The sequence below is a fragment of the Jaculus jaculus genome, chromosome 8, assembly GCF_020740685.1.
Source record: "Jaculus jaculus isolate mJacJac1 chromosome 8, mJacJac1.mat.Y.cur, whole genome shotgun sequence".
Lineage (NCBI taxonomy): Eukaryota > Metazoa > Chordata > Mammalia > Rodentia > Dipodidae > Jaculus > Jaculus jaculus.
Genome location: NC_059109.1, coordinates 11,895,734 through 12,177,800, shown reverse-complemented (window position 1 = coordinate 12,177,800; position 282,067 = coordinate 11,895,734). Strand labels below are relative to the sequence as shown.

At 47.4% G+C, this 282,067-nt stretch overlaps 10 protein-coding genes and 2 non-coding genes across 24 annotated transcripts; 7 read left to right on the top strand and 5 right to left on the bottom strand.

Moving 5' to 3' along the window:
• The first annotated feature begins 72,483 nt into the window (after positions 1 to 72,483).
• Mrps18a (mitochondrial ribosomal protein S18A) lies at positions 72,484 to 96,899 on the top strand. 2 transcript variants are annotated; one of them, XM_004649460.2, is made up of 6 exons: positions 72,484 to 72,609; positions 86,517 to 86,548; positions 90,917 to 91,024; positions 93,111 to 93,234; positions 93,423 to 93,492; positions 96,501 to 96,899. In XM_004649460.2, exons 1-6 carry the CDS (start codon positions 72,498 to 72,500, stop codon positions 96,643 to 96,645), a joined length of 591 nt encoding a protein of 196 aa, XP_004649517.2. In that variant the 5' UTR covers positions 72,484 to 72,497; the 3' UTR covers positions 96,646 to 96,899. The 2 variants fall into 2 exon arrangements, with proteins under 2 accessions (XP_004649517.2, XP_045013340.1); XM_045157405.1 differs by lacking the exon at positions 90,917 to 91,024.
• On the top strand, positions 86,160 to 86,262 carry LOC123463130. Its single transcript, XR_006638739.1, has one exon. It is a non-coding gene; the product is annotated as a U6 spliceosomal RNA (small nuclear RNA).
• Positions 96,900 to 97,232: 333 nt separating the features above from the next.
• Positions 97,233 to 110,752, bottom strand: Rsph9 (radial spoke head component 9). Its single transcript, XM_004649461.2, has 5 exons — positions 110,509 to 110,752; positions 107,959 to 108,124; positions 104,202 to 104,331; positions 103,674 to 103,820; positions 97,233 to 97,472 (listed from the first exon to the last, which is right to left on the bottom strand). Exons 1-5 carry the CDS (start codon positions 110,733 to 110,735, stop codon positions 97,312 to 97,314), a joined length of 831 nt encoding a protein of 276 aa, XP_004649518.1. The 5' UTR covers positions 110,736 to 110,752; the 3' UTR covers positions 97,233 to 97,311.
• Positions 110,753 to 118,446: 7,694 nt separating this feature from the next.
• Positions 118,447 to 122,370, bottom strand: LOC101601578 (MAD2L1 binding protein). Its single transcript, XM_004649462.2, has 3 exons — positions 122,242 to 122,370; positions 121,260 to 121,528; positions 118,447 to 119,378 (listed from the first exon to the last, which is right to left on the bottom strand). Exons 1-3 carry the CDS (start codon positions 122,348 to 122,350, stop codon positions 118,866 to 118,868), a joined length of 891 nt encoding a protein of 296 aa, XP_004649519.2. The 5' UTR covers positions 122,351 to 122,370; the 3' UTR covers positions 118,447 to 118,865.
• Positions 122,371 to 131,777: 9,407 nt separating this feature from the next.
• Positions 131,778 to 140,980, top strand: Gtpbp2 (GTP binding protein 2). The gene is made up of 12 exons (XM_004649463.3): positions 131,778 to 131,973; positions 134,661 to 134,687; positions 134,972 to 135,156; positions 136,146 to 136,254; positions 136,442 to 136,639; positions 136,932 to 137,106; positions 137,253 to 137,472; positions 137,871 to 138,006; positions 138,105 to 138,163; positions 138,726 to 138,897; positions 139,341 to 139,505; positions 139,719 to 140,980. The coding sequence occupies exons 1-12, from the start codon at positions 131,788 to 131,790 to the stop codon at positions 139,893 to 139,895; spliced, it is 1,809 nt and encodes a 602-aa protein (XP_004649520.1). The 5' UTR covers positions 131,778 to 131,787; the 3' UTR covers positions 139,896 to 140,980.
• A 5,346-nt stretch (positions 140,981 to 146,326) lies between these two features.
• Polh (DNA polymerase eta) lies at positions 146,327 to 181,422 on the bottom strand. 5 transcript variants are annotated; one of them, XM_045156530.1, is made up of 11 exons: positions 181,183 to 181,422; positions 174,872 to 175,014; positions 173,818 to 173,952; positions 167,678 to 167,895; positions 161,996 to 162,165; positions 160,395 to 160,498; positions 156,356 to 156,496; positions 155,279 to 155,402; positions 153,055 to 153,120; positions 149,071 to 149,240; positions 146,327 to 147,516 (listed from the first exon to the last, which is right to left on the bottom strand). In XM_045156530.1, the coding sequence occupies exons 2-11, from the start codon at positions 175,006 to 175,008 to the stop codon at positions 146,640 to 146,642; spliced, it is 2,142 nt and encodes a 713-aa protein (XP_045012465.1). In that variant the 5' UTR covers positions 175,009 to 175,014; positions 181,183 to 181,422; the 3' UTR covers positions 146,327 to 146,639. The 5 variants fall into 5 exon arrangements, with proteins under 5 accessions (XP_045012465.1, XP_045012466.1, XP_045012467.1 ...); XM_045156531.1 differs by having other exon boundaries at positions 156,356 to 156,475; XM_045156532.1 differs by lacking the exon at positions 174,872 to 175,014.
• A 149-nt stretch (positions 181,423 to 181,571) lies between these two features.
• On the top strand, positions 181,572 to 231,549 carry Xpo5 (exportin 5). Its single transcript, XM_004649465.3, has 32 exons — positions 181,572 to 181,890; positions 183,307 to 183,428; positions 186,764 to 186,836; positions 188,545 to 188,682; positions 188,850 to 189,032; positions 190,691 to 190,717; positions 192,715 to 192,900; positions 193,433 to 193,509; positions 196,463 to 196,562; positions 198,521 to 198,601; positions 199,446 to 199,571; positions 200,299 to 200,389; positions 203,205 to 203,333; positions 204,833 to 204,963; positions 209,596 to 209,751; positions 211,512 to 211,553; positions 211,966 to 212,055; positions 212,698 to 212,897; positions 213,927 to 214,026; positions 215,080 to 215,261; positions 219,183 to 219,283; positions 220,540 to 220,636; positions 223,079 to 223,215; positions 224,751 to 224,848; positions 226,361 to 226,407; positions 227,086 to 227,183; positions 228,186 to 228,248; positions 228,925 to 229,007; positions 229,991 to 230,098; positions 230,727 to 230,864; positions 231,059 to 231,223; positions 231,391 to 231,549. Exons 1-32 carry the CDS (start codon positions 181,786 to 181,788, stop codon positions 231,526 to 231,528), a joined length of 3,612 nt encoding a protein of 1,203 aa, XP_004649522.1. The 5' UTR covers positions 181,572 to 181,785; the 3' UTR covers positions 231,529 to 231,549.
• Positions 219,614 to 219,744, top strand: LOC123463216. Its single transcript, XR_006638807.1, has one exon. It is a non-coding gene; the product is annotated as a small nucleolar RNA SNORA20 (small nucleolar RNA).
• Positions 231,550 to 233,608: 2,059 nt separating the features above from the next.
• On the bottom strand, positions 233,609 to 238,265 carry Polr1c (RNA polymerase I and III subunit C). Its single transcript, XM_004649466.2, has 9 exons — positions 238,074 to 238,265; positions 237,904 to 237,975; positions 235,525 to 235,632; positions 235,060 to 235,192; positions 234,742 to 234,861; positions 234,507 to 234,659; positions 234,208 to 234,357; positions 234,012 to 234,128; positions 233,609 to 233,894 (listed from the first exon to the last, which is right to left on the bottom strand). Exons 1-9 carry the CDS (start codon positions 238,140 to 238,142, stop codon positions 233,776 to 233,778), a joined length of 1,041 nt encoding a protein of 346 aa, XP_004649523.1. The 5' UTR covers positions 238,143 to 238,265; the 3' UTR covers positions 233,609 to 233,775.
• A 69-nt stretch (positions 238,266 to 238,334) lies between these two features.
• Yipf3 (Yip1 domain family member 3) lies at positions 238,335 to 242,915 on the top strand. The gene is made up of 9 exons (XM_004649467.2): positions 238,335 to 238,568; positions 239,166 to 239,363; positions 239,486 to 239,592; positions 241,238 to 241,283; positions 241,412 to 241,504; positions 241,632 to 241,763; positions 241,939 to 242,052; positions 242,218 to 242,341; positions 242,428 to 242,915. Exons 1-9 carry the CDS (start codon positions 238,488 to 238,490, stop codon positions 242,574 to 242,576), a joined length of 1,044 nt encoding a protein of 347 aa, XP_004649524.1. The 5' UTR covers positions 238,335 to 238,487; the 3' UTR covers positions 242,577 to 242,915.
• Positions 242,916 to 244,692: 1,777 nt separating this feature from the next.
• On the top strand, positions 244,693 to 247,817 carry Lrrc73 (leucine rich repeat containing 73). Its single transcript, XM_004649469.3, has 6 exons — positions 244,693 to 245,165; positions 245,753 to 245,913; positions 246,376 to 246,498; positions 246,858 to 246,958; positions 247,108 to 247,333; positions 247,487 to 247,817. Exons 1-6 carry the CDS (start codon positions 244,894 to 244,896, stop codon positions 247,555 to 247,557), a joined length of 954 nt encoding a protein of 317 aa, XP_004649526.1. The 5' UTR covers positions 244,693 to 244,893; the 3' UTR covers positions 247,558 to 247,817.
• Positions 247,818 to 248,198: 381 nt separating this feature from the next.
• On the bottom strand, positions 248,199 to 281,594 carry Tjap1 (tight junction associated protein 1). Of its 8 annotated transcripts, none has more exons than XM_045156631.1 (12): positions 281,534 to 281,594; positions 280,907 to 281,038; positions 264,330 to 264,459; positions 257,065 to 257,163; positions 255,516 to 255,632; positions 252,989 to 253,017; positions 252,150 to 252,311; positions 251,880 to 251,946; positions 251,627 to 251,656; positions 250,825 to 250,932; positions 250,633 to 250,716; positions 248,199 to 249,845 (listed from the first exon to the last, which is right to left on the bottom strand). In XM_045156631.1, exons 5-12 carry the CDS (start codon positions 255,612 to 255,614, stop codon positions 248,781 to 248,783), a joined length of 1,644 nt encoding a protein of 547 aa, XP_045012566.1. In that variant the 5' UTR covers positions 255,615 to 255,632; positions 257,065 to 257,163; positions 264,330 to 264,459; positions 280,907 to 281,038; positions 281,534 to 281,594; the 3' UTR covers positions 248,199 to 248,780. The 8 variants fall into 8 exon arrangements, with proteins under 8 accessions (XP_045012566.1, XP_045012565.1, XP_045012568.1 ...); XM_045156630.1 differs by having other exon boundaries at positions 280,907 to 281,055; positions 281,534 to 281,586; XM_045156633.1 differs by having other exon boundaries at positions 280,907 to 281,012; positions 281,534 to 281,583.
• Positions 281,595 to 282,067: the final 473 nt, after the last annotated feature.

Genomic DNA, 282,067 nt, shown 5'->3' with positions numbered 1-282,067 from the left:
AAATTTCCCTTTGTAACTGTGGCTCTGCAACTGCCCAGCTCACCTCCCCCACTGAGCACACATCCTGCCTCACCACAGCCTGACCTGGGACCACAGCCATGGAGCCAGGCCCATGCTGGGCCCACCTGCACCCAAGCCCTCCCCATGTCTGGGAGGAACAAGGGGTCTCTGACAAAAGCCATAGTAGCTAGGCATGGTGACGTGCGCTTTTAATCTCAGCACGCACACACGCAGGAGGCAGAGGTAAGAGGATCATTGTGAGTTCGAGGCCAGCCTGAAAGCACAGAATGAGTTCCAGGTCGGTCTGGACGAAGGTGCAACCCTGCCTCGCAAAACAAACAAACAAAAAAGTCATAGTAGAAAGGGGGTAGGTTACCAAGGTTAGTAATTTACCAGGAATACACCAAACAGGAACATTCTTTTTTATTTCATGTTTTTGTTATGAAGAGGCATTTTATATATGTATATATTTTTTGAGGTAGAGTTTCACTCTAAGCCAGACTGACCTGGAATTCACTAAGTAGTCTCAGGGTGGCCTCGAACTCACAGTGATCCTCCTTCCTCTGCCTCCCAAGTGCTGGGATTAAAGGCGTGCGCCACCACGCCCGGTAACATTTATTTCTTGCAGTCCTGGAGGCTGGAAGGCCAAGATCAAGGTGCTGGCCAATTTCTTTTCTAGTGAGAATTTCTTTTCTTTCTGGCTTGTTCCTTGATGTGAGCACATAGAGGTAGGGGACGGCACACTCTGGTGCAGGTGTGCGTGTGGGTCGTTCTGGTACCTTCTTTTGTGTGTGTGTGTGTGTGTGTGTGTGTGTGTGTGTGTGTGTGCATCTCTGAGTGAGTACGCATGCGCATGTGCACGCATACATGTGAAAGCCAGAAGACAATCTTGTGTGTTGTCAACAGGAATGCTGTCCGCCTTTCTTTTTTGGGGGGAGGGGGGGCTGAGGTAGGGTCTCACTCTAGCCCAGGCTGACCTGGAATTCACTCTGTAGTCTCAGGGTGGCCTCAAACTCATGGTGATCTTCCTACTTCTGCCTCCTGAGTGCTGGGGGGGGGTGTATTTTTATTTATTTGTTTATAAACAGAGAGAAGAGAGAAAGAGAGAATGGTTGTGCCAGGACCTCTTGCCACTGAAAATGAACTTGAGATGTATGCACCACTTTGTGCATTCTGGCTTTATGTGGGTGCTGAGGAATTGAACCTGGGTCATAACGTTTTGCAGGCAAGTGCCTTAACTGCTAAGCCATCTCTCCAGCCCTTTTTGTTTTTGTTTTTTAAATAATTTTTTTGGATTATTTTATTTATTTGAGAGTGACAGAGAGAGAGAACGAGGCAGATAGAGAGAGAGAGAGAGAGAGAGAGAGAGAGAGAGAGAGAGAATGGGTACACCAGGGCTTCCAGCCACTACAAATGAACTCCAGATGTTTGCGCTCCCTTGTGCATCTGGCTAACGTGGGTCCTGGGGAATCGAGCCTCGAACCGGGGTCCTTAAGCTTCACAGGCAAGTGCTTAACTGCTAAGCCTTCTCTCCAGCCCTTGTTTTTGTTTTTTTGAGGCAGGGTCTCTCATTGACCTGGAACTCACCAATTAGGCTAGACTAGCTGGCCTGTGAGCCCCCCAGGGATCCTCCTGTGTCTGCCTCCCCAGCACTAGGACTGCACGCGCCACCATGCCTAGTATTTATGGAGGCTCAGGAAGTGGAATGACCTCATTTAACCCCCACCACCTCCAAAGGCCCCATCTCCAAATACTATCACATTGGAGGTCGAAGCTTCAACATGTGAAACTGAGGTGACACAAGGAAGTCCCCATGGTACTGGCCAAGAGGACAGACCTGGAGCCCACCTCTGTGGGGCCCTTTCACGCTTTCGAGCACAGCGGTCAGAAGTGAATGGAGCAGAATCGATCTGACCACCACCCAAAGTAGACATGACAATCACTTGCCCCTTAGTCAACAGTGACGGTGGTATTGTTGAAAACAGTGGCTCCCAGGGCTGAAGAGATGGCTTAGCTGTTAAGGCATTTGCCTACAACAAAGCCAAAGGACCTCAGTTCGATTCTCCAGGTGCCATGTAAGCCAGATAGATGCTCAAGGAGGCACATGCATCTGGAGTTTCTTTGCCATGGCTGGAGGCCCTGGTACGTGCTCTCTCTCTCTCTCTCTCTCTTTCTGTCAAATAAATTAAAAAAATATTTTTTTAAAAAAAAGAAAAGAAAACAGTGGCTCCCCAAGCCTACTAGAAGGGTTCCTTCCCTCTCCCAGTTGTATTAATATACCTGAGCATTTTGCAGGGAGAAATGAAAGGAGAACAAGAAGGAATGTCCGGGCAGTCCAGAGTATCAAAACTAGAAGTCTGGAAAAACCTCCCGAGCACCAGTCAATAGACAGGTAAGGAAACTGAGGCTATAGGATAAGGAAAAGTGGGCATCCAAGGCTATAGGGTCTATCCTTGGCTCTATCACATTCATTTCTTGCAATCCCAGAGACTAGAAGTCCAAGATCAAGGTCTGATCACTTTGGTTCCTAGTGAGGATTGCCTTCTCTTTGTGGTCTGTTCCTCAGTGTGTGCACATGAGGGGAGGGGATAGCACACTCCGGTGCTGTGTGTGTGTGTGTGTCTGTCTGTCCCTGCACACATGTGCTCAGGTGCCATCCACTCTCTGTGCTGTGGCCCTGTCTGGCGTTTTCTGGTCTAGGATTCTAGTTGACACACCTTGCCCAAGGACCTCAAGTTCAGCTACAGTTCGCCTCCTGTGGCTTCCCCTGGCTTCTCCGCAGGTCTCCACCGGTGACCAGCTCCTCGGGACTTGTCGCAGATGGAGCTTGGGTGGTGGAGAGGAAAAAGGGAAGAAGGGAGGGAGGTAGACCGGAGGGGAGTGGGTGTCACCCCAGGGAGGGGCAGCAGAGAAGAAAACCTGAGTGTGTCCTCAGCTTGCCCCAGCTTGTCCTCTGTATCCGGGGAAGGGTGAGAGTGACTGTCAGCTGGGGAAGTTGGGGCAGACCGGGGAGGGGCAGGGAACCCCGGCCTGGGCTTGTTGGGGCTGTAGGGTGCAGCTGTTTCCGCCTGATGAAAGGTCCCTGATTGATATGGTAGAAGGGAATGACTCTAACCCCCAAACCCAAACCCTTCCCACGTTCCCCGGGGTGGGGGGGGCATGCCCAGAGGCCCTCACCATAGGAATCAGGGAAAGCCGGACTGGAGGGGAGGAGAGAGAGGAGAGCTCCTTCCATTGGTGACAATACCCACAAGTCAGGATGGAGAAGGGTGCTGGTCTGATCTCTACTCCAGTCCAGCAAAACCCTGGCTAAACCACAACTGGGGGGGATGGGACCACGAGAATGTTCTGGAGTGTGGTCCTGCCTCTTCTCGTATACATACGCCCACGCCTCACACTTGCACACACAGGGACACAGACACAGCTCCAGCTAGCAGGGAAGACGGCAGAGAGAGGGACGAGCTCCAAACGCACCTTCTGTCTAACCCGAACCGCAATAGTTAATATTCATGCTGCATGTTCCGGGTGCCAGACATCCTTCTAAGACCTTGAGGTCCATGGCCTCACTCACCCCTCCCCTCATCCCTAGATGCCATCATCACCCCCATTTTACAGACGGTGCTACACAGACCCAGAGTGGTGAAGGGCCTCGCCAGCGATCACGCAGCGATCAGAGGCAGAGGGGAGGAGTGAAGGTCCTTGCTCGGTGTGGCCCTGCCTGCGGAGAAGCAGCGGGGAGCTGACTGGAGTCAGGGCTGACTTCTGACCCGTTTGTCAACAGACAGCCGACTGTATTAGTTACTTTTCACATCATCGTGAGAAGTACCCAACAGAAGCAACTTAAGAGAGGAGAGATTTGGGCTGGAGAGATGGCTTAGCAGTTAGGACGCTTGCCTGCAAAGCCTAAGAACCCATGTTTGACTCTCCAGATCCCATGTAAGCCAGACACACAAGATGACACAAGCATTCAAGGTCACATATGCATACAAGATGGTGCACGTGTCTGGAGTTCGATTACAGTGATTGGAGGTCCTGGTGCACCAATTCTTTCTCTGTCTATCTCTCTCTTTCTCAAATATATAAAATATATTTTTTTAAATAGAAAAATAAAATAAAATAAAAAAAATACAAGAAATAGAGCTGGAGAAATGGCTTAGCAGTTAAGGCGCTTGCCTGTGAAACCTAAGGGCCCAAGTTTAATTTCCCAGGACCCATGTAAGCCAGATGCATAAGGTGGCACATGCTCCTGGAGTTCTTTTGCAGGGACTGGAGGCCCTGGTGCACCCATTGTCTTCCTCTCTCTCTCTCTCTCTCTCTCTCTCTCTCTCTCTCTCTCTCTCCTTCTCTAGTACTATCTTCCTCTCAGATACATAAATAAATAAAATATTTTTTAACTACAATAATTAAAATAAAAAGAGAGGAGAGAAGCCAGGCGTGGTGGTGCACGCCTTTAATTCCAGCACTTGGGAGGCAGAGGTAGGAGGATCGCCATGAGTTCGAGGCCACCCTGAGACTACATAGTGAATTCCAGCTCAGCCTGGGCTAAAGTGAAACACTACCTTAAAAAACCAAAAAAAGAAAAGGAGAGAGATTTATTTCGGCCATCGTGGTGGAGAAGGCATGCACACTGTGTGGCTTCATGGTGGTGAGAAGATGTGGCAGAACTTCTCGCCTATTGGCTGAACCAGGAAGCAGAGAGCCACAGGGAAAGTGGAGGTAGGTAGGACCTTCAAAGGCTCACCACTAGTGACCTGTAGCTGCCAGCCAGGCCCTATGCCCAAAGGTTCCACGACGTCCCGGAATAGTGCTACAGACTGGGACCCAAGCACCCAAACACAGGAGTCTGTGAAGAATATCTCATGTCCAAATAATAATGATGACCGTACATGTGGGAAAGGCTTCAGGCAGCAATGTCCAAAGTGCACTGAGTCCTCGAAAGAGGGCCCTGGGGCTGGGGAAGGGAGTGAGGACCAAGAAAGGATTCTGGGATAATAGCCACCTGAATTAGAATTGAGGAGTTTGTGAGGTTTTCTTTCTCTAGCTGAGGCTTTTTTTGTTTTGGTTTTTACTTGTTGTTGCTGTTTTAATATTTATTTATGTGCAAGCAGTGAGATAGAAGAGATGCAGACAGAGAGAATGGGTGTGCCCGGGCCTCCAGCTGCTACACACCTTTAAGCCCAGCACCCGGGAGCCAGGGGTAGGAGGATCAGAGGATCTCTGTGAGTTCAAGGCCACCCTGAGACTCCATAGTGAATTCCAGGTCAGCCTGGGCTAGAGTGAGACCCTACCTCGAAAACAAAAACAAAAAAAAGGAAAAGAAAAACTCCAGAGGCATGTACTACTCTGTACATTTGGCTTTATGTGGGTACTGGGGAATTGAACATGGGTCGTTAGGCTTTGCAAGTGCCATAACTGCTTAGCCATCTCTCCAGCAACAGTCTTTACTGCTTTTATTATGGTAAAATGTGTTTAGCATAAACTTTACCATTTTTTACAGTTTGGATCATAAATGTGCCCACAAATGTGCCCATGTGCTAACTTCTTGGTCACCAGCCTATGGTGGTATTGGATGGTGGTAGAACCTATAGGAGGCAAGGCCTTGGCTCACTGGGGATATGCCATCAAAAGGCATATTGGGACCCTCACCCCTTCCTGTCTCTTTTTGCTTTCCAGGCTTCATGAGGTGAGTAGACACCTCTACCCCACGCTGCCACCATGATGTGCTTACTACACAGCCACAGATCCAAAACAGCAGGGCTGGGCTGGGGAGATGGCTCAGCAGTTAAAGGTACTTACTGGCAAAGCCATATAGGCTGGGTTCAATTCTCCTGTATCCACGTAAAGCCAGATGTACAAAGTCATGCATGTGTCTAGAGTACATTCAGGCCCTGGTATACCCATACCTTCCCTTCCCCCATCTTCCTCTCCTCCCCTCTCTCTTTCCTCTCTAAACTAAATTAAATGATTAAAATATTAACAGAAGAGCCAAGTGACCATGGACTAACATCTCTGAAATGTAGAGCAAAATAAATAGCTTTCTCTTGGCTAACTTAGATATTTTTAATCACTTTAAGTGCAGGATACATTGGTAACTTTAAATTTGATGAAGTTCAATGTATTTTTTTTTATTTTTAAATGTATTTATGTATTTATTTGCAAGAGAGAGAGAGAGAGAGATTCATGTGCCACTTTGTGCTTCTGGCTTTATGTGGGTACTAGGGAATCAAACCTGGGTCATTAGGCTTTGCAGGCAAGTGCCTTAACTGCTGAACCATCTCTCCTGCCCTACTTTTTTTTTCAAGGTGAAATCTCACTCTACCCAGGCTGATCTGGAATTCACTGTGCAGTCTCAAAATGTTGAACTTATGGGGATCTTCCTACCTCTGCCTCCAAACTGCTGGAATTAAAGGTATGTGCCATCACACCTGGTTCAGGAGTTCTTGATTATAGAGGAAAAGCTTTCAGTATTTGGTATTCTACTATTTTTAATATTATATTTATTTGTTTATTATTTCAGAGAGAGAGAGAATTGGCATACCAGGGCCTCTTATCACTACAGATTAACTTCAGACACATGCACCACTTTTGTGTATCTGGCTTTCATGGGTTCTGAGGAATTGAACCTGAGTAATTAGGCTTTGCAGGCAATCACTCCAGCCTACATGACAAAATTCTTTTTTGTATTTTGTCATGTGCTTTTTGTACATCAATTGAGAGAAATATGTGGGTTCTTTCCCCCTTCATTCTATTAAGATGGTGCATTATATTGACTAATTTTGGAATATTGAACCATCCTTGCATTCTGGAAATAAATTCCAATTGGTCATGGTATATAACTGTCTTAATATGCTACTGAATTTAACTTGAAAGGCTTGGAGGGTTTTTTGTTGCTGTTTTTAATAATTAATCCTAGATTTTGTTCATTATACATCTATTCAAATTTTTTTATTCTTTTAAAGCTATTTCTGGAAATGTGTATATTTCTAGGTATTTGTTTTATATAGGCTATCCAATTTGTTGGCATATAGTATTTTTTAGTATTCTTCTGTAACCCTTTTTTTTTGTTTTGTTTTGTTTTGTTTTGTTTGTTTGTTGTTGTTTGTTTGTTTTTTCAAGCTAGGGTCTCACTCCATCCCAGGCTGACCTTGAATTTACTATGTAGTCTCAGAGTGGCCTCAAATTCACAGTGATCCTCTTACCTCTGCCTCTCAAGTGCTAGGATTAAAGGCATGTGCCACCACACCTGGATTTTCTTCTATAATTCTTTGTGTTAATTTTTTATTTATTTGAGAGAGAGAATGGGCACACCAGAGCCTCTAGCTACTACAAAAAAACTCAAGATGTATGGGCTACCTTGTGCATCTGGCTTATGTGGACACTGGCTCCTTAGGCTTCGCAATCAATGCCTTAACTGCTAAGCCATCTCTCCAGCCCAATAATCCTTTTTATTTCTATAAAACCAATAGTAGTATATCCCATGTATGATTTTAGTAATTTGAATTTGTTAACTAAACCTTTGAGACAAATGAAATGAAAACATAACAAACCACAGCACAAAGGAAATACCATATCAAACTCAGTGGTAAGAGACAACTTTGGAGCTCTAAATACCTGCATTAAAAAAAGAAAGAAAGAAAGAAAGGATGGGGCTGGAGGGATGGCTTAGTGATTAAGGCATTTGCCTGCAAAGCCAAAGGACCTAGGTTCTATTCTCCAGGACTCATGTTAGCCAGATGCACAAGGTGGTGCATACGTCTAGAGTTTGTTTGCAGTGGCTGGAGGCCCTGGCGTGTTCTCTCTCTCTCGATCTCTCCCTCTGTCAAATAAATAAGTAAAAATAATTTTTTTAAAAAGAGAGGATGCTGGGCATGGTGGCACACACCTTTAATCCCAGCACTTAGAAGGCAAAGGTAGGAGGATTACCATGAGTTTGAGGCCACCCTGAGACTACATAGTGAGTTCCAGGTCAGCCTGGGCTAGTGCGAAACCCTACCTCAAAAAACCAAAACAACAAAAAGAAAGGAGTTGGGTATGGTGGTGCACACCTTCAATCCCAGCACTCAAGAGGCAGAGGTGGGAGGATCGCCATGAGTTCAAGGTCACCCTGAGACTCCATAGTGAGTTCTAGGTCCCACATAAGCCAGATGTGTGGTGATACAAGCGTGTAAGGAGGTGACACACACAAGAGGGTGCACACGTCTGGAGTTCAATTGTGATGGCTGGAGGTCCCAGCACACAGGTTATCTCTCTCACTCTTGCATTAAAAACAAAAAACGGCCAGGTGTAGTGGCATACACCTTTAATCCCAGCACTCAGGAGGCAGAGGTAGGAGGATCGCCATGAGTTCAAGGCCACCCTGAGACTACATAGTGAATTCTAGGTCAGCATGAGCTAGAGTGAGACCCTAACCTCAAAAAAAAAAAAAAAAGAAAAAGAAAAAGAAAAAAAAAGAAAAGAAAAGAAAAAGATACCAGGTGTGGTGGTGCACGCCTTTAATCCCAGAACTCAGGAGGCAGAGGTAGGAAGATTGCCATGAGTTTGAGGCCAGCCTGAGATTGCATAGTGAATTCCAGGTCAGCCTGGGCCACAGCGAGACCCTACCTCATAAAAACAAAGAAACGAAAAAAGAAAAGAGAAAAAGGCAGTCTGTTGGGCTTGCCTCCAAAAAAAAAAAAATAGGGGGGAACTAGAGAGATGGCTTAGTGGTTAAGACATTTTGCCTGCAAAGCCAAAGGACCTCGGTTGGATTCCTATGGACCCATATAAGCCAGATGCACAAGGGGGCACATGCATCTGGAGTTTGTTCGCAGTGGCTGGAGGCCCTGGCACACCCATTCTCTGCCTCTCTTCCTCTCTCTCTCTCTCCCTTTCTCTGTCTCATTCTCTCTCACTCTCTCAAATAAATAAAACAATTAAAAGGTAAGGTCTGAACTGGAGAGATGACTCAGCAGTTAAGGGAACTTGCTTGCAAAGCCTGTCAGTCCAGGTTTGGTTCTCTAGTCCCCACATAAAGCCAGCTGTACAAAGTAACACACACATTTGGAGTTCGTTTACAGCAGCAAGAGGCCCTGGCATGCCCATTCTCTCTCTCTCTCTCATAAATAATAAAATAAATTTTAAAAAGAAAGGTCTTAAATCAGTAAACTAGCTGTATGATTTAAGGACTTAGCAAAAGAAATGAACAGTAACCTCAATGGTAGCTGAACAAATGATGAAGATTGGAGATAAATGAAATCCAGAATTTAAAAATAGCAGGCGGGCATGGTGGCACACACCTTCAATCCCAGCACTCAGGAGGCAGAGGTATGAGAATCACTGAGACCAGCCTGGGACTGCATAGTGAACTCTAAGTCAGCCTGGACTAGAGGGAGACCATACCTTAAAAAAAAAAAAAAAGAAAAAGAAAAGAAAGAAAGAAAGAAAAGAAAAAGTGAGCAAAACCAAAAGTTCTCTAAAGAACTCAATAGACTGGCAAATCTTTAGCTAGATTAACTATGAAAAAGAAGACTCAAATTAATACAGCGCCCCCCCCCCCCAGAAGGGGAGCCATCAGATCTTGTACTTTCTTCTTTGAAACTTTTCCCATTTGTAAGGTTGTTACTTGATCTAACAGGCAAAGGCAGAAGACAGCATTATATCTCCACATGAATAAGGACACAGTGCTTAAAAATGCAATCTATAGCCAGGCATAGTGGTGTACACTTTTAATCGCAGCACTCAGGAGGCAGAGGTAGGACGATCGCCGTGAGTTCGAGGCCACCCTGAGACCACATAGTAACTTCCAGGTCAGCCTTGGTTAGAGCAAAACTCTATCTCAAAAAAAAAAAAAAAAAAATGCAATCTATAACAAAGCTGAAGGGCTGAAAGGAGTATGTGAAGGAATAGAGTTTAGGTGTGTTGTTAAAACTAAATTGGGGGCTGGAGAGATAGCTTAGCGGTTAAGCGCTTGCCTGTGAAGCCTAAGGACCCCGGTTCGAGGCTCGGTTCCCCAGGTCCCACGTTAGCCAGATGCACAAGGGGGCGCACACGTCTGGAGTTCGTTTGCAGTGGCTGGAAGCCCTGGCGTGCCCATTCTCTCTCTCTCCCTCTATCTGTCTTTCTCTCTGTGTCTGTCACTCTCAAATAAATAAATAAATAATGAACAAAAAAAATTAAAAAAAAAAACTAAATTGGAAGGCTGGAGAGATTGCTAAGCAGTTAAGGTACTTGCCTGCAAAGCCTAAGAACCCAGGTTCAATTCCCCAGTACTCACAAAAAGCTAGATACACAAAGTGGCACATTTGTCTGGAGTTCATTTGCAGTGGCTAGAGGCCCTGGTGTGTCCATTCTCTCTCTCTCTATCTATCTATCTATCTGCTTACAAACAAATAAATAAAATATTTTTAAAGAAACTAAATTGGGATGGGGAAGTGGTTCAGTGGTTAAATGCACTTGCTTACAAAGCCTGATGGTCCAGGTTCAATTCACCAGTGTGGTGGCTTGAATGTGAATGTGTGTTCCCCATAGGCTGTGGCATTTTTTATTAAGACAAGGGGGCTGGAGAGATGGCTTAGCAGTTAAGCACTTGCCTGTAAAGCCCAAGGACCCTGGTTTGAGGCTCATATTCTCCAGTACCCACGTAAGCCAGGTGCATGCACAAAGTGGCGCATGCATCTGGAGTTCGTTTGCAGTGGCTGGAGACCCTGGCGTGCCCATTCTCTATCTGCCTCTTTCCCTCTCTGTTGTTCTCAAATAAATAAATAAATAATAAAGGAGATTAAGATTGTGGGGCTAGGGAGACGGCTTAGCGGTTAAGGCACTTAATTGTGAAGCCTAAGGGCCCAGGTTTGATTCCCCAGGACCCACATAAGCCAGATGCACATGGTGGCACAGGCAACTAGAGTTCGTTTGCAGTAGCTAGAGCCTCTGGCACACCCATTCTCTCTAAGCTTGCAACTCGGGTCTCCAGTAGCCCTGCTGAGGAAGAGGTATCACTGGGCGCAGATCCTGGGGTCCAGCCCTGGTTGACATGTTCAGAGCCAGGTGGGAATTCTGTGGCTGAAATAAACCCTTCCCTCCCACAAGCTGCTTTTGGTCTGGTGTTTGTCCCAGCAATAAGAAGGTAACTGCAAAAACCAGTGACCAAGAAAAGCCAGATGCACAAAGTAGCACATGCCTCTAAAATCTGTTGAGAGGCAAGAGGTCCTGGTGTGCCCATCTTCTCTCTCTCAATCTCTCATGAATAAAATTATTTTGAAAAACTAAATTGGTGTGCTGGAAAGATGGCTCAGCAGTTAAGGTGCTTGCCTGCAAAGCTGGAAGACTCAGGTTCAATTCCCCAGTACCCACATAAAGCCAGATGCACTAGATGATGCAGGCATCTGGAGTTTGTTTACAGTGGCTAGGGGCTCTGGCACACCCATTCACACACTTTCTGTGTGTGTGTGTGTGTGTGTGTGTGTGTGTGTGTGTGTGTGTGTCTTCTCTCTGACTCTATCTGCTTACAAATAAAAAAAATAAATTAAAAAAGAAAAGCTAGAGCTGGGTGTGGTGGCACACACCTTTAATCCCAGCACTTGAGAGGCTGAGGCAAGAGGATCCCAATGAGTTCAAGGCCACCCTAGGACTACATAGTAAATTCCAGGTCAGCCTGAGCTACAGCAAGACTACTGTACCTTGAAAAAAACAAAAACAAAAACAAAAAACCTAAATTGGTGTTATGATAAGAAGGCTGTTACAAATTAGAATGACAATTGCAATGACTAGGAAAATGACTTAAAGACATACAAAAAAAGGGAAATGTCAAAACGGTATCCTAGGGCTGGAGAGATTGCTTGGTGGTTGCTCTCTCTGACTCTGTCTGTATCTCCCTCTCTCTGTCAAATAAATAAACAAAAATATGTTTTTAAAAGAAATGGTACCCTAGCTGGGGCGTACTGGCGCACATCTTTAATCTCAGTACTCACACAAGAGGCACAGGTAAGCAGATCACCATGAGTTGGAGGCCAGCTGAGAGTCTACGGAATGAATTCCAGGTCAGTCTGAGCTAGAGAAAGGCCAAATCAAAAAAAGAAAGAAAGAAGGAAGGAAGGAAGGAAGGAAGGAAGGAAGGAAGGAAGGAAGGAAGGAAGGAAGAAAGAAAGAAGGAAAGAAAGAAAGAAAGTGAAAAATGTTACTCTAGCAAAGGATCAAGAAAAGGCCAGCAGAAGGGACTGGGGTGCTGAAGGAGGGGTTGAGGCAGGAGGGAAGGCCTGGAGCCTTCCACAATGGTAAACATTGGGATTGGAATTGAGTGTTGAGGAATAAAATATTACTGTGTAAAACTGCTTATTCACAAGGAAAGCAGTCCAAAATGTTTCATTTAGAGCAACAAGCAGGTTACCAAGAGGCACGAATGACCTCATTTTTGTAAATATGAGTGTATTTATACATAGTTAAAGATATATGTGTATACATGCATAGAAAAAAAAAAAAGCACATTCCTGATGACAGCCATGGTATTTTACCAGTGGTTCTCTCTGGTGGCTGAAAACTGTGGGGAGAGGAAACGTTGCCCGTGGTCTCCTAGTGCAGTTGTTTACAGTGAAGACACACCGCTGTTATAACCACGAGAAGAGAAGAGACGCTCTCACACCATTTTTATTCTGCAGGGCCCAATGGGTGAGGAGAAATTCACTATGAATACAGGCAGGAAGGGCCTGCTGGGCAGGGGCCAGCCAGGCAATGAATCCTCAAACCACTCCCTGTTACAGGAAGTGCACCCCGTGGCCTGGCTGGAGGGCACCGAGGGTGGCTGGGAAACAGGTGTTTCCAGTGGCTTTGTTACCAACAAGGCCTTTCATATCACAAAAAGAGTTTGAGGGCTGGAGAGATGGCTTAGTGGTTAAGGCACTTGCCTGAGAAGCCTAAGGACCCAGGTTCAATTCCCCACTACCCACATAAGCCAGCTGCACAGGGTGGTACATGTGTCTGGAGTTCTTCTGCAGTGGCTAGAGGCCCTGGCATGTCCATCCTCACTCTCTATCTGCCTCTCTCTCTCTCTCTCTCTCTCTCTCTCTCTCTCTCTCTCTGTCTCTTTCTCAAATAAATAAATAAAACATTAAAAAAAAAAAAAACAGTTTGAGCCAGGTGTGGTGGCGCACACCTTTAATCCCAGCACTCAGGAGGCAGAGGTAGGAGGATCACTGTGAGTTCAAGGTCACCCTGAGACTCCATAGTGAATCCAGCTCAGCCTGGCTAGTGTGAGACCCTACCTCGAAAAACAAAACAAAACAAAACAAAAAAAGAATTTGAACTCGATGCAAGGGCCAGTAAGTTCCGATTTATGCATTAAGCAAATTAGTCAGAGGGAGTTAGGGAGCCCAGAGGCTGGGAGGCCCATGGGGAGACTGGTGCAATGATTAAGGGAAGAGAAGATGAGACTAAAGGTGAGTCAAGGCTTAGGAGGAGGAGAAAGATCTGGAGCTAAGAGATGAGTGACAGCCAAATCAGACAAGGACTCTCCCAGGGCGGAAAGTGAGTTTGCCTTTTTGGGCAGGGTCTCCCTGGCTGTGGCCCAGGCAGACATGCCGGTGGCGGGGAGCCAAGTAGATGATGGCGATCAGAACCAGGATAAAGATGGCGTTGATTCACGATGACCAGGGGGAAAGTCCCATGATCGCAGGCCCGTAACCTGGCATGTGGCTCGCCAAGTCCCCTGACTTCCGGCTCCTGGCAAATGAAAATGCCAAACACCTTTCCCTAAGTACATGGTGGGTCACCACTAGGCGCATGCATCTGGAGTTCATTTGTAGTGGCAAGAGGCCCTGGTGCGCCCATTCTCTCTCCCTCTCTCCTCACAAATAAATAACTTTTTAAAACATATTTTCTTTTATTTATTTGAGAGAGAAAATGAGGCAGAGGAAGAGAGAGAGAATGGATGCACCAGGGCCTCCGGCCACTGCAAATGAACTCCAGATGCACACGCCGCCTTGTGCATCTGGCTTATGTGGGTCCTGGGGAATTGAACCAAGGTTCTTTGGCTTTGTGGGCAAGCACCCTAACCACTAAGCCATCTCTCCATCCCACAAAAAAAATATATAATTTTTTTATTTTTTTGGTTTTCCCAAGGGAGGATATCACTCTAGCCCAGGCTGACCTGGAATTCACTATGTAGTCTCAGGTGGCCTCAAACTCAGTGATCCTCCTGCCTCTGCCTCCTGAGTGCTGAGATTAAAGGCATGCACCACAGGCCCAGCTTTTTTTTTTTTTACGATTTTAGGGCTGGGGAGATGGTCAAGTGGGGAAAGGCGCTTCCTTGTAAAGATTGCTGGCCCCAGTCCAATTACCCAGTACCCACATTAAGCCAGATGTACTAAGTGGTATGTGTATCTGGAGTTCATTTGCAGTAACAAGAAGTCCTGGCACACCCATTCTCTCCCTCCCTCTCACTCTCTCTCGCTCATTAACAAATAGAAAAAAAAGTTTATATTTTTCTCAAGGCAGGGGCTCACTCGAGCCCAGGCTGACCTGGAATTCACTATGTAGTCTCAGGCTGGCCTTGAACTCACAGCAATCCTCCTGCCTCAACCTTCCAAGTGCTGGGAATAAAGGAGTGCACCACCACTTCCAGTAGGGTCAAAAAAAATTTTTTTTAAGTTTAAAGAGACCCTGGCACATAGTAGGTTCTCAATAAACACAAGCACTTCTTGTTTTCAGTGACTATTAGTAGCATCTGCACGGCATTCCACATTGATTACCAGACCCTGGAAGGGAGAGTGGCAAAGGCTGAGGTCTCTTCTTTCTCTAAGGCACGCTCGCGCTCTCTCGCGCTCTCTCGCTCTCTCTCTCTCTCTCTCTCTCTCTCTCTCTCTCTCTCTCATTCATTACGTAGGCACTTATGAGTATTGTGTCTGGCCAGGTCCCATGCTGGGCACAGTAGGGGGTAATGCAAATAAATAATCACAGATGAAACCTTTCCCCCAAGTGACTCATTCTTTCCACAAATGCTTGTTGAAAGTCTCTGACTAACAGGTGGAGGAGGCTGGGATTGGGGAGAATGTGAAGAAGAACTCACTGCCCTCCTGGAGCTTGCCATCTAATGCCAATGTTCTATCTATACGGCAATGCTGATCTGTGCAGCAATGGGCCATCTGGGAGACAGATATCAATAGGTCAGTGGCTCTGAGGAACAAACACCAGGGTGATAGGTTAGAGCCTGTGGCTATAGCTACATGATGCCTGCTATTTGAATTGGAACAGGGCATCTCTCTTCTTCCAGTGAACTGTGATAGCAATCCTATACAGCCAGAATGAAAAGAGCTGATGGACGTCAAGTCTGGTCCATTGAGCACCATCATAGCTGTAGCAGCAGTTACCACTTTTTTGTTGTTGTTGTTTTGTTGTTTTGTTTTTGTTTTTGTTTTTGTTTTTGTTTTTTGAGGTAGGGTCTCACGCTAACCCAGGCTGACCTGGAATTCACTATGGAGTCTCAGAGTGGCCTCGAACTCACAGCAATCCACCTACCTCTGCCTCCCGAGTGCTGGGATTAAAGGTGTGCGCCACCATGTCCAGCTTCAGTCACCACTTTTAAATAGATGCACAAACAGGTTGTCAATGGATGCACTCGGTAATGATGAAGTGATGGAGACCCAAGTCATTTTGGGAGTATTGAGCCAGGTGCAGCCCAGCCAGGGGAGAAGAGGAGGGACTAGACTTAGATAGTCTCCCCCTTCACTTAGACCAATGTCTTTGATACTTACAGGCAACCTCCAGGGACTCATAAGAGCCTCTCAAAAATGAGGTAGAGGTGGACTGAAGGGATGGCTTAGCGGTTAAGGTGTTTGCCTGCAAAGCCAAAAGACCCAGGCTCAATTCCCCAGGACCCACGTAAGCCGAATGCACAAGGTGGTGCATGCTTCTGGAGATCAGTTGCAGTGGCTGGAGGCCCTGGCACGCCCATTCTCGCTTTCTCTGTCAAATAAATAAATAAATAATTTAAAAAAAAAAAATAGGAGGTAGATGGGCTGGAGTGATAGCTCAGCGGTTAAGGCACTTGCCTGCCAAGCCTAAGGACGCAGGTTCGATTCCCCAGTACCTACGTAAATCCAGGTGCACAAGGTGGCGTGTGAATCTAGAGTTTGTTTGCATAAGCTAGAAGCCCTAGTGTACCCATTCTTTCTTTCCCTCTCTCCCTCTCCCCCCTTCAAATAAATAATTTAAAATTTTTTTTTTCTTTATTTTATTTATTTATTTGAGAGAAAGAGACAGAAAAGGAGTGTGCCAGGGCCTCTAGCCTCTGCAAATGAACTAACTCTACACGTATGCGCCACCTTGTCCATCTGACTTACATGGGTCCTAGGGAATCAAACCTAGGTTCTTTGGTTTTGTAAGCAAGTGACTTAACCACTAAGCCATGTCTCCTGCCCCTCAAATAAATAAAATTTTTAAAGGAGGTAGAGGAGGACTCTCACACCAGCTTCACCTCCCTTCAGGACAAGCAAGAAGAGAGGGTACACACAGGTAGCCACACAGCTACCTTCACCAGACAAGATATCTTCCCTGGTTACCTCCTCCCAGAGCCCAGATTTTCCAATATGCCTGCCACACACAGCTAGTGATGGAAATGATGCTGTGGGTGAGAGGCAGAGTGAATTGACCACTCTGATTGATAAGGCCCTAAATCCTAAGGTTTGACACCCTGAACCCACCCAACCCTTTTGTCATCTGTGTTGAGGAAGACATCAAGGTCTCTACTTTTCACATGAGCCCAGGGAAATAAGAGTCATAGAATTCAGGCTGAAGAAATGGCTTAGCAGTTGAGGCACTTGCCTAAAAGCCTAAGGACCCAGGTTCGATTCCCCAGGACCCAAATAAGCCATATGCACAGGGTGGCACATGCATCTGGAGTTCGTTTGCAGTGGCTGGAGGTCCTGGCATGCCCATTCATTCCCTCTCCATCCCTCGAAACCACTTCAGTCACCCAGTTCCAAAAAGACAGCCGAATGGACTGAAGTGCTTGCTGCACAAGTTCAAGCCCCCAGAACCCATGTAAAATAGTGGGTGTGGTGACATATGCCTTGCAATCCCAACACTGGGGAGGTGAAAGCAGGCAGATCCCTGGGGCTCACTGTCTAGCCGAATCATCGAGTCCCAGGCTGTTGGGTGATCTTTTCCTAGAGAGAATAAGCAAACATGTGCTTTCCCCAGATAGACTCCAACAAGAGACCAAAGTATGAGTTCATCAGAACCCAACTTGGAGGCTGGAGAGATGGCTGAGAGGTTAAACACTTGCCTGTGAAGCCTAAGGACCCCGGTTTGAGGCTCGATTCCCCAGGACCCACGTTAGCCAGATGCAGGGGGTGCGTGCATCTGGAGTTTGTTTGCAGTGGCTGGAGGCCCCGGCACACCCATTCTCTCTCTTGCTATCTGCCTCTTTCTCTCTATGTCCATTGCTCTCAAATATAAATAAACAAACAAAATGTTTTAAATCCAACTTGGTGAACAAATGAAAATAATGGATGAAGGGTTATTGACAGGAGCATGGGTGACCCCAAAGCACAACACCCAAAACTCTCACCCCAACATGGACAATGACCTCCTCATAAATGGAGTTTCCCGGCTGTTAACCTCCAACTCACAACATACTCTAGTACCTCCCTTCACCACGTGAGGCTGAGACAGAACGGTCACACTTGAGGGGGGCAGCTGAGACCTCAGATGATCCCTCCCGCCACCCCTTCTATGAGGGGAATGTCAACAGGTCTAATCTTGAGGGTCTCTTGCAACAGTCACAGCTGTTCTGCTTGGAGAACAGGGTCTCCAACACAGCCAACGAGAGACCCTGCGACAGAAGAGGTGGACAGTGCCCTTGCAGAGCAACACCCAGGCCTGTCCTCATATGAACACACACATGTGTGCACACCACACATACAAAAAAAAAAAAAATCTAAAGCTGGGCATGCTGGCACACGCCTTTAATCCCAGCACTGGGGAGACAGAGGAAGGAGGATCGCCGGAGTTCGAGGCCACCCTGAGACTCCATAGTGAATTCTAGGTCAGCCTGGGCTAGAGTGAGACCCTACCTCGAAAAACCAAAAATAAATAAATAAAATAAAACATTAAGAAAGAAAGAGAGAGAGTGAGAGAAAGGGAGGGGAGGAAGGAAGGAAGGAAGGAAGGGAGGGAGGGAGGGAGGGAGGGAAGGGAGATGAGCTTGGTGGTGCATGCCTCTAATCCCAGCACTCGAGGCAGAGGTAGGAGAATCGCCGTGAGTTCGAGACCACCCTGAGACTCCATAGTGAATTACAGGTCAGCCTGCGCTAGAGTGAGACCCCTACCTCGAAAAACCAAAAAAAAAAAAAGAAAGAAAGAATTAAAGATGAAGAGGTAGGCGGGCTCAAGGAGGCTGCCCTTCTCACAGGGGTGTCTGGGAAAGCTGCTTTTGCAGCGAGATGGTCTGTGCACTTCTGGGAGAGGCAGGTACAGCGGTGCAGAATGACCTGGATCTGAGGTGAGGGCTGCGGGAGTGGAGAGGTGGGTGGGACTGGCAGGGAGGGGCAACAGCCAAGAAACCATGAAAGGAAAGCTGGCCTGCCCTCTACCTGTATCCCATTGGCATCCTGGCAAACAGCAGGAACATGGGACAGCTCTCTCTGTACCAACCCCCTCCTGGCTAGGTAGGATCACCTGGCCAGGGCAGCCCCATGCCCACAGGGATGAGGATGAGGGCTCATACGAGCCCTGACGTGGACAGCTCGGCGACCCCCATGCCCAGGCCTCTGCAGCCACAAGCCAAATACTCCTTGCGGTTTGGGCACCAGCCAAGCGCCCACGCCCCAGCTCACGGGACCGCAACTTCCCTGATGCATCAGGTTACCAGCAGCCGGGAGCCTGTTACACAACTGCGGTGCGCGCGCGCAGCACCCACAGCCTCCCAGTGGCCTGACAGAGGAAACCACAGCCTTGCATGGAGGTTACAAGTCTCCAGACTCCTGGCAACTGCTGCTGAGGGTGGAGGCAGAAGAGCAGGGAAGGTACTTGGCTGGGACCCAAGGCCTGTGGGATGTCCTTGCTGGCCCACTGTGAAACCCCAGAAAGTCACACTCCCCCTCCAAACCTGTTTCCCTGCCTAGAATGGAAAATGCCCTTAAACCCTGATGACCTGGGCACCCACCAACCCTCTGGGCCAGCCAGCACCCTCAGTGCCCCAGCAGTATTCTTTCTCCCTAGGAGTGTCAGCAAGATAGGAGGCAGGGGGATGGAGAGATGGCTTAGTGAGTCAGGCACTTGCCTGCAAAGCCTAAGGACCCAGGTTTGATTCCCCAGGACCCACGTGGTGCATGCATCTGGAGTTCGTTCGCAGTGGCCAGAGGCCCTGGTGTGCCCAGTCTATCTGCCTCTTTCTCTCTCCCTCTCAAATAAATAATATATATATTTTTTTTTCAAGGTAGGGTCTCACTCTAGCCCAGGCTGACCTGGAATTCACTATGGACTCTCAGGGTGGCCTCGAACTCACGGCAATCCTCCTACCTCTGCCTCCCATGTGCTGGGATTAAAGGCATGTGCCACCATGCCCGGCAAATAAAATATATTTTTTTTAGTTTATTTTTAATTTATTTGAGAGCGACAGACAGAGAAAGAGGCAGAGAGAGAGAGAGAGAGAATGGGCACGTCAGGGCTTCCAGCCACTGCAAACGAACTCCAGATGTGTGTGCCCCCTTGTGCATCTGGCTAACGTGGGTCCTGGGGAATCGAGCCTCCAACCGGGGTCCTTAGGCTTCACAGGCAAGCGCTTAACCGCTAAGCCATCTCTCCAGCCCCCAAATAAAATATTTTTAATGAGGTTAAAAATAATAATTTTTGAGACTAATTCCAGGTCAGCCTGGGGCTAAAGTGAGACCCTACCTAGAAAAATCAACAACAACAGTAATAATAATAATTATAAAGGGTTTTTTTTTTTTTTTTTTGCAAAGCCTGATGGCCTAGGTTCCATTCCCCAGTACCTGTGTAAAACCAGATGCACAAGGTGGTACATGTGCCTGGAGTTCTCCCCCCCCCCCCCCTCTCTCTTCTTACAAATAGATAAACATACAAAAATATTTTAGGGGCTGGAGGGATGGCTTAGCCGTTAAGACACTTGCAAGCCTGACAGCCCAGATTCAAATCCCCAGTAGCCACGTGCAGCAGAGATAGAGAGAAGAGAGAACGGGCACACCAGGGCCTCCACCTGCTGCAAACAAACTCCCAGACACATGTGCCACTTTGTGCATCTGGCTTTCTGTGGGGCCCGGGGAATCGAAGCCAGGTCGTTAGGCTCTGCAGGCGAGCTCCTTAATTGCTGAGCCATCTTCCCAGCCCTATAATTCATCTTGGTCTTTGTTTGTTTGTTTGTTTGTTTTTCAAGGTAGGGTCTCACTCTAGCCCAGGCTGACCTGGAATTCACTATGGAGTCTCAGGCTGGCCTCGAACTCACGGCGATCCTCCTACCTCTGCCTCCCGAGCGCTGGGATTAGAGGCGTGCGCCACCACGCCCGGCTTCATCTTGGTCTTATTCACCCTTTCCCACTGCCGCTCGCATCCCTCCTCTCCCACTGCACCCCTTCTTCTCAGCTAATCCCCTCACTCCTGTCACGTGCTGTTTGCCACTGAGTTGACTTGAGATTGCTTGCATGAGCGTCAGTAGGGGTCACTTACTGGAACAAGGACAACTTCCCAGCGGTTCTACCACTGGAAAATATGACTCCCCCTTCCCCAGCAGCTATAACTGCCAGTAGCTACCGTGGGAGGCCGGGAGGTCCCATATGAGATCCTCCCCAACCCGCGATGGAACATCGCGCAGGAAATCACAGCTGCTGTGAGTTCACGAGTGTCACAGCCACGTGGTGTTCGAAGACAGCACTAAACAGCGCTCTTCCCCATGCCCTTTCCACACATTCCTCAGGGAAGCTCTCTGAGCTTGGAAGGAGCGTCACATAATACAAGTGTCCCATTTTAGGGCTGAGCACACAGTAGTCACTTATTCTCAGCGCTTTTTAAATGTATTTACTTATGGAGGGGGCCGAGAATGGGTGCACCAGGGCCTCCAGCCACTGCAAACGGACTCCAGACACATGATGCACCACCAAATTCATCTGGCTTACATGGGTTCTGGGGAAGCAAACCTGGGTCCTTAAGCTTCATAGACAAGCACCTTAACTGCTAAGCCATCTCTCCAGCCCTCAGCACTTTAAAAAAAAATTTTTTATTTATTTGAAAAAGGCTGGTTGTAGTGGCTCACACCTTTAATCCCAGCACTCCATGAAGCAGAGGTAGGAAGATGGATGTGAATTAGAGGTCACCCTGAGGCTACATAGTGGGCTGGAACGAGACCCTACCTTGAAAAACAAACATTTATTTATTTGAAAGAGAGAAATGGGGGTACCAGCGCCTGTGACCACTGCAAATGAAGTCCAGATGCATGTCCCACCATTTTCACCTGCCTTATGTGGGTACTGGGGGATTAAACCTGGGTCCTTCAACTTTACAGGCAAGCACCTTAACTGCTAAGCCATGTCTCCAGCCCTCCTCAGCACTTTTTTTTTTCCAGTTATGTGTGTATAAGGAAGTCTGCTGATGGTGATCCCCCAATAGCAGTGTGTATTCCTTGAGGGAAATCCCATTGTCACTCCCTGCTGAAGAAGAGGAAGGACAGTGGCCAGAGCTCTCTTGGGGTTAGGACTGATCCACAGAAGGCAGGAGAGGTAATTTTCTTCCATTCACTTTTTCCCCCCATTTCTCTACGAGGAACATGTTGCGTTCTACTTCGTAACAAGTGGGAGAGGGGTGTGCTTGATACATGAACCTCCCTGGGGGCGTCTGCTCTCTGACCTGGACAAGCCTGAAACAAGTGTTTCCCTATGCACTCGTGGCAAACTGGGCTGAAATAAACACGGAGAAACCTGGGTGGGATAAAGTTCCACGTGTTTTCTTCACTCGGTCGCTGTCGCGCTGAGCAGGACAGGAGACACCTTTGGCCTCACAGCTCCCTATAGACAGCGTCTCTGGAGACCATTTCTAGGCCCGGCTGGAAAGTAGGGTCCGCTAAGTGGAAAGCCCAGGGCTCACCTAGCCACGGGAACCTAGGAGGGCACCATGGCCGAATGTCCTAGGCAGCCGCCGCTAACTTTTTGCATCCTGGTTAGGAAGGCAGGTAATGATGCAAGAGGACTCCTGGGTGACTCTGCCACCTCCCTGAAGTTACCCAGATCTGCAGTGACCCCTGCTGGCTCCGGCCAAAATCAGTCACCCCATTTGTCTCTGCCTTCCTCTCCTCTCCTCTCCTCCCCTCCTCTCGCCATCCCCTCCCCTCTTCTTCTCCCCCATCTCCAATCCCTGAGCCTCCAGCATCTTCCCCGCGAGCTTTGACCAGCCCTGCGAGGATCCACCTTGACCACACTCCACCACCAGGACCCCCTCTACCTCCCGAAGCCGTAGATGGGATGGGGCTGGGCTTTGGTGGGTGACGTGTTAATGAGTTCTAGGATTGCTAGACATGAGGGCTCAAAGGACTGCCGGATTCCTTTAAGGGTGTTCTCCACCATGGAAGGTCAAGGCGACTACAGTAAGGAAAAGCATTCGTTGAGTTTCTCCAGGAAGGGGCTGACCCCTTTGTGTAGAGGAGTCCATATAATTCTTATAAGAATGCTGAGGTACCATTCCTGTATTAGCCCAGTTCTCACATGAGAATCAGGCTCAGAAATTTTATTTTTTTGTTTTTGTTTTTGTTAGTTTGTTTGATTTTGGTGTCTCACTCTAGCCCAGGCTGACCTGGAATTCACTATGTAGTCTCAGAGTGGCCTCAAACTCACAGCGATCCTCCTAGCTCAGCCTTCCAAGTGCTGGTATTAAAGGCATGTGCCACCATGCCCTATATGGTTTTAGTTTAAAAAAATTTTTTTTTTTTTTTTTGGTTTTTCGAGGTAGGGTCTCATCTGGTCCAGGCTGAGCTGGAATTAACTTTGTTATCTCAGGGTGGCCTTGAACTCATGGCAATCCTTCTACCTCTGCCTCCCGAGTGCTGGGATTAAAGGCATGCACCACCACGCCCAGCTTAAAAAAATATTTTTATTTATTTGCACATGTGTGTGTGTGTGTGTGTGAGTACTTCAGGACCTCTTGTCACCAGATGCTTGCACCACTTTTTAAAAATACTTTTATTGTTATTATTTTATCACACTGCTGCAACAAACTCCAGGCGCATGTACCACTTTTTACATCTGGTTCTTATACAGGCAAGCTTTGCAAACAAGCATCTTAAACAAACCACGGAGTCACCTCCCCAGCTCCTGGCTTTTGGCTTTTTGAGAAAGGGTCTCATTCTAACCCAGATTGTTCTGGAACTCACTCTGTAGCCCAGGCTGGCTATGAACTCCCTGTGACCTTCCTACCTCAGCCTCCTGAGCACTGGGATTATAGACATGAGCCACCACACCTGGTTTTAGGCTAAGAAGTTTAAGAAAAGTCAGTCAATGGCAAATCCAGGTCTCAAACTTCAGAACCCACCCACTCATTTGCCATGCTATTTAAAAAAAAAAATTTTTATTTATTTGCAAACAGAGATACAGAGAAGAGAGAATGGGTGTGTCGAGGCCTCCAACCACTACAAATGAACTCCAGACGTATGTACCACTTTATGCATCTGACTGTACATGGGCATGGAGGAATCAAACCTGCATCGTTAGGCTTTGCAGGCAAGCACTTTAGCCTCTGAGCCATCTCTCCAGCCCTCACCATTTTGCTGTTCTTGCTCCTGCTTATCCCAAGGCCTCCTGTAGTATTCAGGCATAGCTGCTGCTCACTGCTTTTGGAAGTGCGATTCCCCTCCAGAAATAGTCCTGTGATCCAAATCTAGCCAGTCATTGTACCCTTGCCCCTGTAAACTAGGATACAAACCTGTGCCAAGGTTTCATCATCTCTTGTCTCTTGATTTCTTCTGGGTGATCCTCACACCCTCCCTCTATAAAAGTGGCTTGGGGCTGGAGAGTTGGTGAATCCTAAGGTCCCATGTACAACTCTCCAGATCCCATGTAAGCCAGACGCACAAAGGTGAAGCAAGCGCATGGTCACACACGCCCACTAGGTGGTGCAAGCGTCTGGAGTTTGATTACAGTGGGTGAGGCCCTGGAGTGCCAATTCTCTCTCACATTCTCTGTCTCTTTAAAATAAAAATAAAAATAAAGCCGGGCGTGGTGGCGCACATCTTTAATCCCAGCACTCGGGAGGCAGAGATAGGAGGATCGCCATGAGTTCAAGGCCACCTTGAGACTGCATAGTGAATCCCAGGGCAGCCTGAGTGAGAGTAAGACCCTACCTTGGAAAACCAAATAAATAAATATAGATAAATAAATAAAAATAAAAATTTCAAAAAGTGACTTGGATGGAGATCACCCCATCTCCAGAGGAGGGACACTTTATCTAGGCCTCGGGCCATCCAAGCGCCAGAATGTCCTGGTCACAGTGATTGGCTCAGGAAGAACATGTGACCAACTGCAGACAATTGGAGCCAGTTCCAGTGTTGTCCTGGTGCCACTGGGAAGAAGGGCTTTCCATTCAGAAGTTGTTAGACAAGGAGTGCCCGTGCCAGGAGCTCTGCCTGGGGGAGCTGAGGCCTAAGAGGAAGTCCACACCTGAAAGCCAAGCCCAAGGCCAGACGGTGAGTTCCGAAAGTCCTGACAAGGTCAGAGCTGTGCCAAGAACAGATGCGTAGCTGGACTCTTCAGTGACAGGAGCAGCCAACAAGTGACTTTTTGTTGTTCTTGTTGAATCCCTGCCTTTCGAAACAAAGCCCTTCCTTTTAAATATTTTTATTTATTTATTTGAGAAACAGACAGAGGGAAAGTAAATATGGGCACATCAGGGCCTCCTGTCACTGCAAACAAACTCTAGACGCATGCGCTACTTTGCGCACCTAGCTTTATGTGGGTCCTGGGGCACCAAACCCAGGCCATCAGGTTTGGCGAGCAAGCACCTTTAATAGCTGAGTCATCTCTCCAACCCCAAAATAAGATCATTCAAAGCACTACCACCCATTGTTAATCACCATTAGCCAACACATCTCCTTCTGGGCTTCTATATTTATGCTTATGTAAGCATACTGGGCATTTTGTTTTATTTACTTAAGAGAGAGGGTTAGGGGCCGGAGAGATGGCTTAGCAGTTAAGGCATTTGCCTACAAAGCCAAAGGATCCCCATTTGACTCTCCGAGACCCACGTAAGCCAGATGCACAGGGGGCGCGTGTATCTGGAGTTCATTTGCAGTGGCTACAGGCCCTGGCGTGCCCATGAGAGAGAGAGAGAGAGAGAGAGAGAGAGAGAGAGAGAGAGCCAGGTGTGGTGGTGCACACCTTTAATCCCAGCACTCAAGAGGCAGAGATAGCAGGATCTCTGTGAGTTCAAGGCCACCTTGAGACTACATAGTGAATTCCAGGTCAGCCTGGGCTAGAGCGAGACCCTACCTCAAAAAAACATAAAAATAAAAGAAAGAGAGAGAGAAAATGGGCACACCGGGGTCTGTTGCCACTGCAAACAAACTCCAGATGCATGGGCCACCTTGAGCATCTGGCTTTATGTGCATACTGGGGAATCAAACTTGTGTTATTAGGCTTTGCAGGCAGGCACCTTAACTGCTGAGCCATCTCTCCAGCCCCCAAACTGGACTTTTTTTTTTTTTTTTTTTAGTAAAAATCGACACCACTGGCTACTCCTTCCCTTTGGTCATCCTCTCTCGCTGTTTTGTTGGGGTTGTTAACACCCCCTCTCCCAGTTTTCTTCCCCCCTCCCTGCAGTCACGGCCATCTCAGTTCCCTTTGCTGGCTCCCCTCTGTCTGCAGGGAGACAGATATCAACTGAGGCATTGATAAGTAAGCAAGAAGGAAAAAGGAAGGAATGTATTAGAAAAATATTGAGGAGCTAGCTCACAGGATGGATTGGGAGGTTTGGGACTATGGGATGGAAACAACCTGGCTCATTTCCAAAGGCCCCTCCATCCCAGGTCAGGATGCTAAGGTGCCTGAGCCCCGGAGAAAGGCTGACCCTTGGAGTTCACATCTCATAGCTGCCTCGCGGGGGTGAAAGGGAAACCCTAGTGGGATGAGAACATGGGGATCCTTCCAATACTGGCGTGGGAGAGCAGGTCACATGATTTTTCAGCCAGTAAGATAGAGGAGAAACAGTGCCCCCCCCCAAGGGAAACTGAGGCCAGAAAGACTCAGAATAGGGGTGGATATGTTCTCAAGTTTTCAAGGTTTTTTTTTTTTTTCCTGTTTGTTTGCTTTCGAGGTAGGGTCTCACCATAGCCCAGGCAGACCTGGAACTCACTCTGTAGTCCCAGGCTGGCCTTGAACTCACAGTGATCCTCCTACCTCTGTCCCCCGAGTGCGGGGATTAAAGGTGTGCGCCACCACACCCGGCTTCAAGTTCTCAAGATTTTAACTCGGGCTTTTTTCCTTCTCATTTCCCACACCTGCTCCTTGGGCCTCCTTGTTCCTTTCCAGGGTGGTGACAGTTGCCACTAATGTGCCTGTATTTCCCAGTACTGACCGCTGGCCCAGGCCTGTCTCCTGAGTCCAGTCCATGCTGTGTGGCTCATAGGCCTTGAACTCTGTAAGTGCAAACTGAACTCTCACCAAATCTACTCCTACAGGAACAAGAAATCATTAAGCCATTCTGAAAGGCCTACCCAAGGGCCTTTACACACACTAAGTATTTTCATCTCTGTCACTCCATCTTCACCCAGCTAATTCTCAGTAGCTAGACTTCTAGCCATCACCCTTTCTCTAGTAATAGATCTGCTGATTGTAACATTGCCCATGCTAATTTGACTTAAAAAAAAAAAGGGGGGAGGCGCTGGAGAGATGGCTTAGCAATTAAGCACTTGCTTGTGAAGCCTAAGAACCCCGGTTTGAGGCTCAATTCCCCAGGACCAATGTAAGTCATCTGGAGTTCGTTTGCAGTAGCTGGAGGCTCTGATGCACCCATTCTCCTCCCCCACTTCCTCTCTGTATTGCTGTCAAAAATAAATAAATAAATAAACAAAATACTTAAAAAATTCCCCTGCAGTGAGGTGTGGTCATGTGACCAATCTCTAGTCAATGGTGTCTAAGCAGAAATGGTGTGTGCTACCTGCAAAGGTGTGTCCTTCCAGAACGAGGATCCTGTTCTTCTCTCTCTCCTTGTCTCTTTCCCAGTGACTGGACTGTGGGCATAAGAGCTGGAGCTGCAGGAAACATTTTGAAGTAGAAACTGAGCCATGGAGAATGGGAAAGAGGGCTGGAGAGATGGCTCTAGCAGTTAAGGCGCTTGCCTGCAAAGCCAAAGGACCCAGGTTCGATTTCCCAGGACCCGTGTGTGAAGCCAGGTGCACTAGGTGGCACATGCGTCTGGAATTTGTTTGTAACACCTAAAGGCCCTGGTGCGCCCATTCTCTCTCTGTGTTTTTCTCATTCTCACCCAAATAAACAAGGAGAATGGGAAAGAGACACTATTCGATGAGATAGATCCCTGTTGGCTATGAAGGTTCAGTCCTGGGCTATCCAGCTCTGAGCTCCATTTACATGAAAGAAGCACATGTCTAACTTGTTTAAGGCAGCATTGTCTGGGTGGTTTTCTGTCCCTGACAGCTGAACCTGAACCTAGCCCGCTAATGTACTACTTGAAGCCCCAGCTTTAATGCCACGGGCTCAGGGGAGTCTTCATGGAGAACACAGTCTCAGGAGAGCCCAGCCGGGACTAAGTCCACAGCACAGCATCCTGTCCTCCTCTCCAGTGCCTCTCACAACTGCAATCGGCTTAGGTGAGTCCTGGGGAATCGAACCTGGGTCCCTTAGCTTTTCAGACAAGTGCCTTAACTGCTACTCCATCTCTCCTGCCCCTGAACTTGACAGTTCAAATGAGATTCCTGTATCCCTCCTTTCCCAGGTCAAGTCCCTACGGTTGCTATCACAACAGGTTGACCCAGACATGTCGCTCCTCAGCCGTGTCACCCCTCCAGGTAAGGACTTGACACCCCAGCCTCCATGCCAGCCTTATAGCTTTGTGCTTTCTGTCTTCTGAAAGCTCTGGGATGATCTACTTACTACAGCCAAACTGGGGGTGACAGGTCACAGAGGTCCAGCTCAGCAAACTGGTTTTGGTTCTACTGGAAGTTGTTTCCAGCAAAGAGAGCCCTCAGGAGGGGGCTGGAGAGATGGCTTAGTGGTTAAGGCGCTTGCCTGCAAAGCCAAAGGACCCCGGTTCGATTGTACAGGACCCATGTAAGCCGGGGGCACACGCATTTGCAGTTCGTTTGCAGTGGCTACAGGTCCTGGCATGCCCATTCTCTGTCTCTCTTCTCTGTCTCTCTCTCAATAAATAAAATTTTAAAGAGAGGAATAGGGGTTCCCAGCAGGTGTACCCCACTTAAGAGCTACTCTCTCCAGCTCCCACAAGCTGCCTGCACCAGTAACCCCAGGCCTTCTCTGACCACCATACTCTGAGATCCCTCCCTTGCCAATGTCCTCCACCTCTGGACACCCTCCAAAACAAAACATGGAGGCCGGGCGAGGTGACGCATGCCTTTAATTCCAGAGGTAGGAGGATCACTGAGAGTTCGAGGCCACCCTGAGACTACATAGTGAATTCCAGGTCAGCCTGGGTTAGAGCCAAAAAACCAAAACCAAAAGCAAAACAAAACATGGCGGGTAAGGAATGGCAGGGTTAGTCCCCACTAGGCTGTGAGCACATTAAATTGGGATCCACCCTTCTCCTGTCCTACACTGGGGGCAGTGCCTGACACGTAGTAGGTGATTAGTAAGTATCCACTGGTTAAAAAGAAAGGCCATCCTGGGTATGGTTTTGAGAGGAAGAAAGGACTTGGTGGGAAGGGCAATATGAGGTATTAGCTATCCTATAGGTGCCCTGTTTGGGGGAGGGGGCCAGGAAGTCTACTCCAAGTGCCAAGAGAACTGGGTACTCAGTGAGGAGAGGCCAGGTGGCTGGGACCTTCTTTATGCTCAACAGATGTGGGTCAGTATCCGTAGTTGACTCCTGTCTCTAACTGTTGCCTCGGCTGGTCCTTTCCACCAAGCGCAGCAAAGAAGCTGTTAGCATGGGACCACACAGAGCGGCCCAGACACACAAGGGCTTTCCAGGCTGTTGTGGCTCTTGGCTCCTATTCCATCACTGTGCGCCACACCAACTAAGGTCCCTGGGAAGAAGAGTCTGCAGTTTTGGACTGGAACTCACAACCTCGCAGGAGGAGGTCCACCTCCACCCTCTGGAGCAAGGAGCAGAGGATTCTGGAGGCAGATGGGCTGGGCACGCATCCTCACCCCATCTCCCACCCACAGGGTGACCATCAGCAAAGGTCTGAGCCCATCTGTGCCTCAGTTTCCTCTATTGTACAGACAATAGTGATTGTATCATTGTGTTGGGAGGACGGAACAAGTGTCGGCATATAAAGGATTTGGGGTCTGGAGAGATGGCTTAGCGGTTAAGGCGTTTGCTTACGAAGCCTAAGGAGCCAGGTTCGAGTCTCCAGGTCCCAGGTAAGCCAGATGCATAAGGCAATACATTCGTCTGGAGTTTGTTTGCAGTGGCTGGAGGCCCTGGTACACCCATTTTCTCTCTCTCTATCTGCCTCTTCCTCTCTCTCTCCTCCTCCTCCCAATATAATTAAGTAAATGAAATTTTTTTTTAATGAAAATAAAGGATTTGGGAACCATCTCAAGTGTATGTGGCATGCGCTCACTCTAATGTATCTCTGTGTCCTGGGCCAGCAGGGGGTCTCCCCTTCCAGGAGTGAGTCCGGGAGATGGCTCAGCTAACTCACTCCCCAGAGTGTGGGTGGAAGTTGGGCGTCCTCACCAGGCTCTCTGTTACCCCACCCTTAATTCTCTGTCTCCAGGACTCAGTGGGCCCTCAACCCCTCCAGTCGCCACCCTGTCTGCCCGGCTCTCACGCTTGATGCAAAGATAACACTCACAATAGTATTGTTTCCCATTTCCCTAAATTCTCAAGTAAGATCCTGGAGGGTGGGATTAGCAGGGCACTCAGGCAGCTTAGGCATTTGGAAGGACTGAGAGAGGTTGTTCCCAGATCTGGCCAGTCCCCCATTCTAAAAGGCAGTGGAGGTAGCTGGGTTTGTAGAGGAAGGTAGGGAAAACAGCTATGGCCTGAGCTTCTGGAACATTCTGTAACCCTCGCAGTAACCCCCCCCACACCCAACACCCACACCTACACACTTGACCCGATGGCAAGGGAGGGGCTGCTCAGTTGAGTAAAAGATGGAGACATCTAGCTAAAAATCAGTTCCCTACATTCATCTCCCCAAACCAGAGCCCCTGGTCAGTCCCTGTGTTGCCACAGGGCTGATCTGACTAGAAAGAGAGCCCACAGCCCATGAGCTCATGAGATGCTGGGCAAACAATGGGAGAGAAACCCGGGAGGTGATGGAGTGTGCTTACTTCATCGTGTTGTAGAATCAGCCAGGGAAAAGAGGCCTTCCTCCTCTCGGGGCCAGGGTGGGCCCCCTGTTCCCTCCCCATTCCCCAGTACACCCAGTACATCCACTCTCATTACCTCACTGCCATGACCAGGACAGGCAGGTGGCCAAGAACCAGGGACCCGCCAAGATCCACATCCCCAGGGACTACCACAAGCCAGCCATGACCAGGGCGTTGCTTGAATAACCTTCACCCGCCCGAACGCACGCCTGCAACATAGCCCGTCCCACTGGGCGCGTGTGCTCTCCAGCCAGGCAGGCTCACCTCTTCTCCTGACCCAGCTACTGGCCATAGCTGTCAGCTGCGCACATCCTGACTCCTCCTCCAGCTAAGTCCTACTAAACTGCCCTGTCAGGGGAATCCAACGGAAATCACCTCTCCATAATTTCTCAGAGATGGCAGTGGTGCTGGTGGGAGGGCTGAAGATGGATGTGATTATATGGATGAAGAAGTGCCAATTATGGAGGCTGGGGAGATGGCTCAGTGGTTAAAAGCACTCTTTTGTAAAGCATGATGGCCTGGGTTCAATTCCCCAATACCCATGTAAGGTTGATGCGCAAAACGGTACATGCATCTAAAGTGCTTTTGCAGTAGCAAGAGGCCCTAGTGCACCCATACGCAATCTTATCTCTTTCTCTAATAAATAAATATTTGTTTTTTTGTTTTTTTGAGGTAGGGTCTCACTCTAGCCCGGGCTGACCTGGAATTCACTATGGAGTCTCAGGGTGGCCTCGAACTCATGGCAATCCTCCTACCTCTGCCTCCCGAGTGCTGGGATTAAAAGCGTGCGCCACCACGCCCGACTCATAAATATTTTTTAAAAGAAGTACTGGGGGGCTGGAGAGATGGCTTAGTGGTTAAGGTGTTTGTCTGCAAAGCCCAAGGACCTCATTTCGATTCCCCAGGACCTATGTAGCAGATGCACAAGGTGGCACATGCATCTGGAGTTCGTTTGCAGTGGCTGGAAGCCTGGGCACACCCATTCTCTCTCTCTCTGTCTTTCTCTCTCTCACTCTGCCTCTTTCCCAAATTTATTTTCTCAAATAAATAAACTTAAAAAAAAAAAAAAAAAACAAGTACTGGTGCTGGAGAGATGGCTTAGCAGTTAAGGTGCTTGCCTGCAAAACATAAGAACTCATGTTCAAATCTCCAGGTCCCACATAGCCAGATACACAGTGATGCAAGTGAGCAACGTTACACATGTTCACAAGGGGGCGCATGCATGTGGAGTTAGTTCACAGCAGGCTGAAGGTCCTGGCCTGCCCATTCTCTCTCTCTCTCTCTCTCTCTCTCTCTCTTTCTGCCTCTTTTGCTCTCTTTTTTTTTTTTCAAAATAATAAATACTAAAAAGCTACAACTGTCTGGACAGAATTTGGCCTCAATATCCAAGACCTCACAGTGTCTAGCAAGACCCTCATAATAGGAGCAAAAGATGATGATATCGAATTAAAAGAGAGACTAATGGACAGAGGGAGGAGATATGATGGAGAACAGAGTTATGAAGGGGAAAGTGGGGAAGGAGAAGGGAGGAGAGGGAAATACTGTGGTTTGTTGTCTGTAAGTATAGAAGTTGTCAATTAAAAAATACATATATTAAGCCAGGCGTGGTGGCGCATGCCTTTAATCCCAGCACTTGGGAGGCAGAGGTAGGAGGATTGCCATGAGTTCAAGGACACCCTGAGACTCCATAGTGAATTCCAGGTCAGCCTAGGCTAGAGTGAAACCCTACCTTGAAAAATATATATATACATATATGTATGTATATATATATATATATATATATATATATATATATATATATATATATAATAAAAATAAATAAATACTAAAAATCACTTATTGTGACACCATTCTGGAAGTTTCGATGGTGATGGTGGTAGTCATGGTGAAGGTGATAGGGTCAGGAGGTTAGAGGTGGTAGTAGATTTTGGAAGTGATACAGCCAACGGGATTGAAGTTATTAGGAGTGGTGGAGATGGTGAAGGTGGTAGACAGATAGAAAGGGTTGGTGGAGATGGAGAGGGATGTGAGAGGTGCTGGTGATGTTACAGGTAGGGGTGATGCATGAGATATTGGAGGTGGGGGTGGAGGTGACAGTGGGGGTGGGGCTGCTAGAGGCAGGGCAGATAGAGTGCTGAGGACGGCGGTACTGAGGGGGTAGAGACGTTAAAGGTGATGGGGCAGCCGGGCGCAGTGGCACACGCCTTTAATCCCAGCACTCAGGAGGCAGAGGTAGGAAGATTGCCATGAGTTCGAGACCACCCCTAGACTACATAGGGAATTCTAGCGAATGCCAGGTCAGCCTGGGACAGCAAGATCCTATCTTGAAACACCAAAAAAAAAAAAAAAAAAAGTGATGGGGAAGGAGGTAGTGCATGTAAGGAAAGTTGAAGACAAAGACAGCAACCTGAATTATGACAGAAGGAAACTGTTGCAAACACGATAAACGGTGAGTGACAGAGACCTCTTTGTACAAGGTGAGGACACAGACCTCTGTATACACAGTGAGGACAGAGACCTCTGTGTACACGGAGAGGATAGAGACCTCTGTGTACATGGAGAGGACAGAGACCTCTGTATACACGGAGAGGACAGAGATCTCTGTATACACGGAGAGGACAGAGATCTCTGTATACACGGAGAGGACAGAGACCTCTGTATACACGGAGAGGACAGAGATCTCTGTGTACACAGAGAGGAGAGAGACCTCTGTATACATGGAGAGGACGGAGACCTGTGTATGGGCTAGAGGTTTTGCTTCTCACCAGAGCTGAAATGAAGCTTGTAAACATACAGATCAAAGGAGCAGGTGTGGGTGGGAATCTAGGTGCTGTTAAGGGTATATTTTCCAAGAATGGGGGGAGTATTGTTTCAGAGATGGTTAATGACCCAGAAGAGTCAGTGTGGTTCGGGTTGTTTGTGGGTCAGGATATAATAGATTGATTATTTCCTCTGTGATTTATGGATGGCTTAAGTCAATGTTTGTACATGGGTCTTGAATTCAAAGAGACCCAGGTTTTCTTTGGGGGCTGGAGGGGAGTCCCTCAGTGGGAGTAATGGTGGAGGCGATAGGGTGGGGTTGTGGGAGGGGTTGGGACCTAGGAGGCAGTAGTGAAGATGTAGAGAGACATTTAGGATGACGGCAGTGAAGGTGGTGCTGGGGTTGGGAGGGGAATGGGAAGGGTGATGGGATATGGGTGGTGGTGATGTCAGAGGTGGTTGGATGGATGGTAGCAATGGTGGTTGTAGTAGTGGAAAATGGTAGCCGGGCGTGGTGGCGCACACCTTTAATCCCAGCACTTGGGAGGCAGAGGTAGGAGGATCGCCGTGAGTTCAAGGCCACCCTGAGACTCCATAGTGAATTCCAGGTCAGCCTGGGCTAGAGTGAGACCCGACCTGGGAGGGGGGGAGAAAATGGGCTGAGTAGGGGTGTCTCCTCTCCCTCTTGGAGCACCAGCCATTCCCTGGAGCTACAGGAATCATGGGGAGTACAGGGTTGCCTAAGGCGTCCAGTAGAAAAGGCTCCTCTACATTCCGCTTCAGGTCAGGCATAATAAAACCTCAGGAGAGGTTCCCGTCAACTCCAAGTAAGTTTCATCTGGCCTGGAATCTGCAGAGACCTCCCCTAAGGCAAGGGACAGAGGCCAGGGTGGGAGGCAGAAGATCCTATTCTGGACTCCCAATGAAGTGGAGTGAACGTGGTTCTGAACCTCACTCTAAAGCAGGAATCATCATTCTTCCTGGCAGACTTATCATGAGGGTTGACATAAATATCCTTAAAAGGGCTTGGCACGGAACAGTGGCTCAATAAAGGATGAATATTTTTCCTTCTGTTTGCCAAGTTTGTCTTATCTAGCCTCACCTCCCCACGCCTTCCCACCCCTTACCATATGCCTCCGCACACGCATTGTCCACAGCTCAGCTACTGTAGCAAATGGCCACCAGCGTGTGGCTTAAAACAACAGAAATGTGTTGTGTCCCAGTTCTGGAGAACAGAAGTCTGAAATCCAGGGGTCAAAAGAGGCACACTCTCTTCTGGCTTCTGGTGGCCCTTCTCCTCCTCCTCCTCCTTCTTCATTTTGAGATGGGATATCACTACGTAACCCGGCTGGCCTGGAATTCACTATATAGACTAGGTTGACCTTGAACTTGCAGCATTCCCTCTTCCTCTGACTCTGGAATGCTGGGGTTCTGCCTGTGTCGTCATCTGGGTCTTCCCATGCCCTTCAATCCTGAGTCTTTCCTTTTTACTTAAACTATTTGTTTGCTTGTTTGAGAGAGAGGGAGGGAGGGAGGGAGAGAATGGGCATGCCAGGGCCTCTAGCCACTGCAAAGGAACTCCAGACACCCATGTCACCTTGTGTGGGTACTGAGGAATCGAACCTGGGTCCTCCGGCTTTGCCAGCAAGTGCTTAAACTGCTAAGCCATCTCTCCAGCCCAACCCCGAGTCTTTCTCTATTCCTTTCCATTTGTTATAAGGAAACTCGTTTGAGGACCCACACTAAAGAAGCATGCTATCCTTCCCTTCATATCTGCAAAGGCTCTTTCCAGATAAGGTCGCATGCCCAGGTTCTGGATGAACGTAAAATGTGAGCGGACACCGTTCAGCCCCATCTCTCCCCCTTGACACAACCATGGCCAGAGCCCAAGCCGCTGTGGCCCCCACCCGCGGCCCTGCAGCCTCCCTGTGCCCGCCCTGGAGCCGGCTCTGCCCAGGCGTCGCTGGCCCGCACGCCTGCCCGGGTTCATGCGCGTATCCTCTCTTCACTTGGCGGTAAGAAAGGGGGATTCTAGGCTTCAGCCGGAGCCCACAGGGGCCTCTCTGCTCGGAAACGCTTCTTCCTTTCCTCCTGGCAGCTGTTTGGCTTGGCCAGGGCCCAGCTGGCAGGCTCAGCAGCCAAGGAGCCCTGGGGGGGGGGGCAGGGGAGGGAAGAGTGGGGGGCAGGCAGATCCCTCCTTGGACCCAGGCCCTGGGAACTGAGCCAATAGCGGGCCTCCCCGCTGGCTGGCTCCAGCCTCTTTCTCTCTGGTTTCTTCTCCTCCTTGGTCTCCTGTCCTCCCCATCCCAAAGGGGGGAATTCTGGAGACCCTCCACGACCCAGCCAAGCAGAAGACGTGCAGAAGAGGAGCATCGGCTGGCAGAGCAAGAGACACGCACGGAGACGAAGCAGACCCTGAGCTTCAGCTCACAGGAGCCCTGGGTATTCTCGAGGGCACCCTAGAGACAACCTGGACTTCCCCCAACATCTGGCTTGCCTGTCCCCTGCTTCGTCTATGTTCCCAAACTCTCCTGTCCTTGGCGTCCCCTCTAAGGCACTTGCTTTCTTCCAAGGCTCCTTGGAGCCCCCCCCCCCCCCCCCCCAGTGATTGCCCAGTCTTCCAAAATCCTACAACGTCTTTCTAGTCAGGAGATGATGACAGCAAAGCGCATGAGGGTGTCATAAGCTTGGCTGGAGGACCCATTTGGCTCGGGTTTAAGTCAAAGCCCATAGGCACCCTTGTGTGACCATAGGCCCCGGGGTAACTTAATCTTTCTGAGCCTCAGTACCTTCTCCTGAACATGAGGACACTAGAGCCAACTTCAGAATTGCAAAGATAAAGTCACATTGCCCTGAAGACAGCAGATACTCCTCTCTCTCTCTCTCTCTCTCTCTCTCTCTCTCTCTCTAAACGATCAATCAATCGGTGCCAGACACAATGTTAAGCACTTACTATAGACTTACTCATTTAATCCCAATTCTGACCTTTAGATGTCATTTCATAGCCAAAGGAGCTAAGCAGTGTGGATCCCATGGCCGGTAAGTGATTGAACTAGAATTTGACTCCAAGCACTGTGACTTCCTGGACCCAACACTCTAAACCACCATGCTTAGCGGCACAAGGCAAGACTGTCACAGAGTATCAGGATTACTTGTTCATTTTTTTGCTAGGGACAGCTTGGGCTGGGTTTAGGCAACGCAGCACTGTTGGGGTGTAGGGGTTCCCCCAGCAGCCCCTGTAGGTGTGGCATGGACGTCTCCATCGCCCTGCACCCACAGAAGTGCCTGCTGTGTACACAGGGCTCTGCCTCACAATAGGAGACCTAGATGTGTGGCCAGCCATCCCAGCTCCCAGCCACACGAGGAGACGGAGTCGCTGGTGCCTTGGCACATCTGGAAGATGTTAGCCTCCTCGACACCCGCCCCCCCCCCTCCTGGAGCCAGCTGTTTGTGGCGGCTAATTCCGGGAAGTGCCCCTCAGCCAGTGGCTGGACGCGTAGAGGAGGGGCTGGGGTTCCTCCACCAGTGAGCCCATAGGGTGGGAGGGAGGTGGACGGACGGCAGAGGGTTAATTTGAGTAACCACAGCCGGCACCCGCACCCACCCGAAAAGGCTGGCCTCCTCCCCCGGCCCTGCAGATAGCCCTGGGTTACCATGGGTTGAATAATAAAGAGGGAAGGTGAGGGGAGGGTGGGGGGGGTTGGAGGAGCAGAGATGGAGAAAATATTTCCGCTGGAAAAGATCTTTGAAAGGTCATCTGATAGTGTCCATCCCCACCCCCTTCCCGTTGCCTGGGGTGGGGGGGGCGGTCACAGTGACCGCATGGTGTGGTGGAAAGATGCAGCCTTTGTAGCTGAGCTGAGCTGGGTCACGGTCCTGGTTCCATCACTGTTGAGCTCAATGACCTTGGTCAGGATTCTGAGGGTCTCCAAACCTAGTGTGTGTAATGGGGAGTGGAAAGGCTGCCAAGGGGCTTCCTGGAGGAAGGGTCATGTCCATGCTCCCAAGACATCCAAGAGCCTCAGGAAGCTGGGACATCGGTCCCTGGAACACTCCCGGTCTTACTTCCCCATCTCACTCCAGTTTTTGTTTTTTGTGTTTTTTTTTTTTTTACACTCAGCATGTTTGGGTCTGCTCTCCAACCATGCCTGGCTCTCCTCTCTGCCCAGCTCTGCCCTCCTCTTTCTAAACTTGCCGATACCACCTCCCACCCCTGATACCACTACTGACAGCTCCTTCTGCTTGTTTGGGTTTTGTTCTTTTATTTCTTTCTATTTATCTGAGAGACAAAGAGGAGGAAAGAGAGAATGGACGCACCAGGGCCTCCAGCCACTGCAAAAGAACTCCAGACGCATGCGCCACCTTGTGCATCTGTCTTATGTGGGCTCTGGAGAGTTGAACCTGGGTCCTTAGGTTTGACAGGCAAGCGCCTTAACTGCTAAGCCATCTCTCCAGCCCCCCTGGCAGATCCTTCTGATTGCCAAGACCCCAAACCTCACTCCACTGCTTCCTACCAATGGCCTCCGGGTTAGCGATTGGACATCTCTGAACTCAATCCCTGCGGGGGTTAAACATCACCACTGTGATGATGCTTCTCTACAGCCAGTGACAGGGCCTTGTCCCAATTCTGTCGCGTTAGGCGGAGCTGCTATTCTATATGTGTGGAGGGAAGGGCAGATGGCAAATGTTCAACAGATTTGAGGTACACCGAGCTGTGTGCTGGCCTAAGATCAAAGCAGAGGAATTCCTGGGCTTTCCCCTAAGAAGGCGTGTCCTTAAAAAATGAAGTGCAGGGCTGGAGATGGCTTAGCAGTTAAGGCACTTGCCTGTGAAGCCTAAAAACCTATGCTTGATTTCCCAGAACCCACGTAAAGCTAAATGAACAAGGTGGCACATGCATCTGGAGGTCATTGGCAGTGGCTAAAGGCCCTGGCATGCCCATTCTCTATCTCTCTATCTGCCTCTCTTTCTCTCTCTCTCTCTAACAAATAAATTAATAAATTTTTTTTTTTTTTTTTTTTTGGTTTTTCGAGGTAGAGTCTCACTCTGGTCCAGGCTGACCTGGAATTAACTCTGTCATCTCAGGGTGGCCTTGAACTCATGGCAATCCTCCTACCTCTGCCTCCCGAGTGCTGGGATTAAAGGCATGCACAACCACGCCCGGCTAAATAAAATATTTTTCAAAGGGGCTGGAAAGATGGTTTAGCAGTTAAGGCGTTTACCTGCAAAGCCAAGGGACCTGGGTTCGATTTACCAAGACCCATGTAAACCATATGCACAAGGTGACACATGCATCTGGAGTTCATTTGCAGTGGCTGAAGGCCCTGACACACCCATTCTGTCTGTCTTTCTCTCATTCTCTCTCTCCCTTCCTCTTTCTCTCTTTCTCTGTCTTTCTCTTTCAAATAAATAAAAAAAAAAATTTTTTTTTTTTTTAAATTTTTATTTATTTATTTGAGAGCGACAGACACAGAGAGAAAGACAGATAGAGGGAGAGAGAGGGAATGGGCGCGCCAGGGCTTCCAGCCTCTGTAAACGAACTCCAGACGCGTGCGCCCCCTTGTGCATCTGGCTAACGTGGGACCTGGGGAACCGAGCCTCGAACCAGGGTCCTTAGGCTTCACAGGCAAGCGCTTAACCGCTAAGCCATCTCTCCAGCCCAAAAAAAATTTTTTTTAAATGAAGGGTTAAGCCAGGCATGGTGGCACATGCCTTTAATCCTAGCACTCAGGAGACAGAATTGAACTGAGGTCCTTTGGCTTTGAAGGCAAACACCTTAACTGCTAAGCCTCTCCAGTCCCAAATTAGTATTTTTATATGTCTCATAAAGGAAAACAAGGGGGCTGAGGATGTGGCTCAATTGGTAGAGTACCAGCCTAGCATGCCAGAGCCCTGGATTTGAACCCCAGCAGCAAGTAAGAAGGGAGCAAGGTGCAAGTCTAATTCCAGCACTCAGGAGGCAGGATGATCAGAAGTTCAAAGTCATCCTCAGCTAGTGTGTTTGAGACCAGCCTGGGATGCATGAGACCCTGTCTCATAAAGCCTAAAGAAGAGTGCTAGAGGGATGGCTTAGCAGTTAAGGCACTTCCCTGCAAAGCCAAAGGGCACAGGTTCAATTCCCCAAGACCCACATAAGCCAGATGCACAAGGTGGCATATGTGTCTGGAGTTCATCTGCAGTAGCTGGAGGACCTGGTGTGCACATTCTCTTTATATATATATAACACACCTCTTTCTTTCTCTCTCTCACACACACAAATAAGTGAAAATAAAGTATTTTTTAAAAACTAAAGAAATAGCCGGGTATGGTGGTGCACACCTTTAGTCCCAGTACTCGGGAGGGAGGGGTAGGAGGATCACTGTGAGTTCAAGGCCACCCTGAGATGACATAGTGAATTCCAGGTCAGCCTGGGCTAGAGTGAGACCCTACCTCAAAAAAACAAACAAACAAACAAAAAAAACCTAAAGAAATAAATAGACCCTCTATACTGCACAGTTCCAGTCATAAGATACAACACCCTCTGGCCTTGAAAAGGACCCAGCGACCTGGCACAATGTTGTCAGGCAGACACCTAAGTCATCCAGATCAAAACACCCCACATCGGGAGGGGTTAGCTGCCTAGGGGGTCAGCTCCACCTGCATGGACACCAGAGAGCTCCAATTCAGCATGTCCAAAACCAAACCTTGGACTTTATATTTGGAAAAACACCACATCTGCTATTCCCACGGCCTCCTTAGCTTAGCTCAGAGTGACACCATTCTCCAACAGCTCTAGCCAAATCCTGGAGCCACTCTGACCCATCTCCCTCACACCTCACCGTCAATCACAGGAAGCCTTGTTGGTACAACATTCTAAACATACTGTAGGGACTTGGGAGATGGTTCAGAGTTAAAGTACTTGCTAATAAAGCCTGACGGCCTAGGTTCAGTGCCCATGTAAAGCCAGATGTACAGGGTGGCACCTGCATCTGGAGTTCATTTGCAATGGCTAGAAGCTGGTACACTCATATTCTCTGTCTCTGTCTCTCTCTCCTCACAAATAAATAAATATTTTTAAAAAATACTCTGAACCATCACTTCTTTTTAAAAAAATATTTTATTTATTTATTTATTAGAGAGAGAGAGGCAGATAGAGAGAAAGTGGGCACTCCAGGGCTTCCAGCCACTGCAAACAAACTCCAGATGTATGCACCACCTTGTGCATCTGGCTTACATGGGTTGTGGGGAATTGAACCTGGGTCCTTAGGCTTAGCAGGCAAGTGCCTTTACTGTTAAGCCATCTCTCCAGCCCCAAACCATCACTTCTAGCCACCACAGCATAGGTCATCCTTGGCTATATAGCAAGTTTGAGGCCAATCTGGGATACATGAGGCCCTTGGTGGAGAGAACAGAACAAGAGGGAGAGATAGAAGAGAGGGGGAAGAGAGAGAGAATACAATTGATGCTGGGTAGAAAGAACAACTTGGGGACTGGAGAGATGGCTTAGCCGTAAAGGCCCTCACCTGCAAAGCCTAAGGACTCATGTTTGACTCCCCAGTACCCATGTAAACTGGATGCTTACAAGGTAGCACATATGTCTGGAGTTCATTTTTTATGTATTTATCTGAGAACGACAGACAGAGAACAAGGCAGAGAGAGAGAGAATGGGCGCGCCAGGGCCTCCAGCCACTGCAAACGAACTCAAAACGCGTGCACCCCATTGTGTATCTGGCTAACGTGGGTCCTGGGGAATCGAGCCTCGATCCGGGGTCCTTCGGCTTCACAGGCAAGCACTTAATCGCTAAGCCATCTCTCCGGCCCTAAATAAATGTTTTTTAATTAGAAAGAAAGGAAGGAAGGAAGAGAACGAACTGGGAAGAGGGTCTGGAGAGAGGAAGCCTAGCATGAAGCATCCATCAGAGTGGACATCCGAGTGGAAGCAAGGTCCCCTGAGGGGAAGCGGGACACAAGAAACAAAGTGATGAGCAAGGCGGTCCACTGTGGTACCTCACAGCTGGATTTGCCACAGGAAGGGCAACGACACATCAAGACATGGCCTCTGGATGCTCACAAGCCCGGGCTCAGAGCCTGTTGGATTTCTCAGCTCTGAAACAGAGAAACAAATCTCCGCCTCACAGACATATATGAAACCCCGTGGCATCATACTTTATCAACGCTTTGAAAACTGTTTATTTGGATCTGAGAAAATGAAGGCAGTGGGTGTGAAGGGATCCTTCAAGTGCTTTAGTCATGGGAGGAGGGAAGCGGATTGCACAATGACCAGAGTGCAGAGCAGGGTCAGGGGAGGCTGCTCCTCAGCGGAGGAAGACCTGGGCATATTTACAAACCCAGTGGGATGGGTGCTGCCAAAAGAGGGGCCCACGGCAGTGGGGGGAGGGCAGGAACGCTCAAGAACTCAGAGTGGCAACAGTTGCATACCCTGGGAATAGCTACAGTGCCCACAGGACTGTACCCTTTTCATGGGGTTGGGGGTTGCATGGAAGTGAATGATGTCTCAACAAAGAAGCTGGAAAAAGCCGGGCGTGGTGGTGCACGCTTTTCATCCCAGCACTCAGGAGGCAGAGCTAGGAGAATTGCCATGAGTTCGAGGCTTCCCTGAGACTACATAGTGAATTCCAGGTCAGCCTGGGCTAGAGTGAAACCCTTCCTCAATAAATAAATAAATAAAACAAAAAAAAAAGTTGAAAAAAAGAAAAACAGGCTGCATAAACACAAGAGCTCCTTGGTGAGACAGGGAGGGAGACTGGTCGAAGGCCCACTAGTGAGAGCTTGCTTCCAAGATAGGATGGTTAGTTCATTGACCTGAGTGGCTTAATTGAGTGCCTACTAAGTGCCAGAGTGACGAGATGTTTCTTGAAGTTCCTGAGGAGATCCAACATGAGAAGAGCCATGAGAGGACAGACATACAGAGCACACAGGGCAATGTCACAGGGAGGAGTGGCTGTCCTGACCCATCCCATGGTCTCTGATGGTTCCTCTCAGATCCACCCACAAGGGGCTCAGGTCTGTAGCACACAGGGGCTTGTACTGGGACTACACATTGGAGACAGCAATGCCGGGTCCTCCATAGCCCAAGTGGGTTGGTGGTAAGAAGTTTCTTCCCCAGCCTGGAAGAGTCAGAAAGAAGGCTCTGGCATCATCCCTTACAGTCCCCAAGTCACACCCAGCTCAGTAGACTTTGACCAAGGACCATTATGAGCACATGTGGAGTCCTCTTCGTGGGCACGCTTCCAACCTGCATGTGGGGGTCTTTGCTTTCCTGAGCAAATGTGCTCACACCTTGGGGACACGGTGGTCCTGTTCATGTGATAAGGTGGGGGCAGAAGGCAGAGAGGGAGCTAGTGGGCTTGGGGGAATAGAACAAGGAACAGTTCCAGTTACAGAAAAGTCACTGGGCTGGAGAGATGGCTTAGTGGTTAAGCACTTGCCTGTGAAGCCTAAGGACCCCAGTTCAAGGCTCAATTCCCCGGTACCTACATAAGCCAGATGCACAAGGGGGCGCATGCATCTGGAGTTCATTTGCAGGGCTAGAGGCCCCAATACGCCCATTCTCTCTCTCTCTGCCTCTTTCTCTCTCTGTCACTCTCAAATAAATTAATAAAATAATAAAATAAATTAAGGGCTGGAGAGATGGCTTAGCGGTTAAGCGCTTGCCTGTGAAGCCTAAGGACCCCGGTTCGAGGCTCGGTTCCCCAGGTCCCACGTTAGCCAGATGCACAAGGGGGCGCACGGGTCTAGAGTTCGTTTGCAGAGGCTGGAAGCCCTGGCACGCCCATTCTCTCTCTCTCCCTCTATCTGTCTTTCTCTCTGTGTCTGTCGCTCTCAAATAAATAAATAAATAATTTTAAAAAATATATTAAAAAAATAAAATAAATTAAAATTTTTTTAAAAAGTCACCAAGTGGACAAAACACAGTTGGAAAAAGCATCAAGGGTCAAGGAGCTCTCCTGAGTTCAGGGTCTCCTGGTTAGCTGACCACCAGATATTCCGCTCATTTACCCACCAGCCCCAGACTGCCCCACCGCTACCCCAGAAGCACTCATCCCCATGGAGCCACAACCCTCCAGGCTCCCCTCAAGCAAACTGAAGCAGCAGTCTGGAAGAAGACCCCAAGAGGATCCTGGGTTCTAGCCCCGGCTCTGCCACCTAGGAGCTGAGGGCTTTCCCCTCTGGACTCAGCCTCCGTTCCACTGCGCAGAAGTGGGGTGTAAGAGGGGTCAAGGCCTGGACTCCAGGCAGAATCGCAAGGTGTATGTCTCGGCTCTTCGCTCAGTGGCCATGTGAACTTGAGTAGATAAGCCTCCTCTTTCAAAAAGAGATTAATAGGATGGTATTGTACATATGTAAGTAGAAGAATAGATTAAGGAGGGTGAAAAAGAGGAAACAGGGCTGGAGAGATGGCTCAGTGGTAATGGCGCTTGCCTACAAAGCCTAAGGACTGGAGTTCGACTCCCCAGTACCCTCATAAAGCCAAATGCACAAGGTGGCACATGTGTCTGGAGTTCCTTTGCGGTGGCTAGAGGCCTGGAGCTCACTCACTCACTATCCTCTGCCTCTCTCTCTCTCTCTCTCTTATAAACAAAATATTAAAAAAAAAAAAGAGGGAAGAGAGCACTCACCTTTCATCCTAGCACTCAGGTGGCAGAAGTTATAGGATCACTGTGAGTTCAAAGCCAGCCTGAAACTACATAGTGAATTCCAGATCACCCTGGGCTAGATCCTCCTACCTCTGCCTCCTGAGTGCTGGCATTAAAGGCAGGCACCTTCACAGTCCAGCTTAAATTGGTCTGTGTTTCTGAGTATGTACAATATGTTATCACGTTTTGAGTATCCCAGGCATCTGGTATCTGCACGCGTTCTTGAACTTGAGTGTCCTTGACTTACCCTTTCTTCTAACACCTGAGGCAAGGGTTTTACTGATTGAGCTATCTCCCTAGCCCTTTTTATTTTTGACTTTGTGTATGTGCATGTATGTATACATGTATGTATACAAGCGTGTATGTATACAAGTACATATGTGCGTCAGGATGTGGGGAAGACACAGGACAACCTTGGGTGTTACTCTTCAGATATCATCCACCTTTTTTTTAAATTTTTTTGTTTATTTACTTAATTTAATTATTTGAGAGCGACAGAGAAAGAAAGAGGCAGCTAGAGAGAGAATGGGCGCGCCAGGGCCTCCAGCCACTGCAAACGAACTCCAGATGCATGCACCCCCTTGTGCATCTGGCTAACATGGGCCCTGGGGAATGGAGCCTTGAACCGAGCTCCTCAGGCTTCACAGGCAAGCACCTAACTGCTAAGCCATCTCTCCAGCCCCATCATCCATCTTTAAAAAAAAAAAAAAGATTTGTTTTTATTTATTTATTAGAGACAGAAAGAGGGAAGGAGGAAGGAAGAGAAAGAGAGAATGGGCATGCGAGGGCCTATGACCACTGCAAATGTACTCCAGATGCATGTGCCCCCTTGTGCAGCTGGCTTACGTGGGACCTGGAGAAGCAAACCTGGGTCCTCAGGCTTCACAGACACACGCCTTAACCGCTAAGCCGTCTCTTCAGCCCCATCCACCTTTTTTGAAACAAGGTCTCTACTAGCTGGAACTTGCCTAGTTCATTGTTAGGCTGGTCAGCAAGCTCCAAAGATCCACGTGTCTCAACCTCCCCAGTACTGGTGTTACAAGTGTGTGCACCACACACAGCTTTCTTTTGTTTGTTTTTGTTTTTTTTCCAGGTAGGGTTTCACTCTAGCCCAGGCTGACCTGGAATTCACTCTGCAGTCTCAGGCTGGCCTCGAACTCGCAGCGATCCTCCTTCCTCTGCCTCCCAAGTGCTGGGATTAAAGGCGTGCACCACCATACCCAGGGCCCTGGGCATGCTTGCCAGGCAAGCATCCTCTAACATCCACTGAGGAGGTTTGGGTCTCCATCCACCCACTGTGGATGGAAAGCAGACCCTTTCCAGCACTTCTGGGGGCTGAGGAGGAGACTTCTCCCAAGTCTTTCTGGTCAGAAGCCCTCTGCCCTGCAGCGATCTGCTCTTACGCCCACGTCTGTATAGCAGTCCTTCCTGAAGGCTCCAGTATATACACTGAGAAATCACAGCATGGCGCCGGAAGCAAGTTCAACATCAAGGTGAGACAGTAGGAATCTGGGTAAACACAGCCTGATGGAGCACTGTGCAGCTGCGGAAAAATAATGAGGATGAGCTTGCTGCTCATGAGATGCTCAGTAAGTAAATACAAAGCCAAGAAAATCCTGAGTAAATACAAGGCAGGGAGGTAGGACGCTGTGTAGGACGGAGCCACTGAAGAAAGGGAAGGGTGGGGGAGGGACAGAAAATAGGCTTATATGTGTTTGCCGCATGTACCTAGAATATCTCAGGGCAGCTACATAAGTAAGAAGCCAGAGGCTGGAGAGATAGCTCAGTGGTTAAGGCACCGGCAGAGCCCAAGAACCCAGGTTCGATTCCCCAGGAGCCACATAAGCCAGATGCACAAAGTGGCTCATGCGTCTGGAGTTGGTTTGCAGTGGCTGGAGGCCCTGGTGCACCCATTCTCTTTCTCTCTCTCTCCCTCTCTTTTCTCTAGTTCTCTCTCCTTGCAAATAAATAAATAATGCTTAGCCAGGCGTGGTGGCGCACACCTTTAATCCCAGCACTGGGGAGGCAGAGGTGGGAGGATTGCTGTGAGTTTGAAGCCAGCCTGAGACTATATAGTGAATTGCAGGTTAGCGTGGGCTGGAGTGAGGCCCTATCTCAGACAAAAAAGAAAAAGGTTGGGGTTGGGGTTGGGGTTGGGGTGGGGGGAAGCAAGCTGAGCACCAGCATTCTCTCTGCTTCCTGCATGTGCCTGCAGTGTGGCCTGCTGCTTAAGGTTCCTGCTGCCCAGCCTTCCCCAGCATGATGGATAGGGCCCTCAAACAAGGAACCAGGCATGGTGGCGCATACCTTTGATCACAGCACTCAGGAGGCAGAGGCAGGAGGATCGCTGTGAGTTCGAGGCCAGCCTGGGACTACAGAGTGAGTTTCAGGTCAGCCTGCGCAACGCCCTACCTAAAAAAAAAAAAAGAAAAGAAAAAGCCTCCTTTCCTTAAGTTGTTTTCTATCAGGTCGTCAGGCTTTGCAGGCAAGGGCCTTAACCACTGAACCATCTCCCCAGCTCTGGAAATGCAGATTTTTATGAAGTCACTTGCTAGGTGGGGAATGTGTGAACCCATGGATACAGGAATCTTCCTCAAGGAACCCTGGCAACAGCTAGAAGCCAGCCTAGGGAAGACATATGAAGTGAATGGCATGTGTAGTCCAAGAGTGACCCCCACAGACAAGACTAAGGAGGAAGGGGAGCAGCATACAGGGAGCCGGTGCAGGGTCCTGGGCTAGAGAAGACCCACTGAGGGAAGGGAGCAGAGGGACACGTGGTCTGCTTTCAGCCTTAGGTGGTCCACAGGACAAAGGGGAAGAAGGGGGAGGCCTGGACTTTCTCAACTTCCACCTGCAGTCCCCACCTCCTCTCGCTGCGCTGGCTGCTTCTCTTCAGACTCCTTCTACATGTGTTTTCTGACCCACCTTTCACTCACAGGCATGTTAGGGAAGTGGAAAGAAGGGGACCCACCCGCTGGCTGTCTGGATGCCTTGTCCCAAGCCCCAGAGGTGTGTGATGTTTCCTTTGTCTGGCTGGTCCCCACTGCTCTCATCTGGGACCCCAGCAGGATGTCCGCCTTGAGCAGGAGGGAGTAGAGGGAGGGGCACTAGAAAATAAGGTCGCAGATTTAAGATGAAAACACGGCCTTGGGGCTGTAGCTCAGTGGTAAAGCATTTACCTAGCATATGTGAGATGCTGCGTTCAATCCTCAATGCCAGTAGAAAAAAAGTTCAGTTGTCTACAAGGTTGTCAATAAAAAAATAAATTTAAAAAAATGCAGGGCTGGAGAAATGGCTTAGCGGTTAAGGTGCTTGCCTGCAAAGCCTAAGGACCCAGGTTCGATTCTCCAGGTCCCACATAAGCTAGATGCACATGGTGGCGTATGCATCTGGAGTTCTTTTGAAGTGGCTAGAGGCCCTGGCATGCCCATTCTCTCTCTCTCTCTCTCTCTCTCCCTCTTTCTGCCTCTAATTAATAAATAAATTTTAATGCAAAAAAAAAAAGAAAAAACGTTTGACATGGAGAGGGTGGGGGACGAAAAACACAAACAAGATTTTACACATAGAAACCTTCTGAAGGAAAGCCAGGAGTGATGATACACGCCTGCACACCAGCACAGAAAAAAAAAAAAAAAAAGTCTGTACATATTCCATCCAGAAGCAATCTTTCCCCTGAAAGGTTTTGATCCCTGATCTGTTTGCAGTTCCAGATGTTGCACCCCCAAATGTAGAGAGCCAGCTACAGTTTCTGAACCCCTGTCAGATGTCAGACGGGCTGGGCACTTAGGACACCATAGTGGATGATGACTTCACCAACAGCTGGTGCTGCCCAACGTTGCCACACCGTATCCCTGGGTGGGCTGAAGGTCACGTGCAAGGATCAGTACTCCTCCTTGGAGGTGATGCTCCTCACCTTAGGACACGATCTGCCAGGTCACCAAAGAGAAAGAGCAGCCTCTCTGCTGAGAAGCTTGGTGAGCTCTGAGGTATATGTCCCAGGCTGGAGAGATGGCTTAGCAGTTAAGACGCTTGCCTGCAAAACCAAAAGACCCAGGCTCCATTCCCCCAGGACTCACGCGAGCCAGATGTAAAAGGTGACACGTGCATTTGAAGCTTGTTTGCAGTGGCTAAAGGCTCTGGTGTGCCCATTCTCTCCATATACATCTGCCTCTTTCTCTCTCGTAATAAATAAATAAATAAAATATATGATATGTCCCCACCCCTGCACCCTGAAACTGAGCAGAGGATACAGGCTCCAGGAAAGAATACTTCTTACACAGTGTTTTGGGGCTGTGCCCAGTCTCTTAAAGGTCATGCCCCTTGGGGATAGAGGAGGGGTGTTGAACAGAGGAAACGTAGCTGCGTGCACCCCCCCACACCACTCCCCAGCCTGTCCCGACCTGACAGCTCAGTGGGTCTACCCGGAGTCTGGGGACCTATAGCAAGTGACAAGGGGACATGGCAGGAATCTGGAACAACATGGCTACTCCCCTGCCTAGGTGCTGGGTGGCTACCTCTGCAACAGTGAGTGACTCCGTTGCAGGTCTCTAAAAGTCAAAGAACAAGAGAGCACTTTGGTGTTGCAACCTTGTACTCTCTGCCCCAGGCAGGAAGAAGTCTGAGGGCTAGGTCAGCCCACGGAGGGTGTGGACCTGAGTGGGGGTGGAGGTTGAAGGGTGGAGAGACCTTGAATTCACAGGCCAAGGGAAAGGAAGGACAAGTGCAGGGGCTGGGGATATGGCTCAGCTATTAAAGGTTCTAGCTTGCAAAGCCTGATGCCCAGATTCAGTTCCCCAGTACCACATAAAGGCAGATGTGAAGAGCGGCTTACGCACCTGCAGTTGGTTTGCAAAGGCAGGAGGCTCTGGCGTGACATGCCTATTCTTTCTTTATTTCTCTCTCTTTCTCTCCCTTCTGCTCAAATAAATAAATTATATAAAAATATTTTAAAAGAAAGAGGGCTGGAGCGATGGCTTAGCAGTTAAGCACTTGCCTGTGAAGCCTAAGGACCCCAGTTCAAGGCTCGATTCCCCAGGACCCACGTTAGCCAGATGCACAAGGGGGCGCACGCGTCTGAAATTCATCTGCAGTGGCTCGAAGCCCTGGCGCGCCCATTCTCTCTCTCTCTCTCTCTCTGCCTCTTTCTCTGTCTGTCGCTCTCAAATAAATAAATAAAAAATAAACTTAAAAAAATATTTTAAAAGAAAGAAAGAGAGCTGGAGAGATGGCTTAGCAATTAAGGTACTTACCTACAAGGCCAAAAATCCTATAGGCTCCATTCCCGTTCATTTTCAATGGCTAAAGGCCCTGGTGCACCATTCTCTCTCTATCTAGCTGTCCCTCTCTCTCAAATAAGTATATGAATATAATATTAAAAAAAAAAGAAAGAAAGAAAAAGAGCCAGGCATGGTGGTGTCTCTAGTCTCAGCCCTCGGGAGGCAGAGGTAGGAGGATCACCGTGAGTTTCAAGGCCACCCTGAGACTACATACTGAACTCGAGGTCAGCCTGGGCTAGAGTGAGACCCTACCTCAAAAAAAAAAAAAAAAAAAAAAAAAACGCCAGGCGTGGTGGCGCATGCCTTTAATCCCAACACTCGGGAGGCAGAGGTAGGAGGATCACCATGAGTTCAAGGCCACCCTGAGATGACAGAGTTAATTCCAGGTCAGCCTGGACCAGAGTGAGACCCTACCTCAAAAAAAAAAAAAAAAAAGAAAGAAAGAAAAGAAAGAGAGGGAGGTAGAAAGGAAGGAAGGAAGGGGAAAAAAGGAAGAGCTGGGGGCTGGAGAGATGATGATTCAGCAGTTTAAGGCCCTTGCTTGCAAAGTCTGAGGGCCTGGGTTCGATTCCCCAGTACCCACATAAAACCAGATGCACAGAGTGACGCATGCATCTGGAGTTCATTTGCAGTGGCTGGAGACCCGGGTGTGCCCACTTGTGCTCTCTAGCTCGCTCACTCGTGCTCTCTCTCTCTCTCTCTCTCTCCTTCTTTTTCTGTCTCTCAAATAAAATAATTTTTACAAAAAGAGCTGAGACAAGGCCCTAAGTACTTACTCTCCCTTCCGTCCTCTCCTCACCCTTAGATAATGCACCCACCTCCGCCCTTCAACTCATTTCCCTCACCTGAAAGGGAGAGGAGGGCCACGTGGCGGCCTGACTGCTGCCTGCATCCTGGGGGGTGTCTCGCCAGTGTCAACAGGTCCATCCACAGTCCAGCAGGGACACGGGCAATCAGAACCTCTGGAGAAAGAGGAAGATGGCACAGCAGGAATTTTTGTCTCATTGGATTCAGGGCATTCAGTGGCCAAAGTTTCACCCTTGGATGGGAGATGGCAGATGTAATGGTTAATATCAGTTGCCAACTTGGCAAGATCTAGAATCACCTAGGAGACAAATCCTTGGGCACTGTTGTAGTCAGGTTACCATTGCTGGCAGAAAACACTGGATCAAGAGCAACTTGTGGGGGGGGGGAATGTTTATTTTGGCTTACAGACTTGAGGAGAAGCTCCATGAAGGCAGGGGGAAACGATGGCATGAGCAGAGGGAGGACATCACCTCCTGACCAACATAAGGTGGACAATAGCAACAGGAGAGTGTGCCACACATAGGCAAGGGGAAACTGGCTATAATACCCACAAGCCTGTCCCCAACAATACACTGTCTCCAGGAGGCATTAATTCCAAAATACCCAACCACTGCAAACCTAGCATTCATAATACCTAAGTTTATGGGGGGGATAGAGAGAGAAAGAGAGCCCTCCCCCCCCCCATGAAGTTTTTAGATTGGGTTAATAGAAGTAGAATCAACCGAACTGTGTATCACCATGAGTTCGAGGCCACCCTGAGACGACATAGTGAAGTCCAGGTCAGCCTGGGCTAGAGTGAGACCCTGCCTCAAAAAACCAAAAAAAAAAAAAAAAAAAGTAGAGCTGTGGAGATTAGCCAGTCTTGGTGGTTCATGCCTGTAAATCCCAGCACTCAGGAGGCTAAGGAAGATGGATCACCATGAGTTTGAAGTCAGTCTAGGCTACAGAGTGAGTTCCAGGTCAGCCTGGCCTAGAGAGAGATGCTGTCTCAAAAACAAATTAAAGAGCTGGAGGGATGGCTTAGCAGTTAAGGTACTTGCCTACAAAACCTAAGGAACCAGGTTCAATTCTCCAGGTCCCACATAAACAAGATGCACATGGTGGCGCATGTGTCTGGAGTTCGTTTGCAGTGGCTGGATGCCCTGGTGTGCCCACTCTCTCTATCTCTCCCCTCTTTCTCTCTCTCCCTCTCAAATAAAATAAATTAAAATTAAAGAGAGAGAGAGAGAAATATGGGGCTGGAGAGATGGCTTAGCAGTTAAGGGCATTTGCTTGCAAGGCTTTACAGCCTGGCTTCAAGTAGCCACATAAATCCAGATGCACAATGTGGCACCTGTGTCTGGAATTTGCAGTGGCAAGAGGCCCTGGCATGCCCACGTGCACTCTCTCTCTCTCTCTCTCTCTCCCTCTCTCTCTATGCAAATGAACAATATATATCTATAAAATAATTCAGACAGTAAATTGTATATGCACATATTTTATCACACTAAAAAAATGGAGGAAAGGGCTGGAGAGATGGCTTAGCAGTTAAGGTGCTCACCTGCAAAGCCAAAAGACTCAAGTTCGATTCCCCAGGACCCACGTAAGCCAGATGCACAAGGTGGCACACGCATCTAGAGCCCATTTGCAGTGGCTAAAGGCCCTAGCAAGCCCATTCTCTCCCTCTCACTCACTCTCTCTCTCTCTCTCTCTCTCTCTCCCTCTCCCTCTCCCTCTTCCTTTCTCTCTCTCAAATAAATAATATAAATTTAAATTTTAAAATTATTTATTTACTCGAGAGCAACAGACAGAGAGAGAAAGAGGCAGAGAGAGAGAGAGAGAGAGAGAATGGGCACACCAGGGCCTCCAGCCACTGCAAATGAACTCAGACGCATGCGCCACCTTGTGCATCTGGGCTTATGTGGGTCCTGGGGAATTGAGCCTTGAACCAGGGTCCTTAGGCTTCACAAACAAGCACTTAATCGCTAAGCCATCTCTCCAGCCCTTAATTATTATTATTTTTTTAATGGAGGGAAAATCTATGTAAGAGCTAGAATTAGCCTCGCAGATGACCTGCGTGATGCTGTGTTCCTAGAGAGGAATGGATACATGAACTTGCCTTCAGGCCTCCTGCCCTTCTGAGATAGATAGACAGATACAGGCGGACAGATGCTGAATGAATGAACTCAGAATTTATACTGACAATAAACAGGAAATCATAGATGGGTTTAAATATTTACATGGTATGCAGACTTCAGGGTGAGGACATTACAAGGAGGAACAGGAGACACTGGAGAATGTAAATGTTAGTAGAAGACAGGATTGAAACCGTCCAAACATGTGCTTCGAGTGCACCCAGAAGGAGAGGGACAACCAGGGGAGGGGGACCCCGGTCCCCCTCAGGCCAGGTCCAGGGAAAGTGTGTGCCAGAAGCCAGGACCACCTTGTTCCTTCCTCCCATGGGAAAAGAAAGCCTTGTTTACGCTGCGAGGCTGGGAGAGAGTGTAATCCAATTACTTACTACGCCTTATTCCAAATGACTGTTTAGTGGGCAAAGCAAGCCCAGAGGCTACAAAGGGGAAGCAGTTGTTTCCAGGACACTGTTTGTTTGCTCCCTCTCCGGCTCCCTCTGTCCCCAAGCCCTTTCCTCTCTTTCTGACGCCCCCTGCCTTGGCCTCTCCTGCCTTCCTTTCCCCACATCGACCCCCAGGGAAGGCCCGGGATTCCAGGTAGCAGAGCTGACACTGCCCAGGTTCAGAAAGTGACCACAGGACCATCAAGGATATCCTGGCCCCAGAAGCTTCTCTGGTAGCAGTCACCTGACCCCAGCCACAAAAATCTCTTCTGCCTTTCCCTCCTCCCAACCAATGAGCAAGTCCAAGCTCCTAGTACTAGAACTCAGGCCACTTATTGACCACAAACTTGCTGGATCTTTTGTTTGTTTGGTTTTTTTTTTGGTAGGGGCTCGCTCTAGCTCAAGCTGACCAAGCGTTCACTATGTAGTCTCAGGGTGGCCTCGAACTCACAGCCATCCTCCTACCTTGGCCTCTCCAGTGCTGTTGTTTTGTTTTTTTTTTTTTTTAGTTATTTATTTGAGAGAGAGGGAGAGGCAGAGAGAAAGAATGGGTGCACCAGGGCCTCTAGCCACTGAAAAAGAACACATGCGCCACCTTGTGCATCTGGCTTACATGGGAATTGAACCTCCATCCTTTGGCTTTGCAGGCAAGTGCCTTAACCACTAACCCATCTCTCCAGTCTTGTTTTTTTTTTTTTTTGTTTTGTTTTGTTTTTGAGATAGAGTCTTGCTTTAGCCCAGGCTGACCTGGAATTCACTATGTAGTCTCAGGCTGGCCTCGAACTCACAGTGATCCTCCTACCTCTGCCTCCTGAGTGCTCAGGTTAAAGGCATGTGCCACCACACCCAGCTTTTTTTTGTTTTTGTGGGGTTTTTAAATATTTTTTAATTAATTAATTTGACGAGAAAGAGGGAGAGGGAATGGGCGCACCAGGGCCTCCAGCCACTACAAACGAACTCTAGACATGAGTACCCCCTTGTGCATCTGGCTAACATGGGCCCTGGGGAATCAAACCTGGGTCCTTAGGCTTTGCAGGCAAATGCCTTCACGGCTAAGCCATCCCTCCAGCCCTGTTTTGTTTGTTTGTTTGTTTGTTGGGGGGGGTGTATTAACAGTCTCATGTACCTCATCTTGAATCCACTATGTCACAGAGGATGACTTTTAACTTAGGCTGACCTGGAATTCACTCTGTAGTGTCAGGGTGGACGTGAGCTCACAGTGATCCTTCTACCTCTGCCTCCCAAGTGCTGGGAGTAAAGACGTGCGCCACCACGCCCAGCAACTTCTTCTTTTTAATAAAATATTCTTATTTACTTTATTGAGAGAGACAGAAGGAAAGAGGCTGACAAAGAGAGAGAGGGCTCACCAGGGCCTCCTGCCACTGCAACTGAACTCCAGATCCAGATCCCACTTCGTACACCTGCAAAGGTCCTGGGGAATCGAACTGTGGGCCATCAGGCTTTCAGGATTTACAAGCCAGCACCTTTTAACCACTGAGCCATCTCTCCAGCCCCGACTTACAACTTCTGATCCTTCTACTGCAAACTCTGAGTACTAAGATTACAGCTGGGCGTGGTGGCGTGTGCCTTTAATCCCAGCACTTGGGAGACAGAGGTAGGAGGATTGTTGTGAGTTCAAGACCAGACTGAGAAATAAAAAAATAAATACAGATTATGGGCATTCACCATAATACCCTGCTTGATTTACACAGTTCTGAGAATGACACCTGAGTCTCGCTGCAGGTTAGGCAAGCACTCTACCAACTGAGTTATAACCACAGCCCACTTGATGAGTCTCCTTAGGCAAGACATTTGTCCTCTGTTGGGCTGGGTACCATCTCAAAAAGAGGAACCTTTCTGCCTGCCCTTTCCTGCCACTCAGGACTTGGATACCCATCAGAGACCTGAGCAGATGATATCTATGGACCTTTAGTCACATGGGCAGCTAGCCTAGATCCTCAACTTTAAAGTCTCAATTAGAAGAATTGCCATGAGTTCAAGGCCACCCTGGTGTGCAGAGTGAGTTCCAAATGAGCCTGGGCTACAGTGAGATGTCCAAAAAAAAGAATGTTCCTTAAAGGTCATTCCCTCCATGCCCCTGCTTCCACACAAGCTGGCATGAAGTATCTCACAGAGGGCAGTAGGAGGGAACTGGTCCCTTCGAAAGGCCAGTTGAGCTAAAAAATAAAAATAAAAAATGGCAAAAAGCAGTCTCCATCTCCTTCTGTTCTGGCTAGCTGCCTTCTAATGACCCAATAGAAGTGAGCAGAGGGCTAAAGAGATGGCTTAGCAGCTATGGCATTTGCCTGAAAAGCCAAAGGACCTTGGTTTGACTCCCCAGGACCCACAAAAGCCAGATGCACAAGATGGCTGGAGGCCATGGGGTGCCCACTTTCCCTCTCTCTCTCAAATAAGTAAATAAATAAATTTTTTAAAATTTTTTTTTAAAAAGTGAGCAGAGAGAGGGCTAGAGATATGCTTAGCGGTTAAGGAGCTTGCCCGCAAAGCCTAAGGACCCAGGTTCGATTCCCCAGGACCTACGTTAGCCAGATGCACAAGGGGGTGCATTCATCTAGAATTCATTTGCAGTGGCTAAAGGCCCTGGCATGTCCATTCTCTCTTTCCCTCTCTCTCTCTCATAAATAATAAATAATGTTAAAAGCATAATAAAGCTGGGCATGGTGGCGCATGCCTTTAATCCCAGCACTTGGGAGTTCGAGGCCACCCTGAGACTCCATAGTGAATTTCAGGTCAGCCTGGGCTAGAGTGAGACCCAACCTCGAAAAACCAAAAAAAAAAAAAAAAAAGCATAATAAAATTTTAAAAAAGAAATGAGCAGAGAGGCAAGTGGCGCTTCCTCCCCTGGGTCCTCATGTTCCATAGCTGGCAGGTCATGGTAATGAACACATCAGAAAACCTCCCTGGAGTCAAAAGGAAACTGTGAGCAAAAGGGAAAAGTGACATTTTTCCAAACAGAGTTATGACAGCTCTCTCTCTGTCTGTCTGTCTGTCCCCCACACACACATACGCACACACACACATAAAAACCATGTAGAACAATAGATCTCATAAGCATGAGTACCCACACACCCCAGGCAAATCCTAGCTGAATTATTTCATTAATTAATGCCCTCAACTTTTAATAAGTTCGCTCTGAAGTTGTCAGATTCAAAGCGCTCTCCATTTCCAATCAAGAAGAATGGCAACAAAGTAGTGTTGTCTGTCCCGTTCCTGTCCCTGCCATCTTCTCGTTGCCCCACATCGCCTTCCCACTTCCCACTCCCTAAGGCTCGCCTCTAGGTTCCCCTGGCCTCTGAGGCACTGGCAGAGGCAGAATGAGGAGGGCATAATGGCACTTCGCCATCTCCCATTCTCCCGGCTCTGTGCCCACCCCAGCCCAGTGACAAAAGAAGTGTTTGATACTGCAGTTGTCCCGCGGTAGAACATGGGACACAAGCTCAGAGACTCTCCTTGCCCAGCGTTCCATTCTGCAGTGAGGTCACTGGAGTGTGTACACCAATTCTGGGGAGAGTCTCGGGTCCCATGGGTGCTCAACGGCAGAGCGAGCCTGGAGAAGTAGATGTCCTTTGGGCACTCTTTTTTTTTTCCTCTCTTCTTTACTTTATTTTATTTTATTTTATTTTATTTTATTTTATTTATTTATTTGAGAGCAACAGACACAGAGAGAAAGACAGATAGAGGGAGGGAGAGAGAATGGGCGCACCAGGGCCTCCAGCCTCTGCAAACGAACTCCAGACGCGTGCGCCCCCTTGTGCATCTGGCTAACGTGGGACCTGGGGAACCAAACCTCCAACCGGGGTCCTTAGGCTTCACAGGCAAGCACTTAACCACTAAGCCATCTCTCCAGCCCACTTCTCTCTTCTTTTCTTTCCAACTTCTTGGGTTTTTCAAGGTGGGGTCTCACTGTAGCCCAGGCTGACCTGGAATTCACTATGGAGTCTCAGGGTGGCCTCGAACTCTCAGTGATCCTCCTACCTCTGCCTCCTGAGTGCTGGATTAAAGGTGTGCACCACCACTCCTGGCTTTAACTTTTTTTTTTTTAATATTTTATTTATTTGAGGGGGCGGGCAGATACAGAAAGAGAGAATGGGTGCACCAGGGCCTCCTGCCACAGCAAACCAACTCCAGATGCATGCACCACCTTGTGCATCAGGCTTACGTGGGTTCTGGGGAATCAAACCTAGGTCCTTTGGTTTTGCAGGCAAGCACCTTAATAGCTAAGCCATCTCTCCAGCCCTTTTTAAACTTTTTTTTCTATTGACAGCTTCCATAATTATAGACAATAAATCCACCTCCATCATATCCCCTCCCCTTCTCAATCAGTCTCTCTTTTATTTTGATGTCATCATTTTTTCCTCCTATTATGAGGGTCTTGTGTAGGTAGTGTCAGGCACGGTGAGGTCATGGATATTCAGGCCATTTTGTGTCTTGGGGGAGAGCACGCTGTAAGGAGTCCTACCCTTCCTTTGGCTCTTACATTCTTTCCACCATCTCTTCCGCAATGGACCCTGAGCCTTGGAAGGTGCGATGGAGATGTTTCTGTGCTGAGCGCTCCTCTGTCACTTCTCCTCAGCACTAAGGTGTCCTTAGGCCACTCTTCTTCAGGACTCCCCAGGCCTTCTCAGCAATCTCCTTCCCCCCTCTGTCCTTCCTCCTTCTGTCCCACCACTCTATGGCCTTTATCTCCCACTAGGCCCTCCCAGGACCTTAGGAAAACCATCTGAGATAGTAGCATTCTCCAGTGGGCTCCCAAAGTGACCTCACCCTCTCCTGGATGCCCATACCTGGCCGATGGCCCAGAGGATCTGGTCCTCTGATGAGGCCCACAGCATTCCCCAGGCAGGCTGAGGATTTATGGGAGAGTCTGAGGACCCCTCAAGGTTGGGATCAGGCCTCTCCATAGAGCTGTTACCTATCTGACTGCCACAGCAGGGCTTATTCCCTCCCAGCCCACCAAGTGACTCCCCAGACATTATTTCTTACAGGAAGAGAAACTGAAGCTAATCACGGTGAATGGACTGGCCCAGGCTGACCCAGCTAGTCAGTGGAACCTCTAGAGCTCTCACACATACATACATACACAGCAGAAAACAAAACAGAGAGGAAAGAATGGGCACACCAGGGCCTATAGCCACTGCAAATGAACATGAACTCCAGATGCATGTGCCACTTTGTGCATCTGGTTTTACTTGGGTAGTGGGGAACTGAACCTGGGTCATTAGGCCCTCAGGCAAGTATTTTAACCACTGAGCTATCTCTCCAGCCCCAAATTATTTTCTTTTTGTTTTGTGTTGTTTCCCAGGATAGGGTCTCACTCTAGCTCAGGCTGACCTGGAATCCACAATGTAGTCTGAGGGTGGCCTTGAACTCACATTCTCCTACCTCTGCTTCCCAAGTGCTGGAATTAAAGGCGTGCGCCACCATGCCTGGCCCCAAATTCTTTTTTTGAAAAATATTTTTAGCCAGGCATGGTGATGCATGCTTTTAATCTCAACACTAGGGAGACAGAGGTAGGAGGATCACAGTGAGTTCAAGGCCACCCTGAGACTACACAGTGAATTCCAGGTCAGCCTGGGCTAAAGGGAGAGCTTACCTTGAAAAACCAAAAAATAATTATATACACACACACACATATATATATTATTTAGTATTAATTAATTTATTTATTTTCAAGCAGAGAGATAGAGAAGAGAAAGAGAGAGGAAATAGGTGTGCCAGGGCCTCCAGTAGCTGCAAACGAACTCCAGACTCATGCACTACCTTGTGTATCTTGCTTTATGTGGGTACTGGGGAATGAAACCCGGATCCTTAGGCTTTGTAGGCAAGAGTCTTAACTGCTGAACCATCTCTCCAATCCACTTTCTTTTTTGTTTATTTTTATTTATATATTTGAGAGTGACAGACAGAGAGAAAGAGGCAGAGAGAGAGAGAGAGAGAGAGAATGGGTGCGCCAGGGCCTCCAGCCATTGCAAACCAACTCCAGACATGTGCGCCCCCTTGTGCATCTGGCTAAAGTGGGTCCTGGGGAATGGAGCCTCGAAAACAGCTCCTTACCTTTTTTTTTTTTTTTGAGGTAGGGTCTTGCTCTAGACCAGGCTGACTTGGAATTCACTATGTAGTCTCAGGGTGACCTCGAACTCACAGAGATCCTCCTACCTCTGCCTCCCAAGTGCTGGGATGAACGGTGTGCGCCCCCACCCCCCACCCCTGCCCCACTTTCTTCTTTTATTCAGTCAGGGACTCTGGCCATGGGATGATACAGCCCACATCCAGGATGATCCTGCTTCCTCAGCCAAACCTGTCTTGGAAGCGCCTCACAGATACACCCAGAGTTGTGTCTCCCTAAGTGATTCCACATTCCTTTAATAACGATGATTAACTAGCATAGGCTGTTCCCTAAATCTCAGAGCCTCTGGGGAAAGTGAGGAGGAAGGAGGCCCCCAAGCAAAACTGCCTGCCCCAGGGAAGGAGGCTTGCACTGGCCTTTGGACGTCCTCACAGACAGGGCCAGATCCAAGTCAAGTTAGCTTGTGGCTGGGGGCACTGAGGCTGGCTCAGCTTAGCTCCCTCACAGTCTAAACAAGCCTGGGCTGGGCATTGCTGCAGAACACTGGATGCCCTTTTCTGAAAAGGCTAGGTCCCTGTCATGCCTAGTGACTCATCACATTCTTTCCTCCTGGTGCGCAAATGTGGTCTTTGCATGAGGAAAAGGTTCTAACTTTTTAGGACATCGTGGAACCACTGTGCATCTTTCTGAATGAGTATAAAACGGTGCACTGGGCCGATGTTGTCCCTCATGTGCAGCAGAAGAAATATAAAAAAGCCAGAACCGAAGCCGGGCGTGGTGGCGCACGTCTTTAATCCCAGCAGAGGAGGCAGAGGTAGGAGGATTGCCGTGAGTTCGAGGCCACCCTGAGACTCCATAGTGAATTCCAGGTCAGCCTGAGCTAGAGTGAGACTCTACCTCGAAAAACAAAACAAACAAACAACAACAACAAAAAAAAAAAAAAAGCCAGAGCCAAGAGCTACAGACTGAAAACCAGCCTCCACCCTAACGAGTTGACAACACAGCCAGTTATGCAGGCCTTCTGGACCTGTTTTATTTTTATCTTAATTTTTAAAATTTATTTATTTGCAAGCGTAGAGAGAGAGAAGAGAGACAGACAGAGACAGAATGGGCACACCAGGGCCTGTAGCTACTGCAAACGAACTCCAGACACATGTGCCCCTTGTGCATCTGTCTTACACAGGTCCTGGGGGAATCGAACCTGCCTTGGCTTCACGGGCAAACGCCTTAACTGCTAAGCCTTCTCTCCAGCCCTGGGCCTGGTATATATATACATATATTATTTTATTTACTAATTAGAGACAGAGAGAAAGAGAGAGAATGGGCACCCCTGGGCATCTAGCCACTGCAAAGGAATTCCATATGCATGTGCCACCATGTGCATCTGGCTTACGTGGGACCTGGAGAATTGAACCTGGGTCCTTAGGCTTCACAGGCAAACACTTTAACTGCTAAACCATCTTTCCAGCCCTGGGCCTGTTTTTCCGTCTGAAAAGAGCCTCATGGGGTTCTAGATATGCATTCTATTATCAGCTCCATATTCTTATAACTTGGAATGACAGGTTTGAACATGTGCCATTTGGCAGAATCACTGCAGCTGACAGGGCATCTGGTAAATGGCTTTGTCACAGGGTGCTAGGGATCCAGGAAAGTCCTTGAACCCCAAACCCTAGGTTCGTTTTTAATTTTAAAGAATTGAATAGAAAAAGAAGACTGAGAAGGATAATTATTAAATTGCTTTATTTATTGAGGGAACTATAGAGCCAAGGAAAGGCACCCACGTGGCTAGGGTCCCACCCCAGCTGGGCCTGAGCCTAGGCTGGCTCTGCCGAGGGAAAAACTCACCCATAGCCAGAAGTTCCCAAGTGATCAGAGAGCCTGCTCTTCCCTTGCAAAGGGTGGTGGGCTGCCTTTCTTTCTCAGGTGAACCAGAGAGCAGCTGGTTGGTTAGGGTTGTCTCAGGAGGAGGCTCATCCTGACACCAAGTTCTGGGAACTGAACTTGATTAACCACAATGTTTAAATCCGATGAAAGGCCTCCCTCTCAGGAGGGATCCTGGGTACTAAGCAAGAGAGATAAGAAGTCAGATCATCTGATTTCTAGCAAGTGCAAACTTTCCTGCCTTTTTTACTTCCAGGGGTCCAGTCACCCTCACTGTACCCCCCATCAGCATTATGTTGGGTGAGGGCTGGATAGATGACTCAGCAGTTAAGGTGCTCACTTGCAAAGCCTAAAGACCCAGGTTTGATTCCCCAGTACCTATATATGCCAGATGCACAAGATGGCACATGCATCTGGAGTTCATTTGCAGCATCTGGAGGCCCTGACATGCCCTTTGTCTCTCTCTTTCCTCTCTCTCTCTACTCTCTCTCTCTCTCTCTCTCTCTCTCTCTCTCTCTGTTTACAAATAAATGAATAAAAATATCTTTTTAAAGACCATGCAAGCCGGGCGTGGTGGCGCACGCCTTTTATCCCAGCACTCGAGAGGCAGAGGTAGGAGGATCACTGTGAGTTCGAGGCCATCCTGAGACTACATAGTGAATTCCAGGTCAGCCTGGGCCAGAGTGAAATGCTACCTCAAAAACAAAAAAAAAAAAAAAAAGGGAAAAAAAGCAACCCAAGAGAGGCAGCTTTAGGAGCTGTATTAGTTACTTTTTCCATTGCAGGGACAAAAATACCTGAAAAGGCAACTTTAAAAACAGTTCATTTTAGCCAGGTGTGGTGGCGCACACCTTTAATCCCAGCACTCACTCTAGTCCAGGCTGACCTGGAACTCACTATGTAGCCTCAGGGTGGCCTTGAACTTGTCGTGATCCTCCTACCTCTGCCTCCAGAGTGCTGGGATTAAAGGCGTGCTCCATCATGCCCGGCTTTGTTTTTAGTTTTTGATGTTCTCAAGGTAAAGTCTCATGCTAACCTAGGCTGACCTGGAATTTACTCTGTAGTCCCAAACTGGCCTTGAACTCTGTAATCCTCCTACCTCTGCCTCCCGAGTGCTGGGATTAAAGGCGTGCACTACCACACTTACCCTCATGTTTTATTTCATAACTAAAAATGCTTGAAAGTGGTTAGGGAGATGGTATAGCACTTATGTAAACTTGCTTGCAAACCTGCTAGGCCAAGTTCAATTCCTTAGTACCCATGTAAAGCTGGACACAAAATGGCACACATGTCTGTGAAAGCAACACTCCTATGGCAGAGGGAGTCAGAGCCAAGAGAATCAGGAAGCTCACAGGTCAGCTAGACTAGCAAGCATACAGCAGCCAAACAAGAGAGGGCCTGTCCCAAAACAATGGAAGGAGAGAAAAAAACACCCCAAGGTGATCCTCCAGCCTCCACACATACATCATGGTATTCATATTCATACACACACAAACACACACACACACACAGACGCAAATAAAAAAAAATGTTTGAGGAGCTACAGAGATGCCTTAGCAGTTAAGATGTTTGCCTGCAAAGCCAAAGGATCCCATGGGGTTCGATTCTCCAGGACCCACATAAGCCAGATGCACAAGAGGTTGCATGCATCTGGAGTTCATTCACAGTGGCTGGAGGCCCTGGCATGCCCAATCTCTCTCTCTCAAATAAATAAATAAGTAAATACATAAATAAAATATATTTTTAAATGTTTAAATGCTCGCTTATTTATTTATTTATTATTTGTTTTGTTTTATTTTGTTTTGTTGTTGCCTCCTGAGTGCTAGGATTCATGCCTGGCTAAACGCTTTTTTTTTTTTGGTTTTTCGAGGTATGGTCTTGCACTAGTCCAGGCTGAACTGAACTGGAATTCACTATGGAGTCTCAGGGTGGCCTCAAACTCATGGTGATCCTCCTAGCTCTGCCTCCCAAGTACTGGGATTAAGGGTGTGCACCACCAAGCCCAGCCAGACTGGCCTTTTTTATGCAAGAGAGTGAGAGACAGAAGAAGAGAGACAATTGGCATGTCAGGGTCTCCAGCTACTGCAATCGAACTCCAGACGCTTGCCCCACCTTTGTGTGTCTGGCTTACCTGGGACCTGAAGAGTCAAACATGAGTCCTTAGGCTTCACAGGCAAGTGCCTTAACCACTAAGCCATCTCTCCAGTCCCTAAATGATTTTTTGGGGGGAGTAGGGGGTCCAAGGTAGGGTTTCACTCTAGCCCAGGCTGACCTGGAATTTACCAGAGTCTCAGGGTGGCCTGGGAGCTTACAGTGATCCTCCTACCTCTGCCTCCCGAGTGCTGGGATTAAAGGCGTTCACCACAACACCCAGCCTAAATGCTTTAAAAAAAAAAAATCTACTGCTGTCTGGCTAAATGTATATACTATGCTCATCAAACTGCCCAGTAAGCACTTCTCTTAATGTTCATACCCATATATTAATGCTACTCTCACTTTTGGTAGAGAACCTTGCTGCTGTGTGAATGCCACCAAAAACAGGGACTCTGCCTGAGGTCTCCCCTCCCCATACCTATTTGGGAGGCGGCAGCCCCCGCAGGAGGCCATGGTTCCTTATGAAAGGTCATGGGAAACCAAAGCCAGACTCTGGCCAGTCCCCGCAACCTATCTGCCTCCACATCCTGAGGTGCTGTCCGGTCCTCTGCCCCAAGCCCGGGAGAGGGAGGAGAGGCTGCGGCTACACATGAAACCAGACTCTTCTTGGGAGGCGCCCAGCCTCGGTTCCTGGCCTGGGCAGGGTGGGCCACGTGTTGTTATGGTTGACCTGACCAGCTGGGAATCAGCAGGAGAGGTTGTAAGGAAATCACATTAATTAGGAGAAAGCAAACATGATTGTCACTGCTTTTCCCCGGCTTCCCTCGCAGCCCCCTCCCCACCACCACCGGGGTCTCTTTATACCAGATCAGCCCTGTCTGTCTGACACCCTTTTAGTAGTCTCTGTTCTTTCCTGAGTCCCAACTATAGGTGACCCTTCTTCCTGGGTAAGGTGGGAGGAAGGCACATCCATCCGTATCTGAGGACCACCACGTCCCCAGCCTGACCCACCCATGGCTGTCCAGCTTATGCCTTGGCTGCCAGCCTGAGCCTGTGTCTTGGTGGGCAGCAAGTCACTGGAGCAGATCAACTGTGTCATGACTTGAAGTTTTCCTTGGCAAAATGAACACTCCTGGGTTTGTCTCCGCTGGGTGTGGCCCTGAACATCTTCCTTGAGGAGGGTTTATCTGAGACTTAGGTCACCTCCACAATTAAGAGGCACAGTGTGGGACAAGTTGTGGAGGAAAGAAGAAAGGTCTCCTTTGGAAATGAGATAGGGGCCAGGTTCCTCAGAAGAGGGTCAAGGTTTGTTTTTTTAAATATTTATTTATTTGACAGCAAGAGAGAGAGAGAGAGAGAGAGAGAGATTGAGAATGGGTTGGCCTGCCAGGGCCTCCAGCCACTACAAACCAACTCTAGATGTCGTGCGCCCCCTTGTGCATCTGGTTAACGTGGGTCCTGGGGAATTGAACCTGGGACCTTTGGCTTTGAGGGAAATGCCTTAACCACTAAGCCATCCCTCCAGCACCGGTCAAAGATCTTTGTCAGGATAAGGAGAACTTCACAAGCCTTTGTCTCCTCATGTATGTGTGTATACTGGCATTGCTGACGTGAGTCCTAGGATTGCCATCATAGCTGGAAATTGCTCTCCTACACATGAAAGTATCTTTGTGAAGAGCCTTAGAAGCTCTGCTTGTAAGAAGACCCTTTCTTACCTGGCATGGCTGTGCACGCCTTTGATCCCAGCACTAAGGATGCTGAGGCAGGAGGAACGCTTTGAATTCAAGGCCAGCCTGGAACTACAGAGTGGGATCCAGGTCAGTCTGGGCTAGAGGGAGACCCTACATTGAAAAACAATTTTTTAAAAGGAAGAGAGATAAAGAAGAAGGAGAAGGAGAAGAAGAAGAGGAAAGAGGAAAGGGAGAAAAAGAAGAAGAAAAAGACAAATGCAGTGGGGGAAGTGGGATTATTTTTTAAAAATAATATTGGGTCGCCAGACATGGTGGCTCATGCCTTTAATCCTAGCACTCGGGAGGTAGAGGTCAGAGGATAGCTGTGAGTTCGATGCCACCCTAAGACTACATAGTGAATTCCAGGTCAGCCTGAGCTAGAGTGAGACCTTACTACAATATACCAAAATAATAATGACAATAGTAATGGGTCAGTAAAATGGAGGGAACTGTAATTTTTTAAAAAATGATATTGGGCCGGGCGTGGTGGCGCACGCCTTTAATCCCAGCACTCAGGAGGCAGAGGTAGGAGGATTGACATGAGTTCAAGGCCACCCTGAGATGACAGAGTTAATTACAGGTCAGCCTGGACCAGAGTGAGACCCTACCTCGAAAAACCAAAAGAAAAGTGATATTGGATCAATAAGATATTGCTATGGGAGAAAATAAATCTTAATCCTAATCTCAGACCACATACCAAAACAATTCTGGAAGAAACAAAGATCTAATTGTGAAGGGTAAAATAATAAGGTTTTTGGAAGAAAACATAGAATATTTTCATGACCTTGAAAAAATAATAGAAAACAGAAAGGTATTAACCAGTCTGAAAAAAAAAAAAAACTATTGGATTAAAAAGATTTAATTTGTCTGGGTGGGGTGGTACATGCCTTTAATCCCAGCCAGAGTAGAGTGAGACCCTATCTCAAAAAATAAAAAACAAACAAACAAAAAAGTTACAAAAGAGACAACTTTTTATGGGGGGGAGGCTCACTCTAGTCCAGGTTGACTGGAATTCACTCTGTAGACTCAGGCTGGCCTCAAATTCATGGCAATCCTCCTACCTCTGCCTCCCGAGTATGAGGATTAAAAGCATGCACCACCACGCCATGAGACAGCTTTTAATATAAATATAATATAAATAGTCCCAAGTCTTGAACTTGATCTTTTACACAAGAGAATATCTAAATGCCCTATATACATATAAGTTATTCATTCTCATTGGACATCAGGAAAACGTAAAATGAATCTATGAGAACCTACTCTACACCAATCAGAACAGCAGATAAAACGTACGAGAAAAATATCAAATATTGATAAGATATTGGATTGACAGAACTCTCACACACATCTGGTACCAGAGTAAACTGGTACCATCACGATGGGAAGGTTTCTGGCAGGTTCCACTGAAGCTGAACATGGGCATGCCCTAACAGTTCCACGGCTACCTGTGTGTCAGGAGGCTTGTTCTTGCATTCGCCAAAAGTCCCTTTTGTCCCAGTGCTATTTGCAATAGTCCAAAGTGGAAATGATCCAAATTCTATCAGTGGAAGACAGGATTTTCAAAATGCAACATATTCCAAGGAGAGGATTATTTAAAGTTCAAGTCAGGAGAGAGTCATTGGTGCTAAAAGTTAAGACGATGGGGCTGGAGAGATGGCTTAGCGGTTAGGCGCTTGCCTGTGAAGCCTAAGGACCCCGGTTCGAGGCTTGATCACCCAGGACCCGCGTTAGCCAGATGTACAAGGGGGCGCATGCATCTGGAGTTTGTTTGCAGTGGCTGGAGGCCATGGCGTGCCCATTCTCTCTATCTGTCTTTCTCTGTCTGTCACTCTCAAATAAATAAATAAATAAATAAGACGATGATTATCTTTGGAGGATGGTGTCGGGAAGGGGACACAAGCAGGTATTTAAGTGTTTGTTACGTTATACTTGTTGGTGTAGGTAGTAGATTTGTTTCGTGAAAAAGCCACCAAGCTGACAATTTGTAGACTCTTCCTACATAACTAATACTTCAAATTTTAAAAAGTTATGTGTGGGGGTTTAAAGATACACTCCTGACAAAAAATATGGTCCCATAGAATTGTTTTTTATTCTGTGTAGAAACTAATAATAAATAGTAGAAAAATAAGTTGTTATTATACAACAAAGAATAGGAACCATATTATTTCATTTTGCTAAATGTAAATGATATTTATCTATGGATTATGAATGGCACCCATTTTCATTTTACCTTATCTATTGCTTCTTTTTTTCCACAATGATCACGTTACCTGCCTTTGTAGAAAACATGTTGCTTTTGAGAATATAATTTGATTATGATAAGTTGGGATAAGATAGTGAGGAGAGGGTTGGCATTTGAACGCTTTAGCTATGTCCAAAAAAAGTGCTGGGTGGGGCTTTATTATTGTGCAGGCCTCTGCTGGGTCCCCAGAAGCTGGGGGTGGATAAGGAAACAAGGAATGTGGTACAAGCAGGAGGTGTGGCTCAAGGTCATGTATGCAGGAGAAAAACAGAAACCAAAGAAGTGTTTCTGATCTTGGCTGGGACACCTAGACCTCACTGAAACTCTGCTCCATTCCTAATGCATGTGTCAGTCAGTCAATCTTGCCTTCATTGAACTTTCTTTTCCTTTCCTTTCTTTTTTTTGTTTGATTTTGTTTTTGTTTTTCAAGGTTGGGTCTCGCTCTAATCCAGGCTGACCTGGAATGCTCACAGTGATCCCCCTACCTCTGCCTCCTGAGTGCTCAGATTAAAGGCGTGTACCACCACACCTAGCTTTTCTTTCTTGATATATATATATATATATGGGCTGGAGGGATGGCTTAGTGGTTAAAGCACTTGCCTGTGAAGCCTATGGACCTAGGTTCAATTCCCCAGGACCCACGTAAGCCAAATGTACAAGGTGGCACATGCATTCAGAGTTGTTTGCAGTGGCTATAGGTCCTGGTGTGCCCTTTCTTTCTTTCTTTCTTTCTTTCTTTCTTTCTTTCTTTCTTTCTTTCTCTCTCTCTCTCTCTCTCTCTCTCTCTCTCTCTCTCTCTCTCTCCTTCTCTCTCTCTCTTCAATACGTACATAAATAAAAATTTTTAAATTATTGCATTTATTTATTTGCAAGGACAGAGAGAGAGAGAGAGAGATAGAATAGACACACCAGGGCCTCTTGCACTGCAAACAAACTGCAGGTGCATGCACCACTTTGCACACCTACATGGTTAGTGGGGAATCGAACCCAGGGCTGCAGGCTTTGCAAACAAATGGATTTATCCACTGAGCTATCTCCCCAGCCCCTTAATTGACTTTTCCTTCAAGCCGCCCCTGCCCTCGGTCTGTCTCTGGTGAGTGTAGTATTTGACAGATCCCAGGGCCACGTTCCTCCTGCTCTTTGGGTCTGCAGTGATGTTACTCATCCTCTTCTGTGGCAGCTGCTCCATATCCTTCGAGCCCACTAGGATGGTAAATACTCCCAACTAGACAGTGGGCACTTTCCTTTCCCCCTCGTCAGAGAACTTCCTGTGTCATGTCATGGGCCTGGTTTTTCTCACCTAAGAATCAGAGTGAGGGGAGCAGGGAGCTGCCTGGAAGTGTGCGTGCTGGGAACAGGCAGCAAGAACCCAGGACATGAACCACCCCTCACACATCAGCCAGAGCCCAGGTAAAATCACAGAGAAATTGGTGAGATGAGCAGGAGCGCTGCTTCCACAGACAGCCTGACAACCTGCACCAGGGTGATGGCGACAGACACTGAGGAGACTCAAAACATATCAAAGCAGAAATCCAGAAGCTGTTGAGAGCTCGATACTAAAGTAGACTTAAAAGCCGGCCGTGGTGGCGTACACCTTTAATCACAGCACTTGGAAGGCGGAGGTAGGAGGATCGCTATGAGTTTGAAGCCACTCTGAGAATACACAGTGTGTTCCAGGTCAGCCCGGGCTAGAGTGAGAAGCTACCTCAGGGGAAAAAAAGAAAAAAGAAAGCTGCATAAAGTAGATTTAAAACACACCCACTGTGGTTTAGGGGACTTTGCGGACGAGGGGGCGGAAAGATTACAAGAGCCACAGAGTGGGAGGGAATATCCAGAGACGCGACCTCCCCTCTACAATGACTGACTATTGTTCTTACAACTCATAACCCACAACCCATGATGAATACCAGCAATACACTGGGCCCTCAGTGGAATGGGGTCAGGAAGGAGGGGAATGATGGTCCAACACATGATGTGTCCATACAAAGCTTCTACTTAATACAAAAAAAAAAAAAAAGGTAGGGCTGGAGAGATGGCTTAGTGGTTAAGCACTTGCCTGTGAAGCCTAAGGACCCCGGTTCAAGGTTCAATTCCCCAGAACCCATATAAACCAGATGCACAAGGTGGTGCATGCATCTGAAGTTCATTTGCAGTGGCTGGAGGCCCTGGCGTGCCCATTCTCTCTCTCTCTCTCTCTCTCTCTCTCTCTCTGTCTTTCTCTCTCTCTGCTCTGTCACTCTCAAATAAATAAATAAACAATAACAATAAAAAAGACTCAGAGAACTGGAGATGGCTTAGTGGTTAAGGCACTTGCCTGCAAAGCCTAAGGACTCAAATTTAACTCTCCAGGTCCTATGTGAGCCAGACACAGAATAACACAAGCACGCAACATTGCACATGTGCACAAGGGGGTGCATGCATCTGGAGTTCATTGCAGTGTCTAGATGCCCTGACACACCAATTCTTTCATGCACATACACCTGTGCATTAAAAAAAGTGGGGGGAGGGCTGGAGAGATGGCTTAGTGGTTAAGCGCTCGCCTGTGAAGCCTATGGACCCCGGTTCGAGGCTTGGTTCCCCAGGTCCCACGTTAACCAGATGCACAAGGGGGCGCACGCATCTGGAGTTCGTTTGCAGTGGCTGGAAGCCCTGGCGCGCCCATTCTCTCTCTCTCCCTCTATCTGTCTTTCTCTCTGTGTCTGTTGCTCTCAAATAAATAAATAAAAAATGAACAACAAAAAAATTTAAAAAAAAAAAAGTGGGGGGAGGGCTAGAGAGATGGCTTAGTGGTTAAGATGTTTGCCTGCAAAGCCAAAGGACAGTTCCCCAGGATCCACATAAGCCAGATGCACAAGGCATGTGTCTGGAGTTCATTTGCAGTGGCAGGAGGCCCTGGCACACCCATTCCCTCCCCCTTGCTTTCTCAAATAAATTAATTTAAAAAAAAATTTAAAGCCAGTCTGTTGTGCTTACCTCAAAAAAAAAAAAAAAAAAAAAAAGAATTGGAGAAAAATAACTAGAAAAGCATCCTTTAGGCTTATGTTGGGAAGTGGGAAAGAATATCCTTACTGGGCTGGAGAGATGGCTTAGCGGTTAAGGCATTTGCCTACAAAGCCAAAGGATCTTGGTTCAATTCCCCAGGATCCACGTAAGCCAGATGCACAAGGTGGCGCATGCATCTGGAGTTCATTTTCAGTGGCTAGAGGCTCTGGCATACCCATTCTCCATTCCCTCCCTCCCTCCCTTCCTCCCTCCCCCTCCCTCCCTCCCTCCTCCCCCCCCATTAAAAAAAAAGGAATATCCTTACCACGACATGGAAGAACAGGCTGGAAAGGAAGCCTTTTTTTTTTTTAATTTTTATTTATTTGAGAGCGACAGACACAGAGAGAAAGACAGATAGAGGGAGAGAGAGAGAATGGGCGCGCCAGGGCTTCCAGCCTCTGCAAACGAACTCCAGACACGTGCGCCCCCTTGTGCATCTGGCTAACGTGGGACCTGGGGAACCGAGCCTCAAACCGGGGTCCTTAGGCTTCACAGGCAAGCGCTTAACTGCTAAGCCATCTCTCCAGCCCAGGAAGCCTTTTTTAAGTAGTCAGGGGAACATCTTATATGCCCTGCAAATCTAAATGAGTTGTATTTTCTTTTTGGTACCAAAAGGTTTTTTTTCTATTATATATATATTTGGTTTTGTTTTTTTGTTTTGTTTTTAAAATTTTTTTTGTTCATTTTTTTTTATTTTAGTGTGACAGGAAGAGACAGAAAGAGAGAATGGGCACTCCAGGGCTTCCAGCCACTTCTAATGAACTCCAGACACGTGCACCGCCTTGTGCATCTGGCTAACGTGGGTCCTGGGGAATCGAGCCTCGAACCAGGGTCCTTAGGCTTCACAGGCAAGCGCTTAACCACTAAGCCATCTCTCCAGCCCTGGTTTTGTTTTTTGGAGGTAGGGTCTTATTATAGCTGAATTCAGGATGACTTAGAATTCACTATGTAGTCTCAAGGTGGCCTCAACTCACAGCGATCCTCCTATCTCTGCCTCCCAAGTGCTAGGATTGAAGGCATGTGTCACTATGTCTGGCTAATATTTTTATTTTTATTTATTTATTTGAGAGAGAAAGAGGCAAGGTGGGAGAGAGAATAGGAACACCAGGGCCTCTAGCTGCTGCAAACAAACTCCATATTTATGAGCCACCTTGTGCATCTGGCTTACATGGGGTCCTAGGGAATCAAAACTGGGTCCTTTACTTTGCAGGCAAGTGCCTTAACCACTAAGCAATCTCTCCAGCCTTTTATTTTCTATTACTAATTTTTTTCATCTTTTTGATAATTTCATACATGTATACAGGCAAGCGCCTTAATCACTGAGCCATCTTTCCAGCCTCCTTTATACATGTATACAATGCATTGGTTGGATTTTTTGTTGTTGTTGTTTTGTATTTTTTTCAAGGTAGGGTCTTGCTCTAGCCCAGGCTGACATGGAATTCACACTATATAGTCGCAGAGCAGCCTTGAACTCATGGTGATCCTCCTACCTGTGCCTCTCCAGTTCACATGTAAGCCAGAGGGCACAAGTGGGCGCAAGCATCTGGAGTTCATTTGCAGTGGCTAGAGGCCCTGGTGCACCTATTCTCTCGTTCTCTATCTTCAGTTCTCTCTGACAAATAAGTAAAATACTTCTTTTAAATATGAATTGGAGTGTATAAACTGTGTCTCTCTGTGTGTGACTCTTAAATAAACAAATAATAAATAAATCCCAGCACTAGGAAGGCTGAGGCAAGAAGATCTCCATGAGACCAGCCTGGGATGATTTCCTTCCAGGTCAGCCTGGGATAGAATGAAGCCCTACCTCAAAATAAATATGATAAAATAAAATAAAAAAACAGGTAATTACCAGTGGACAAGCAAAGATAGTGAGAGGGAGCCAGTTTGTGCCCAGAGCAGGAGTGTAGTCTCTGAACAACAAAGATTGGGGGGAGGGGGCTATTTCAGTTCTGATAGCTGATAGTCCCAGAGCCAGAGTCCAATACCACTTTATTTATTTACTTTTAAAATATCTGTCAAGGACTAGAGAGACGGCTTAGCGGGTAAGCGCTTGCCTGTGAAGCCTAAGGATTCTGGTTCGAGGCTCGATTCCCCAGTTCCCACATAAACCAGATGCACAAGGGGGCCCGCACGCGTCTGTTGTTTGCAGCGGCTGGAAGCCCTGGAGTGCCCACTCTCTCTCTCTCTCTCTCTGCCTCCTTCTGTCTGTCGCTCTCAAGTAAATAAATAAACATACATACATACACACACACACACACACACATTCTGTTAAGGTAGGGTCTCGCTCTAGTTCAGGCTGACCTGGCATTCACTATGTAGTCTCAGGGTGGCCTTGAACTCATGGCAATCCTCCTTACCTCTGCTGGGACTAACGGCGTGTCGCCACCACCCCGGGCTAACTCCCTATATCACTTCAAATCTCTCCTTTAATAAACCTAGGCTCAATCAAACACGCTGAATATTCACAACTGCCCAGAAAGCTCTAAAGAAACCAGGATGGGCCGGTCCTGGTGGCCCAACGCCTTTCATACCGGTAGCCTTTAACCCCCGCACTCGGGAGGCAGAGGCAGAGGAGGATCACCATGAGTTCGAGGCCACCCTCAGACTACATAGTACATTTCAGGTCAGCCTGGGCTAGAGTGAGACCCTACCTCGAAGTAACCCAAAAAGAGAAATAGGGATGGTGTGTGACTTTCAGCAAGGGACACTTAACAGGCAACTGAAAGCCGCTCTGGACTCCTGGAACGAAAAGACAAAGACTTCACACAGACGTGGCCTCCCGCATGCCCGGGACAAAATTCAAGCGACAGCAGCACCAGCGGCGCGACGCGAAGCTCTCGGGACGCACTGCGGCTGCGCGCGCCCCGCTCCGGAAGCGGAAGTGCGCGCGGGGTCAGGAGTGCTTTCAAGATGGCGTCCTTCGGAACGCTGCTGTCCGGCTCTGGGCGGCTTCTCCGAGGGCTGCTGGCAGGCCCGGCCGCCACCGGCTGGTTCCGGCTTCCAGCTCGCGGGTTCCGGGAAGGTGAGTCCCAGGTCCCAGCGACCTCCAGAGATCGAGAAGAATAGCAGAGCACCCTTCCGCCAGCCCCGGTGTCGCCCTTCCGCTCTCCTCGCCGCGCTGAGAGCCTGAAAACTCGGGAGGTTCTGTTTCCTCTCTCTCCGCCGAGCCTCCCCCCACCCCACCCCACCCCCCAGACTCTGGGCCTGTGGCTTGATCTCCTTGACATTCCGTGTCTCCAGGAGGTGGAGAAGGATCGAGACAAAGGGCTAGGTATTTTGAGATGGTAAAGAAACAGCGCCCCGGGGTTGAATAGTAATTTTCTCTCCTACGTTCACTGAGTCGCATCCTTCTCCGTCCTCCGTGAAAGCATCCCTGGTCTATGAAGGAGGAACAACTGAACCCCCTCCTCAGAGCTTCCCTTGTCGGTTTCTTGTCTAAAAAAAATAATGTTGTAATCTAGTGATGGCTTTTTCTGCCCATGCCACTAATCTCCCTGAGAGATGGCAGCCAACGCAGAAAGGCCATTGAGCAGCTACAAGTGCTGAGTGGTGGTTCTGCATTTCATTAATATTAAGTCTGAAAAGTAGCCGGATTCTAGCGGCAACTGAGAGGTTACTGAAGGCCAAATGTTGTGCTTCAAGCTGTGAAGGGAGAAAACATAGCCCCTTTCCTGAGAAGCTTAAGTCCTAATGAGATGAGATGAGATGTACACACACTCCAATAAATGCAAGTTATCCATTTGCATGAAAAAGTACAGGAAGATTCTGTTACCGGAAATAGCAAAGCTGGTTAGAAGTTTTCATAAAAGGGATGTTTCTTGAACAGGCATAGAAAAGGATGGAATCTGGCGGAGAGTGAAAAGGTCTTTCAGGATATAGCCTTCCTTTGTGTACTGTGGGAAGCAGGAACGGATGAGTGATGTGCAAACCAAGTGATGTTGGTTTTGTGTTTAAGATTCTGGCACAGACTTGGCCGGCCAGTGAGTATGTTAAAGCTGAGAAGTAACCAGTGGAATAGAGTGTCATTATTGTCATAGGGAGCAGAAAAATCCAAGAAGAGCCTAGCGAAGGGATCACTGGCTCTAAGAAGAAGCCTTAGTGTCCTAAGCACTTGGATTCAGGCATTACACATGGCTTAGGAGAGGTTTATTTTTATTTTTTTTAATATTTTATTTTTATTTATCTGAGAGAGGGGAAGAGGCAGAGAGAGAGAATAGGCGTGCCAGGGCTTCCAACCACTGCAAATGAACTCGAGATGCATGCACCACCTTGTGCATCTGGCTTACATGGGTCCTGGGGAATTGAACTGAGGTTCTTTGGCTTTGCAGGCAAGTGCCTTAACCGCTAAGCCATCTCTCCAGCCTTTTATTTTTTATTTGAGAAGGACAGAGAAAGATAGAAAAATGGCCACACCAGAGCCTGCAGCCATTGCAAACAAACCCCAAACTCATGCACCACCTTGTACATCTGGCTTCACGTGGGTCCTGGTGAATCGAACCTGGGTCCTTTGGCTTTGCCTGCAAGCACATTTACTGCTAAGCCATCTCTCTAGCCCAGGAATGGTTTCTCTTTTGGCATTCAGATAACAATTTCAGTAGAGTGGCAGGCAAAGAATCCAGTTTTGAAAAATCAAAAAGATAATTGAGCTGGGCACATGCCTTTAACCGCAGAACATCTGAGGCAGAGGTAGGAGAATTGCCATAAGTTCGAGGCCACCCTAAGACTACATAGTTAATTCCAGGTCAGCTGGACCAGAGTGAGACCCTATCTCGAAAAAACAACAACAACAAAAGGATAGCTGATAAGAGAAAAACCAATAGTCTGCCATAAAGGGAAGGTGGAACCCTACCTTGGGAGGGGGGGAGGGACATCCAGATACTGCCTGGTTAACATTAGACCAATCCACTAATAAAGACACCAGAGAAAAGATGCTCATGGCAGGACTAGGATAATGCATTTCATTTACCCCTCTGCTGCAGAGTTAGGCCTGTGCTGAAATAACACTTTTCAGGTAGCTTTGTCAGTTTGTGCCCAGAGCTGGAGTGTAGTCTCTGAACAACAAAGATGGAGGAGGGGGGCTATTTCAGTTCTGATAGCTGATAGTCCTACAGCCAGAGTCTAATACCACTTTATTTACTTTTAAAATATCTGTCAAGGTAGGGTCTCACTCTAGTCCAAGCTGATCTGGAATTCACTGTGTAATCTCACAGTGGCCTTGAACTCACAACCATCCTCCTACCTCTGCTTTCCGAGTGCTGGGATTAAAGGCATGCACCACCATGCTCAGCTAAATAACATTTTTCAAAACTAATTTATTTATTTCTTTGTGAGATAGAGAGAGAGATTGGGCATGCCAGGTCCTCTAGCCACTGCAGACGAACTCCAAATACATGTACCACCATGTGCATCTGGCTTACGTAGGTCCTAGGGAATCAAACCTGGGTTCATAGGCTTCGCAGGCAAGTGCCTTACCACTAAGCCATCTCTCCAGCCCTCATATAACTTTTTTTTAATCAGAGAGAGAGAGAGAATTGGTGTGCCAGGGCCTCTAGCCACTGCAGTCTAACTCCAAACATGTGCACCACCTTGTGTGCATGTGCCACCTTATGCATCTGTCTTACGTGAGTTCTGGGGAGTCAAACCTGGATCCTTAAGCTTTGCAGGTAAGTGCCTTAACTACTAAGCCATCTTTCCAATCCTCATATAACATTTTTTGAGGGTGTCTTTCAAGTGTCAGGTAAAAGCAGCTATAAGTTACATGTCCTTTCTGAAATTCAAAGATGAATCAGTTATTCTGCTATGTTCCTGGAAGAAAATCAAGCAGGAATAGCTTTTCTTTATGGTTGTGTTCATTTTTATTTTATTTATCTCATTTTGGTTTTTCGAGGTAGTGTCTCGCTCTACTCCAACCTGACCTGGAACCTCTATGTAGTCTCAGGCTGGCCTTCAACTCACAGTAATCCTCCTACTGCTGCCTCTGAAGTACTGGGATTCAAGGCATGCACCACCATGCCCGGCTAGGTGTTTTGTTGTTGTTGTTGTTTTGTTTTTAATTAAAGACAGCAATATTTCACATATATTTCACAATATTCACAATATTTCAATATATCACAGTGATCCTCCTGCCTCTGCCTCCTGAGTGATGGGATTAATGGCATGTACCACCACACCCGGTCAGACTTATTATTTTTTTTTTCTTGAAGGCTAGGGAGATGGGTCAGCAGTTAAAGGTGCTTGCTGGTATCAAGTTCAATTCCCAGTGCCCACATAAAGTCAAATGCACAAAGTGGCATATGCCTCTGGAGTGAGTTTGCAGCAGCAAGAGACCCTATGTGCCCATACTCTTATTCATTCATATTCTCTCTCAAAAAAAAAAAATTTACGTATATATTTATTTGAGAGAGTGAGTATGGACATGGCCAGGGCCTCCTGCCACTGCAAATTAACTCCAGACACATGCGACACCTTGTGCATCTGACTTCGTCTGGGTATTGGGGAATTGAACCCAGGTCATCTGGCTTTGCAAGCAAGTGCCTTTAACCGCTGAGCCATCTCTCCAGCACTCAGTTTTATTTATTTGCAAGCAGAGAAAGAATGGGTGCGCCAGGGCCTCTAGCCACTACAAATGAACTCCAGATGCATGCACCACTTTGTGCATCTGGTTTATATGGGTTCTGGGGAATCGAACCTGGGTCTTTAGGCTTTGAGGACAAGCACCTTAACCACTAAGCCCTCTCTCCAGCCCTTTTGATTTTTCAAAGAAGGGTCTCTCTCTATCCCAGGCTGATCTGGAATTCAGTCTGTAATATAAGGATGGCTGCGTGGTGGATCCTCCCACCTCAGCCTCCCAAGTGCAGGAATTAAAAGTGTGAGCCACCATGCCTGGCCTTTCTTTTTTTCTTTTTCTTTTTTTTTTTTTTTTGAAGTAGGTCTCACTCCACTCCAGGATGACCTGGACTATGTAGTCTCAGGGTAGCCTTGAACTCATGGTGATACTCCTGCCTCTGCCTCCCGAGTGCTGGGATTTTTTTTTTTTAAGTTGAGAGCTTCTATACTTAGACAATGAACCATGATAATTCCCTCCCCCCCCCCACTTCCCTTTCACAAGTCCATACTCCATCATATCCACTACCTCTCTCCATTAGTCTCTGTTTTATTTTGATATCATCATCTTCCCCTCCTACTGTGAAGGTCTTGTGAAGGTAGTGCTAGGCATATATGTGTGTGTGTTTGTGTTTGTGTTTGTGTGTGTGTGTGTGTGTGTGTGTATTTTGGCTCTTACATTCTTTCTGCCACCTCTTCCACAATGGACCCTGAGGTTTGGAAGGTGTGATAGAGATATTTCAGGGCAAAACACTCCTCTTTCACATCTTCTCTTCTCAGTACTATGTGCTTTTGGGGTCATTCCAGTGGTCACCGTCATCTAAAAAGAGAAGCTTCTCTAACTAAAAGTGAGAGTAGTATTAATATATGGGTATAAACATTAAGTAAAGTGCTTGCAGAGCAGTTTGGTGGGCATAATATATGTATTTAGCCAGACAAGAACAGGTGTTACACTCTTAGAGCTCATGACCTCCCCCACCATAGGCCTTATTTATTTATTTATTTGAGAGTGACAGGCAGAGAGAAAGAAGACAGAGAGAAGGGGTGCGCCAGAGCCTCCAGCCACTGAAAACGAACTCCAGAAACATGCGCCCCCTTGTGCATCTGGCTAATGTGGGTCCTGGGGAATCAAGCCTCGAACTGTGGTCCTTAGGCTTCACAGGCAAGCGCTTAACTGCTAAGCCATCTCTCCAGCCCCCATCATAGGCTAAGAGACATGCCATTGTTGGACTGTTGGCTCACATGGCCTGGCTGGCTAAACTTGAGGCTTTCAGTGTCCACTGTTTTCACCACTGATGGCCTCTGTCTTCTTTAGGGCTGCATGCAGTGCAGTTTGTTCCAGCTTTTGGTCAACTGGTCTATAGGAAGGACATTTTCCATTCAGACCCAGTTTAATGTCTCAGTGACCTTGCAGCCCAGTGCCTGGCCTTTTTGAGGTAGGGTCTCCCTCTAGCCTAGGTTGACCTGGAATTCACTATGTAATTTCAGGCTAGCCTTGAACTGACAACATTCCTACTATCTCAACTTCCCAAGTGCTGAGATTGAAGATGTGTACCACCACACCTGGCTTTTTAATTTTTTTTTAATTTTTATTTTTTGTGTTTTTGAGGTAGGGTCTCACTGTAACCCAGGCTGACCTGGAATTCACTATGTAGTCTCTGGATGGCCTTGAACTCACAGCAACCCTCCTACTCTGCCTCCCAAGTACTGAGATTAAAGGCATGTGCCACCATGCCCATACACATATTTCATTTTGTAAGACAAGATTTTGCTGTATAACATGGCTGGCCTGGATCTCATTAGTAGACCAGGCTGGCCTGAGACTTGTGGCTATCTGTCTTCTCCTTTGCCTCTGGAGTACTAGGATTACAAACATGTACCACCATACTAAGTTTTGTTTTGTTTTAGTTTTTGTTTTTTTGAGGTAGGGTCTCACTCTAGCCTAGGCTGACCTGGAATTCACTGTGTAGTCTCAGGGTGGCTTCGAACTCATGGTGATCCTCCTACCTCTGCCTCCTGACAGCTGGGATTAAAGGTGTGTGCCACCACTGCCGGTTCAAAGTAAACAAAAATTTTTAAATATTTTATGTATTTATTACAGAGAGAAAAAGAGTCAGAGAGAGAGAGAATGGGCATGCCTGGGCCTCTAGCCACTGCAGAGGAACTCCAGATACATGTGCCACCATGTGCATCTGGCTTTATGTGGGTACTGGGGAATTGAACCTGGGTTCTTTGGCTTTGCAGACAGGCGCCTTAACCACTAAGCCATCTCTTCAGCCCTAGTAAATAATTTTTAGCTGGAGAGTTTGTGACTTGATGGGCTGTATGGTCAAATGAGTATTTGAAGTCCTCATTTCAGTAGATCCTTAGGTTGGTAACTTTCTTGTTAGTATTATCAGCCTGAAAACTAAATGAGTTGATGTGCTTTTACATGAAAGCATTGCTATATTTTGTTTTCTTGAGAATTGGCTGTCTAAACCTTTAAGCAAACTTTTTTAAAAAAATTCTTTTTACTTATTTATTGTAGAGAGAGAAAGAGGCAGATAGAATGGGAGTGCCAGGGCCTTCAGCCACCATAAACAAACTCCAGGTGCATGTGCCACCTTGTACATCTGGCTTATGTGGGCACTGAGGCATCAAACCCAGTTCCTTACACTTCGCAGGCAAGTGCCTTAACCGCTAAGCCATCTCTCCATCCCTAAATGAACTTTTTTTGTTTTTGAAGAGAGAAAGAAACAGAGAGAGAGAGAGAGCACGTGTGCACCAGGGTCTTCAGCTGCTATGCACGATCTCTCCAGACCCACGTGCCCCCTTGTACGCATGTGCAACATTGTATGCTTGCATCACTGCATCTGGCTTACGTGGGACCTGGAGATTCGAACATGAGTTTTTAGGCTTCATAGGCAAGCAACTTAACTGCTTAGTCATCTCTCCAGGTCCTAAATGATCTTTTTTGATTTTGTATCTATTGGTAATGCAGCAGGTATTGTATTACTTCTGATTTTCATGGGTCCAACTGATATATTTAATATCCAAATAATATTGCACATTCAGAATGCAATGTTGTAGAGGAAAAGCTGAGTGTCCTGCTGAAAATATACAAGCATCTTGCTTTTCAGAATTCATGAGGACCGGGCACCAGTGTTACTAAGCATAAGACTTTCGGCCTAGGCTGGGTGTGGTGGTACATGCCGTTAATCCCAACACTCAGGAGGCAGAGATAGGTAGATCACCATGAGTTTGAGGCCACCCTGAGAGTACATAGTGAATTCCAGGTCAGCCTGGGCTACAGCTACCTTGAAAAAAAAAAAAGCAAAAACAGTAACAAGACTTTAAGCCTAAAGCCGGTTTCTCAGGCAGTCAGTGTTGTCCTAAAAGCATTCAGCAATGTCTAGAGACATTTAAGTTGTCACAACCAGTACTACTGGTGGGTAGAGGCTAGGGATACTATTAAACATCTTGCAACATACATGACAGCTCCCCACAACAAAGAACCATCTGGCCCGAAATGTCAGTCCTGCTGGTATTCAGAAAGACTTGTCTAAAGATTGATGAAAGAAATAAGACTGAAAGGGATAAATAAGGAAATTATAATTGACTAAGTGCCTGCTAAGCGTTCCATATATATTTATTTAGTTTTCCTTAGAGGTGGACATTAACTGTCCTGATTTCTGCAGATGAAAAAATGTAGTCCCAAGAGATTCAGTAGCTTGTCCAGCATCAGCTCTATGTAGGGTCGGAAATGGAACTAACACTTTTCTCCGCTGTAATTTAACCCTTGTACCTCATAGCAAAGTATCCCTTTTCTTCCTGCCTGCCTTTCTTCTTCTTTCCTGCAAACTCTTTTTTTTTTTTTTTTTTCCTCCTCAAGGTCAGGTCTCACTGTAGCCCATACTGACCTAGAATTCACTATGGAGTCCTCAGGCTGGTTTTGAACTCACCCACCTCTGTCTCCTGAGTACTAGAATTAAAGGTGTGTGACACCATACCTGGTTTTTTTTTCCCCAAAAAAACGTTTTTTGGGTGGGTTTTTATTTATTTGAGGGAGGGAGAATGGGTACACCATTCTCTAGCCACTGCACACAAACTCCAGAGTCATGAGCCATCTGGTGCATTTGGCTTGCATGGATGCTGGGGAATTGAAACTGGGTCCTTAAGCTTCACAAACAAGCTGCTTAACTGCTGTGCCATCCCTCCAGCCCTCCCCCAAACTCTTACCAATTAATTTACCAATCATCTGGAGCCTTCATATATGGCACTTCTGATTTAGCAAAGCTTGTATTAGATCTCATTCCTACCTATGTCCTATAGAAAGCCCTGAGGAAGGAAATGAATTTACAGCAATAAGCCTGGACATAGGATTTTTGAATTAGCAATTTGGTCTTATAGCAGGATGTGTTGAAATAAGGAAAGGCCCAAGGGAATATTGTCATCTCTTTCAGTTAGCTAAGAGGGGTTTCTAAAGGACCTAGCATTTTGGACAAGGAAGTCTCTGATATGGGCATTTCTTTTAGCTAGAAGCTTTGAGAGAGCTGGGTGCAGTGGTGCATGCCTTTTAATCCCAGCACTCTAGAGGCAGAGGTAGGAGGATCACCGTGAGTTTGAGGCCACCGTGAGACTACATAGAGAATTCCAGGTCAGCCTGAGCTAAAGTGAGACCCTACCTCAAAAAACCAAACAATAAAATAAAAGCTTTGAGAGGAGTTGAGCATGTTTAGGGTTTTAAAGAATTCAAAGTTCGAGCCGGGCGTGGTGGCGCACGCCTTTAATCCCAGCACTCGGGAGGCCGAGGTAGGAGGATTGCCATGAGTTCAAGGCCACCCTGAGATGACAAAGTTAATTCCAGGTCAGCCTGGACCAGAGTGAGACCCTACCTCGAAAAACCAAAAAAAAGAATTCAAAGTTCAAGGGACATACATAGTCCAGAGATGTATAGCAATAAGACTCATTCTGAAGCACAGAGCGGAGTGACATTCCCTCAGAGGTTCCTGGGAAAAGAAGCCGGGAGGCAGTGATAGAGCCAGGAACGTGAATAGAAGACACAGATAGGAACTGAAGGAGGCAGGGAGGTGTTGAGAAAAGTCAAATGGCTAGAAGCACAGGCACCAAACGCAGCACTCCGCTGCCCGGCCCTGCCCAAGACTGTCAGGGCTGCCATCTAGCCATTCCCTCGTTCTCTGCTTACGTCTTGGTTTCCACGGGCCCCTGGAACCTGGTTTCCTTGAGCACAAACTGCAGCAGTGTCCTGCACTTCTCCTCGTTCATCTTCCCTCACTTCCTAAACAGTAGGGTCTCTACACAGCTGCAGCTCACTGCGTGTGTTTATGCGTCCGTCAAGGTTCTGCCTTCCTTGCGGTCTGGCCACAAAGCTGTGTGTGCCAGGCTGCTGTCGTTCAGTTATCTTGGACTCCATCCCAGGTTGAGTATTTACTGAAGTACTCAGAGGACCTCTTTACGAGGCATGGACTTTATTAGGGACAAGTTCTCATCCTTACTTCCCTTTCCTCCTCTCAGACAAAGACTGTGCTTTCTGTGCTGTTGTGACTCTGCACAGTGAGTGGAGTGAGGCTGCAAACCCCCCGCCTGGGTGCTTGGCAAATGGGCTGCCTCGTTCTGGAGTAGGTTGTTTCACGTGTGTGAAACAGCTGGAACAGCTTCCTCTCTGTCTTTACCTTGGGCATAGTGCTGTTGTATCTCAGAACACAGAGGTGACTTCATCTGTTCCTAAACAGGTTTTCTGTTAGTGCCCAAACTTCTTAGCCTGGCTTTTCTTAGTCACCCCCACTCTCTTGGAGAGGAGGCCAGGGACAAAATAGATGTCAGGTTTTGTTTGGTTTCGCCATGTTTTTCTATGCACACTGAAAATCAATGCTGTTTTGATTCCTATCTCTTCTTTCCAGGGGCTTTAAGTCTACTGAGGGCCTCTCCAGGCTCCAGCCGGGCCTTCTCCCCCTGCACTAACACACTCTCCTGATCAATCTCTGCCTTGTGTGAGTTCTCAGGTCATTCCTTTGGTTTGACAGATTGTCTCTCTTAGATAAGCATCTGCCTATTGTTTTGCCCACTGGCTTCTGGTGAGATATTCACTGGCTCAGGGTTGCTGTGGGAGAGCTTGCCATGGGCTTTGATCTCTTTTCCAGGGGCCAGTGGGATGACTTCAGGGCTTGGGTCTTGGCCGAGAGTGATGCATGTTTTGTTAGACTTGTTTACCTCATGGTTGGGACCCAAGTGCCTGCACCAAGAAGGGAACCACATGTTTATCCTCTCCGTGTTTCAGGACATTGTCCCGGTGCTGACTCCAGTGGTACGACACGGTGTCTCTGCTTTTGTTTTCTGTGAAACCTCACACACGCTTCCCCTACCTGTAGTTGCTTACAGTTGGTTGCCCCTAGGCCCTCCCTCAACTTGATTTCTGCCAATTTGAAAGATTCTGGAGTGCCTGGAGCCCCCTTGAGCTGGAGATGTGCTCTCCTTCTGCTGTCCCCACCCCTTAGTGGGCCGCGTCTGCAGATGGACACCTTGAAGTGACCTTCCGTCTGCAGCTGTGCTGGCTTCGAGACTGCCCAGGTTGAGGCTCACCCACATCCCGTTCATGGGTTGGTCTCTGTTCAGCACAAGGAGATCCGTGTGTGGGGTGACGCAGTTTCTTTTATACAGAGGATCCTAGATTGTCTTTGAATTGATTAGCGACTACAGTGTTTGCCTTTGTGTGTCTGGAGTTGGACATTGAGGCCTCTCAGGTCGGTTGTTTTGGAGTAATAAGTCTTTATGAATGGCTTAAGGAACAGTTCCAGGCAGTCTGTATCCAATTAGGTGTCGGTCACAGAACTCAGTGATCACAGATGCTCACATGGGCCTCTGGTTGGATTAGAATGGCTTTTTTCCTTAACAGTCCCTTCTCTTTTTATTGTTTATTTTTTGTTGTTGCAAAAGCAATATATGTTTATTTTAGAAAATACAGATAGGCAAAAAGAAGAAGCGGAAAGCCCCCACTCCCCCACCACGGGATAGCATATCCGCACAGCTGGCTGTGGGTCTCCTGCAACCCACAGCCCCTTGTGCGAGTACTGGTGGGTAGCATGCCTGGGCGGGGGGATTTGCTTCCACTAAATTCGCAAACTTAAGGACTTTGGGCTGTCTTCTAGTCTCTACTACTATTTGCCTTAGGTCAGAGCTGAGTAAAACTAAACAGTGGGGGCTCAGGGGTTATAAGGCATTTGCCAGCAAAGCCACAGGACCCAGGTTCGATTCCCCAATACCCACATAAAGCCCAATGAACAAAGTGACACGCATGTCTGGAGTTGTGCATTTACAGTGACTAGAGGCCCTGGTGTGCCCATTCTCTCTTTCTCTCAAATAAACAAATAAATAAAAGAAAAAATATTTTTTTAAAAAATGAGACAGTGGTAGCCAAGCTGCAGTTCAGATGGGGTTTTCATATTTTTTATTTATTTGAGAGAAAGAAAGGGGCAGAGAGAAAGAGAGAGAATGGGCATGCCAGGACCTCTAGCCACTGCAAACAAACTCCAGACATATACGCCACCTTGTGCATCTGGCTTATGTGGGTCCTGGGGAATCAAACCTGAGTCCTTTGGCTTTGCAGACAAGTGCCTTAACCACAAAGCCATCTCTCCAGCCTTGGGTTTGAGTATTTTAAAAAGCAATTTGCAGACCAGCTATGCAGGTTTTTCTCTTAGAGCAATTAGCAGTTAAAAGGGGACCGTGACAAATATTTCACTCCCTAAAAATAGCAGTCAGTGAGTATCTGCTGTGTACCGTTCCTGGGCTGGCAGCTGTGGCTCCCAACGTGCTGGGAACAAGGGAGGATGAACATTTGCTCCGTATGAGCTAGCAGCTTGGTTCTTCTGATGACCATTGGACTTGGCATTCAGCATCCTGGTTAAGTGAGCCAGAAAATGTGTGTAGCCTGACAGATGTGTGCAGCTGATCACAGTGCCTCAGGCTCTCTTCTGCCCGCCTTAGACTTCGGTAGGCCCCTGGCTGCAAGGGTTGCTTGTGGTGTGAAATGGCAGTGCCCTCCTTGAAGTTTGCTACATCCACTGTCTACAAGCTCCTGTTCCCACCTCTTCATCACCTTTGTCCAGTGGAGATAGCAAAACCGAACCCAGCAGGGAGCAAGTGGAGAAAACTGGAGGAGACAGACTTTCCCCCAGGGCTGCCTTCATACAGACTTGACACAGGCTCTCAGGGTGCATTTTATTGTTTTATTTATTTATTTGTTACAAAGGGACAGAGAGGGAGAGAATGAATGGGCGTGCCAGGGCCTCTAGCCACTGCAAATGAACTCCAGACGCATGCGCCATGATGTGCATCTGGTTAATGTGGAGAACCAAACCTGGCTCCTTAGGCTCCACAGGCAAGCACCTTAACCACTAAGCCATCTCTCCAGTCTCTGGGTGCATTTTTAGATGAGCTGCGGTGAGGCCACTAAGATACTGTAGTTCATGCTGTGTTTTAGGTTGCAGGCCCTTCACAGTCAGAAACCACTGTTGTTTACTTCGCTTTGTAAAGACACATATCTAAGGGGTTCTTCTGAAAGTCTGTTCAGGGCTGCTGCCTCCCAACTTTCAGGCCACCACTGCTAGCCATGGTAGGCAGCATATTTGGGGGAGGGGGGCTCTTTTTGTTGTTTTGTTTTTCGAGGTAGGTATTTGCTGTAGCCCAGGCTGACATGGATTTCAGTATGTAGTCTCAGGGTGGCCTCTGAATTCACAGTGATTCTCCTACCTCTGCCTCCTGAGTGCTGGGAATAAAGGTGTGCCCCTCCACACCCAGCCTTAATTTGGTTTTTGTGGTTTTGTTGTTTATTTTTTTTATTTTTCATTTATTTAATTTTTTATTTTTTGAGGTAAGATCTTGCTTTAGTTCAGGCTGACCTGGAATTCACTATGTAGTTTCAGGCTGGCCTGGAACTCACAACAATCCTCCTACCTCTGCCTCCCAAGTGCTGGGATTAAAGGGGTATGCCACCATGCCCAGCAAAATCTTGCTTTCTAAAATTTTTATTTATTTTTATTTTTTATTATTTTTTTTAATCCAAGGTAGGATCTCACTCTAGCCCAGGTTGACCTGGAAGTCACTATGTAGTGTCAGGGTGGCCTTGAACTCATGGTGATCCTCCTACCTCTGCCTCCTGAGTGCTGAGATTAAAGGCATGCGTCACCACACCTAGCTAAAATTTGTATTATTATTTTAAGAATAAAATATTAGGGCTGGAGAGATGGCTTAGCAGTTAAGGGACATGCCTTTGAAGTCTAAGGATCCAGGTTCAATTCTCCAGATTACATATAAGCAAGATGCACATGGTGGTGCATGCGTCTGGAGTTTGTTTGCAATGGCTAGAGGCCCTGGTGCACCCATTCTTCCTCTCTTTCTCTCCCCGTCTGTCTCTAATAAATAAATAAACAAAAATAAAAATCTTTAAGAATACAGCAACAGGAGGCAGAGGTAGGAGAATCACCCTGAGTTCGAGGCCACCCTGAGACTACATAGTGACTTCCAGGTCAGCCTGAGCTAGAGGGAGGCCCTACCTCGAAAAAACAAAAACAAACAAAAAAAATCTTTAAAAATAAAATATTGTTCAGTCTGTAGCTCAGGGTATCACTCAGCAACACAGGCCAGCCTGGAATTCACTGTATAGCTCAGGCTGGCTTCAAACTCAGAGCAGTCCTTCTGCCTCAACCTCCTAAGGGCTGGAATTGCAGGCTCAAACTACCATGATCAGCTTCACAGTTCTTGTGGGTAGAACCAAGATGAATCTCTTTCAAAAAACAAAATCAGCCTGGTGTGGTGGCGCACACCTTTAATCCCAGCACTGGGGAAGCAGAGGTGGGAGACTGCCAACAGCTCGAGGCCACCTGAGACCACATAGTCAATTCCAGGTCAGCCTGAGCTAGAGTGAGACCCTACCTTGGGAAGGAAAAAAAAAAAAAGAACAAGGTAAAACAAAGACGCAATTAGCCTGGGTACTCAAATTGGAATGATACAGAAAAGATTAGCATGGCTCCTGCACAAGGATGACACGCAAATTCGTGAAGTGTTCCCAAAAAAACACTAGTCTGGAGCCCTTAATCCCAGAGAGATGCTGCTGCTTGAGTATTCTGAGCTTGTGTTCAGCCAGCCTCAAGGGCACAGAACCTGGGCATGTAGGGGTGTGCCCTGCACACTTTCTGTCCTGGTGGGGACCATGGGAGAGTGCAGACTAAAGGCTCCTTTTCTCTTCCTGTGTAGAAGTTGAACTGTTATTTGAAACTCCCCGTTCCTTATTAAATGGCTGACCTAACTTTTCCCCTTTTATCTCTGTAGTGGTGGAGATCCAAGATGGGAAGACCACTATAGTAAGTATCACTGCCTTGGCCACTTACCTCTTTAACGCATGGAGCTGCCTGGCTGCTCCTCTGAGGGAAGGAGAGAGACCCTATCTGTGCTCCTGGCTCCGGCATCTGCTCCCTCAGTGACCATAAATACTGAAGTCTACTATTTTTCAGCCTGTGTGCTGTAGTGTGGTTAATCAGGAACAGTTGCAGTGCCCAGGCTGAGGTATCTGTTATTTGATTAAAGTGACCTTTTGTATGACAAAGGCTCAGAGGTCTTTGCTAATATGTTCTTTGACAGATGATAAATTAGTTTCCCAAAGGGGAAACTAAGGACTGGAGAGCCAGAGGAAGTTCCCCGAGCCAAGGGCCTAGACTTCAGTTCCTTTCTTTCCTGCCTGGAATGATTACCCCATAAGGGACACATTTCAAAGGTGACATTATCTGGACCCTAACCTCACTAGCTGGCACCCTGGCTTGTATCTTGGTAAGAAAGCCAAAACACTTCTTTCCTCCCCACTTCCCCTTGCTTCTCTAGGTCCATCTCACCGCCCTTCCTTAGGGAGTCATGGGGCCTAGATTATCCTGTAATCCTTAAAGACAGTCTTATTTTTACATGGCCTTCCATGCCTCCAAGAAGGCCTCAGCCACTTCACAGCACTCCCAGAAGCCTTTAGAACTTCCATGTCAACTAGGGGCTCAGTCTTTCTGGCAGTCAGCCAGGCATAGTCCTCCCAAAAGCAGTTTACCTTTCAGTCTCCCCACAGGGTCCCCCAGCCTTTCCACTGCTTAGCCTCTCAGTTCCAGCTTTTAGGAGATGCCATTCCCTTAGGGTATCTCATTCTTTGATTAGAAGCCCAAACAAGCTGTGAAGGTGTTTGTCTGTAATGCCGGCACTTAGGGAGGCAGAGCCAGGAGGATGTGGAGTTCAAGGTCAGCTTGATCTACATGACATTCTACCTCAAACAGTAGCACACAAAAGCTAACACAAGCACTCACCCCATAAACTCCATGCTGGAGGAAAGCTCTGTCTGACTTTGAGTGTAGAGTTTCTTATGTGGGGCTGGAGAGATGCTTAGCGGTTAAGTGCTTGCCTGTGAAGCCTAAGGACCCCAGTTCAAGGCTTGATTCTCCATGACCCACGTAAGCCAGATGCACAAGGGGGCACATGCAGCTGGAGTTTGTTTGCAGTGGCTAGAAGTCCTGACACGCGCACGTGTTCTCTCTTTCTCTCTGCCTCTTTCTGTCACTCTCAAATAAATAAATAATAAACAAAATAATTTTTTTTAAAAAAGGGGTATCTCATGTGAAGCATGGATCTGCTGTTTATGGAGGAGCCCACCCATGTATGCACAGAGCTGCTATAGCTGACTCGGCTGTTTCTCCTCTGTGAAATGAGATCGTATACCACTGTGCTGGGTTGTGGAGTTAAATGAAATAGTATATATGTGAGCCACTCTTGGCACAGAGCCAGGCATGTAATAGGAAATCAATAACTGTTAGCTCTCGGGCTGGAGAGATGGCTAAGCAATTAAGGTGCTTGCCTGTGAAGCCTGCAGACCTAGGTTCCATTCCCCAGTACCCACGTAAACTAGATGCACAAGGAGTTTGTTTGCAGTGGCTAGAGGCCCTGGTGCACCCATTCTGCCTGCCTCTTTCTCTCTCTAAGTAAAATGTTAGCTGTTGCCCCAGGCCTCAAGGCCCCTCCCAGAGCCTGCCAGTGTGCCCCCAGGTTGTCTTTCTCAGACGTGGTTGTGGTTGCCGGAGCAGAAAGGTGGGTCGCAGTGCCCTGTGTGAGCCGGTAGAATCCCAGCCCAGACCACCCGGCACAGCAGTGCTCCGCCCTACAGCTCGCACGCCCGCCCCGCCTTGCTGTCACAGGCCCGGCCTCGCCGACACCAAGCACCCCTTTGCGGGTGGAGCCAACCGCCAGATCGTTGCTTTACTGTACTTGGCTGTTCCAAGGCTGTGTCACAAGGTACAGCTGTGGTGGTGACATCCTTTCACATACAAGATTCTGTGGGGTTTGAAAGGTGGCAGTCAAAATAATTAAAAGAGAAGCTGAACTTGGTGGCACATGCCTTTAATGCCAGCACTCAGGAAGCAGAGGTCGGAGGATTGCTGTGAGTTCGGGGTCACCCTGTGACTACAGAATGAATTCCAAGTCAGTCTGGGCTAGAGTGAGACCCTACCTCAAAAAAAACAAAAAGAAAATAATAAAAATTAAAAGAGAGGAGCCAGGTGTGGTGGCGCATGACTTTAATCCCAGCACTGAGGAGGCAGAGCTAGGAGGATTGCTGTGAGTTCAAGGCCACCCTGAGAATACAGAGTGAATTCCAGGTCAGTCTGGGCTAGAGACCCTGCCTCGAGAAAGCAAATAAGTAAGAGGATCAGGTAGATGTGCCAAGTTTAAGGCCATCCTGATCTACCTAATGGCCATGCCTGCTAGGCTGTAGTGATATCCCCTCTCAAAAGAACATCCTGTCTCACAGGGCATGGTGGTGCACACCTTTAATCATAGCACTCCAGGAGGCAGAGATAGGAGGATTGCTGAGTTAGAGGCCAGCCTGACACTACAACGTAGATTCTAGGTCAGCCTGGGCTAGATTGAGATTGTATCTTGAAAACAACACTGTGTCTCAAAAGAAAATCATTGTGTTCAACGGTGGGTGTTTTCCCTTGGTTTCAAAGAGAAGGGCAGAGGTGCACACACCACTTGCTTGTGTGAGCGATAACAGGGCATCTCAGTCGCAGCACTGGCTGGCCTGCTTTGTGGAGCCTCTCCTGTGGATTCCTGCTAGATGCTCATAACACCCCTCCCACAGTGGTGCAGTCCAAAGGGTTCCAGACATTGTCACATGGGGCGCAGAATCATCTGTGGTTGAGACCTACTAGCTAGATTGACTTGTTTTGTTTTTTGTTTTTGTTTTTCGAGATAGGGTCTCACTCTAGCCCAGTCTGATCTGGAATTCACTAGTGTCGGGCTGGCCTTGAACTCATGGCGATCCTCCTACCGCTTCCTAGTGTATGCACCACCATGCCCAGCTGGATTTGACTTTTTATTATTCATTTGCAGTCAGAGAGGGTGCACCAGGGCCTCTAGCTGCTGCAGACAAGCTCCAGATGCATGCCCCACTTGGTGCCTGTTGCTTTATGTGGATACTGGGGAACTGAACCTATGTCCTTTGGCTTTGTAGGCAAGCACCTTAACTGCTAAGCCATCTCTTCAGCCCTTGGCTCTTTTTTATTTCATTTGCAAGCAGAAAAAGAGAAAGGAAGCATGGGTACACCAGGGAATTTTCCAGTGCAAACAAACTTCATACACATTTGACACTTTGTGCATCTGGCTTTACTTGGGTACTAGGGAATCGAACCTGGAGCAGCAGGCTTTGCAAGCAAGTGCCTTGAGCCGCTGAGCCATCTCCCTGGCACCCAGATTTGGCTCTATACGAAGCCAGGGAGGGGAGGAAGCATCCTCTGGAAGCTGTAGATCCCTGTGCCGTTTGGAACTTTTTACCATGCTCAGGCATTTTGCTGTGGTTTCAAGAAGGAAATACAGCATTCATTTGATACAGCAAAACACAGCCTCTTCTAGTCACCAGGTATGTGTGTTGCCTTTTGTTGTTTTAGATTTTTTTTTTCAAGGTAGGGTCTCACTGTAGCCCAGGCTGCTTTCAAATTTACCCTGTAGTCCCAGGCTGGCCTTGAACTCACAGTGATCCTCCTACCTTTGTCTCCCTAGTGCTGGGATTAAAGGTGTGTGCCATTACACTCTTTTGTTTTGAGATAGGGTCTCACTGTAAGTGCAGGCTGACCTGGAACTCACTCTGTAGCCTAGGCAGGCCTTAAAACCATGACAATCCTCCTAAGTCATCATTCTGGGCGTGAGTCACCATACCCAGGGTTTCACTTTAGCCCAGGCTGACCTAGAATTCATTATGTTATCTCAGGGTGGCCTTGAACTCAGCGATCCTTCAACCTCTGCCTATTGAGTGCTGGGATTAAAAGTGTGCTTTTGATTTTTTTGAGACAAGAGCTCACTATGTAACCCTGGCTGGCCAAGAACTCACTGTGTAGACTGGGCTTCAAACTTGCTGTGATTCTCCTGCCTCTACCTTCTAAGTCCGCTTAAGGTGTGTGCTAGTTGTCAGGTTTAAGTTCAGGTAGCTTCCATTGCCCCTGAAAACCACCAGGCCACATCTCTGTGACCACCTCAAGGCCCAGCATATAGCAGCCACAGATAAACCCCACAATGCAGGTAGACATAATTGTTGCTACCCCAAGACCCCCAGAGATACATGTCGACTAATATTCCTGTCATGCAGGGTTTGCTCAGTTTAAAGGCCTGCACACAGCCCTCACTCTCACACTGGCTTTCACTCTGCCTCCTAGATTGAAGGTCGAATCACACCAACTCCCAAGGCAACCCCAGATCCCCCTAATCCCGTGGGCCAGTGCCCCATCTGCCGGTGGAACCTGAAGCACAAATATACCTACGAGGTGAGTCTGAACACAGAGGCACTCACACTGTGACATCCGTGCCTGAATCCTGTTAACCCTGAGCAGCATCCTTCGTAGTGATGGCTGCATCTCCCAGAACCACCAGAGACAGCAGCTCTTTGTCTGGTGACTGTCAACCCTGGCTGTAGGTTAGACTCGACTCACTTGAGGAGCCTTAAGAAATACTCATCTTCCAGCTCAGCCCCAGACCCACGCAGCCTCCTTGGGCTGGGGCATTTCACAGCTCTCCAGTGAATCTCACAAGCAGCAGAGCTGAGAGCCACTGATTCCCATGGCCTGGTTCAGAATGTTCGTGTTGACAGTCACAGGGATGGAGTCAGGTATGGGATGGGCTCTTATAAAAAAGGGTGGCTTGCAGTTCCTACTGCCGTCTGCAGACACGTTACTGTCTCTGGGGTGGAACTACAGAGACCCCTGATAGCCCAGCTCCTGGGGCAAGGGTAACTGTGATCCCCAGAGCAGCAGGCTGCAGCGCGAGCATGGGGCCTGCCCTGTCGGCTCTCGCATGAGGCCTGCGGTGCTGAAATTCACTGTGTTCCTATGAGCCCCGTGAGGCCAGAGGCTTTTTCGTCTGTTGCATCACCCTGCTGCTAAATATCAGAGTTCAGATACAAATCCAGAAGCCAGGCAGAGCCCACATTGTTCCTGTTACCCTGCAGAAATGGAGAGGGTTTGGTAGGAGCTCCAGCCCTGGAGAATCCCACACTTGTTCTTTTGAGCACGCTATTTTGGGGTTGCAGGTGATGCAGGCTCCAGGCCAGTTTGACCTGCAAGCTGCCCCAGTTCCTCCTTTTGGAATAGGATGAGTGAGGGCAGAGATCCTGGTCAGGTGATAAGAGCCGAGAGCCACATGTCCATGGGATCTGAACAGAATGGCCCAGCTAATCTCCTGTGCTGGGAGCCTTGGCTTCAGCCCATCTCAGGGGCGAGAGTTCTCTCGCTGCACCTCAGGCCCTCCTCCCATGGGGGATGGCAGGGCTAGAAGGCATGGGCCTTGTGGAAACCCAAGCATGCTCGGAGCGCCAACTGCAGGTAGGGAGGCAACCCCACACCTGCCGAGCCATGAGCGGGCTTTCCTACTGGCTGTTTCCAGGAACTGTGCTGGCTCTGTTTTTCCAGTAGAAGAAATATAATCCCCTCCGAGGTAAAGGGTAAAGTTGTTTTGTTTTTTTCTTTTTCCCCTTTTCACTTGGAGCACTGTTGGCCCAAGCTGTGCAAGCTGTCATCTTGCTGGCAGTCTGCAGTGGGGCGCTCAGGCTGCAAGCTCAGCATATTAGCCCTGGATCTGGATTAATCCAGCCCAGAACTTTTCTTCTGATTCTGAAGAGAATACAGGGGTGGGAGTTAAAATGATCTGCAGTTACACAGCAAGTCGCCTGTCAGGGCAGCAGGTTAGTATGTGGAATGCGACAACTGAGATGACACACTAGACCCTGGTAGAGCGAGTGCCCTCCAGCCCCTTGTGGTGGCACAGAGGGAGATGATCAGGTCAGTTTCTCCTTTTTCCTAGATTCACCTGGTAGCCTATTGGGGGTGTGATGCCTTGAGGTAAGCCCAGGAACCCATTCTCCTCTGGTCATGGGGCTTAACCGAACAACACAGCCTGTTCCTTCCTCAGTGTGGTGCCCTCCTAGCCCCTGAGCAGGAATGGCAGGTGGAGGGGGGCTGTCTGCATGCTCTTGACCTGTGCTGCATAGGTTCTGGGCGCTGAGGTGGTGCAGGCTTTCCCCTGCATGGAATTGTTTTACATGACCCAACAGACATTGTGCCACCAAGAAAGACACTACAGGCCTATGAAAGATTGGTCCTTCCCGGTGTGGGTCTACCCCCCCCAGCTCTGTCAGACTCATGGAAGTGCTGGAACTCTTGGGATTGACCTTTGTTCAAGCAATAGGCAGAGATAGCCAGCTAGTGCGCAAAACTCTTATGAAATGGTCTTTGGTAGGCTCCTAAAAGAGACACTGGCCCCTTGGGGTGCTGGGAACCCGGCAGACCCTACGGCTCTGGCATCCAAAGTCATGAGCAAGCCCAGCTAACCCGCATCTCCTATCTTCCGTTCCCACAGGATGTGCTGCTGCTCAGTCAGTTCATCCGGCCTCATGGAGGCATGCTGCCCCGGAGCATCACGGGCCTGTGCCAGGAAGAGCACCGCAAGATTGCGGAGTGTGTGAAGATGGCCCACCGCGCAGGTAGACTGTCCCCTGGGCTGAGAGGAGCAGGGCCTGCAGCGCCTCTTCCCCCGCCTGGCTGGAAGAGAGGTGGTGGGGAGTGTGTTTTACTCACCCCAGCGCCCGGTTCCCATTCCTCACTCCATGGACTTTCCCTCCAGCCCTCAGAGCTGCAGAGACTCCACTTACATGCTCTTCCCTCCACCCAGGTCTCTTCCCAAATCACAGACCGCGGCTTCCAGAAGGAGTCGTACCAAAGAGCAAACCCACGTTAAACCGGTAAGCAGGAGTGCAGCAGCCCAAGCCCTCTAGGGCCCATTGCTCTCCCTGGAATCTGCTGGAGCTCTTTCCTTCCCACGGTACAGGAGAGCCGGAGTTCACCTCGGCTGTCTAACCCATTCCTAGCCAGTGTGAGCACATACACCCCCCACACCCATCTTCCCGCCATGTCTGCGCTATATGCAGTTTCTGCTTTCCTAACCCCAGCCTCTCTTCTTCCCTTCCCTACAGAGCATTGACAGGGAGCATTAGAATGTGCTAATCCCTGTTTATGACATCACACTGAGTTGCCATGGGGATATCAGAGCACTTGTAAAAACTCTCAGTATCCCAGCTCTTTCCAGCACTGGGGTTATTGGAGGGCAGAGAAAGGCTTAGAAGTAGGCAGACTGTTCATGACAGCTGCTATATAGTTGTGCACGTGGTACATTGCATGGCTCCACTCCTGGGCAGCATGCATGTAGACTCAGTCAAGCGGGTTTTCCATAGAGCTGTGTAGGTAACAACCTTCCTAGCTTCGTGTAGAGGCCCTGAGAGGAGCAGCAGGCCCAGAGCCGTTAGTGAGTCTGCCCTAGCTAAGCAGGACGGCTCCCTTTAAAGTAGGAGCAGATTCTCTTAACACTCAGGGCAGCGGTCACAGTCATCCTGCTCCTCCCCCACCTCCTCTGCCTGACCACCTCATGTAGCCTCAGATCTGCAGTACTCCTTGTTCAGAGTAGAGCCGGGTCTATAAGAGTGATTTTACAGTCCTCATGCGCCCTACCAGTGTCTCCTTCCTCCAGCCTGTCTAGCTGCTGCTAGTGAAGTGAGGAAGATGGATGCTTTCTGCCGAGAACCAAGGGTGGCTGCCCCTTGGCCCCTGCAGACCTCCTAGGCTGATCCCTACCAGAACCCAGGGGTGGAGGATTGGAGGTTTGAAATGATGGCTTGTGGGTGTGCCTCACCTCCTTGTACCTTGCATCCCTCTGTCCCTGACGCTGGGCCAGAGCTGGGCCTTCACTGACACATTGCAGCTGGGCCATCTGCCAGCAGCCGTGAGGGGCAGGACATAGTAACCTCTTCGTGTGTCTCCCCACTGTGCTCTGGTCCATTTGGGGGTTGAGCGCCCCCCCCCCAACCTGCCCTTGGGCCTTTGAAGCTAGGCCAGACTCCCTCCCTTACATCCGGTGTCCTTTAGTGTGACACAGGATTGATGATGTGTGGGGGCTCCTGGGTTGAAAAAGGCCACCCTGGGGAAGGAGGGAGTCCTGGTTTGGAAGGCAGTTGATTCCCTTGCAAGGGACTCTGATTGCACCCAGAGTCTCTGAGCTGCCACAGGCTCAGGCCTGCTGGTGCTGCTTTGTTCTCCTCTGCCTCCTCAGCACCTCCAGCGGCACAGGAAGGTTGCTTGTTGCTGTCCCTCCTGTGCCCAGGCAGCACACATGGAGCACTGACTTGGGCCAGGCCTCACACATAGGGTGCAGGCCAGACCTCCCTGCTTAGGAAAGGCAGGGAGGGGCTGATTTAAAGAGCCTGGGTGTTTTGTTTTTTTTTTTTTAATTTAATTTATTTGAGAGAGAGAGAGTAGGAGAGAGAAAAAGGCAGATAGAAAGAGAATGGGCAAACCAAGGCCTCCAGCCACTGCAAATGAACTCCAGATGCATGTGCCACCTTGTGCATCTGGCTAATGTGGGTCCTGGGCAATCAAACCGGGGTCCAGTGGCTTTGCAAGCCAAGTACCTCAACAGCTAAGCCATCTCTTCAGCCCAAGAGCCTGGGTTCTTCCTAGAGCCCAGGCTGTCCAGAGAGCAGACTGGAGGCCACCAGCCCACCCCTGCCGCTGGCCGCTCCCACATGGCACGTGCATCAGGCTAGCTGAAGAAGAGCTGAGGTGGCAGCTCTCGGAAACCCTGCCAGCCTAGGTCTTTTGGGGGCCTGCTATCAAGTTCCATTTATCACCTACCCTCTAGAGACAGGCAGAGGCCAGCAAGGATCTAGACCAGGTGATGGAAGGGACCTGTGCTCGTCCATTGTCCCAGAACAGCTGACCACCAAGACAGCAGCCGCTGTCCAGAGCACTGCGCGCAGGCCAGACCTCCCGCAGCTTCCCCTGTGCACAGAGGTGCCAGCAGGACACCGAGTGGCCCCGGAGCATGGTGGGAATGCCTCAATCAGCAATCATTTTTCCTCTCATCTAAGATACTTCAGCCAAAAAAAAAAAAAAAAAGATTAACTTTTTAGCCAGGGTTCCTAGTTTTTAAATTAAGAAGCTTTTACTTGAGGGGCTCTAGAGGCAGCTAGGGTGAGCCACAATCTAGCTTGGAACTGGGAAGGACTCCTGGCCCTGGTAGCTGCACTTTCAGGACGAACGATGGGCCTTTCTGGACAGGACCCAGGTTTCGTTCTGGACAAAGTAAAGCCCAGTCTCCGCTCTGTGAGCCTTTTCCGGGAACTGTCAGGGCCTAGCCATGTGCTAAGGAGGCCAGAGGCCATGGGCGGCCGCCATCTTCCCCAGCCCCTCCTACTTACAGGAACCCCCTCAGCCAAGGTTGCACCCACAGCCTCATCCCTTGCTTCCCATCAGGGGCTGGGAGATGGGTGGAGTCCTGTGCCACTTGTGGTGCCCTGGGGCTGGCAGAGTGAGCCAAGTGGGGATGAGTGTAGGGTTCCCCTGAGCCTTTACATCACCCCCGTCCCCAGGCTCAGTCCAGAGAGAAGCCATGCATTCTCCAGGCAGCCTCTTCATCCACCCTTACTCCCCACCATGTCCGAGCACTGACGACTGGGAGATCAAGGGGGCCGGGCCTGGGCTGCCTGACCCCGGCCACACACTAGCGGCAGCCTAAGCCCAACCCCTGTGTTTACGGGACGCTCCGAAGTTTCTCCAGGAAAATCCCTACCCTTCGAGAAAGAAAAACTGGTGAAAGGGATGGCTGGGCTCACTGCAGCCTGGCCTGGGGGTCAGTGCCTCCCTCTCCTTGTCCTGGCGTACCCCCAGTGCTCACAGTGACCTCGTGCTCCCTTCACAGCTACCTGACCCGCTGGGCTCCCAGCTCCGTGAAGCCCATCTGCAACAGAGGCCGCCGCTGGAACAAGGTTGGCATGGCTGTGGGGTCACCACTCTTGAAGGATAACGTCTCCTACTCAAGAAAGCCTTTGAAGATGTATCATTAACGAGAGCAAGGCTCCCTGAGAACCTGGCCAGAGAGCCCCCCACAGCTCCAGAGCCATCAGCTACAGCTTTGCACCCACCCCATCTCACCAGACTGCTGCCCTCCAGCACAGTGGCATGGAGACGCTGGGACTAGCTCCCTTGCCTTGGGCCAGCCTGGCTGCCACAGGCAGAGTAACGGGATCTCAAGCTGGCTTGGACCTAGCCCGGCGCAGGAGTTCTACCTGAGGAGATGTGATAAAGCAAGCTCCCAGGCTTCCCTTGTGGGTGTGTGCTGCTTGGAAAAGGGAGGCGTGCGCCCGTCTCCAGCCACATGCTGAGTTCTGAGTCACTTGGCTGTTTGGGTGGGCCATGTGAGTGCAGCTGGAGTGGGTTCATGTGCCAAACAGGTTCCCATCTTCTCACAGCCATTAGCACTTCAGTTAGGAAGGAGGCTGGTCCTCATGCACCTTTCACCTCAACCCAGAAGCTCCTTCCCTGGCCACTTGTCGCCTCTGTTCCCACCCTTCACTGACAAATTCCATTGTGCCAGTGGACTTTCTCAGAGTCTGGACAGCAGGTGGGGGAAGAAACAAGGAAAAGCAAGATAGAACAGATAGGCCAGGTTCATTGAAATGTTATGAAAATAACATTTTAGACTCCATATCAGAAGGACCCCGCTGCCCACCCTACAGCATGAAGGGCAAATCCAGGTTCTTCTTTCCAGTGCCCACGTAAACATAGCCGTAGTTCTTGGTGCAGGGAACGTGGTAGAAGGTGAGGCCTGGCCACAGCAGGCTGCGTAGTACCACGAGAGTATTGCCCCTCTCCATCTGGATGCTCCAGGACCCTGGAGGGGACAGGCAAAGGGTGAGGCCTGGGCAGCAGGACCAGAACGCTGCCAGTTGGGCAGAGACCCCACTCAGTGTCCAGACCTGGGGCTGAGGTGGAGCTGGGAAAGGGACCAGAGTGTATCACACTGGACTGACGCCAAGTGAGAAAGGCGTGCTCCCTGGTCAAGCTAAGATAGAGGGAGATAGGACAGTGGGGTGGAGCCTCCCTGTAACCACTGACCTCAAGCCTTTGCGTTGAGGATGAGACCAACCATTCAAATAGAATTTTGGCCACTTCAGACCTCCGGGCTCAGTGGCCTTCCTAACCGCTGTTAGACTGGAGCCAGACTTGGTGGGAAGGGACTTAGGCTGCTGCTAATGAGCCTGTGTGTCCTGGTCCTGCCTTGGTCTGTGCTCCTCCAGACAGCAGCTGCGCAGACCACGCCAAGCTGAGCTGTGCAGCCAGGAGGACTTGGCTGGAAGGGCCTGAGCCAGCTCCAGAACCCAGGGAGGGAGCCGGCTGTGTGGGAGGAAGGAGCCTGGGAAAATCGCCTCTGGATGCAGATCTGGGGCTGCTATTCCCCTGCGCATGGAGGCCTCTCCCCCGAACCAGCCACAGCCCTGCTCTGGGTCCTGCCAGGAAGGCAAATGCTTTGAAGGTTTTGGTACTGAACCAACCAGCCATGCTTTGAGACCTTTCTTCATCAGTGGCCAGCTCAGCCCCATTGCTTGGCTTCCCACAGCCCACCTCCATCCATGGCCCACCCTGGTCACTCCACACCCAAAAGCTTCACAACTCTGTCCCCACCCACTGAAGGCCTGTATCTGAGAGATCTGACCCTGAAGGCAGCTCAGGTCTGTTCAGTGCCCAGGTCAAAACTAGAGCCGAAGTATGCGGCCCCAGCTCACCCCAGCTCTGCAGTGTCCCAACACCAAGAGCCACTATCCATGCATGGTACAGTGAAGTGGAGGCCACACAGGGTATGGGGCTCTGGCCAGAGACTCATAAGCAGAGGACCTCTCTCCTTGAGTACCTAGGAGCCTCTGCAGCTTTCTTGGCCATGTATCTCCATAAAACATTGTTCATTGTGTTAGGTTTTGGCATGAAATGTGGGACCAGGAAAGTGCCATTCCCTATCCTTCATCAGCCACCAGGGCATCTTGGCAACATCCTATGGAGCAGAGCCCTAGTCCCTCCCTGCCGTTGGAGTCCACAGCCTCTTAAACCAAGCAAAGCCAGGTTTATCACCACCCAGGGAGGTCTGCTTATGGCTGCCCTGGGGAAAATAGCCTGAGCCCCAAACTTAGACCCTCAGTTAGGGTGGTCACCACCTCCTCACACCATCCTGCCTGGCTACCTCTTACCACCAGTAAATAAGGCTGAAGGAGCTCAGATAAGTGGCCCAGGCCCATTTACTGGGGTTCCTACCCAGGTAGCCAGGGGAAAACAGGGATGTTAGAGAAATACAGCAGCGGGGCAGAAGGGCAGTGCCAAGTAGGCTGAAGGACACTGGCTAGCTAAGCTTTAGCCTGTGAGGGTCTAGCTTCCTTGCATTCCTATCACACTATTGGCTCAACTGGTCATCCAGGACACACAGTATGGCCACCGTCACGGAGCACGAGAAGCCAGGCACTTGTCACTTTGAGTGCTTAGCGCAAATGCTGAAAAGGCTGGGCCCAGCCACCTGTGATTGCCTTTGTGACGTTTGGGAAGCAGCCTGAAGTAGTACGGATGCGGGTCTCTCCCACAGACTTCACTAGATCGCTCCTCAGACCGACCCCTACCCCTCCCCAGCATTGTCACACTAAGAAATGGCTGCATGCTCCCCCTAAGTGGGGAGCCATCCTCCTACCCACCAAGGTCGTAAAGTAGATTCCACCCCACCCCGGGCCTGGGTACAGAAGTGTATGATACCCCTGGTGTTAACCTCTGGTACAATTCATGGGTGACAGAGCACCCTGGTCAACTTGGCTTCAACAGGATTTAGGCAGGAGGAACCGCCTGCACAAGAACTAAGGCCAATCCTGGTAAGGTTCTCCGCCTTCTCCAATTCCCTGGTCTCTCACATCCTGCCCTCCACTCCCAACCACCACCACCTCTGCCATAGCGTCCCAAGGCCTCATTCCAGACCACAGGCCCCTTGCTGCTCTCTGCTGTCCAAACGGGGCATTGCTGCTAACAGCCCGCTGCCGGAGCCCCAGCCGGAATGTGGCCCTGGGGCCGCAGCCCAGAGAGGGGACAGGAAGGAGCTGAGCCCCACCCTCGGCCTCCCGGTGCTTCCCTAGTGCTCCATGGGCTCCTGCCTGCCCGCCCACCGCACCTTCCAGGCTCATTTTCCTCTTCCAAGCCTGTCTGAGTCGACACAAGGAAGTGTGTCACATTCCAGGAGCACTAAAGGCCCCACACGCAGCAGCTGCTCAGTAGCCATGTGTTGATAGCTAAAGTGGCATCTAGCGGCAGAATCTTGCCAGACATCTGCCTCCTCACCTGTTGCCCCACCTGGGTCTTCTGGCTGAGACCACAAGGTCAGAGAACACTTAACCACTGCCCTGTGCCCACCAAGGAGGATAACCCTGCCAGGGATCCTTTAGAACCTAGAGCCTGGCATGACGGCTCACAACCATCTAGTCGACCCCAAGCACCATCCCTCCTCTCTTTTGGCAAGACTGGCCTAGAGACAACCCCAAGCCTGACTCGGAACAGACAGCAGGAAGCTGCAGGGCAGGGAGCCACCACAGCCACACCTGCCCAGAGGCAACACTCCATCCTCCCGATGCATTGCTGCAGCCCCGGAAAGCAAGGCTCCCGCCCTGGCAGGAAGCTGCACGTCCCATTCAAGCCCCCAGTTCTGGGGTCAGGGAATTCATTCTCTGGGAGAATTCTCTTGGCCTCACTTGGCAGCGCAGCCCATCACCACTGCTGTCTGCCAGGGAGAAGAGGCACCCAGCACCTCTGCCCGCTTTCTCTGGCTGGGCAGGAGGAAGTAGAGCACCCACCAAAGCATCGTGAGAAGTAGTCGCATGCCACTTCTTGGAGGCTTTCTGGCTGTGGCTCTGGAAGGAAGCACTAGGGACCACAGGCTGGGAGGAGGTTTCCCAAGAGCCCTTAGCTCCCAAGGCCCCAGCACTGAGAAAGCCATACAACTGGGCTGGGTGGGAAAGTGGACCTGGGTCCTACAGCTAGGGCAGGATACTGGGGACCCTGGGCCACAGCCCGCCACATCCTGTACCTCCCAGAGGCCTGATGGATCCACTTGCCCACTGGATACGCCACAGTGGCCCCAGCAGTCTAAAGGAAGACCCTCCCAAAGTGCTAGGATGTCTCCAAGGAGACAGAGCCTCCTACGTGCCAGCAGGGACACTGAGTGGCTGGCATTCCCTGGCATCACCCCCTCGTACCACAGATATGGCTTCTTGGCACCATGGGGTGCCCAGCTGGAGGGGAAGAGTTCAAAGGGCAACCCTGAATGGGGGGGCTGGAGATGCGCTCAGATTAAAAAGAAGGCTATAACAGCTATATATCTGATAGAGGATTAATATCTAGGATATACAAAGAACTCAAAAAGTTAAATAATAAGGAATCAAACAGGCCAATCAAAAAATGGGCTATGGAGCTAAATAGAGCATTCTCAAAGGAAGAAATACGAATGGCATATAAGCATCTAAAAAAAATGTTCTATGTCACTAGCCATCAGGGAAATGCAGATTAAAACTACATTGAGATTCCATCTCACTCCTGTCAGATTGGCCACCATCATGAAAACAAATGATCATAAATGTTGGCGGGGATGTGGAAAAAGAGGAACCCTTCTACACTGCTGGTGGGAATGCAATCTGGTCCAGCCATTGTGGAAATCAGTGTGGAGGTTCCTAAAACAGCTAAAGATTAATCTACCATATGACCCAGCTATAGCACTCCTAGGCATATATCCAAAGGAAGCATCTCATTTCCTTAGAAGTACATGCTCAACCATGTTTATTGCTGCTCAATTTATAATAGCTGGGAAATGGAACCAGCCTAGATGTCCCTCAACTGATAAGTGGATAATGAAGATGTGGCACATTTATACAATGGAGTTCTACTCAGCGGTAAAGAAAAATGAAGTTATGAAATTTGCAGAAAAATGGATGGACCTGGAAAGGATTATACTAAGTGAGGTAACCCAGGCCCAGAAAGCCAAGCGCCACATGTTCTCTCTCATAAGTGGATCCTAGCTACAGATGATTGGGCTTCTGCGTGAGAATGAAAATACTTAATAGCAGAAGCCAGTAAGTTCAAAAGGAGACATAAAGGGAAGAGAAAGAAAGGGAGGAGGGTACTTAATAGGTTGATATTGTATATATGTAAGTACAATGATTGTGATGGGGAGGTAATATGATGGAGAATGGAATTTCAAAGGGGAAAGTGTGGGGAGGAAGGGAATTACCATGGTATTTTTTTTATGATCATGGAAAATGCTAATAAAAATTTAAAACAGAAAAAAAAAAAAAAGAAGAAGGCTATCAGCTCACCCTCTGCCCTGGTGCTGGATCGGGCCAAACACAGGGTCCCTGTCTCCCTTTGCCAGCAGGGACTGTGCAGCCCCCTCTAGCTCTCAACAAGACTGGGGTCATGGTTATAGGTGACATGGGAGGTCTGAGAGTTGTGTTAGATGGGTGAGAAACACTCCCCCTTGCCTTCTCTCCCATACTGGTCTGGGAGCTTTTGTTTTCATTTTTTTCTCTCTTGGTTTTTCAAGATAGGGTCTCTGTCTAGCCCAAGGCTGACCTGGAATTCACTATGCAGTTCCAAGCTGGTCTCAAACTCACAGCCATCCTCCAACCTCTGCCTCCCAAGTGGAGTGCTGGGATTAAAGGCATGCACCACCACGCCCCACTCATCCGTGCACTTTTCTTGTCAAACAAAAATAATTGGATTATTATTTATTATGTGTTGCAAGCATTTTACACATGGGTTAACTTATTTAACTCTCTTATTTAACAGCCCCAGGGGGTTAAAAAAGAAAAACACCCAGTTTCCCCTTTGAAAAAGGCTGGGGCCAGGCACGGTGGTGCATGCCTTTAATCCCAGCACTTGGAAGGCTGAGATAGGAGGATCACTCTGAGTTCAAGGCCACCCTGAAACTACAGAGTGAATTCCAGATCATCCTGGGCTAGAGTGAGACCCTACCTCAAAAAAATCAAAAAGACTGGGGCTGTAGAGATGGTTTAGCGGTTAAGCACTTGCACTGGTTTGAGGCTCGATTCTCCAGGACCCACATAAGCCAGAAATACAAGGTGGCATTCACGTCTGGAGTTTGTTTGCAGTGGCTGGAAGCCCTGGCACACCCATTCTCTATATATCTGCCTCTCTCAAATAAACAAATTAAATAAACAAAAAAGGGCTGCTAAAAAAGTGGGGGCTGGATAGCCGGGCATGGTGGCGCACGCCTTTAATCCCAGCACTTGAGAGGCAGAGGTAGGAGGATCACTGTGAGTTTAAGGCCAGCCTGAGACTACATAGTGAATTCCAGGTCAGCCTGGACTACAGTGAGACCCCATCTTGAAAAAACAAAAAAGGGGGGCTGCAGAGATGGCTTAGTGGTTAAGACATTTGCTGGAAAGCCAAAGGACCCAGGTTCAATCCCCCAGAACCCACATAAACCAGATGTACATGGTAGTACATGAGTTTGTTTGCAGTGACTGAAGGCTCTGGTGCGCCCAATCTCCCTCCCTCCCTCCCTCCCTCCCTCCCTCCCTCTCTCTCTCTCATAAATAAATAAAGAGAAAATTTTAAAAAAAAAAAAAGTGCTGGAGAAATGGCTTAGCAGTTAAGGCAATTGCCTGCGAAGCCAAAGGACCCAGATGCACAAAGTGGTGCATGTGTCTGGAGTTCGTTTATAGAGGCTGAAGGCTCTGGCGTGCCCATTCTCTCTATCTGCATGTTTCTGTGTGTGTGTGTGTGTGTGTGTGTGTGTCCATTTGACAGAATAATAATTTTTTTAAAAAGACAATGAGGAATTAATTTCCATCTGTGGAAGTGTATGGAAAGTAGTCCCCCCTCTTGCACTGAACTTAACTAAGCATCTGTCCTCGCTGGAAGCCCTCCCCCCGCCCCAAGAGCTCACAGTGAGCCTCGAACACCTCCACAGGCTCTCAGTCCCAGCCTCTGGCAAGCGGGATGGCCACTTCTTTGACTTGTGGGCAGATGGCATGTCCTCGAGATAAGGGACTATTACCTTTGGGGATGTCATACTCCAGAGAGTCCAGGAAGTCCAGGGAGGGGTCCAGGTCCGCCTTCTCCAGCAAGGTCTTATTCTTCAGGTCAGTAGGCTCCCAGAAGTGGAAGTAGGAGCTGAGCTTCTTTATCTCAAACAAGGACAGGCCTAGAGAGAGGCCGCAGGAAGGGGGTGGTCAGCCCAGAGCCACGGCCTCTGTCTCCCTGCACTGTGACCACAGGGAAGGGGGCTGCAGAGGATTGAGTCACCATTGTGACAGACAACTCAGGAGAGAAAGGGACCACACTTGGCCCTGATCCTGTGACAAGGAAAAGAGTGAGGAGTGGGGAGTGACCAAAGGCAAGTGATGGTGAACGTGGGAGCCCTGGTACCCAGACCACCACATGTGCTTCCAAGCCCTCGGGCAAAAGAGACTCAGGTAATCATGCCAACCAACAGCACCACCCTCCCAGGAGACGTGGTTGCAGCCACTCTTCTTCAAGGGGATACTGAGGCCCCTCCTATGCTGAGGAGTCCCAGAGAACTCACCTTCAAAAGTGCGATTGACATGGGTAGGTCCAAAAGGGGTCTTGCACAGGGTACCTCGGGGGATGATGGACACAGCCTTGTCAATCTGGTCAATGACAGACACCAAGCGGGTCTCCTCTTTGATATGCATCTGAGGACACAGGAGAACGACATCTGCCAGGGCACTGCCCCTGCTCCGTCCTGGTGCAAGCACAGAGCTTCACAAGGCCATGTCGCCCTCATCACTAGATCCTGGGGTAAGCATCTCCCTCCCTACCCCCTTTCTGCCCTCCCCTCCACCCACCCCTTCTTTCCTTAACTTGGAAATACATTCAGGTGATACAATATTCCAACTACAGAGCTGGAGAGATGGCTCAGCGGTTAAGCGCTTGCCTGTGAAGCCTAAGGACCTGGGTTTGAGGCTCGATTCCCCAGGACCCACCTTAGCCAGATGCACAAGGGGGCGCATGCATCTGGAGTTCGTTTGCAGTGGCCGGAGGCCCTGACGCACCCATTCTCTCCCTCTCTCTCTTTTTTTTTTTTTTTTTTTGGTTTTTCAAGGTAGGGTCTCACTCTGGCTCAGGCTGACCTGGAATTCACTATGTAGTCTCAGGGTAGCCTCGAACTCTCGGAGATCCTCCTGCCTCTGCCTCTTGAGTGCTGGGATTAAAGGCGTGCGCCACCACGCCCGGCTTCCCTCTCTCTCTCTACCTCTTTCTCTCTGTCTGTCTCTCAAATAAAAATAAAAAATTTAAAAGAAAAAACTACAGAAAACTTCAGCAGGGCTGGGGAGATGTCTGAGCAGGTAAGAGCACTTGCTGCACAAATATGAAGGCCTAGCCTGCATTCAATCCCCAGCACCCTGGACACATATGCCTGTTACCCCAGTACTAAGAGGGGTGGAGGCAGGAGGACTGATGGGGCTACCTGGCCAGCCAGTCTAACAACAACAACAAAATGAAAGCCAGGTGTGGTGGTGCACACCTTTAATCCCAGCACTCAGGAGGCAGAGGTAGGATCACTGTGAATTTGAGACCACTATGTCATCGTAGTGAATTCCAGGTCAGCCTGGGCTAGTGTGAGACCCTACCTTGAAAAGCCAAAAAGGGCACGGGGTGGGGTGGCTGGAGAGATGGCTTAGCAGTTAAGGTGCTTGCCTGCAAAGCCTAAGGACCCAGGTTCAATTTCCCAGTGCCCATGTAAAGCCAGATGCACAAGGTAGCACATGTGTCTCGAGTTCATTTGCAGTGGCTAGAGACCCTGGTGCACCTATTCTGTATCTTCTGCCCCCATCTTTGTCTCCCTATGATTGCAAAAATTTAAATTAATAACTGAATATATATATATATAGACAGCCTTTTATTTATTTGAGAGAGAAATACATAAACACATAGAGAGGGAGAGGAAGAGAGAGAATGGGTGCACCAAGGCATCCAGCCACTGCAAACGAACTTCAGATGCATGCACCCCCTTGTGCATCTGGCATATGTGGGTCCTGTAGAATCGAACTGGGATCCTTTGGCTTTGCAGGCAAATGCCTTAACTGCTAAGCCATCTCTCCAGCCCTACTTTTTTTTATATGAACTTTTATTCATTCTTAGTATAATCCCATGCTACATTGGTAAGCTATTAAAAACTTTATTCAGTCACAATTTCATTTTATTTCTCTATAGTGCAGGGTTTTCATTCAAATGAATAAACTAGCTATAATCTTAGACTCTGACTGACATGTCAGAAAATAAGAGTACATAAAGGTCCTTTGGTGGTGTGCCTCAGGTGTCCTATGGGTGAAACCCTTCTCTTTTACAATTCCACATCTTTCATTTGCAGAATATTTATTTTTCCATTATATGGCTCCAACGTGGGTTTTATTTTTTTGGTAGCTTTGTTTGTAGCGCTGAAGATTGAACCCAGGGCCTCACACATAGTTGGCAAGTACTCTACCACTGAGCTACATCCCTATTAAAAAATATTTTTTTTTCCTTTAATCCCAGCACTAGGGAGGCAGAGGTAGGAGGATTGCCATGAGTTTGAGGCCACCTAGGGACTCCATAGTGAATTCCAGGTCAGCATGGGCTAGAGTGAGAACCTACCTCGAAAAACCACAAAATACATATATATACATATGTCCAGGCATGATGGCGCATGCTTTTAATCAATCCCACATTCCATATGTGCCTGGGCTGGGAGCTTTGAGTGCTGCAAACCCAACTGTCCCAGCTTCGATTCACAGACTGAGCATGAGGCTCAGGAGGGGAGTGTGACCATCAGTGAAGGCGCAGCTACTGAGAAGGCTTTGCAGCCTGGACACAGACTTTTTTGCATCAGCCAAGTTCAAGGCAAGGCTGGGTTTTGAATCCTGGCTTTTTGAACTCACTATGTAGTCTTAGGGTGGCCTCAAACTCACAGTGATCCTCCTACCCCTGCCTCCTGAGGGCTGGGATTAAAGGTGTGCGCCACCACGCCCGGCTGAATCCTGGCTTTGTCTAGCATCACAGAGTGGAGTCCTTACAGTTGACCTAGCAATTGCATTTCTAGGATTTGATCCTCCACATAACGTGCACAGGCTAAGAATGATGACATCCGCCCAAGGTCATTCATCTTGGCATGTCTGTCGCAAGCTGGAGCCTAGAAGCCTACTTTCCATGAATCAGGTGCTGGTTAAATATGGGTCCATTACCACACTGGCACAAAGGGTGCAGCAGCTGGTTGAGGTGCTGATATAGAAAGGTCTCGAGAAGATAAAAGTTTTGTGAAAAGAGCAAGGTGTGAGCATATGGGTACAGAACACTGCTACTTGTTTGATTTTGTTTAGTTTTGTTTGTTAAGGTAAAAAATAGAACATGGGAGCCGGGCGTGGTGGCGCACGCCTTTAATCCCAGCCCTCGAGAGGCAGAGGTAGGAGGAGCGCCATGAGTTCCAGGCCACCCCTGAGACTACATAGTGAATTTGAATTCCAAGTCAGCCTGGGCTACAGTGAGGCCCTACCTAAAAAAAAAAAAAAAAAAAGTGGGGCTGGAGAGCAGTTAATCCAATGCAGACAGACTCCATATGCATGTTCCACTTTGTGTACCTGGCTTTACATGGGTACTGGGGAATTGAACCTGGGTCACTAGGCTTGCCAGGCAAGTGCCTTAACCACTATCCCATCTCTGCAGCCCCCCGAGGCTGGATTTTTTAAAAAATTTTTATTTATTCATTTGAGTGCAAGAGGCAGAGAGAGAGAGAAAATGGGTGTGCCAGGGCCTCCAGCCATTGCAAATGGACTTCAGATGTGTGCGCCCCCTTGTGCATCTGACTTACGTGAGTCCTGGGGAATTTAGCCTCGAACCGGGGTCCTTAGGCTTCACAGGCAAGTGCTTAACTGCTAAACCATCTCTCCAAGGCTGGATTTTTTTTAAAGAATATTTTACTTTGTATTTATTTATTTGAGAGAGAGAGAGAGAGAGAGGCAGATAGAGAGAAAGAGAGAATGGATGCACCAGGGCCTCCAGCCACTGCAAACGAACTCCAGACGCGCGTACCCCCTTGTACATCTGGCTTATGTGGGTCCTTAGGCTTCGCAGGCAAATGCCTTAACCGCTAAGCCATTTCATCAGCGACACCCCCCCCTCCCCCGCGCCAGGCTGGATTTTTGTTGTTGTTGTGATTGTTTTGCTCAGCAGGGAGTGGAACCCTGAGCCTTGTCCATGCTGGTCACACATTCTCCCATTGAGCTACCCACCCAGCCCAGGGATTGGCTTTTGCTCGGCCCTCCTTCCCACCTCCCTTCGCTCACCACTACTTCTTCATCGAAGACCTTCTCGCCATCATCCACCTTCTGGAGCTCCGCATGCTCATACTCGTGGGACGGATCCCCCATGAAGAGGCCACTCACCACAGCTGTCTGTGTGTGCATCTCCTCTGTGGCGGGGGGCAAGAGGCTCCAGTCTGTGCAGTTCAGGCTGCCAACAGCATCCACATCACTGCCAGATTCCAACTGCCCTCTCAGCTAGCTTCACCACCTTCCCTTATGTAACTAGAGTCGGGCACACATCAGCTGACAGAACTCACACCTTTCTTCCATGAGAAGCTTTCTTTTAAAAATAAGTCGCATACACACATAGACCTCTAGCTCCAGTTCCCATTGCCCTGGGGGCCCTCCTCAGTGGGTGATGATAGTCACTGTGGGGTCTTGAAGGCGTCAGTTGTCCCTACAGGGTAGCAGAGGACCGGGCCTCAGGCTATTCCTACGCGCTATGGCTCTCACAGTCTTTCCACCCGCTCTTCTCAAAGTTCCCTGAGCCACGGCACACCTGCTGGCAGTCACATTTCGTGTTATTTGTTGTCTCTGGATTTCTGCTTTGATAGGTTTACTTAGTTATTGATTTGTGTGTGAGAGAGAGTGAGTGTGGGCGCGCCAGGGCCTCCAGCCACTGCAAACGAACTCCAGACGCGTGCGCCACCACCTTGTGCGTCTGGCTAACGCACAGTACTGGGGAAATGAACCTGGGTCCTTAGGCTTCACAGGCGTCTTAACTCCTAAGCAGTCTCTCCAGCCCCGATAGATTTTACTTATTTATTTTTGGGTTTTCAAGGTAGGGTCTCACTCTGTTCACTGTGCAGTCTCAGGGTGGCCTCCAACTCACAACAATCCTCCTGTGTCTGCCTCTCAAGTGCTGGGATTAAAGGCGTGCACCACCATGCCCAGCAGTTCCAAAATACTGCTTGTTTTTAAGGTAAAGTCTTGCTCTAGTCCAGGCGGACACTGTAGTCTCAGGGTGGCCTTGAACTCACAGAGATCTTCCTACCTCTTCTTCCCAAGTGCTGGTATCAAAAACATATGCCACCATGCCAGGCTTACTTGTCTATTCCAAATCCTTTCCTTTGAGGCAAGAAATGACCTCATATGTTCACCACGCTTTCAGACCATTCTACCCACTCAGATCTGAGTGGCTTCTGGTGGCCTGTGGACAAAGTTCAAACTCTTTGGCCTCTCTATCCGTGCTGCCTGCCATGTTTACCTCCTGGCTGTCCCCAAACACTCAAAGCCTTCTGCAGCTTGAGCTCAGGACAGTCCCTCTGGGTCTGGAGAAGACTTCATCTCTCAGAATCCAGGGCAAATTACTACTTCCTGATTAAGCTTATTTCATCTCTAGAAGCCCAGGGCCCTTAATCCCTCTTTTTGTAGGTTTGGTTTTATTTATTTATTTATTTATTTATGAGAGAGATAAAGAATTAGGGTGCCAGGGCCTCAGCCCGTACAATTGAACTCCAGGTGCTTGTGCCACCCAGTGGGCACGTGAGACCTTGTGCTTGCTTCACCTTTGTGTGTCTGGCTAACGTGGGATCTGGAGTGGAACATCTCAGGCATGTGCCTTAACTGCTAAGGCATCGCTCCAGCCCCACGTTGTTGTTTTTAAACTTATTTATTTTAGAGACAGAGAGAAAGAAGCAGAAAGAGAGTGAGTATGGGCCTCTAGCTGCTGCAAATGGAACTCCAGATGGATGTGCCACATTATGTATCTGACTTTACATGGGTACTTGGGGAATTGAACCCAATCCATCTGGCTTTGCAAACAAGCAGCATTAACCACTGAGCCATCTCTCCAGCCCTGTTTTTTTTCTCTTTCTTTCTTTCTTTCTTTCTTTCTTTCTTTCTTTCTTTCTTTCTTTCTTTCTCTCACTCTCTCTCTCCCTCTCTCTCTCTCTCTCTCCTCTCTCTCTTTCTTTCTGGTTTGTCGAGGTAGGGTCTCACTCTAGCGCAGGCTGACCTGGAATTCACTATGTAGTCTCAGACTGGCCTCAAACTCATGGCAGTCCTCCTACCTCTGCCTCTGGAGTGCTGGGATGAAAAGCATGTGCCACCACTCCCAGCTCTTTTTTTTTTTCAATGTTATTTTATGCTTGTGTGTAAGAACCAGGGTCTCTTGCCACTACAAAGGAACACAACATTCCAGCTATGAGAGTGGCTGAGGAACTGAACCCCGGAGGGCAGGCATGTTTTCTACTTCGAAGAGCACTTCCCTCTGCACAGCCCTTCAAAGATACTTCCAAATAGGTCCAGTCCAAGCCCGGGGGCTTCTAACCTTGCAAACTAAGCCCTGGGGAGCTGCAGGCCCTGCAGCCAGCTCAACCCGGACCCCTTGTACCTCTCCAGGACTCAAACCCATGGGCATCCAAGTGTTTCTATACCTCCTAACCAGAATCCACGGGACCCTCAGATTCAGAGACATCCTCCCCGGCCCCATGCCCTGCCTTTAAGGTTGGCATTGGCCACCTGCCCCTCTGTCCATCCGGCGCACCGGTCCCCGGCATCCTACCGCCCCCAGGTACCGCCCGGCGCCACCTGTAGAGCGTCTTGCGCGGTGCCAGCAGGTCCTTGCTCAGGCCCTGCGCGATGTAGTAGTCGGCGACCGGGCCGAGGATGCGACCCCAGAAGAGGACCCGGTCGAAGCGGTAGTCGCGCTTAACCAGCAGGAGGGACGCGAGCAGCGAGGCCCGGCGGAAGGAGCTTAGGCCCCAGCCGCTGCCACTCGCCAGCTCCAGGGAGAGCAAGAGGTTGTCGGCGTCCATCTGCACCGCCGCCTTTGGGCTCCGCGCGTCGGAGGTTGGAAGCCGTCTCCACGGAGACCGGAGCCCCGCCTCCCGGCCAGGCTAGAAGCGTGGTTCCACCCACCAGATCGTCCACACCTTCCTAGCTGGCCTGGGCGGAAAGCCTGGGCACACACCAGACCCTTCCTCTAGGACTGGATGTCTAGGTGTGGCTTCCGCTATGCCCCAGGAAAATCAAAGTGGCGCTGGACACCCCAATCCCACCCAGCACAGGAATATTTTGGCGCCAGAGCTTCCGCTACTCCACTTTGAGAATCCCCACTGACTGCACTTGGTCGCAACAGGGATTTGGGAGGAAAGACGATACAAAGCGTCACCACTGCCAGTAGCGTCATTATCTCAGCCACACACCCCCACCCCCACCCCCCGCTGCAGTCAGGTTCGCATTGCTGGTAGAAATCACCAAACAAGAACAGCTTGTGAGGAAAAAAAAAAGGGTTATTTTGGTTTACAGTCTCGAGGGAAAGCTCCACGATGGCAGGGAAAACGATGGCATGAGCAGAGGGTGGACATCACCTCCAGGCCAACATCAATAGGAGAATGTACCAACACTGGCAAGGGGACACTGGCTATAACACCCATAAGCCCTCCCACGACAATACACTGCCTCCTGAAGGAGTTAATTCCCAACTCTCCATGAGCATTCAAAACACCTGTTTATGGGGGGACACCTGCATCAAACCACCACACATACACACTCCTTTTTCTTGTTTTGTTTTCCAACGTAGGGGTTCAATGTAGCCCAGACTGACCTGGAATTCACTATGTAGTCTCAGGCTGGCCTCAAACTCATGGCGATCCTCCTATCTCTGCCTCCCGAGTGCTGGGACTAAAGGCACCCCCCCCCCCACGCCTGGCTCTTTCAGGTTTTTTTTTTTTTAATACTTTATTTATTTGATAAAGAGGAAGAGGAGAGTGAGTGAGAATGGGCGCGCCAGGGCCTCCAGCCATTGCAAACGAACTCCAGACACGTGCGCCCCCTGTGCATCTGGCTAACGTGGATCCTTTGGCTTTGCAGACAACCGCCTTAACCGCTAAGCCATCCCTCCAGCCCTCCCTCTTTCAGGGGTTTTAGTAAAGCTTGTAACTTGCACCTCCAGGTGCTTGGCTGGAAAAAGGTCACTGGGGGCGGCTCCTATGGTCCAGCCCTAAGGTGTGTTTGGGGGTGGATGGGATTGATTTCTAGCTCAAAGGTAAGCACAGCGGTTTCAAGCTCAGCCCGGGTTGGCTGCAGTGTTTCTCTCTGATTGGATGGATGGAAGCAGCTTCTTCCGCCATTGGTGGAACTTCCACTAGGATCTGTAAGCTTGAAATAAACTCCTTCCTCCTCTTCCGGTGCCTGGCTTGGATGTTCACCCAGCAAGGTGAAACTGACTACACTACTTTGGGCCCACCACTATGACCGTTACACCTAAATGGTAATAGCAGATAATGAAAGGTCAGAACCAACCCCACCGCACTCCCCAGGCTAACCTAACTGCTACTATTTCAAGACACTCTGGAGTCCCCTGCCAAGGGCAAAATGAACAGTTCCTCAGCAAGCTTACTGACAAGAAAGATGTGCTTTACTGTTAACAGTTGCCAAGCTTTCATTCCTAGATCATCTTGAGAAGACTCATGAAGTCAAAATACCCTGAACCCATGCTAAGCCCATAGAGACATGTGGCAAAATTACTCAGATAATTGTGCCCTTACTGCCTAAGCACTGTGCATTAAAAAAAAAAAAAAAAAAAATCAAATGGGAGCAGGGTGTGGTGGCGCACACCTTTAATCTCAGCACTTGGGAAGCACAGGTAGGAGGATCCCCGTGAGTTCAAGGCCACCCTGACACTACTTGGTGAATTCCCGGTCGGCCTGGACTGGGATGAGACCCTACCTTGAAAAAAAAAAATTCGGGCTGGAGAAATGACTTAGTGGTTAAGGCATTTGCCTGAAAAGCCAAAGGACCTCTCTGTTCAATTCCCCAGTACCCACGTAAGCCACATGCACAAGATGGCACATGCATCTGGAATTCGTTTGCAGTGACTGGAAGCCCTGGCACACCCATTCTCTCTCTCTCTCTCTGCCTCTCAAATAAATAAATAAAATATTTAAAAAAATATATAAAACAAAAGCAGGGCTGTGGAGATGGATAGCTTAGTGGTTAAGGCATTTGCCTGCAAAGCCAAAGGACCCAGGTTCTATTCCCCAGGACCCATGTAAGCCAGATACACAAGGTGGCACATGCATCTGGATTTAAAGGAAAAACATTCATTTGTGAGACTGAGGGAGAGAATGGGCACGCAAGGACCTCCAGCCAATGCAAAGGAACCCCAGATGAACATGCCACCTTGTGCATCCGGTTTTACATGGGTACTGGGGAATTGAACCTGGGTCCTTAGGCTTTGCGGGCAAGTGCCTTAATCGCTAAGCAATTTCTCCAGCCCAGCATTGTGGGTTGGTTTTTTTTTTTTTTTTTTTTTTTTTTTTTTTTTGCTTTTTTGAGGTAGGGTCTCACTCTGGTCCAGGCTGACCTGGAATTAACTCTGTTATCTCAGGGTGGCCTTGAATTCATGGCAATCCAACTACCTCTGCCTCCCAAGTGCTGGGATTAAAGGCATGCGCCACCATGCCCGGCTGCATTGTGCATTTTTAAATATTTTATTTGAGAGAGAAAACGATGGAGATAGAATGGGCACACCAGAGCCTCTAGCCACTGCAAACAAACTCCAGGTGCATATGCCACCTTGTGTATCTGGCTTACATGGGTATTGGTGAGGCCATGTCTCCAGCCCTATTGTGTTTTTTAAAAAATTTTAAATTTTATTTCAGTTTTGAGAGAGAGAGAGAAGGCAGAGAGAGAATGGGCACATCAGGGCCTTCCTTTCAGCCACAATGAATGAACTCCAGACGCTTGCCTCACTTTTGTATCTGGCTATGCGTGGGTTCTTGAGACTTGAACAAATGTTCTTGGGTTTTGCAAGTAAGCACCTTAACCACTAAGCCATCTTTCCAGCCCCCATTTTGCACTTTTAAATAAGTTATTTGAGGGAGCTGGCCTGGCTTAACAGGTCTCCCATCTCAAAACTACTTATAGGTCCCACCCTTATTCACAAGTTCTCTGCTCCCTTTGTCAAAGCCCTCTACCTCGTTTGCAGTGGCTAGAGGCCCTGGCGTGTTCATTCTCTCTGTAATAAATAAATTAATAAAATTTTTTAAACACAGTATCAGGTTACGCATGCAGATGCACAAGGTCACACATATGTCTGGAGTTCATTTGCAGGAGCTAGAGGCCTGATGCACTCATTCTCTAAGTAAATAGCAGTTAAAGCACTTGCCTGTGCAGCCTAAGCATCCAGGTTCAATTCCCCAGTACCCACATAAGCCAGAAATACAAGGAGGTACATGTGCCTGGAGTTCATTTGCAGTGGCTAGAGGCCCTGGCACACCAATTCTCTATTTGCCTCTTTCTCAAATAAATAAATCTCTAAAATACTTAAAAATAAAACAGTCAGGCATGCATGGTGGCTCACACATATAATCCCAGCTCTTGGGAGGCTGAAGCAGGCAGACAGCCATGTGTACAAGGCCAACATAGGCTACACAGTGAGTCCACGGAAGTGTAGGTTAGAATGAGAGACCCTATTTCAAAAAACAAAAACAAGGGGCTAAAGAGATGGCTCAGTAATTAAAGGTGCTTGCTTGTGCCACTGAGAAACCCTGCTGGAACTGAGCTGATAACCTCCTCCATGCAGAACAGCTGACAGAAAGCTGGAAGAAGCCATTCTATATGTAGTTCAATGGGAGAAAGAAATACCACCAGTGAAGATACTCAACAGTGGACACTGCAAGCCTTATAATTGGCCAGCCAAGCCAAATGAGCCAACAAGTGCAACAGTGGCACGTCTGTCATGGTGGAAACCAATTGCCCTCCAATTGGACTAGAGGCCCATTCCATGGGAGGGAATACTGAAAACTTAAAACAAGGGTAGTCATGAACCCTAGGGGTATAACATCTGCTGATGTCTGGAAAAATGTATATACTATGCTTATCCAACTACCCAGTAAGCACTTCTCTTAATATTTATACCCTTATATTAATGCCACTCTCACTTTGGGTAGAAAATCTTCTCTTTTCAGATGGCAGTGACCTTGGGATAACTCAGAAGGTATCACAGTGTTGGAAAGAAGTGACTGGAGTACTGAGTAACATCTCGATCACACCTTCCAAGGTTCAGGGTCTAATGCAGAAGAGGTGGCAGAAAGAATGTAAGAGCCAAAGGAAGGGTAGGACTCCTTACAACGTGCTCCCTCCAGACATAAAATTGCCTGGATATCCATGACCTCATAGTGTCTGATGCTACCTACACAAGACATAAGAGGAGGAAAAGATCATGACATCAAAATAAAAGACAGACTGATTGAGATGGGGAGGGGATATGATGGAGAATGGAATTTCAAAGGGGAAAGTGGAGGGAGGGAGGGTATTAACATGGGTATTTTTTATAATCATGGAAAATGTTTTAAAAAATTGAGAAAAAAAATTAAAATTAAAAAAGGTGCTTGCTTGCAAAAGCCTGATGGCCCAGGTTCAATTCCCTAGTACCCATGTAAAGCTAAATGCACAAAGTAAAGCATGCATCTGGAGTTTATATGCAGTGGCAAGAGGCCCTGGCATGCCCGTTTTCTCTCTCTGCTTCCAAATTAATAAAGAAGTCGAGCATGGTGGCACAAGCCTTTAATCCCAGCACTTGGGAAGCAGAGGTAGGAGGATCGCCATGAGTTCAAGGCCGCCCTGAGACTACATAGTAAATTCCAGGTCAGCCTGGGCTAGAGTGAAACCCTAACTCAAAAAACCAAAGGTCATCTGGGTCCTGGGGAATTGAACCTGGGTCCTTTGGCTTTGCAGGCAAATGCCTTAAGTGCTAAGCCATCTCTCCAGCCCAAAAGCTAATATTTTTAAAGACTGAGGGACTGGTCAAGTAATCATCACACAGTCCTAGTCATGACCAAACATGAATGAGAACCAAGGAGGAAAATTTTGCCTGAGCCTGCACAAGGCTGATTCTCAGTTTCCAAAACTGAGCTAAGTAAAATTCTTTTTTACAGGAAATCAAAATAAAAGCCAGGCCTAGGCCAAATGTGGGGGCCCAGGTTTAATGGTTTAAGCTCAGTACTGGGGAGGCAAAGGTGGGAGGATCATGGTGAGTTCCAAGTCAGCCTTGGCTAGCCTGAGACCCTACCTTGAAAGCACACACACACAGGTCCGGGTATGATGGCACATGCCTTTACTTCCAACACTTGGGAGCCAGATGTAAGAGGATTACCATGAGTTCAAGGCCACCCTGAAACTACATAGTGAATTCCAGGTCAGCCTGGGCTACAGGAAAACCCTACCTCAAACAAACCAACCAAAAAAAAGGGCTGGAGAGATGGCTTAGCGGTTAAGTGCTTGCCTGTGAAGCCGAAGGACCCCGGTTCAAGGCTCGATTCCCCAGGACCCATGTTAGCCAGATGCACAAGGGGGCGCACACATCTGGAGTTTGTTTGCAGTGGCTGGAGGTCCTGGCATGCCCATTCTCTCTCTCTCTCTCCATCTGTCTCTTTCTCTCTCTGTGTCTGTTGCTCTCAAATAATAATGATGATGATGATAATAATAATAAAGCCAGCCCTGGGCTGGAGCGATGGCTTAGTAGTTAAAGCATTTGCCTGTGAAGCCAAAGGACCCAGATTCAATTCCCCAGTACCCACGTAAGCCAGATGCACAGGGTGGCACATGTATTTAGAGTTCACCCTGACATGCCTATTTCTCTATCTCCCTCTTTCTTTCTCTGAAATAATTAAAAAAAAAAAAAAAAGCCATGTGCTTGCAATGCCTAACGACCTGGGTCTGATTCCCAAGTACCCACAGAAAGCAATATGCATAAAGTGATGCATGTATCTGGTGTCTGTTTGCAATGGCTAAAGGCCCTGGAACAACCATTCTCATTATCTCTCTTCTTGCAAATAAATAACTTTTTTTTTTTTTTTTTTTTTTTTTGGTTTTTCGAGGTAGGGTCTCACTCTGGCTCAGGCTGACCTGGAATTCACTATGTAGTCTCAGGGTGGCCTCGAACTCATGGTGATCCTCCTACCTCTGCCTCCCGAGTGCTGGGATTAAAGGCGTGCGCGACCACGCCCGGCATAAAGCCACGTGAGACCCTACCTTGAAAAACCAAAAAAAAAGAAAAAATTAAAAAAATAAATAACATTTTTAAATGATAAATAATAAACAAAACATAGTATATGTCTTAAACATATGCTATGTTTCAAGTACTTTCTACACATTATCTAACAGCCTTGCAGAATTAGGCACTATTTGCCCCACATACACTTACGCAAATGCAAGCCCATTTCCAATACTAACAATGTGGGGATTCTGTCCTCAACTTGCTTCCAGGAAATAAGCAAGGACTCTCCTTGCCCAGGGACAAAGGACTCCACTCTTCTGTAGGTAGGACAGAGTCAAGCCTGAGAGGGTAACAGCAACGATCACAATGGCAAGTCAGATGTACCCAAAGAACTGCCAAGTCAAGAAGGCAGGGTTTTACCAGAGCAGCTGCCAGCTGCCGTCAAGCAGCCACAGTGACACTGCTCTGGGCAGAACTCCAAAGGAATATCCAGCCACAGGGAGCAAATCCTACAGGATTCCAGGCACTCTGGGAGGCCTGAGCCTCCAGATGAATCCAGCTTTGCTAAGAGCCTCTGGCTTTTCTTGTCTCAGCCTCCTTCCTGTCATTTGCTTCTCAGACCTGAAGGGCAGAACTGGCCAGGCTTACCAGAACCATACAGACCTCAAGTCTCACCCTCTAGATTGAGGCCCGAAAGCCTGACATGTGGCCTGCGTCTATTTGATGGTTGACTTCATGAAGAAAGACCTGATTCAACATTCTTCTGTCCTGAATAACCACCAGCAGAATCTCACACTCTACTCACAGCTTACCCTTGTTGAAAAGGCCGTGGCTCTGTTGCTCTGAGAGAATGAACTTGAGCTAGAATTGTGCTGGTGTAAGAACTCTAGTCCCAACTCTTCCTTTTCCCCCCATAGGCAGGGTCTCACTCTAGCCCAGGCTAATCTGGAACTCTAGTCCAACGCTGATTTCAAACTCTTGGCAATTCTCCTACCTGGGATTAAAGGCATGCACCACCACACCCAGCTATTGTTGTTTCCAAGGCTTGTTATCAAATTACTTAACTTCCCAGTCTGGTCAGAGACTCATGAAGAGAAAAAAATAATTAGTAGTAAAAGATCCCACAGAGCTGAGGAGATGGCTGTAATTAAAGGTGATTGCTTGCAAAGCCTGCGGGCCTTGGTTTGATTCTCTAGTCCTGATGTAAAACCTGATGCACAATGTGGCACAGGCATCTGGAGTCCATTTGCAGTGGCAAAAGGTCAGTAGTATGACTCTCTCTACCAAATAATTATTTTGGGTTTTCCAAGGTAGGGTTTGTAGCTCAGGTTGACCTGGAATTCACTATGTCGTCTCAGGGTGGCCTCAAACTCTAGCGGTCCTCCTATCTCTACCTCCCGAGTGCTAGGATTAAATGTGTCTGCCACCACACCTGGCATTAATAAATAATATATAAATTTTTAATCCTGGAAGCCCAACAGAAGAGGTTCAGGCAAAAATAAAATAGTCTCAAGGCCAATGAATCCCTTTAAGTGGCAAGTTTCAGGAGAATTTAATAGGACTGTATTCATTATATATTTAAATTCATGAGTCACATCAACATTATGACCTTGGAAAAAGTTCTGAGGAGACAGAGCAGTCACTTCCATAGGAGAATCTACTGACCCATTTTTGCTTTCCAACCCCAAACAGAACCACCTGACCCAGTGGCCTCAGGGAAAGTCAACCTTTGATTCAGAGATATTACTCCACAATGATTATGACAGTCACAGCCACAGTGCCAGCCCACCAGGATGTTTAGGGAAGATGGGCACACAGCATATGAAGTCTTCTTCCCTCACCAGGACGACACTCCAATTCCAAGCAAGAGAAGGGTGACTTGGTGCCACAGGGAGAGATGATCCAGCCATTGTTCTCACGATTAAAAAGCACCCTCATTCACTCACTCATGGAAGCCTTTAAGTGTCACTGGGGCCTGAAACCAAATGTAATCCTCCGAAGCCATGGCTGGGATGGAAGGCCTGCCACACGACAGGGTCACAGTGAGTTTGTGGCCCCGGCTGGGCACTCTGTAGTTGAGCTTGGGTCGGAACCAATCTTCTCCACAGTCGCGGTGTCCCTGTACCATGATAATGGTGCCCATGAGCGGAGGAACCTGTAGCTCACTAAAGGCATCAGCCATGAAAATAGCTCGAAAGAGACGTCTCAGACAAGCTGCTGTGCTCAGGCCCTGGTCCACACTGAAGGGGGCCAGCCTGGACAAGTCCAGTTCATAGAATTCCTTGGGGTTTATGGAATTGCCCCCAAGGAGGATCAACACTCGGGGCACTAGTGTCCGGGCAAAGAAGTCCTGTAGATGACCGAGGACACTCTCCAGTTCTGCCAGGGCCTGCTGACATTTCCTGATGTTCACCTCACTGGTGACCCGAGGTTTCTTCCTCACGGTGTCCTCTGCCTGTGTGGACAAATGATGGGAGGAGAGAGCAAGCAGGGTAAAGCTGATGCCTCCTCAAGAACTCCGCTGGGGGCTAGGGGTGTAGCTTGGTTGGTATAGTGCTTGCCTAACATATTATGAAGCCCTGGGTTCGATCCCATGCACTGCGCATACAGAGCACAGTGGTACACACCTGGAATTCCAGGATTTGAATTCCAGGAGGCAAATACAGAAGTATCAATTAAACACCATCCTCAGCTGCATACTGAGTTTGAAGCCAGCTTGGCATCAGGAAACCCTGCCTCAAACAACAACAAAAAGAAACAAAATAAAAGGAAAAGGAGGAGGGAGCAACAGAATACACCACCACTTACCCCTCCCCTTTTGGTACATATAGAAAAACTAACAAGACTGGATTTCTTTTTACTTTTTGTTTTCCCAGAGGTAGTCTCCCTCGAGCCCAAGCTGACCTGGAATTCACTAGCCTCAGGCCAGCCTCTAACTCACAGTAATCATCCTACCTCAGTATCCAACTCAGGCACTGGAATGCTGAGATTAAAGGCATGCACCACCACACTTGGTGAAACCAGATTTCTGATGTTGAGGGGTTTTTTTTGTTTGTTTGTTTGCTTGCTCTAGCCCAAACTGACCTGGAATTTAGTCTCGGGCAACCTCAAACTCAGTGATCCTCCTACCTCAGCCTCCCAAATGCCAGGATTAAAGGCATACACCACCATGCCTACCTATGTTGGTTTTTTTTTTTTTTTTTTTGGTTTTTCGAGGTAGGGTCTCACTCTGGTCCAGGCTAACCTGGAATTAACTCTGTAGTCTCAGAGTGGCCTTGAACTCACGGGGATCCTCCTACCTCTGCCTCCCGAGTGCTGGGATTAAAGGCGTGCGCCACCACGCCCGGCTTTATGTTGGGTTTTAATAGAGGTTATTATACTAAAAAGAAAACTAGGGGGCTGGAGAGATGGTTTAGCAGTTAAACTACTTGCTAGCAAAGCCTAAGGATCCAAGTTTGATTGCCACAAGTACCCATATAAAGCCAGATGCACAAAGGTGGCACATGAGTCTGGAGTTCCTTTGCAGTGGCTAGAGGCCATGGCACACCCATTCTCTCTCTCTCTCTCAAATAAATTAAAATAAAGTTGAAAGCTGGGCGTGGTAGTGCACGGCTTTAATCCCAGCACTCGGGAGGCAGAGGCGAGGCCATCCTGAGACTACACAGTGAATTCCAGGTCAGCCTGAGCTAAAGTGAGACCCTACCTCGAAAAATAAAAACTAAATAAATAAAATAAAACAAAGTTGAAAGTTAAAAAGAAAACTAAGCCGGGTGTGGTGGCACACACCTTTAATCCCAGTACTTGGGAGGTAGAGGTAGGAGGTTTGCCATGAGTTTAAGACCACCCTGAGACTACACAGTGAATTCCAGATCAGTCTGGGCTAAAGTGAAAGCCTATCTTGGAAAAAAAGAAAAAGAAAAAGAAAAAAAAGAAAAGAAATAAAGAACTAGTTCATGAAGTTCTGATACAACACATAATAGGAGTCTCAGAAAGAGAAAAAGGTAAAAAAAAAAAAAAATTACAGTGAAGAGAATGTGTGGAAAGAAGGCCTTGGCAATTGTCTAGGCTGACACACACCTTGGGGGACTGTACCTGCCTACCACCTACCTACAAGCCACTTAGTTTTCTCACCAATTTTCTTTTCTTTCCCTTTTTTTTTTTTTCTTTTTTGGTAGGGTCTTGCTCCAGCCCAAGCTGACCTGGAATTCACTATGTAGCCTCAGAGTGGCCTCGAACTCACAGCAGTCCTCCTACCTCGGCCTCCTGGGTGCTGGGATTAAAGGTGTGCGCCCATGCCCGCCCGGCTTCTCAACAATTTTCTGTCAAATGTGCATACCTGCTGAGGTGGTTTTCGGTAGAAGTGCTTCAGCTGTTCATACGGCAGAGGGAGCTGCTGGCGTTGGTACATGATATGCTTCAGAAACTCACAAGTAAACTGATAACAGCCTTCCTGGCTTACAGGCCCGGGAAACACCACTGGTACCAGACAGTCTCTTGGACAAAAGGGCTCCGATGCGTTGGAAGGTTCCTGGGCAGAGGTAACTGTCTCAAGGAGATCTACACAGGGAACATGAGTTTCTTCCGACTTCTCACACCACTCCAAATCTAGTAGGTGAATGGAAATGAGAAAAATATTAAAAAAAAAAAAAAAAAAAAAAAACGGATATGGTGACTCCCAGTACTCGGGAGGCTGATGTAGCAAAATCATCGCGAGTTCCAGGCCACTGAGCTACAGTAAGACCAAGAAAACCCAACTGGGGGCCGGGCGTGGTGACGCCTTTAATCTCAGTCCTGAAGAAGCAGAGGTAGGAGGAGGATCGCTGTGAGTTCGAGGCTAGTCTGGAACTATAGAGTCAGTTCCAGCTCAGAAGGGGTTAGAGACCCAGCCTCAAAAAAAAAAAAAAACAGTGCTCAAAGACAACCGTCAGGATTCTCATCCCCTGTGGCCATCGCTTCAACCACCCCCGCGAAGGGGACACCGGCTGGACTCCTGCCAGTGGAGAGTTAAATGACAGCGGGACAGTCTGGGGCAGTGAGAAGCAGTGCCCACGGTTCTGCTCTACACCAGGCGGGGACCCGGATTGGGGAACTAAGTCCAAAGTGTCCAGCGGGCTCCGGACACTGAAGGACAGCCGGCGAGCCGGCTCCACCCAGGGCGAGGCAGCCTCGGGCAGGGCCGCAGCGAGGCGGGACACCAGCGGGCGTCAGTCAGGAGGACGGGGACGACTGGCCAGGCACGAGCGCCAGCCCAAGTGACCTGAAGCGGGGTGGCAGTAGGGAAGACAAAAGGTCCCCGAGCCCTAGATCTCACACTTTACCAGGGACGGCGGCGGGAGAAAGGACTTCCGGCTCCGGCGCGGCCATCACGGCCTCCCGCCTCGGACTCTGCGCCCAGCAGTTTAGAATGAGCGCTCCGCCGCGGAGCATCCTGGGAAGCTCAAGCCTCCACTTCCGGCTCCGCGGGGGGGGCTGGTGGAGCGCGGCGCAGGCGCAGTACGGTAGAGGCCGGGCGGGCCGGAGAGTTGAGCCGCTTCAGACAGCCTGTCACAGAGACGTCCGGCCCTTCGGACCTAAGGGATCCAGGGAGCGCTCCTCCGCCGGGCGCTGCCTTCCCAAGTCGCACCGCGCTCCAGCCATCTTTCACTGACCTCTGCGCCCCGGCCCTGTCCTCGGTGCTGGAGACGATCAAAACGATCAACGATGAAGGCTCGGGCCGCGACCTCCTGGGGGCCATTATGTATAGAACTCGCAGTGATGGGATGCGCAGTGCAGTGGACGTGAAGTATGGGGTGGGGGAGTGGGCGGGAAAAGAAGAAGAAATGTGTAAAGCGGGTGAATGGAGAGATGGCTCACCGATTAAGGTGCTTGCTTGCAAAGCCTGACAGCGTGGGTTTGATTCCACATTATCCTCGTAAAGCCAGATGGCGCATGCGTCGGCAGTTTGCAGCGACAAGAGGCCCCTGGTGCGCCTATTCTCTGTCTCTCTCTCTCTCTCTCTCAAACTATATATATATATATATATATATGTTTTTCGAGATAGGGTCTCACTCTAGCCCAGGCTGACATGAAATTCACTATGTAGTCTCAGAGTGGTCTTGAACTCATGGTGATCCTTTACCTCTACCTCGCCAGTGCTGAAATTAAAGGTGTGCGACCCCACGCATTTTATCGTGGAGGATGATAAGAGGATCACCATGAATTCGAGGCTACCCTGAGACTACATAGTGAATTCTAGGTTAGCCTGAGCTACGGTGAGACCCTACCTTGAAAACCAAAAAACAAAAAAGTAAAAAGAAATGTGTGAAATTGTGACCTTTAGGATGACTAACCAAGATGGGAGGACCTATTGTTGTGGAGACCTCCAGAAACAAGAGCATTCTTTCTTCGAGGACTGAATGAGGTCCATTATTATAAAGAGTTAGGAGCCAAGGCTGGTGAGACCACTCTTGTGAAGCTCACGGGACCCAGGTTTGATTCCCCAGGACCCACGTAAGCCAGATGCACAAGGTTGCACATGCATCTGGGGTTCATTTGCACTAGCTAGAGGCCCTGGCATGCCTATTCTCTCTCTCTCTCTAATAAATAAATAAATTATAAATAAATTAATTAATTTTAAAAAACCTTTTTTTTGTTTTTTTAATTTTATTTATTTATTTATTTGAGAGCAACAGACACAGAGAGAAAGACAGATAGAGGGAGAGAGAGAGAATGGGCGCGCCAGGGCTTCCAGCCTCTGCAAGCGAACTCCAGACGCGTGCGCCCCCTTGTGCATCTGGCTAACGTGGGACCTGGGGAACTGAGCCTCGAACCGGGGTCCTTAGGCTTCACAGGCAAGTGCTTAACTGCTAAGCCATCTCTCCAGCCCCTTTTTTGTTTTTTTTTGAAGTAGGGTCTCACTGTAGCCCAGGCTGATCTGAATTATCTATGTAGTCTCAGGTGGCCCCAAACTCACAGCAATCCTCCTACCTCTGCCTCCAAAGTGTTGGGATTAAAAGCGTGTTCCACTGTGTCTGGCTTAATAAATAATTTTTTTAAATACTATGGTATTGGGCTGGTGGTGTAGCTCTGTCCTGGCATAACTTTCATGGAATTTTGGGTCCCAACAATGGAAAAATATGACATTTGAGCAAATAAAAATCGTGGGCTAGAGACATGGCTCAGTGGTTAAAAGGTTGCTTAGAAAGCCTACCTGACCTGGCTCAATTCCCAAACACCTACATAAAACCAGACACAAGATGAGTGCATGCATCTTTGATCCCAGAGTGTCTAAAACAACGGAAGGTGGAGCCAGAAGGATCCAAAGGTCATTGCTGTGGCCTAGACAATCCTTCTGAAGTCCGTGCACACATGCCACTCACATAGGTTCTTTAATTCCTTCTTGACTTGTTTTGAATAGGAATTGATTTGCTTACCTTCTATCAGAATAAAATTCCTAAGTACACATGACAGGTGCTGGACAAGGAGGCCCTCTGTCTTCAAAAACCTGTGTTGAGCACATTTTCATCCCCCCCACCGAAGGGAAAAAAAAAGCATTTTACTTATTTAAATATGAGAGAGAAAGAGAGAGATAGAGAAGAGAGCAACAGACAGGGAATGGGCACACCAGGTGCCCTAGTCCACAAGAGCACCCCAGGGTGTATCGGGCTTGCGTGCATCCCACTCGCATGTGTCCCAGGGATTTAAACCCAGGTCCTGGGCTGGAGAGATGGCTTAGCGGTTAAGCGCTTGCCTGTGAAGCCTAAGGACCCCAGTTCGAGGCTCGGTTCCCCAGGTCCCACGTTAGCCAGATGCACAAGGGGGTGCACGCGTCTGGAGTTCGTTTGCAGAGGCTGGAAGCCCTGGCGCGCCCATTCTCTCTCTCTCCCTCTATCTGTCTTTCTCTCTGTGTCTGTCGCTCTCAAATAAATAAATAAAATTTAAAAAAAATAAAAAAATAAACCCAGGTCCTTTGGCTTCAGAGTCAAAGGCTCTAACTGCTAAACCATTTCCCAGTTCCCACGCCTCCTGTGTCTTTTCTTCTTTTCCCTTTCTTTTTCCAGCTGATTTGAATTCTAGTACAGGTGACATGGAATTCAGGATGTAGCCACAGGGTGGCTGCAATATCATGCGCATCCTCTTATCTCTTCTGGCAGTAAAGGTGCCTGCTATGACTTCAAGCTCCCTGTGTTTATGATACTCAACTGCTCTGATCATTGAAAATCAGAGATCAAATGAAGACTATGCAAGATGGGTCAAAGGTTACAAACAGGCCTAAATGTTTGTCCTTCAACAGGGATACCCTAGAAAGAAATGTGTATATGACTTCCATTTGACCCAAAGACATTGCTATCATTTTCTGGCAAGTAAAGATATCATTCCAGTGCAATATACAAGAACCTGTTTGGAAAACTGGAGACGCTGGGTGCAGTGTCATCTACAACGTCACCATAAAGCATAGTCATGCCTGCTCTTTGTCTTCCATGTCACATGGGAATTTCTCATGATTGTGAGGAGCAAGTAAGGCCACAACAAATTCTAACTGTGTTCACAGTGGACCGTGTGTTACATACTTACCGTATTTTCCTTGATATCTGTGAATGTTACTCACTGAACAAGGGGCACATCCATGATTTTCCAATACTTACCCTTCTGGTCCTTCATTCCACCTGCATCCATTGTTGCGTCACGATGGTTCTCGAGAGCCTGCGAATGGGTACACAGACCCTCAGAATACATGTTTGGACCCTGACACTCCTAATTCTTTCTAGCCTGGCTTCAGCAATTTGGCCCTGGGCCTATAAGGCTTTAAAGAATGTCGATACTTGGGCCGGAGAGATGGTTTAGCAGTTAAGCACTCGCCTGTGAAGCCTAAGGGCCCTGGTTCGAGGCTCTGTTCCCCAGGTCCCACGTTAGCCAGATGCACAAGGGGGCGCACACATCTGGAGTTCGTTTGCAGTGGCTGGAAGCCCTGGTGTGCCCATTCTCTCTCTCTATGTGCCTCTTTCTCTCTGTGTCTGTCGCTCTCAAATAAATAAATTTAAAATAAAAAATAAAACATGCTACATGCCCAGGATATATCCCTCCTCACTCTATAAGGGTGTTTCCGTCCTCACCAATCCTCTTTCTTACTTCTTTCCTTCCTTCCTTCCCTCCTTCCTTCCTTCCTTCTTTTAAAAAAAAGAAAAAGAAAAAAAAGAATGTTGATACTTGCATATGGGTTTTATGTTGCTCATATTTTCTTTCCCCTTCTGAACTCAGGAGACTCCTGTGTGTCTACTGCCTCAAAGAGATGTTGGTCCTCCTGCTAGAAAGGGGCTCAGGACTCATTGGTAGGTTCTCACCTCACCTGGAAGCTCTGCATGTCCCATGCGGACATGACCACTTAAGTCACATGTGTGTCAGGGGCCTCCTTTCCCCAGCACACAGAGATTCCCTGCATCTTCATGGCATTCTATTTCACCTAAAAGCTCTCACCCTAGGTTAGAGAATCGGCTCTCTTCAGAAAAAGGGTCGGATTTATCCAATCCACAAAGATGGCTGATGCGTGGCCATGTGCCAGCCCAAGTCGTTCTTGTTCAAACTGAGCAATTTTTTCAGGTTCACCCCCTCACAAGTGATGAGCCTACTGTAATGCAGATGTCTGAAATGTGAGGGAGCAGGGCCCGGAGGGTGTGTTTCTCTGGGAATAAGAGAACTCCAGAAAGTATCCTTTAATTGCTGAAGGAGGAGGGCCTCCACAAGTGCCAAGCCAGCTGATAGACTAGGAGAGGCTGCCTCACATATCAAACATTCAGAGATTTGAAAATCATCAAGAACGTCTGAGTCCACTTCCGTGGACTGCTCACTTACCCTTGTCACTGGTGATGATTAGGTGTCACCTTTACTGAAACATGCAGGGATACTGGTCCAGGTTTCTCGAGAGAGAGCCTGACAATTCCAGGACTTATAAGGAGCAGGGTTTTCTTCCCACCCAATGACAGAGGCGGTAGGACTCTTGCTTCTGGGTTGAACGCCACTCACATAGGTTCTTTAATTCCTTCTTGACTTGTTTTGAATATGAATTGATTTGCTTACCTTCTATCAGAATAAAATTCCTAAGTATACATGACAGGTGCTGGACAAGGAGGCCCTCTCTCTTCAGAAACCTGTGTTGAGCACATTTTCATCCCTCCCCCAAGGAAAAAAAAAGTATTTTACTTATTTAAATATGAGAGAGATAGAGAAGAAAAAGGGACAGATACAGGGAATACGCACACCAGGGGCCCTAGCCCACATGAGCGCCCCCTTGTGCATGGGTGCACACACATGCACACGTACGCAAAATAAAATCAGAAGTGTTAGTATAATGACTTTTTTAAAAAAGTTTTATTATTTATTTATTTGAGATAGAGAGAGAGAGAAAAAATGGGCATGCCAGGGCCTCCAGCCACTGTAAACGAATTCCAGATGCATGTGCCCCCTTGTGCAGCTGACTTATGTGGGTCCTGGGGAATTGAGTCTTGAACCGGGGTTCTTAGATTTCACAGGCAAGCGCCTAACCCCTACACCATCTCTCCGGCCCAGTATGATGATTTTTCAAAGAAACTAACATGAAACAACCCTGGGTCTCATGGAAACAGCATGTAATTCCAGCTACTTGGAAGTCTGAGGAAGGGCAAGTTGAAGGATAGCCTGGGTAACTAATTGAGACTGTGTCTCAAAATAACAAGTAAAAGTTGGGCTGGAGAGATGGCTCAGCAAGTTAAGGCCCTAGCCCATAAAGCCATACTACCTGAATTCAATTCCCCAGTATCCATGAAAAGCCAGATAGATGCACAACGTAGTGCATGCATCTGGGCTTTATTTCAGTAGCTAGAGGTCCTTATGCATCCATTCTCACACACACTCTCTCTCTCTCTCTCTCTCCTCTCTCTCTCTCTGCCTCCCTCCCTACCTTCCTCCTCCCACCCTCTCTCTGTGCCTTGTACAGTGGTGCACAACTTTAATTCCAGCACTAGGGACACTGAGGTAGGAGGATCGCTGTGAGTTCGAGGCCACCCTGAGACTACATAGTGAATTCCAGGTCAGCCTGGGCTAGAATGAGACCCTACCTCGAAAAACCAAAAACAAAAAGTTAAAGAGGAGGGTTGAGGAAATGACAATGAATAAAGCACTTGTCTCACAACTCTGAGTATTTGAGTCCAGATCCCCAGAACCCATATAAAAAATCTGGAAGCTATGGCTCCTGTAATGCAAGTTTGTCTACAGCATGAAGGGAGCCAGAGATAGGAGAATTTCCTGAAAACTCAAACATGTAACAGTAAGTGCTGGAGAGATGTCTTAGCAGTTAAGACATTTGCCTGCAAAGCCAAAGGACCCCAGTTCGACTCCCCAAGACCCATGTAAGCCAGATGCACAAGGTGGCGCACATGTCTGGAGTTTGTTTGCAGTGGCTGGAGGCCCTGGTGCATTCACCTGTGCTCTCTCTCTCTCTCTCTCTCAAATAAATAAATGGAGCTGTAAACTGGGTGTGGTGGCATAACCTTTAGTCCCAGCATAAAGTGACACATGTGTCTGGATTTCATTTGCAGTGTCAAGGAGGTCCTGGTGCATACATATTCACTTTTTTTTTTTTTTTGAGGTACAGTTTCACTCTAGCTCAGGCTGACCTGAAATTCATTCACTATGTAGTTCCAGGGTGGCCTCGAACTTACAGCAATCCTCCCACCTCTGCCTCCCAAGTGATGGGATTAAAGGCATGTACCACCACGCCTGACTCATGGTCACTTTTAAAATTTATTTATGAGAGAGAGAAAGAAATCAAAACAGCAAGAAAGAGAGAGAGAGAGTTGGTGTGCCAGGACCTCTAGCCACTGCAATTGAACTCCAGATGCATGCGCCATCTTGTACACATGGCAACTTTGTGTGTCTTGCTTATGTGGATTCTGGAGAGCCAAACCTGGATCTTTAGGCTTCGCAGGTAAGAGCCTTAACTGGTAAGCCATCTCTCCAGTTCCATACTCATGTTCTTTCTCTCTCTCTCTTTCTCTTAAATAAGTGAAATACGATAAAAAAGAAAAATATCTAGCCGGGCGTGGTGACGCACGGCTTTAATCCCAGCACTCAGGAGGCAGAGGTAGGAGGATCGCTGAGAGTTCGAGGCCACCCTGAGACTACAGAGTTAATTCCAGGTCAGCCTGGACCAGAGTGAGACCCTACCTCGAAAAACCAAAAACAAAACAAACAAACAAAAAAACTCTTAGAAGAAACATTGGAGCATAAATAATTTATAACGCAGGAGTGGGGTGGGCTAGGGAGGACAAATCAAGACAGCAGAAAGGGAAGGACTGCCAAGTCTAAATATACAAAGGCATTATCCACAAAATGCATCCCCATACAGAGCTACCATACACAAATAGTAATGACTAATTACTAGCTAGGAACAATGCTTCCACATGACGTGTGTGTGTAACTATGATTGACATGTATCCCATAGCCAACCACCTCATAGGTACCTCATAAGCAACCTGTCCAGGAAACTAATCACAGACACCCACTTCCATTCCCCAGGTGATCTCTTCCTCTGGACCATCACCCTATTCAGCCTGCTCCTCTGCCAGCCTTCACTTCTGTCTGTGGTAGGTCAGGTTGTTCAAGAATGGGTAATCAGAACGGGCTATCCTCTTGCCATCTCTGTATTTACTTACTGCATTTGAACTGTACACTTTCGAAGAATGTTCTTGCCATCTCTTAAAAGAGCCATCTCTCTTTTTAATATTCATTTGAGAGAAAGTTAGAGAGAGAGAGAGAGACAGAGAGAGAGAGAGAGAGAGAGAGAGAGAGAGAGACGGACGGACAGACAGACAGACAGGCAGGCAGAATGGGCACACCAGGGCTTCTAGCCACGGCAAATGAACACCAAATGCATGCGCCACCTTGTGCATCTGGCCCACATGGGTCCTGGGGAATTGACACTTGATCCTTCGGCTTTGCAGGCAAGTACCTTCACTGCTAAGCCATCCCTCCAGCCCCAAAGAGCCACCTCTTAAGAGAAGTCCTCCACTAAGGAGATCAGGGGATTGGGATGGGCGAAGGGAAACTGTGTTGGACTTGGCTTGGAATATCCGTGAGATAACAAGACAGCTGTTAATCAGTAAAGTGCAGCAGGCTCTGGCTGTCCAGAAAGCCCAGAGCCAGTGATAATGTATATGGGAGGGGGCAGGGAATCCTTATCTTGTCTTTCCATTACCCATCCTTTTTGAGATCTCCCTCTGAGTTTGTTAGTCTGTCAGCCTCTCAAAGTAGTTTTCTTGACAGACCTGGGCCCCTGGCTGGGACTGTCCTAAACCATACAGTATTGCAAAGAGACGTTAACCTGATTTTGGACAGACCTACTAGGACCCTTTACAGACATTGGTTATTCGGCTCTAGCTGGTGTAGGGAGTTATGCCATGTGGACAGCAACTGCATGACCTCCCAGTACAGCTGCCTCTCCCTGGGGACCCAAGAAGATATGGACTCCATCAGGTCGGATCCCCTGCAGGGATTACCAGAGGTAAGCCTGTTGTTGGTGCTTCTAGTTTTCCAAAGAAAATCCAAGTCTGGAAGCAAAAGCTGTTTTTATTTCTTGGCTGTGTGTGAACACCTTGTTGTTTGTGGAGAGAGGGAAGTGGACACACTGAGTGGGTGAGTCATGAAGACAGCACGAGATGGGAATTGAACCCTGGCGTCCTGACTCCCAGCCTAGCAATTCTTTTTCCCCACCCTGCCTATTCTCTGGTTCATGTCACTGAATGTGTTTACTCTCTTGTCTGCAAGAGCTCTAAAGAACAGTAGATAGGGTTTGGCAAGAAAGTAAAAAGTCAACAATTCCCTGGGGCCATAGGCCAAGTTTCTATTCCTGGCCTTCCCCCCCACACCCCGCAGTGGTTGATGTAACTGGAGCTCCTTCCCCGCCCCTTCTCCCGGGCCCCTCCTCCAGCCTTGTTTTAAACCTAACTCAGTTCTCCCGATTGGATAGGCTTCAAAACAAAGGGGAGGAGTGATACTTGCGGCAGGCATCCTTCCAGCCCTTAGGTAGCAGGCTGGTTTGTGGGTTCAGGACTCGTGTCTGGTCACCATGGTGCCTGGGGCTGCTAAAACCAGCCCCCAGATTGTGCCAGCCCAGTAATAAAGCAATGACTATAGTATAAGGGTGGCATAATCATCGTCACAATAACAGCAGTAATTAAGTTAACTACCATCTGCCTCCGCCCTGGCGTTCGCCCTGACTCACCCGACAGCACGCCAGCCGCGGTGGTGGCGGTGGGGGGAGAAACTGAGGCACATGTAGCAGGCTGAAGCGAAAGAGTCGCCCAGAATTCTGCAACTCTTCAGGTCCAAAACCTGTGTCGTCTGGAGGGGGGGGGTCTGCGCTGAGCGGCCAAACCCAAAGGCTCGATTCTGACGTTAACACTTCGCCTCCGGGAACTGACCCTATTTTCACGACGCAAAGCGTCTCAAAATGCCCCCAAGGTGCTGGCTCTGGAAAAAGACCCTCTTTGGACCGCCGGGGACTGGCTGCCAGACTACAACTCCCAACGGCCTTTGCGCGCAGAGCGCGCTCATTGCCCACCCCGAAGCCTCCAGCGCCCCCTCGTGCCGCGATGCCTCCTGGGAGTTGTAGGATGGCCGAGCAATCCCTTGGCGCTAAGCAGCAGGTCCATGGACTACATATCCCTTGGTGCCCCGCGGCTGTTTCTGACGCGCCCTGCGGCCCGGGGCGGTGGGGGCGTGGCTTACGCAGGGCCACACCCCGCTCTCCGGCTGGCCCTTGGCGGCTGTGGCAGTAGGGGCGGCGACGGCGACGGCGGTGGCGGGGGGGGAGGGGCCGGGCGGGGGGCTGGTGGTGGCGGCGGCGGTAGCCGATGGACTCAAGGGTATCGGAGCTGTTCGGCGGCTGCTGCCGGCCCGGAGGGGTCCCGGCCATGGGCGGAACCCACAAAGCTAAGGGGGCCGGTGGCAGCAGCGGCTGCGGGGGCCCAAAGGGGAAGAAGAAGAACGGACGAAACAGAGGAGCCAAAGCCAACAACCCTCCATACCTACCCCCCGAGGTGAGCACCTGAAATGCGGAGCGGAGGAGGGAGGTGGGCTGTCGAAAACTACTTCCGGTACCGGGGACTCCGGGGAGGCGGGACAGAGTGAATGAATCCCCCCTTCCGGTGTCAAGACCCCAGGGAAGAGGGGCGCTGGGGGCAAAGAACCCCTTCTTCCGTCACAGGATCTCCCCCAAAAGGAGGACTGGATGATCTCTTCGGTGTCAGGACCCCCAAGCAGGGAGAGATGCTCATTTCTTATCTCCATAACCCGAAAAGGCGAAGTGGGGACAGGGGAACCCATCTCTTTGGGAGAGAGGAGAGGACGGCCGACCCCCTGCCCACGCTGCGACCGGGGAAGGGAGGCAGCACCCTGGATAAGAAAGCGGCCGAGTAACCACCGCTTGTTCTAAATTTGCTCCACCGAGGAGGGGAGTAGTCGGGACAAGGTGTTGTCTCCCTGTCCCTTAGTACTCACACATATAAAGCCAGTGAACCGCTAGACTTAGTCCTCTATCTTTTGCCTGTCCTAGGAGGGTTAGGGGACAGAGATGAGCCGCCTTATGCTTGCCCTATGAGTCCTGAAGGCACAGAATGCCACTTTGTTCCTCCCTCTTAAGGTGTGTGAGAAGGGCCTCAACCAGTGGTTGTCAAAACTTTAGCCAGTACCAGAATCATCCAGATTGCTGGCCCCACTCTTAGAATTTTTTGATTCAGCAGATGAGGGATGGGCCTGAGGGTTTGCGTTACTGCAAGTTCCCAACGTCATGCTAATGCTGCTGGTCCCAGGACCACACTTTGAGAACGACTGACCTAGAATGTCATCTTTGTACCACATCTCTAAAACCAGCCACCCTCATTCTCCATCTCCAGCAAAGTGAGGGAAAAGCTTTCGGAAAGAACTTTGTATGAGACTCCGTGGGGTGGAGCTTATTGACAGAGATCACCTGTTAGGGTCTTGAAGGATGGAATGATCAAAGAAAGGGAAGAGGAAAAACAAAATGGCCAGAGAGGAGTAGAGAAATGCAGAATGCCAGTACAGGCAAATCATATAACCTTTTGCACCCACAGAGAGGCTCAGGCAAAAAGTGGCTCTTGTGCTGTGCTTACTGCCTGGAGGAGGAGAATTGTGGGGTGGATTCAAGATTCCATGTCAACCTAGGCATGAGGATTGGAGGACCGGAGGCAAAAGCTGTTGTCAGTCTGGTTTATGGAGTCAGTCCCTTAGCAAATTTTTTATTCATCTCAGCCTCAGCTTTAGAATTCTTTTCTTTCTTTTTCTTTTGGAGGTATGGTCTCACAGTAGCCTAGGCTGACCTGGAATTCACTATGCAGTCTCAGGCTGGCCTCGAACTCACAGTGATCCTTCCTGTTTGATTTAATATGTGTGTGTGTGTGTGTGTGTGTGTATGTGTGTGTGTATTAGTGTGCCAGGGTCTCTTCCTGCTGTAAATGAATGTCCATCTATTTTTACATGGGTACTGGGGAAATGAATCTCTGGCTGGCAGGTTTTGCAAACAAGCACCTTTAGCTGCTGAGCCATTACTCCAGTCCAAGTTTCTTTTTTCATTCTTCCTTTATTTATTTATTTTTTGGTTTTTCAAGGTATTGTCTCACTCTAGCCCAGGCTGGCCTGTAATTCACTATGTAGTCTCAGGGTGGCCTCGAACTCACAGCGTTCCTCCTACCTCTGCCTCTCTACTGCTGGGACTAAAGGCATGCACCACCATCCCTGGCTTCTTCTTTTTCTATTTATTTATTTGAGAGACAGACAGAGACAGAGACAGGAGAGAGTGGGCACACCAGGGCCTCCAGCCACTGCAGACAAACTCCAGATGCATGCGCCACCTTGTGCATCTGGCTTATATGCGTACTGGGTAATCAAACCTGGGTCCTTTGGCTTTGCAGGCAAACACCTTAGCTGCTAAGCACCTCTCCACCCCCATGTTTTGTTTTGAGATAGTGTCATGTATCCCTGGCTGGCCTCCTAAGTAGCCAAGGCTGATCTTGAACTCTCCTGATCCTCCTGCTTCCACCTCAAGCTTTGGAATTTTGCACCTCTCTCACCTGGGGCTTCTCTCTTATCTACTTCATAGTGACCAGTGCTGAGTTCACCCTTTGGCCCTGGTCCAGAACTATTAACAAACAGCCTCTTACATTTGATGGCATCAGCTGAGAGGGGTGGGTGGAAAGGAAATGTCTCCAGATGAGTGGCAAAGAAAGGCTTCAACACCTTGAACACAGGAAAAAAAAAAAACGACATCTAGGGGGAAGGAAGGGTTGATCTCGCATGCTGGGGGCTTGGATTCTGCGTAATTAAATGAGTAATTCACTATCCTTATAGTCCTTTCCTTCAGAGGCCACATGAGGGCCAAGTAGAATGTTGTTTGCCACTGGCAGGTACTTGCCTAAGCAGGTGACACAGCGGCTTCAGGTCCTCGCCACCTGATCCCTGTGGGAATATATTTATTTGGTTTTTCAAGGTAGGGTTTCACTCTAGCCAGCCTGACCTGGAATTCACTATGTAGTCTCAGGGTGGCCTCGAACTCACAGCAATCCTCCTTCCTCTGCCTCCCAAGTGCTGGGACTAAAGGTGTGTGCCACCACACCCCACCTATTGTTTTGTTTATTTCTCTGTGGGAATTGAGGGGAAGTAAGGGTTGGGTATGGACAATGTGTAGTAACTACTGCCTGTTTCTTTCCAGGCAGAAGATGGAAACATTGAATATAAAGTGAGTCTTAAGCTGGGGAGAAGGGGCTGGAGTATGTTGCCTTTGCCAGTGTGGGGTAATTTCTCTGAGATCCCTCCCACTTTCATGATGTATGGCAGTTTAGGGATTTGGTGCAGGGTAAGGGCTCTGAATTTGCTTCTGTTGTGGGATGGGGGAAATCACGGTGTGGTCGGGGCAAGGGTCTCTAAGTGGTCCTGGCCCTTGAAGCAGAACAGGCGAAGGGACTGTGTGGGCTTAGGAGGAGCACCTCTGACTTCTTCTCATGGTACTTTTCCTGCCCTAAGCTGAAGCTGGTGAATCCGTCCCAGTACCGCTTTGAGCACCTGGTGACACAAATGAAGTGGCGGCTCCAGGAGGGACGTGGTGAGGCTGTCTACCAGATTGGGGTGGAGGACAATGGGCTGCTGGTGGGGCTGGCTGAGGAGGAGATGCGGGCCTCCCTCAAGACCCTGCACCGCATGGCAGAGAAGTATGCCTCCCCTCCCCTTCGGTTCTGCCTTCCTCAACTGGGTGGGGACCTGTGCATATCTAGCCAGCCAGGGCCATAGCATGGCTTTCCTTACAAATATATATAAGAACATGTATATATTTACTTGAGACAGAGAGAAGGAGTGAGTGTGCTAGGGCCTCCTGCTGCTGTAAAGGAATACCAGGTATGTTGCCCCTTGCTGCAACTGGCTTTTATGTGGGTACTGGGGAATCAAACCCAGGCCATCAGGAATTGCAAGCAAGTGCCTTTAACTGCTGAGCCACCTCTCCAGCCCCTGTTGCAATCTTTTGACAAAGAGCCAAAGTGAAGTGGGGTCGGTATACTGACCTCACTGCACCTGGACTGTTTTTGCTCCTTGATTTAATTTTTTTTTTGTTTATTTATTTTTATTTATTTATTTGAGCGCAACAGACAGAGCGAGAAAGAGGCAGAGAGAGAGACAGACAGAATGGGCACGCCAGGGCCTCCAGGCACTGCAAACGAACTCCAGATGCATGCACCCCCTTGTGCATCTGGCTAACGTGGGTCCTGGGGAGTTGAGCCTCGAACCAGGGTCCTTAGGCTTCACAGGCAAGCGCTTAACCACTAAGCCATCTCTCCAGTCCAGCTCCTTGATTTAAGATGTTGTGTTAGCCCAGCGTGGTGGCACACACCTTTAATCCCAGCACTTGGGAGGCAGAGGTAGGAGGATCACCATGAGTTCAAGGCCATCCTGAGATTACATAGTGAATTCCAGGTCAGCCTGGGCTAAAGTGAGACCCTACCTCAGAAAAACAAAAACAAAACAAAACAAAAAAGCTGATGTGTTTGAGAGGCTCTGTGACTATGGGGTACGGGGGTGATAGGAAGGGGAAGTACAGGAAGGTGTCAGGAGTTCTCTGGGCAATGCAGAAAGGTTAGTACCCAGAGCCAAGCTAGAATGGGGGAAGTGCATGTGAAATGTGGCAACTTTGGCCTTGTTGTGACAGGGTTGGGGCAGACATCACTGTTCTTCGGGAGCGAGAAGTGGATTATGATAGTGACTTGCCCCGAAAGATCACGGAGGTGCTGGTACGAAAGGTCCCTGACAACCAACAGGTGAGCACACGCCTTTGCCACCCCTGCTCCATCATGCGCACACTCTTGTGAAGGCCCTGTGGTGGGGGGTTTTCACTGGCCTAGGATCCTGAGGGTGTCCAGGTGGTCTCTTACTCCCTAGGAAGCAATACCGCCTTTGACTTTCAGTGGGAGAGGTGAGCCCTTACCTCTGGCCACTTGTTCACAGTTCCTAGATCTCCGTGTGGCTGTCTTGGGGAATGTGGACTCAGGGAAATCGACCTTGCTTGGAGTCCTGACGCAGGGAGAGTTGGACAACGGGCGGGGTCGAGCCCGGCTCAACCTTTTCCGTCACCTGCATGAGATTCAGTCTGGTCGAACCTCCAGCATCAGCTTTGAGATCCTGGGCTTTAACAGCAAGGGAGAGGTGCATGGGATCAATGGGACCCAGTGGGGCCAGGTTCTGAGGATGGGCTGGTAAAGGTGAAGGATAGGCTGGGGCCAGAGTGTGATGACCTTTTTGAGTAGTGTAAATGAAGGCCTCAAGGGCCCTGTGAACAAGCTCTCTCCCTCTTAGAAACCAAGTGGGAATTAACTGAAGTAGAAAGTGGGGCTCACAGTTGTGAGGCAGGGCTACCCAGGGACTGGATTAGATCCTGGCAACTCCTGAAGGGTTGGGGAGGCTCACAGGGACACTGAAAGCCCTGGGCCCTGGCTAGGTGGTGAATTACAGTGACTCACGGACGGCTGAAGAGATCTGTGAAAGCAGCTCCAAGATGATTACCTTCATCGACCTGGCAGGCCACCACAAGTACCTGCATACCACCATCTTTGGCCTCACCTCCTACTGCCCCGACTGTGCCCTCCTCCTTGTCAGTGCCAACACTGGGATTGGTATGAGGCATTGGGCAGGGTGAAGGGAGGTGCTGACTGTGCTGCCCTGGGCCTCCTCAGAGCTGGAGCCATACCAACTCTCCTCTTCCTTCCTCCTTTCCACACCGTTCTCTCCCGCCGCCACCTGCCCTCTTTCTCTGAGGCAGCCGGCACCACACGGGAACATCTAGGGCTGGCCCTGGCCCTGAAAGTGCCCTTCTTCGTCGTGGTCAGTAAAGTGGACCTGTGTGCCAAGGCCACAGTGGAGAGGACAGTACGCCAGCTGGAGAGGGTCCTCAAGCAGCCTGGCTGCCACAAGGTCCCCATGCTGGTCACCTCTGAGGATGACGCTGTCACTGCTGCCCAGCAGTTTGCTCAGTCACCCAAGTGAGCCTGCTTCTCACCCCTAAGGCCCTGCTGGTCAGGGAAGACTGCCACAGGGCTCTGGAGCACAGCGCCTCACCCTAGTGCCAGGTCCATTTTGGCTCACTACTGTAGCTTTTTCAGATTGGGGCTGTGGGAGGGGATCCCGTCTTTGCCAAGAGCTTGACCCTTCTTGTGAGCCAAGCTAGAGCCTTGCGGATGCCTAGCACCTTGGAGACATTTGCTGTCTCCCTTGGGCCTTGGGGCGGACTTTGTATGCCACGTTCCCTGGTTTGCTCACGGCCAGGAGAGAGGGGCTCTGAGCCGCTCGGAGAACAGCTCACCTATTCGTGTGTGGGCCCCTGGCTACTTCTTCCTGTTAGGACTGTCCTCATCTGTGTATCCCTTGCCTCCCTCTGTAGCGTCACGCCAATTTTCACACTGTCCAGTGTGTCTGGGGAGAGCCTGGACCTCCTCAAAGTCTTCCTAAATATCCTGCCACCACTCACCAACAGCAAAGAGCAGGAGGAGCTCATGCAGCAGTTGACAGAATTCCAGGTGGTTGGCCCAGCAAACAGAAAGCCGGGGGTGGGGTGGGAGGGCAGCCCCGAGCGCCCGCTTGGGCAGGACATTGACAGAGCTGTCTTTGGCTCCAGGTGGATGAAATCTACACAGTACCAGAGGTGGGGACTGTTGTTGGAGGAACACTTTCCAGGTGATTGTTTGCCACTCAGCTCTCCCACACATACCCTTGTACTAGAAGATACCCTCCCGGAAGGAGACCCTGGGTTGACCTGAGCCCATCTACAGGATGCGCTGGCTGCAGTTAGGCTTCCGCTCCCAGGAGAGCGACAGGAAGCTAGTGTGTTGGCTTATGAGGGAAGGAATTGTCCTGCTGCTTGTTGGGACTTTCCAGACCCAAGGGAGAAGTGTGGGTCTTGGGCCCCAGGAAGAAAAAGTGCATTCAGCCAACATCGTCTCAAAGTAGGGAAATGAGGAATGCTCCAAAGCAGAGGGTAAACCCGAGGGTGTAAGTTGGTCCTCCAGGGATCAGGTATTACCAAGCCAGCAGGTCCCTCTCTGCCAGTCATCACTGCAGGCCTTCAGCGTCTGATTGCTGGTCTGGGCCAGCTCCCCTACCCCCCACTTCCAAGCCAGAATTTCCAAGATTTGAGGGACTTATCCCCGAAGTGCCAAGGTGCTCTGGGTGACCCTAGCACAGAAGCCGGTCCAGGGACTTATGCTGATACTGTTCTGCCTGCCAATCTGGGCTGCAGCGGGATTTGCCGTGAGGGGGACCAGCTGGTGGTGGGTCCCACGGACGACGGCTGCTTCCTGGAGCTGAGAGTATGTAGCATCCAGCGCAACCGCTCTGCCTGTCGTGTGCTGCGAGCTGGGCAGGCTGCTACGCTAGCCCTGGGGGACTTTGACCGAGCACTGCTGCGCAAGGTGAGGTGGGTGAGTGGGTTGGAAGGTATGTAAGAAGCATCTAGAAGACTGGCTACGGAATGAGGAGCACCTGTGTAAGGTGCTTTAGAGCAACTCTAGGAGCCATAGTCTCTCTAATGCCGAAGTGTAGGTCTGGTCATGCAGACAGGGCGTGAAAAGGGTATGGGATGCTCACTCACGCAGTGCAGATGTCCCGGCATGGACTGCTGCGGTGCAGGCTGAGCAGTCAGGGGGCTAACAATACTGAGTCTTGAAAGGCTCGAAGCATGGGTGTTGGGGGAAGAAGGTATCCTGTAAGAGGAATGTTGGGATGTCGTCTTCCGAGGTTCCTCCTGCAGTCCTATAGAGGAAAGGGGGGTTCAGGAGCTGTGGGAGGGTGGGGGTGACTCCAAGGGTATGACAGTAGGTCTGCCCTTCCGGGGCCTGGCGCTGTTCCTCCCCAGGGCATGGTGATGGTGAGCCCGGAAATGAATCCCACCATCTGCTCAGTGTTCGAGGCTGAAATAGTCCTGCTGTTCCATGCCACTACCTTTCGGCGAGGGTTCCAGGTGACAGTCCACGTGGGCAACGTGCGTCAGACAGCAGTAGTGGAAAAGATCCACGCGAAGGTGAGGGGCCCTGTGTCTCCATTTCTACGAGAAAAAGTCAGAATTCTGCCTCCAGAAAGCAGGGAAACTTGGCAGTTTCCAGATCCCATCAGGGAACAAAAGCCTACTTAGGGTGGGTAGCAGCCCACCTGGGGCCCTGAGGGTGGGGTCAAGACTGGTTGATAAATGGAATGGGAGGCACTGGCCATGACTCCGACCGCTTCTCTGCTGTAGGACAAGCTGCGGACGGGGGAGAAGGCAGTGGTACGTTTCCGGTTCCTGAAACACCCAGAGTACCTGAAGGTGGGCGCCAAGCTGCTGTTCCGGGAGGGTGTCACCAAGGGCATCGGCCACGTCACTGATGTGCAAGCCATCGCAGCAGGCGAAGCCCAGGCCAGCATGGGCTTCTGAGTCTCCCAAGCACAGAAAGCTCTCTTGCTGTCCCTACACAATACATAAGGTCGCTTCCGGCCATGCTGCCCACTGTCGGCGGCTCTGTGTGGTAATAGGCTAGGGAAAGGAGTGCCCTGGGTCACTTACTTCCTGCTGCCTTTCTGGTGAGGCGGAGCTTGGTGTGCCCAGGTAGGGGCAGTCCTGAGGGAGAAGACAACTTAGGGCAGTGCTCAGCACTGCTCAGCCCACCTGGCTGGCTCACTGACCCTGGCAACCACACGGCCTGTCTTCTGGAAGGAACTGACTTCAGCCACCTTGGCCCACTCTCAGGACTGGGCAAGACTCACCAGTGTGCTGCCTGCACTTCAGGAATTGTCACAACCAGGGTGGTCCTCAAAAGCGCTGCTTTTTTCTATACCTCTTCTCAAGGCTATGTAAGTTGCCCATCTACCTGACTGTGGACAAAGGACATTGCATCTGGCCATGTGGTGGCCTCAGGGTCTGAAGAATAACACACAAACAGTGAATGGCAGGCCGTGCTCCCACCGTGTGCTGAGACATGAGGCCTGTTCCTCGGCTTTATCTCCCTTCTTCACTTAAGGGCCATTCTCCCAGATCCTCTTCTCATAGGCCCCACAGGTGCTATTTGTGGTACTGGCCCAGGAGTGGGGCTGCCAAGTAGAGACAGCACACCAAAGGCCAGCTCATGTCAGTCAGCGTCTTTTCCTCTGCTGGCTTTTATGCTAGATCAAATGTAGGTTTTCCTTTTCGAACCTTGGCTGCAGGGCCTGACCCAGTTCTGCATCCGCCCACCCTCATCCCCCTTCCTGCACCCACAGACGTTTTCTCTTGTTTTAATTATTTGCAGTGACCATCCCCTAACCTCGTTGCAGGGAACTAGGAGGAAAGGGACAGATGTCATATTTCCTACTCTTAAGCATGGGCTCCCTCCTTTCCCTTTGTTAATGTCCTGGGTTCCCATGGACTCAGGGATTTGTTGGTTGAGGAGTCTTTGCATACACACACACACACACACATATATATATGTACATAAATATTTAAATGCACATATATATTGTACAGAATAAAAATGTTTTATTGAATACACTGTGCTTATGCTTAAAACACAGTCTCACCTTCCAAAGCTAGATTCCCCCAGGATTAGAGACCAGTGACCCCTACCATGGTTGGGTCTGAATGGGAAGAGAAGTCACCCTATGTGTCATTCTTTCCCCTTCTCCGTAGCAGTGTACCGTGTTACAGCCATGTGTTCTGACTTGTCTCTTTCTTCAAGTTGAGCAGAGTATAGGTAGCTGTCCTGTATTTGACAAGTTGTACACTTGTTAGTAGTGACATTGGCAAGAAGCCAGCCCTGTATTGTGCTGTCAGCAACTGGGAGGGTGGAGTGCCAATTATTTAAAGATGCGTGTGGAGGTGAGTGGTAATCTGGTCCTCACACCTTTCAGAGTTTTACAGAACTGCGACTGTCGAATTTGCCTTGGACCTTATTTACCAACTATATGTTCCTCTAGACACAATGCAAACTCTAGGGGAGGGTGGCCTTCCTGAGAAAGCAAGTGCACTGCTAGAATTGACAAAATTGGTTATTCACTACTCCTTCCCCCGTTCTACCAGTTTTTGGACCTCTAGAAATCCAAGTGAAACTCGAGTTTTTGCCACATCTCCCTCTCCCCACATCCCACCCTCCCTCAAGGGGTACAGGGTTCTCACCTGTGCTGCCCAGGCTGGCCTCAAGTTTAACTCCACACCCTCCACTTCCACAGCACTAGGGTTACTGGTACGCACCATCACACACAGCTCACGTTACCCAGCCCCTCCCCTCCCCTCTCACACACTCTTGTCCTAAGAACTGAATCTAGGGCGCCTCACATACTAGGTAAGTGCTCTATCACTGAGTGGTATCCCCAGCTTTTTTTTTTGGACACAGGGTCCAATGTGGCCCAGGATGGTTTTGAACTCCTGATCATCCATCTCCCAAGCGCATCACTACACCTGCAATGCCCAGTCACATTACTTTTCTCTATGGCTCCTTCATGTCAGCCAACCCACCCATCAAACTAATACTCAATTTGACCTGCAAAGCACCCAGAAGAGGTGGATATTTCTTATTTATTTTTTTTTGTTCACTTGTCTTTCCCCTAAATTAAGAAAGGAAAAGTCAGGTAAAGCAGTGCAGAACGGTGATCCCAGTCTTAGCACTTGGGAAACTGGGGCAAGATCAACATTTTGAGGCCAACTTTAAGTACATCCCTTCCAACAACAGTTGAAAGCCAAAGGACCCAGGCTCTATTACCCAGTACCCATGTAAAGTCAGAAGCACAAGGTGGCACATTGCAGGGGCTAGAGGCTCAACACACCCATTCTCTAATAAATAAACAAATAAAATAGTTGGCTGAAGAGATGGTTTAGCAGTTGAGGCTCTTGCCTGCAAAGCCAAAGGACCCAGTAGCCACATAAGCCAGATGCATAAAGTGGCACATGCATCTGGAGTTCATTTGCAGCAGCTAGAGGCCCTGGTGTGCCTATTCTCTAACAGGTAATAAATTTACATCCAGCACTTTTAAGAGCTCCTCCAGGAACTAATGAGACACTTTGCTACATTAATGGAGTATCTAGAAGAATAAAAGTATATAAGGCAGATCTTCAAAAAATTACATTTTTATTATCCTAGTTTTGGCAATTTGATCTTTAAATACAAAGCACTAATTTATAAATAAGCTAAAAGGAAGCATATACATCCATGAAGTATAAAAGGATGTGTGTATACCATTCTCCCCACTCACCCAAACTGCCACTACCTGCTTGAGTTCAAAGTTCTTCAATCAGAAAAGCCCAAAGAGGCTAATTTCACACACAAGAATGGATACAATCCAGGCTCAGGTGGCTCTATTTGCTTGTCTTTCTCAAATGAAAGTTAAATGATGCATGCATCTGGGGTCATTTGCAGTGGTTAGAGGCCCTGGCATGCCCACTCCCTCTTTCCTTGTATATTTTTTTTTAAAGACATGCTAGAGCAGGACACAGTTGTGCATGGCTTTAGTCTCAGCACAGGAAAGGTAGAGGTAGGAGGGTCATTGTGAGTTCCAGGACAGCATGGGCTAGAGTGAGACCCTATGTCGAAACAAAAACAATAAGTGCCAGACAGATGACTCAGTATTTAAGAACCCTTCTGGTGCAGGCATGAGGGCCTGAGGCCACTGAGTTGATCCTCAGGACATGGAGACAAGTCTGTAATCCCAATCTCATAGGGGAGCAGAGACCAAAGAATCACTAGAGCTTGTGGAAAAGCCTGGCAAGGCCTGGGACTGGTAAGAGCCACTAAATCAACAGTTGGAAAAGCAATGGAGGGAGACATGGAAAGAGGGCACCCAGGCATGTGTGTGCACGGGGCATTAAATGAGCACATGCATATATATATATACACTAGAAAGGGGAAAAAAAGATCAACTGTAGGTTCAATCACTAGTACCACACACACAAAGGGAAAAAAACCCTCTAAAAACAACAACAAAAACTCTATAGGGAGAGGACATATGATGGAGAGTGGAGTTTCAAAGGGGAAAGGGGGGAGAGGGAGGATTAACATGGGATATTGTTTACAATTATGGAAGTTGTCAATAAAAAATTAAAAAACAGGAAAAAAAAACCCTCTATGAATATAGACAAGTGCAAAAGGTTACAGTAATGAATTTAAAGCTCTACTTTTGGGGGCTGGAGAGACAGCTCAGCAGTTAGCACTTACTTGCAAAGCCTGATGATGGGCTGGGCTTAGTTCTCCAGCACCCACATAAGGCCAGATGCACAAAGTGACATGTGCTTCTGGAGTTCCTTGGCAGTAGCATGAGGCCTTGGCACATTCATTTTCCTCCCTCTCCGCTTGCAAATAAAGATACTAAAAAGCCAGGTGTGGTGATGCACACCTTTAATACCAGTACTCAGGAGGCAGAGGTAGAAAGATTGCCATGAGTTCAAGGCCACCCTGAGACTACATAGTGAATTCCAGGTCAACCTGGGTGAGTGAAATCCTACCTTGAAAAACAAGATACAAAAAAATTGAAACCTCTAGTATTCATACTTTATAGGGAAGAGATGAACCTATTTTCTATTTTATATTTTGTCGAGGCAGGTCTCTAGTTCAGGCTGACCTGAAATTCACTGGCTAGCTGCAGAAACGCATGGATTAAAGGCATGGGCAACCACACACAGTTTAAGATAACGCTGGAAGTCTTGATACTCAGGATTTTTATTTTTATTTTTGGTTTTTTGAGGTAGGGTCTCACTCTAGCCAGGCTGACCTGGAATTCACTATGTAGTCTCAGGGTGCCCCTGAGCTCTCAGCAATCCTACCTCTGCCTCCTGAGTGAGTGCTGAGATTAAAGGCGTGCACCACCACAACCGGCCTTTTTTTTTTTTTTTTTGAAGGTAGAGTCTCATTCTAGCTCAGGCCAACCTGGAATTCACTATGTACTCCCAGAGTGGCCTTGAACTCATGGCAATCCTCCTACCTCTGCCTCCCAAGTGCTGGGACTAAAGGCGTGCACCATCATGTCTGGCTATAATCAGGGTATTTTGATTGCTCCTAACAAATTTTCTGCTGATGCTGGTCTTCATCTTCAAAGTAGCAAATACTACAGTTCTAGTTCAGATCATGATTTTTTTTGTTTTTGGAGGTAGGGTCTCACTCTGGTCCGTGTGCCACCACGTCCCCGGCTCAGATCATGATTTATCCAACAGAAACCCACTTCCTAAACTGGCCCAGGAAAAATATCATTCTACATCATAATAAAGCACAGAAGTAGATGTATGGGCCTGTGGCTAAAGCCACAGCCATTAGGACATTTACTTGCACAAAACTCAGTACTTAAGAAGCTGCTTTTGGGCTAGAGGGATGGCTTAGCAGTTAAAGCCAAAGGACCCAGGTCCGACTCCCTAGGATCCACATAAGCCAGATGCATAAAGGGGCTAGAGGCCCTAGCATGCCCATTCTCTCTGTCAAATAAATAAATGTATATATATTTTGTGCTGGGTGTGGTGGCACATGCCTTTAATCCCAGCACTTGGGGAGGCAGAGGTAGGAGGATCGACGTGAGTTTGAGGTCAGTCTGAGAGCACACAGTAATTTCCAGGTCAGCCTGGGCTAAAGTGAATCCCTACCTAAAAAAAAGTTCTTGAATCAGGTGTGGTGGCGCACGCCTCTAATCGCCACACTAGGAGGCTGAAGTAGAAGGATCACTGTTTAAGGCTAGCCTGGAGGTACAGAGTGAGTTCCAGGTTAGCCTGGGCTACAGAGAGATGCTACTTTGAAAAGAAACAAAAAGGAGCTCTTGTATACAGGGCCCTGCCCTAAACTAGTTTGCTCTTTTGGGGTTTTAAGTTTGTCACCTGAGACTTTTCAAGATAGAAACAAAAAACTTAACTCCCCCCTCCCTGCTTTGTGGTACTGGGGATTGAAGACAGGGCTCTGCACATGCTGGGTATACGCTCTTAATACTGGGCTATATCCCAGCCCTGGTTTTTTTTTTTGTTTTTTTTGAGGTAGGGTCTCGCTTTTAGTCCAGGCTGACCTCGAATCCACTATGTAGTCTCAGGGTGGCCTTGAACTCATGGTGATCCTCTACCTCTCAAGTGCTGGGATTAAAGATGTGGGCCACTACACCCAGCTCATTTTTTAGTTTTTCTAAAACTAAGATCCTTTTCTGTGCCAACTTTAAGTTAGACACTTCTTTTTGACCTTAAGTGTGCTAGGCACTCTACCCTGGAGTTATATATACCCCAGTGCCTAAATCCATCTTTTTTTTTTTTTTTTTTGAGGTAGGGTCTCACTCTAGCCCAGTAGTTTCATTCTGGCCTTGAACTCACAGCGATCTTCCTAACTCTGCCTCCCAAATGCTGGGATTAAAGGCGTGCACCACCATGCTCAGCCTAAATCCATCATTTTTAATCTGATTCAATCTCTAAGGTAATTGCCTCACTTTTGCAGATAAGTAAACTAGTGACTGGCGCAAAGCCACACTAGAAGTAGAGGAAGTTGGAATTAGGTCTCTTAGACGCTAAGGTCCCCACACTTCACTAAACCTCACTGCCTACCTTAAGGTTTAGAAATGCAGCCAGGCCTGCAAATCCTCCACGTGAGCCAGACACACCAGGTGATGCATGAGCACAACACGGCACATACCTGGAGCTCCACTGAAGGGCCAAGAGGCCCTGGCGCGCCAACGCCCTCTTTCTCATAAACAAAATAAAACAAAATCCAGCCGGGGGCTGGAGAGAAGGCTTAGTCGTTAAGGTGCTTGTCTGTGAAGTCTAAGGACCCAGGTCACATTTGCAGTGGTAGAGGCTCTGGTGTACCCATTCTCTAATTAAAAATAATAATAATAAAAAATCTCGGTTGGCATGGTGGCACACGCCTCAGCACTCGGGAGTCAGAGGTAGGAGATTGCCATGAATTCAAGGCCACTGAGACTATTACATAGTGAATTCCAGGTCAGCCTGAGCTAGAGCAAGACCCTTCCTTGAGAAACAAAACAACTAAAAAATTTTAAAAACTCAAAGGCTAGATTTTTACAATTCATTTGGCAACAGCATCAGAATCCCATAGGAAAAGACGGAACCCTTAGTCTATAACCTAACTGGATTTTTGTAGGAAAATTTTCATAGCTATGTATTTCCTTCAGAAATTAACATATTTTCATCTCTCCAGTTACAGGAAAAATATTAAAGCCCTCCAGTGAGCTGAAAACACTAATGTGTTAATGGTTTAAAAAATGATTCCAATGTCTGCATGCCCCCAGGCCTAGGGCGTTTATTACTGGAAGCTAAAGGGCTCTTGTGACTTCTTTTCCCCTGTGGAGAAGTGGCTGAGACTGCTGGGGGTTTGGAGACGTGAGGCTGCAGAAAGGATTTCTGCAGTTCCAGTGCAAAGTGATAGTCTATGTGTTCTGGCATGTCCCACACTGGTACCAGGGAGCCACACTTCTCACACGACACTTGGTCCTCAGTTGTTGTAAGACTAGGGGTAGTAGTTGCCTTTTGGGCCACCTCCAGAGACTTGGGGGCTGAAAAAGGAGGCATGTTTGGACTGTTCTGAGCCAAATCCATCTCTTCAGGGCTTGTTTTAGAGGATTCTGGCTTCAATGCTATTGCACAAACAGGAACCCCATCTGAAGACCCTTCTGGAAAAGAGTTTGGTAACCATTCAGAGTTGGACTGTAGGTTTTGTGGAACATAAGTTGAAGACTTATTAAGTTGTTTCTGTTTTAACAGCAGACTCTTCTGCTTAAAGAAGGGCTCAGTTCCTGTAGTTTGACTGGTCTGGAAAATTAACAAGGGTTTGGATGGTGAATTGCTTGTGGCGGTGGAAAAAGATGCAAGTGAAGTTTCTTTAATTTTCTGCTTTTCTGCAGCCTTTTGAAAGAATGACTGCAGAGAAGGGGTTGCTTTTTTAGTGGCTGGCACAGCTGGACTACTTCCCTTGGTCTTGGTCTCCGAACTGGTAATTGGCACCTTCGGCACAGAACTTGCGTCGCTGCTCAAGAAGACGGTGATGTCTCTGCATGCGGAAGGGGCAGAGGCAGAGAATTTGGTAGCAGAGAGGAAGAGCATTGTGAGAGGAGGGGACCTGTAGACAAAGCAGAAACATGGGCATTACCAACAAGTTACTATTTTAGAACAGAGATTTAGCTCATAAATGACTGGGAGTTTGGTTCTGCCATGAGAAGAAACTATCCTTATTAGAACGTGTTTCTCAAATTTTTTAGTAGACCACATGAATACAAAGAAAACAGATCAGGGATGAATACAAAATGAGCTTCTGCCAGTTTCCTAGAGGATGCTGCTATAGGCACTGGTCTTCAACAGCTTTGGGAAGTCCTGATTTGGTGGAAGCATACTGGTTCAGGTGACTAGCCTGAGCATATTACAGCAAGCCTTCTGCCATTCACAGTACCCAGTGCCCTTAAGTAATGACAGGGTTCTAAGGCTGAGGACACTGTTGGTAGAATGCCTGTCTAGCATGCAGAAAACGCTGGAATTGATCTCCAACACTGTATGAACAGGGTGTTGTGCACTTGGGAGGATAGAAGGTTAGAAGTTAAAGGATTTTTCTTTTTCAAGGTAGGGCCTCACTCTAGTCCCGGCTGACCTGGGATTCACCGATGTAGTCTTAGGGTGGCCTTGAACTCACGACAATTCTCCTGCCTCTGCCTCCCCAGTGCTGGGATTAAAGGTGAGTGCCACCATGCCTGGCAAAAAAGATTTTTTTTTTTTGTTTTCTTATTGTTTTTTTTTTTCGACGTAGTGTCTAACTCTAGTCTAGGCTGACTGGGAATAACAATTCATTATGTAGTCTCAATGTGGCCTTGAATTCAAGACGACAATCCTACCTCTGCCTTCCAAGTGTTGGGAATAAGGGTGTGCAATACCACACCCAGCAAGATTTTTTTAAGGCAGAGCAAGGTTTTAAGATGCAGGCTTATACACAGCAAGCTGCTGCAGGCAGGGACGGCACTGGTTCACGTGACTTCCTCACTTAGCTCTGGGTATCAGAAGGCACCAAATGTAGGCAAAGCAGCAGCAGCTGGCAACCTTGTTTCTGAGTTCTCCCTTCATCCCTCTGTAAAAGGTGCTGCAATTAGTGTGAGTCACAAAGAGCTTACCCCCGCTGAAAGAGCTTAGATGGCTACTTATTTTAAAGCTCAGGCACAGAATAAGTCTCTATGTGTGGTGTGTACATGTATGTTCATATTTGTGTGCATGTATGCCTGGGGAAGCCAGATGTTGATCAGGTGTTGCTTTCCACCTTGTTTTATTTTCAGGCAGGGCCTCACTCTAGCCCAGGCCAACCTGGAATTCACTATGTAGTCTCAGGGTGGCCTTGAACTCAATATCTATCCTACCTTGGCCTCCATAGTGCTGGGATTAAAGGGGTGTGCCACCACCCCCGGCTTCCACCTTATTTTTTTGAGATGGTCTGAACACAAGTCCCAGGGATCCTCCTTGCCTCCACTTCCCCAGCACTGGGATTACAGATGCACATAACCATGCGGGGCTTTTATGTGGGTGCTGTAATTACGTATCAGGTTCTCATATTTGTGCGGCAAGTACTGAGCCATCTACCCAGCTCCAGTATAAGTCACTTTTGAGATAATGAACTAAAAAACCCAAACCAACTTACCATTCAGTTTGGATTCCAGAAGTATTATAGTTCCTGATGGTAGCAAAAGCATCCTGGCTCATCCTGTGAGCATCGTAGTGTGTTAGGGCACAGCAACGACGCTGGCTGCTGAGACGTTTGTCTCCTTGTACACGGATACTCACAACCAACTGGGTGGCCACCCTGTCGTTCTGTATATGGAAGAGGTTTGAGACCACAAATACTTACTAGGAGCATTCAATTTGCTATCTCCCTAGTCCCCAAAAGTTCCAGTGCTTTTTAAAGAGTCTCTTCAAAAATTAAAAGCAAGCCGGAGAGATGGTTAAGGAGCTTCCTGCAAGCAGGATGACCCCAATTTGGCTCCTCAGTGCCTGTGTAAAGACAGATGCAGAGAGTGATACATGTACCTGGAGTTCCTTTGCAGTGGCTGGAGGCCCTGGCGTGTTCATTCACTCTGCATCTCTCTGCTTGCAAATATTTAGTTCCTCCCTTTTTTGGTCTTTTTGTGATTAAAAAAATAATTAATGTATTTTCTTTTTTTAAAAGAATCATAGAAGAGGACATAGAGTTTATTTATTTGAGGCAGAGAGAGTGTGAGAATGGGCACACCAAGGCCTTTAGCCATTGCAAATGAACTCCAGATGTATGTGCCACCATGTACACCTGGCTTACGTGGGACCTGGAGAATCAAACCTGGGTCCTTAGGCTTCACAGGCATGCACCTTCACGGCTAAGCCGTCTCTCCAGCCCTATTTTATTTTATTTTTTTAGTTTTTTGAGGTAGAGTTTCACTCCAGTCCAAACTGACTTGGAATTCACTATGTAGTTTCAGGGTGGCTTAGAATTCACAGTAATCCTCCTACCTCTGCCTCCTGAGTGCTGGGACTAAAGGCATAAACCATCAAGCCTGGCTCTAAACTTATTTATTAGTGTGGGTACAGGAGAATTGAACCTGGGTCCTTAGGCTTTGCAGGCAAGTGCTTTAACAGCTAAGCCATCTCTCCACCCTGATTTTTTTTTTTCTTTCTGGTGCTAAGGACTGAACCCAAGGCCTGTGCTTGCTAGGCAAGCACTCATCCACTGACCTAAATCCCCAGCCCCATGTTTGCAAATATTTAAAATAAAAATAAAACAATCAATGCCAAGCATGGTGGTGCATGCTTTTAATCCTAGTACTTGGGAGACAGAGGTAGGAGGACTGCCATGAGTTCCAGGACAGCCTGGGCTAGAGTGAGACTATCTCGGGGGGGAGAGGAGAGGGGGAGTGAAAGAGGTAGAGAGGGGAAAGAGAGAGAAAGAGAATGGGCACACCAGGGCAATAGGCATATGAAATATGAGCATAAGAAAATGCAAATCAAGTGTTCATCTTAAGCAGCCTGCATACCAAATTGGAGCAAAAGAAGATTAACAGCCTCGAGAAAGGGGACAGACATTGATGCTCCATTAAAACACAAAGAAAAAATGTGTAGGAGGAGATTATGATGAGGGCACTTTGTTAATATGTATGGAGGTTGTTAATAAAACGTTTAAAAAAAGCCGGGCGTGGCGGAGCATGCCTTTAATATCAACTCTCGGGAGGCAGAGGTAGGTGGATTGCCATGAGTTTGTGACCACCCTGAGACTACGTAGTAAATTCCAGGTCAGCTTGGGCTAGAGTGAAACCTAACCTCAAAAGCCCCCCAAAATACAAACAAAAACCACAATAAGCTAGCACTTCATACCCCTTGGCATGGTTAGAGTTTAAAAAGACAGGGCTGGAGAGATTATTCAGTGGTTAAAACACTTGCCTGCAAGGCCTAATGAACCAGAACTGATTCCCCACTTACAGTGAGGTGCACAGAGTGGTGCATGCATTTGGAAATCATTTGCAGTATGTAGAGTCCCTCATGTGCCTATTCTCTTTGTCTGATCTCTCTGTCTTTCTCTGCTTGCAAATAAATATTTGGTGGCACATACCTATAATCCCAGCACCTGGGAGGCTAAGACTGGAGGATGCCTATGAGTTCAAAGTAAGTTTGAAGTGAATTCCAGGTCAGCCTGGGCTAGAGTGAGAACTTACCTCAAAAAATTTTTTTAACTTAGTTTTTATTTATTTGAGAGACAGACAGAAAGAGAGAGAGAGAGAGAGAGGAGCAGATAGAGAATGGGTGCACCAGGGCCTTTAGCCACTGCAAGTGGACTCCAGACAGGGCCACCTTGTGCATCTGGCTTACATAGGTCCTGGGGAATTGAACCTGAGTCCTTTGGTTTTGAAGGCAAGTGCCTTAACTGCTAAGCCATCTTTCTACCCCCAAACAAATTTTTTTTTAAAAAGATAGCAATGGCGGACTGGAGAGATAGCTTAGTGGTTAAGTGCTTGCCTGTGAAACCTAAGGACCCTGGTTGGAGGCTCGATTCCCCAGGACCCACATTAGCCAGATGCACAAGGGGGTGCACGCGTCTGGAGTTCGTTTGCAGTGGCTGGAGGCCCTTGCATGCCCATTCTCTCTCTGTGTGTCTGTCGCTCTGAAATAAATAAATGAAAATGAACAAAAAATTAAAAAACAAAAGATAGCAATGGACCGGAGAGGTGAATTAGCAGTTAAGGTGCTTGCCTGCAAAGCCTAAGGATCCAGGTTTAAGTCCCTACTACCCACATAAGCCAGATTACAAAATGACACATGTGTCTGGAATTTGTTTGCAGTGGCTAGAGGCCCTGGTGTGCCCATTCTCTTTACCTGCCCGCCCAATAAATAAATAGGGCTGGAGAGATTGCTTAGCAGTTAAGACACTTGCCTGCAAAGCCAAAAAACCCAGGTTCAATTCCCCAGGACCCACGTAAGCCAGGTGCATAAGGTGGCACATGTGTCTGGATTTGTTTGCAGTGACTGGATGCCTTGGCATGCCTATTCTCTTTTTCTCAAATTAAAAAATTTTAAAAAAATTAAAATAAATTGTTTGTTTTGATTGCTGTGAGTTTGAAGCCACCCTGAACTACATAGTGAATTCCAGGTCAGCATGGGTAGAGTGAGACCCTACCTCCAAAAACAACAAGAAAAAGAACCCTCTTACATTGCTAAGAGATATGACCCAGCCACTACAGAAAGCAGTTCTGGCAGTTTTCCAAGATGCCAACATAGTTACACAGTGACCCAGGCATTACATTCCTAGAATGAAACATGTCTGTACCAAAATTTACACATGCTGGGCATGGTGGTGCACGCCTTTAATCCCAGCACTTAGGAGGCAGAGGTAGGAGGATCACTGTGAGTTCAAGGCCACCCTGAGACTACATTGTGAATTCCAAGTCAGCCTGGGCCAGAGCAAGACCTTACCTCAAAAAAAATAATAAAAGAAAAAATGTTAAATTTCTTAGACCGATGTCCTTTTCTTTTTCTTATTTACGTATTTATTTAAAGAGGGGGTGGGGGAGGAAGAAGGTAAGTATGGATGAGCCAGGACCTCTTGCTGCTTCAAATGAACTCAAGATGCATGTGCTATTTTGTGCATCTGGCTTTATATGGGTTCTAAGTAATCAAAACTGGGCCAACTGGCTTTGGAAGCAAGCACCTTTAACTGCTCAACCATCTTCCCAGCCTCCCTTATGCTATTTTCAATCTTTTCCTTTTTAAAAAAATGTTTTTAGGGCAAGGCATGGTGATGCACCCCTTTAATCCCAGCACTCAGGAGGTAGAGGTAGGAGGATCGCATGAGTCCGAGGCCAAACTGAGACTACATAGTGAATTCCAGGTCATCCTGGACTGTAAGTATATATATATTAGATAGAGACAGGATGGGGATGCTAGGACCTCTTGTCACTGCAAATGAACTCCAGATGCATGCTCCACTTTTGTGTATGGTGGCTTTACACGGGTAATTCACCAGCAGGCTTTGCAAGCCAGTGGCTTTAACTGCTGAGCTACCACCTTAGCCCATTTTCTACTTTTCTTCCTTCTCCTTAGGGTAAAGAGCAGCTGTTATTTAAATACCAAAGCCCATCCCAGGAATAACGAAAGAAAGTCTTACATCATTTTGGTCTTTGGTCAGTCTCTCCTCCAGTTCCTGGGCTAACTGCAAGAGCCACCACTGTACCTAAAACATCATGTAATGTTAATCTTTCACGTAAATAGTCATACTACACACGAGACAGTGGATTTGTTCACTACTAACCCACATGGAAATGTGCACCAATGACTCCCTGTGACCAGGTCATAGGAATCTGAGTACTGGTTCTAAATTTTCATTTCCAGCAAGGCATAGTGGTGCACACCTATAATCCCAGACTTGAGAGAATCTTGCTATGCAACCCTGGCTGGCTTCAAACTCACAGACATCAGCTTTCTGAGTGCTGGGATTACATGTATGTGCCATGATGCTCAGATCAAAGATTTTCATTTCTCTTTACCTGTTAGTGAGCCATCAGGTAAGTTTCACTATGTTTTAGTTCTGAAAAGAACTCCAGCCAGGCAGGGTGGCATACATCTTTAGTCCCAGCACTTGGAAGGCAGAGGTAGGAGGATCGCTATGAGTTTGAGGGCACCCAGAGATTATATAATGACCTCCAGGTCAACCTGGCTAGAGCGAGAGCCTACCTTGAAAAAACAATTAAAAAGAAAAAAAACGCAATTCCAGACACATGTCCCCCTTGTGTATCTGATTTATGTGGGTCCTAGGGAATCAAACTGGGGTTCTTAGGCTTCGTAGGCAAGTGCCTTAACCGCTAAGCCATTTCCCTAGCCCAAAATAATAATTTTTTCATTAAAAAAAAGAAAGATAAAAGTATGCCTTTTTGAGTGGCTAGAGGCCCCGGAGCACCCATTCTCTCTTTCTCTCTCTATCTGCCTTTCTTGCTCTGTCTGTTGCTCTCAAATAAATAAATAATGAACACAAAAAAATTTTTTTTAAAAAGCAGCCGGATGTGGTGATACATGTCTTTTATCCCAGCACTTCGGAGGCTGGGGTAGGAGGATCACCGTGAGATCAAGACCACCCTGAGAATACATAGTGAATTCCAGGTCAGCCTGGGCTAGAGTGAGACCTGGAGAGATGGCTCACCAGTTAAAGGCACTTGCTTGCAACACCTAACAGTGCAGGTTCCAGTATCCACATAAAGCCAGATGCACAAAGAGGAGTATGTGTCTGGAGTTCGTTTGCACTGGCAGGAGATCTTGGCATGCCCGTTACCTCTACCCCTCTCTTTCTGTCTCCTTGCAAATAAATAATAAAATAAAAAGATTAAAGCCTTGAAAAAAAAAAAAAGTAGGCCTTTTTGGACTGGAAAAATGGCTTAGCGGTTAAGTGCTTGCCTGTGAAACCTAAGGATCCTGGTTCGAGGCTCGATTCCCCAGGACCCACATCAGCCAGATCTACAAGGGATGTATCTGGAGTTCATTTGCAGTGGCTGGAGGCCCTGGTGCGCCCATTCTCTCTCTCTCTCTCTGCCTCTTTGTCACTTTCAAATAAATAAATTAAAATTAAAAGTAGGTCTTTTCCATTTTCTGGAAACCTCACTCCTGTACTTCTCTTAAGCTTCCCTTAAGCTTTCTTTCCTTTTCTAGGCTCTCTATAAGAAAACCTTTGTAAACTTGGGCTGGAGAGATGGCTTAGCGGTTAAATGCTTGCCTGTGAAGCCTAAGGACCCCGGTTCGAGGCTCAGTTCCCCAGGTCCCACGTTAGCCAGATGCACAAGGGGGCGCACGCGTCTGGAGTTCGTTTGCAGAGGCTGGAAGCCCTGGCGCGCCCATTCTCTCTCTCTCCCTCTATCTGTCCTCTCTCTCTCTGTCACTCTCAAATAAATAAATAAAATAATTAAAAAAAAAAAAAAGAAAAGAAAACCTTTGTAAATTAAAAAAAAAAAAAAAAGAAAACTCAAGCCTAGTGTGGTGGTGTACAACCTTACAACCTTAATGGAAGCACTCAGGAGGCAGAGGTAGGGAGCACTGCCATGAGTTCAAGACCAGCCTGAGACTGTACAGCTGGGGCTAGAGTTAGACCATACCTTGAAAAACTACCAAAAAAAAAAGAAGTAGTAGTAAATCACGAGTTATACTTGTCATTTTTCACATAAAAATAATGTGCTTCTAGCTGGGCGTGGCAGTGCACACCTTTAAAAAAAAAAGCAGGTTTTTTATAACAATGTTCCCATGCAAAATTTTTCCTAGCAAATCTATAGCTATCAAAGCCTACTCACTAACCCTTTGGTCACTAACCCTTTGAAAGAGGCAGTATTCTGTGAAGAATTCCTGCTTACCTGTTCCCGAGTAGCCAGAGCTGTCTTTCCTGGGAAGTTCTTGCTACAGCCAATAGTTTTGGGTAGTTGTCTGGGTTTAACCGGATCATGTTCAATCCCTCGGCACATGGCATATAACCAAGACCTAATAAAACCAACAAGAGGGCTGGAGAGATGGCTAAGCAGTTAAGGCACTTGCCTGTGAAGCCAAAGGGCCCAGGTTTGATTACCCAGGACCCACATAAGCCAGATGCAAAAGGTGGCATATATATGCATCTTGAGTTCATTTGCAGCAGCCCATTCTCTTACAAATAAATAAATAAAAATAAAATACTTCTTAAAAAACCAACAAGAGACTTTAAGGTGAAATAAATATTATTCACTTTGTGATTGTTATTGTTTTGTCCACCTTTACATGGGTTCTGGGGTTGGTTCTGAGCACAGGCCTCATACCGGTGCAGCAAGGGCTTTGCTATCTTCTCAGCTTCTAGAGAGAAAGGTGACAGCCGGGTGGCTGGTGCACAACTGTAATCCCAGCATGTGAGAGGTAGAAACACGTGGATCAGGAGTTCAGGGCCATCCTTACTCAGCTACATACTCTTGCTCTTCCCAACTAATTCCAGTAAAATATATTGGCAAAAAACCCCTGCTTTTTTAAAGGTGTGCACTGCCACACCAGGCTAGAAGCACAAAGCCATTTCTCCAGCCCAAACCCTGCTTTTTTGAAGTAGTGATTTATATTTTTGGCCAACAAGGAAGCCACCAATTCATATACCCAAGATTTTTGTGCTTACTAGACTGAAATGAAACACAATAGTGAATTCCAGTCAGCCTGGGCTAGAGCAAAACCCTTCCTGGAAAAACAAAAAAACAAACAATGATTCTTGTGTCAAGAAAACATGCATGAACAATATCAGAAAACACTCAATGTTCTCTGGCTCCTGCACACATGTGCATAGGGTGTGCACATGTGCACGCACACCATAATACTATGCAGACCTGCCAAAATAAGTACATATTTTACTAGAAGTTTTTGTCTATATTTGAATTTAGAATTTCCACAAAGGTTATAATTGAAAAATAATATTAACTGCTTACCCATTTTTCTCTCCAAAATGACTCTGGAGCTGGGCTTCTGTGAACTGAGTCAGTTCACCCATGTACTCTACCCCTAGGATTTCAATGACGGAAGCTCCAAGTTTTCCTCCAAGACTACGGCTAACAAAAGAGACAAAGAATCTATAGATTACACCATAGATATCTAGTCAACTAGCAACATAAGATGCTCTGCTGCTGTAAGAAACTCTCCTAAAGCCTCAGAGAAACCAGGAGCCTGAAGCCGGCATGAGGGCTCAAGCCTTTGAGCCCTGGTGAAGTAGGAGGGCCACTTTGAATTCAAGGCCAGCCAGGTCTACAAAGTGAGGTCCAGGTCAACTTGGACTAAAGTGAGATCCTGCCTCAAAAAAAGGCTAGGCATGGTAGCTGACACTTTTATTTCCAGCATTTAGGAGACTGAGACTGAACAACTATTTGAGGCTACCTGGATTATAAAATGAGATCCTGTCTCAATAAACAAACCAATCAGCAAGAAAACCATGATTTGATAATAAAGAAAAGAAGTAAAATTCCAGCTGGGAATGGTAGTTTACAACTATAATCCCAGCAATGAAGTACAAGGAATATCACCAATTTGAGGTCAGTCTGGGCTACAGTGAGGTTAGGCCAACTGGGCTACAGAGTGAGATCTTGTCTCAAGTACTCCTCTTCCCCAAAAATTAGTTAAATTAATATTTTTATATATTAATAGACTTGATTAAAAAGTATAAAGGTGGAGGGGGGGCAGAGAGATGCCTTAACAGTTAAGGCATTTGTCTGCAAAACCTAAGGACCCAGGTTCAATTCCCCAAAACCCATGTAAGCCAGCAGTGTCTGGAGGCCCTGGTGCACACATTCTCTCTCCTATGCCTCTATGTTTGTAAATAAATAGCCCACTAGGTGGCCCAAACTTCTCGAGTTTGACTGCAGTGGCTGAGGACTTGGCATGCCAATTCTCTCTCTCTCTCTCTCTCTAAAAACAAACAAACAACAAAATGGCACGCTGATTCCCATTGCCCACATAAAGCCAGATGAACAAAGTTACTCATGCATACGGAGTTTGTCAGCAGTGGCAAGAGGCCCTACTGTGATCATTCTCATTCTTTCTCAAATAAATACATGATTTTAAAATATTTTATTTATTTGCAAGGAGAGAGAGAGAATGACAGTGAGCTTTCCAGGGCTTCTAGCCATTGCAAACAAACTTCAGATACATGAGCTACTCTCTGGGCATCTGGCTTTACATGAGTACTGGGGAATCCAACCTAGTCATCAGGCTTTGCAGGTAAGTAAGTTTCTTAACTGCTGAGCCATGTCTCCATCCCAATAAAAATATTTCCTGAAAGGAGGGAGGGGGGACTTAATAAGATGGTATTGTACATATGTAAGTAGAAAAACAGATTAATGAGGGTGAAAAGGCCTAAGTGAGGTCAAGGAAAGAGATTGAGTAAAGGAAAGGTGGAGGGAGGGCTAATAAACATCTAAGAGGATATAAAAAAGTCATATGGAAACCTACTTTTTTGGACAATGGCATGCCCAGAAGCCATAGATTGTTACTAGAAAATTTTCAATGTCAGGGACGGGATACCTTCCAGTGAGTTGTTGGGCAGGGAGGTCCCTGATACCCCCAAAATATTATAGGCCATTGCTGAGGCTCTTGGTTTACCACCAGCAATAGATGGTAAGACCCTATTGCTGAAGACTCCACATACTTGGGTTGCAAGGTCACTGGGAAATCCTACTGGAGCTGAGCTGAAAACCTTCTCCATGTAGACCAGCTGACAGAAAGCTGGAAAAAGTGACATTGCATGCAGTTCAATGGTGGAGAGAGAAATCACCAGTGGAGATACTCAACAGTGGACACTGCAAGCCTTCAATTTGGCCAGCCAGACCAACTGAGCCAATGGGTGCAATAGTGGCATGTCTGTTCTAGGGGAAACCAAGTGCTCTTTAATTGGACTGGAGGCCCGCTCCATGGGAGGGAATTCATCCCTGATACTGAAAACTTAAAACAGGGGTAGTCATGAGCCCTAGGGGTGCAACGTCTGCTGGTGCCTGGCTAAATGTCTATACTATGCTCAAACTGCCTGGTCAGTACTTCTCTTTTCTTTTTATCTGCCTCTTTCTCTCATACATAAAAATTTAAAATAATATTAAGAAAAAAGTCTCAGGGGCTGGAGAGATGGCTTAGCGGTTAAAAGCTTGCCTGTGAAGCCTAAGGACCCTGGTTTGAGGCTCGATTCCACAGGAATGTAAGCCAGATGCACAATGTGGCGCATGTGTCTGGAGTTCGATTACAGTGGCTGGAGGCCCTGGAGCACCGATTCTCTCTCTATCTCACTCTTTCTCTATCACTCTCGAATAAATAAATAAAAATAAGCAAAAAACAAAAATATAAAAAAGAAAAAAGTCTCAATTTCTTTCTTTTTTAATTTTTATTTATTTATTTGAGAGTGACAGACACAGAGAGAAGGACAGATAGAGGGAGAGAGAGAGAATGGGCGCGCCAGGGCTTCCAGCCTCTGCAAACGAACTCCAGACGCGTGCGCCCCCTTGTGCATCTGGCTAACGTGGGACCTGGGGAACCAAGCCTCGAACCGGGGTCCTTAGGCTTCACAGGCAAGCGTTTAACCGCTAAGCCATCTCTCCAGCCCTTCTTTCTTTTTTAAACAATTAAACGCACTTTTGTAATGAAACATGTAGTGTTTGAAACTTTCTTTATTTTATTTACTTATTTGAGAAAGAGGCACAGAGAGAGATAGACAGAGAATGGGCACACCACGGTGTCCAGCCACTGCAAACAAACTCCAGATGCATGCACCTCCTTGTGGGTCCTGGGGAACTGAACTGAGGTCTTTTGGCTTTGCAGGCAAGTGCCTTAACTGCTAAGGCAATTCTCCAACCCCTCAATTTTTTTTTTTTTTAATTTTGTGTATGTGTGCACCAGGTCCTCTTGTCACTGCAAATGAAATGCCAAACACTTGTGCCACTTTATGGGCATGGCTTTACGTGGATGGCTGGGAACACAGCACTGGCAAGCAGGTTTTGCAAGCAAGTCTTCTCTATGTGCTTTCCCCATTCTTCTCTGTTGCCTTTCTTTTCTTTTCTTTTCTTTTCTTTTTTTTTTAGGTAGGGTCTCACTGTAGCCCAGACTGATCTGAATTCACTATGCATTCTCAGGCTGGCCTTGAACTCACAATGATCCTTCTACTTCAGCCTTCTGAGTGCTGAGATTAAAGGCATATACCACCAACCTGGGCTGTTTTTTTTACTTTTATTTTTTTGTTATTTATTTATTTTATTTTATTTTTACTTTTACTTTTTAATTTACCTATTTTGAGCCGGGCATGGTGGCGCACATCTTTAATCCCAGCACTCGGGAGGCAGAGGTAGGAGGATCGCCGTGAGTTCAGGGCCACCCTGAGACTACAGAGTTAATTCCAGGTCAGCCTGGACCAGAGTGAGACCCTACCTCGAAAAAACCAAATAATAATAATAATAATAATAATTTACCTATTTGGAGAGAGAGAGAGAGAATGAGCAGCCAGGGTCTCTTGCTCCTGCAAAAGAACTCCAGATGCATGCTCCACTTGTGCATCTGGATTTAGTGGGTACTAGGGAATTGAATCTGACCCAGTAGTCTTTGCAAGCAAGTGCCTTTAACCACTAAGCCATTTCCCCAGCCCATCTGTATTGCATCTGTAACTGCCTAGTACTTATTTTTCTCAACAAATCCTTTAGGAGGAACAAAAGAAATGGCAGGGGCTGGAGAGATGATTTAGCAGCAAAGGTGCTTGCTTGTAAAGCCAAAGGACCCAGGTTTGACTCCTCAGGACCCACGTAAGCCAGATGCATGAGGGGTCATATATGTCTGGAGTTTGTTTGCAGCAGCTGGAGGCCCTGGTGTGATCATTCTCTCTAACTGACTCCCCCCCCCTCAAAAAATTAATTAATTAAAATATTTAAAAAATTAAAAAGAAACCACAAACATAGAACATCTTCACATGATATGATGAAATTGAAGATCCATCTGACCACTTACATTTTGCGAATTGGCATCTGGCTGAAGAGCTGTGGGACTGCTCCATGTGAAACCAGGGTTTGGCGATTTGGCTTGTTTAGTCCACAGGCCAGTTTTGCCAGGACCTGGAAGCATACAAAATAATAAAATCTTAATTCCAGAACTCAGGACACAAAGGTAAGAGGATCACAGAGAGTTCAAGGCCACCCCGAGACTACATAGTGTATCCAGGTCACCCTTAGCTAGAGTGAAACCCTACCTCAAAACAAAATAAATAAATAAAATAAGTCTTAAAATTGTTAATCCACTTTTGTAGAATTGGCAAATATTAAAATATGCACACACAGAGGCACAGCTAAGGGCTATATCTAGTAGTTTCCACAATGAAAATAGAACCAGAAACTCAACACATGTAAAAGCTTTGTATATTGTATTATCCTTAGTGGAAAATTTTCCACTATCATTATTCTTAATATTCTTCCTATCACTTTTCCTCTTTCAGGTTTCCCCTAGTACTTTTTTTCTTTCTCATATATTCCTTGAGGTCCTACCATTTCAACAAGCCTTTAAAAACAAGTAAGATTCATTTCTTATTATTTCCATTTAAAAAAATGCTAAAAGTGGGCTGGACAGATGGCTTATTGGTTAAGGTACTTGTCTACGAAGCCTAAGGACCTAGGTTTGACTCTCCAGGATCCACAGAAGCCAGATACATAAGGGCATGCATGTGTCTGGAGTTTGCTTGTAGTGGCTGGAGGCCTTGGTGCACCCATTCTCTCTCCCTCTCCCTCTCAAATAAATTTTAAGAAATAAAATAAAGAAAAAAAATGCTGAAAGTAGCTGGGCATGGTGGCCCGTTCCATTAATCCCAGCACTTGGGAGACAGGTAGGAGGATCGCTGTGAGCTTGAGGCCACCCTGAGACCACACAGTGAATTCCAGGTCAGCCTGGGCTGCAGTGAGTCTCTATCTCAAAAACACCCCCCCCAAAAAAATGAAATTCACAGGAAAATTGAAAATATACTAAGTGAGATACATCAGGCTCACAGAGACAATTCTGTATGTTCTTCTCTGTATTAGGATCTTATCGTTGAATTTTTACATTTGTATGCAGGTTGGAATAAAAGTCAGTAGTAGAGGCTAGGAAGCCTAGAAAGGGGTCAAGAAGGGCATGGTGGTGCATGCTTTTAATCTCAGCATAGGTAGGAGGGATGGCCATGAGTTTGAGGCCACCCTGAGACTACATAGTAAATTTCAGGTCGCCAAGGAGGCCCACACATTTGTCTGGGAGCTTGTTTGCAGCAGCTAGAGGCCCTGGCCCACCCATTCTCTCTCTCAGCATCTTTCTCAAATAAATAGAAATAAAACAGTTTTAACAAAGGGGAGCCTTGAGGGGAAGAGGGCTTCTGTGGAGGGGATAATAGGTATGTAAGCAGCGAGACCTAATAATGGAAGAAGACTCTAAGTGAGGTCAGCGGAGGAGGACGGAGAGGATAGGATGGGTGGAAAGGCTGCCCAAATTTCCTTAGTAACCAAATTATCCGTAAACAGGCAGAGGCTAATCTTGGCATTTTTCACTGAAGACAATGATGCTTCTCTCTGAAATCTACACTAAGGCGTCACCTTATTGTGTGAAATTCCAGCTGAACATTGGAAACCCGTCTGCCTCTCTATGGCAGCTCTCATTTCCTCCACAATCAGCGCCCCCACGGTGAGTTGCAGGTCTGCCGAGGATGCGTTGTCAACCTGAAGAGAATCAAGCCACTGAAACAAGCCTTGTCTTCGCTTCTCTTCTGAAAAAGGTTGAGAGAGCACATTTACAGACTCCATATATGATAGTAGATGCTATTAGAGCCCAGTGTGTATAGTAGGCTATATGATCTAGCTTTGTGTAACAATTAGGTTTAACTATGACACAAAATGATGAAATGACCTGACACATTTCCTAGAACATATCCCTGCCATTAAGTGATTATAAGACTGTATTTAATTATGCTATTTAGTGCAGATATGCTTACATTTCAGGTATCTGACTAAATGTATAGACTATGCTCACCAAACTGACTGATAAGCATTTCTCTTAATGTTCATACCCATATGTTAATGCTACTCTCACTCTTGGTTAGAGAAGCTTCTCTTTTCCTACGGCAGTGATCTTGGGATGACTCAGAAGGCACCATGGTGCTGAGAAGAAGTGACAGAGGAGTGCTCAGCACTGAAGTATCTCTATCTCACCTTCCAAGGCTCAGAGTCCATTGTGGAAGAGGTAGCAGAAAGAGCCAAAGGAAGGGTAGGACTCCTTACAACGTGCTCCTCCAGACACAAAATGGCCTGGATATCCATGACCTCACAGTGCCTGACACTACCTACACAAGACCATCCTAAGAGGAGGAAAAGATCATGACATCAAAATATAAGAGAGACTGATAGAGAGGGGGAGGGGATATGATGGAGAGTGGAGTTTCAAAGGGGGAAGTGGGAGAAAGGAGGGAATCTCCATGAGATATTATTTACAATTATGGAAGTCAATAAAAAAATAAAAATTTAGGAAAGAAAAACATATTTTTAGAATTGGAGAGATAGCTTAGAGGTTAAGGCACGTGCTTCAAAATCAAAGGATCCATGTTTGATTCCCCAGGACCTAAGTAAGCCAGATGCACCACGTGGCGCATGCATCTGGAGTTTGTCTGCAGTGACTGTAGACCCTGGCACACCCATTCTCTTAATATATATCTGCCCCCCCTCTCAAAAATGTAAAATAATAAAAATTTTTAAAAAATATTTTTGACCAGGCGTGGTGGCACACACCTTTAGTCCCAGCCCTTGGGAGGCAGAGGTAGGAGGACAGCCTTGATCTTGAGGCAAGCCTAAGACAACATAGTGAATTCCAGGTCAGGCTGGGTTAGAGTTAGACCCTACCTTGAAAACGCAAATAAAACAAAACAAAACAAAACAAAGAGAAGTGGGGACTAGTTAGAAGGAAGGGATTCCATGGAAGGTGGGAGAGGGTGGTGGAAGGGAATTATCATGACATGTTGGCTGCTTTTAAGGAGGTTGTCAATAAAATGTTTTTAAAAAAGCAAAGTTGTAGCTGGATATGGTGGCACATGCCTTTAATTACAGCACTCAGGAAGCTTACGTACGAGGATAGCCATGAGTTCAAGGCTATCCTAAGTTACAGAGTGAGTTCCAGGCCAGTCAGCCTGAACTAGAGTGAAACTCTACCTCAGGAATAAACAAATAAATAAATAAGGCTTGAGAGAGGACTCAGCAGTTAAGACAGTCACCCATAAAGCCTAAAGACTCAAGTTTGATTCCTCAGGTTTTGTAAAAATATTTTATTTTTATTTATGTATTTTTTTGACAGAGAAAGAGGGAGGCAGAGGGAGGAAGGGAGAGAGAGAAAGAGAATGGGTGTGCCAGCGCTTCCAGCCACTGCAAATGAACTCCAGATGCATGCGCCCCCATGTGCAGCTGGCTAACGTGGCTCCTAGGGAATCCAATTTGTGTGCTTTGGCTTTGCAGGCAAATGCCTTAACCACTAAGCCATCTCTCCAGCCCTAGTTGTTTGTTTTTTTTTTAATAAACCTCTCCTCTTTTGTTTTTTAATTTTTATTTATTTATTTGAGAGGTAAAAAGAGGTACAGAGGGACAGAAAGAATGGGTGCTGTAGGGTCTCTAGCCAGCACACACGAACTCCAGACACATGTGCCACTTTGTGCATCTAGCTTATGTGGGTACTGGGGAATTGAACCTGCATCCTAATGCTTAGCAAGCAGGAGACTTAAACACTGATTCATATCTCAAGCCCAGGTTGACAAGGAATTTACTCTATAGTCTCAGGCTGGCCTATAATTTACAGCAATCCTCCTACCTCTGCCTCCCAAGTGCTGGGATTAAAGGTGTGAATTGTCACACCTGGCTAGCAATTTTTTTGCTTTTTTTCCCCAAGGCAGGGTTTCATTCTAGCTTAGGCTGACCTGGAATTCACTATGTAGTCTCAGGGTGGCCTCAAACTCATAGTGATTCTCCTACCTCTGCCTCCCGAGGGCTGGGATTAAAGGCATGTACCACCACCAAAATACTTTTAACATTAGAATCTAATGTTTAGATCATAGTGAATGCTGGCAAAAATATAGAAAACATCAACTCTTGTGTGATTCCAGGGTGTGTACAAACTGTCACAGTAATTCCAGAAAGCAGTTTGGCAAATTTTTTTTTTTAAATGTTTATGTTTATTTATTTGAAAGTGATAGACAGAGAAAGAGGCAGAGTGAGAAAGAGAGAGAGAGAGAGGGAGAGAAAGGGCATGCCAGGGTCTCCAGCCACTGCAAACGAACTCCAGACGCATGTGCCTCCTTGTGCATCTGGCTAACGTGGGTCCTGGGGAATTGAGCCTTGAACCGAGGTCCTTAGACTTCACAGGCAAGCGCTTAACCGCTAAGCCATCTCTCCAGCCCCAGTTTGGCAAATTTTAAAATATTTTCTGGGCTAGAGGGATGGCTTAACAGTTAAGGCATTTGCCTGCCAAAGGACCCAGGTTCAATGCCCCAGGACCCATGTTAGCCAGATGCACAAGGGGGCACATGTGTCTGGAGTTCATTTGCTGTGGCTGGAGGCCCTGGTATACCCATTCTCTCTCTTCCCCCTGTTTCTCTGTCAAATAAATAAATAAAAACAAAATGTTTTAAAAAATATTTTCTACCTTTGAAGAAGCATTTATCAGACTTCTTAATTGTTTAAAAACTGGTTGTGATAATTAAAAGCTGATATCATGGGCTGGAGAGATGGCTGAGGTTAAGGTGCTTACCTACAAAGCCAAAGGACCAAGGTTCAAATCCACAGGACCCATGCAAGCCAGATGCACAAGGTGGCACATGTGTGTGGAGTTCGTTTGCAGTGGCCAGAGGCCCTGGTGCACCTATTCTCTCTCTCTCAATAAATAAAAAGAAACTATTCTATATTGCCAATATCATACAACCAACAACAATATACATACAATATCATACAACCAACAACAGGTGCATAAAAATGAGCTCAGCATCTTTAGTCATTGGGAAATTCACTGGAAAGTGTTTACACAGGGCACGCACAAAGTCCTAGGTTTAGGGCTGGAGAGATGGCTTAGCAGTTAAGGCACTTGCCTGTGAAGCCTAGGGACGCAGGTTTGATTCCCCAGAACCCACATATGCCAGATGCACAAGATGGCACATGCATCTGGAGTTCGTTTGCAGTGGCTAGAGGCCTTGGCACACTCTATCTGCCTCTTTCTCTCTCTCAAATAAACATTAAAAAAGAAAAACACATGCTAGAGAGATGTCTTAGTGGTTAAGGCATTTGCCTGTGAAGCCTAAGAACTCATATTTAAATCTCCAGGTTCCACACACGTCTGGAGTTCATTTGCAGCGGCTGAAGACCCTGGTGCACCCATTCTCTCCCTGTCTCTTTCTCTCTCTCAAAATAAATAATAATAATAAAAAGTTTTAAGTTTCTTTAGAGCAAGGCATGCCTTTAATCCCAGCACTCGGGAGGCTGATTGACTCTACCTCAAAAAAAAAAAAAAAAAAAAAAAAAAAAAGTTTCTTTAAAAGAAAAGACCTGGGTTTGGTCCTCAGAACTGAATAAGCCAGGAGTGGTGCTGCAAGTCCACTAGGCACATGTGGACCACCTATGAGTTAGCAGTCTACTAGCAACAACATTGCTAGAGAAACCTTTGCTTTGGTCCAAAGGACGATAAAGACATCCATGATTCAAACAGGGTACTAGAATGAACTCATTACTGAAGGGAATGAGTCTGTAAACATGGTTGAACTACAGCACACTATGCGGTCAATAAAACTCATCCATTACATGTAAATACAGCCACACAGATAGATCTCACCCTTGAATCCACATAAGAGCTATAATAGTACAATATCACTTGTAATTAAAACTACATAGTGGACTTGGGTATGGCTTGGTGACAGAAGTCTAGCCTAGCAGGTGTGAGGCCCTGGGCTCAATATCAAGCACTGCAAAGAAAAAAATAATACTATCTAACTCTCTAAGAACAGATTATCAAATACATCAGTGGGTGCCTTAAGATGAGTGGGGGGTGAATGAGTCATGAGTCATTAATATTGAAAGAGAACAAAGCAAAACAAGAGAGGACCTGCAAAAACCACCATAAATATGTTGTCAACTGATTATCTTTTTGTTTTGTTTTGTTTTGTTTTTGAAGTAGGGTCTCACTCCAGCTCAGGCTAACCTGGAATTCACTCTGTCATCTCAGGGTGGCCTGGAACTCACAGCAATCCTCCTACCTCTGCCTCCCGAATGCTGGGATTAAAGGCATGTGCCACCATACCCGGCTTGATTATCAGTTTTTAATTAATTAATTCTCCATACCTAAAGTATCTTTTTAAAAAGTTCATATTGGGGCTGGAGAGATGGCTTAATGGTTAAGGCACTTGTACAAAGCCAAAGGACTCAGTTTTTTGTTGTTTTTTTTTTTTTGGTTTTTCGCGGTAGGGTCTCACTCTGGCTCAGGCTGACCTGGAATTCACTATGTAGTCTCAGGGTGGCCTTGAACTCTCGGAGATCCTCCTACCTCTGCCTCCTGAGTGCTGGGATTAAAGGCGTGCGCCACCACGCCCGGCTAGGACTCAGTTTTGATTCCCTAGTATCCATGTAAAGCCAGATGCACAAGGTGGTGCATGGGTATGGAGTTTGTTTGCAGTGGCTAGAGGCCCTGGTGTGCCCAGTCTCTCTCTCTCTCTCTAATAAATAAATAATATTGTTAAAAAATTTTTACCAAAGCTCATACTATTTAATGATGAAGTAGAGAAAATAAGTGACAACAATACAAATTAACCTAAAAGCCAGGCATGGTGGCTCATGCCTTTAATCCAATATTTGGGAGGCTATGATACCAGGACTGCTAAGAGTTTGAGGCCAGCCTGAGCTACAGAGTAAGTTCTAGGTCTAAACTAGAGTGAGACCCTACCTAAAAACAAAACAAAAACAGAACATTTTTATACATAAATTAACCTAGTGATGAAAAATGTGTTCAGCCAGCCTTCTATCTTCTGTTGATAAAACTAAACTGAGTTATACCTAAAGGGATATTTACTTTCATATAAACTTCACAGCTTCTCAACATCAGTATACCTAAAAAGATAATTTGAATAGCATTTCATATGAATCTTTGTGAAGCTTCAGGCTATAAATTTAGTTTCCTTTCAATAATTCTAAAAGGAATCAGCATGACAAGCAAAGCAGGATTCAAAAACAGGAAGCAGAAGCAATACGATGCTATGGAGGTACCTTTCTGAACACTATCTTCTGCTGCCGTAGGGCCTCGAGGCAATCCTTCAATGTAAGTGGTTGGTAACAAGTCTGCCGAGATAGGCTGCCCTTGTAGCTTTTGAAGTCTTTCTTGTACAGCACTAGTCAGATCTATGTAAGCCTCATCGATGCTGGCACGTTCAATCACAGCAAAGCGAGACATGACCCCCATCACTTCAACACTGGCTTCCCGGTACCTAAGGGTTATATGTAAAGGCAATAAATGGAGGCAACCTTGAGATTGTTAACCTTATCCTCTCCCTCTTATAATGGACAATAAATAGAGATTTAATGGTTACCCAGCTGAAAGAATTAATGAATCAATAGATCAATAATAGAACAAGGAAAAGACAGAATGCTAGGAAGGTCTTTTAATGCAAAGCCAACATTATCAAGGAAAAAGCATCCCCGACCACAACCATGTCTATACAAGGATCTCTCTAAAAAGGAGAGAAATACCTAACACCAGAAAACACTTCACTATGCTCATGTAGTACTTCTGTTATTGTCATACAGCCATGATCACTTGCTTCTGAGTCTGTCTTCAAATAAGAGGGAACTTACAAGGAGCACAATGCTGGACCAGGACCTATAGTGTAGGATATTCCCTACAATAGCAACTCTCACTCTAAATTAACAACAAGCTGACATATGGACTTCATAATTTCAGTCCATGGTATTTGGCTAATTTGGCTAACATGTGAACTGGTCATCACCATAATACCCTAACCAATTATTTCTAGATATACTCAAACTATAAAGATTGATACCTAGCCAGAGTAGTGGCACATGCCTTTAATCCCACCACTCGGGAGGCAGAGGTAGGAGGATCACCATGAGTTCGAGGCCACCCTGAGAATACATAGAGTTCCAGGTCAGCCTGAGCAAAAGGAAATCCTACCTTGAAAAAACAACAACAACAAAAAAGATTAAAAACCTAGAATGTGGTGCTATGTGTGGGCAGGTAGACAACCTCCTTCGTAGGATACCACATCTCACTGTAGACCAGATTCAAGCCAGAAACCACCCTAGTGAGCACACAGCTAGTTTTCAACAACAATATAAGGATATTTGCTTTGATCTGCATCTGCTATATATTTTAGTTTCTTTGATCCTATTATATTTCTACATTTATGGAAATATTAGCTGGGTATGGTGGCTCACTCCTTTAATCCCAGCACTTGGAAGGCTGAGGTACAAAGGCTCACCATGAGTTTGAGGCCAGCTTGGGCTGTAGAGTGAGTTTCAGGTCAACCTGGGTTAGAGTGAAGCCCTATTTTAAAAAAAAATTATTTGTTCTTTCTTCACAATGATGTCAATAAAATCTAGATTATTATACTAAAACATTATCAAATGAGAGAATTAGGATATCCTACTGGAGAGATGGCTTAGCAATTAAGGTGCTTCCCTGCAAAGCCAAAGGACCCATGTTCAATTCCCCAATACCCATATAAGGCAGATGCACAAGGTAGCACATGCATAAGGAGTTTGTTTGCAGTGACTAACTGCCTTGGCACAGACATTCTCTCTTTCCTTCTCAATCTGGCTCTCCTTCTCTTCCTCTCTCTCAAATAAAATATTTTTTAAAAAAGAGAGGAAAAAAAGTAAACGGTCCAATTTAAAGTTGGTGATGTGTTACTTCTCCATGTCAAACCTGGAGATATACAGTACACATTTCAGAGAAGTTATACTATTTACATGCAATGGACCATATGTCCATTAAATTAATCTAAATTAATCATGCTTTATCATTAAGCTACTAAATTTTAGTTAATTCTGCCTTTAGATTTCTAATTCACAGTGAACTCAGAAATATCTCAAGTCCCAAATCGGAGCCTGATCCCTACACCATACTATACAATGTATTATACTGAGCATATAGACACTACAATCTGAAAGAGAACAATAGGTATGAATCATGCCTTTGACCTAGCCTAAACTAACCTCCCATTTAAAAAATATTTATTTGAGAGAGAGGGAGAGAGAAAAAGAGACAGAGAGAGAGAGAGAGAGACAGAGACAGAGACTGGGCATGTCAGGGCCACCTCTGGCCACTGCAATGAATGAACAAACCACAGGCATGGGCCACCTTGTGCATCTGGCTTTGAGTGGGTACTGGGGAACTGAACCAGTGTCCTCAGTCTTTGCAGGCAAGCACCTTAACTACTATGCCATCTCTCTAGCCCTATTTACTTGGGCTAGGAATGTAGCTCAGTTGGTATGGTACTTACTGATGGCACACACAAAGTCCTTGGTTTGAACCTCAGCACTGAATAAACTAGGAGTTCAAAGTCAGCAGAATACATAAGATCCTCTCTCTCAAACAAAATAAAGCAAAAGCTCTCTCTAAACTGGACTCTATCTGTGAAGGGAGGCAGAAGTACCTACTTTACTACCATATGCCTTAAAATAATGTGGTCTTGGCGGGCATGGTGGCGCACACCTTTCATCCCAGCACTTGGGGAAATACAGGGAGGAGGATCGCCGTGAGTTAAGGCTAGCATGGGCTAGAGCAAGACCCTACCTCAAAAAAAAAAAAAGTGGAAGAGATTTTGCCTATAAAGAACCTAACACACTGCTTAGGATACATGCCCATGCATATTATAGATTCTGGAGCTTGTGTCTGCTGGGGTCTGTGGATATTTCCATACATGTCTCTCATTCTAAAGTTAAACTTCTAAAATTTGCAGTGAGACAGCTCCAATTTATAAATGAAAAGAAAGCCATCTCCTTTGGGGCTTATTCAACTCTAGCAAAATCAATCTCTCTCTCACCATCTTTTTCTTCTAGCAAATGATTCTAGACAGTCCATTAAAGTGTCAGTTTGGGGCTGGAGGGATGTCTTAGTGGTTAAGGCATTTGCCTGCAAAGCCAAAGGACCCAGGTTCAATTCCCCAGGACCCATGTTAGCCAGATGCACAAGGGGGTGTACGCAGCTAGAGTTCGTTTGCAATGGCTGGAGGCCCTGCCACACCCATCCTCTCCCTCTCCCTCTTTCAAATAAATAAATAAATATTTTAAATGTCAATTTGATTGAATCTTCCTTGAAAATCATATTATTCTTAACTGCTAAGCCATCTCTCTAGCCCTTTTACAGTCTTTTATTTTATTTTATTTTTTTTTTTTGGTCTTTTGAGGTAGTCTCACTCTAGCTCAGACTAACCTAGAATTTACTATGTAGTTGCAGGATGACCTTGAACTCATGGTGATCTTCCCACCACCTCTGCCTCCTGAGTGCTAGGATTAAAGGCATGCACCATTATGCCCAGCATTTTACAGTCTTTTTAATAATACTTCAAACACCTTAGACTTTTGGAGGATATGAGAATTGGTATCAGGTTTTAATCACAACATCCAATATTTAAAAATTTGTTTATTTGAATCCTTATTTATTTGAGAGTGACAGAGAGAGAAAGAGGCAGATATATATAGAGAGAATGGGCGCATCAGGGCCTCCAGCTGCTGCAAATGAACCCCACACGCATGCACCCCCTTATGCATCTGGTTAATGGGGGTTCTGGGGAATGGAGCCTCAAACCAGGGTCCTTAGGCTTCACAGGCAAGCGCTTAACCACTAAGCCATCTCTCCAGCCCCACATCCAATTTTTAAACAGTTAGGGAGTCTGATAAGTGGTTCCTCAAAGGCAGCAACTATAAAAAAAAACAAACAACAACAACAAAGAAAAACAATGAGCCAGGTGTGGTGGCACATTCATCCCAGAACTTGGGAGGCAGAAGTAGAAGGATCACTGTGAGTTCAAGGCCAACCTGAGACTACACAGTAAACTCCAGATCAGCCTGGGCTAGAGCAAGACCCTATCTTTTTGTTTTGTTTTGTTTTTTGAGGTAGGGTCTCATTCTAGCCCAGGCTGACCTGGAATTCACTATGGAGTCTCAGGGTGGCCTTGAACTCATGGCGATCCTCCTACCTCTGCCTCCCAAGTGCTGGGATTAAAGGTGTGCGCCACCACGCCCGGCAAGACCCTACCTTGAAAAAACAAAACAAAACACAAAAAATGAATGAGGGAAGTTGCTCAGTGGGTAAAACACTTGGGCACAAGCATGAGAACATGAGTTTGGATCCACAAAACCCACTGTATTACCAAGTGCTCGGGATGTGGATACAGGTGGGTTCCTAAGGAAGCCAGCTAGCTCATCTGGCCAAAGCTGGGACTCTATGTTCATTTATAGACTCTGTGTTAATAAAAAAATTAATGCCGTATAAGCATCTAAAAAAATGTTCTACGTCACTAGTCATCAGGGAAATGCAGATTAAAACTACATTGAGATTCCATCTCACTCCTGTCAGATTGGCCACCATCATGAAAACAAATGATCATAAATGTTGGCGGGGATGTGGAAAAAAAGGAACCCTTCTGCACTGCTGGTGGGAATGCAATCTGGTCCAGCCATTGTGGAAATCAGTGTGGAGGTTCTTAAAACAGGTAAAGATTGATCTCCCATATGACCCAGCTATAGCACTCCTAGGCATATATCCAAAGGACTCATCTCATTTCCTTAGAAGTATGTGCTCAACCATGTTTATTGCTGCTCAATCTATAATAGCTGGGAAATGGAACCAGCCTAGATGTCCCTCAACAGATGAGTGGATAATGAAGATGTGGCACATTTATACAATGGAGTTCTACTCAGCGGTAAAGAAAAATGAAGTTATGAAATTTGCAGACAAATGGATGGACCTGGAAAGTATTATACTAAGTGAGGTAACCCAGGCCGAGAAAGCCAAGCGCCACATGTTCTCTCTCATATGTGGATCCCAGCTACAGATGATTGGGCTTCTGCGTGAGAAGGAAAATACTTAGTAGCAGAGGCCAGTAAGGTAAAAAGGAGACATAAAGGGAAGAGAAAGGAAGGGAAGAGGATACTTAATAGGTTGATATTGTATATATGTAATTACAATGATTGTAATGAGGAGGTAATATGATGGAGAATGGAATTTCAAATGGGAAAGTGTGGGGGTGGGGAGGGAGGGAATTACCATGGGATATATTTTATAACCATGGAAAAATGTTAATAAAAATTAAAAAAAAAATTAATGCCAGACAGGAGAGATGGCATAGTGGTTAAGGTGCTTACCTGCAAAGCCTAAGAATGCACATTCGAATCTCCAGGTCCCACACAGCCAGACACATAGTGATGCAAGCACGCAATGCCACACATGTGCACAAGGGGACGGAGGTATCTGGAGTTCCTTCACAAGCGGCTGAAAGGGCCTGGCATGCCCATTCTCTCTCTCTGCCCCTCTTTCTCTGTCTCCAAAATAAAGGCACATGCCTTTAATCCCAGCACTTGGGAAACAGAGCTAGAGAGTTTGAGGCCACCCTGAGATTACATAGTGAATTCCAGGTCAGCCTGGGCAAGAGTGAAACCCTACCTCAAAAAAACCACAAGAAAAAAAATAGGGCTCGAGAGATGGTTTAGCAGTTAAGGCACCTGCCTACAAAGCCAAGGGACCCAGGTTCAATTCCTTTGTACTCACGTAAAGCCAGATGCACAGGTGGCGCACGCATCTGGAGTTTGCAGTGGCTTGAGGCCCTGCTGTGCTCATACTCTCTCTCTCTCAAATAAATAGATAAAATTTTTTAAAAATAAAAATACCCATAACCCTAACCCTAAAAAAAAAAAATAGAGGGAGATACCCAATACCAACTTCTGCCTCCCTACAGATGCACATATACTTGTGCACATACCTGTACGCACACATACTCATACATACACACACACCATACACATAAAAGTAATGATTCTGAATGGTTACTAAAATACACATTAAACATTTGCTTTCACTACAGAGTTTTTGGTTTGCTTTTTGAAAGAGCAGTTTATTGAAGACACTGCAAGAAGGCAGTAGGCTGGACAGTAACCAAAGTACACTTGAAGCTCCTTTTTCCCCTGGTATCATTTGTTTGTTTTAGCAGTGCTGAACTTTGGACGTAGGATCTCACGAATGCTAGGTGACAGCCTACTACTGAGCCCATCTCCCAGCCCATGAAACAAATTTGAAATGGTAGTTCTGACATTAAAGACATGCACCACACACCCGGCAAGATTATTATTTCTAACTGCTCTGTGTTCCTTTAAGCAGTGTTTTTTCTTACTTGGTAAGGTTAGCTTTTCCACGGGACTCACGAACTTGTGCCAGTAGAAGATCTGGGCATAACTTCTTAGCATCATCTGCCCACATGTTTCTCGTGATCCCAAATGCACGAGCTTCATAACTCACTGCAATAATTCTAGTTAGAAAAAAGAAAAACATTACATGATCACAAGCAAAAACAAAATTTAACAGGAGCAGCTGGGCATGGTAGCATACGCCTTTAATCCCAGCACTAGGAAGGCAGAGGTAGGAGGATGGCAGCGAGTTTGAGGCCACCCTGAGACTCCATAGTGAATTCCAGGTCAGCCTGGGCTAGAGTGAGACCCTACCTCGGGAAAAAAAAAAAAAAAGTTAACAGGAGTAGGCTATAAATACATAAAATGAGAAACTTTCATTTTCCTTTGAAACAGGGTCTTGCTGTAGCCCAGGCTGACCCGGAATTCACTGTGGAGTCTCGGGTGGCCTTGAACTCACAGCGATCCTCTTACCTCTGCCTCCCAAGTACTGGGATTAAAGGTGTGCACCAACATGCCTGGAAAACGAGAACCTTTTGTTTTGTTTTGTTTTTCAAGATAGGATCTTGTTCTAGCACTGGCTGACCTGGAATTCACTTGGTAGTCTGAGGGTGGACTTAACTCATAGCAATCTTCCTACTTCTGCCTCCCAAGTGCTGGGAATAAAGGTGTGCACCACCATGCCCAGCAAAATGAGAACCTTTTTGACTACAGATGTCGCCATTCAATCCCAAACAAAGCAGTTCAGAAATCTCAAAAGTAAGACTCAAGGGCTGGAGGAATGGCTTAGTGGTTAAGGCATTTGCCTGAGAAGCCAAAGGACCCAGGTTCAATTCTCCAGGACCCATGTAAGCCAGATGCACAAGGTGGCGCATGTGTCTGGAGTTTGTTTACAGTGGCTGAAGGCCTTAGTGCACCCATTCTCTCTCTCTCTCAAATAAATAAATAAATAATTTTTTAAAGTAAGACTCAGCACAGCACTGCTGAGCTACCATAGATCCTAGTGCTACTGACAGTTCTAACAGTCCCAGTGATACATACCCACCACCTTTCCATGTTTTGTACTGTACAACTGCACAAGGTTTATTTCTCAAATGAGGATTTTGCCGCTGTTCCACTTGAACAAAAAAACAGTCCATGTCTACCAAAGCCACCACTCGTTCCTGTCCAGTAGCCATTTCTTTCTGGAAGACATTTAAAAGTGCTTTTTTGATTTATTTGCAAGGAGAGAGAACAAGAAAATGAATGGGTACACTAGGGCCTATTGCTACTGCAAACGAACTCCAAATGCATGTTCCACTTTGTGCATCTGGCTTTATGCAGGTACTAGGGAATCAAACTACAGCCATCAGGCTTTGCAGGCAAACACCTTTAACCACTGAGTCATCTCTCCAGCATTGGAAGACATTTCATGGACAAAAAGATACTTAACCTGAAATACCAGGGGGGAAAATCTACTTCCTTCTTTAATTGATGATGAGTTACCATAAGCATGGGGCATGGAAACAAAGAATCAAAGGCACTTCAGATATGGCTGGCATGAGAATGAATTAGTAAATTTTATCAAACTACAAAGTATTAGAAGCTTTAGAAATACTTATTCATTCCCTCTCGTGCATTTTGAGACAGGATTTCATGTAGCCTTGATTGGCCTTTAAGACTTCTGATCCTCCTGCCTCCACCTACCAAGTGCTTGGATTACAGGCATCGACTACCACACATGGTGTGGCGGTTTGATTCAGGTGTCCCCCATAAACTTAGATGTTCTCAATGCTAGGTTCCCAGTTGATAGAGATTTCAGAATTAACGCCTCCTGGAGGCAGAGTATTGTTGAGGGCAGGCCTATGGGTGTTACAGCCAGTTTCCCCATGCCAGTGTTTGTCCACCTTACGTTGGTAGGGGGTGATGTACACCCTCTGCTCATGCCATCGTTTTCCCTGCCATTATGGAGCTTCCCCTCGAGCCTATAAGCCAAAATAAACCTCCTTTTTTCCTACAAGCTGTTCTTGGTTGGGTGGTTTCTACCAGCAATGCGAACCTGTCTGCGACACATGGCTATGCATTCTCAAACTAAACATTTCAGAAAAAAGATATATAAATAGGCAATAGGTGCCTAAAAATGAGCTCAGTCCCATTAGTCATTGAGAAATGCAAATTAAAACCACAACCACACTGTAGCTGGGTGTGGTGGTGCATACCTTTAATCCCAGCACTGAGGAGGTAGAGTTAGGAGGATCACCATGAGTTCGAGGCCACCCTGAGACTCCACAGTGAATTCCAGGTCAGCCTGGACTAGAGTGAGACCCTATCTTGAAAAAAAAAAAAAAAGAAAAGAAAGAAAGAAAAACCAAAACACTGTAAGGAAAAAAAAACAACTGTTAACACATCACTTGGGGGAAAAGCCAAGAATAATTTAGTTGATAGACATATCTCAAGCATAAATTTAAGGAAAAAGAGAAGCAGAAGAGATAGTCCTCCATAGGTAAGAGTTCCACATCAATTAACTTAGGTCAAAATTTATTCAGAGTTGGGTGTGGAGGTGCATGCCTTTAAGCCCAGCACTTGGGATTCAAGGCCATCCTGAGACTACATAGTGAATTCCAAGTCAGGCTGAGCTAGAGTGAGACCCTACTTTGAAAAACAAACAAAAAATTATTCAGTCCAGGTTTAATCCCAGAACTTGGGAGGCAGAGGTAGGAGGACTGCTGTGAGTTCGAGGACAGCCTGAGACTACAGAGTTGAATTCCAGGTCAGCCTGGACTAGAGCGATACCATACCTCAAAATAATAATAATAATTTTATTTTTAAAATTTAAAATTTGATATTAGATAGTATACATTTATTTAGTTAATGACTTATTTCCAATGTTGGAGATTGAACCTAAGGCCTTATACAAGCTGGGCGAGAGCCCTATCAGTAAACTATGTTTACAGCTCCTCATTTTGAAATGTTTTCAAAAATCCTCTAAAAAATAGCAGGATCCTCTTACACCTATTAACCTCTTTTGTAGTAAAATTATCACAATTAAAAATGAGCATGGGGCTGGAGGGATGGCTTAGTGGTTAAGGTGTTTGTCTGCAAAGCCAAAAGACCCTGATTTGATTCCCTAGGACCCACATTATCCAGATGCACAAGGGGTGCACACATCTGGGGTTCGTTTGCAGTGGCTGGAGGCCCAGGCACGCCTTCTCTTTCCCTGTGAAATAAACAAAAATAAAGTGCTTAACACTTAACAGTCACTTGTTCTGAGCACTTTGACAAGTTTAAAGTGGGTCCTAGGGAATCAAACCTGAGTCCCTTGGCTCTGTAGGCAAATGCCCCAACCGCTAAGCCATCCTTCCAGCCCTCCCCTGGACTTCAAATCACTCTACAAATGGAGATGTGGTCCCCAGGGTGGCTGCCAATCTCTGACTTTTCTTCTCCTTGTTTTTCATGAGCTTGACACTTGCTTTTTCGGTTTATTTTTATTTATTTATTTGAGAGTGAAAGAGAGAGGGAGAGAAAGAGACAGATAGAGAGTGAATGGGCTTCCAGCCACTGCAAATGAACTCCAGACGCTTGCGCCCCCTTGTGCATCTAGCTAACATGGGTCATGGGGAATCGAGCCTCAAACCAGGGTCCTTAGGCTTCACAGGCAAACACCTGACCGCTAAGCCATCTCTCCAGCCCGAGCTTGACACTTTTGATAATGTCCAGGTTTAAGAAAAGAAACATTGAGAGAACTTGATAGTTTTGATGAATGCTGGCCAGTTAGTTTGAAAGTGCCTCTTCATGGCTTGAGAGATGGGTTAGCAGTTAAGAAGCCTAAGAACCCAGGTTTGATTCCCCAGGACCCATGTAAACCAGATGCACATGCTCATGCGTTCATTTGCAGTGGCTAGAGGGCCTGGCGCGCCCATTCTCTTTCTACCTGCCTTTCTCTCTCCCTCTTTTTCAAATAGATTTTTTATTTCCGAAGTAGAGTTTCACTCTAACTCAGGCTGACATTCACTATGTAGTCTCAGGGTGGCCTGGAACTCATGGCAATCCTACCTCTGCCTGCAAGTGCTGGGATTAAAGGCATGTGCCACCACGCCCGGCTCAATAAAATATTTTAAAAATGCCTTTTAATTTAAGTTTGTCTGACATTTTCTCATGATTAGATTGAGATTATGCATTTTGGCAAGATTATCATTGAAGTGATCTGTATTGTCAATGTGTCATGCAGGAGTAGGGTGTGAGGTCAGTGTGTTTTATTAGTGAAGTTAATCACGATCAACTAGTTAATATGGTATATGCCAAGTTTTCCACTGTAAAGTTACTATTTTTTCTTTGTGTGTGTTATTATTTTTTAAATATTTTATTTGAGGTGGGAATGAGAATGGGTGCACCAGGGCCTCTAGCCACTTAAAACCTCCAGATACATGTGCCACCTGTGCATCTGGCTTTACATGGATTCTAGGGAATTGAACTTTGGTTCTTAGCCCTTGCAAGCAAGTGCCTTAGCCACCAAACCATCTCTACAGTGCCCCATTTTTATTTTATAATTATTTTGGTTTTATTCATTTGAGCCAAGGCTGATCTAGAACTCACTTTGTAGTCTCAGGGTGGTCTTGAACTCATAGCAATCCTCCTACCTAAAGGCATGAGCTACCCCGCCCAGCTTATATTTTATTTATTAATTATTTATTTATTTGAGATAGAGTGAAAGAGCATATGAAAGAGAGCAAGAGCATGATGGGTGTGCCAGGTCCTCTAGCTGCTGCAAAGCCCAGACATCTGTGCCACCATGTACACCTGGCTCACATGGGTTCTGAGGATTTAAACCTAGGTCCTTAGGCTTCACAGGCAAACGCCTTGACTGCTAAGCCATCTTCCAGCACTATTTTTCCTTTTGTAATTAATTATTTGGCAGAGCATGGTGGTAGATTACTATAACCCAGCATTCAAGAGGCTATGGCAGTAAGTATCATGAATTCAAGGACAATCTCAGCTACAGAGCAAAGACCTTGGTCCATAAAGAAAAAAAAAGTACACAGACACACAAACATCTCTTGGGAGAGAATACTTTAATAGTATGCAAACGTTCTGTTTCTGGACAAACTTTCAATCACTAAGCAACTCTCAGTGGATCTTGCTTGTAGCAATTTTGGGGATTTCTGTTCTGTTTTGTTTTAGTGACGGGGTCTGTGTAGGCCAGGTTGGTATTAAATGCTCAAGCTTCTTGCCAATACTGAGATTATAGGCACACATTACCATTTCCAGCTAATCTTTTAAAAATTTTTTTTGTTCATTTTTATTTACTTATTTGAGAGCAACAGAGAAAGAGGCAGAATGAGAGAAAGAGAGAAAGAGAAAGAGAGAGAGAGAGAGAGAGAATGGGCTCGCCAGGGCCTCCAGCCACTGAAAACAAACTCTAGATGCATGCGCCCCCTTGTGCATCTGGCTAACATGGGTCCTGTGGAATTGAGCCTCGAACTGGGGTCCTTAGGTTTCACTGGCAAGTGCTTAACCACTAAGCAATCTCTCCAGCCTTCAGCTAATCTTTTAAACAATTTATTTGCAAGGGAGAGAGGAAGAGCGATAGCGAGCACGGGCACGCCAGGGCCCTGCCACTGCAAGCAAACTCCAGACGCATGTGCCACTCTGTGCATCTGGTTTTATGTGGGCACCAGGAATTGAACCCAGGACAGTAGGCTTTGGTAGCAAGCAATTTAACTGCTTGGCCATCTCCCCTTCTCTCAGCTAAACTTCTGAATACCAAAGACAACCACTAGTATTTACTGACAGGCAAACAGAAAGGTACGAATGGTACCCTGGACTCACAGACCTCCATACTTGAGAATACATCCATGAAGCACTGACTCCTAGATGGCTACAGACTGGAATCATCTGGGAAACTTAAACCACTGCAAACAGACTCCACACACATGTGCCACTTTATGCATCTGGTTTTATGTGGATACTAAGGGATCAAACCTGGTCTGGCAGTCTTTTCAAGAAAGTGCCTTTAATGGTTGAGCTAGCTTGCCAGCCCTTCATCTGGGAAACTTTAAATATCACTGACATCTGACTTCTATCATGCAACATTCTAATTTAATTGCTGCTGATATGACCTGGGCAACATGGTTTTTAACTTTATTTTTCAAGGCATAGTCTCCAATAGCCCAGGCTGGCCTCAAACTTACTATGTTGCTGAGGATGACCTTGAATTTCTGATCCTCCTGCCTACACCTCCCAAGTGTGGGATTATAGGTATGTGCAATTACATCCAGCACAGCATCATGATTTCTTAAGGCTCTCCAGGCAATTCCAATCTTCAGCACGGTTTGCAAACCACTGGCCCATCATAAGTAACAAACTTAGGGAAACACCGGAAATTCATGATTTAAATACAAAATGTACACGTTATACAGTTGAGTGATCACCCAACCGTATTCTGAAAGCTTTTCACAATTTACCATTCAATTTGAAAAAAAATATCAAGCAACCACAAAGCTGGCAAATTAGTATAAAGAAAACAGGTATAAATAGCAGAATAAAACAGGAAGCAGTGATTTAAAGGCAGTAAGCATTTTTACAAAATACAAATCACAAAAACAGCCATAGAGGCATAACAGATGAGGTCAGTGAGATCATCAGTTTATGAATTCATTGGCTAAGATAGAAGTTGTATAACTATGAAAAAAAAAAAAAGAACACGATGCCAAAACCCTGCTTTTGGGTAGAATTACGCTACCTTTTTTTTTTTTTTTTTAATTTTCGTTTTCTGAGACAGGTCCTCACCCTGTAGCTTCGAGCTCTTGACTTTTGACGATCCCCCTGCCTCAGCCTCCCAAGTGCCAGGATTACAGGCAGTAATCCATCATATCCAGCACTTAAAAATATCTCAGCTCATTACAATCTGCACAGCACAAGTTTAAAGTCGACCAGGTAGAAACGCATCTAAGAAAATAAATACAAAGGAAGAGGAAAGTTTAGGCGCAACAAGAGGAAAAAAAAAATTTCCCCCCTACGGTGGGGGGGAGGTGTCTGGGATCTTCAAGGCAATCTCTTCGGCCTTATCTCCGTTAATATATTTTCTATTTAAGGTTCGGTCTCGTGCTATAGATTAAATCACAGCATTTAACTGATGCTATATTGTAAATCCAACAGCCAAGAAGTTCGAAAGGCCAGGCGTGGTGGTGCGCACCTTTAATCCCAGCACTCGGGAGGCAGAGGCAGAGGCAGGAGGATCGCCGTGAGTTCGAGGCCAGCCTGGGCTGGAGCGAGACCCTACCTCGGAGAGGGGAGGGGAGAGAGAGAAAAAAACACCAAACAAACAAAAAGTAAGTTCGAAAATAGCGATGCGGAACGCTTTTAAAATTTCTTACCAAGGCGATCTGTCAAAACTGCCACCAGCGGAAGCTACGGCGCGTCTCTGGGAAGCACAAAGGATGTTCCCGGGAGCAGGCCAGTGGATTTCGAGGAAGATTGACTGCCGGAGACGACGGAGAGCCGGAGGAGACAAGGCAAAGTAAGGATCGCACCGAGGGAACCGCCGCGAGCCCCGCACCCCGCAGCCAGCGACTTCCCCGGCTCCGCTAGGAGTGAAGTTACACGGTCTGCGCGCGCGGGCTCGTCCGAGAGGCGGTTGACGCGCCTGCGCAGCGCGGCCCCTCGCCTCCCGCCCCGCCCACCCAGGAGCGGCCTGACGTCACAAGGGAGCCGCCACTTCCGCGCGCGCGCGTGCGCAGCCCCGAGCTGTGGCGCGTGCGCAGCGCTCGGCCTTCGCTCTCTCTCTGTCCCTCTCTACCCCCCGCACACCCCTCCCCGGTTCCAGCGCCGGCTTTAGCTCACGCTCCTCCTCCAGCTCTCCTCCCCCCACCCCACCTCCCCAGCCCGCCGCGGCCCGGTAATCAACCGTGTTGTCCCGCCAAGGGAACCTCGAGTGGCCTCGTGCTCCCGGAGCGGCCGTGGCGTTCCCGGCGCTAGCCATGGAGATGGATCAAGTGACTGCGTTGTGCGAGGAGCTGGTGAAAGCAGTGACGGTCATGATGGACCCGAGCTCCACCCAACGCTACCGGCTGGAAGCCCTCAAGGTAGCTTCGGGGCGGAGGGGGGTGTCGGGGGGTTCTGGCGCCTTAGGCCTGCCCCGGGGACCCTCCTTCGGCCCTGGCCTCCCGCTGGCCATCCCTAACTCCGGCTCACGTCCCTCCCACGCGGCTCCCGGACACCTCGTCTCTTCCAACTCCCGGGCTGGGGTGGCTTCTCGCGGCCTTGCGCATCTCTTCCCACCGGGGACTGGTGGGTCTGCGCGCCTGTCTTCGCCGGGACTCTCCTGCCCCCAGCAGCCTCCCCTCTCCTCACAGTTCTCTCGATTTCTTTCCGCTCTCGACGGCACCATTTTCACACCTCCTCCAAGTCCCACGTTCTCTAAGCCCTCCTCCCTTAGGCGCACGTGTAGATCTCAGCCCCCAACACCAGCCTCTTTCTTCCCTGCGACCTATGTTTTACCCACTCGACTGACACCCCCCCCCTCTTTTCCTAGTCCCTTTACTCACATCCGTCTCTATCTTATCTGTAACTGGGCTTGGGCATTTCAGTTCTTAAACTCCTCCCGAGGTTTTCAGTGTGTGGATATTCAGCTGTTTTGCATTTTTTTTTCCCCCAAGGGCATTTTGGTTTCCTGAAAGTAGTTTTCTTGTGTCCCAGGTCCCCTGCCCCAGGGACTGACTCAAGTTTAGCAATTTGGAAATGCTAATGCAAATAAGGACTGTTAGTACAATAGCGCGTTTTACCTCTATTAAATAATGTTTGTAGGTTGTGAAAAGGATTGTTGAGGAAAAATATACTCCTATGTGATGTGTATATAGTGAGCATTAATATGTACATGTTTGTCACAGGGTTTGGAATCAGATACGACTGGTTTCTGTTTGTTTCTTACTGTGAAATATTTAAAATGGTCTTGAATATGTGTGTTAGTCTAAATTCAATTGGTTTGCAGACTTTCCTTCTTAGCACTTCACCAATAGCTCTGCTTTTTAAAGAATATTCTAAGAATTCTTTTCCACATTAACAAGGCTACTATTGGCCAAAACAGAAAATCTGAAACTACCAAAGTGGAAGAGGTATCAATTCATATTCCTATAATACTGGTTTAGGTCTTGCAACCTAAAGACACAGGCAAGAAGCCAGGCATGTTAGCACAAGCCTGTAATCCCAGCTACTCAGGAGACTGAGGCAAGAGAATTGAAAGTTAAAGGGCTACCTGGGCTCCATAGAGTTTAACTTAGTGACACCCTGTCTCAAATGCAATGTAAAAAAAGAGCTGAGTATTTGGCTCAGCAGTAGAGCCCTTGCCTAGCACGTGGAAGGTCAATTCCCCAATATCCCAGTCTGCACCCCCCCCAAAAAAAAAGAGGTAAAGAAAAGAAACTTAAGATTAGAATTTTTTCAATGCTTTTAGTCTTTACCATGTTAGCTTCCTATGGAAATAGTAACTTTTCTTATTTTAGTTTTGTGAAGAATTTAAAGAAAAGTGCCCTATCTGTGTCCCCTGTGGCTTGAGATTGGCTGAGAAAACCCAGATTGCCATCATCAGACATTTTGGTCTTCAGATCCTGGAACACGTTGTCAAGTAAGGAGCTTGTGAGCATTACCACTGAAGTCTGTTAGAGCAAGCCTTTTTCTTTGTTTTTTAAAAAATATTTAATTAAGTTTTTGGGGGGAGTAGGTAGAGAAAATGGGCATGCCAGGGTCTCTAGCCACTGCAAATGAACTCCAGGAGCATGCACCACCTTGTGCATCTGGCTTTACATGGGCACTGTGGAATCAAACCTGGGTACTTTGGCTTTGCCAACAAATGCCTTAAATGCTAAGCCATCTCTCTAGCCCAAATAGGTTACACACACACACACACACACACACACACACACGTGTGTGTGTGTGTGTGTGTTTTAATTTAATTTTTGAGGGGAGGGGATCCAGGTTGTTGGGCTTTACAGGCAATTGCCTTAACCACTGAGCCATCACTCTAGCCCCTTTAGAGCAACTCTTCACTGTATTTAACTAATAGAGATGCTTTTTAGGTTAGTAAAAAAGAACAGTCCCTAAGGAAAACAAATGAGCAATCAATCCTCTGTGATGTTTACCAGAACCTCATAGAAGTACTTATCCAGGCCTTTAACCTTTTCTTTAGGTTCTTCACCCATATAAAATGTGTGGCACATGCTTATAATCCCAGAATTTGTGAAGCTGAGGCAGGATGATTAGGAGACTACAGAATGAGTTCCAGGTCAGCCTGGGCTAGAGTGAGACCCTACCATGAAAAACAAAATAACTAACTAGATAAAAATAAACACAAGACAAATGGAATAACATCTCTCAATATTTGTTGAATGCATTTTATGTTTTGAAATCTCACTATGTAGCCCAGGCTGTCCTTGAACTCACAGCGATCCTCCTACCTCTGCCTCCCAAGTGCTGGAATTAAAGGCGTGCTCCACCATGGCTGGCTTGGGGAGGTTTTTTGTTTGTTTGTTTGTTTGTTTTGTTTTTCTAGGTAGGACCTCATTCAAGCACAGGTTGATCCTGGTATTCTCTCTTTAGTCCCAGGCTGGCCTAGAACTCTACCGCTGCATCCCAAGTGCTGAGATTAAAGGTGTGCACCACCATGCTCATGTGCAGCTCAAGGCCTTTTTAAAAAAAGTATTTATTTGCAAGCAGAGAGAATGGGCCATATCAGGAGCTCCAGCTGCTGCAAACAAACTCAGGGTGTGTGTGCCATTTTGTGCCTCTGGACTTATATGGGTGCTGAAGAATCAAACCCAGGTTGTTAAGCTTTGCAGGCAAGCATCTTTAACTGCTGAAACATATCTACAGCCCTCAAGGTCTTTTTGTATTTTTTAAAATACATTTTATTTACTTACTTAGGTGGGGGGGATGGGCACACCAGGGCCTCCAGCCACTGCAGATAACTCCAGATGTTTGTGCCACCTTGTGCATCTGGCTTATGTGCATCCTGGAGAGTCAAACCATGAGCCTTTAGTTTTGCAGGCAAACACCTTAACTGCTAAGCCATCTCTCCAGCCCCTCCCTCCCATTTTCAACGAGAGAATAAGAATTGGTGCACCAGGACCTCAGCCACTGCAGTCGAACTCCAGACACCTGTTGGGCATGTGCAACCTTGCGCTTGCCTCACCTTTGTGCATCTGGCTAACGTGGGTCCTTAGGCTTCACAGGCAAGCAACTTAACTGCTAAGCCATCTCTCCATCCCACCTCAAGGTCTCTTATTATTGTTGTTGTTGTTGTTTATTTTTATTTATTTATTTGAGTGTGACAGAGAAAGAGGCAGAGAGAGAGAGAATGGGCACACCAGGGCCTCCAGCTACTGCACATGAACTCCAGATGCATGTGCTACCTTATGCATCTGGTTTAAGTGGGTCCCGGGGAAACAAGACTTAACTGGTGTCCTTAGGCTTCACAGGCAAGTGCTTAACTGCTAAGCCATCTCTCTAGGCCCTCAAGATCTTTTTAAGGCAGTGTATAGGTTGATAAATCTGTGATTAAGTGCCATACCTTTCTTTTTTTCATAATTTTGAGTGTGTATATTCTCTAAATGCTATATCCAAATCAGAATTACAGGAGTAATTGAAAACCCTTCCATACTTGAGTTTCCTACCCTGAAAATGTCTGAGAATATTCTTAAAGACTCAGCCACAGACAAAACAAAACCAAAAAAAAAATAGAAGCTGGGGAATAGCTCAGTTAGTAATCGCCTGCTTTGAGAGCATGAGGAACTGAGTTCAGATTCCCTACACCCATATAAAATGCTGAGTATGGTGGTACTTTCTTCTCTCAGTTCTGAGGAGGCAGAGACTAAAGGGTCCTTAGGACTTGCTAGCTAGGTGGTCTCTGTCAATCAGTGAGTTCCAGTTTCAGTGAGAGACCCTGTGTGGTGGTTTGATTAAGGTGTCCCCCATAAATTTAGGTGTTGTGAATGTTAGGTTCCCAGTTGATGGAGATTTGGGAATTAACGCCTCTTGGAGGCAGTGTATTTATTTTGGGGGGTAGGCTTGTGGGTATTATGGCCTGCTCCCCTGGCCAGTGTTGGGCACACTCTCCTGTTGCTGGTGTCCACCCTCTGCTCATGCCATTGTTTTCCCTGACATCATGGAGCTTCCCCTCGAGCCTGTAAGCCAAAATAAACCTTTTTCCCAGAAGCTGCTCTTGGTTGGGTGATTTCTACCAGCAATGTTAACCTGACTGCAAAACCCTATCTCAACAAAATAGGTTCCAAAGCCAGGCATGGTGGCATACACCTTTAATCCCCACCCTCTCAGGGTAGAGATAGAGGTGAGTTAGAGGCAACCCTAAGACTACATAGTGAATTCTAGGTCAGCCTGGGCTAAAGTGAGGCCCTACCTTGAAAAAAAAAAAAAAGTCCAGAGTGGTTGAAGAAGACACCTGATGTCAACCTCTGGCCTCCCACGCATGAGTGCACATGCACGCCTATATACATGTGAGCCTACAACATGCACCTGTGCCTGTAGCATACACAGGCGCACATACCACATGCAAAAATAGCCACTATATTTTCTGAAAGTACAAGTACATTGTTGAAGATGACTAAATGGATGTTTACTTATTTTTTATTGCTTTATTTGAGAGAGCACGTATGCATGCGTGCCAGGACCTCCAGCCACTACAGACAAACTTCAGACACATGCACCACCTTGTATATCTAGCTTACATGTGTCCTGGGGAATCGAACATGTGTCTTTTGGTTTTGCAGGAAAGCACCTTAACTGCAAAGCCATCTCTCCAGCTCTGGATATTTACTTTTGTCCTATCACTAAAGTCATGGGAGAAAGCTAATTTGTGGCATAAGTGTCATTTAAGGCAGAAATCACAGCTCTTGTGAAGAAAAGACTTCTAATGTGTTTCTTTTGATTCTCTGTTTTGGTGGTCAGGTTTCGGTGGAACACCATGTCTCGCTTGGAGAAGGTTTATCTGAAGAACAGTGTAATGGAGCTGATGGCAGATGTAAGGACAAGGTGGTTGGGAGAGTTTCCCGATTACTTAGACAAATTGTGATATCGTCTGTGTAGCATATTTTAAAATGCATTGGTTTTACATAGGTCAGGCAGTGTGATACTAAGGTAGAAAAAATTATAATCACAAAAACATAATTCATCATATTTCTCTTACTAGGTTTAATCAATACCCCTTTAGTGTTGGTTCCTGTTTTTGAAACTAGAATGCCTGACGAGACAGATTTAAACATCTTCAGCAAATGAATTAAAAGTTTCAAAACTAGCCAGGCATGGGAGTAATTAGGGCTGGAAAGATGGCTCAACAGTTAAGGCACTTACCTGCAAAGCGTAATGACCTGGGTTCGTTTCCCCAGTACCTATGTAAAGCCAGATGCACAAAGTATTGGATGCACCTGGAGTTGGTTTGCAGTGGCTGGAGGCCCTGGTGCGCCCTTTCTCTCACTGTGTCTTCTATCCCTTTTTTCTTGTAAATAAATAAGATTTTTTTTTTTCTTTTTGAGACAGTTTCTCCTTTTGTAACCCAACTCAGCTTTAAACTCCTTACAATTGTTCTTGTTTCTTGGGTTTTCTAAATGCCTGGTCTTTTTTTCCTTTTCTTTCATAACAAAGAGCATGGAAAGTTGGATCCCTACTCCTTTGGTTCCCAAAGTCTAGTGTTCTTATTAGAAAAAAAGAAAAGTCCTTCAATTATGAATTAATTTAGCTAGTTCAGACTTCTGCTTTGCTGTTTCTAAAGGAAATAAGCAGTGATCAATTTTTTTTTTTTTTTGAGGCAGGGTCTTACTGTAGCCCAGGCTGACCTGCCCTTGAATTCCTAGTGATTCTCCTACCTCTGCCTCCTTTAAGTGCTGGGATTAAAAGTGTTTGCCACCATGCCTGGCTTTTAAATTTTTTTTTATTTTTGAGCCTTAAGTTTCTGGCACTTTGCCTGTCCCAGCCTTCCAGGTCATAGGCCGCCTATGGCAGCCTTGAACTTCTGGGTTTTGTTTGTTTGTGATATATTTTTGTTTTTGTTTCTTTTGTTTTTTAAGGTGTGTCTCACTCTAGCCCCCTGGGAACACTATGTAGTCTCAGGGTGGCCCCTTGAACTCATGTTGATCCTCCTACCTCTGCCTCCCCAGGTGCTGGGTTTAAAGGGTGTGTGCCACCATGCCCGGCTTAAACTTCCTAAGAAGAGACACAATAGTAATTGTTTTGGTTTTTAGAGGTAAGGTCTAGCTGTAGCCCAGGCTAACCTGGAATTCATTCACTCTGTAGTCTAGGCTGGCCTTGAACTCATGGTGATCTTCCTCCCAGCAGTAATTGTTTTTCTTTACCTTCTAACATAGCTCTTGGTAAAAGCAGTTGCTTTTCCTTGTCCTCCCATTTCTATGAGCCTCTCCATATATGCTTGATTTCTCTATCCTTCCACCCTGGCCCGTGAAAAAAAATGAATCAATATGATAGTCTCTTCCTTTTGTAAAGAGTAGTGATATTTTGCTGGCTCTTTGACAACCACTTTATTAACTGCTGGAACCCTCACTTTAAGTGGAAAGAATGAGAATGCAGGACTAGTGACTCAGACAGGGAGAACAGGTTTAGTTTTGAAACAGGCTGTCTGAGGAGTGCTGTACATTTCTACAGACTAGGTTTTATGGCGGGAATTCAGTCCTACAGACCTCTTAATATCACTTGTGGCTTTTGCTTTTTGTTTTCAGGGAACATTGAACATTTTGGAAGAGGAGAACCACATTAAAGATGTAATGTCACGAATTGTGGTAGAGATGATCAAGCGAGAGTGGCCACAGCACTGGCCCGACATGCTGATGGAACTGGACACTCTGTCTAGGCAAGGGGTATGGAGTAGAGCTGCGGCGTTTCCATGTGATGATTCTTAGAACAGACTTGAGGGTTTGCTTTGTAGTGGTATTTGGTTTTATCAACAGAAAAATACACTTTGGACATATCTATAATGAATAAGGTGTTTTAGTATAATTCAACCTGCTTATTTCTGTTGGCTTAGGAAACACAGACAGAATTGGTGATGTTCATCCTTTTACGACTAGCCGAGGATGTAGTAACCTTTCAGACACTTCCCCCTCAAAGAAGAAGAGATATTCAGCAAACGTTAACCCAAAACATGGAAAGGATCTTCAGTTTTCTACTTACCACACTTCAGGAAAATGTAAACAAGTACCAGCAAGTGGTAAGGATTCCCACTCCACAGAAGGCTCCTTCCCATATTACAGGTTAACTAGGATCTTCTGTGTACTAGGCAAGCCTCTCCTTGACCTCTGTAGCTGAACCAGCCCTTGCCTTCTGCCTGAGCCTCCGGAGTAGCTGGGATTATAGGCCTATGCCATTGGGTTATTTTTCTTTTATGGGGGGTTGGGAGGGTTAGGTTTGTTTTGTTTGTTTTGTTTTGTTTTGTTTTGTTTTTGAGGTAAGATCTCGCTCTAGCCCAGGCTGACCTAGAATTCACTATATAGTCTCAGGGTGGTCTTGAACTCACAGTGATCCTCCTACCTCTGTATCCCAAGTGCTGGAATTAAAGCCATGCACCACCACACCTGGTTCTGGTAATTTCCTTGAAAATTAGAAAGTTCATTTAAAATAGCATGAATTGAAGGGTAATTCTTTTTTTAAAAAATTCTTTTGTTTATAAGGGAAAATAATATAGCATGCCAGGGCTTCCTGTCACTGCAAAGGAACTCTAGACATATACTGTTAGGCTTTGTGGGCAAGCACCTTAACCACCGAACCAACTAGTCTCTCCATAACCTACTTTCCTTTTTTATTTATGTATGTATTTATTTATTTATTTGGATTTTCAAGGTATGGGTCTCTCTTTCTAGTCTAGGCTGACCTTGTATTTAGTATGTAGTACTGGGGTTAAAGGTGTGTGCCACCATGTCCAGTGAGATAACCCTGTTTTTGTATTTTTATTTTTTATTTTTGGGATTTTTCAAGGTGGGGTCTCACTTTTGCTCAGGCTGACCTGGAATTCACTATATCGTCTCAGAGTAACCTCAAACTCAAGGAGATCCTCCTAACTCTCTGCCTCCTGAGTGCTGGGATAAAAGGCGTGTGCCGCCGTGCCTGGCTCAGGTTTTGTGTGGCGCTTTTTTTTTTTTTTTTTTTTTTTTCCTCCTGTTACTGCAAAGGAACTCTAGACACATATTGTTAGAATTTGGGATTGACTAGAGTGATGTGAGAAATATAGGAGAGAAAACCATCACAGGCTTTTTTTTTTTTTTTGCATAGGGTTTCACTCTAGCTTAGGCTGACCTGGAATTCACTATGTAGTCTCAGGGTGGCCTCAAACTCACTGTGATCCTCCTACCTCTGCCCCCACCCCCAGCAGTGCTGGGACTAAAGGTGTCCCCTACCATGCCCTGTTAAATAACCCAGGTTTTGTTTTTATTTTTTAAAGCTAGGCTTGGGCTGTGTGTGGTGGTACACACCTTTAATCCCAGCACTGGGGAGGAAGAGGTAGGACAATTGCCAAGAGTTCAAAGCCATCCTGAGAGCCTACATAGTAAATTCCAGGTCAGCATGGGCTAGATCGGAGACTATACCTCAAAATTCCCCCTCCCCCCCAAAAAAAAGCTCTAGGCTTAATGGTGCACACTTGTAATTCAGTACTGGGTAAGTAGAAACAGGCAGCTCTCTGTATGACTTGAGTTTGGAACCAGTTTGAAATACATCCAAACCAGCCAAAGCTGCATGTCTCAAAAAGAAGAAGAAAGGGGGGGTGTTGTACCTTTATTTAACAATCTTTTTTCAAGTGCCTTTATTAAGAAGGTGGAAAGTTAGTGTGTATTTGTTACTCAGAACCTTCAATCATTTTTACTTTTCTTTCAGAAAGCTGATGCTTCTCAGGAGTCAAAGGTAAGAGCTTTGTGGGGTTCTAAGGACACTTCTTTTTTTTTTTTTTTTAATTTTTATTAACGTTTTCCATGATCACAAAATATATCCCATGGTAATTCCCTCCCTCCCCACCCCCACACTTTCCCATTTGAAATTCCATTCTCCATCATATTGCCTCCCCATTACAATCATTGTAATTACAAATATACAATATCAGCCTATTAAGTATCCTCATCCCTTCCTTTCTCTTCCCTTTATGTCTCCTTTTCAACTTACTGGCCTCTGCTACTAAGTATTTTCTTTCTCACACAGAAGCCCAATCATCTGTAGCTAGGATCCACATATGAGAGAGAACATGTGGCGCTTGGCTTTCTGGGTCTGGGTTACCTCACTTAGTATAATCCTTTCCAGGTCCATCCATTTTTCTGCAAATTTCATAACTTCATTTTTCTTTACCACTGAGTAGAACTCCATTGTATAAATGTGCCACATCTTCATTATCCACTCATCAGTTGAGGGACATCTAGGCTGGTTCCATTTCCCAGCTATTATAAATTGAGCAGCAATAAACAAGGTAGAGCACGTACTTCTAAGGAAATGGGATGAGTCCTTAGGATATATGTCTAGGAGTGCTATAGCTGGGTCATATGGTAGATCAATCTTTAGCTGTTTTAGGAACCCCCACACTGTTTTACACAATGGCTGGACCAGATTGCATTCCCACCAGCAGGGCAGAAGGGTTCCTTTTTTTCCACATCCCCGCCAACATTTATGATCATTTGTTTTCATGATGGTGGCCAATCTGACAGGAGTGAGATGGAATCTCAATGTAGTTTTAATCTGCATTTCCCTGATGACTAGTAACGTAGAACATTTTTTTAGATGCTTATATGCCATTCCTTTGAGAATGCTCTATTTAGCTCCGTAGCCCATTTTTTGATTGGCTTGTTTGATTCCTTATTATTTAACTTTTTGAGTTCTTTGTATATCCTAGATATTAAGCCTCTATCAGATATATAGCTGGCGAAGATTTTTTTCCCATTCTGTAGGTTGCCTCTTTGCTTTTTTCACTGCAAAGGACACTTCTTTTTTACTGTTATTTATTTGAGAGCAAGAGAAAGCAGTAGAGAATGGGAACACCTGGGTCTCTAGCCACTGCAAAGGACTCCAGATGCCTATGCCACCTTGTGCATCTGGCATACATGGGTACTGGAGAATTGAACCTAGGTCCTTAGGCATTGCAGGCAAGTGCCTTAACTAACCATTAAGCCATGTCAAAGGAGACTTATTCAGTGCCTTCATGTGTGGGATAGAATACACTTCATGAACTCAGCCTTGGTTTTTTTATTTTTATTTTTTGTTTGTTTATTTGAGAGAGAGAGAGAATGGGCATGCCAGGGCCTTCAGTCTCTGCAAATGAACTCCAGACACATGTGCCACCTTGTTTGTGCATCTGGCTTTTGTGGGACCTAGGGGATCAGACTTGGATCCTTTGACTCTGCAGACAAGTGGCTTAACTGCTAAGTGCCCCCTCCTTCTTTTCTAATGAGAGGGAGAGAATTGGCACATCAGGGCTTCCAGCTATTGAAATTTAACTACAGATATATGTGCCACGTAGTGCACTTGTGCAACCTTGCATCATCTTGTGTGTGTGGCTTGTACAGGATATGGATAATCAAACATGGGTCCTCAGGCAAGCACCTTGACTACTAAGCTATCTCTCCAGTTTTTTGATCAGTGAGCTGTAGTCAAAGGGAGGTAGAAATATAATTGTGGGATTTCTTGTAAAAACAAAACAGGAAATAAAATGACCATACCTGCCAAGTTGGTCTTATTTATGCTCAGAATGCCATTGTTACAGAAATGGTTATATGTCAAAGAAAACCTCTGAGCCTCCATAGTAGCAGTTATTACACACAAATACATTTTTTCTTTTTAGAATTTGAAAATACAAATTTCATACCATGACCATAGCTCCCTTACCTGTTACTACCTCAGTCAAACGTGATTTCCCACAGGCTCAAGCATACTGTCGAGTAAGCATCGCAGCCCTGAATACTCTAGCAGGCTATATCGACTGGGTATCAATGACCCACATCACAGCTGAGAACTGTAAACTGCTGGAGATGCTGTGCCTGCTTCTGAGTGAACAGGAACTACAGTTGGGAGCAGCTGAGTGTCTACTCATTGCAGTCAGCAGAAAAGTAAGTTACCGCTTAACTTTTGTCCCCCCAACCCCACCCCACTTCCGGGTAGGGTCTCGCTCTAGCTCAGGCTGACCTGGAATTCACTATGTGGTCTCAAGGTGGCCTTGAACTCACAGTGCTTCTTCTACCTCTGCCTCCCATGTGCTGGGATTAAAGGCATGCACCACCATGCCTGGCTCCACTTGACATTTTTTGGCTTTGCATGCTGTGGCCGGTTTGAGACTTTATTCCTTGAAGCCAATTGAGTAACTTCCTCCAACCTCTTTGGACCAAAGTTTTCTATATTTCAAGGACCCTATGGCAGAATATTCAGAAATTTATTAGGCTATTTGGTTCTTGAAACAGTTATAATTCTTGGCGCTTCACACTAAATAAAAGTAATGATAAAGTTTAAAACTTACTTGGTATTATGCCAAGGAATCAAGACACTGTATTTGATTTAAGACAGAGTCTTAAAGCCTGTCAGTACTATGGGGCGTTCAGTATTTTAAGTTGTATGTCTGACACAGTTTCCCTGAATTGGGTCTAGGGCAAGTTGGAAGACCGGAAGCCCTTGATGGTCTTATTTGAAGATGTTGCCATGCATTATATTCTGTCAGCTGCACAGTGAGTATCTTTATCTTTCAGTGTTATTCAGGAGAGAGGGTATTTGTTTTGGTGCAAGTGTTGAATGCAGAGAGTTTCATTCATGTGAAGAGCACACTATACCAGCAATCTGTATACCCACCGAGTGCTCTATGGATATTTTCTTTTTTTTTTAATTTGTTTTTGCTCATTTTTATTTATTTATTTGACAGTGACAGAGAGAGAAGGAGGGAGGGAGGCAGGGAGGGAGGGAGGGAGGGAGGGAGGGAGGGAGGGAGGGAGAGAGAGAGAGAGAGAGAGAGAGAGAGAGAGAGAGAGAGAGAGAATGGGCATGCCAGGGCCTCCAGCCTCTGCAAATGAGCTCCAGATGCGTGCACCCCCTTGTGCATCTGGCTAACATGGGTCCTGGGAATCAAGTCTAAAACCGGTGTCCTTAAGTTTCACAGGCAAGCGCTCAACTGCTAAACCATCTCTCCAGCCCATATAGGGATGTTTTCTGATACTTTGGCACTTTAGGTTTTGTTCGAGAGTGTCTTAAATTCCTACCTAAATATAACAGTCAACAGTGTTAATGGTTTAAAAAAGAAGACAAGGGCTGAAAAGATGGCTTATTGCTTAAGGCACTTGCCTGCAAAACCTGAGAACCCTAGTTTGATGCCCATGTCCACATAAAGCCAGATGCACCTAAGTGACACATGCATCTAGAATTCATTTACAGTGGCTAGAGACCCTGATGTGCCCATTCTCTCTCTCTCCCTTTCCCTCTCTGCTTGTAAATGAGTAATAAAGTAAGTATTTAGGAAAAAAATGACAATCTTCCAAGAACATATAACCTTTCTGAAGGAAACAAGAGGTGACCACTGACTTAGAATCTGCTCATTTTCACAACCTCCTCCTCCCCAGACAACACATTTTCTTGATTCTTATGATCCCTATGCCTACACAGTACCTTAGTGACCAGGCCAAGTCTGTCCTAATAGCCTTGAGTTCAGAACTCCCAAGTGCTGCTTCTGGGTGCTTCTGAAACTAGCCCATGCCCAATTTCCTGATGTTCTGGAAGGCAGCAAGAACAAACAGGTGGGGGCATGGGACAAGAACTCTGTGCTGAAGTAATTTGTCTTCCTGTGGTTCTTGTTGATAATAAAGCACCTCCTTATAAGTGCTTCTTACTAGGAGGCCAGACAGAGTTGCATATTGCAAATAGGTAAAGCCATTTCAGCACATTCTTTGAGACTCTGCTTAACTTGATCCCAAGAACAAGGAAAAAGGTATGTAAGAAACAATTTTTACTTGAAATCTCTTTGTTTACTTTAATATTTTTATTTGTTTATTATTTATTATGTAAGTAGAGAGGTAGAGAGAATGCACATGCCAGGGACTCCAGACACTTCCAGTGAATCCCAACTGCATACTCCATTTTATGCATCTGGTTTTACATGGGTACTTGGGAATAAAATTCCATATTGTTAGGCTTTGCAGGCAAGCACCTTAACCACTGAGCCATCTCTCCCCCTGCTTGAAATCTTTTTGTTTTTTCCTTTTTGGTTTCTCATGGTAGGATCTCACTCTAGCCCAGGCTTATCTGGAATTCACTATGTAGTCTCCGGGTGGTCTCGAACTCAAAACGATCCTCCTACCTCTGCCTGGGATTAAAAGTGTTCACCACCACATCCAGCTCCCTTGAAATCTTTATTGTTGCTGTCTTTTAAGTTTCAGAATTTAATTTTTTTTTTTAATTTTTTTGTTTATGTTTACTTATTTGAGAGTAACAGACAGAGAGAAAGAGGCAGATAGCGAGAGAGAGAATGGGTGCACCAGGGCCTCAAGCCACTGCAAACGAACTTCAGACTTGCATGCGTCCCCTTGTGCATCTGGCTAACGTGGGTCCTGGGGAATCAAGCCTCGAACCGGGGTCCTTAGGCTTCACAGGCAAGCATTTAACTGCTAAGCCATCTCTCCAACCCCAGAATATAATTTTTAGTTTATTACTTGAGAGAGAAGCCGAGAGTGACTGGGAGAGAATAGGCCCACCATGGCATCCAGCCACTGCAAATGAACTCCAGAGGCATGTGCCACATTGTGTCTCTGGCTTTGTGTGGGTCCTGGGGAATCCAATTTGGGTCCTTTGGCTTTGCAGGCAAGTGCCCCAACTGCTAAGCTGTTTCCCCATCCATTGATGTCTTTTGATGTTCATTGTAATAATTGCATTTAATACATCTTTCTTTCCTAAAGAGAATACAGCTGTTTTTAGGAGATCTTATTCATTGAATGGCATATGTTTTGGATAGTCATTATAGTTACTGTTTATAAGGTCCATCTCATAGTTAAGTAAAGTAGAGACCATGACTTCCATACAGTGGTGTGACATCTCCATTTGTTCAATGAGCACTACACCATACCTATGGTTTGTAAAGTGGTGGGTCAAACACTGGCGGTTAGGCTGTATGGCCTGCACTGAAAGCCAGAGCGCCATAACTGCCTTTCCACAGAGCTATGGCCTCCCTGGCCTGTCCTGAGGCCCAGGCTCATCCTCCCTCCTCTAGGTGTTAGCTATTGTGGCTTCTGCTCTTAGCATGAATGCAGTATCGTTTCAGGTCTAGGGTTTTACTCATTTTTAAGAAGAGTGTTGAATTCTGCAGGACTGTAGACCTGAATTAAATAATTTGGAAAAGCAAGGGATTTTTGTTTGTTTGTTTGTTTTTTGAGGTAGGATCTTGCTGTAGCCCAGCTGACCTGGAATTCATTTTGTAGTCTCAGGCTGGCCTCGAACTCACAGGGCTCCTTCTAAATCTGCTTACTGAGTGCTGCGGTTAAAGTCGTGGGCCACTATGCCCGGATTCGGCTTGGGTTTTTTGACTTTAATAAACACCTAAGATTTTAATGGTCAGGCATACACTGCAGACACATCCACTTGCATAGGATTCTCATTAGTTTGGTGATGAGCAACTAATGACTCAATTCTCTCCTTGTATAGGACCGCTGATGGAGGAGGCTTAGTAGAAAAACACTACGTCTTCCTAAAGAGACTCTGTCAGGTGTTGTGTGCATTGGGCAGTCAGCTGTGCGCATTGCTGGTGAGAAGGTTCACCCTAGAGAGTACTGGGTCATTTGGGGAGAATGTTTAGAGAGCTGTATTAAAAAATTAATTTACTAATTATAATTGTTTATACATATATATAATGTATTTTGATTGCATTTATCTCCCATTACCTTCTTTTGTCCCCCTCCCTGATAAACTGATAAACGCTTTCTTCCCAACTAATCTTGATGTCATTTTTGGTTTTTTTGAGGCAGAATCTCACTAGCCCAGGCTCCTAAATTCAGTGATTCAGTGTAATCCTCAGCCTTTAGAGTTGTTTTTTTTTTTTTTTTTTTTTGAGGTAGGGTCTCTCTCTGGCTCAGGCTGACCTGGAATTAACTATGTGGTCTCAGGGTGGCCTCAAACTCACTACAGTCCTCCTCCCTCTGCCTCCTGAGTGCTGGGATTAAAGGCGGGTGCCACCACGTCTTGCCTTTATTTTTCTTTTTTTGTGTGTGATTCTTCAGTTTAGTTAGAGTTGTTTGTTAAAGGACAGACGGAAGGTTATTTACTAGAAGATGAGTCATTTTTCCAGTGGCTATTCTACTGAGGAGAAGGTTTTAGTTCGTGGTTTTTTGTTTTTTGGGTTTTTTTTCAGGGTAGGGTCTCCCTGTAGCCTAGGCTGACTTGGGACTCACTTTGTAGTCCCAGGTTGGTCTCAAACTCACAGCAATTCTCCTACCTTTGCCTCTTGAGTGCTAGAGTTAATGGCATGTGCCACCCTGCCTGATGATATATGTATATCATATATATATATTTGAGTTAGGAAAGGAGGCTGAAAGAGAGAATGAGCACACCAGGACTTCCAGCCACTGCAAAAAAACTCCAGATGCATGTGCCACCTAGTGCATCTGGCTTACATGGATCCTAGGAAATCAAACCAAGGTCCTTTGGCTTTGCAGGCAAGCGCTTTAACCACTAAGCCATCTCTCCAGCCCAAGAGCTGTATTTTTATAAGAGTTTGCCACTGCCATTGAGTAATCTCAGTGCCTGATGGTGCATTGTTCCACTGTTTATTTCATAGGCTTAAATATGAATAGCAATAAAGAGGGTTTTTTTAACTTGTTGGGTTTTTTGTTGTTGTTGTTTTTTGAGAAAGAATGGGCACACCACAGCCTCCAGCCACTGCAAACAAACTATGCACCACCTTGTGCATCTGGCTTAAGTGGGTTCTGGGGAATCAAATCTCGGTCCTTTGGCTTTGTGGGCAAGAGAACCTTAACTGCTAAGCAGTCTCTCTAGCCCAACTTGTTGGCTTTTTGAGAAAGGTCCTGGAAGTCACATTTTCTACCAGGATGGTCTCAGACTATTAGCATTCATCCTATGTCAGTACTGGGATTGCACCTAAGCACTCCTACACCTGGTTTTTAGCAGCATACTTAAGGTAAAGTTTTACATGTTAGAAGACAAAATATTGGAACAAACACTTGTAACTGATACTATTCTGTTTTGTGGTGGCTTAAAAAGTTTCAGAAATAGGACATACTATTGAGTGGGTATTTTAGTAGGTTGGCTCATGAAAGGTGAAAAAAGTTTGTTTGAAATTAAATTAAATGCTTTTTTCTTTGTGTATGTGTTTTTGTTTTTGCTTTTTTAAAGCAGACTCTCAATCTTCTAGCCTAGTCTGACATGTTCACTCTGTGGTCGTAGGTTGGCCTCAAGTGTAATAGTCGTCTTCCTACCTTAGCTTCCCGAGTGCTGGGATTAAAGGCCTGCACCACCGTGCCTTGCATGTTTTGGTTTCTTAACACAGTTTATTATTTGTGTAGTTTAGGCTGGTCTTGAACTTACCATCCTCCTGCCTCAGTTTCTGAGCTAGGATACTGGCCAGCACTGATAACCCAGCCTTCAAAACTGTTTTGAATGGTTCTGTTACTTGTTCGTTCCTTCCTTCCCCCCACCAACCTCTTTGAAGGCATCAGGATTTATATGATGGTGGTTTTTCTTCTCCAGGGAGATGCTAATGCACAAACCCCAGTGAACTTTGGAAAATATCTGGAATCTTTTCTTGCTTTCACAACCCATCCAAGTCAGGTAAACTTTATGCAGGTAACTTCTCAAATTCTTATTTAGGTCAACCAAATCAAGCGCTGTGGCCTTAAGTATTTGCAGCTCCTATACAAAATATGACTTCTGGCTCTAGGGAATAGGTGCCATTTAATAGAATCATTGAATCTTTTTCCTAAGCATTATTACACTGTGTAGGTCAACAGCTTTCTCCACGGGAAGTCCATAAGATGTTTTACTGGGCACACCAGGGCCTCTAGCCTCTGCAGATGAACTCCAGGCACATGTCCCACCTTGTGTATCTGGCTTTACTGGGGAATTGAACCTGGGTTCTTTGGCTTTACAAGCAAACACTTAGCCCCTAAGCCATCTCTCCTGTCTCTAAGTAGATTTTAGACATAAAGTATGATGAATTGTATTAGTATAAAATTAATTCCATCCAATTCAATATATTTTTTTTATAACTTTGCAATCCTGCTACCCTTTTTGTTTTATTGAGGTAGGCTGACCTGGAATTCACTATGTACTCTCAGACTGCCCTTGAACCTACAACAATTCTCCTACCTCTGTCTCCCACATGCCGGGATTAAAGTAGTATATCACCCTACTCAGCCACCCCTTTTTTGTAGAAAAGAAGAAAATTTAGCACATACTTCAGGACTTATAATGACCCATAGCCTTTGATTAATGTGTGGTCTTTAGTGACTAGTCATTCCTGATGTATTGCTGCAGAAGGGATTTCAAATTGTAGGGATTTATTTCTATTGGAGAATGTCACTGATAACTGCTAGGTTAAGTTATAATCATGATGAGATAGACTCAAATCACCGAACTGAATTTTGTGGGTTTTGTTTTGTTTTCTTTGCTGTAGTTTCTCCGCTCTTCAACCCAGATGACCTGGGGAGCCCTCTTCAGGCATGAGGTCCTATCTCGAGATCCTGTGCTGTTAGGAATAATACCGAAATATCTTCGTGCTTCTATGACTAACTTGGTCAAGGTAAGTGGTAATCTTAAATGTATGGGAGTATAGGTGTATACACATAATAAGGCTTTGATGTCAGTAGCCCCTTTTTGGTCTATAAGATCACCAAGCACATTCTCTTATTCCTTAGTACAAAGGCAGATCCAGATGCTTATTTAAATTGTTTTTTCATATTTTGGAGAGAGGTTCTAGGACAAGAGCAGTGACTCTACCATGTACCCCTTGCTATTCAGGAGTTAGAAGCAGAAGTAGCAGAAGGTACAGAAGATTGATCAGGGATGGTATCTAAAGATGGCTTCTAGAGGTCAAGTGCAAGTCAAAACATCATCTGAGGTGGGAAGAATGGAAGCAAAGATTGCTCACTTCCTCCATATACTTGTTTATGAATCTGAGATGTGCTAAGAGCAGTTGGAGTATACATATCCTTCATCTCTATTTCTTTTTCAGTAGTGGGAATTAAACCCAGGCATTCACATGCTAGGCAAGCCCTTTATCTCCCCAACCCTTTCATCTTGATTTTTAAAGCCAGAGGGAGTATGATCCTAATTTCCCAAGGAATAGGAATTTACTAAACATGTACCGTGTTCTAGTTCTCTGTTGTCATCTTTGGTGATTTATTTATTTGAGAGAGAGGGTGGGAGGGAGAGTCAGAAAGTCAACATGCCAGTGCCTCTAGGCCACTGCAAACAAACTGCAGATGCATGTGCCACTTTGTGCATGACTTTTTTCTTTCTCTTTCCAGATGGGCTTTCCTTCTAAGACAGACAGCCCTAGCTGTGAATATTCCCGGTTTGATTTTGATAGTGACGAAGACTTCAATGCTTTCTTCAATTGTAAGTGATCAGCCTCACATTTCTCCCAGCATGCTTAGAATGACATCTAGTGCATGACACTCAGGGATCCTCAAAAATCTGGACAGCAACCTGCTTAAGCTGTAGTTTTCCCATTGCAGAAGGATACTGGGACCACATGCCAGGGAGAACATATTCTGTGCTGCATGTGTCCATTCTTCTCCCCTGCGTCTTTGAACATAGATGTTGAAGGATAGAAGCCATACTTTAGACTCTCTGGAATTTCTTTTGCACTTGGTGGATCACTTACTTTTCTTGTTGCTGTGATGAGATACTTGACAAAAAGCAGCATAAAGGAGGAAGCATTGATTTCTGGTTTACATTTTGAGAGGATCCAGTCCATGGCAGCAGGAGCAGGAAGCAGCTGGTCACATTGTGTCTGCCTTCAGAAGCTTGTTCCTTTTCAGTTTAGGACCCCAACCAGGGAAGGATTCTTCTCACTGCTAGTGGGCTCTTCCTACCTCCTCTAGAAACTTCTCATAGACATGCCCAGAGACTTGTCTCCTAGGTGAATCTCAATCTAATTCAAATTGACTGTTTTGCCATCATGCTTAGGATTAAGTACCACCTTATGGTGTGGGTTCTGGGTTTTTCCCAGAAAAAAAATAAGAAAGGCCACTATATCATGTTTCATTCTTAGCGTTTTGTTGTTGTTTTGAGGGTGGGGGCTGACTAAGTGCACACACGTGTGATACATGCACGGGTCAGCAGGTGCATGCCCCCCATGCATGCCGAGGCCAGGGAGGGTGGCCTTCTCTATCCCTCTTGAGCCTCATTTCCCTCAGATCAAGTGTCTCACTGAACCTGGAACTTGGCTGTGGTTAGTTTGGCTGACTAGGCAATGCCCCATTCCTCACGTCCCTTTAGCATTAGGGTTACAAGGCAGACGTGGCCTTGCCTTGGGATTTTCACATGGATGCTAGAATTGATGTCAGGTCCTCTTGTTTGCACAGCAGCCACTCTTGCTTTCCCCGTGAGCCATCTTCCCAGATTGTCGAATTTTTTTTTTAATTAACTTATCAGGATAAAATTCATTTAACATAAAATTCACTTTTATAGTTACATTTCCTTTTAGTATTTTCAGAATTATGTAACAAATATCAGAAGTTATTGTTGAACATTTTCATCAGCTCAGAAGAAACTCTTGTTTTCATCTCCAGTCCTTCACTCCTCCTGTCCCTACACAACTAGTCTTTCCTCTGTCTCTCATATGTGCCTATTGTGCATACTTTATATAAATGGAGTCATGGCATGTAGTCTTTTATGATGGCCTCTTTCACTTAGCATACTGTTTTTATTTTTTTTTAATTAATTAATTTATTTATTTGAGTGCGACAGACACAGAGAGAAAGACAGATAGAGGGAGAGAGAGAGAATGGGCACTCCAGGGCTTCCAGCCTCTGCAAACGGACTCCAGACGCGTGCGCCCCCTTGTGCATCTGGCTAACGTGGGACCTGGGGAACCGAGCCTCGAACCGGGGTCCTTAGGCTTCACAGGCAGACGCTTAACCGCTAAGCCATCTCTCCAGCCCAGCATACTGTTTTTAGAAATCCATCCATGTTGGAGCCTACGTAAAGTGCTTCATTTATTATTAACAGTAATAATATCTCACTGTATAAATGTACCACAGTTAGTCATTCATTAGTTATTCTATTCATTAGTTTGTGGTGTTAGTATTTCTATTTCTTACCTGTTAGTGATAATGCTGTGACCATTTGTGTGTACATTTTTATTTTATTTTATTTTATTTTATTTTATTTTATTTTATTTTATTTTATTTTATTTTATTTATTTGCAGGCAGAGAGATAGAAAATGAAAATGCATGCTCCTGGAGCTCTAACTGCTGCAAATGAACTCCAGATGAGTGTGCCACTTTTGCATCTGGCTTTATGTGGTTATTGGGGAATCAACTGCAAATTGGTTAGGCTTTGCAAGCAAGCTCCCTAACCACTGAGCCATCTCTTTAACCCAGTATACACCACCAGTATACACATGCCTATTGGATCCTATCCTCACCTTTCACCTATCATTTTTGGTATTTCATGGTAGGGTCTCACTCCAGGCTGACCTGGAATTCACTATGTAGTCTCAAGGTAGCCTCAGACTTACAGTGGTCCTCTACCTCTGCCTCCTGAGTGCTGGGATTAAAGGTGTGTACCACCACGCCCGGCTCCCAGTGTACACATTTTTGTGTGAAAGTGTTATTGCTTCTCTTGGTATATAACTAGGGGTTAAATTGCTAGATAATATGGTAAATCCATATTTAATCTTTTGAGGAACTTCCAAACTGCTTCTGCAGCAGGTGCACCGTGTTCCATTCCTGTCAAGCTAGTTTCCTTTAAATTCCAACAGAAATGTAAGACTCGAGGTTGTAGAGGTGGCTTGGCGATTAAGACGTTTGCCTTCAAAGCCAAAGGATCCCAGTTCAATTCTCCAGGTCCCATGTAAGCCAGATGCACAAGGTGGCACATGCATCTGAAGTTTGTGCAGTGGCTGAAGGACCTGGCATGCCCATTCTCTCTCTTTCTCTCTCTTCTTCTTTCTCTCTCCCAAATAAATTAATTAAATATATATATTTTTAAAAAGAAATGGAAGACAAATTTTAGTTTACTACATATAGGATATAGCTCATAATATGTTCCAGAAAACATTTGTTTTTGAAATCTTAAGGATTTATGAATTATGGGCCTTTGTTAAATCCAAAACATGAGTCTTACAAAACATTCCCCTCCCCCACCTGAATAAAAGAATCACCATTAAATATTGCACTGTTTATTAATTCATGTCCTTGGCAGCCTCCCGAGCCCAGCAAGGAGAAGTGATGAGGTTGGTTTGTCGTTTGGATCCCAAGACTAGCTTCCAGATGGCTGCTGAGTGGCTAAAGTATCAGCTGTCAAGTTCCATTGACACTGGAGCTGTGAACTGTGAGTTTGTTTGCTTGTTTTGTATTGAACATCAGTGTTCTATCCAAACTGCACATAGGAATAGAACCTGATTTACATGTCACAGCAATACACTGATACTGTAAAGAAGTATTTTCTTTTGCTTGCAGAGAAAAAACAGGTATTAATAATACTGCTTAACTGAGGGTAAAATAATACCCTGTCAGCTTTGCTTAATTTTTTGTTCTAACAGAATCAACAAGTTGTTGATTTTACAATTTCATTTCATTTTAGGACACCATTACAAATTGCATGCTTAGATCTAACTTTTTTGAACACTTTTCAAGCAAGTGTTTGCCTATCACCTCAGGGCCTTTAGGAACTCTCACTTTATATGAAATCAAAATGCTCTCCTGTTCAAGTGCATCAGTTGGCTAAACTCCTCTATCCTCCCTGTCTACTGTCTCTCGTCCGATTAGTGCATGTTGTACATACCAGGGTTAATTAAACTGGTGGACTAACAAGTACAAGTCATTCCATAGAAATGCTTATTTACAGGGACACTAATTTTTGGATTTTATGTAATTTAACATCAACTTTGGAGGCCTAGTACCTTAAAAGTAGTATGTCACACATGTGTGGAGCTAGTAAATGACAGCCCTGTCTGGAGGTGGGAAACTTTATCCATAAATCTTGCAGATACCTGAAGATGTACTTTGGTGATATTAGTGAATTTGGGCCATGGCATATATTTCTTGATTTAGCTCTAAAAAATGCCCTGATGCTGTTGGATATGAAGCAGAATTTTAAATCATTTTCTTATTGTAAGAATTTTTTTTCTTTTTGCTTGTTTTATGTGTTTTGAGGCAAAGTCTCACTGTTATCCTAGAACTTGCTTTGTAACCTAAGCTGACCTCAGACTCAAGTATTGTTATGCCTCCGTCTGCCAGTGCTAGGAATTCCACACTGGCCCTTGCCCTCAGCACTCCCACCCATCCAGGAATTGCACCTACGGCTTTGTAAATGTTATACAGTTACTTCCACTGAGCTGCATCACCAGCTTGGCAGATTTCCTGTGATCTCCATATCTTAATTGTTTGCAGTCTCATGGAGGAGGGAATAAATTGCTTAGTATGTTTCAAGTGCCTTGTGGGTAAGGCACTTTTTAAAAAGAATTATTTTCAAGGAAAGCGAGAGAGAATAGGTGCCACAGGGCCTCTTGCCACTGTAGAAAAAGTCCAGATGCATGCATCACTGTTCGCGTGCAGCAACTGTTTTTGATGCTAAAGTGCATATTTTCAACAGACAAGTGTCCGGTGAATTAAGTACCTCATTGTTCAGAAATAGAAGCAGGACAGAAGCCCTTCCTAGTCTTTAGCTCATGTGCTCTCTTCCTTGCCCAAGTTTATAGTTAGATAACCCTGTTCCTTCAACTCTGAAATTACGAAGTGATCTTTGAAGCCAGCCCCCTCCTCTGGCACATTGTCTCTGTCTACTGTGATCTTGCCATGCTGATAAGTGTTGCATGTGTGTTTCAAAAGCCTGTTCTACAGCTGGAACTGGAGAGGGAGGCTTCTGCTCCATCTTCTCTTCTTCATTCGTGCAGTGGGAAGCCATGACTTTTTTTTTGGAAAGTGTGATCAACCAGATGTTTCGAACACTAGACAAAGAAGTAAGTAACTGTTTTCCATGCTTACTATAATCATTATTGATCTTTTAATTTTTTTTTTTGTTGTTCATTTTTATTTGAGAGTGACAGAGAGAGAGAGAGAGAGACTGGGCACGCCAGGGCCTCCAGCCACTGCAAACAAACTCCAGACGCATACGCCCCCTTGTGCTTCTGGCTAACGTGGGTCCTGGGGAATTGAGCCTCAAACTGGGGTCCTGAGGCTTTACAGGCAAGCACTGAACTGCTAAGCCATCTATCTCTCCAGCCCATTATTGATCTTTTAAAATAAGTAGAGAACAGGAAAGCCAATGGATGCAAACTTACAAAGGTGGAAGCTGATTTAGAAATCTTAAACTAGCATACTCATGTCCAAATACCTAGTTGTTGCACTCGGGTTCGCATTACCGGCAGAAATCACCAGACCAAGAATAGAAGGAGTATTTTGGCTTATAGACTTGAGGGGAAGCCCCATGGTGGCATGGGGAAAAGATGGCATGAACAGAGGTTGGACATCATCTCCTGGCCAACAGGAGATAGACAACAGGACCAGGAGAGTATGCCAAACACTGGCCAGGGAAAACTGGCTGTAACACCCATAAGCCTACCCCCAACAATACTCTGCCTCCGGGAGGCGTTAATTTCCAGGTTCTCAGGACATGGGCATAACAGCAAGCCTCTCACACAAACTGCTTCTAGCCCAGTCCAAGCAAAGCTCCTTTTCACCTTCATAAGCCAAACCTCATAGTCCATGGTTTTTACTGCATCCAGGTCTTGCAACTCTGACCAGATTAACCCATCAAGCTGTATTTATAGCACTGCAAGGTGTCTTTTAGGCCAAGGTTTCAAATCCTTCCACATTCCTCTTGAAAATTATCTCCAAAAGGCCAAAACCACATAGGTATCTAGCACCAATCCCACTCCTCAGTACCAACTGTTACTGTTGCAGTTGGGTTGGCATTGCTGGCAGAAATAACCCGACCAAGACCACTTACTTAATAGAGAAATTGTAGCACAGCAAGACAAGCCCTACCAAGTTACGGAAGTGACACTGCAGCTTTCTTTCCTAGCGTTTTAGTCACCATCAGTGGCTATGGAAGCATCAGTTTGATCGTGCTTGAAGGCAAGAGAATTGAATTGTCAGGGTTTGTCAGATATTTGTCAGTACCCACAACAGAATGACACCCAGCATTGTAGAAGGGGAAAGCTTGCATATAGACTGAATTTGTAGGTATGTATTATTTATGTGTTTTCAAGTAGAGACAGAGTATGGGTGTGCCAAGGCATTCAGACACTGCAAATGCATGTGCCACTCTGTGCATCTGGTTTATGTGGGTACTGGGGAATTGAACTTGGGCCATTAGGCTTGGCAGGCAAGCATGTTAACTGCTAAGCCATCTCTCTAGCCCTCCAAAATTACTTTATAACTGCACTTCTGGCAGTTAAACCAAGCCTTTATATATCCAAAACAAGTCCTTTACCATTGAGCAACACTCTTATCCCATAGTAAGCCTTGGTTATGAATATGTGGTTAAAATACCAAATAATAGTTGGCTCAAAAAGTACCTTCAGCCAGGTGTGGTACACACCTTTAATCCTAGCACTTGGGAGGCAAAGGTAGGAAGATCAGTGACAGTTCAAGGCCAGCCTGAGACTACACAGTGAATTCCAGGTCTGCCTGGGCCAGAGTCAGACCCCACCTTGAAAATTTAAAAAATTATTAAAAATTAAAAAGTGGGCTGGAGAGATGGTTTAGCGGTTAAGCGCTTGCCTGTGAAGCCTAAGGACCCTGGTTCAAGGCTCGATTCCCCAGGACCCACGTTAGCCAGATGCACAAGGGGGCGCACGCATCTGGAGTTGATTTGCAGTGGCTGGAGGCCCTGGTGCGCCCATTCTCTCTGTCTCTATCTGCCTCTTTATCTTTCTGTCACTTTCGAATTAATAAATAAAAAATAATTAAAAAGTTGCCGGGCGTGGTGGCGCATGCCTTTAATCCTAGCACTCGGGAGGCAGAGGTAGGAGGATAGCCATGAGTTCAAGGCCACCCTGAGACTACAGAGTTAATTCCAGGTCAGCCTGGACCAGAGTGAGACCCTACCTCGAAAAACCAAAAAAAAAAAAAAAAAAAAATTAAAAAGTACCTTCAGAATTTTGGGCCAAGATAGAGGCTGGGGCAAAAAGTATAAGTTATAGATGATTTTCGAGATTTGATAAGTGACCAGGTAAGTGGTGGGGGAAAAAATAAACAGAATACAAATAAATAAATAAATAAATAAGACCCCATTTTCCCTCAGGAAAGTTTTGGGTGACACTTTGACACCTTCAGCAACTTCCTTCTCTCCTGTTTGTTTTGTTGTGCTGGGGACTGAGCCCCGAGCTTCATGCTGCCCAACAAGTGCTCTGCACTAAGCTACATCCGTCACCCTCAGGCACGCCTCTGAGCTGTAAGACCCTTCTTAGTCTCTTCTAAAATGTCATGGGTCACAGTGTATTAGCATTTCTTTATTTTTCTCTACCATTGATCTATAGTCCCAGCCCTGAATGAGCATCTCTAATCGAGAGAGGAGTGTCAGGTAAACTTCTGTATGATGAGGTTGTTCTCTTATTTGTTAATGAGCTGGGTGTTGTATGTCAGGGGTGTGCAAGCCCTTGCCTAGTCCACTAGTCTCCAGACTGCTCGTTTTCTGCCCTCAGCCCCATGCCATATCAGTCACAGCACCTCAGTTTTCATTGTCTGGTTACTCTTGGATGAATGGGGTCTGTTTGTTTTGTTTTGTTTTTGTTTTTTGAGGTAGGGTCTCACACTATTCCAGGCTGACCTGGAATTCACTATGTTCTCTCAGAATGACCTTGAACTCATGGTGATCCTCCTACCTCTGTCTCAAGAGTGCTGGAATTAAAGGCTTGTGCCACCACATCTGGCAAATGAAAGATTCAATTCAATTCAACAAGAGAGTCTTTGACTAAAAAGTTTGAGAAGCTGTTCATATAGTCCATAATGTTACTAGCCGGGCTTGTATTTATAAGAGTAGAGGGTCACTTTATCAATGAATTGTATAAAATTTGGGAAGGATGAATAAAGCCACATTTTTGAAGATGAGGGCTGATGTGCCTCTCCATATTTCAAAGCAGCATAATGCTAGCATTAGACATTGCTTATTGGGTAATGAAATAACCTAGAAACAACTGAAGCCAAAACAAGCATCCCAAAGATTCAAGAAACATTGGATTATTTAATAATCATGTGGGTGAAAGCTCCCAAGTTGTGTATAAGCATAAAATAAATTAATGGCTTTAATTGATTATTTTCTTTTTGTTTTTTTTTTGAGGTAGGGTTTCACTGTAGCTCAGGCTGAATTGACACTCAGTCGGTGGTCCCAGGCTGATCTCAAACTTACAATGATCCATCTGTCTCATAACTCAACAGTGAAAGAATTCCAGGCATACATAGTGAATTCACAGTTAGCATGGGCTAGAGTGAGATGCTACCTCAAAAAACAAAACAAGAACAAAAACCTAACAAATAAAAAAAATATGCACTTGAAAATATAAAAAGGTTTTTGTTTTGAGATGGGATTGCAGTGATTTCACACTTCCTCAGTCTTGTGGGAGTCGTGCCTCTGTCACTTGAGCTCCTGAGTTATAAGCATATATCACCCTGCCCAGCTAACATTTCTTTTGGCCTGAAACTCACCAGATAGTCTTCTATCCTCCTGTTTCTGCCTCCCTAACACTGGGATTACAAAAACACCTCACCATATCTAGCCTCTTTATTTTTATTTATTCACTTATTTTTGAGATAGGGACTTAGCTTACTCTATCCCAGGCTGGCATCATATTCACAGCAATCCTTTTACCGCAGCCTCCTGAGTGTTGGATTTAAAGTATGAGCCACCAACCACACTTTTAGATCTGTGGTGGTTTTGCTTTAACATGAGTTCTGGGACTTGAACTCAGGTACTCATGTTTCCAAGGCAAAAACTTTGCCCTATAAAGATGTATTTTAAGCTGGGCATGGTGGCACATACCTTTAATCCCAACACTGGCGAGGCAGAGTTAGAAGGATTGCTGTGAGTTCAAGGCCAGTCTGAGACTACATAGTGAATTCCAGGTCAGCCTGGGCTAGATCAAGATCCTACCTCAAAAACAAAGCAAACAAAGAGATGTATGTTTTAGCATTGGTTACAGTAGTGCAAAACTGGAAAACATTCTTAATTTTTACTGGTAGTAGATGCTTCATCTTTATTGTGAGAGTTGGTAGCAATTATTGGTGTAAATTTTAAGTAATATAGAGCAAAGGTTAGAATTTTAAAGGCTATAAAGCAGTATATGATCTGGATCTTGCACTTGAGAGACCCTGTCTCAAAACATTTTTTAAAAAGGGCTTGGCCACATTCATAGCATTCATGAGGACCTGGCTTGCCGTCCCAGGAACACACACACAGTCACTTTATGTATTTAAGTGGCAGAGCATGTATATAAGCCCCTGAGTTTAATCGCTAGCCCCTCGCCCCATAGCAGTTTATAGTCATATGACAAAATTCAATATTTATAAACAGAATCTCTGGAAAAGGTAACAAAAATGGTTATTCCCAGGCTTTGGCAATCATGATGACCTCCTTTTTGTCTGTTTTGCAGCAAGTGCCTGTTAATGATGGGATGGAGCTGCTGCAAATGGTGGTGAACTTTGAGATAAAGGACCCCCTCATCCTGTCGTGTGTCCTCACCAATGTCTCAGCCCTCTTCCCATTTGTCACCTACAAGCCAGAGTTCCTGCCCCAGGTCTTTGCTAAGGTATAAAGTCCATATCCCGTATAAACTTCTGTTTGTTTTATTTTTTGAGTTAGGGGGTCACTCTAGTCCAGACTGGCCTAGAACTCACTAACTCTGCCTCCCAAGTGCTGGGATTAAAGGCGTGTGGCACCATACCCGGGTTTGGTTTTGTTTTGGTTTTTCGAGGTAGGGTCTCACTCTAGTCCAGGCTGACCTGGAATTCACTATGGAGTCTCAGGGTGGCCTTGAACTCATGGCAATCCTCCTACCTCTGCCTCCCGAGTGCTGGGATTAAACGCATGCGCCACCACGCCCAGCTCTTTGTGAACTTTTAATTAGTTTTGAAGCTGATCACATCTGGATGGTGTGCGTATGAGGGTGAAGCAGGGTCTCACCATACCCCACGCTGACTTAGAACTCACTTAGTAGTACCATGACTCCAAACTAAGGGCATTCCTCCTACCTCAGCCTCCTGAGTGTTGGGATTAAAGGTGTGTGCCACCACGCCAGGCTGGAAAACTAATCTTTTTTTTGAGGTAGGGTCTCGCTGTAGGCCAGGCTAACCTGGAATTCACTGTGTAATCTCAGGGTGGCTTCAAACTCATGGCAGTCCTCCTACCTCTACCTCCCGAGTGCTGGGATCAAAGGTGTGTGCTACCACACCTGGCTATACAAGGAGAGTTTTTGTGAGAGACTGGGACAGGGAGAGGTTTCCAATTTAATGATTTCTGGGACAGTAAGTGTCACCACCTGAATAGTGGACTAGAGAGAGCAGAATTTAGAAAAGACTATTTTTACTATGCTTTGAAGTACTTTTAGGCCCCTTTCCCTCAAAAAAAAAAAAAAAATAGCTTGGAAAATGAAAAAAGAATTGTCATAGGCAAGTAGCATTTCAAAAAAGTGGGTTGCTCTCTTAGTACTTAGGTAGTAAAATCGAGTTCTCAAGCCTCTTACAGACATGGTTAAGCAAGTGGATTCAGAAGCTTTGCACACCACTGTAAAGCTCTCTTAATTTTTTTCCCCCTTTTCCTGGATTGTTACTAAGAATATAATTTCAATATTTTCTTGGGAATTTCATGATAACTACTATTTAAAAATACATATGTGAACAGGAAAATGGAGATAGGAGGGAATTATCATGATTTATTACCTATAATTGTGGTCGTTGTCAATAAAAAATTAAAAATATAAATAATAAAAATACATATGTTGCCAGGTGTGGTGGCGCATGTCTTTAATACTGGCACTCAGGAGGCAGATATAGGATCACTGAGAGTTTGAGGCCGCCCTGAGACTACATAGTGAATTCCAGGTCAGCCTGGGCTAGAGTGTGACTTTACCTTGGAAAAAAAAAATACACATGTGGAAACTGGATATATTGGTGCACACCTTTATTCCCAGCACTTGGGAGTCAGAGGTAGGAGGATTGCCATGTGTTCAAAGCTGCCCAGAGACTCCATTGAGAATTCCAGGTCAGCCTCAGATAGAGCGTGACCGTATCTTGGGGTGTGGGGGGGGAGATAATTACATGTGTGGGCTGGAGAGATGGCTTAGCAGTTAAAGGGGTTGGCCTACAAAGCTAAAGGACTAAGATTCGATTCCCCAGGACCCCCGTAAGCCAGATGTACAAGGTGGTACATGTGTGTGGAATTCATTGGCAGTGGCTGGAGGCCCTGGTGCATCCATTCTCCCTCTCCCCTTCAATACTCTGTGCTTAAAAATAAATATTTTTTAAAACTTTAAAATACACATGTGACCCTTTTTTCCCCCCCTCTTCTCAGCTATTTTCATCTGTCACTTTCGAAACTGTCGAAGAAAGTAAGGTAAGTCATTTTTTATGTTTGTTTTCGATGTAAAATCTTACTGTGTGTACCAGGCTGGCCTTCAACTCTCAAGCCTCCTACCTCAGCCTCCCAAGTGCTAGATTTATAGGTCTAGGATACCACACCACCTAAGACTATTAATAAATCTAGCAGATTCTAGTTTATTGGATGTACAAGTCTAGATTTTTGTGTGAGTGGAAAGGGATAGCAGATTGTCATATGGTATTTTACTCTTAAAGATGATCGAGGACAATTTTAAACATGCAAATTCATGATGATCATAAGTGCTACTCCGTTATACTCATAGGATTATAAAAATGGATTGTGAGCATGCCTCTGTACAGTCACATGATGCTAAGCCTCCTCAGGAAGTTACATTGCCAGTGGCTGAGTTTGGTCCATGTCTTCACAGGCGCCCCGGACGCGAGCAGTGAGGAACGTGAGGAGACATGCCTGTTCCTCCATCATCAAGATGTGCCGGGACTACCCTGAGCTTGTGATGGTAAGCCACTGAACCCCACTGAGTCCCCTGCGTCCTGTGTGAATCCCCTTGTTATGATACTTCTCGTAAAGGGAAAACTAGGTACTGTAACTTTATGTAGAATAGCAGTCTTATCTTTAGCTTGTATTCTAGCTTATAATTTATATTTGTCCCTCAAAATGAATTTTTTCTATATGAATGCTTAGGATTACTCCTACAAATACACAATCCTTTATTTAGCATGTGACCTTTTTCATTCCTACTATCGATGATTGCCTGATCATGAGACATGTCAAATGCAAATCACAATTCTTCTTGTGAGAGATTCTATAAAAAATGGTAGCATTACTCCAGATAAGAAAATGAACTAGAACTTTCTTCTCTGAATATGCAGTTATTTCCTTTTCGTATTATGTTCCCTCTGTCTACATCGGGAGATATTCGTAAAGGTACAGTAATGTTAATGCAGTTTCCAAGTACTCAAGAAAGACTTCTGATCAGTTGCCTTGCTATTCAGTAAAAACATTGTAACAAAATCACTAAGGGAGAGCCTGATAGGTCTGACATTCTTGGGACTGTCTTGATTTTCTTCGTTGGTGGCCCACATCTCCCTGAAAAGCACTCCTGCCCCATCTCTGTCCTTTTTCTCTCTGTCTCGTGCAGCCCAGTTTTGACACACTCTATAACCATGTGAAGCAACTACTCTCCAATGAGCTGCTTCTGACTCAAATGGAGAAGTGTGCCCTCATGGAAGCCCTGGTTCTCATTAGCAACCAATTCAAGAACTATGAACGACAGAAGTTGTTCCTGGAGGAGCTGATGGCACCAGTGGTCAGCATTTGGCTTTCTGAAGAAATGTGCAGGTAAACAAACCTTGGAGAACTCTTCTCTCTACTCGTGGGCACTCTGTTCCCAGAGCTATGCCAGGTGGGGAGGTACATAAGCTTACATTGGAAACCTCTGCCTTGCTGTGCTTGGCAGTGTGACAGGAGAAGTGGTGTGTAAAGAAAGCCAGCACATGGTTGTGAGGGCATGGACTGAGGATGCCATGAGGTCTGTTGTGCAACATGAATGCCTTTGGAGGAATTTACAGCCACAGGGCCTCCTATCACTGCACATGAACTCCAGATACATTCCCCACTTTGTATCTGGCTTTACCTACTGTGGGTGGCTGCGGGGGAGTGGGGAGGGTGTGGGATTCAGGCCTGCAGGCTTTGCAAGCAAACACTTTTAACTGCTGAGCCATCTCTCTAACACCTTGTGTTTGCAGACTTTTTAATTTGAAAGATGATGTCATAAACATTTGAGAGTGGAAAGGGAAATTCAAACCTCCAAATGACAGGTTAGAATTGATATGATTAGGGCTGGAGAGATGGCTTAGCAGTGAAGGTGCTTGCCTGTGATGCCTAAGGTCACAGGTTCGATTCTCCAGATGCACAAGGTGGTGTATGCGTCTGGAGTTGGTTTGCAGTGGCCAGAAGCCCTGGCACACTTATTCTTTCTTTTTGTGTCTCAAATTAAAAAAAAAAAAAAATTATATGATTAAATTCCCTTCACTATAAAAAACTGCTGTTTTAAAGCTGGATGTAGTGGTGCATACCTGTAATCCCAGCATTTGGGAGGCTGAGGTAGGAGAATGGTCATGAGTTTGAGGCCATCCTGAGACTATATAGCGAATTCCAAGACAGTCTGGGTTAGAGCAGGACCCTACCTCAAAAAAACAAACAAAAAGCCTACTATTTAATGCCAACTGACTAGTGTATTGGCTTTTTGTGTTCAGAGTGGGTATTGTGTATTCTTTCTGCCTACACCTCGGGAATGTTCCTAGTGTTCATGGAAGAAATTGCCCTTACTTGAAATCTTGATGTGTCTGTTACTCCTCCCACTTTCAGAGTGCTGTCAGATGTCGATGCCTTCATTGCCTATGTGGGTGCAGATCTCAAAGGCTGTGACCCGGCCGTGGAGGACCCCTGTGGCTTGAACCGAGCACGAGTAAGACTCTTGTTCATGGAAGTTGCCTTGGCCCTGGGCAGAAGTTTGGGTGTTGTCGTTTGTCGAGTCTCATAAACCTGGGAGTCTCTGCTGCCCTAAGCCTCTCCTTTCTTTGCTTTTGTAGTTTTGAATTCTTGAGTTAGTTCTCACAAACGAGCAGATGGTCTTTTCTATTAAGTCATTATTTGGCTTTAAGGATCTCTACGTAGCTGGGAAGGCTGAAGGTATAAGTAGGAAGTAGATGAGAACTTGGTGAGTCATCACTGCCTTTGCTTTCTGGCATGTGACTTCCTAGGTGATGCTATACTGACACATCTGAGGTTCTATAGTGCTTTGCTAGTCAAAAAAGTTTTAATTTTTTTTCTCTACATTGTGGAAAAAGTCATAACCTGGCATGTGCCAGATGGGTTGTAAGAGTACAGTGAGGAGGGTTAGGAATAAGCTGCCTGTGTCTAAGCAGGAAGATCAGAGGGAGGAAATGTTGGCAGTTTAAATGTGTGTCTCGGAGCCTGTCCAGGCCATCTTTTAATCAGTTTACGATGGGAGGAAAGACATCCTAAAGAAAAGAAAGCTTTCAGAACCTACCACTGGTATGGTAGTGAGAGGACCTCTCTTGGACTTGACCTGAAGAAAAGAACAGAGAGGTGGGAGCAAATGAGGATGCTTGCCAGGTGTGATGGCTCACACTTGGATTTCCGACACTTGGGAGGCTGAGGTAGGAGGAGTTCGAGGCCACCATGGGCTACATAGTAAGTTCCAGGACAGCCTGAACTACAGAGTGGTTTTTCGAGGTAGGGTCTCGCTCTAGCCAAGGGTTACCTGGAGTTCACTATGTAGTCTCAGGCTAGCCTTGAACCTGTGGGTTCTACCTCTGCCTCCCAAACACGGGGATTAAAGGCGTATGCCACTGTGCGCAGCTGAGACTGTTTTAGAAGGTTCTTTCCTTCCCCCTGACCTCTGTGTCACTTGTTACTGTCTTGTATATATCTAGCAGTGTTTTGTCACCACCACCACCCCCCTTTATGTTTACCTTTTGTCCTTCTTTTTCCGTAGATGAGCTTTTGTGTATATAGCATTCTGGGTGTTATGAAGCGAACTTCCTGGCCTTCCGACATAGAAGAAGCCAAAGCTGGGGGCTTTGTGGTGGGTTACACACCCAGTGGAAATCCAATCTTCCGCAACCCCTGCACAGAGCAAATTCTGAAACTTCTGGACAACTTGCTTGCCCTTGTAAGGTGCGTCAGAACAGTGATTTTTATTCATTTTTACCTTAAGAATCTCAAAAATGTAATCTGGTTTTGTGTCCTAATATGTTAGTAGTATCAAAGTATTGGGTCTTGATTCTTTCTAGACAGAGACTCAGGGACTGTAATGTAACTGCTTCCCCTTACCTCATGTAAATTGTATTCTGTATGAAGAACTCAGTGCCAAAGTGGTATTTTGCATTTTAAGCTTCTTTCATCTTTTTAAAAAATTATTTACTTATTGGGGCTGGAGGGATGGGTTAGCTGTTAAGGCATTTGCCTGCAAAGCCAGAGGACCCAGGTTCAATTCCCTAGGACCCACGTTAGCCAGATGCACAAGGGGGTGCATGTGTCTGGAGTTCATTTGCCGTGGCTGCAGGCCCTGGTGCATCCATGCTCTCTCTCCCCGCCCCCCTTCTCTGTCAAATGAGTAAATAAAATGTTTTTTAAAAATTACTTACTTGGGCTGAAGAGATGGCTTAGCGGTTAAGTGCTTGCCTGTGAAGCCTAAGGACCCCGGTTCGAGGCTCGGTTCCCCAGGTCCCACGTTAGCCAGATGCACAAGGGGGCGCATGCGTCTGGAGTTCATTTGCAGAGGCTGGAAGCCCTGGCGTTCCCATTCTCTCTCTCTCCCTCTGTCTTTCGCTCTGTGTCTGTCGCTCTCAAATAAATTTAAAAAAAATTTTTTTTTTTTTAAATTAGTTACTTATTAGAGAGAAAGAGAGAGAAGCAGATAGATCTAGCTTTACATAGGTAGTGGGAGTTGAATCTGGGTTCTTGGGCATTGCAGAGAGGTGCCTTATCTCCTGAGTCGTCTCTCCAGCCCACTTCAATCTTACTGTACCTCCTTTTTTTTTGGTGTTTTGAGGTAGGGTCTCACTCTAGCCCAGGCTGACCTGGAATTCACTATGGAGTCTCAGGGTGGCCTTAAACTCACAGCCATCCTCCTACCTCTGCCTCCCGAGTGCTGGGATTAAAGGCGTGTACCACCACACCCGGCTTTGTACCTCCTTTTATTATTTGTTTTTGGTTTGGTTTGGTTTGGTTTGGTTTTTCAAGGTAGGGTCTCACTCTAGCCCAGGCTGACCTGGAATTCACTATGGAGTCTCAGGGTGGCCTCGAACTCAGCGATCCTCCTACCTCTGCCTCCTGAGTGCTGGGATTAAAGGTGTGTGCCACCACACCCGGCTTATTTGTTTTTTACATTTTCATACATACTTTGATTTCACTTTGATTGTATGTACCCCACATTAACCTGCCTGACCCCCCTCATTCTCACTGTATTTCTTAATCACATACTAGTAGCTATGCCATGAAGAAATCACTCCCCTTTCCCTACCAACCATTAACGTCCGAGGCAGGGTTTTGCTCTAGCTTGGGCTGACCTGGCATTCACCAAGTAGTTTCAGGAACTCACAGTGAGCTTCCTACCTCTGCCTCCTGAGTTGCTGGGATTAAAGGCATTTGCCATCAGGCCTGGCTTTTTGCTACTTTACTTTTTAAAAAATATTTTTATTTGAATAAGAGCAAGACAGGAAGAAGCAGAGATAGAGTGTGTATGTGAGTGTGCTATGGGTGTGCCAGGCCTTCTTTGCTGCACACAACATGGTACCAGAGAATTGAACTTGGGCTGTCAGGCTTTGCAAGCAAGAGCCCTTGAGTGTCTTGCTGCTGTATGTACACTGTATGTACACTCCTGCACAGGCACCACTTTATGTTTCTGGGTTTACTGGAGTAGTGGATCAAACCCTGGCCTTCAGACTTTACAAGTAAGCACTTTTAATCACTAACTCATCTTTCCAAGCCTTCCTTCCTTCCTTCCTTCCTTATTTTTTAATTTATTTAAGGTAGGATCACAGTCCAGCCCAGGCTAACCTGGAACTCCCTCTGTAGTCCGAGCCAGGTCTCAATGTTAAAGCGATCCTCCAGCCTTGCCTCCCAAGTATTGGGATTAAAGACATGCACCACCTGGTTTTACTCCCTACCACCACCACCCCACAGTAGTGCTGTTTACCTTTTGAGGTAATCTGAGTTTACCAGCAATGACTGAACTCAAGTGAGCCAAGCATCCACTAATTGAAAGTATCAGATGCATTTTCCACCTCAGTTTGCTAGGTGTCAGAGCAGTCTCCAAAACCAGCAGGCATCAGCAGTCGCCTGAGGCCTCATAAGACCCAAAGCTTCCTCTGTAGCTTAAGAAAATGAGGGGTCCTTGGGATGACTCAAAAAGTATAATAGTCGTGGAAAAAAGTGACTGGAGTACTGAGTAACATCTTGATCATACCTTCCGAGGCTCAGGGTCTAATGCGGAAGAGGTGGCGGAAAGAGTGTAAGAGCCAAAGGAAGGGTAGGACTCCTTACAACGTGCTCCCTCCAGACATAAAATGGCCTGGATATCCTGGACCTCACAGTGCCTGACACTACCTGCACAAGACCATCCTAAGAGGAGGAAAAGACCATGACATCAAAATAAAAGAGAGACTGAGATGGGGAGGGGATATGGTGGAGAATGGAATTTCAAAGGGGAAAGTGGGAGGGAGGGTATTACCATGGAATATTTTTTATAATCATGGAAAATGTTAATAAAAATTGAGAAAAAATAAAAAATTTAAAAAATAAAATAGGCAAAAAAAAAAAAAATGAGGGGTGATGAAGTCACACCATTTTAGGCTTGTGGCCAAATTCATGGGCTAAGAACCCAGATCTAGCAATGATTTAAGAAGTTCACAGCTGGAGGGATGGCTTAGAGGTTAAGGCATTTGCCTGCAAAGCCAAAGAATGCAGGTTCAATTCCCCAGAACCCACGTTAACCAGATGCACAAGGGGTCGCACATGTCTGGAGTTCGTCTGCAATGGCTGAAGGCCCTGGCCTGCCATTCTTTTCCCTCCCCACCCCCCAATAAGTCAAAATAAAACATATTAAAAAGAAGAAGTACATCCTGCTGGGTGTAGTGGTGCATGCCTCTTTGATCCCAAAAGTCTGATCCTAGTATGCAGATGCAGGAGGATACCTGTGGGTTCAAGGCCAGCCTGGGGCCACAGATTAGCCTGTGTTAGAGTGAGGCCCTGCCTTGTTCAGGGGTGGCATGGGTGTGTGAAGGCCAGTAGACAATTTCAGGTATAACATCAGAAGCACTGTTGACCTCTTCTTCAGACCACCATGCCCAGCACATGCTTTTGTATAACCAGCAGGCAGACCCCTGGTGTCATCACAACTACATTACTAGGTGAAAATGAAACTGTGACAGGACCCAGTTAAATGTAATGGGTTGTTGATCATTATGTCACTGCGTGTAGTAGTCGCACATGCTTTTTATCCAGGCACTCTGGAGGCTGAGGTAGAAGGATCCCTGTAAGTTTGAGGCCAGCCTCAGAGTAATTCCAGGTCAGGCTACAGCAAGACTCTGCCTTGAAAAACCAAAAAGGCACATGTCTGTATTTAGTTTTGTCATTGTCTCTCTATTTCTGTGTATTTCAAAAAGAATCACCTTTAAGAGCCGGGCATGGTGGCACACACCTTTAATCCCAGCACTTGGGAGGCAGAGATAGGAGGATTGCTGAGAGTTTGAGGCCACCCTGAGACTACATAGTGAATTACAGGTCAGCCTGGGCTAGAGTGAGACCCTACCTGGAAAAACTAAACAACAAATAAAATTAGTTATTGCTCTTCTGTCTCAAGATTTGTTATTGTGTTAATATGCCTTAAGAGCTATATGTATATAGTTAATAGCTTCAAGGTTTTACCCTTCTCCAGGAGATGCTGAAATGTTTGTTCATACCTTTTCTTTCTGTTGGAAGTGATATTGATGGGGATCTATGCAAAAGTACATCACTGAACTATGAAGTGTAACTCACTCTTTCTTCTTGCAGCAAGTCCAGGAAATGTTGACAAAGCATCTTTGTTTCTTTCAGAACCCACAATTCTTTATACACACCAGAAATGCTAACCAAAATGACAGAGCCATTCACAAAAGCTCTGGACATGCTTGAAGCCGAAAAATCAGCTATACTGGGTAAGAACTCTAACCACCCTCTCGGTTCATCTTGTCTCTGCACCTTCTGTGTTCCTTTCTCCCCTTTTTACCTGATGTTACCATGCTCACCTGTTTGTTGAGGAAATGAATTTGTAGTGTTTTTGAGGCTCTGTATGAACTTGTGTATTTATTCACATCATCTAAAGAAGAAGCCTTTAGGGCCAGCTTTCTCACCCCATCCTCTACCTCAAATTAGCTAACAGATAGTGATGTGTGGTAGAGCCATTACACTATAAATAATAGAAGCTTTTACCTGAAATATAGTGGTATACTTTTCTGTTGTGTGTTTAATATAAAACTTTTAAAGGATTTCCTGTTTATTTGCAGCTGTAGTTAGTCTCTTAGTGATAGTCACAGTTATACACATGGGATAAAACAATATTGGGCCATTGCAAATTGAGGGTGAAGTATTTCATCTCTTCTGCATGATCTAGACATTGTTCTTGGTGCAGTGTGCATGATCATCTTGTGTAGGCAGCATTGAATCGAGGGTCTTTGTAGTAGATGTACATAACCTGGGACTGTATAGTGAATTCCAATTCCAGCTGGGTTAGAGTGAGATCCTACTTGGGGCCGGGGGGGTGGGGATTAAAGGAGGGCTGGAAAGATGGGTTAGTGGTTAAGGAGCTTGCCTGTGAAACCTAAGGACCCATGTTCAACTCTCCAGATCACACATTAGCCAGATGCACAAAGGTGAGGTAAACGCAAGGTTGCACATGCCCACTAGTGGTGCAAGTGTCTGGAGTTCAATTGCCAATTCTCATTCTCATTCCCTCTCCCTTCCCCCACCCCTAATAAAATTAAAGGAGTAGATTCTAAGCCATGTTTACAAATTTTCACCTCGGTTAGAATATTGCATATGCAAAAATAGCCATGCAATACTAATTGTGATAGTGTCAAAGAAAGTAACAGGTCTCTGTGCGTGTTGATTTCGAGACCTAAGCACTTTGTGAAATTGCCTGATGAATTAAATTTTGAAGGATATGTAGGACCAAGAGATGCTGTGGGCTGGGTTCAGTACCTCATTCTCAGGCAAGAATGGGGAAAAGGAGTTAAAACAACCTGTAAACCTCCTTAGGTCACTCTTGGAACCTCCACCTAGTAGAAGATGTGGCCAATTGCTTTCCCAGCACAGCAAATGCACATGCACACACACACGGCCTTGCTTTCAGATACTGGCTGTTTGGAACTCATGCCAGGAGAGTGACATGCTTCCGACCTGCATTTCTCTGCAGGATTACCTCAGCCTCTCTTGGAACTCAATGACCACCCCGTCTACAAAACAATTTTGGAAAGAATGCAGCGTTTCTTCAGCACCCTCTATGAAAACTGGTAAGGTGCCAGCACTACTTTGCCACTTTTCCTTTGTGAAGATGCATATGTGAAACTTGGGTCTACAACCTGTGTACAGGCAAGGTGAAGCAAAAATTGAAAGGGAAGCTGATGCCAGTGTTGAATCCCAGTAAACCAGGCTGACCTGGAATTCACTATGGAGTCTCAGATGACCTCAAACTCAGAGCAGTCCCCCTACCTCTGCCTGCCAGGTGCTGGGATTAAAGGTATGAACCACCACACCTGGCCTTTTCTAATTTAATTTAGCTGAGAGAGAGAAAGTAGCAAATAGATAAAAATAATGCGCTCACCAGGGCCTCCAGCCACTGCAGATGAACTGCTGACACACACACACTGCCTTGTGCATCTCGTTTACCTGGGTCCTTGGGCTTCATAGGCAAGCTAACCATTAAGCCATCTCTCCTGCCTTGCATTTACTTATTTTTGATTGTCGTGAGCCTCACAGTCCTAACTGTGATGTAGTCTTTATGCCCAAGTGTCTGTATTTCCAGTGCATGAAATGATGAAGTCCCAGAAGATACAATCGTTGGGCTGCATCTGCTTAGACCCTCTTCACCTTTGGATGTTTCCTTCCCTGAGATAGTGGGAGGCATCTAGCCAAGTTTTTATATTTGGGTCCTGGTTGGGTATGGGATAGTTCTTGGCCTCCATGCTTACCTTACCCTGGGCTTTGGCCTCAATCAAGTGTTCTAGTCAACCAGCCAACAAGCTACTCCATTGTGAGTGTACATTATAGAGTGCTGAAGGCTGCTATTGACCTTAGCCATAACGTGTGTCTTAACAGATGCTCTGTCTACTGTCAAGGAGTTTTTTTGTAGATGCAGAATCGGAAACTTCACTTTTTGTTGATTTTTTTAAATTTTTTTTGTTGTTGTTGTTCATTTTTATTTATTTATTTGAGAATGACATAGAGAAAGAGGCAGAGAGAGAGAATGGGTGCGCCAGGGCTTCTGCCCACTGCTGTAGGCCAGTCTGGTCTTGAAGTTATTGTCCTCTACTTTGCTTTCCCAAATGGTAAATTACTGGTGTTCACAGCCAACTCATCACTGTAATTTCACTTTTGATAGGATTCAGTCCAAATCATTAGAACTAAAGTTCTCTTAAGAAGTAAAAATTGGCTGGAGAGATGGCTTAGCAGTTAAACACTTGCCTGTGAAGCCTAAGGACCCTGGTTCGAGCCTCGATTCCCCAGGACCCACATTTGCCAGATGCACAAGGGGGCACATGCGTCTGGAGTTCATTTGCAGTGGCTGGAGGCCCCGGCATACCCATTCTCTCTCTCTCTCTCCCCCCTCCTCTTTCTCTCTGTCACTCTCAAATAAATAAATAAAAACAAAAAAAAAATTTTTTTAAAGAAGTAAAAATTCTGGGCTGGAGAGAGGGCTTAGTGGTTGAGCGCTTGCTGGTTTGAGGCTCGATTCCCGAGGACCCACATTAGCCAGATGCACAAGGGAGCAAACACATCTGGAGTTCGTTTGCAGTGGCTAGAGCCCTGGCATGTCCATTTTCTCTCTCTCCTTCTCTGTGTCTGTTACTTTCAAATAAATAAGAATAAACTAAGAAAACAAAAATTAAAAAAGTAAAAATTCTTTGGGCTGGAGCAATGCCTTAGCAGTTAAGGCACTTGTTAAAAAAAAAAAAAACTATCCAGGCGTGGTGATACACGCCTGTAATCTCTGCACTGCGAGGCTGAGGTAGGAGGATTGCCGCAAGTTCAAGGCCACCCTGAGGCTCCATGGTGAATTCCTGGTCAGCCTGGGCTACAATGAGACCATACCTTAAAAAAAGCAAAACAAAAAAAAAGCTAAAGGACCTCAGGTCGATTCACCAGGACCCACATAAGCCAGATGCACAGGTGGCGCATGTGTCTGGAGTTCGTTTGCAGTGGCTGGAAGCCCTAGCACATGCATTCTCTCTCCCTCTCTCTCTCTCTCTCTCTCTCTCTCTCTCTTTCTCTCTCTCTCTCTGCCACTTTCCCTCTCGTAAATAAAATATTTTTAAAAATTGATTCCTGTACCTAAGAGGCTGAGGTAGGAAGATCTCTGAGTTAGAGGCCAGCCTGAGACTTAATTTTGTGTCAGCCTGTGCTAGCTACCTCAACCAAACAAATATAAAAGAAAAGAACCAAAAAAAAAAAACTTAGCAGGGGAAGGTGGCATATGCCTTTTAATCCCAGCACTTGAGATGCAGAGGTAGGATTGATGTGAGTTCGAGGCTGCCCTGAGACTACATAGTGAATTCTGGGCAAGAGCAAGACACTACCATCAAAACATACACACAAAAGAAGTAACAAATAATATATATATACTGATTTTCTAGCTGGAAAATGACATAGACTATAAGTGAAATGCGTGGGGCAGTCAGTCAGGGCTGACAGTGTCTGGTATTACATTTGTTATCTACAGTGATCTTGTCTTCCAGCTTCCACATCCTAGGGAAGGCAGGCCCTTCCATGCAGCAAGACTTCTACACCGTGGAGGACCTCGCTACCCAGCTCCTTGGTTCAGCTTTTGTCAACTTGAATAATATTCCCGACTATCGACTCAGATCCCTGCTTCATATCCTTTCAGATTTCCCTGTATCATAATTACACAAAGACAGAAAGATTGAACAGTAGGAAACATAAGGCAGTCCTGGGAGTCTTAAAAGCCCATGATTCTTTTTCTGGAGATAGATTGTTGCCTTCCTATTTCTTGGAAAATGAAGCTTTTATGTTTTGTCTATATTTTCCTTCCTTTTTTGTTGGTTTGCTTTTTTTTTTTTAATTGTTATTAGCATTTTCCATGATTATTAAAAAAAAAAAAAACATGGTAATTTGCTCCCTCCCCCCACACACACACACTTTCCCCTTTGAAATTCCATTCTCCATCATATTTTGGTTTGCTTTTGACAAGAGACGATCTATATATTCCAGTTTGGTCCAAACTTCTATCCTCCTGTTTCTGCCTCCTAAGTGTTGAAATTGTGGGTGTGCACCGAGTCTGGCTTTGCTTTAGTTTTCAGTAACATCTCTGTGTGTCCCAGACTAGTGTGGAACTCCTGGACCCATTCCAGTCTCATAGGCAGATGGGTTGATGAGTGAGTGCTATTGCTGTCAGCTAGATGCTTTCCTTTTTCAGAAGCACTTTAATAATTTGAAATTCTGTTGCGAGTCTCATGTTTTCCTGAAATTCTAAGTAGAAAGATGAAGGGTTAGGGCTGGAGAGATGGGTTAGTGGCTAAGGTGCTTGCCTGTAAAGCGTAAGGGCCCAGGTTTGATTCTCCAGGTCCCACATAAGCCACATGCACATGGTGGCACATGTATCTGAAGTTCATTTGCAGTGGCTTGAGGCTGTGGCACGCTCGCGCGCTCCCTCCCTCCCTCCCTCCCTCCCTCGTAAATAAATGATAAATCAAGAAAGCAAGAATTTTTTTTTAAAAAAAAGATGAGCCAGGCATGGCGGTGCACACCTTTAATCCCAGCTCCTGGGGGGCAGAGGTAGGAGGATTGCTGTGAGTTCGTGTCCACCCTGAGAATACAGAGAGAATTCCATGTCAGCCTGGGCTAGGGTGAAACCCTACTTTGAAAAACCAAAAAAAAAAAAAAAAAGATGATTTTTTGTTGTTGTTTTGCTTTTTTAACAAGGTGTCGTTCTCCCTTTTTCTTTTCTACTTTGGGTAACCAGTTGTCCCTGATATAAAGAGCCTTGAAAGGATAGTAAAACTAAAACCCAATATAAACACAGCTTAAAATTTTAGGAAAAGAGCATGGGAATGCTGCTCCATTGATAAATGATGTTTTCTTTTATTATTTGTTTTTTAAATTTTTATTTATTTAAGAGAGAGAATGGATGTGCCAGGGCCTCTAGCCACTGCAGACAAACTCTAGATGACACGTGCCACTTTGTGCACCTGGCTTACATGGGTCTTGGAATTGAACCTGGGTCCTTTGGCTTTGTAGGCAAGCACCTTAACCTCTTAAGTCATCCCTCCAGCCCAGTGATGTTCTTCATGTCTTAAGTCTTTTGGGGTAAACTGCTCTAAATATAACTTGGTACCTGGCAGGTGCAGGGTCTGTGCTTATGTGTTAAAATTTCTTAACCTACTGCATCACGGGTCTTTGTGAAGCCTCTGGTACTCTTCTGTCCCCCAGAGCACTATGAAGCCCTGGTTTCTCCCATTCTTGGACCTCTCTTCACCTACCTTCACATGGTAAGACAGATATCAGAAGAAGAGGGCAGAAAGTACTCTTAAGATGTGTGGATGTTTGGCCACTCCTGACTTCGCTTGAAGTTCCTACAGGCGTTCTCTTCCAGGCTGCCGTGCTGGCTGTAGGCAGTACCACCATGGAATATTGCTTCTGTGGAGGCCTGTGCAGCCCCAGGGAGTTAGCTGGCTCATTTGCATGGAGCGCCTTCTAATGCAGGCTCTGCTTCCTCCCTCCTTCGGATCAGTAGACTTTCCCTTAGATCTTTCCTAGGCTCTGCAATGAAGCAGTGGTCCAGCTGGGCAGAGAAGGATGTGTCTAGAGATCCGGGGATTTTAAAATAGTGTTAGTTCTTTCTAAGCAGAGGAGATTGACGTTCTGCCCTTGTCACAGACAGGGTAAGGTTACAGAGACCTTAACTCTATTTGAGAGGGAGAGAGAAAGAGGCAGATAAAAAGAGAAGGATGCTCCAGGGCCTTCTGCTGCAAACTAACTCCAGACACATGTGCCACCTTGTACATCTGGCTTATGTACGGTCCTGGGGAATTGAACCTGGGTCCTTTGGTTTTACAGGCAGGCATCTTAACCACTACGTCATCTTTCCAGCCCACAGAGACACTTTTTTGTTTGGGGAGGGGATTTTTGTTTTTGTTTTGCACATGTGTGGGGTGTGTGGGGGTGTGTGTGTGCGTGCACTGTATGCACATGTATGTGCTGATGCAGCTGCCCCATGGGCTTACCTGTGGCAGCTGGAGAAAAACGTTGGGTGTCACCATCCATCACTTACCTTGCCACGTAATTGTTTCCTTGCTGTGGAATCTTACTGATGCTGGTGCTTGCTGTGCACAAGCCTCTGCAGTTCTCCAGTCTCCAAGCACCACTAGGTTGTGGAGATTAAACTCGGGTCCCCTCAGGCTTAAGCAGGAAGTATATTTACTTCTGAGCCATCTCTCTAGCCCCCATATCTGATGGTCTCCCAACACCCAGTCATTGATCCCTGGAATCATCCTTGCCTGGTTTTCAAGAAATAAATCTTAACTGGGTGTGGTTGTACAGGCGTTTAATCCCAGCACTCGGGAGGCTGAGATAGGAGAATGGCCATGAGTTCAATGCCACCCTAAGACTACATAGTGAGTTCCAGATCAGCCTGGGCTAGAGTGAGACTCTACCTCAAAAAAAAAAAGAGAAATAGAAATAGACCTTAAGAACTGGGTGTAGTGGCTCATGCCTGTAATCCCAGCACTTATAAGGATGGACTGCTCACAAGTTTGAGGTCAAGCTGGGATACAGAGAGAGACCCTGTCTTAAAACAGTAACAAGCCAGGCATGGTGGCACACTCCTTTAAACCCAGCACTTCTGAAGACAGAGGTAGGAGGATTGCCATGAGTTTGAGGCAAACCTGAGAGGACATAGTGAATTACAGGTCAGTTGGGGCTAGAGTGAGACCCTAGTGTGAAAAACAAAAAAACCAGTAGCAGGCCTTACCTCTTCTCCCATCCTTCCTCTCGTTCTCTAGAGGCTTTCCCAGAAATGGCAAGTCATCAACCAGAGGAGCCTGCTGTGGTAAGGACGCCCACTCCTTGGTGGGTGAGCTGTCAGCCATGTTTTGGTGGGGCAAGGAAGAAGGGGCAGGGATTCTGTTGTCGCAGACATAGAATCAAGGTGAGTTATAGTCATCCCAACCTAGTTGGTAGGTTTGTTTGTCTGGACAAGCTGTGACCAATGTCAGATGCTGAGATCAAGCTTTTCTATGGAACACCTCCACTTCACCTATGTGGATAGAGTTAGAAGTAATAATGTCCCTCAGTGAACCACTGTTGTCTGTTTCCACACCAGTGTAGAAGACAGGCACAAAGAAAACCTGGAAAGGTTCTGGTATGGTGGTGGACTAGGGAGGTGAGGTAGGAAGAGCTTTGTGAGTTCCAGGTCAGTCTCATCTAGGGTGAGACCCTTCCTCAAAATAAGAGGGCAGGCATGGTGGTGCACGTCTTTAATCCCAGCACTCGGGAGGCTGAGATAGGAGGATGGCCATGATTTCAAGGCCACCCTACATAGTGAATTCCAGATCAGCCTGGGCTAGAGTGAGACTCTACCTCAAAAAAAACAAAACAACAACAAAAAAATAATAAAGCAAGAAAGCAATCCAGGAGCAGAATAGCCACAGAGGGCCTGGTAAGGGTCACTGTTTTCCTTGTCCTTCTTTCTTTGCTCCCATGGAACTTGGTACCTGGTTTTTGGCAGTGGAGAAGATGAGGCTACAGAGGAGAACCAAGAGTCTCAAGAAATGCTGGAAGAACAACTGGTGAGGATGTTAACCCGAGAAGTCATGGACCTAATCAGTAAGTGGAATGTGGGAACCAGGGCTAGTAGAAGAGAGGTCTCAAGGAAAAGAACTGCTGGCCCAGCCACCTCACAAAGGCTGAACTGGTGGCAAGATTCTTGTTTGCAGCAGTGTTGTCCAGTTGATAAGAAATAATGACCCAGATAGAAATGTCAACCTAAGGACTTTTTCTGAATTGTGACCTAAATTGTACCAAGGTCCAAATTTGAAGGGTCTAAAATAGGCATTTGAATTGGTGTTAGAAATAACTTCCAGCACTGGTTGTGGTGGCTCACACCTTTAATCCCAGCACTCAGGAGGCTGAGGTTAAAAAAAAAAAAAATCTAGTTTTGTCATAATAGGCAAAAAGTTGAATTCTTCCACACGGGGTTTACTTTCCTGTTTTCAGAAATATTGAAGAATTCAGTACTAGGTAATCATCAATCCAAAATAGAATGTATTACCTCTCCTGGTCACTTATTCTAGAGGGTTCTGTAATTCCTCCAGCTAATTTTAAGAGGAAGAGAACACCAGTTTCAGTTCATCAGAATGAAGCTGCCGCCCCCCCCCCCCCCCCAAAGGTAGTGTTCCACTCTAGCTCAGGCTGATCTGGAATTCACTATGATCCTCCTACCTCTGCCTCCCAAGTGCTGGGATTAAAAGCATGTGCCAGCACACCTAGCTATTTTAAAAAAAAAAAAAATTTTTTTTTTTTTGGTTGGGTTGGGGCCCTTGAGGTAGGGTTTCACTCTAGCCCATACTGACCTGGAATTCACTGTGTAGTCTCAAGGAGGCCTGGAACTCACAGAGGTCCTCCTACCTCTGCTTCTGTAGTGCTGGGATTAAAGTTGTGCACTATCACGCCTGGCTCAGTGAAGCTCCTTTTTTGTGCCTTGGACATTACCTCCCCTCTCCATGCACCTGGTTAGAAACAATTGGGGATCAGTCACACTGAGCTGAATGTTACATGGTAGAAGTTGTAACCCTCCCTGACCCCACTAATCCTGTGCTCTTGATTTAGCGGCTTGCTGTATATCAAAGAAAAGTGGCGACCACAGTGCTGCTCCCCCTGCAGATGGAGATGGTAAGGGAGCCTTTTGTCTGCTCCTCAGGGGACTGCTCTGAGGCTCTAACAGCTCACAGCTCCTGCAGTTTTCCCTAGCAGATTGGTGATGATCAAGTATGATACATCTAGCTTTTGTCTTGTGCTGGCCTTGCTACATTTTCTCCAGCATGCCATACCTCGGAGCCTGTACACTTGCTGGTTCCTCATCCAAAGTGTTTTTCTTACAGCTGTGTGTATGGCCCTGACCTCTTCATTCTCTGTTGAGCTGTTATTTCTGAAAGCCTTCATGTCCAAGTTGTCACGCATAGCATCCCAGGCACTCTGCTTTATTTTTCTTCCTGGCACTTCTCACTACCTGCACTGTATATATATAATCTGTCTTCCTGCAGTGTAGGCTCCAGTCAGGGAAGGGACTGTGTCCTATTCCTTTTACCTCTAGTAACTGTGAGTTGTGCCTGTCAGCATTGAAAGATCGTCCATGTCTGCAGCTTGTGTTGCCCCTGTGTATGGCTAGATGCATCTCTCCATCTGCCATGTGTGGGCCATGACATCTTTTCATGGAATTGGGGGCTGTCTAGTACTGCTCAGCTCCAGCCAGCCCAGCACACTCAGTTTTGCTTGCTGAGCTTCTGGCACTATAAGGAATTCCTCTGTCTTATAAAGCAGGAACTTAACATTCTACATTGCTTAACAGATGATGAGATGATGGCCACAGAGGTAACCCCTTCACCTGTAGCAGAGCTCACAGACCTGGGCAAGTGTCTGATGAATCATGAGGTAGGTACATGGGACGACAGGCAGTGCATTTTTTCCTTGTGTGCCTTCCACTTTTCTCACTCCGGAAAATGTTCTCAGGAAAAAAAAAAAAAATGTGAGGCCACCCCAAGCTTTTTGTTTATCCCACATAACAGCTTTTCTGTTAGGGATTATTCCTTAGAAATTGGTGTGCAAAAACCACAAATAAATTTAACTTTTTGTAACTGCTTTTATTATTTTCCTGCTGTCTGATTAAAACTCCAGCTCTTTTTATTTTATAAACTTGCTTGAGTATATGTGCATGTTCAGATGTGCATATCAGGTCCTCTTCCTGATGCAAACACCAGATGCTTATGCTGTTTTGGGCAACTGCTCTACACGGGTATCTTGGATATTAAATTCAGGCCAGTAGGCTTTGTATGCAAGCACCTTTGTCTTTTATTTATTTGAGGGAGAGAGAACGAGACAGAGAGGATGGGCATGCCAGGGCCTGTGGCTGCTGCTAATGAACTCCAGGTGCATGCACCACCTTGTGCATCTGGCTTACGTGGGTTCTAGGCAATTGAACCTGGGTTTTGGGCTTTGCAGGCAAAGGCCTTAACCACTAAGCCATCTCCCCAGCCCACAAGCACCTTTACAACTGCTTGAGTCAGATGCACAAAGTGCTGCATGCATCTGGAGTTTGTTTGTGGTGACAGGAGATACTTGGGTACTCATATATTCACTCGCTGCCTCATTCTTCCTGCAAATAAAAATAACTACTAAAGCCGGGTGTTGGGGCTCATGCCTTTAATCCCAGCTCTAGTGAGGCAAAGGTTGGAGGTTCAGGTCAGCCTGAGCTAGAGTGAAAAGTATCTCATAAAAGCAAAAAATAGTAATTAAGTAATTAATAAAAATAGTTGCTCTGCCATCTTGCCAGCCCCCCAAACCCCAGCTCTTGATGTTAAGTAGCCTAAATCAAGTGTCCTTTCACCATCTTATCTTAATCCCATCCTTCTTTGCAGGACGTCTGCACTGCACTCTTAATCACAGCATTCAACTCTCTGACCTGGAAAGATACCCTGTCTTGCCAGAGGACAACCACACAACTCTGCTGGCCTCTTCTCAAACAAGTATTAATTTACCCTGTATTAGGGTTTTTTTGTTTGGTTTTACAGTAGTGAATATTGAACCTAGGGGCTCTATACACGTTTACCACTGAACTCTATCCCCAGGCTACTTTTCTTACTGTTTATTTTGAAATATTATAAGTTGCTTTGGCAGGTGTTGAAGCCTTGTTGATCCTCCCTCTCAGATTGCTGGGATTACTGACATGTGTCACCAGGCTTGGGTTGCATCAGTTTCTTTTGTGTTATTAAAGTCAAATCTAACAGACAACTTAAGGGAGGAAGGGCTTATTTTGGCTCACAGTTTTAGAGGGATTTCAGTGTGTCTGGTCAGGGGAAGCATAGCTGAGTTGATAGTGGTGAGCATATGGCAATGGCGTTTACATCTCAGCAGACAGGAAGCCGCAAACATGGGTCAGAACAGGGTTAGATATAACCTTTAAAGCCCTGTTTCTAGTGACCTGCTTCTGCCAATTCCTCAGCCTTCAAAATGAGAGCAAGCTAGGAACTGAGTGCTCAAAACATTCGCTTGACAGGGGACATATAAATTCAAACTAATACCCGTGCTCTCAGAGAAAATTTAGGTTGGGCCAACCGAAGGTCCCCTGGCTCCTGAGCATAGCTCTCTCCCCAGGTGATGTCTGGAACCCTGCTCGCAGATGCGGTCACGTGGCTCTTCACCAGCGTGCTGAAAGGTTTACAGATGCATGGGCAACACGATGGGTGCATGGCTTCTTTGGTCCATTTGGCCTTCCAAATCTATGAGGCACTGGTAAGTGGAGAGCATGGGGGTTGGATGGCTGTGGTTGCTTCACTCAGCCTGTCCCCAGGATCTTGAGCCTTAGTCTAAACAAAACCTACACATCTGCTATATTGCTTGTGTTCCCTAAGAGGTGGCTGTGGCGGGGAATGGCAAAGGTGGCAAGAGCCATAACCTGCCTCAATGAGTCTATCCCCACTTAACAGCGTCCCAAGTACATGGAAATGAGAGCTGTGATGGAGCAAATCCCTGAGATACAGAAGGACTCTCTGGACCAGTTTGATTGCAAGCTGCTGAACCCTACCCTGCAGAAAGCCGCTGACAAGCGACGGAAGGACCATTTCAAACGCCTCATTGCTGGCTGCATCGGAGTAAGTCTTGGCTTCTCTGTTAGTGCTCCTTGCCCATGGAGTGGCTTGTCATCTTGGATGATGTATGTGGGCAAACCTGAAATCTAGTCATTTGTTATTGTAGTGGGATGGTCTGTAATTCAACATCTGGGGCCCCACATTAGTTCTTTCTCATTTGTTTTCTACAGAAACCCTTGGGAGAGCAATTCCGAAAAGAAGTTCACATTAAGAATCTTCCCTCGCTTTTCAAAAAACCAAAGCCAATGCTGGAGACAGAAGTCCTGGACAGTGAGGGGGGTGGACTGGCCACCATCTTTGAACCCTGAATCAAGTTTTTGGGCATCTTTCTTTGGCCTTTGTTGTCATCTCTTCTTCCCCTCCGTAGATAATCTCTAGGCCCTTCTTGCACTGCCCCTTCACTTTCCACCTTGATCCACCTGGAGAGACAGGTCCAGGCCAAGCTGGAGAAGAGTTTGCCATGGGTGGGGCCACAAGTAAATCTACTCATGTATTGAGGAAGGGAGTTAGGGTTTACACCACTCTGTAGCAATGCCCCAGGTAGTTCCCATTCTACTTGGAGTTTGGACTCAAGAACAGCCCACGCCCTCCTGCTCCCGTGCAGCCACACCCATACAGAAGGGGCAGTAGGGGTGCTGTGCTCAACAGCTGCAACGGGCCAGACTTGCAGGGGTTTAGCCCTTGACCACTTGTGTTGGGGGATTTTTCCTAGACAAAAGTCCTGCTGACCCCCTTGCTACTGGGCAGGCTGGGACACTTATTTCCCCATGTGCGGGGCATGTCTGGCCTAGGTGCTAAGTGCTAAGCTGAACTTGGCCAGCTCTCATTGTCTTGAGCAAGAATTTGGGCACCTAGGGGGATCCATAGGGCAGGCTGTTGCTATAACCTGGGCACAGTTTGCAATGTAGTAGCTCCAGAGATGAGGACTGGGCAGAACTTTGTACTCCCTTAGGGACACATCCTGCCTTTCCACGAATGGCGCCCGAGGGCCCACCTGGGCATCAGCAGCCACATCACCATACTTGGTGTCACATGCTATAATTCAAACCACCTAGGCTCACATCTCTGATGAGCAACTAGCAAAGACACTATCTGCTAGGACAAGCAGTGTCCAGGTGCCTTTAAAATCTTTTTAGCAGGGACTGGTGGTGCATGCCTTTAGTCCCAGGACTTGGGAGGCAGAAGTGGGATTGCCAAGAGTTCGAGGCCACCCTGAGAATAGTCAATTCCAAATCAGCCTGAGCTAGAGCAAGATGCTACCTCAAAAAACAACAAAAAATCATCTTTCATGTCTGATGACTTCTCAAGAGTCATTACCAAAAGATATGAAAATGCCCTCCCAGCATAGCATATTCTGAGCCCATCCAGGAAGTTGACTGAGCATGAGTGTAGGTCCTAGCCCTAAGGTTAGAAAATAGAAAAGGTAAGCTTGATCTGAACAAAAACATGTGTCCATGCGCTCTGCACATAGGCCTGTCCTCCCGTCCACTGACAAGGATTGCAGCAAACCACAGGGGACTAAGGCTAACACCGTTAGCTAGTGCCAGCCACAGGCACACAGCAATGTTGGGAAGAGGCAAAGCCAGGGAAGTAGGGCTTGAAAATGTCACACTATGCTGTACAAGGCCACCCTTTCTGTGTGGCACTTGAGGATCTATAGATTGTGAAGATCTCCAGAGTATTTCCCTCCAAAATGGACAGCGACCTACTCATGTCTGGCTGGGGATATGGAGGGTGTAGTTGTATTTATTATGTCGTAATATTTTTAACATCTTATGACTTCATGCTAGAAATTTTCTATTGTTTTATAGAACCTTTTATAGAAACAGTAACTGTCAAGTACACTTGCATGTCACTGAAGGTTTGAGTCTCATACAGAAAGGGTCTATCTGCCGCCTTCAGTCTTGAAAGCAGGGTGCACTCCACAGCTCCTTCCCCTGAGCATCCTGGAAGAGGGCTAAACAGGAAGAACCTTCTGTGAACTGTGGGCCTACTGTTAATGAAGCCAATCAGAAAAACCTGTACCTGGACCAGCGGAACCAAGTAGCCTGAACAGTGCATTGTGTGTGTCTCGGTGTGGTGCCTGGCACGACCCTGGTAGTCTGTCCTAAAGGAATTACTGATCTGTGAAATTATCCATGGCAACATGCGTGGGGCTGCTAAAGCAGCCCTTTTTCTCTGGGAGTCTAGGAGCTAGGTGAGTGAGTGACACCTGTACTCCAGCTTCTTCATGTCTTCCCCTGAAGCCACCTCAACTTGGCCTTTCCCAGGAGGCCTGCACTGATATCTGCAGGGAACCTGTTAATGGCAAAATGCCAAAGCTGCTCTGAGGTCAAGCTCCATATCTTTAGACATAAATGTTAGTCTCTGAGGAAGAAAAAGAAACAATTTATCTGAACATGAATTTATTTACATCAAAGGCCTTACAAAGGCATTAAGAATCTCAACCTGTGACACTGAACAAAATGTACCGGTTGAAAATAAAGAGCTGGAATTGGCCCTCTAGTCCATTGGGTACAGGGAGCATTCTGGCTTGCTGGGGAGTTCACGCAGCTTCAGTCCATCTGAACTGTGTCTAGCTCATCCAGAAACCGCCGGCACTTCCCCATCAGTACTTTGATGGCTTCACTCACCAGCACATCCGGAGGCAGCACTCCTGTTGACTCCACAGAAACTGGGGCAAAGAGATGTTTCAGCCCAAGGGCTTGTTGCAGGCTAGTTGTAGGTTCCACCACTAGACTCTAAAGGGAAACAAGCACCAAATACACCCAGCGCCACTGTTGTTACTCACAGATGTAATGATCCCGAACCCGCGCCAGCCGCACAGCTTTCTTCAGCTTCTCATGACGGAAGATCTCCCTGCTGAAGGTATCCAGCCGGGGGTTGGCTACTATGGCCACCTTTTTACCTAAGGAAAACGACCCGTGCTTGGCTTCTAGTAGTCTTGAAACGAGGTCCTGACCACAACAGCACCCTTTGTACCATACCTTGTACTTCCTTCACCTCAATAACGCCAGGTGAGAAGCATCGGCTCAATTCTTCAGCAGCCGCCCCCTCGACAGGCTCAAGCAGAGTAATGTCTGGTAGAAGCCTGTAGCTAGCTGTGGCCACTGGTGAGAACTTGGCATGGTCTTTGCCTGTGGGAAACCCCTTGTTACTCTTCACAGCTACTTTAAACACAAGCACATCACCTCTGCTGGCTAGGACGGCTCGGCTAAGTTCCTTACTCACGCCATGTACTGCTGCAACCTAACTGCTCTGCCCCGGGAGCCCACAGGGTTCTCACCGATGCCCTTGACACATTGCATGAGCAGGTCAATCTCCTGGCCAGGTCGCAGCTGAGCAATAAGGATATCATCATGGACTGGGCGTATAGTGCCCTCTGGGAAGACGTCGGCCTGGTTTCCCAAGGGGACCCATGTCATATGCCTGGTATATACTAAAGGGAAACATGTTAGAAATTCTGGTCTCTAAAATGGGTACTCATCAGCAAGCGGTCCCTCTCCCTCACCACTACTCACCTTTGTGGTTCACATAGAGTTCATTGGGGTCAGAGGAGTCTTTAGCAGCCCTGGGGTTTCGGGTACACCTGACATGGAGCCGAAACTGCAGCGTATCTATCTCTGTGCCTTCTTCATCTCCTGCACATGCGGGGGAAGGGAGTGAGTGCGCTATGCTGAAAGTTCTACATGTGCTGGCAAGAAGGCAGGCAGGGACAAGTACTGAGGTACAGAAGATGAGTAACTTGCCTCAGATGACACAGTGCTAGCCATCCCAGGATTTGAACCCAGGCAGTCTGGTTCCACTTAACTGAGCAATTCATTTTCTATGACTCTCACCTTGGTTCCGATATTCAAAAAGACGAGGATCTGCATGGATGGGAATGAGCCCCAGGCGGTGAGCAAGGATTTCATCCTGGACAATGGATGTGTTGTTATACACCAGAACCTTTTCCACAGCCATTGTTGGCACCTGCCCAAAGAAACAATCACCCACCTGCAAAATCCAATTAAAGCTCCACCTAGTCCCACCAACCCCAACCTCTGGAAGTAAAGAGATACCTTGAAGGAAAAATTCCAGGGGGGATGGCTTACCAGCCCTGCCCCTTTGGGAACAGTGTTTCACTATGTAACCGAGGCTGGCCTCAAAATCATGGTAGCCTGCTTATGTTCCTAAGTGCTGATACTATAGGTGTGAACAACTATGGCTGCCTGGGAGGAGTGAGACACAAGACACTTATTGTACAAGTGGGAGGGTGGTGTAGTTCCCCCATGGGACTCCAGCTGGGCCACCACATCCAATACCTCAGCTAACAGAATTCTCCGAAAAGCATTGGCAATGGCTGCATCAATTCCCACCATGTCAAATTCCAATGAGTTTTCATCCATATGTACCACATCCACACGGAAATTCTGGAAATACAGGAAAAACGTTCAGTGAAACCCTAGTTTCTCTGTATGATCCACACCTCTATACAACTGTGCCTTTCCAGGAGAGTTCCCTCAACATATTCAAACCCTCATCCAAAAGCCTTCCTCTGTCCAGATGGTCCTCAGATGTTTTTCCCCCAAGCATTTCTTTTTTAATTTATTTGTTAGACAAAATGGGCATGCCAGGGCCTTCAGCCACTGCAAACGAACTCCAGGCACATATGCCACCTTGTGTGTCTGGCTTATGTGGGTCTTGGGGAATTGAACCTGGGTCATTTTAATTCCCCTATATTTGCCGACTGAAAACCCTAGGTAATATGGCTTCCAACCAAACCATCCACAGAAATTATTCCATGAATGATAGAAGTTCTTTACTCTGGTTGATACTTGCAGCTGGCATTGATCATTAAATATATACAACACTCCTTTTCAACTCTACTTATTCCCTTGATTTGTGAGCAACAATCTTGTCTCTTCCTTCCAAACTCTCTACCATCTAAATGTTACTTGCCCCCAGTCTTCTCTCCCAGGTGACCTCAAGTACACTCAACAACTCTCAAAAAGATTGTGTCGGATTGGAGATATGACTTAGTGGTTAAGACACTTGCCTGTGAAGCCTAAAGACCCAGGTTCGATTCCTCAGTACCCACATAATCCAGCTGCACGAGATGACACATGTGTGGCATTTGCAGTATCTAGAGGCCCTGGTGTGCCCACTCTCTTTTCTTCCTTTTTATTTATTTTCCTTTTTGGTTTTTTGAGGTAGGGTCTCACTCTAGCCCAGGCTGACCTGAAATACACTATGTAATCTCAGGGTGGCCTCAAACTCACAGTGATCCTACCACCTCTGCCTCCCAAGTGCTGGGATTAAAGGTGTGAGCCACCATATCCGGCTACATTTTATTTATTAATTTGGGAGAGAGAGAGTATGTGCACCAGGGCCTCCAGCAACTGCAAACGACCTTCAGATGCACCCCCTTGTGCATCTGGCCTATTTGGGTCCTGGAGAATGGCATCAGGATTCTTTGGCTTTGCAAATAAATGCCTTAATCACTAAGCCATCTCTCCAGCCCATTCTCTACCCCCCCTTTCTCTGTACAATATTTTTTTTTATATTTTATTTACTTATTTGAGAGAGAAAGTGGTAGAGTGTGAGAGAGAATGGGCACAACAGGGCCTCCAGCCATTGCAAACAAACTCCAGATGCATGCACTCCCTTGTGCATCTGGCTTACATGGGTAAGCACCTTAACTGCAAAGCCATCTCTCCAGCTCCAATAAATATTTTTTTAAAAATTGTCTCCCTTGGGCTGGAGAGATGGTTTAGCGGTTAAGGCACATGCCTGTGAAGCCTAAGGATCCAGGTTTGATCCTCCAGGTCCTGTGTCTGGAGTTCACTTGCTGTGGCTGGAAGCCCTCGCACACCCATTCTCACTCTCTCCACCCTTCTCTCTGTGTCTAATAAGTAAATCTTTAAAAAAAAATTGTCTCACTTCAAATATCTACCTGTCTGGTAGACACTGCCACATGCAGGAAAATTGGATAGGCCACCATTCTTGTCCTCCCAGTCATTTCTCTATCCGTATGAGACACCACCAACCATCAAAGCAGACTCTCAAGCTATAAAGTCATTTTACACAATCACACATTTATCTATTACCCCAACACCTACTTCCACCACCAGTCTTATTAATTTCAGCTCCCAAATCGAGCAGATCTGCTGGAATTCATTCCCTCTCAGCTATCAAGGTTGCAAAATCTGATCCCGCTTGTTCAAGAATTCTTTAAATGTTCTCTGCAGAGTCTAAGATGCACTCCAATCCTGGCTTACCAATCATGCCACTCCACTTAAGTTCAAGCACTAATGAAAGCGGCGACTTTCTCGGAGCCCGCCTTGCACAAGTCTTAGCATTGCTCAGCTTTACTCATCCTTCAAGGCTCAATTAAATGTCACCTACTTCACTATTACCGCCTTTCCCAGTCGGGATTAGATGCCTCTATCCCATCCCTGCCGTCATTACCAAAAATTTATCAATTCCCTTTATATCAGACTGGAGTCACTCGTTACGCGCGCTATTCCCAGGCCGACATCGAACGTTCCCAATCTTTGGGCAGCCGAAACCATGTCCACTACTGTGGACGGAGCGCAGAGCACATGGCTCAATCAATACGACTCACCCCCATGCCGAAGGCTGCTCATGCCACGTGGTGTGGACCTGAAGCCCTCAAGCCTCCAGCCGTGAACGTCACCCACCTTCTCGAATCGGTCCTGGTCCCAGGCATCATCATAACCCGAATAGTTCCCAGGAAAGTCCGTGGTGTGTACCTAGAGCACAGGAACTCTGTCCACCAAGGAGCATCGAGGCCAGCCGGTCCCCGCTGCTTCCCCCCACCGCCCCCCGAGCTCAAAGCCACACAGCTTACATTGCGAACTCCGAACTCCCCTAAAACCACGCGAGTCCGCATCTCCTCCACCGCCTGAGCCGCAGCCATCTTCGACTCCCCGCGAGAATTGGAGACACTTCCGGCCCGCGCATGCGTCCTAGCAGCCGCCCTCCGTCTCCGTGGCAACACTCCGCCTCCGGCATGTCAAGATGCCGCGATAGTTTGCCCCGCCTCCGTCCACGTCCCCAGCTTCCGGAAGTCGGTTTAGACCAAACATCCGGGTTTCTCTTTTTTTTTTTTTTTTTTCGCGTTCTGTCTGCTGGTAAAGCTCACCTCCTGTCCGCGCTGGCCGTCCCTTTGGAAGGCTCAGGACCGCGTCTCGCCGCCCCCCTCCCCCCGTTCCTCCACGCACCGGGTTAGCGCAGGCTTCAACGACGGGAGCTCTCGAGGGACATGGCAACTCCAGCGGCGCCGGCCGGCGGCGCCCGAAATGGAGCCGGCCCGGAATGGGGAGGCTTCGAAGAAAACATCCAGGTAATGGTCCCAGAGCCCCGGCTGCCCCGCAGGTCTCTCGGTGGTTGGATTCTCCCTCGATTCCTGGAAGTCGGCTCCATATGCGACGCTTCTTGTCTCCTTTGGGGTGGGCGGTGGTTGCCTGCACGCCAACTCCGTGGAGCTAGGTGCTATTGCAAAGGGCCGGACCAGAACTCCATCCCGGGCCTCGGGTCTCTGGGCCTGCCCGAGCCGTGGAGGGAAAGCGTGTTGTTGGCTTTGCAGAGGAGTTGAAAGGTCAGTGTCGACTAGGCATAGCGTAGGGCAGGGGTCGGGATTCACTTGGCACTCGCTCAAAACATTGTGTGCATACTCTTGTTTAAAGTGTGGGGACAAAAACTGGGCACTTAAGGGAGGTCCTTGAGGCTGTCATAAGGCAGGTGGGGCAGTGACATTAATTGAAGATGAGTAGTGCGTTTCCTGGGCTGGAAAAGTGTGGCAACCGAGAGTTCCAGGAGCAGTGAGGGGCAGAAGCATGCCGTGACCTGGAGTGATCCCAGGCCGTATTCTCAGCAGTAACAGAACAAAGCCCCGAGGCAGAGGACTGACTGGACGCAACAGGAGCCCTTGTCTTCGCAGGGTGGGGGCTCCGCTGTGATTGACATGGAAAACATGGATGACACCTCGGGCTCCAGCTTTGAGGACATGGGTGAGCTCCATCAGCGCCTGCGCGAGGAAGAAGTAGACGCCGATGCGGCTGCTGCGGAAGAGGAGGATGGGGAGTTCCTGGGCATGAAAGGCTTTAAGGGACAGCTGAGCCGACAAGTGGCTGATCAGGTAAGCAAGACTGAATCCCTGGCAGGTGGGAAAGTGAGCCTGCTTTGCTGGTACCTGCATTAACTCGAAAATAGGCAACAGGGTCTAGAACCAAGAATTTCCTAATGCTTACCTCCCTTCAGATGTGGCAGGCCGGGAAGAGACAAGCTTCCAGGGCCTTCAGCTTGTATGCCAATATCGACATCCTGAGACCCTACTTTGACGTGGAGCCTGCTCAGGTGCGAAGCAGGTGAGGATCCTTTTCAGAAGCTCCCCTCCTTACACCTAGTCCTTCGTCCACACTGCAACCTTATACCGGGCCCTCAGCTCTGGCAGGCCCCTCTCTTAGCCAACATGACCCCGTCATCCTTATCATTGCACCAGTCCCTGACTCCGACGTTGCCTTCATCTTCTTCCATCTGGTACACTTCCCGGCGTCCCTCTAAACCTAGCTCAACCGCCACTCCCTCTGCTCCACAGTCTCAGCTGGGGACTCCAGCAGAAACCTACTTTCCTCTGCCTTTAGCTTGCATGCAGTACTTTCTTACTCCTAGGTCTGCCTCCCCAGAGACCCAACAGGTTTTCAAAAGCTGGCTCTTGCCAGGCATGGTGACACACGCCTTTAATCCCAGCACTCAAGGCAGAGGTAGGAGGATCACCATAAGGTCAAGGCCACCCTGAGACTATGTAGTGAATGCCAGTTCAGCCTGGGCTAGAGTGAAACTCTACCTTAAAAAGCGGGGGGGGTGGGGCTTGTCTGGAGTGATGGCTTAGCAGTTAAGCATTTGCCTGTGACGCCTAAGGATCCCAGTTCGAGGCTCAGCTCCCCAGGAGCCACATAAGCCAGATGCACAAGGGGCACATGCATCTGACATTCATTTGCAAGTGGCTGGAGGCCCTGGTGTGTGCTTGCTCGCGCTATTTCTCTGTCAGTCTCAAATAAATAAATAAAAGGAAAAGAAAAAGAGGGCTGGAGACATGACTTAGTGGTTAAGGCATTTGCTTGCAAAGCCAGAAGATCCTGGTTTGACTCTCCAGCATCCATATAAGCTAGATGCACTAGGGGGCACATGCATCTGGAGTTTGTTTGCAGTGGCTGGAGGCCCTGGCACAGCTATTCTTCAAGCTGGGCATGGTGGCTCAGGCCTTTATTCTCAACACTTGGGAGGTTGAAGTAGGATGATCACTATGAATTCAGCCTGGGACTAAGGAGTGAGTTGCAGGTCAGCCTAGGCTAGAGTGATACCCTGCCTTGGGGGAGAGGGGGAGATTGTGAAGATAAAAGTTGTTTTTAGTTTTTATAAATTTGTGTTTGTGGTACAGATGTGGAGGTCAGGGGTCAGTCTTCCACCTTTTTTTAAATTTTTTTTTTATTTATTTACTTGAGAGGGGGAAAAAAAGGCAGATAGAGAATGCCAAGACCTTTAGCCACTGTAAATGAACTCCAGACTCATGCGCCTTGTGCGTCTCACTTACATGGGTACTGGGAAATCAAACCTTGGTCCTTAGGCTTTGCAAGCTAACATTCTAACCACTAAGCTATCTCTCCAGCCCCCACCTTATTTTTGAGACAGGGTTTCATGGTCTTCTCAAGGACTTCAGGGCTCTGTCACCCTGTGCTGAGGTTTAGCCGTCTTGTAGGGCACAAGTTAAACAGGGAAATGGCCAGGCCCGCTAGGCTGAGTTCGCCAAGTAGCTGCTTTTCCAGTCTTGTTCCTTGAAGTAACTTCCTCATTCCTTGTCTGTCTTTACTCCCCCTGTCTCCCTGTCATCCAGCATGTCCTCTGGGCCAGCCCCATCCCCTGGCGTTAGAGACATGAGTAAGATTCAGGCCTTGGCCTCCAGCACCTCAGCATAGCGCTGCCTCTGCTCTCATCTCTCCTCTCCTCTCCCAGGCTCCTGGAGTCCATGATCCCTATCAAGATGGTCAGCTTCCCCCAGGTGAATAGGGAGTGGCATGTCTGGGAGCAGGTGGGGGGGGGCACCAGCACGCGGAAGGTGGGATCTGGGAAGGTGTGAAGGGAAGAAACCTTCTAGCCTCCATGCTGAGTGCGTTGGTGTGTTGACAGAAAATCGCAGGTGAGCTCTACGGACCCCTCATGCTGGTCTTCACGCTGGTTGCCATCCTCCTGCATGGGATGAAGACATCGGACACCATTATCGTAAGCAAGACGGGAGACTTGGGGTGGGGGCTGAAGGAGGAGGAGGCAGCAGTGGCCCCTGTAGAAGGCCCTGGGGAAAGCTGACATCAGAGGGCTCCTGGCACTAAATAGAGCCTTCACTCCACAGCGGGAGGGTACCCTGATGGGCACAGCCATTGGCACCTGCTTCGGCTACTGGCTGGGTGTGTCCTCCTTCATTTACTTCCTCGCCTACTTGTGCAATGCCCAGATCACCATGCTCCAGATGCTGGCACTGCTGGTAAGGAGTTCAGCCCCGGGGCAGGCAAGGGTGGCTCTGGAAAGAGCAGCAAGGCCTCTGTGTGCTTTCGTCCCAGGGCCTGTGCACCATTTATGTCCCAAGGTCCCCCTCCCCCACAAACAGGGGCAGAGGCCGGCCCAGCCTGAGTTGTCTTCCTCCCCACCCTCCTCCACAGGGCTATGGCCTCTTTGGGCACTGCATTGTCCTGTTCATCACCTATAACATCCACCTCCACGCCCTCTTCTACCTCTTCTGGCTCCTGGTGGGTGGACTGTCCACCCTGCGCATGGTACGTGAGCAGGTGTCCATCAGGGAGCTGGGGAAACAAGACTGAGCTGTCCACCCCACAGAGGGTTCCAGAAGGACCCACTGACAGTTCTGCCTGGGCGAGGGCTGTCTTTCCCAGTGCTCACTTTGGAACCAGGCCCTCTGAGCTGTATTCCTATGGCCCTAGGTGGCAGTGTTGGTGTCCCGAACCGTGGGTCCCACCCAGCGGCTGCTGCTCTGCGGCACGCTGGCGGCCCTGCACATGCTCTTCCTGCTGTATCTGCATTTTGCCTATCACAAGGTGGTGGAGGGTAAGTGGCCTGCGCGGGGGAGGGGCCTCATGAGCTGTCCCGCGGGTGGCCCAGCTAGCACTCATCTCCGTCCTTCCTCCTTGCAGGGATCCTGGACACCCTGGAGGGTCCCAACATCCCACCCATGCAGAGAGTCCCCCGGGATGTCCCTGCTGTGCTCCCGGCCGCCAGGCTTTCTGCCACGGTACTCAATGCCACAGCCAGGGCCATTGCAGTGACCCTGCAAGCACACTGACACCACCTGCACCCCTGGCCAGCCCCGTCTCCCCAGCTGCGGAGCCGAAGAAAATTAAAGGACCGCGCTGACAACATGTGTCTCTTTGAGGTCTGGAGCAGCCACTGGGCTGTGGCTGCTTCAGCACCTCTGTGACACCTGTCCTGGCTTCTAAAGGGCACAAGGCCAGAGACGTCTGGCCGGGACTGCAAGGCTCTGCAGCCAGTTCAGAAAGTAGGTCAGCTCCTCTGAGGCCCCTCACCTCGCCACCTACCCTTTGTCCCCCCCCACACACATGCCTCATTGTCTTGCTAAATATAGACTTGGTAATTAAAATATTGATTGAAGTCTGGAACCGCAGCACTGTTCCGGTGGTTCTCCTTGTCACTCTGCTTCCTGTACACATTCTTGTTCTGGTAAAGTCACGGGCCCTCGTCTATGTACCCTCACCCAGGAAGGATGAGGATAGAAGGCAGCAATTGTTTTGGAACCTGCCCCTGGGGGAAGGGACATTTGACACACACAGCAGCAGCAGGAGAGCCATAATCATCATGGAAGAGCACACCATGCTTGAGTCTACTTTCCAGAAGCCAATGAAGGAATGACAATTAGATCAAAACTGCCAGGCCAAACCCACATCAGTATAGGGCCCTTCTCACCTGGACCATTGTGATACGAATTTTCTCTTGGAACTCACCTTTGAAGCCAAACTTGGCTTTACCCTGGTTTTCTGTTTATTCTCCCAAGGCAGGGTTTCACTCTATCCCAGACAGCCCAGGTTGGCCTCATTGTAGCCAGAGATGACCTGGAACTATTGATCCTCCTGTCTCCACCTCCTGAGAGCCAGGATTACAAGTGTGTGCTACCAGGAGGTTCTGGAAATCAAATCCAGGGCTTCGTGCATGCTAGGCCAGCACTCTACCGAGATGCATCCCAGCCCAAGAGGGTTATTAAAGACTTCCACCATCCCTTTAATCTGCTCCATGTAAGAAGTTCTGACGGTTAACAGAGGGTCTTTGACATCACTAAATGGTACTGTAATTCCCCCCTCGGCCTGGAGCGAGGGTTTAGAGTGGTTAAATCACTTGCCTGCAAAGCCTAAGGACCCTGGTTCAATTCCCCAGTACCCACAGAAAGACAGCTGCATAAGGTGTGTATCTGGAGGTTGTCTGCAGTGGTTAGAGGCCCTGGCACACTCATACACTCACTCAATATTTTTTTTTTTATTTTCCTAGTAAGCTTCCGTATTACCATTTAGCATTTTTCCCTCCTAATACAGGGATTCAACAGGTGCCTCTAGTCTGCCCGGTGTTAAGCCACCCCCACCCCCCACTGCTATCCTCAGGGCATAAAATTCTATCTGCACTGTGCAGGAAGCTGCAGCCTGCTTTACCCGTCCCGGCGAATGATTGGCCCTGGATTATTGATCCAGGTACCCCTTACCGTGGCAATGGGAAGACATCCTCGGTGCATCAGCCCCTCCCCCCCATGTGCCGTGGCAACGGGACGGGCCAGCGAGGATCACCTGCCCGGGTCTAGGGCGCCTTCCCCGTGCCCACGGGGGCCGCCACGTTGACAGGAAAGTCCTCGTGGGCTGGAATCCCCACGCACGCCGCCCTCACGTCACTGAGCCCTGGGGGCGGGGCGAGGCTCCGATTAAAGGACCTAGGGACTTCCGAACAGCACCCAGCGCCCGGGATCTAGAAGTCTAGGATGCAGGAAAAGGAGACCATGAGCGGGAAAAAGAAATTTTTTTAACGGTACCCGCGTCAAACGCCATATGCACGTGACGTGCTCCACCTATTCCCCCCTCCCCAGCCCTTGCCCGTGCCTCTCTACCTTCTCCCCCGCCCCTGGATCACCCGGAGTGCGCGAGCTTCCAGGGCCCGGCCGGGAGGGGAGGGGCGGGGCGGGCGCCAGTGACGCGGCCGTTGCCATGGGAACCCGCCGCCCGCCCGCGCGCAGGAGCTGAAGCCCGAGCCAGCCGCCCGCCCGGGGGCTCAGCCAGCGAGTCGTGCGGCCGGGCCCCGGGGCGGCCGGGGGCGGGGAGCCGGAGCCGGAGCCGGGAGAGCGAGGCTGGATCCCGTGCGTGCCGAGGACGCCGCCGGGGACGAGGCGGAGGAGGAGGATCCCGCGCCGCCCGGTCTCACCCGGGCCCGCGTCCACCGCGCCATCTCGGCATCCCGCGCACCGTCCGGCTCGGGCGTCCTCACCGGCCCCGGAGCTCTTCGCCTCCACCTCCGCCCCCCTCTCTTCCATCCGCGGCCCGGACAACCTCGGCCCAACCCTGAGCACCCCTCACCCACCCACCTCCGGCGGCGGCGCCGCCGTAGGGACGATGCTCCCCAGCTCCATCCAGATTTCAGGAGAACCGCTGTCAGGCGCCGAGGTGCGGGACATCTGCCGCGGCCTGCGCGACAACGCGGTGCGCCTGCTGTCACTGCGCGGCTGCCGCCTCTGCGACCGCGACTTCGGCCGCATCTGCCGAGCCCTGGCCGGGGCCACGTCCCTGGCACAGCTCAACCTTAACCTAGGCGTCGTGTCCAGCCCCAGCCGCATCAAGCAGCTAGCCGAGGCGCTACGAACCAACCGCTCTATCCAGTCCCTCTTGTGAGTGCGCTCCCCCCACCCCCGCAACCACCACCGCCCCTCGCAAAGGGGGTCCCGGGCACTGCACCCTCCGACCACTGCTGGACCTCCACATGACCTTTTCTATCTGTCCTCCTGGCCGACCTACCTTTGCACCCCTTCACATCCATCTCATTTCGGCCGGTTGCCTCCACCACACCCTCTGAACACATGCCTCATCTCCTGACTTGGCACATGCAGCCAGCTCCAGGCCAGGCGGGAAGCTCATTTCTTCCTTGCCTGGGAATGTCGACCCTCCCCACCTTGTCATCTAGGCGAGGAGGAAGTAGCAGCCCCTCGGTTCCCAGGAAGGCTCACCTTCCCTCTGCTCACTGAAGGATTCCAGTCTGCTGTCTACACACCCCTCCTCTGCCCCTTCTCGTATAATGTGCTGGATACCAGTCCCTGCCCTAGAAACCAAATTCTCCTTTCATCTGTAGTCCTTCGTCTCTAGAATTTTCTTTCTTCCCAAGCCTGTTCTCAGGGGAGGGGCAGCTTTCACAAGTAGATAAGGCTGATGATGTGTGTGTGTGTGTATATATATGACTGCTCTCTCACCTCACCCCCAGCCTGCATGGGAGCCCGCTGACAGATGCGGGGCTAGCCTTGCTGAACCCAGCCCTGGCTCTCCACCCTGCCCTCGTGGCTCTCGACTTGGGGGACTGTATGCTGGGTGATGAAGCCGTCAACCTCATCTGTGGCCTCCTCCCCCCAGACGGGGCCAAGTCTGGTGAGCAGGAGGGGTTTTTTTTTGTTGTTGTTGTGGTTTTTCGAGGCAAGGTATCATTCTAGCTCAGGCTGACCTGGAATTTACAATATATTCTCAGGGTGGCCTCGACCTCATGGTGATCCTCCTACCTCTGCCTCCTGAGTGCTGGGATTAAAAGTGTGCACCACCACGTCTTTGCTAACAGCACGTGGCTGCAGAGGGAAGGGGGTGTGGTCCAGAGCTAAGAACCCCAAGGGTGCCTTAAGAACATCTTTTTACCCTTCTTGGGGAGGGAGAGGCTTGGGGACTCAGCGAGAGTGGAGACTTAGGCATTCAGGTAGAGGAGGCATAAGTCCAGTGACCCTGGAGTTGTGTAGTTGGGTGCAGGTGGCTCTGCCACTGGAAATAATCCAGAGACATGGGTGGGGAAGGGGCAGAGCAGGACCTGACGCTCCTCTTCCTGCCTTCTATGATACTGCCCAGGCTTAAAGGAGCTGACACTGAGCGCCAATCCTGGCATCACCCCTAAAGGCTGGAGCCGCCTCGCCATCGCAGTGGCCCACAGCTCCCAGGTCCGAGTGCTCAATCTGGACTACAACCCACTGGGTGAGCTTTATCCCATCCCCTTCAGTTCCCACCGTCCCCCTTTCCCTATCCAAGCACCAGTTGCCATAGTAACCCACACACAAAGAAGAGAGAAGAGGGATAAGACCCTCGTGGCTCTAGAGCAACCATCGTACTTGGAGCACCAATGACCAACAGGTAGATCAAAGCATCAGTTGCCCTGACTTGCTTCATCCTGTCACCAATCATGCCAAGCTCCTGGCCACTCTCCACCTATCGGTGTTCCTGGCCATAGGCTGGGGTCTCAGACTGTTAAGGCAATGAGGTAGCCAACCAGGAGCAAGATGAGGTGGCCTGTGTGGGATCACAGGTGACTGTGATTGTGTATGCTGTCTCCCCAGGTGACCATGTGGCAGGGATGCTGGCCGTAGCTGTGGCCTCAAGCCGCACACTAGAGGTCCTAGACTTGGAGGGTACAGGACTCACGAACCAGTCAGCTCAGGTGAGATGCCATCATGCTTTGGGGACAAGCTAGGGGATAGGGTGGAGGTTAGTGTGTCTGGGAAAACACCTAAGGGTTGGGCTTTGGGGTCCAGAGACTGCCTTGAACCGTGTTCATCTTTTTCTTTGCTTTCTCTCCCTCCTTCCAAGACCCTATTGGACATGGTAGAAAATTACCCAACAGCTTTGCGGAGCCTGGTGTTGGCCGAGAACAGCATTAGCCCAGAGCTGCAGCAGCAGATCTGTGACCTCCTCTCTGAGGGGGAGGAGGAGGAAGAGGTGGCAGGAGGAGGGGCTGGTGACACCCAGAAATGGGAGAGAGGCCGGGAGCCCGCTGTCCACCAGAGGGGTGGCAAATCCTGGATGTGCCCCAGTGGTAAGAAACCAGAGGGTTAATGACAGCCAGGTCTGGAAGATCCAGGACTAGGGGGTGAGGGACAGGGTATGGGAAATGGGGCCATGCCTCACCAACTTGTGGCCCCCACTGTGTGATGAGTGGTGGCCTCAACATACCTTTGCCCTCCTACAGATCCCAGCTCTCAGATGGTGCTAATGACGTCAGGACTAGGGGACAGTCTGTTGGCTGAAACCGAGATGTGACTCTTCACCTGGGCTTCCGTCGGTCCTTACGTTTGTCTATGACCCCAAGACCTTCCCTCAGATGTCAGAGGAAGAGCTTAGGGTTGAGAGGAGCTGGGGCTCTGGCAGTTCCTAGCAGTGTGGGAGGAGGCTCTGGAAGCTGTGACTTGGCAACAGCCTTGGGAGGGACACTTGAACCCAGGGCATCGACTCTGAACTTGTTGGCAGCTCTGGCTGCAACCCGCTGGCTCGGAAAAGATTTTATAAACTCCACAACCTAGCGTGTTGATGTGGTCATTGGGGACTGGCCAAGGGGAGGAACGGCAAGTACCACGGATCACCACTAGGGGGAAGTGCTACCTCATGGCCAAGCTCCACAGGGGATGGAGATATACAATCTCCCAAACCTCACTTCAGGGTCCTTCCAGACATTTCACAGAAGCCCTATAAATAAGATAATGACAGTGAAGAGCTGGACTGAACTGAACCCTACCTCTGGGGGAAGCCTGATTCCCGCTAGTATTACCTGAGGTGCCTCTCTCCTTGCATAATGCTACGGGCCTAGGGAAGCCCAAGAAGTGGGTAAGGGAGTCACTGGCAAAGACTAAGAAAAAGTAGCACTGCGGATACACAAACATGGAGATACAAGTGGGACAGAAAGGTAAATTAGGCCATTCCAATAAAATAAGTTTTATTTGATTTTTAAAAGTCATCAATGTGAAAATTCCCCAAAGCTGGGAGTAACAGTCTAGAGCCAAGGTTAAGAGGAAGCCAGGCCTCACCCAGAAACTGGCCAAGGCTCTTAAGTCCACCTTCCCTTCCAGAGGGAGGGTAGAAACAGCTGAGGGGAGCCCTGAGTCAGTCTACCCCCTCATCCCTGGGGCCTGCTGGGCCAGACCCCTGAGGGCAGCAGCTCATACAGAGAAACAAGCGGAAAAGGGAAACCAGAGGTGAACTGTCCCAATGACACCCTCCCCTAAACAACCGAAGCTCCTGAATACAACAGGATGGTGGGTGAACACTGATAAGCCCCTCAACTCCCTGTAACAGCCCAACCTGGGCTGGGCTGACTAGGGAAAGGGGCTTGAGACATGTTACCTTTGGAGAACACATGTTCCAAGAGGAAATGGAAAAATCTTGAATGAGGCAAGCTGGCACCAGTCAGAGTCAATGCAGCTGAAAGGCCCAGTGTGGCCTGTCGTTAACATGGGAACACAGCTGTGGCAGCAGCAAGGCAAGGGGGCCTAACTGAGCAGGGCACCCTGCTCCTGGGCCTGCGTTAGGCTGTCCTTCCGGTGCAGGTGGTGCACCCCCATCCTCTTGGGGCTGCGCTGGGGGCGGGCGGCGGTGGGGAGGGGCCAGGCGCTGCCCTCAGCATGGGAAGCCCCGTCACTAGGCAGCAGGCTCTGCCGCTCTTCCTCGGGGCTGACAGGCAGGTTCAGAGATTCGTCTTCATCTTCCCTGGGCAAGCCCGAGTCAGGGTCTGTTGGCAGCAGAAGTCCGCGCTCGTCCGCGGGCACAGCCTCCTCCGCGTCGGCGGGGCTGCGTGCAAAATGGCGCTGCAGCTCCGGCAGCGCGTCGCGCCCGAAGGCCGTGCGCTGCGCCATGGCGGCGGGGGGCGGCGTGCGGTCCACAAATGCCCGCTGCCAGCTGGCCAGCAGGTCCTCCTCGGAGCTCGCGGAGCTGGCAGGGGCGCTGGGGGCTGGAGGGGCTGGGCTAGGCTGGTGGTGGGGTGAGCCCTGGGCCGAGGCAGGAGAACTAGGCACTGGGCTGGGACGAGCCCTCTCACTCCCCTCTTCCACCAGGCTCAGAGAGATGGCCTGGCGGGTGGCATAAGTGCAGTTGGGCAAGGGGCTGTTGCGAGGGATCCGAACCTTATCCTCAGAGAACTCAATTACCTTGCGGCCAGGATACAGTGGGTGTGGTGGAGATGGAGTAGGGTACGGGCTCAGTTTCTCAAAGGCCGGCAGGGGTAGTTCCTCCTCTGGGGAGCCCCCCACAGTACCCAAAGAATTGCATTCTCCATTGGGTTGTGAAGAGGGACTGCCAGGGGCTGAGGGGCTGGTGGAGTCACCTGGCGCACCCCCACTCATGTCCACATGCACAAAAACATCCTCAGCCAAGGGGCGCCCAGCACTGCCTGACTGGGCTGAATTGAGCAGGAGAGACTCTGGCTTCTCCAATACCCTTGCAATGATGGAAGTGGGCACTACAGCCCCTGGAGCCAGGCTGGGAGCAGGGCCTGGGCTGGCAGCCTCCTGACCACTGTGTAGGTGTTTCTGAACCATGTCCTGTAGCTCACAAGGCAGCTGGGATCAAGGAGCAGAAAAGAAACATGAATGAGCCCCTCTGAAGGCAGCTTGACTAGCAAAACTACCTACCTTGTAACCATGTGACCCGAGCGTGCCACACCCAAGCTTCTGTATAACACAGAGCACTAGGCTGGGTAGGTAGGGGTAAAACTGGAAATTTTGGATTAATGTGGTAAGATCTGAACCCAGAGCTGTGTGCTAAGGCCTATGTATACCTAGGCTTCTCTCTCCCACCTCAGCTTCTGTCCAAAGTAGACAAGAATCTGTACCACCAGCGTGGTGGCACACACCTTTACTCCCAGCACTCAGGAGGCAGAGGCAGGAGGATGCTATGAGTTCAAGGCCACCCTGAGACTACAGAGTGAATTCTAGGTCAGCCTGGGCTAGAGCAAGACCCTACCTTGGGAAAAACAAAACCAAGACTCTATCAGCCAGAGACCCTAGAGATGCCTATACTTCTGCAGGCTGCATTGACCTTGGGCCCGAGGGTCAGGATCAGAGGTTTGCCCTTGGAAGGCTGGGATCTGATGGGCTCTCTCACTCATGGCTAACACTTCTGGCCACCCTCCTCCTGCATGGGCTCCTCCAACTGAGTGCTGGCCATCCCCAGCACCAGTGATGGGCCCTTGACAGTCAGTGTCCAGGAATTAGCTGGAGGGACAAGGGAAGTGAGAGGAAGGCAAAGTGGGAAGGGGAGTTAAAGACTAAGGATGAAGAGAGGTGGCGGAAGGAGCTGGAGGCCTCCTGGAATGGTGCTTGGCAGGGAGGAACATGTTCTACTCACGTCAGCGAACTTGTGGTTCCGGAAATGGGACTTGTTGCACTTGAGGAGCTGCACAGCCAGGTTACAGTCCAGCCGATACCGCTCCTAGGACACAGACCCGCTCAGAGCCCGGCCCACCTGCCCATGGAGCAGGGCTGAGCTGGGACAAAGGCAGCCAGACTGGGGAGCCCTGGAGCAGAGTGGGGCACATACATTGAGCTCCTCCAGTTTGTTGATGGTGTTTTTGGCATCCAGCAGCTTGTTGGTCAGCTCCACAATCTCCCAGTCCAGCGTCTTCCTATCCATTTCGGCCTTCTTGATCTGAGGCACAGACTTGTGGTAAAACCAGTTCAGACCCCAGCTGGCCCTTCCACCTCCCCACCTCCTCTCAGCCCAGAGACACAAGGCCACAGGTACTAGGGCAGCCAAGGCAGACAAAACAGACACATGACTGACAGACAGAAATAGACTGGGAACCTCTCCTGCTCTCCAGACTGTCAAGGGCAGGGGCTTTCTGAGCAGGATCTACTGCCGTGGGGACCCAGGCAGCCTAAGACTGTCAATCTTTTGAGGGAATCTGAGGGGCTCTGGGCACCACACAAGACAGCAGCAATTGCAGCCAGAGGCTGAAGACTGTGTGAACAGCTGTTTCCAGCACCAGGTTGGGAAGTGGGGTGGGTGCCCATGAGATGATCTGGCTGGGTAGGGAGTGGGCTGCAGGCTCAAGTAGCCACTGGGTCTTCAGCAAACTGCCTGGACCTACAGCCTGGGCTTGCTGCCACAGTAGTCGAGAAGCTGGTAATGCTCGCTGGGGACATCAATTGGTGCTTCTGCCAGAGTCAAGAGCAGGAGCCTCAGCCCCTCTCCCAGGAGGAAGACCCTCACTGCGGAACGGGCCTCACAGTGACAGGAGAGGAGTGGGTATGCTGGAGGGTCAGAGGGAAAGAGCAGGGCCCTTCAATCCCAGATCTTGGCAGAGGAGGCCAAGAAGAAAACACACAAACTCAGACGCAACTGCAAAAATCCAGCTGTGGCTAAGAGAGGCCTGAGAGGAGAGGGCGGCAGCAGCGATGGCAGCATGAGGGGGAGACGAGGAGAGAAGAGAAACAGTGTGAGCAAAAAGACAGTCCTGACTGGCACAGCACACTGCGGTCCCCGCCCCACCACTGCCCTGCCCCACTCCTCCCCATCCCTCTGGCAAGTCCTGACCCCCTGTTATCTATCGCTTGAGCCCAGTGCCTGCCGAACCGCCCTCCCTGACACAGTACCAGTGTGTGCAGCTTGTCCTCAAGCTCCTGGTTCGTCCGCTGCGAAGCTGTGTAGCTGTTCTGCAGCCTGTAGAGGGACATGAGGAGAACCCTGGTCAACATACTGCTCTTCGGGCTCAGTTCAGCCCTCCATCACATAGCAGCCTGTGCAGGCCCCTCTCCTCCCAGTACTTCTGGCTTCTAATGGGAATCAGATAGTGTTTGAGGACCTTCCAGCTACGCTATGAATGGGGAGATGCTCATGTTTGTGTCTGACCCTCATTCCCATACCTGCGGAATTTGTCCTTAAACTTGTCCAGCTCCTCGCGGCTCTGGCCTAGCTCCAGCTCCAGACAGTCCTGCCCAATTTCCAGCTCCCGCTCCAGGGCCTCAGTGCGCCTGGTGGCCAAGGCTAGGCGCCGGCGAAGCTCTTCATTTTCCTGCTGCAAAAGTCTGAAGCAGGAGCGGGCATGAGATTCACAGGGCCAGTGCTAGAGCTCCAGGCAGGGCCGGAAAAGGCCTTTAAGGATACAGGACAGGCCACTGTGGCCCCAGGGACATTCCTGGAACCTCAGCCTGAGCCTAGGTGGCACATTCCATAGGCCTTCTGGACCTGAGAAGACAGCCTGGGTGGGAAGGTGGGAGAGGCAGAGAGAACAGAAGAGGGTACTACAGCTCCCCCTCCCCAAAAACCCACTATTACAGGAAAGTAACAAGATGGAATTAAAGGGTCACAGTTCCCAACCTGTCTCTAGTTACCACCCAAGCCAGCCGGCCACCATGCCCACAGCTCCAGTTTCCCTATTGTACAGTCAGGCTTCTCCATTATTAATCTCTTGGAAACCCAGCCCTACACTGCTGTCCCCTCAGGAGAAGGGATGCAAGGAGGCAGTTGGCACAGTGGTTCACTTTGCTCTGTCTGGAGCCAGGAGCTGGAGAAGGGCTCCTTGCAGGGCAGGCCCACAGCCCACAGGTCATGAAAACCCCTTCTCAGAAAGAACATGCGGAGTATCAAGCCTCCTCGCAGAGCCCCTGAACCACACCAGCCCAATCTTTACCTCGCCCTAGTTCAAGGAAAAGCCCTACAGCCTAGAGCTAAGAGGGATAAAGTCAAGGCGGTAGGAACTCACTTCATCCTCTCCGCGTCAGTCAGGGCTTCCTGGGCAGAAAAGAGAAAATGCTTTAAGGCTCAACGCTGGAGCCCTGGCCTCCTGGTGAGCCACCCTCCAACAGCCCTGGAAAGGGGAAGGTCTGAAGCCCAGAGACTCGCAAAATAGAAGAGGGTGGCAGGGCCCTTTAGAGATGGATAAATCAGGTAATGTCTGAATAAGCTTAGATTACCTCTCCCATGCCAACCAGAAATCTAGAAGCTCCTCCAACCTTCACCCTTTATCTAAAGCCATTTTCAAAGGGTCCTGGTACCCATGCCACCTCTCCTTGACACATAAGAGTGCCTCTCAGCTATCCTCTGAGCTCCTCCTGAGGTCTACCTCCAAACAGGCATGGCAAAGACCTTCTCTAGGGAAGTGAAGATGTCAAGCCAAGTTATAAAAAAGTTCTTAGTTTGGGGCTGGAGAGATGGCTTAGCGGTTAAGCGCCTGCCTGTGAAGCCTAAGGACCCTAGTTCGAGGCTCGGTTCCCCAGGTCCCACGTTAGCCAGATACACAAGGGGGCGCATGCGTCTGGAGTTCGTTTGCAGAGGCTAGAAACCCTGGCGCGCCCATTCTCTCTCTCTCCCTCTATCTGCCTTTCTCTCTGTGTCTGTCGCTCTCAAATAAATAAATAAATAAAAATAAAAATAAAAAAGGTGTGCGCCACCGCACCCGGATTTAAAATATTAAAAAAAAAAAAAAAGTTCTTAGTTTGGGGGCTGGAGAGATAGCTCAGCAGTTAAGGAGCTTGCCTGCAAAGCCTAATAACACAAGTTTGATTCCCCAGTACACACATAAAGCCAGATGCACAAAGTGGCACATGCATCTGGAGTTCATTTGTAGTGGTTAGAGACCCTGGCACACCCATTCCCTCTCTCTCTGCCGGGCATGGTGGCACACACCTTTAATCCCAGCACTTGGGAGGCACAGGTAGGAGGATCGCTGAGTTTGAGGCCAGACTGAAACTACACAATAAATTCCAGATCAGCCTGGGCTAGAACAAGACCTTGAGGGTTTTTTTGCTTTTTATTAATTAAAATTTTTTTGTTTTATTTTTATTTATTTATTTGAGAACAACAGACAGAGAAAGAGACAGAGAGAGAGAGAGAATGGGCCTCCAGCCACTGCAAATGAACTCCAGATGCATGCAACACCTTGTGCATCTGGCTTACATGGGTTCTGGGGAATCAAGCCTCGAACTGGGGGTCCTTAGGCTCCATAGGCAAGCACTTAACTGCTAAGCCAGCTCACCAGCCCTGACCCTGAGTTTTGACAAAACCCTTCAGCTCCTGGGATGAGGTGGAAGAAGCAAGCAGAATCAAGGACCTGGGTTTGAAGAGAAATAAGCCTCTGGGTTAATCCTGACTGACAACAGCAAAGTTATTATTATTTTGTTTGTCGTGTTTGTTTGAGTCAGGGTCTCATGTAGCCCAGGCTGGCCTCAAACTCACTATTATAGCTGAGAATGAACTCCGGATCTCCTGCCTCCAGTTCTCAAGTGCTTGGTTTATAGGTGTACACCACCATGCCTGGCTTTTTATCTTATTTTGAACATCCTGCCCCATCTTCCCCAAACCCTTTTGGTGGCCATGGCCCACGAACCAGAACCCAGCTAACCACAAACCAGAGCAGGTCAATGGTACAGCCTGAGGGACAGGGATGACTGCTTCAACTACAGACAATGAGGTCAGTGGCTCAGGCCATGGACTCTAGAGTCTCTGACAACTAGATGTGACTAAGGCAATGGCCTCAGTATCACTCAAGCCTTGCTTAGTTTCCTCATTTATAAACCAAGGGACTAAGCAAAATGGGTAGCACCAAGCCTAATAACTAAAAATTTTATCCAATGTTCCCTGAATTGAAATGGGCAAGTCATGGCATTTCCACCCTGGGTCTGTCTATGGTGGACAACGGTACACCTGATGCTTAACATCTTGGACTGGCTCTCAGGGTCTCAAATGGGCCTCATGCTCTGAAACAGAGGAGGCCTGGAAGCAAGGCAAGTAAAACACAATAACATGTTATAAGCTGAATGAAGGAGAGTCAATTAATCTGGAGCACTTTGCAGTTGATTGCAGGCCTCCTAAAAAAGGGGACTGGACCTGACACAGCTCCTGGCAGGGAATACACAGTTAACACATGTTAGCCAAACAAAGCAAAGCTGGAGGAAGTCCGGACTTCCTGGAGACAATAAAGAGCAGCTGCTCGGTGGGAAACAAGTGGAGCACCACCCCCTTACAGGCCTCAGATGGGTAAAGGTTGGATGACTCTCACTACAGAGAACGGCAGTCCTAGCCTCTGGCAGCTCGGGCACCTCCGTGTGACAGGATGCCCATTGTAAGGATCAGTTCTGTTGAGATACAATGACTCTGAAGTTTCCACACATGTGGCCACATAGTCCTCCGCCAGAGCTGCTACACCTACAAGACCCCAAGCCTGTACCAATAACACCATACTCTCCTCCCTACAGAGGACCAGCAGCTCTGGCCTGCTTTCTTTTGCTGACCTCTTGTTGAAGCCGGGATGTAGGAATTTCCAGCCGCAGCTCCCGATGTTCGGGTGGTGCCTTACGGTACGGCTTCTTAGCAGGGGCTGCACTGGTCATTCTGGGAGGTTCCTCCACCTGCTGAGGGAAGACAGGCCTGAGCCATGTTGGGGGTCATTAAAAGGGAATGGACCCAGTGAGGAGCAGGCAGGGAAAGGCAGGGCCCAGGGCCATAATGGGTAGACTCTGTCAAAGAGTGAAGTGAGGTGCCTCAAGAGCAGCCCTCGGCTGTCCCTTGTGGGGGTGGAGAACAGCAAAAGGAAAGCTGTTCTCTGTGACTCTAAACCAAGGATAAGAACAGCACCAACTGTACAAGGCTGCTGTGAAACCTACGTCAGACACCACAAACAGTGCCTAGAATAGGGCATAGTCAGCAATCTCACCTGTCAGCCCTCGGGAGGCAGAGGCAGAAGGATCAGGAGTTCGAGGCCAGCCAGGACTATACAGTGAAATCCTGCCTCAAAAAAAAAAAAAGCAGCAGCAGCCAGGCATGGTGGCACACACCTTTAATCCCAGAGGCAGAGGTAGGAGGATCACAGTGAGTACAAGGTCATCTTGAGGCTATGGGGAGAGTTCCAGGACAGCTTGGACCAGAGTGAGACCCTACCTTGAGGAAAAGAAAGAAGGAGAGAAAGAAAGGAAGGCAGGCAAGCAAGCAAAAATAAAAGTAGCCAGCACCTAGGAAATGTTTAATATAGGCTTGCTTTCAAAGAATAACCAGAGCTGGAAAGGGCTCAGCAGTTAAAGGTGTTTGCTTGCAAAGCCTGACAGCCCAGGTTCAATTTCCCAGTACCCACATAAAGCCAGACACACAAAGTGGTAATACATTTGGAGTTCATTTGCAGCCGCAAGAGACCTTCCTTGGCATGCTCATTTTCTTTCTTTTTCTCTCTCTTTCTCAAATAAGTAAAATTTTTCTTTATTTATGGGAGAGGGAGAGAGTGTGTACAGGTGATGCATTTTGTGCATCTGGCATTATGTGGGTACTGGGGAAATGAACCCAGGCCACTATGCTTGGTGAGAAAGCACCTTTAATTGTTGAGTCATCTCCCCAGCCCCAGTTAAAAAAAAAAAAAAAATTAAAGAATCAGGGCTGGAGAGGTGGTTCAGTAGTTAAGGCACTTTCTTGTAAAGCCTAGTGACCCAAGTTCGATTCCCCAAAACCACGTAAATCCAGATGCACAAGGTGGCACATGTTTCTGGATTTTGTTTGCAGTGGCTGGAGGCCCTGGCGTGTCCATTCTATCTGCCCCAATCTTCTCTCTTTTTCTCTCTAATTAAAAAAAAAAAGAATTATAAACATTTGAGGGTGTTTACACAACCCAGGCTCCAGGGTGAGTGAGTCTCCAGGCTTGAGAAAGCTCTCTGGCCACTGCCAGCTGAATCCAAGCCCCTCTGGCCTGCACCATTCTTTGTACCAGTTCTCACCAAAAGAGGACATCTGTCTGGCCCCTCACCTGCCACCCTTCCAGAAAAGAACCAAGCCAGGGAAGCTTTATGAGGGACATACCGTCTCTTTGTCGGCAGCTTTCTCTGTTCCGCTGTCCGGGAGTTAGCCCTCAGCTCTCCGCATCCCACAGCCCCCTCCACTTCCTCTAGCCAAGAGCTTCTGAAACCAGAGAAGGAAAGAAAGTGGAAACCAGGTGTCGGCCACCTGTCTGTCAGTGCCTCAGGCCTGCCTGCCAGTCCAGGACCTGGAAGGCCCCTAGGGAGCACTAAGAGGCCACAGGACCTAGGGAGTGTTAGGGAAAGGAAGTGGAGGCAGAGGCAGGAGGATCATGAGTTTGAGGCTAACCTAGGCTACACAGTGAATCCCTATCTCAAAAAAAGAAATGACTGACGTAGAGCCAGGCATAGTGGCACATGCCTTCAATCTCAGCACTTGGGAGGCAAAAATAGAAGGATCATTGTGAGCTCAAGGCCACCCTGAGACTACATAGTAAATTCCAGGTCAACCTGGGCTAAAGAGTGAAACCCTCCCTTAAAAAAAAAAAAAAGATTGTTGCCGGGCGTGGTGGCGCACACCTTTAATCCCAGCACTTGTGAGGCAGAGGTAGGAAGATCGCCGTGAGTTCGAGGCCACCCTGAGACACTATAGTGAATTCCAGGTCAGCCTGGGCTAGAGTGAGACCCTACCTCGAAAAAGCAAAAAAAAAAAAAAAAAAAAAAAGATCGATGTAATGAGTTCTTGTTTTTCTCCATATGAGACACGTATGTCTGTGCATAAGTTCACTATTTCCACTTAAGTACACACCTGCCTCTGAAGTAAGTATGGCACTGTCTTTTTTCTAAACTGAATCTGTCCTGTTCATCTCCCAGGACTCTTAGGCTAAAAACTAGGAAATTGGGGGGAACATGGATTACAAGTGACAACAGGAAAATGTCAAGCGGAGATGCAAGAGCAAGATACTGGAAACTGTTCTTAGAAATGGGTCACACAGAGCAACAAGACCATCTCTGTGTACAATGTTGGCCAACAGACTTAGCAATGTGTAAAGGTACGTCCAGGACATCTGACAAATGTCTGGAAACTTTTAGTTGTCAAAACCTGAGTTGGGATGCCAGGTGCAGTGGCTCACACCTATATATAATCTCAGCATTCTGGAGGCTGAGGTAGGAGGATCACTGTGTCAGGCCTGGACTACACAATAAGTATATGTCAGACTGGGCTAGAATGAGACCCTGCCTCAAAAAATCTGCCAAGAGAGGAGGTGCCTCGGGCATATAGTGGGTACAGGCCAGGGTTACTGTCAACACACAGGCAGCCACTGTAACAGAGTAGCCAAGGCAAAAGGTCAACTAGGAAACACTGAGAGAAAACCCCTATGCTCCAGGCCCAGGACTGCTCTGGCACACTGAGGGGACCTAAGTGACACCAACCCCGGTGCAGAAGTCTCTGCATCTATATGTGTGTGGTTGTGCCCAGTGACCCAAGAGGTCCCCTCCAGGTTCTTGGGGTTCTGAGACTCACCCACATCCCTCCTAGCCCCTACCTGTAATAAACTGGACTGCAGCATGGGGGCAGTAGCCACCAGAGATAAGTGTAGGCAGTAACCTCAGGTGGCCTTCTGGGCACAAAAAAACAATCTCTTCCCTCCCCCATCAACCTAAACAGAGCTGGGGGGTAAGGGAGGGCTTGTGGGCTAAAGCATGTGTTCCTACTGTCAGGACATGCCCTGGCCATGACTCCTGTCACATTCCAACAGGGCCTGGGGCGGGGATGGGGTGGGGGCAGGGAGGGAGGGAAATAGGAGTCTCACGCCTCTGTCTGGTCCTAGACTGGAGGTTTTAGGGGAGCTGGGTGTAGTAGCACAGGCACGAGCCGCCAGCCTCCGCCCCTTTGACAGGAGGCAGAACGTGTCCCCACAGGGCACAAGCAGCATGCTGTTGGGCTGACTCCCTGCACAGGAATCTGGGCAGGCCTGAAAGGACAGCACATTCCTGGGGTGTGGGGGAACTAACAACATATAGCCACAGGTAACCTGTGGGTGCCCCCCCAGAGGGCCCTGGAGTGGGGGCTCCCATGGCCTGAAGGAAAGGCACAGCAAGTCCCAGGCTGGTACTCAGAGGTATATGTGTCTATGACTGAAAATCAGGGTAGGGCCAGTGCCATGGGACTGTGGAGAAACGGCAGGAGGCCCTATAGAAAACCAAGCACAGGATCCCGGAGCTGGCTTCTGCCTCCACTTCCACCTCCTCTGCAGCACCGCTCCCTTACTGTCTCATCCCCAGGGCAAGGAATCCTTCACTCCACGGCATGCTCCTTTCTCCACCTCAGCCTCCTCTTCCCTACCCCAACTTCTGCCAGGCCCACACTGTCTTCCAGGTACTGAGGCACATGTGCAAGCTCTGGGCAGGCAGGGAGGGCAGTGACATGCACAGCTATCTGGTAATTCTACTCGCAAGCAGAGCTGCGTCTCTCTAAGTAAGGTCCACATCCTACAGCTTGTCCTGCCTCGACCTGCCTCATTGCACGCTCCAAGCTTGATAGCACAGATGTATTGCCAGGGATTCTCTGGCTAGAGATAACCTAGCTTGCTGAGTTGAGGGACAGTGCGGGTGTGGGCACAGTGACACTGGTAGGAGACGCAGACACAGACTCTGAGGGTGGAGGTGGAAGGTTATTCCCTCTGTAGACCATTCAACCTGTCTCAGTCTTAGGGAGGGAGGCAGGAGGCCATGCTCACAGCAGGGAGACTTAAGTGTTCCCCAACCCAAGTTAGGGAGATCTGTTTCCCTGGCCCAAGTCCATGTACACCAGCCTGTGTTGGACAATCACATCTTGGATCTAACTTGTGAAATTAGCAAAGTGCCCAACATTCCAGCAATAAAACAGAAACACAATGAGGCTGGCTGGCAGCTCACTGTCCTGGACTGGAGAACAGAACCAGGGAAGAATGAGAAGCAGCTGGACTTGGCACCCAGGCTGAGAGAAGGTAAAAGGGGTGAGCTAGAAGGCAGCAGAATAGTGTCATCAAGAAGACTTAGCTACTAGGAGAAAGAAGACTTAGCTACTAGGAGCGGCCTCCGCTGGCCACAACTCCTTTGCCCAAAGGTTTCCCAGGTGCCTTGTGTCTCAGCCCCAGGAGGACGCCTAGCCTGTTCTGAGAAAAGGCAATCCCTGGTCCACGTCAAGTGAGCTGCAAACAAGGTCAGCCTCTGAGGCTCCCTGGCTTCCAGCTGTGAGCAGACTCCAGAACACCACCAAATACCTTCTGGAGGAAGAACACCACTCCTACCCCAAATTACCTGGGTCAGATGACTCAGCATGGGAGCAAGCTACCAACTGATGTGGCTGGTCTTAAAGCTGTGTGCCCTGGCTGACCCAGCACAGCCTACAGCTCCCTGGGCTGATTTGGCCAGCCCTGTTGCACATGCCCAGATCCTCTGAAGGGAAAGGGGCTCTCCTCACCTCCCTACCCAACCAGCTCACTCCACCTCCTTCCTAAACTACATAGCATTCATTCTTTCTCAAAATCAGTTCAGAAGAGAGACTACCACATATCTGCTGGGGGTGGGGATGTGACAGCTTCCTAATTGCCATGTTGCAATCTGCCAGTCCATGCAGGCCGCCTGTTGCCACCTGCCCTGTATTAAATACCTGCTCCCTGATTACAGCCCATGGGGCACGATTAGCTGCCTTCAGAGAACAAAGTCTACTTTCATTAGAAACGGGGCTCAGCACGCACTGGGAACCTGCGCTGTGAACCCAGCACATGGCTGAGCAGAGTGCACATGCAGACAGATGCCAGGCACAGATGCCACACCACACGCTGCCTGAGAGAGCACTGTCAGTTACTCAAAGGCAACAAAGTGCACCAAGCACTGCCGCTTTAGCCATAGATGGGACTTATACCTGTCCCCTTTTGTGGGTAGTGGTGACCAGGGTTTCCGTTAAGGCCAGAAATCACTACTACTGGAGAGATGGGATTAGAGAACCCTCTTCAGAATTCTGACTCACTCAAGCCACAGTCTATGTTTCTGCTCCCAGCAAACATTCCCAGGGACAACTGCAAAAGCTTCAAGCAAGCCCAAGAGTCTGGGGTACCCTCCCCCATTCTCTTCTGCCCACCTGCTGAGATCTGCTCAAAGTCTAGCATAGTCAAAGGGGCAGAACAGGCCGAGTGAGAATGGAGGCGCATGCTGTTAATCCCAGCACTCGGGAGGCAGAGGTAGGAGGATCACCATGAGTTCAAGGCTACCCTGAGATTACATAGTGAATTCCAGGTCAGCCTGAGCTAGAGGGAGACCCTACCTCAAAAATAAAAGGGGGTCAGAACAGGTAAGAAGTTCCAAACAATTGGCTATCTGCCTCCTGAGGACCAGAACCTCCTACCCCAGCACTGGCGCAGGAGAGGGAATGAAACCAAATCCAACATGGATGCTGCTCTTCCCCACTAGACAGGTTCTCCAGCTCCCCAAGTTTTATATTACGGCCACGCTGCACAAGTGACCTGACACACATCGGCAGCTCGAACCTAATTAGATGCCTCCTACTCTAAGTCACCAATGCCCCTAACAAAGGAGATCCAGTTTATCATACTACAAACCTAGACAAGCCTGCTCTCAGATAGGAAGTGAAGGACCTGGAGGGGGTCACTGATCATGGCAGGGCCACACATAACTGCAAGAATCGTTCACCCTCGTCTTCCTAATGCACACAGGAGAAGTTATTCATCACTACTGCTTTTCAAATGAAAGGAAAGCCAGGCGGGGTGGCACACGCCTTTAATTCTAGAACTGAGGAGGTGGAGGCAGGAGGACCTCTATGAGTTTGAGGCCAGCCTGAGATTACATAGTGAATTCCAGGTCAGCCCGGACTAGAGCCAGACCCTACCTCAAGGAAAAAAAAAAAAAGAAAACCAGGACAGACGTCAGAAGACAGCTGTGCTACATGCTACCTTAATTCCTAGGAACCCAGTAGGATATAAATAAGTAATAAAAACAAACACCAGCTCTTCCAAAAAGCCCCCACCAGCTACTAGAATACAACAATCACACAGGGAATGATGTCCCCCTTGGGAACTGTTCTGAGTCACATGCCTTAAATACAGAATCTCTGACCTCTGCAACCTCGGGAGGCTACTCAGGACAGGGGAGGCTATTCCTTATCACACAAGCTTGGCTGCATCTGGAACGTAGGCTCTGCCTCCAACTGGAGCCAGAGAACACAAATGACCACCTGCAAGGGCTAATCCCGTGATGAAGACCCCCAGCAGTGGGCCTGGAACTGCCCACAAAGCCCCAACCCAGCACCACACCAGATACAGCCCCTCCCCCACCTTGCCTGCTATGAGCAGCAGAACCACCCCCAGGCAAGGTCTTCATCCCACAGAGGCTGGGTTTGGTCTCCCCTACTTCATTGCCCCCCTCTGCCCCAGCCCCCGGTTTCCGGCACACAGCTGTGTTCCTGAGGTACACGAGCAAAGCCCTCAGCAATCCTGGGCGCGTGGCAGGCAGGCAGCCAACAGCACAGGGTGGGGCCTAGAGTGGGGTGCTGCTCTGGGCTGATGACTAGGCTAGAAGATGCCAGTCTGTGCCTAGACCAGCCCTGCCATCCCTCTGGGCGAGAACAACTTCAGCCTCTTGGGACAAGCCGCCTGTAGCCCTGACCTGGCCCCCCTGCCTACACTAAACTGAACAGACTGACAGGGCTCTGAAAGCCAAAAAGGGCGGGCACTATTGGGCCCAGAGTAATCATGAGGACTCATAACCAGTGTGGGTGACCTGTGGGGGTTCACCTGGCTCCCACCTGAGCAAATACCTCCTCTATTCACCTGGCCTCTCTTCCCACAAACACCTGACAGGATCAAAGGGGCTGGAGACTACAGATGATGATCCAAGCAAACCAAACACTCCCCTAACAAACGGAAGGCCAAAAAGTCCCCAAGTTTGTAGCCAGCACTTGATATTAGAACCCATGCCCTCTCTTAATGAGAGACAAAGAGGAGTGATCCTAAGCGAACCCTCAACTCCAGTCCCTTTTGTTTTTCCAGTCAGAATCAAACCTCATCCAGCTTGCTAACTTCCTACCTCAGTCTCCCAGAAACCCTCTAAGAACCTATATGCCTCATTTCCACATCTGCCAGTCCCATGCTTGAGTCAGGTTCCTGCCTTCCTCACACCAACAGAAACAGGCTCTAAACCGGGCATGGTGGTGCACACCTTTAATCCCAGCACTCCGGAGGCACAGGTAGAAGGATCACCATGAGTTCAAGGCCACCCTGAGACTACATAGTGAATTCCAGCTCAGCCTGGGCTAGAATGAGACCCTACCTCAAAAAAAAAAAAAAAAAGGGGAAAAAAAAGAAAGAAATGAACTCTACCTGGAGGAACAGCTGAGTGTGATGGCACAGACCTTTAATCTCAGCACTCAGGGAGGCTGAGGAAGGAGGATTGCCATTTGTTCAAGGCCCACCTGAACTATGGAGTGAGTTATAAATCAGCCTAGGTTAGAGTGAGAATCTACACACACACACCCCTACCTACCTACCTAGAGGGCCTACAGTTTTGTCCCCTGGCCCAGCAACACTCACCAGTCTCTCACTGAGGCCAGAACCTCCTCTGGGCCTGACAAGTCCAAAGTCAGGTCCTAGCCCTGTCTAGCTGAGGCACCCTTCCCAGTTCTAAAGTCCACCTGACACTCCAGGAGTAGAAGCAGGTAGGTAACCAAACTCCACCTCCTAGATCAATGGTCACAGGCAGGAGCTACATCTCAGATAAGTCTCTGGTTCTGGCCTTCAGTTTGCTTCTCTCTTCTGACCACAGAAACCTCCAAAACCAGGCCAAGGTATACCTCAACCTCCCTAGTCCAGAAGAGACTTGGCAGTCAACCCTAGTTTCCTAGCCTGGGTGAGAATAATGGGGACACCATCCATCCTCCCTCTCTTGACAAAGGGAAGAGATGATCTGGTCCAGAAGAGAAGTTCTTTCCTTCTCCCAGCTCTGTCTGTGGGGTGAGGAGCAGAGACAGCATGGTAACTGAGATAACGCACTTGAACTCCGCAATGCTACAGAAACTCCAACTAATCGTTTTGAGGAAGACTGAGGTGCCCAGTATGAAGGAGGGTTAGGGATGGAGGAATCTAACAGTAGGCTGGCCATGGAAGAGGCACACCCCCGCCCACAGCAGGCAGACTAGGACAGGAGGGAATCCAGACAGCAGACATGGCGAGACTGAGGGGAGGACAGCCAGGCAGGCTGCTAGAATGGAGGAGAGGTGGCACTGGTGTCACGGCTGTCCAGGGCATGTTAGCTGTCCGAGGTCAGACTCACAGGGTTAGTGTCTTCTCCCCAAGCAACCAGCGCTCCGGGTTAGTGTGGTTAGCGACAGGCTCCCGGCAGACGCCCTCCAGGCACTCCATATAAACAGACAGCTTGGTGTGTGAGCAGCCCAACGCCGGAGCTGCAAAGAGAGCAGACAAAAACCAAGCTGAGGGGCGCTTGAATGCATGCACTGCACTCTCGGGGGGTGGGGGCACTTCTTCCTGCCTCCCAGAAAGCCCACTGGGTGCAACAGACACCCACCTACCAATGGTGAATCTGCCTCACCGACCCAGGCACCAAGGCTCTCTGGTCAGTCAAGGGAAGGCAGCTGTTGTAGAAGGCACACAGCTCCCATCTCCCTAGTCCCCGACACTGCTACCAGGCTGCACCCGGGCTCTGAAAACTGCTTGTAATAACAAAGCCCCTCTCAGCTGCAGCTGCCACCCATCCAGGCCTATGCCAACAGAGAGCATCCCACTGCCTCCCACGGGCTCCCGGGGAAGGACTGTGAGAGATCAGCTGGGGATCAGAGGCTGTGACAAGAGCTGCATCGGAAAGCACAGCACAATGGGGCAGTGTGTGACCTGGCCCAGAGATGAGCCAGTCAAGGGAAGGACTGGCACAGTGCCACCTCACAGTTTCTGAAAGGGCCCAAAGGATGATACTTCCCAGGGTGCCAGCCCCAGAGGAACCTTCAGGATGAAGATAAATGTCACAGCCAGGTTTGCAGATGCCATCAGGGGCTCCTCTACACTCTCAAAACTAGCAAGGCCCAGAGTGGCTCGTCTTCCTTCTCATCAGAGCCAGCTGGGAGCAGCAACAACTCCCTGACATCTCCCATGGGCTTCTCACAGATCCCAGCTTAAGAGACTGAGAAGCAAATTGGCCTAGACAGAGGAGTCCAACAAGATGTGCTCCCTGGAGCAGCAGGACAGGGAATCTACCACACACACGTTAGCAAACAGGCAGAGGATGTCTGCCCCTGTTCTGAGAAGCCCTGCAGGCTCAGTCGTGGCTCTGAGCCAAAGGGGAAGCAGTCACAGTCACCATGCTGGCCCTACAAGTGGATCCAAGGCTAAAGTTAGGACACATGTAAGAAGGAAAGGCACCCAATAGCTGGGTCTGTGGGCACAGGTCAGTCAACCCAGATGTTCAGGAGCATCACAAATTCAAGGCCAGCTGAGCAATTTAGCAATACCTTATCTCAAAATAAGAAGTAAAGAAGACTGGGTGTGGTGGCACATGCTTTTAATTTCAGTATTCAGGAGGCAGAGGTAGGAGGATCATAGTGAGTTCAAGGCCACCCTGAGAAGACATAGTGAATTCCAGGTCAGCCTGAGCCAGAGTGAGACCCTACCTCAAAATACCCCTCCCCAAAATGTAGATCACCACTAGGTAAGGTGGTACACACCTGTAATCTTAGCACTTGAGATGTTGGGACTGGGGTATTCCAAGTTTGAGGCAGACCAGACTAAAATACACAGGGAGATCCTATCTCAAAAAGGGAAAAAAAGGGGGGGCTGTATTTGGGAGATGGCATAGTAGTTAAAAGACACTTGCTCGCAAAACCTGTCAGCACAGGTTCAATTCTTTATTATTCACATGAAGTCAGATGCACAAAGGGGCACATGTGTCTGGAGTTTGCAGCAGCAAGAGGCCTTGACACACCCATTCTCCTCTATCTCATTCACACACATTTTAAAACAAAAACAAAAAATGACAAACAGGACTGAAGAGATGGTTCAGTGGTTAAGGCACTTGCCTGCAAAGGTTCAACTCCCCAGGACCCATGTAAGCCAGATGCACATGATGATGCATGCATCTGGAGTTTGTTTGCAATGGCTAGAGGTCCTGGTGTGCCCATTCTCTCCCTCTCTCTCAAATAAATAAAAATCAATTTTTAAAAAGTATTAAGTAATTGACAAATCAGATAATTTTTCTCTTCTCCCAAAGCAGGCAAGAGTCACACCTGAGATAGGAGTGCTGACCACCCTCATCACTCTTACACATCCATGTTGTTCCCACTGAAAGGAGGCACCACCACTAGACAATCTCAGAAACAAGCACAATCTCTCTCCTCAGACATATCCAGGGTTCCAGCCACAGCAAGAGGGTTTTTGTTGTTGTTGTTTGTTTTTGTTTTTCAAAGGTAGGGTCTCACTCTAGCTCAGGCTAACCTAGAATTCACTATGTAGTCTCAGGGTGACCTTGAACTCACAGCGATCCTCCTACCTCTGTCTCCCAAGTGCCAGAATTAAAGATGCCCAGCCACAGCAAGTTGTAATAAAGCTCCTCAGGCCAGGAATGGCTGCACACTCCTGTAATCCCACCACTTGGAAGGCTGAGGTTAGGAGGTCTGCTGCAAGTCTGAAGCCAGCCTAATCTATATAGTTGAGTTCCAAGCCAGGCAACACTACCCAGTGAGACCATGTCTCCAAACAAAATAAAACAAACAAACAAACAACAACAACAAAAAAAAAAAAACTCCAGGTCCCAAGAAGCTAGCTCAAACCAGGCTCCCAAAAGGTTTCTGGAGGACTCAGTCTACTCCTGGTAGCCCGTTATGTGCAGGCAAAGAACACACATCAGTGCTGGGGTTGGCTTGTTTTAAGGAGATATATACTGAGCAATGTCTGTAAGCGTTTATAGAAAAGAGTAAAAGGATCCAAGATAAATGTTCTGGGGAAGGGGTTACAAGCAAACAGAAACTTAAAGAAAAAGTTGTTTTACCTTTATTTATCTGTATGGTCTTGCTCTAGCCCAGACTGACCTGGAATTCGCTATGTACTCCTGGGGTGGCCTTAAACTCATGGTGATACTCCTACCTGACTCCCAAGTGCTGGGATTAAAGGCATGCACCACCACACCTGGCTGACTTTTTTTTTTTTTTACGTAGAAGGAAAAGAGAAAGAATTGGTGCGCCAGGGCCTCCAGCCACTACAAATGAACTACAGACATGTGTGCCCCCTTGTGTGCAGTGCAACATTGCATGTTTGCATCACAGTGCATTTGGCTTATGTGGGACGTGGAGAGTCAAACATGAGTCTTCAGGCTTTGCAGGCAACTGCCTTAACTGCTAACACAAGATATTTGCTTTCTTACAATGAAGACAAAACATTCCCAGCCAGACAAAACCCCTCCAACTGCACTCTGCTTACCAGTCTGAAGAACTCTTACTTCTATGATACTTCCTTTGATTCTTACATTCTAGTCAGGCACAAAGAACAGATGGACTTCTCCCAATTTGGGGTTCAGAGAGAGCAAGTGATTTGCCTAAGAGCACAAGCAGAAATGTTCCCATCTCCAATTCCAGCACAATGTATGGAAAGCTGCCCCCAACAGGGAACTGCAGGAGAGGAGGACCAATTGGGTCCTCACTGCAAGAACTGCAAGGCTTCAGAGACTGAATTCCTACTGGGCTGACCTGTCATATACAGAGGCCAGTGCTCAATACCCAAATAAGCTAAGTGTTCTACTAGCTAGCTGAATGGACATACCAGTATTTGGATAAACCTGGTACCAGGATTTGGATAAACCTAAAGTGTTCTACTGGCTAGCTGAATGAATGAACCAGGGTTTGGATTTCTAGTCTGACTTCCCAGGAGGAAGACATTCACTGCTCAGGGAATGAGGTCAAGTCTCTGCCATAGTTCACTGAGAAAGCACAGAAGCTTCTCCCAAAGGGGCGATGTTCTTTCTGGATTATAAGTGAAATCTAATAAGAGCTGGCACTTACAAGGTAGAAACCAAGAAGAAAGTCCCACTCTTCTACCTGAGGCCAGTCCAGGATAGACTTCTGAAGTCTAAGGAGCAACACAAGCCAGTCCAGATGACTTGTCCAATCTCAGTACACAGCAGCTTACATATAGTGCAGTTCATCACTCTGGCCAACACCGATCAGCACGGAAGGGCCAGGATGCAATCAATGCACTCTCACACTGGGGGATAAAGAGAGACCCAGGAAAATCCTTCAGCCCACACTTGGTACTACTTTCATCCCTTTTGATTCACCTGAGCATCCACAAAGCTGTAGTTAGTCCAGCTGTGGGCATGACAGACACCCAAATAAGACCACAATCAAAAAAGCAAGCAGGTGGGCTGTAGAGATGGCCTAGCGGTTAAGGCGCTTGCCTACAATGCCAAAGGACCCACATAAGCCAGATGCACAAGGGGCCACATGCATCTGGAGTTCGTTTGCAGTGGCTGGAGAACCTGGGCGCACCCATTCTCGCTCTACCTGCCTATTTCTGTATCTCTCTTTTAAATAAATAAATTAAAAAAAAAAAAAAAGCAAGCAGGTGACAAACTGACTGGGGCCTTGAAGAATAAGAGTATGCAGAAGTCAAGACTACATGCTAATGTTTTTTCTTTTTGGAAACAGGTCTCGCTATGTAGCTCAGAACTCACTGTGTAGCCTAGAGTGCTGGGATTATGGGCATGTGCCACCTTGTCAGGCTCAAGAGATGCTAATTAAGAACACAGGCTGGAGAGATGGCTTAGCCATTAAGGCACTTGCCTGCGAAGCCTAAGGACCTATATTTGACTCTCCAGGTCCCGCATAAGCCAGATGCACGAGATGACACAAGCTCGCAAGGTCATACATGCACACAAGGTAGCACATGCACCTGGAGTTTGATTGCACTGACTGGAGGCCCTGGTGCACCAGTTCTATCTCATGAAAAAAAAAGTACAAAAACAAAAAAAGAAAAGCAACAGATGTGCCTACTTCCCTTTTAACCCCTTCCTACTGCATAGGGAGGCATGTTATTGGAAGTAGAATGCTGAAAGGGGACCAGCTGAAGCCAAGCACCTGGGAGATAATTTAAACACAATTAGTAATGCTATTGTTATCACTACCACTGTTTACACACAACCTTCCTTCCTAAGAGTTCAAATGGTCTTGCCAGAGAGATCTCATCTGCTTCAACTCAGGAAGGACGGGCTGGGTCACACAGCAGCCAGGCTTGCTCAGCATTTACCTGATGTTTGCCTTCAGGAAAGAACCTTGCCCCTAAGAAGCCCCAGAAACAGACAGATCTTAGCAATACTGGAGGGAAGACAGGTCACACTTGAGTGGTGCATGCACCTGGCTGCAGCAGGGGTTTGTGAAGTAGACAGGAAGGCTGCTCTCCAAAAGCTCAGACATAGCTTCCTCACCTCACCACAGGCTCACCCAGACAGGAGAACCTACTGGCATTATAGTATTTACAAGTCTAAGCCTCTGGAAATAAATGCATTTTGATATTTGTTGGGAACAGCTGCCTTATCAGGACTACCCCATCACCTACGGTAGAGATAAAAAAGAAAGAGCTGGGAGATGGCTCAGCAGTTAAGTGGGCATGCTTACAAAACCTGGTGGCCCAGGTTTGAATCCCCAGTACCTGTAAAACATACAGCCAGATGCACAAAGTGGTGCATACATCTGGAGTTCGTCTGTAGTGGCAGGAGGTCCTGGGGCACCTATACCCACTCCTTGGAAGAAGGGAGGGAAAGAGAGAAAGAAAGAATCCGGGCGTGGTGGCACACGCCTTTAATCTCAGCACTTGGGAGGCAGAAGTAGGAGGATCACCGTGATTTCGAGGCCACCTTGAGACTATAGTAGTGAATTTCAGGTCAGCCTGAGCTAGAGTGAGACCTTACGTCAGAAAACAAGAAAGAAAAAGGCAAAGAATAGGTGGTGAGCTTCAGCCCCATTTCAGGGAAGATTCCGGTGAGCCTGTGCCCTAAGACCATCAAAGTAGGAAAACTGGGACCAAGAAGTCTGGCTCCCTTAGTGCCACACAGGTTCTCCACTGGCTCCACCTGGCATTTAGGAGCCAGGTGTAGTGGCACATGCCATATATATATTTAGGGCTGGAGAAATGGCTTAGTGGTTAAGGTACTCGCCTGCAAAGCCAAAGTACCCAGGTTCAATTCCCCAGGACCCACATAAACCAGATTACAAAATGGTGCCTGCATATGGAATTGATTTGCAGTAACTGAAGGCCCTGGTGTGCCCATTCTGTTTATCCATCTATCTGCTTCTTTCTCTCTGTCCCTCTCAAATAAATAAAATTCATATATATATATTTTATTTCCAAGCAAAGACAGAGAGAAAGTATGGGAGCACCAGGGCCTCTAGCCACTGTAAACAAACTCCAGATACATTTGCCACTTTGTGCATCTGGCTTATACAGGTACTGGGGAATTGAACCCAAGTCATTAGGCTTTGCAGGCAAGTGCCTTAACCAATGACCCATCTTTCTACCCCTCACCTGATATTTTTCAGACTATAAGACACTTGGGAACATGGCCCCCAAAATATTCCATTCAGTCACCCACGCTGTATGCAGCCTCACCCAGCTCAAGGTCACCACCAACTTCCCAGGCTGGACAAGCCGGCACAGCATGACCCACGCAGGAATCACTCGGCGCAGATGAGCAGTAGCAGCACTATGTGAGCTTGTGCAGACTGCTCATTGGCAGAGCCCCGTGACCATCCGGGGCTTGTTCTTGTTTTACCATAAGAAAGAACACGCTCTCCACTCTACTCTCTCCTCATAACAGAAATCAAAAGTCTTTGGGGGGCTGGAGAGATAGCTTACCAGTTAAGACACTTGCAAAGCCAAAGGACCCAGGTTTGATTCCCCAGGACCCACGTAAACAAGATGCACAAGGTAGCACAGGCATCTGGAGTTCATTTGCAGTGGCTGGAGGCCCTACAGCACCCATTCTATCTGCCTCTTTCTCTCTCTCGAATAAATAAAAAATAAAAAATACCACTTTAAAAAAAGAGTTCTGGGGCTGGATAGGTGATTTAGTGATTAAGGCACTTGCCTGCAAAGAACCCTGGGTTGCCTAAGAACCCAGACTTGATTCCCAAGTACCCATGTAAGCCAAATGCACAAGATGAGTTTGTAGTGGCAGGGGACCCTGGTGTTCACATTCTCTATCTACCCCTTTCTCCCTGTAAAATAAATACACACACACACACACACACACACACACACACACAGGGCTCAGGCCACCCTGAGACACGTGTGTGTGTGTGTGTGTGTGTGTGTGTGTGTATCAAGAGCCAGATGTGGTGGTGGTGCATTTTAATTTTAGCACTCCAGAGGCAGAGGTAGGCAGATTGATATGAGTTTGAGGCCTGCCTGAGACAACATAGTGAATTCCAGGTCAGTGTTGGCTAGAACAACCTCCCTACCCCCTGCCAAAAAAAAAGAAAGGCAAGATTCTCAGTGGAAGTTAACAAAGGGAGTAGGTCCTGGTGCTGGCAGTGGTGGTGGTTTTTTTTTTTTTTTTTTTTTTTTGGTGGGGGGAGTACATTATGTATAACTGAGGCAAGCAGAGCTAAGTAAATGGCGAGCCACAACAGGTGGGGGGCAATGGGACAGTTAAGAGCCATGAAGCACAAGACTAGGACAGATGAAGTACAGTGATAGCAACTCAGGTCACAGGCTGGGGCCAGTTTTTGTTTTTATAATGTATTATTTTCATTTTTCAAGGTAGGGTCTCACTCTAGCTCAGGCTAACCTGGAATTCACTATGTAGTCTCAGGGTGGCCTTGAACGCACGGCAATCCTCCCGCCTCTGCCTCCCAAGTGCTGGGATTAAAGGTGTGTGCCACCACACCGCAAGCTTTTTTGTTTACTTTTTGAAATGGGGTCCCACTAGGTAACCTCAATGAACCTAGAAGCTCTGTTTACTCAGGTGAGGGCTGGTGGAGGTGAGGGCTGGCGCACACCTTTAACCTCAGCAGAGGCAGAGGTAGGAGGATTGCCATGAGTTCAAGGCCACCCTGAGACTACATAGTGAATTCCAGGTCAGCCTGAGCTAGAGTGAGACCCTACTCTGGGAAAAAAAAAAAAAAAAAAGTAAATATGGAGGTCAGGGAACAGTTAAGGGATGAGATTCACAGATAACTCCTATAAAAAAGAGACACAAGAGGCAACTGGGCTTAAACAAGAACAAATGGAAAAAGAGAAGAATTGGCTGAAAATCTGCCAGTCTTCACCCACAATCCAGCTGCCTGCAAAAATGTGACCTGAACCCAGCAAGTTTGCGGATTTCTACTAACACACAAAGGTGTGCTCTATGAAAAGAACACGTCCCAGCAGGCTGAGACTGCAGCACAAAACCAGATAAAGTACTTTATCTTGGCTGTGTGGCTTCTAAGATAATGGAGGAGGGCAGCAAGACAGACGCCACAATAAATAAAAAGGCTCATCACAGGACCAGGCCACAGTTCCCAGGAAAAGGCCTCTGCCCTGAGCCCCCAAGTCCTATAAAATCTGGTTAGACCCCAGGTACATGCCTACTCCAACAGCACTGTGGAGGGAGAGTCATTTACTGAAGAAAAATATGGACCCTGAGGGTAAGCTAAGTAGAAAGGACATGACTCAGAGGGAGAAAAGCCAGTCTTAAACACAGGGCAAAGCCAAGCCAGTCAATCAGCCTGGAGCTCACTTCCGCGCTGAGCTGAGCACACCCTCCTGCCTGGCTGCCAGGTAGAAAGCAATGCGCCGAGGCTTCCCGGGGAGCACAGGCTTCATTGAAGCACGTGTTTCCACTTCACCTCTTGCCGGATGGAGGGAGCTATTTAAAATGCCATCGAGGGGGTGAGACCCTACTACTGAGGACTCCACATACTTGGGCTGCAAGGCCACTCAGAAGTCCTGCCGGAGCTGAGCTGATAACCTCCTCCATGTATACCAGAAAGCTGGAAGAAGCCATTCTGCATGCAGTTCAATGGGAGAAAGAGATACCACCAGTGAAGATACTCAACAGTGGACACTGCAAGCCTTATAATTGGCCAGCCAGCCCAATGAGTGCAATAGTGGCACATCTGTCATGGTGGAAACCAAGTGCCTTCCAATTGGACTGCAGGACCGCTCCAAGGGAGGAAATACATCCCTGATACTGAAAACTTAAAACAAGGGTAGTCATGAGCCCTAGGGGTATAAAATCTGCTGCTGTCTGGATAAATGTATATACTGTGCTTATCAAACTGCCCAGTAAGCACTTCTCTTAATGTTCATACCCTTATATTAATGCTACTCCTACTTTGAGTAGAAAATCTTCTCTTTTCAGATGGCAGTGACCTTAGGACAACTCAGAAGGTATCATGGTGCTGGGAAGAAGTGACTGGAGTACTAACATTTCAATCACACCTTCCAAGGCTCAGGATCTAACGGGGAAGAGGTGGCAGAAAGAATGTAAGAGCCAAAGGAAGGATAGGACTCCTTACAACGTGCTCCCTCCAGACATAAAATGGCCTGGATATCCATGACCTCATAGTGCCTGACACTACCTACACAAGACCATCATAACAAGAGGAAAAGACGATGACATCAAAATAAAAGAGAGATTGATTGAGATAGGGAGGGGATATGATGGAGAATGGAAGTTCAAAGGGGAAAATGGGATATTTTTTATAATCATGGAAAATGTTAATAAAAATTGAGAAAAGAAACAAACAAAAATAAAAAAAAATAAAATGCCATCTAGGGGGTGAGACCCTACTACTGAGGATTCCACATACTTGGGCTGCAAGGCCAATCAGAAATCCTGCCAGAGCTGAGCTGATAATCTCCTCCATGTAAAGCAGCTGACCAAAAGCTGGAAGAAGCCATTCTGCATACAGTTCAATGGGAGAGAGAAATCACTAGTGAAGATACTCAACAGTGGACACTGCAAGCCTTATATTTGGCCAGCCAGGCCAAATGAGCCAACGGGTGCAAAGTTACACATCTGTTATGGCAGAAACCAACCGCCCTCTAACTGGACTAGAGGCCCACTCCATGGAAGGGAATACATCCCTCATACTAAAAACTTAAAACAGGGTTAGTCATGAGCACTAGGGGTGTAACGTCTGCTGATGTCTGGCTAAATGTATATACTATGCTCATCAAATTGCCCAGTAAGCACTTCTCTTAATGTTCATACCCTTATATTAATGCTACTCTCACTTTTGGTGGAGAACCTTCTCTTTTCAGACGGCAGTGACCTTGGGATGACTCAGAAGGCATCATGGTGCTGGAAAGAAGTGACAGGAGTGCTCAATACTGCAATATCTCTATCAAACCTTCCAAGGCTCAGGGTCTATTCGGAAGAGGTGGCAGAAAGAATATAAGAGCCAAAGAAAGGGTAGGACTCCTTACAACGTGCTCCCTCCAGACACAAAATGGCCTGGAGATTCATGACCTCACAGTGCCTGACACTACCTACACAAGATCATCATAATAGGAGGAAAATATCATGACATCAAAATAAAAGAGAGACTGATTGAGATGGGGAGGAGATATGGTGGAGAATGGAGTTTCAAAGGGGAAAGCGGAGAGAGGGAGGGCATTACCATGGGATATTTTCTATAGTCATGGAAGTTTTTAATAAAAAAAATTGAAAAGAAAAAGAAATAAATAAAAATAAAATGCCATCTAGGGCTGGGCAGGTGGCTCCGCAGTTAAAGGCAATTGTTTCCAAAGCCTTGAGGCCTGGGTTCAACTCCCCAGCCACCCAGGTAAAGCCTAAACAAAAAGTAACACTAGGGCCAGACGTGGTGGTGCACACCTTCAATCCAGCATTCAGGAGACAGAGATAAATGGATCACCGTGAGTTCAAGGCCACCCTGAGACTACATAGTGAATTCCAGATCAGCCTGAGCCAAAGTGAGAGCCTACCTTAAAAAAAAAAAAGAAGGGAGCTGGAGTGATGTCTTAGTGGTTAAGGCATTTGCCTGCAAAGCCAAAGGACCCAGGTTTGATTCCCCAGGACCCAAATACACAAAGTGGCACATGCATTTGGAGTTTGTTTTCAGCAACTAGAGGCCCTGGCACACCCATTCCATCTCTCTCAAATAAATAAAGGTAAAAATAAAATTTAAAACATGAGCTGGAGAGATGGCTTAGTGGCTAAGGCGTTTGCCTGAGAAGCCAAAGGACCTGTTCGACTCCCCAGGACCCATGTAAACCAGATGCAAAAGGGACACATGCAAGCCGGACGTGGTGGCACAAGCCTTTAATCCTAGCACTCAGGAGGTAGAGGTAGGAAGATCGCCCTGAGACTATATAGTGAATTCCAGGTCAGCCTGAGCTAGAGTGAGACCCTACCTCAAAAAACAAAACAAACCAAAAAAAAAAGGGGGGGCACATGCGTCTGGAGTTCATTTGCAGTGGTTGGAGGCTGGGTATGGTGGCACATGCCTTTAATCCCAGTACTCTGAAGGCACAGGTAGGAGGATCGCCATGAATTCAAGGCTACTTTGAGACTACACAGTGAATTCCAGGTCAGCCTGAGCTAGAGCAAGATAAGACCCTACCTTAATAAAAATAAAATAAAATAGCCAGGCATGGTGGCACACGCCTTTAATTCCAGCACTCCGGAGGCAGAGGTAGGAGGATCACCATGAGTTCAAGACCACCCTGAGACTACATAGTTAATTCCAGGTCAGCCTGGACCAGAGTGAGACCCTACCTCGAAAAACCAAAAATAAATAAATAAATAAATAAATAAATAAAATAAAAAGCCCAGAAGGATGTGGCTAGCTAGGCAATAGATTGAGACCTTGTGTGTGTAGGGGTGGAGGGAAGTAACTTCATTCATACAAATCCAAAAATACAAACAAATCAGATCAACCCAGTTGCTAAAACCAGATATCCAAATTCACATCTGTGCTCTTCCAGTTGCTCACTGGGGACCTTGAACATGATTTGGCCACTCTACACCCCCATTTCCCCATCTGCAAAACAGGGATAAAACCAGAATTTATTTCATATGGCTGTTACAAAAAAGAAGCAGTTATATGTAAAGTGCTTTCACCAGCACCAGACACACAGAACGTGTTCAATAACCACTATGACTGCTAAACTAGAAAGGCAAGGCCAGACTCATAGCATCAAACAGGAAGTTGCTGGCATTTTAACATCACTTTAAATAGTTTAATTTAGATATTCTCATTTATCCAAAAGCTGTTCCTCATCTCTGGAGCATCAAATCTGACCACATTAATGCCTTAACTGATTCAACATTCACAACAACCCTATGACACAGGTACTCTTACCATCCCCATTAATCAATAAGAACCGGAGACATGGACAACTATGCAATGAAAAAAAAAATCACGTAGGTACATCTGGCAAAGTTAGGACTGAATTAGCAGTCTGGCTCTACAATCAGTTTTTGCTTTTTTTTGTTGTTGTTGTTGTTTTGTTTTTAACTGAGGCAGAGTTTCGCTCTAGCTCAGGCTGACCTGGAGCTCACTATGTAGTCTCAGGATGAGCTTGAATTCACAGTGATCCTCCTACCTCTGCCTCCCATCATATGCAACTATGTCTGGCTTGTTTTACTTTTTGAGACAGGGTCTCACAAAGTCCAGGCGTGCAGCTGACCTCCTGTCTCCATCTTCCAAGTGCTTAGACTACAGGGCTGTCCCAATACCATGCCTGGCTTCAATTCTCTTCACTACTCTCCAGACTGTTCTTCATCCTTTGAGACAGCCTTACTATGTAGCCCAAGTTGGCCTCGATCTCCTAGTCCTTCTGCCTCAGCCTGCCAAGTGACAGATTTAAGGTGTGGACCATGTCTGCCTAGCACACAGCTCTTACTGATTGTAATTCCCAAGAAGCATCTGCAAATTGTCTTCTGAGAAAGGTCCTCAACCTTCTAGAAATGAAGTCATAGGGGCTGGAGAGATGATCCACCATTAAAAAGCTTGCTTGCAAAGCCTAATGGCCCAGGTTCCATTCCCTAGTACCCACATAAAGCCAGATGCACAAGATGGTGCGTGCTTCTGGAGTTCATTTTCAGTAGCAAGAGGCCCTGGCATGCCCAATCTCTCTCTCAAATAAATAAATAATTTTTAAAGAAACGGAAAGCCAGGTGTGGTGGCACATGCCTTTAATCTCAGCACTCGGGAGGTAGAGGTAGGAGGATGGCTGTGAGTTCAAGGCCATCCTGAGATTGCATAGTGAATTCCAGGTCAGCCTGGGATAGAACGAGACCCTACCTTGAAAAACACATTAAAAAAAAAAAAAAAAAAAGGCTGGAGCGATGGCTATGCAGTTAAGGTGTTTGCCTGCAAAGCCAAAGGATCCTGGTTCAACTCTCCAGGACCCACGTAAGCCAGATGTACAAGGGGGCACACACATCTGGAGTTTGTTTGTGGTGGCTGGAGGCCCTGGTATGCCCATTCTCTCTACCTCTTTCACTCTCTCTCTCAAGTGAATAAATAAAATATATTGAGAGAGAGAGGGAGAGAGAGAGCGCACAGCAGTTAAGGCACTTGACTGCAAAATCTAACAAACAGAGTTCAATTCCTCAGTACCCATGTAAATCCACATACACAAGAGACACATGGGTTTGGAGTTCATTTGCAGTGGCTGGAGGCCATAGTATACCTATTCTCTCTGTCTGTCTCTCTTCTCCCTCCCTCTCCCTCTCTCTCTCTCTTACTAGTTGCAGATAAATAAAAATACTTTTGGGGGCTGGAGAGATGGCTTAGCAGTTAAGGCACTCACCTACAAAGCCAAAAGACCCAGGTTCAACTCCCCAGGTCCCACATAAGCCAGATGCACAAGATGGTGCATGTGTCTGGAGTTTGTTTGCAGTGGCTAGAGGCGCTGGTGCACCCATTCTCTCTCTTTCCCTTTCTGTCTGAAATAAAAATAAATATTTTTTAGTTTAATATATTTTTATTTATTTGACATAGAGGAAGAGGCAGAGAGAGAGAGAGAGAGAATGTGCCAGGGCATCCAGTCACTGCAAACAAACTCCAGACACATGTGCCACCTTGTGCATTTGGCTTATGTGGGTTCTAGGAAATCAAACCTGGGTCCTTTGGCTTTGCAGGCAAACACCTTAATCACTAAGCCATCCCTTTAGCCCTCATAAACATATTTTTTTTTAAAGAGAAAGAAATGGAGTCATAGCTAAATATGATCAATTCTTCATGTACCTGAAATCACTGAAGCTGGCCTAATGATGCTGACGTACAGTAAACTTTTGACAGGGAGTAGAAAGATGCAGGGAAGCCGGGTGTGGTGGCGCAAGCCTTTCATCCTAGCACTTGAGGGAGAGGTAGGAGAATCACCATGAGTTCAAGGCTACCCTGAGACTAGAGAGTGAACTCTAGGTCAGCCTGTGAGCTAGAGTGATACCCTACCTCAAAAACCAAAAAAGAAAAAATAAAATAAAATAAAAAGATGCAGGGATCAAGAGATGGTATGTATGTGAGGAGATCTAGATCAAGCCAGACCTCCTTGTCTAATCATGAAGCAAATGAAAGCCCTCCAACAGGCTTCCATAAGAAGCTTGCTTCTGGGGATATTGTTTATTTGGTACAGTGCTGGCCTAGCAAGCATGAAGCCCTGGGTTCAATCCCCAGCACTGTGTAAAACTGGGCATGGGGCTGAAGAGATGGCTTAGTGGTTAAGGCGTTTGCCTGCAAAACCAAAGGACCTTGGTTCAATTCCCCAGGACCCACATAAGCCAGATGCACAAGGTGGCACATGTGTCTGGAGTTTGTTTGCAGTGGCTGGAGGCCCTGACACACCCATTTGCTCTCTCTATGCCACACTCTCTCTGAAATAAATTAATTAAATAAAAATTTTAAACTTGACATGGCCAGGCATGGTGGCACACCCCTATAATCCCAGCACTCAGGAGACAGAGGTAAGAGGATCACCATGAGTTCAAGGACAGCTTGAGACTACATAATAAATTCCAGGTCAGCCTGGGCTAGGGCAAGACCTTACCTTGAAACACCAAATAAATAAACAACCAAACAGGGCTGGGGCGACTGCTCAGGGGTTAAAGGCACTTGTTTGCAGAGCCTGTCATCCTGGATCGAATTCCTCAGTAGTCACATAAAGCCAGCCCCACAAAGCGGTACTTGTCTGGGGTCCATTTGCAGTAGTATGCTGCCCTAATGCAACCATATTTTCTCTCAAACTAGAATTTTTTCTAATGTAAGAATCTTGCTCCAAGCCAGGAGTGGTGGCACATGCCTTTAATCCCAGCACTTGGAAAGCAGAGGTAGGAGGATCACTGTGAGCTTGAGGCCACTCTGATACTACATAGTGAATTCCAGGTCAGCCTGGGCTGAGTGAAACCCTGACTAGGGAAAAAAAAAAAAAAAAAAAGAATCCTGCTCCAAAGTGTCTTCATCATCAAAAGAACTGAAGACATGCATAGCACTCAGACTCCAGTCCCCGTCCTCTGTCTCTAACAGCAAGTTGCCTATCTTCCAGGCCAAGCTTAGGTTGGGTATTCAAAGTGTTTTGTTTGTTTGTTTGTTTTTCAATATTTTAATTGATTATTTACAAGCAGAGAAAGAATGGACACACCAGGGCCACTGCAAACGAACTCCAGACACATGCCCCACTTTGTGAAGCTGACCTTTTGTGGGCACTGGGGAATGAAACCCAAGCCATCAGGCTTTGCAAACAAGCGCCTTTAACTGTTAAGTCATTTCTCCAGCTCTCTTCTTTCCTTTAAATCTGATTTGATGGAGTAGATACAAAGGGAGGAGACCACCACCAGGAAAGGACAAGTTCCATAATCTCTTATTTCCACTACTTTCCTGCTCCAACGGTGAAGTAACTCTCAAATATCAGGAGTACTGGGCTGGAGAGATGGCTTAGCAGTTAAGCGCTTGCCTGCAAAGCCTAAGGACCCTGGTTCGAGGCTCGATTCCCCAGGACCCACGTTAGCCAGGTGCATGTGGAGTTCGTTTGTAGCGGCTGGAAGCCCTGGCGTGCCCATTCTCTCCCTCTCTCCCTCCCTCCCTCCTCTCTCTCTGTTGCTCTCAAATAAATAAAATAAACAACAACAACAAAAAAAATATCGGGAGTACTGGGCATAGTGGCACACGCCATTGATGCCAACACTTGGGGAGGCAGAGGTAGGATCGCTGAGAGTTGGAGGCCAGCCGGAGACTACACAGTGGATTCCAGGTCAGCCTGAGCTACAGTAAGACCCTACCTTGAAGAGCAAAAATAAATAATTAAATAAATCTGAAGTCTCTGGGATAGGAATAAGAGTGAGATGATAAACATTCCTAGAAGTTTACATCCATCAGACTGATCCCATGCTGTGAGGTTACCTACCTAGGTTCCTTCCTATTTCCAACCAGCCTTTCCTTCATCAATGACACCACAGTCCACATGCTGAGAGACACTAACAAACCCATCTAACCAAAAGATGAGGGGCAAAAGAAGACACGCAGCAAGAATGAACTCGGGAGTTACGGACAGGCCCTCAATGGTCAGTGAGCGCTGTCAGATTTGTTTTCTCATGACTCCCCACCATCTGTCGCCCACCAATCTGCACCTCCATGCAGAATGTCCAACTTGAAGATGTGTGTGGAGTGGGGAGGTGGAAGAAATGGTACACATTTGGGAAGTTGCTTGTGACAGGAGTGTCAGAATACTTTCAGCCTGATCTCCAGGTTGCCCAGAGTCGCTCGCACTAATGAAGGCACGGAAAGCAAAACATCAACCCCAGACAAAAGATAAGAGCGCCCTTCTTAGGAGCACACGATTCTCAGCATCACTCCACGCTCATGGGTCCTCTCCCAGAAACCTGTGACTTGGAGGCCACCTTACCCGCTCTGGGGTTGGGCTGGGGTTAAGTCTCTTCTTTCCAAGCAGGCACTGTGTGATTTTTTTTTTTTCTTCCAGTCCCTAGGGCCCCTTGAATCTTCAGCTGAAACTGGGGCAGATGTTGCTTTTTAAGAGCTGTGGAAAAGGCTGATCTAAGCCAAGAAAGAGGGTCAATCGGGCTTAGCTTCGGATCCCCGCTTGGGGTGCCCAGGATGAGGCCACACCGCTCGTCTACCCCCTTCTGCACGGTCCCCGGGGGACTCAGGAACGACCCTTTCCCCTCCCAGCGGCCCGGCTGCGGTCAGGCCTCGGTCCTCCACTCCGGGTCGCACTCCCCAGACGCTCAGGTAACTCTCTCGCAGTTCGCGCGTGACCGCGGGGTGAAGCGCGCCTACGCCTGGCACCTTCGGCCCCGGGGGCGCCCCGCCCGAGCGCGGCCACGGGCCTCGAGGCCCCCCGGGCTCGCCCCCATCCCTCCTCCGCCCCGACACCTCTCTCTCCTCCGCCTCGGAGCGGGCCCCTCCCGCCGTCCCTACTCCACGCTGGGGTTCGCGCGGCCCCCCCCCTCCACCCCAGCCTCCCCGGCCCAACTACTCTTCAAAACCACAACAAAAAATTCCCACAACAAACTTTCCGCCGCTGCCCGGAGCCTTCAGGCCGCCATCTTGCCGCGGGGCAAGCTGGGTAGCGGCCCGCGGCCGCGGGAATCCCCACGCACGGCGTCACGCCGCGCGTCATCGGGGGCGGGGCCTCGGGCGGGCCGAGCACGCGCGGCGTGACGCGGGAGGTGGGAGTCGAGGCCAGGTCACCCGAGAACCGAGGCGGTGACAGAAGTAGGGCAACCGCGGAGAAGGGCGGGGGAGATTGACGGTGGAAATTTAGGTTAATTAAAAAAAAAAAAAAAAAAAGGAATCGGGTGTGGTGGCGCACGCCCTGGGGACGCAGAGGTAAGAGGATCGCTGTGGGTTCGAGGCCACCCTGAGACTACAGTGACTTACAAGTCATCCTGGGCTAGAGCTAGACCCTACCTCAAAACAAAACAAAAATAACAATACAATTTATCACCGGATGTGGTGGCACATGCCTTTAATCCCAACACTCGGGAGGCAGAGGTAGGATTAGTATGAATTTGAGGCCACCCTGAGATTACATAGTGAATTCCAG

Coding starts and splice junctions, on each gene's coding strand:
- Tjap1 (XM_045156631.1), bottom strand. CDS start 255,614: ATGACCAGTGCAGCCCCTGCTAAGAAGCCGTACCGTAAGGCACCACCC. Junction 252,312..252,988: donor ACTGACGCGGAGAGGATGAA/GTGAGTTCCTAC, acceptor CTCCTGCTTCAG/ACTTTTGCAGCAGGAAAATG. Junction 250,933..251,626: donor GCCACAGCTGGATTTTTGCA/GTTGCGTCTGAG, acceptor TCTGTGCCTCAG/ATCAAGAAGGCCGAAATGGA.
- Polh (XM_045156530.1), bottom strand. CDS start 175,008: ATGGCTACTGGACAGGAACGAGTGGTGGCTTTGGTAGACATGGACTGT. Junction 173,953..174,871: donor AAAACATGGAAAGGTGGTGG/GTATGTATCACT, acceptor TTTTCTAACTAG/AATTATTGCAGTGAGTTATG. Junction 153,121..155,278: donor CTCTGGCTACTCGGGAACAG/GTAAGCAGGAAT, acceptor ATGATGTTTTAG/GTACAGTGGTGGCTCTTGCA.
- Polr1c (XM_004649466.2), bottom strand. CDS start 238,142: ATGGCTGCGGCTCAGGCGGTGGAGGAGATGCGGACTCGCGTGGTTTTA. Junction 235,633..237,903: donor ACCAGGACCGATTCGAGAAG/GTGGGTGACGTT, acceptor CTGTATTTCCAG/AATTTCCGTGTGGATGTGGT. Junction 234,862..235,059: donor TTTTGAATATCGGAACCAAG/GTGAGAGTCATA, acceptor CCGCATGTGCAG/GAGATGAAGAAGGCACAGAG.
- Gtpbp2 (XM_004649463.3), top strand. CDS start 131,788: ATGGACTCAAGGGTATCGGAGCTGTTCGGCGGCTGCTGCCGGCCCGGA. Junction 137,473..137,870: donor CAGTTTGCTCAGTCACCCAA/GTGAGCCTGCTT, acceptor CTCCCTCTGTAG/CGTCACGCCAATTTTCACAC. Junction 138,007..138,104: donor AGCAGTTGACAGAATTCCAG/GTGGTTGGCCCA, acceptor CTTTGGCTCCAG/GTGGATGAAATCTACACAGT.
- Rsph9 (XM_004649461.2), bottom strand. CDS start 110,735: ATGGACGCCGACAACCTCTTGCTCTCCCTGGAGCTGGCGAGTGGCAGC. Junction 103,821..104,201: donor TGTCAATCGCACTTTTGAAG/GTGAGTTCTCTG, acceptor GCCTCTCTCTAG/GCCTGTCCTTGTTTGAGATA. Junction 97,473..103,673: donor GGAGTATGACATCCCCAAAG/GTAATAGTCCCT, acceptor TGTCCCCTCCAG/GGTCCTGGAGCATCCAGATG.
- LOC101601578 (XM_004649462.2), bottom strand. CDS start 122,350: ATGCTCCGCGGCGGAGCGCTCATTCTAAACTGCTGGGCGCAGAGTCCG. Junction 121,529..122,241: donor TTCTCCCGCCGCCGTCCCTG/GTAAAGTGTGAG, acceptor TTCACCTACTAG/ATTTGGAGTGGTGTGAGAAG. Junction 119,379..121,259: donor ACCGAAAACCACCTCAGCAG/GTATGCACATTT, acceptor TTGTCCACACAG/GCAGAGGACACCGTGAGGAA.
- Mrps18a (XM_004649460.2), top strand. CDS start 72,498: ATGGCGTCCTTCGGAACGCTGCTGTCCGGCTCTGGGCGGCTTCTCCGA. Junction 72,610..86,516: donor AGCTCGCGGGTTCCGGGAAG/GTGAGTCCCAGG, acceptor TTATCTCTGTAG/TGGTGGAGATCCAAGATGGG. Junction 86,549..90,916: donor AAGATGGGAAGACCACTATA/GTAAGTATCACT, acceptor TCTGCCTCCTAG/ATTGAAGGTCGAATCACACC.
- Yipf3 (XM_004649467.2), top strand. CDS start 238,488: ATGGCAACTCCAGCGGCGCCGGCCGGCGGCGCCCGAAATGGAGCCGGC. Junction 239,593..241,237: donor CCTGCTCAGGTGCGAAGCAG/GTGAGGATCCTT, acceptor CTCCTCTCCCAG/GCTCCTGGAGTCCATGATCC. Junction 241,284..241,411: donor AGATGGTCAGCTTCCCCCAG/GTGAATAGGGAG, acceptor GTGTGTTGACAG/AAAATCGCAGGTGAGCTCTA.
- Lrrc73 (XM_004649469.3), top strand. CDS start 244,894: ATGCTCCCCAGCTCCATCCAGATTTCAGGAGAACCGCTGTCAGGCGCC. Junction 245,914..246,375: donor CCCAGACGGGGCCAAGTCTG/GTGAGCAGGAGG, acceptor GATACTGCCCAG/GCTTAAAGGAGCTGACACTG. Junction 246,959..247,107: donor TCACGAACCAGTCAGCTCAG/GTGAGATGCCAT, acceptor CCTCCTTCCAAG/ACCCTATTGGACATGGTAGA.
- Xpo5 (XM_004649465.3), top strand. CDS start 181,786: ATGGAGATGGATCAAGTGACTGCGTTGTGCGAGGAGCTGGTGAAAGCA. Junction 192,901..193,432: donor TCATTGCAGTCAGCAGAAAA/GTAAGTTACCGC, acceptor AATTGGGTCTAG/GGCAAGTTGGAAGACCGGAA. Junction 224,849..226,360: donor TCTTCACCTACCTTCACATG/GTAAGACAGATA, acceptor CTCGTTCTCTAG/AGGCTTTCCCAGAAATGGCA.